The sequence below is a fragment of the Taudactylus pleione genome, unplaced genomic scaffold (assembly GCF_031769625.1).
Source record: "Taudactylus pleione unplaced genomic scaffold, aTauple2 ptg000043l, whole genome shotgun sequence".
Lineage (NCBI taxonomy): Eukaryota > Metazoa > Chordata > Amphibia > Anura > Myobatrachidae > Taudactylus > Taudactylus pleione.
In genome coordinates, this window is record NW_028284445.1 from 7,620,006 (window position 1) to 7,878,036 (window position 258,031).

The 258,031-nt window shown below is 44.7% G+C and overlaps 2 protein-coding genes and 1 pseudogene across 4 annotated transcripts; 1 reads left to right on the plus strand and 2 right to left on the minus strand.

Moving 5' to 3' along the window:
• Nucleotides 1-118,653: 118,653 nt before the first annotated feature.
• LOC148537838 (uncharacterized) lies at nt 118,654-120,512 on the minus strand (annotated as a pseudogene).
• Nucleotides 120,513-135,434: 14,922 nt separating this feature from the next.
• On the minus strand, nt 135,435-225,529 carry RFC3 (replication factor C subunit 3). Of its 2 annotated transcripts, none has more exons than XM_088460226.1 (9): nt 225,309-225,529; nt 209,150-209,287; nt 208,202-208,269; nt 208,001-208,098; nt 205,915-206,096; nt 205,557-205,693; nt 205,213-205,311; nt 203,268-203,337; nt 135,435-135,732 (listed from the first exon to the last, which is right to left on the minus strand). In XM_088460226.1, exons 1-9 carry the CDS (start codon nt 225,393-225,395, stop codon nt 135,649-135,651), a joined length of 963 nt encoding a protein of 320 aa, XP_088316352.1. In that variant the 5' UTR covers nt 225,396-225,529; the 3' UTR covers nt 135,435-135,648. The 2 variants fall into 2 exon arrangements, with proteins under 2 accessions (XP_088316352.1, XP_088316351.1); XM_088460225.1 differs by lacking the exon at nt 135,435-135,732 and adding an exon at nt 200,288-201,233.
• Nucleotides 165,587-187,308, plus strand: LOC148537840 (putative tRNA methyltransferase 9B). Of its 2 annotated transcripts, XM_088460149.1 has the most exons (5): nt 165,587-165,749; nt 166,049-166,094; nt 167,325-167,514; nt 183,994-184,167; nt 185,829-187,308. In XM_088460149.1, exons 3-5 carry the CDS (start codon nt 167,361-167,363, stop codon nt 186,803-186,805), a joined length of 1,305 nt encoding a protein of 434 aa, XP_088316275.1. In that variant the 5' UTR covers nt 165,587-165,749; nt 166,049-166,094; nt 167,325-167,360; the 3' UTR covers nt 186,806-187,308. The 2 variants fall into 2 exon arrangements, with proteins under 2 accessions (XP_088316275.1, XP_088316274.1); XM_088460148.1 differs by lacking the exon at nt 166,049-166,094.
• Nucleotides 225,530-258,031: the final 32,502 nt, after the last annotated feature.

The window sequence follows — 258,031 nt, forward strand, 5'->3', positions numbered from 1 at the left end:
TCCCGTCAGAAGCCGGCCCACTGACATCACTAGTGATGTCAGTGGGAGTGATTTTGGCTCTGATAGAGCCAAAATCACTCCGGAGCTTGCGGTTGAAAACCTCAACCGCAGGCTCTGGCTCGCAAATTCGATGGTCGCGATGGTCTCGACCATCGCGGCCATCACAAAGCACGCTCGTATAGCCTGTGGGTGGTGACCCACAGCTATACGAGCGTCCAGGAGGACGCTCCATGAAAATGGAGCCCGGCCCTCATTCAGAGCGTGCACTCTGCTCAGAGCGTACAGCTCTGAATGAGGGCCTAAAATATTAAAGAGTAATAAATATTTGAATGTGTATACATAGAGAGTACTAGGATACCCAAATGTAACTCTACACCTACATGAATATCCATACATCCATGCATATATATATGGGTATAGGTAACAGATGGAAAAGCTAATAGATAGAATTAAAATCTATATATGTGTTTTTAATTTTATTTGGAAACTATAACCAGAATAAAACCAAAAATAAACAGCAAACATACATATTCAAAATATAAACATAAATACATTATTGAAAGCAGACATTGAATATATTCAATATATAATAAATAATCATTGTGCTAATGACATAATAGCACAAAAATAAATAAATATAAATAATAATAATAAATATAAATAAAAATAAATAAAAATAAAAATAATGACACAGAGATCCAGAGAGACACAAGACTTAGGCAACGATATAAAAGGATTTGCGTAATGATGTAAACTAAATTATCTAATGCTATATAGGTCTCTCTCAACTACCAATAATATATTAGCAAAGAAAACAAGGGTTACCAGAAGAGAAGGAGCAAATACTAGTTACATATTGGTTAAATAGTTAATTTATTTATATATTTATTTATTTATTAACACATTATAGAATCCAAATAGATCGGACAAACAAGACAGGACCAATAGCAAAAGTGAAAAAAGGAGAGTGAGTGAGGGTATGTAAATAATGACTAAAGGCAGGGGTGGCGGACGTCGTGTGCCATCCACCAACCAGACAGTATGTGTGGATGGCGGACGACAGCCGCCAGCCCAGCCAAATAATCAATCTATAAATTCAAGAGCTTCATTAAGTCCATCCGGGGACAATGTCTGTAATCTAAAAATCCACTCAGATTCTGCTTGGCAAAGTTTCCTATAGCGATCTCCCCCTCTCAAGGTAGGTTTGACAACATCGATTCCCAAAAGAGAAAGTTCTGATGGATCACAGTTATGATGTTCAAGAAAATGTCTAGATACACTATGTGACATCAGTCCCTTAAGTATATTAGTTTAATGTTCTCGAAATCTCTCCTTTAGGGGCTTTATTGTACGCCCTATATATTGTTTTGGGAAAGTGCAACTTAACATATAGATTACATAATCTGTTTGACAATTAATAAAGTTTTTTATAATATATTCTGTTTTGTTGGCTACTGATGTAAAGATCTTAGTTTTATTTTGAATATAGCCACAGGTAAGACACCTTGGACGATTACAATGGTAGCATCCAAAGGGTCTATCTGAAAGCCAGGTTGAGGTAGTCTCAAAGGGTTTAGACAGGGGTTTTAGCATACTAGGTGCTACAAAGCTGCCCAGATTTCGATTCTTTCTGAATACTATTTTAGCTTTAGGTTCAATACATTTGGACAGAATTGAATCGCTCAGTAACATAGTATAATTTTTGTTGATTATAGAACATATTCATCTGGACTCATTATTAAACTGTGAAATAAACAGAAGTGATGAAAAATCCACATCTGGGTCTTTCCTGGAATTATCTTTAAATCTATAAATTTTAGTAGCCTCCTCATTGCTTGAGGTAGGTCTGGATAAAGTCTTACTCCTATCAAGGGCATGTTTTTTGGCTTCATCCACCAAATTTGGAGGATATCCCCTATCCAAAAAATTGATTTCCAATTTTTTGGAATGGAACTCAAAATCTGACTCCTTAGTACAATTTCTTCTGATATGCCCCACCTGGCTTTTCGGTATGTTGTTTATCCATGGCCGATGATGGCCACTCCCATAATGAAGATAGGAGCAGCAGTCAACCGCCTTGGTATAAAGAGTCGAAATTATCCTACCCTCTTCAGCGGAAATGTGACTAAAAGTGGAAGTGAAATGGAGATTCATATGATTAGTGTTAAGATATTCAGTGAATTTTACAGTTGAATCCAAATCCCCATCCCAAATAAAAATTAACTCATCAATAAATCTGCCATAGAAAACCAGATTCGCCCCGAACGGTCCACTCCAGATATAATTATCTTCGAATGCCCCCATATAGATATTGGCAAAGCTTGGGGCGAATCTGGTTCCCATGGCAGTACTGAGGATCTGAAGAAAATAAGTGGAATCAAACAGAAAATAAGTGTGAGTTAATATGAATCTCAAAGAGGCTAATAGAAATTTCTGTTGTCTCTTAGAGATCGCACCATCTTTTAACAGCACATTCTCTACAGCCTGTAGGCCTCCCTCATGTGGGATGTTGGTATATAAGGCCTGTACATCCAGGGTAAGAAATCCATACCCTGGACGCCAGCTGAAACTTTCGAGCTTATTGAGAAGATGTATAGTATCCCTTATGTGCGATCTCAGAGAGACAACATAATTTTGTAGAAAGTGATCAACATAAAAGGATAAATTAGATGTGAGGGAATTAATACCAGAAATAATAGGATGACCCGGGGGTGCAGTGAGGGATTTGTGTATTTTTGGTAAATAATAAAAAATGGGGGTGACGGGATAATGTGTGTATAAAAAATTAAATTCATCTCTAGTTATCACTCCCTCCGCAAAAGTGTCCGTCAAAATAGTATGCAATTCCAACTTGAATTCCAGAGTCGGATCTCTGGATAATCTTTTGTAATAAGTGCAATCATGAAGTTGTCTGAGGGACTCAGCCATATATGCTGATCTGTCAAGGATGACGACCCCACCGCCCTTGTCAGCTGACTTGATGACGATGGAGTCATCGTCCTGGAGAGACTTAAGAGCTTTCCTCTCATCAAATGTTAAATTAAGTCTCCCTAAATCCACATGAGGTTTTTTATTACATAAAGTTTGAAATTCTTTAAGTGTTTTCTTATAGAACAACTGTATTGTTGGACTTTTTTGATGAAGGGGATAGAACTGTGATTTCTTTCTAAACTTTTTTGTATTGGATTGTAAATTGGAAATAGAATTGTTAATATTAAATACATCTATTGATTCTAAACTGGGAGAATCACCATTCTCTTCTTTTAATGTCTCCAACATTGATAGACATTCCATGTCATCCATATCAAGAAGAATGGGATAATTAGATTCTCCAATTTTAGTTTGTTTTTTAGAAAAAAAATATCTCTGTCTGCAAAGAGATCTAACATAACGATTCAGTTCAGAAAAAAGATTAAATGTTAGGATTAGAACTTGGTGCATAACTGAGTCCCTTAGACAATAATGCAGTTTCAGAATCTGTAAGAGTTTTTTTTGATAGGTTAAATATACCTCTTATTTGGGAATCTTTTAGTGGTGCCTTGGTCTTCGCACCTCCTGTTCGTCCCATTCCCCTCTTTCCCCTACGTCTCTGGATCTTTTTGTGGTGGAATTGTTTAACAAATCGTAACGATTGGTGTGTATTGGTATTTTCCACTCTGGGTCTCTTACCTGAAAATCCTGATTTCTATAACTAATAGATTTAGGTCATGCTCCTGTTTCTATCCTTGGTGTACCTCTAGAGGGAAAGAATTTAGATTGAGCTAATTCCTCTAGTGGGATTCTAGGAGATGGAGAATTCGTAGCAAATTTATATTTTCTCCTCTCATCCAGATGATGTATTCTCTCATTTTTCTTATCATCCAAAAACCTTTTCTTTTGGAAATATATGTTTTTCTTGTGAAGGAATGACTGTTTCCTAATCGGACCAGATCTCCCATCCCTAAACAATTTTTGTTTCTTATTTTCAATTAGTTCATGCTCATAAGTCTGAATACTCTGTTGCAATTCACTCTCTCTCTTTTTGAACTCAGGGTTCATTTTAAATTTTATCAAATTATTTTTAGTTTGTTCGATCTCACTGGTTATCTTTAAAAGCTTCCTTTCTCTATATTTTATTAACAATTTTATCAATGATATTGAGCAACATTGAAAAGAGGTTTTCTTGAATTAGAAACACTTCTTCAATCAGAAAGCAGACATTGGTGGGATAGTGTCTTTTTACAAAAATATATAGATCTTGACAGGATCCCTAAAGGCCTACAAGTTTATAAGAACCTATCAATTTTAGATGATCCAGAGTTAACTGCTGAGTGGGAGCAAACATTAAAATGTTGCTCAATATCATGTTGCTGACAAGGGCGGTGGGGTCGTCGTCCTTGACAGATCAGCATATATGGCTGAGTCCCTCAGACAACTTCATGATTGCACTTATTACAAAAGATTATCCAGAGATCCGACTCTGGAATTCAAGTTGGAATTGCATACAATTTTGATGGACACTTTGGCGGAGGGAGTGATAACTAGAGATGAATTTAATTTTTTATGCACACATTATCCCATCACCCCCATTTTTTATTATTTACCAAAAATACACAAATCCCTCACTGCACCCCCGGGTCGTCCTATTATTTCTGGTATTAATTCCCTCATGTCTAATTTATCCTTTTATGTTGATCACTTTCTACAAAATTATGTTCTCTCTGAGATCGCACATAAGGGATACTATACATCTTCTCAATAAGCTCTAAAGTTTCAGCTGGCGTCCAGGGTATGGATTTCTTACCCTGGATGTGCAGGCCTTATATACCAACATCCCACATGAGGGAGGCCTACAGGCTGTAGAGAATGTGCTGTTAAAAGATGGTGCGATCTCGGAGAGACAATGGAAATTTCTATTAGCCTCTTTGAGATTCATATTAACTCACAATTATTTTCTGTTTGATTCCACTTATTTTCTTCAGATCCTCAGTACTGCCATGGGAACCAGATTCGCCCCAAGCTTTGCCAATATCTATATGGGGGCATTCGAAGATAATTATATCTGGAGTCGACTGTTCGGGGCGAATCTGGTTTTCTATGGCAGATTTATTGATGATTTAATTTTTATTTGGGATGGGGATTTTGATTCAGCTGTAAAATTCACTGAATATCTTAACACTAATCATATGAATCTCCATTTCACTTCCACTTTTAGTCACATTTCAGTTGATTTTCTTGATGTCACTCTCTCCGCTGAAGAGGGTAGGATAATTTCTACTCTTTATACCAAGGCGGTTGACTGCTGCTCCTATCTTCATTATGGGAGTGGCCATCATCGGCCATGGATAAACAACATACCGAAAAGCCAGATGGGGCGTATCAGAAGAAATTGTACTAAGGAGTCAGATTTTGAGTTCCATTCCAAAAAATTGGAAATCAATTTTTTGGATAGGGGATATCCTCCAAATTTGGTGGATGAAGCCAAAAAACATGCCCTTGATAGGAGTAAGACTTTATCCAGACCTACCTCAAGCAATGAGGAGGCTACTAAAATTTATAGATTTAAAGATAATTCCAGGAAAGACCCAGATGTGGATTTTTCATCACTTCTGTTTATTTCACAGTTTAATAATGAGTCCAGACGAATACGTTCTATAATCAACAAAAATTATACTATGTTACTGAACGATTCAATTCTGTCCAAATGTATTGAACCTAAAGCTAAAATAGTATTCAGAAAGAATCGAAATCTGGGCAGCTTTGTAGCACCTAGTATGCTAAAACCCCTGTCTAAACCCTTTGAGACTACCTCAACCTGGCTTTCAGATAGACCCTTTGGATGCTACCATTGTAATCGCCCAAGGTGTCTTACCTGTGGCTATATTCAAAATAAAACTAAGATCTTTACATCAGTAGCCAACAAAACAGAATATATTATAAAAAACTTTATTAATTGTCAAACAGATTATGTAATCTATATGTTAAGTTGCACTTTCCCAAAACAATATATAGGGCGTACAATAAGGCCCCTAAAGGAGAGATTTCGAGAACATCAAACTAATATACTTAAGGGACTGATGTCACATAGTGTATCTAGACATTTTCTTGAACATCATAACTGTGATCCATCAGAACTTTCTCTTTTGGGAATCGATGTTGTGAAACCTACCTTGATAGGGGGAGATCGCTATAGGAAACTTTGCCAAGCAGAATCTGAGTGGATTTTTAGATTACAGACATTGTCCCCGGATGGACTTAATGAAGCTCTTGAATTTATAGATTGATTATTTGGCTGGGCTGGCGGCTGTCGTCCGCCATCCACACATACTGTCTGGTTGGTGGATGGCACACGACGTCCGCCACCCCTGCCTTTAGTCATTATTTACATACCCTCTCTCACTCTCCTTTTTTCACTTTTGCTATTGGTCCTGTCTTGTTTGTCCAATCTATTTGGATTCTATAATGTGTTAATAAATAAAATTAAAAACACATATATAGATTTTAATTCTATCTATTAGCTTTTCCATCTGTTACCTATACCCATATATATATGCATGGATGTAAGGATATTCATGTAGGTGTAGTGTTACATTTGGGTATCCTAGTACTCTCTATGCATACACATTCAAATATTTATTACTCTTTAATATTTTAGATTCATAATTTATGTTGGTATGTAGGTTTTTTATTAATCCTTATTTGTCTATTTATTTTTACGTATAGATTATTAGTTCTTTTTATATCCATGTAAGAATATCAAATGAAACCAATATTGTGCTATGTCTATATGTGTACCAATTTTATGTTGGTGATCAGGTGTTGCTAAATGAAAAGCAGTAAAGAACACTCTGATTGGCTATCTGTGGCTACCAATTTGAGAGTGATTGGACTCATTATGGCTCCTATTTAAGATGGAGGATTGGATAAGGACATTTCGCTTGAAAAAGTCCCAGGAACGGGACGAAACGCGTTGCTGTCCTTACCTACTCAAAGCGCCTTGTCCTGCAACTTGTTCCTGCCAAGTGCTGCCAGTGTCCGCAGTGTCTGATTCGGCGTGCAGTGTTTGATTCCGGCGCGAGGAGAATCCACAATTCGCGGCCGCGCTTACTCCCACCTGGATCTCCTCTCAGCATTCATTTGGCCCTGACACCGGCAGGTATCCAGACTGTGTAGCCGGACGGAGACCCACTGCACCGTATCTTTGAGACAACGTGTCCCTGAATATTCTGACTTGGTCAGCTATACACTGCTCAGCCGGTGAGACACTATTATTTCTTCCCTTGCAATTGATTGAGATCTCTGGAACTGGCTAGTACTTTTATTCTTTCAGCACTGTGTGCCCGACGGGGTTAACACTTCCAGCACCTAAGCCATTTATTGCTACACAAGCTCCAGATTCTTCTATTATTGTGGATATTTCAATTGACACATTGTTTGCAGACAAGCGTTACTTAATTTCAAACTATGGATTAACTAGCCAAGTGTATCCAAACATCCTTCACATGCTAATTTGGAACTTTTTCAATGCAGGAATCGTTTATTCTGATTCCTAACCAGTACAACTGTTATTATTATGTGTACATGTGCTAGTTATTCATTTTTTACTATTTTTATTTCTGATTTTTTGTCATTTATGTGTTCATTCTGATATGTTTTTTTATTACTATTTTCCTTTGCATATTTTTGCATATATTAAATTTCTATCATATTTCTATTCATATTCCTATTCATTTCCTACCAGCGCGGCGTGTGTGCTTTTGTATTTGTCTGATGCAGCCTTTTGGCCTAAACCGGATAAAATCAATATTGTGAGCTGTGGGGTGGTCAAAACTGACTGGAAATAAATGTTATTGAGGTTAATAATACCATAGGAACAAAAACAGGCCCAAATGATATGATTTCATCAGTTTTTATGATTGCTAGAAAAAAATCCAGATCCAAAACACGAAAGGGAGGTTTTGCAAAACTAAATCCAGATCCAAAACACGAAGATATAAATGTAGATTAAAAACCAAAACCAGCAAAAATGGCCCGGTGCACATCTCTAGTTCATACCAGGACATCTGAGGCAGGAATAAATATTTAATTTAGTTTGGGGTGGACTTTGAAACGTATACCGCAAATGTCTTTATTAGTGCAACCGACCAAATAGCCCAATCGGATCCCCATGTGCACACAACACCCTAATATTCATGATGTAGAGAAGACATTTTTAACCACAAATGCAAGGCTTCTGAGTAGCATGCCATTCCGACTGCATACTGATTTTTAGCATCAGGGTACGCAGACTTATCTTAAAGCAATTACAGACGATTCAGAGTTATACGCATCTATAGGCACAGTTTAATGAATTACAGAACCTGCTATTTATTTTGGTTATGGTGGCCACAGATGCTGCAAAATTGCAACCAATAATGGCCAATTGGCCTAATATTGCCGTGTGCAGCCCTAAAAATTAAAAGCAATGTCATAATCCAATTGAAATGAGTAACAATAGTTGGCCGTTTTGAGCGCCAATATTGCTAACAGATTACTCCAGACGAAAGTTGCGGCCCTGTGTGTTTGTCTATCTACCAACAGTACCAACAAACAGGCCCCAGGTATGAACAAAGGAAACTGGATTCTTGGCATCCAGTGTGTGGCTAATTGGACAGTGATCCAGTCACTTGTGTCAAATATACTTCTTGCTAATTTCTATGGTTTCCATGGGTAGTTGGACATCTAACATATTTAATGGAGCTTCAAATGCTCAATACAGAAAGTTATAGTTACAATGTGTTTGATACAGAGATGTCAGAATTATGTGGTTGTGGGACACCACCTCTGGAACCTATCATGAATGCTTCTGCAAGGCTCACCCCCATATACTTCGATTCCTCTCTGTCAGCCCTACTGTTCATTGGCTACCCATACACTTCCAATCCCTCAACTGCCCCACCTTTAATTCTCACCCTACCCATAAATATTGTCCTAGTTACACTTTGCACATCTTCAGTGACCTACTGTAAGTTCTAATGTTATCCTTTCTCATAACCTTATGCTAGGTTCATGGCTTCTCCAGCATAGAAACTCATCTAGGGAATTTGATACCCTGATTTCAAAATATCGAAATGTTCCTCAAAGGCAGATCTCTTCATAGAAGCTTATCCCTATCCTCCATAATCTGTTTACTCTTACGCTTGTTATTCCTCTCCAAGTTATGTATCACTGGCTTCCCCATAAAAATGTAACATACTATCTGTGTTGCTCATAAATAAAGATAGTGGTGTAGCAAGGAACTATAGTGCCTAGAGCAAGCACATGCTACTATGTCCCCTGTTCCTTTCCCCCAGCAATGAAGAGCTCCAGTAGAGAGGGCATAGCAGGCATTATTATTATTATTATCGTTTATTTATATGGTGCCACAAGTGTTCTGTGGTGCCTTACAAAGTACATAAACAAATAGGTTGATTTACATTCACTTACAGTACAGTACAATACAATTACAGGACATGGATAATATACATTGCTACATTCGCGACCATAACACCAAGATAAGCAACAATGCAAAGCAACCAAGTGTTAGGTGCCCTGGTAGAGAGTAAGAAGTAGATGAAGGTAGAGTAAGGAGAAGCACAAGAGGGTAGAGGGCCCTGCTCACAGGAGCTTACATTCTAAAGAGGAGGGACAGCCATACAGGAGTGACACAGATGGGGTGGGCAGGGAGGAAGGAGTATGTAGCAGCAAGTTATGAGGAGAGCTGGAAGGCTTTGATGAAATAGTGGGTCTTCAGAGCATGCAATGGCAAGTTGAAGGTTTGCTTTTGAGAACATTGCTGTTTTCTAAGTGGCCGGCACAATCGCAGATAATCAGCCATTTCTACAAATCGTGCATTTCCTGCTTATTCTACTGAATATTATAGTACTTATTTTTACTATTTCTCTGACCTGTTTCTATACACATGTATCAAGTTTGTATATTCATACTAGAGATGTGTGGTTCAGTTCTCCAGAAATCCAAATCCACTCAAATTTTGTGAGTCTAGACAGATCCGAGTCCCGGTTCTAATCTCCGAAGGAGATCCAGATAAATCTGAGTCGCAGTTCTGATCTTCCAGCGGTTCATAAATCAGATTTTAAATCCGAATTTTGGTTTTGGATTGCAAAATTTACATGATTTTTGCGGTTTTCAAAAACTTTTTATAATTTTATTTTAAACCCAGATCCAAAACTATAACAATTGAGGGTGGTTTTGCAAAACTAAAACCAAAACATAAAGATGAATTCAGATCCAAAACCAAAACATGGGGGTCAGCGCACATCTCTAATTCATACACAAATTACCATTGCCTTAGTGGTGACTTGGCATGGCATACCTGAAATGGGTGCGGGCTATTTTGACCAGCATCACACTTGTATGGTACTGTGGATAGTGCATACTTACCTACTCTCCCGGAAGTTTCGGGAGGCTCCCAAATTTTAAGGGAGCACCCTACAAACCCGGAAGAGTATCTGGATCTCCTGCATCCCGCCCACTTCCTAGTGAAGTGGATATGATAGGGAGATAATTGTTGTGAATTACAAAATGTTTGCTGTGAATCACGGCTCCTTATAAAGGGGGTGGGACTATTGATGCATGATTTGGGCAGCACAGACGGTGTAATGGTTAGCATTACTGCCTCACAGCACTGAGGTCATGGGCTCGATACCCACCATGGCCCTACCTGTGTGGAGTTTGTATATTCTCCCTGTGCTTGCGTGGGTTTCTTCCGGGTACTCCGGTTTCCTCCCACACTCCAAAAATATACTGGTAGGTTAATTGGCTCCCAACACAAATTAACCCTCATGTGTATGTGTGTGTGTGAGCATGTGATAGGGAATATAGATTGTAATCTCCACTGGGGCAGGGACTGATGTGAATGGCCAAATATTCTCTGTAAAGCGCTGCGGAATATGTGTGCGCTATATAAATAACTGTTAATAAATAATAATAAAAATAACAATGATTTAGCCCAACCCCACCTCACGCTTCCATGTTTCGCAGAAGTTTGGCGTGAGAGGACAGGGCCTTATGACATAGTAGTAACCTGTCCCTGTCCCCCAAAGTGCCCAGCTGTGTCTGCTCTCCTGGCATCTCCCGTGGAGCAGGTAAAAAAAGTTGGCAAGTATGGGATATGTATAAACAATGTATATTTTAATTATGCAAATCACATCCCTTTGCAGATTGTAGTTTCTTAACTTACTTTTGCAAATTATATTTATGCGGGAGAAAAGATTGAATGCTTTATTAAAGGTGCCCGTAGGTGCTTCAAGTATTTCTTACGGCTATTGCTATTTTGTTGCCTTTAACTTTTGTAGTGCAAAACTCCAAAATAATTCAGTCAGTTCCTGTATATTGTACACATCAGAATTGCATTGATCATTTAATTTGGTTATAAATTGATCACTGATTAAGACTCAAGATTAGGATTAAATCCATAATGTTGACAAAGCAGGATTTGTTTTATCCTGTTTAGGCTGGGCGGTAATGTCATTGGCTCGTGGACAAATACAGAGGGTAGTGAACATACCTGTCTACCGGTCTTTGACTAATTGGTTATATAGGAAGAGAAAATAAGCACTGCATATATCAAGGGATGCAGATGTGTGTACAGGTGATGATAGAATAATTGTTTTCCATCAAGGAAACAAAAAAAATGGACTTGTAATAACATTTTAAAAGTTGGCTGCCAGCAAGCAGAAAGTATAGAGCACTATATGAAATGAATTGGGTGCCGTAACTGAATCTTCTCTCAAGACAATAAGTCTAATGTAGCGCCAAGGTCTGAGGAGGTCGCATGGAGTGGACACTCTGGGGCCTTCTGTGAGGAGAAAGACAATCTTCTGTTCCTTGTCACTTCCAAGTTCCACTCATCATAATATGTCTGGGGATGTGCCCTGTAAATATATTACTGAGCCAACATTATGAATGGAGGCTGACACAATAAGAATAATTAGTGAATCTCTAAGGATCGTCAAATTAACTGTTTGAAATAAGACAGAGGATTGCTGAGGTAACATACAAAAATATAATTGTTCCCCTGTTACTAATTAATTTGTACTGTTGTAGAGATTTGGTCTGACATGCTGAGACTACGGCAAGTAGATATAAAGAAAATGGCTTCTTCAATTGACATTGTCAGGGAGCCATTTTGTAATGTGATATGGATATTATGTGTAAATCTACTAGGCTATGCTGCTTTCTAAGTGGGTAATCCAATTCAGTGCTATGTGCTGCCAATCATCAACGCAGTGTCTGACATTACATCTTGCTATAGAAGGCAATCCTTACTCATTTTCATGTGCATTTATGGGGTGCAAGGAGCAATGACCAAACATAACAGTTGCAGGGTACCTTCACCTGACTGTTCCGGAGGCATTCTGCACATATCACGTGAATTGAATTCCCCACTAAGACAGGACTATGCTATACAATCTTCGTTATAGTAGGGATCGCACTGTCCTGAGCTTCTCTGAGAGGCTGAGAGAGCCTACCAATAGACACTAAGAACTTCTTGGTGTTTTCTGACAGGATCTCTCAGCCTCTCAGAGAATCTCAGAGCAGGAGCCCCCGGCCCTCGGACCTGGTTTTGATTGCAACTGCACATGAGCTGCATTAATATCATGGTATAAAAAATATCAATATTATTCCCATGATATTGTGATATTGCCAATCCAGAATATCGATACAGGATATTCTGGATCCATCCCTGCATTATAGTGAGATAGCCAGAGTGGTATAATAAAGTGTTAATGACAGCTTCTAAAGCTGGGTACACACGTGACTTGTCCAATCCTCAGGAGATGGGACTCCAGATCAGACTGTTTATACAATCTTACTGCAGACCTGGTGACAGATTCTACATCCAATATATGCCTATCAAACACATTTTCCAAAGTAAAATTATTAGTTGCTTGATTGGAAAATCTCTCTGCCCAAAATAGCTATGATATGGGATCTGTCTCTAAAATGTAGACATTAGCAGTTATTCTGCATTGTTCCTGAGACCCCAATAAGGACAAAGGTCCTTGTTCTCTCACATGAAATTCTGCTTTACCACTTGAATTCTTATAAACCTTTAATAGTTTGAGGGGTGTCCAGTGCATACACCATATAATTATAAAGCATTCAAAAGTAACTAATAATATAAATAAAGACTCGGAGCAGTGGCATAACTAGGGCAGGGCGAGCGGGGTGCGTGCCCTGGGCGCCACGGTACCAGTCCGCTGGTCTTGTTAGCCAGTTTAGCGCCGACCGCAATGAGTGCGGTCAGCGCTACACATTTACACAGGACCGGCGCTAGGCTTCCAGCGCAAGTCCTGTGCTTCACAGCTGAGCCTGTTCCCTTCCTCTGAGCGCTTGCCCAATAGCGCTAGGAGGCGGGCTCAGGCTGTGCATAACACACGCATCGCCACCAGCGCTGGCGGCGATGCATGTGTTAAACAGCAGCCAGATAGTCAGATAGACTCTCATTGACTGCTGCAGCACCCACTGCAAGAGCCGGGCTTCCATCCGGCTCCTGCAGTGGGTAATGGGACAGATGTCATGACATCATGACATCTGTCCCATAATGCTGAGCGCGCCAGCCCGGGAGGACTGGCGGGCGGCGGCGGTGGGAGCGGCATCGCGGACCGGAGCAGCAGCAGCGTGGATTCAAGTAAGTATATTTTTATATATATATATATATTTTTTTAACCTATCTGCACTACTGGGGGCACAACGGGGGAGGGGTGGCTACTACTGGGGGCACCATTATTGGGAGGACCTCTACTGGGGGGGCTACTACTGGGGGCACTTAATCGGGAGGGGGAACCTCTACTGGGGACTACTACTTGGGGGGGGAACTACCACTGGGGGCATTATAAAAGGGGCCTACTTCTAGAGGCACTGCACTCGGGGGACCACTACTGGGGGCAATAATAGGAAGGGCCACTACAGTGGGCACTGGATAGGGGGAATCACTACTGGGTGCCTGCATAAGGCGACCACTACTGGGAAAACTGCATGGGGGGGACTACTGCTGGGGCACTATATAAAGGGCACTGCATAGGGGGGGGACTACTACTGGGGGCAACATATAAAGGGCACTGCATAAGGGGATACCGCTACTGGGCGCACTGCATTGTGGGGACTGCTACTGGGGCACTGCATAAGGGGGAACACTACATGGGGCACTGCATTTGGGGGGCCACTACTGGGGGTACTGAGTAAGGGGAACTAATTGGGGGCTGTATAAGGGGGACCACTACTGGGGATACTGTATAAGGGGCACTACTATGGGCCTGCATAAGAGGTACCACAACTGCATACTGGGGGTACTGTATAAGGGGTACTACTGGGGTTAAGGTGCATATGGATAGGAATGTTCAGTGTGAAAATAAAGGGGTGTGTCATGTTGACACGCCCCATTTTAAGTGACCACGCCCATTTTTTGTCGCGCGCGCCTATCGGGGGGGGGGGGGCTCCCTTTTCAAATTTGCCCTGGGCTCCAAATACCCTAGTTACACCACTGACTCGGAGACATAAATTTGGCTGAATAATTTGTTAGCTATGTATTTAAAACATATAAGGAATATTCAAATAAGCTCACTAATAAAAGTATCACTTCCGAAAAGCTGCTCTTTTTGCAGAGTCAGCTTTTCGGAAAGTGATACTTTTCCCCCTACAGGTGAGGTATCCATAAGGATTTCCTCACTACGTCTGCCCCCCCTCTCATTCCCTCTGGCCCCCTCTAAAAGTATGGGGACTGTGGAAATTATTGGGTCAGAATTGTAGCCAAGAGATATCACTGATATTTTCTGTGTCATATGCTTAATGAATAGTCCTGATCCTTATATTTTACAAAAGTAGGGGTAAATGTTAATTTTCACCCACTTTTGTAGAAATTAAGGTATTACGAATAGACCCCTAAATCATTATGAAATTAAAATTTAATGAAAAAGGAGGATCTGCCAAAAAGAAAAATATATAGCAAAAATAAATGCAAACTCGAATCAAGACAAGCTTCAGTGCCAATTAGAAGCAACATAAAGACACATGAGGGTAAACTAGGAATAAGGTGGGAATATAAAAGAGTAGGAGAGTGGGGGAGGGGTGGGTATGAGAGAAAAGCAAGGATAACGCAAGTAAACTCGGCCGGAGGTAAAACCAAAAACCTGCTGAGGGACATAAGAATTCTACTTATTATTACCAATTAGCCGAATTAAGTCCGTCAGTTCAGGCAAAAATCCCAAATCCCTCCAGACTTCCACTGCCAACAGCGACAAGTAGCTAATCCCCGAGTAGGGCAGACAAGGGGAAACGAGACACACAAGACAACACCCACTGCTTCCCCCTCCCACCCATTGCCTCTCCCTGTCACCATCTACCTCGCCATTCCACTCACAGCCTCTCCATGCCACTCTCTGTCTCTTCCTGCCACCCTCTTCCTCTCCCTGTCACCCACTGCCATTCCCTGTCACCTTCTTCCTGCCACCTACAGTCTCTCCCTGCCACCCTCTACCCCTCCCTGTCATCCTCTATATCTCCCTGACACCCACTGCCTCTCACTGTCATCCTCTACATCTCCTTGCCACCCTCTTCCTCTCCCTTTCGCCCACTGCCTCTCCCTGTGACCCCCTCCCTGCCACCTACTGCCTCTCTCTGCCCCCCACTGCATCGCCATCATCCACAGCCTCCCCTGCCACCCTCTGCCTCCTCAGTCACCACCTGACACCCTCTGCCTCCCCAGTCACCACCTGACACCCTCTGCCTCCCCAGTCACCACCTGACACCCACTACCTAGCCCTGCCACCCTCTGCCTTTCCAGGCACCCACTGCCACCCTCTGCCTCTCTCTGTCACCCTCTGCCACCCACTGCCTCTTTACATCACCCTCTACCTCTCCCTGTCACCCTCTACAGATCCCTTTCACTCTTTGCCTCTCCCTGTCACCCACTTACTCTCCCTATCACCCACTGCCTCCCTGTCACCCACTACCTCCCCTTCTACCCACTGCCTCTTCCTGTCACCCTCTACCTCTTCCTGCCATCCACTGCCTCTCCCTAACTCTCCTTGCCACCCTCTTCCTCTCCCTGTCATCCTCTGCCTCCCCCTGCCCCACTGCTTCTCCCTGTCACCCACAGCCTCTCCCTGACTCTCCTTGTCGCCCTTTTCCTCTCCCTGTCATCATCTGCCTCTCCCCCTCTCCCTGTCACCTGCCTCTCCATGCCCCACACTGCTACTCCCTGTCATCCACAGCCTCTCCCTGCCATCCACTATCTACCCAGTTACCACCTGACACCCACTGCCTCTCACTGACACCCTCTTCCTCTCACTGTCAGCCACTGCCTCCTAAGTCACCACCTGACACCCACTGCCTCTCCCATCCACCCACTACCTAGCCCTGCCACCCTCTGCCTCTCCAGTCACCCACTGCCACCCTCCGCCTCTCACTGTCTCCCACTGCCTCCCCCATCACCAACACATAGGGGGCCCCCACACACTGTCCCTGGCCCCTACTACTAACTCAAACTGGAGTACAGCATTTAAATGTCCCCGCTGCAGTCCTCCTCAGCAGTCAGCTGTTCCCTTACAGCTGCCGCCAAGGAGCTTCACGAAACTGTGACTGGTCAGACCATAGCCAAGGCTGCCTGCAGTACTTGTGAGGCAGAGCGTTTCCCTGGGCAGTGGTGGTGAGGTAACATGGCCACCAGACATAATGGCAGGTAACCCCATGTCTCTGTATGTGGTGAGGAAGTGGAATTAATACACCAAATCAGGGCCGGCTCCAGAGGTCGGAGCACCCTGTACCGGCTATCTCCATTGCGACACTACATCGCGCACGACCGAAAATGGGGGCGTGACCTGCTTACCATAGGCCACACCCCCTATGTGACGTTATTACCGTAAGGCTGGGGGAAACCTCACTAGCTGGGCTTCCCCCAGCCCTCTCCTGTCACTGAATGGATGCCGCGCACATGCGCGCAGCATCCATTCAGACTCTGGGGTCCTTCACCGCCGCACAGCTGCGGTGGTGGGGGTCCCCAACCCCCCCGATTTGACCACCCATGCTCCAAAAAGCAGTTGTCCCCGTGGAAAGTATCACAGCTGCAGAAGTAGCTGCGTTACTTACCTGCTCCCTGTCGTCCCGGCAATGCATGCGTGACTTCGGGTTACACATGCGCACAGCCACCGGGAAGCTGGTGAGGAGGCGGCGGAGGGATCCACTCGGATCCCTCTTCGCATCCCCAGAACTGCTTCTCATAGGAAGGAGCGGGGATCCGAGAACAAGCGCCGTCTTGTGATGGCGCTTGTTCTCGGCAGCAAACTCCAAAAACTTTCAGTTTTCGGAGTTTGCTGAATCCCGGGGGGGGTCCGACAGGACCTCTAATAATGAATGGCCAGGTAACTTAAAAATGCGTTTCCGCATGGTTACCGGGCCATTTATCATTTCATGAATAGGCCCCAGAGTCACCAACTTTACATACCATCTTCTATATATCATAATTAAAAAGGACCTACCATGTCTTTTACAGCTCCTGTTTTGTTACATACAAAGCTATGTATAGATTGTGGTGTGGCAGAGACAGAGGGTGTATTTATCACAGGGTAGAGACCTGGGGCCTGATTCAGACCCACTCGCAAGCGGCTGTCTGCTCGCAAGTGGGTCGATGTTCTGCACTGAGCATGCGCACGACGGAGGGAGCTCCGTCGTGCGCATGCGCCAGACGCGACGAGCGAAGGACTTTCCTTCGCTCGTTGTGTCTGATCAAAGGGGGCGTGCTGTCGATGTTGATTGACAGCACGCCCCCTTTGGTGGGCTTGCCGGGGGCGTGCCTCCCTGCCGGGGGCGTTCCTAAGGGAACGCCTACCGTCAGAAGCCGGCCCACTGACATCACTAGTGATGTCAGTGGGAGTGATTTTGGCTCTGATAGAGCCAAAATCACTCCGGGCCTTGCGGTTGAAAACCTCAACCGCAGGCTCCGGCTCGCAGTTTCGATGGTCGCGATGGTCAAGGAGGACGCTCCATAGTTATGGAGGACGGCCCTCATTCAGAGCGTGCGCTCTGCTCAGAGCGTGCGCTCTGCTCAGAGCGTACGGCTCTGAATGAGGGCCCTGGTCTCATTTACCAACAGCCCAACATGATCCCTTTTCTATTAGCACCATCTCAGGATGGCAGTAGCAGGAAGTACAGCCTGCAATGTATAATTATTACAGCAAATGTTTATTTCTGGCTGGACCTTTATAAAAAGAATGAGGTCATTATATCACCCCCAGAAATAAAGTGTATTTTCCTGGAAGAGGTGTTAGATATAATATAATATCTACCACATATTTTCATAATTGAATACATGCACAGAGGAGAACTGGGGTCTGTGCACATGGCTAGTTACATGCGTGTACCAGGCCCAGCACATGCTCACAGGAGAAGTGGGGTGTGTGCACATGGCTAGTTACATGTGTGCACTACGCTCAAGAGGAGAACTGGGGTCTGTGCACATGGCTAGTTACATGCGTGTACCAGGCCCAGCACATGCTCAAAGGAGAAGTGGGGTGTGTGCACATGGCTAGTTACATGTGTGTACTACGCTCAGAGGAGAAGTGGGGTCTGTGCACATGGCTAGTTACAGGCGTGCACTCTGCGAGCGGCAGGCATCTATTTTGCCAAAGGTGCGACTAGGACTGCAGACTGTCCTGATTGATTTGATATGTGACACTTATGTACTGTATGTGACTGAGTCTATGAATCTGTATGCAAAGTGCTACAATGTAGCGGCTGCAGCTTTTGTCATTCCAATTTCCATTGTGCTCCATATACACACTCAGGAGCACACAGATATACAAGTGTCACATACTGTATCACATTAATCAGCACAGTCTGCTGGTGCGTCCTCGTCACATTAATTCTCGATTTAGAAGCATTTTTGGCAAAAAGAGACGCTGGACGTTAGCAGAGTTGCACGGGATTTGGCAGCTCACTCACTCCAGGCAAGTGGCGCTGAGCGGCGTATTGAAGCTAGATGTATGAGGACACATCTGTACACACATGCACCAGACCCAGTACATGCTCAGAGGAGAATGGGGGCCTCTAGATTGGTCAATAACTATTACAGTACTGGTTAGTGGGCCTGATTCAGAGGTGGACGCTATTGCGAACGCAGCTGCAATTTCATAAGGAACGCAGCTGCGAAATATGCTAATGTTACCAAAGATTACCCAAGCATAAAGACGCCCACTGCTACCTTTTTACCTGCGTGCAACAGTGCATACCTGCGTAAATATTAGTAACATCGAAGCACATCGGTGGCCATCTTAGCCTTGAGGAAGGTATGATCTGCTGCAGCCTTGCGTGCTCTTCTAATGCGCAGAGCTGCATATGCAAAAGCAGTGACTAATTTATGCATGCCCATGTAACGGCGTTTAAACGGACAGCCACGCCTGCCTTTCGCTGACCACCCACCCTGTCAACACCCCCAAATGCTCATTTCCTGTCAATCACTCTGCAATGGGTCTCCGTGCCTGCGTGATCGCAGTGCGATCGCAGCGCTGCCTTCGCACACGCACACTGCGATGCATATGCAATGGGAAACAATCGAGCAATGTGCATAAAAATTGCATTAGCGTCCATCTCTGAATCAGGTCCTGTGTCTAAATGATGGCTGGGTATTGCTCAGCTGTCACTGTGATAAATGAGTGAGGAGTCAGTGCGATAAGTACATCTTTACTGCCATGATAGCCAGTGATACATATGAGAGGTACGACTGTGGGCAATCTCTCAGTGATACATATACACCAGTGTGCCGCCCAGTGTGCTGACAGTTATGTGCTTTTCTTATACAGCAAAATGGGGAGAGAAAGGGAGAAATCTTTCTCCTATGTATTAAACCTTCTAAAGGGTGGAGAAGTTGTCCATAGCAACCAATCAGCTTCTAGCTAGCATTTATCAACTACATTCAATAAAATGATAGGTACAAGCTGTTTGGTTGCTATGGGCAACTTCTCCAGGTTTGATACATTTCTCATAGGTGCAGGGCCGGCCCGAGCCAAATTTTTTTTGGGAAGTGGATATAAATTTTGGCGCCACCTGTTGAAAAAAAAGGCCTCACATTTCGGTGTGTGAAATATCGGGAGTACATGTAATATTGTAACAATGACAAAAGAGAATCTGTAGATCAAAAGACCAGCTTTATATACAGTTGGTTATAATTTAATACTATACTCAGTGGCGGCACTAGGGTTGGTGTAACCGAGTGCAGTAACTAAGGGTGTCACCCCACATGATAAATAAAAAACAGATACATAGGCCACAACATGAAAATAATAAAGCACATTGGGTCTGATTCAGAGCCGCTCGTAAGCGGCCGCTCGTTCGTTCCGAGCGATGTTTGCTCAACTGTGCATGCGTACGGATCGTAATACGGATTGCATGCGCGAACCAGTTAGTGCGGCCGAAAATCGTTTGTTCGCTAAATAGCGAATGCCTGCTATTTTGAGTGACAGGAGGAGGCGTATGTGGGTGGTAACAGGGGAAGGTGTTTGAAAATGGGGAGTGGAGATCCGAACGCAGGCGTGCTTAAAGGTCAAAACGGGCGTTTTAACGGTGTGCATAATTAATACAGCAGCGTCATTGACCACGTCACTGGGTTATTTTATAGCCAGAACTGCTCGCAAGATTGCGTTAGGAAAAACCAACCACAAGAATAGCGAGCAGTTCATACGCTGGTCGATGTACTCGATTAATCTAATAAATAGCGGACCTGACGTAGGATGCGAGCGGCAAGGGGGCGTATTTTTCCAAAAAACGACCGCATGTTTTGATCGCTCGTTCAGACCTAGAGGCGTGAACAGACCGCAAAGAGCGAACGGTTCATTTGAATAGCCACCCCTTTTTTGAGAACAAGCGAGCGCAAATAGCGTCCGGCTCTGAATCAGGCCCATAGGCTCCACGTGGAAAAAAAAAAACACATTAGCCACCATGTGAAAATAAAACACATTGCCCTTTGCAGAAAAGAAAACACTCACAGTCCCCCACATGAGAAAAAAATACACACATGAGCACCCACATAAAAGTAATAATACACATAGGATTTGCATGAAAAAAAATACACACATAGGCCGCCACGTGAAAATGTATGTAGTGCTATAGTGCCCATATGCAGCAGTACCACCCTGGGTGCTAAACTACAATTATACCCTAAGATACGTATTCAGGGAGAGGCCAGTGGGTGACAGGGAGACAGCCAGTGGGTGACAGAGAGAGGGTGACAACAGGGACAGGGATACAGCCAGTGGGTGACAGGGAGAGGGAAACAGCCAGTGGGTGACAGGGAGAGGGTGACAACAAGGACAGGGATACAACCAGTGGGTCACAGGGAGAGGGTGATGACAGGGAGAGGGTGACAGCACTGGGTGACAGGTAGTGGGCGACAGCACTAGGTGACAGGGAGAGGGTGACGACGGAGAGGATGACAGCACTGGGTGACAGATAGAGGTTGACAACACGGAGATGGTGAAAGCACTAGGTGACAGGGAAAAGGTGATGACGGAGAGGGTGACAGCACTGGGGGACAGGGAGAGGGTGACAGCACTAGGTGACATGGAGAGGGTGATGAAAGGGAGAGAGTGACAGCACTAGGTAACAGGGAGAGGGTGATGACAGCGAGAGGCTGACAGCACTGGGTGACAGGGAGTGGGTGACAACAGGGAGAGGGTGACAGCACTAGGTGACAGGGAGAGGGAGACAGCACTTGGTGACAGGGAGAGGGTGACGACAGGAAGAGGGCAACAGCACCAGGTGATAGGAGAGGGTGACGAAAGGGAGCGTCTGACAGCAGTGGGTGACAGGGAGAGGCTGACAGCAGTGGGTGACAGGGACAGGGTGACGACAGGGATAGGGTCACAGCAGTGGGTGACAGGGAGAGGCTGACAGCAGTGGGTGACAGGGACAGGGTGACAGCAGTGGGTGACAGGGACAGGGTGATAGCAGTGGGTGACAGGGACAGGGTGACAACAGGGAGAGAGTGACAGACAGTGCATGACAAATACAGTGTTTTTAAATGTTCTTACCTGTGCCCACTGCAGCGTGTGGATGGCTCCTCCTTGGACTTAACGCCGGGGATGGCCACGAGATCGTGACATCAGATCCCCGGCGTTCAAGCACAGCTTCAGAGAGAGGCAGCTGGGGTTTGAACTTGGAAAGGGGAGGAGCTGAGAAGAGGGGAGATTACGCTCCTCCTCCCCCTCCAGCCGGACACAGACTCTTGCGCTCATGTGCTTTGTCAAACTAGGGGGAGGAGCTGAGAAGAGAGAGGGCACACTCCCCCCCCTCCGGCTGTGCTCGGCCACGGACTGTAATTGGATGAGGTCAGGGGTGTTCAGGCAGCGCAGCACCGACGGCTGTGGGGGACAGCACAGCGGTGGGACTCGGGAGATGACGGCGCCCTTATAGCTTGGCACCATACGCAGCTTCGTACCTGGCGTAATGGGCCGGCCGGCCCTGCATAGGCGGGATGTACCAAGAATTGCATACACTAAGTGATACATCACGCTCCCCATCAGTAACACTGGTATGTATCATTACTTACCTCCCAGGACAGCTCTTCTGATGTACAGCTGTCCCGGCAAAGTTCATGACCCACGAGTCCTATTGTGCATGTGCGGCAGGGGGCCTGAACTTGTGTAATTGTCCTTTGGTTCCCTCTCCGAGGATTTCTGTGTGAAGAATCCCATAGGCTCCTATAGGCAATGTCACCTACAGAATGCACTGACTATAATGCAGAAGCTCCGGAAAGTTTCTCACTCATAGATTTTGTATAATGTGGGATATATCATTTGAACACATTGGGCTAAATGTATTAGTGGGCAATTTATCAAAGGTGCAGATTTTTCATTGATATTGCCACTGGACTTAAAGCGGCAATTTTATTAAAGACAAAATCAACGTGAAATAGGTTTTTATTAATAAATGTATGCTTTAAGTCCAACTGTATATATATCAACAGGAAATCTGCACTTTTGACAGATCACATCCTATTACATTTAGCCATACTTGCATACTTTCCCGTGAGTTGCGGGAGGCTCCCGATTTTTCAGGTAACCCCCCGCAGCCCCGGCAGAGTAGGCAGACCTCCCACATCCCGCCCACTTCCTAGTGAAGTGGACAGGATGGGGAGATTTTCCAAGAAATTTGCGGGTCCGTAGGGAAGGGGCGGGGCTTCATTATGTGAATCGTGTAATTTAGCCCCGCCCCCTCCTCACAGACCTGCAAATCGCAGGGATTTACTGTAAAGGGGGCAGGGCCTAATGACGGCTATAGTCTGGCCCCGCCCCCCAACGCTGAGTGCACCAGGTCCTCTCCGGCTGCTCCCGGAAAGGACTACTTTATAGTCAGTAAGTATGCATTTGGCCCTGTCTCCTTTATTATGTGGACACACAGTAACTAGTATTTATGTGAGTAAATAACCTATGACTTGGCTAATAAGTTTTTCAGGGATATATCTCCAGCCAGGGCCGGCTCCAGGGAAACCAAATAAGGGGGTGTGGCCTAATTACCATAGACCACGCCCCAAATGACGTTATTTGCCCGTTAACGTGAGGCTGGGGGCGAGCCCAGCACTACATCAGTAGTTGGGCTGCTCCCAACTCTCTTCCTGCACTAAATGGTTGACACGCGCCATTCCTCTTCTCCTGGGCCGGCACTGCCGCAAAGCTGTGGCGGTAGAAGTGCCCAACCTCCCGGCCACCCATCAGTGCCCGAAAAATGGTACTGACCCGTTGAAATCGGGAATGGCTGAGAGGGGCGCGCACTCCAGGGGCAGAACTATGGGAGACAATGGAGGCACCTGCCGCCGGGCCCCAGCTCTGTGGGGGCACCTCCTCCATTATCCACAACATATTCACCCCACTTATGGCTGTAACTATGTACCCGGAGTGAACCGTCACGGCTGCCCAATACATGGAACCCCTTCCTGGCATCTGAGAAGCCACCATACACTAGGAGCTCCATGTCAGACTGCTGCCTTCTTCTATCTATAGCCTGTCTGCATGCAAATTGCTACATTACAGTGTCAGAAGCTGTGACAAGGGGGCACCAAATTATAACTTGCCTCCGGGCGTCTGGGATGAACTTACGCCACTGAAGCACTCTATGGGGTGGCACCCCTGTTCGACCGCACTGGTCGAACATGCCCTGAGCCGGCCCTGTCTCCAGCTGTATCTGACTAATCACAAAAGGAAAATACTTACAGTGCACTGTAAAAATTGAGCCAGGTGTATTCTCTCACAGTCAGCCCGGCTCTCTTGAAGTACATCAACGCCATGGCCAGCAGGTACTAGAATAGAAATATAGTCAGAATGGAGAAACGCGTGTGTATGTACATACCTCAGCAGTCCTATTTGCCACCTATTACACACTACTGAGTATGAATATAAGGAAATAGTAATGGATAAGTAACAGTAACATAAATACCTTGTCTGACACTTCCTTGCAGTTATCCGATGCGAGGAACCTCTTGGTGCGGCCTTCATCTGCAATGAGAAGCAGTAATGGTGACATGCTATATGATATAGTGGGCAATATTTATATAGTATTTCTGCAGGTAACTGGGAAGAAGAGTTGGTGTTGCCCATAGCAGCCAGTCAGACATTTGCTGAATGACAGAATCTCATTGGATGGAATAGACAGTGACTTTTCTACCCAGTTACACATAGGGGTAAATTTATTAATGCGAGAGTTTTTAGAAGTGAGTTTTAGAAGAGATGTTGCCCATAGCAACCAATCAGATTCTAGCTATTATCTTCTAGAAGGTGCTAGATAAATGTTAAGTAGAATCTGATTGGTTGTTATGGGCAACATCTCTTCTAAAACTCACTTCTAAAAACTCTCACTTTAGTAAATTTACCCCTTACTGTATTATCCCTTATGCCATAAATGTAGTAATGTGGCATATTAGACAAAACTTTACAAGGGAATTTTATCATATTAAGGCCCGTATTCAATTAGTTTCGCGTACGTGATAAGGTTTTGCCTGCCGGAGTTTCAGCCTACTGTACATCGTGTATTTTAGCCACGGAAACTTATCGTGCGCATACCCGCGATTCGCCCTATTAAATTCCAAAAGACGCAAAAACGGCAACACGCGATATCAGAACAGGCGAAAAGTGGTGTTGGAATCGGTAAAATCAGCCTGAACCCCCAAAAAGATGCAGAAACATTGGGGATCAATGTAGTAGTGCCCAATTAGCCCTAATACTACTGTTTGGGGTATTTAAGTTCGCACAATTGCCACTTATTGACGTCTTTGCACAAGTGGTGAAGAATACCATTAAGCAGTATTTTTTGGAGAAAATACTTTCAGGTACCCATATTTGGGTACCTGAAAGTAGGTGCAAGAATCTTTAAATGTCTCTAAAGTGCAGTTTCAATAATTGCGAATTTCCACCATCATAAAAACACCTGCAATCCCAAAAACACTTGACCCCTTCTTAGTGCACCTCCAGAACCTTATTTCACTAGTTTGTGAACTTGTCCCGCCACTTTGTGCTTTTTCGCCCCAAAATTCAAAGTACTTTTTTGTGGTGTTCTTAAGGTTTCTTTTAAGGAATTTTTTGACACAGTTATCCTTTGGGGGGGCTGTTCAAGGGTTCTGAGTGGTTTCCCCACCTTTGCACCCCAAAACAAAAATGTTGCACTTCTTTTCTCCTGCTATTCAGAGCGAAGCCTAATACATTGCATTGACTTTCCGCATACGAGAAATGCGGATGGAATTGAATACGGAGATAAGTTTTCACCTGGCGAAAAGTTTTAATCGGCGATACTTTTTCGCGGATCTCGGCTTTCACTTCTAATTGAATACGGGCCTAAAGGTGAAATCATATTGTTCTGGGATGGGCATACTCTGCCACCATGATTTATATGGCCTGATGCTTGTGTACTGTAGATACAACACTCACATGGGAATGCAATTTGTATAGACAACAGTGCCAGGAACAGGACAAACCTTTCCTTAGTCCATACTGTACCTACTTTTGAAAAAGCATTTCAGGGAGAGTGTGAAAGCAGCATCTATGAGCGTGGCAGTAAAGTGGGCGTGTCCTGCTACATCTGAGAGGCGTGTCATAATACTGACTTACATCCACATGTTACTGAGCCACAAAGCAGTTACTAAGATCTATTTGTTGATGAAAACATACTGGTACTTTTCAGAAAATACTTGTAGCCATAGGGATCATTGTGCATTATAACAAATGTAGGAAATTATACTAATGATCCCATTTGAATATATATATCTCTGGGGTTTTTTTTTTATATATATAACAGCTTCATAATGGGGGTAAGGTGCAATCAGGGAGATTACTAGAATCTCCAGGGAGTCAGGGAGATTGCTACTATTTCAGGGCGAGTTGGTAAGTATGCCCTAGCCCCATTGCTGGACACTCCGGCTGAGATGTGGGGCTGTGTACCAGGTATGAGGGGGGTTACTATATCTGTACAGCTGTGATTAGTAAAGTCACTCTAACAGTAGTGTCTTTTATAAGTGTTGTTTGTGGTCTTAATAAATGGTAAAGCAATAAGCCGTACCCAGCAGTAGATAAAAGGCCGCTTTCTCCTCCGGTGTTAGCGTGGGAAACTGTCGGCCTTGGTCTCCTCCACCGATGTCCAGTCTTCTCCTCTTTGCTGGATGCAGCTCTGCGTACATCCTGCTGTCTTCTTCTTCAGCGACGTCCACTCTCTTCCTCTTTGCTGCCATCATCTCTGTGCTCGTCCTGCGGTGATAAATTATTCTCTTTTATGGTAATACTGAATACTAATACTCATTTATAAATGAAAGATTAGATAAGTGATCTGTCATCCTTAAGTGTATGCCTGCAATTCATATTTTATTGCGGAAATGCACCGACATGTTCCCCTAGCACATGAGGGCCACATACTGCTGGGGGAACTTCCGCTATAAAATGGGGATGCAGCGAGGTTTGCAGGACTACAGGCCTAGCTGACTGTGGGCAGGGGGAAGAGAGTAATAATGTAACTTCAAAATCCTCCTACTAACACTTTATAGCATCAACCTCTCTCATATTAACTTCTCCTCCAAAAATCCTACATGCTCCAGCCTCATGTATGTGTTACAGTAATTATGAGAATGAGAGGGCAGCACACTGTTTATATCATGTGTCCTCTACCAGTATTTGACTATTTTTATAATGCCAGTGGGGCACTCAGGGGGAGGGAAGAGGGGTGCCCCGGTACCCAGAATCTCACCCATCATCGTCTGGTCAAAACCCACCTCATTAAACAAACATAAAGCATCTGTGGCATGTTTTTTTTCTGACTAATATTATATGTATATCTATAACAAGGTTAGATCCAAATCTACACACTATGGGCCTGATTCCTAGATTTAGGCTAATGCAATTGCAACTGCAATCTCTCACAGATTGCAACATACAACAGCATAAACATCAGTAACATTGATGCAGATTGGCCAGCCAAGCAGCTTGTAAGTCAAGTATTACATGCTTCAAACACCTGGAGGGGTATTCAATATGAAACGTTAACTTCACTGTCGAAGTTAACGTTTCATATCAGAGTTTTTTCCTGCGTTAAAGTCTGGTGCGCGCTCCCGCTTATCCCTGTATTCAATATAAAATTAACGAAAACGGGAAACTCCGAAGTTGGATTTGCGTAAAGTTACGAATTTTTCCTTAAAATAATTGTAAGACCCCCCTAAAGTTGTAAAAACATGGGGGAACACTATGGGTACCCCCGTTTTAGCCTTTAATTGAAAGTCGGGGATTTAAATAGCCGCAGCAGGTGTTTTTTTCCTGACATTGAAGAAGTGTTGCAGAAGAGCACAGGTTATTTTTTTCGTTTTTTTAAGTGGTCCCATCAAATTTGGGGTACATGAAAATGGGTACTAATATATTTTTATGTCCCTAAAGTAATTTTTTTAAAATACTGCATTTGTGCACCTGCCGCTATAAATCTATTCTAGAATACACCTGCCGCATACTTGCAGAATAGCAATTTTTTCCCATTTTTTTTTGGCACCCCAATTTTTTAATTAATTTTTTGGGGTGTCCCTATTTTTGTTTTTTAACTTTTTTTGACACAGTTCTTTTTTAAATGTCATTCTCAGGGGTGCAGGCTATTTTTTTAAGCCTACACCCCTAAACCCCAATTCTGCACTTTTTTTCGACACCTATTCAATGGTGAAAAGTTATCCCCGTTTTTTATCAAAGACTTTTCAAACCTGCGATAAGTCTTTGAAATTGAATACGGTGTAAAACTAAAACCAGTGATATTAACGCAAAAAAGTTAAAAAGTGCGATATTAACGCAAAAAACGATGTTATCGCACCCATATTGAATACCCCTACTGGACTCTCCTGACACGCAGGGATCAATCGTGCTGCTAAGGAGATCACAATTGCTAATTTAGGCATGCACATGAAATGGAGTTTAAACGGTTCCGACACACCTGCGTTTGCCTACCCACCCCCAGTTACCTCCCCCAATCACTGACTTCCTATCACTCACTTGAGTGGGAGTGAATCCTCTGTGCACAATCTGCGTAGATATCCGCATTGCACAAATCTCAGAATCAGGCCCTATATTTCCCTAGTTAGTGATATATATGGGGTCTATTTACTAATCCTTGGTCAGAGATAAAGTGAACAGAGATAAAGTACCAGCCAATTAGCTCCTAACTGTCACTTTATACACTGTGTTTGTAAAATGACAGGAGCTGGTTGGCTGGCACTTTTTCTCTATCCAAGGCTTAGTAAATAAACAGCCCCTTACGCGTGTTACCCCCTCGACTACTCTTCCTATAACCCTAGAACCTACTATATATAGTGACTGGCTTATTGCACTCACCCACTGTCCAATTCTCTGTTACTGTCCTCCCTCACACCTAGCAGAGAACGACTCCAAACAAAAGAAAGTTATTAAAAAAAGGCTTAGGTAACAACTAACAATAAATAGAGAAGTAAAGGTATAATCAACGAATAGAGTGTAAATCTCAATATTTTAAATTGATTTACACTGTGTAATATACTTAAATGTTCTTAAATCTTAAATAATAAAGTCTTATATTAGCAAAAATATATTATATATAAAAGCTGTTTATCTGCTAAAGTTAGAAAGCTTTAGTATACTATACCCCACTAAACAGCAATATATTATATACAAATGTTATATTATTAATTAGTTGTGTAATGAAAACCAATTTAATTAAATGTAAAAAATATAAAAATAGATTAAAGAAATAGATAAATATAGTAAATGAAGATAATTAGCCAAGTAGTGCAGCTCCTCAGTGGTCAGGTAGATGCGTCACCATCAGGCATCTGAGCTCACGGCCAGTTTGAAAATAACCAACTGACGTTGCCATGGCTACCACCAGACTTAAAGGGCCACTACAGCTCATTTGCTGTATTATATAAGGCAACTAATAGTAACATTTATAATTACATATCTATAAAATATATCTCAGGGACACCTCACAAATTATAATATATGAGTTGAGGCAGTGATTGTGGTGAAAGACTTTGTCAAATGCATACCATGTTTCCTGTCTTTCGGACTACTGAAAGTGCTTGCAGTTAGCCACTCATGGGTCCCTTTCATGTGTCCACAGTGTTTATAGAGGGTATCAGTAGAGGGTACGGCTAATACAGGGCCCAGAGGTGAGTCTGGCCAGGCAATGCAGAGTCACCCAACTGAGGCCCTCACTATGGTCTTGAAAGAACAGAACTTGGGCATAAACAGACCCTTCTCTCTTTGCCATGGGGCCCAGTATTGCCATGTTCCACCCCTGTCTATCAGTGGCAGTGTGCCTGGATCTCTGCATTTGCACTGTCTGCTATATGCAGCAATTGCAGAGTCCTACTTGCCTTCTCTCCTGGAATGTCTGGGAGACTCACACATTTTGGGGATCACTAGAGAGTAGACAACACATCTCATCTACTTCTGCAGTGAAGTGGGTGACGCAAATTTCTGTGAATCGCATAATCCTGACCTCGCCTACCACCTCCAATTCCTCAAGTTGTTATCTAAAAAAGCATTTAAGGCATAAAGTACTGCCATCTTCATCTTACTTGAACGCTGATCCTTGTGATTGGCAGATTTATACCTTCTGTGGCTGCATTCAGGAGCCCAGAGAAGATGGATGAACACTAGTTTTGTACAGAAGATAGTGATACTGTATTTCTATCTGTGTGTTTAGAATTAAAATTAGTTTTATATCTGTCCTCCACATCTAGAAAAGATGAAAACAAAAAAAATTTAATCTGCACAATAATATTATACTGTGGAGGGCTCAGTGATAAGAGTAACGCCAGGTGTAACACAAAAATGACATTTAATGAAAGTAAATAACAGATAGTATTACAATTAGAGATGAGCGGGACTGATTCTCTGAGAACCAGACCGGCTTGAACATAGAGCATCCAACGGGGATGCGAGTCCAGCTCAGGTTTTCCTGCCTGACCCGGATCCTAAAATGAGGCAATATGTCATCTTCCCGTTGCCGGATCTCCCATGTTTTGGATCGCATATAAAGTCCCTCCCCGCGTTCGGGCACCATTTTACAAGTAAGATCCGACGGAGTAGGCAGTGTAGGCAGGGTTCTCAGTGAAAGTTAGTCATATCCCTTTCACATTGCTAATGGCGGGACGGGATTTGTGCACGCGTCGGTCTCGGGTGCACTGCTTGAGATCCCTTTCAGACTGGTAGCCCGACCCGGCACTATTGCTGGGTCAGTGACATGACCGCCATCACCGCAGAGCCGCCCCTTTGAGGTGATCTCATCTCAAAGCGCCGGCTTTCCCTATGCAGTGAACGAGACCCGGGTTTCCTCGAACCGGGTTACCCGTTCACACCGTACCGCGAGCCGGGTTGAACTGATGTGCAACCTTGCCACTACCCAAGTTAAAATGCTTGACCCAAGTTATTTCAATTGGCCCCTTTCACACTGCGCAGTAACCCTGGTTGCTGAGCATTCATGTGCAGTAATCTGGGTTATTTGATGGCAGTGTGAAAGGGGTATCAGTTAACTAGCAGCAGCTACTGTAGTGCACAGTCAGTGTCCCTCAGGGCTGTATAGGCAGGAGCACTGTCTGTGTGGAGGAGGGAGGGAGCATTTCATTGTGTGTCTGTGACACTGAATACAGCAGTGCATAGTTACAGGTACCTTCAAGTATGTATAGGGCAGGCAGGGGCACTGTCTGTGTGGAGTGGAGTAAGGGAGCCTGGTGTGTTCAGGGCAGTGGGCAGTGACACTGAGTAAATAATAATCTTTTTTTTTCCAACTTGTGTGTTTCAGCCAACAAAGAAAGGCTGTGCTACCTTGTCTAACAGTCACTATCAAAGCTGGATAATTGGCTGAGACAAGATCAGTTTAAAATTGAATCACAGCGATGCCATCTTGCGACTGGCCGCAAGACGCCATCTTGGAAATGAACTCGCAAGACGCCATTTTGCGAATGGCCGCCCAAGCGACATTTTAGATAAACTCACACTTAAGTACATGTGGCGATATTGCTATTAGCATCATGCGACTGCAGCTTTCACCATTTCTCATACACACATTAATACACACAATTGCGCTGTTAACTAGTCGCATATTAGTGAATACATAAGATCCTGTATGAAAACGCTGAATATTAGCTTCATGCACACACATCTTCCCTAAGTTAACTAGCGTCATTACATCAAACCTCGCATATTCACACATTACATATTCACATACAAGGTACCATAAGCTTTAAGGTATAAGATTCAAGTTTGCTCATTTATTATAATTGCTGTGAAATAAAGATTATTTGGTAACTAAGGTTTTATACGCAATAAGTAAGCCATGTTTGGTATTGTACTGATGCGTACTCTTTCAACAGTATTCCTGTAACATCGATGTAGAGATCGCAACATGCATTCTCAACTTATGGACCGCAGAGACTTCAAGCAACAAAATGTACATTATATTACCAACTGTTAGGATTTGCATGAGGCGGGAGACAAGAGACCATCAGTTGTTAGAGGCTGGACTGTGTTTATTTGAACCAACCTGTTAAATGCCTTGTAACATATGCCCTCTCCTTTAGGACCAATGGTATTAGCAACAAACTTCTCTATTGTGTTGTCTATTTCTGGGGGGGTATAAATATGTGTGCTCTGATCCTGGGTGTCTAGTCTTCATGCTGAATGCTGATTGATGGGGGTTTCTTGCTGATGCCTACATCTGGTCCAGAGCGCTGCGTATGTATAACTGTACTTGGGTCTGTATAATTCCTGTGCGCTAAATTGTACTTAGATCATAGTGTGTAACTGACTGTACTTTTACTTGGATAATACTTTGTGCTTTGGAACCACAAGTTCTAGGTCTGGAGTCTTTATTTACTGTATGACTGCGTATACAAAATAGCGTCATCCTTAGAGGTTTATAGGCAGGATATCAGAAGGCATAGGCAGGAGTGTATAGAGGTTCTAAAGCAGTATCGTTAGTTGGGGGCTCGTAGTGAAGTCACTTACCTACTCACACGGCACATACGGTTATCGATATCTCACCAAAGGGTGGAGTGGCCACATGCAGGGTTTACCTGCAACCGCTCGGTGCTGAGAAATCGCTACCCGTTTTCGTGTGAGCCAGGGACGCTGACTAGAATCCAGGGACAAGAGAGGAAAAAGTTTGTTTTCCTTTGTTGATAGAAGCTAACATTTAAAGGGTGCCCAAGTATTGAACACGCGGCTGAGTCGCAGTTTTGCGCACAGTAAAGACGCACTTTTGTGTACGCAGCTAAAGGTTGTCATATGGTTGTGTGGCAGTTGCATTATTGTGTATGCGACTGGTCGCACAATAGCGTATACGTACTTCCGGTTGTGCTGCCACGTGTTTAAACAAAGCCGTTGAAGTTTACGTTCTTTTTCAATTGCTATCAATATCTGGGTTAACGTGTATTTTTCTGTGCAGGAAAAAAGTGTGTAATAGTGAGTATTTGTTGGTAGGGGTAACTTTTTCCCTAAAGTTAGAGGTACCGTATGACCTTTAAGGGCTAAGTGCTAGCTGCTTGGTAAGCAGCTTACCGTTCTATACACAGTAGCAGGTGTACATGTTGTCTTTGTTGCAGAGAGGTGCGTGGAAGTAGCCAACTTAAACTTCCATAGGTGTGGAAGTAGCCTTCTTAAATCTTATCCGTGTGTGTGGTGCCGCCTTCTTCAAATCTCCGCAGGTGTGTGAGCGTGGCCGTTTAAATCGTCCACAGGTAAGTGAAAGTATCTTGACTGTCTTTCACATTTAAATCTTTATTGAAAAACATAGGAGTTGTCTCGGAATGGGAGCCACGCAAACAATAGAGATGTTAGACAATGATGTGCTGCTAATGGAAGCGCCGCTTGGATCGACCCGTCGTATTATTCATACTAAGTACGGTACTTATGCAATAAGGTATTGTGATGAATGGTTTAAAATGACGATGAAGAGTGTTAGACTGTTTCCCAGAATTGGTAGTTTTGATAAAGATGTATTAGATATTGTACGGGATCACATCAGTCTGATGCGCTCCCGAGAGAAAAAGGTCAAATATTATGAATGTTTAAAGTTGTGGCAGCATGAAGGGGATGCGTGGCTTAAAAATGTGCAAGCGATGCAAACTAGTGTTGCGAGCGCATTGCCAGAGAATACATCCGCGACTCTGAATTGCAATGCAGACGAGCGGCAAAATGGCGCGCACGTGCAGCAAGGTAGCGTTGCAGAAGGTATTGCCAGCAGTTCACGCGCACCACCCCCATCTTATGTGGATGGAGGTGCAAGTACAGTTATCAAAAATACCCATAACAAGCAACTTGTACCCTCTCTTAAGCAACTATAAAGAAAATGTTCATGATGTGGATGATGAGCCTATTGTAATGTCTGCCATTTCCCATGCTGTACAAATGATAGATGCTATGCCACGACAATCACGAGTGGTGCCGCCATCTCCATCGGTAACAGCAAGGGAAGTGCTAACACCCTCTGCACCCGTAGAGGAAGTTGTTAATACCATACGTAGCAGCAACAGATTAAACCCCCAGCCAGGTAACAAGGTCAAAGGTAGCAGCGCTACCGGTCTGCATCCTATTCGGACAATAACTGTTCCGAATGGAAATGCAGATGCGAACGGTGTAGTGCCCACGAGGGAAGTGGTAATGCATTGTCCTTGGACAAGAGCAAAACTAAATTCCATCATAAATGATTTCCCCGATCCCAAAAAGGAACTAGCCAAATGTCAAAGATTTTTGAGGAATTTGGGTAGTTCTCATGAGCCAACTAATAAAGATTGGCGTGTGGTGTTAAGGGCCTGTCTACCACGCAATACCGACGTGATAAAATTTATCACATATTGTGTATTGGATGGTGACGTTCCCTTAACAGACCAAGTAAACCATGGTAACATTTCCCGCATTGTAACTCAATTGGGTATATATTTTCCGGTAGTAGTTAACTGGAACAAAATTTTCACCATAAAGCAAAAGGAGAGTGAATCTGCAGAAGATTATTGCGATCGGGCTCTGCAGGCTATCACCCAGTACATTGGGATAGAAGATATTAAAGATAGCACTCACCACAGGGGAATGATAGTCATGGTACTCATGGATGGTCTTAAAGAAAGCTTAAAGACTCGGGTTCAGACCTCACAACCTGGCTGGAGGGGAGTCACAGTAGATACACTCATAGAATCTGCCATAGAACATGATTAGGAGAGAGACCCAGAGCGAAAAACTAATGGCTGTCAGTATTCAAGCTCTGGAAGGAATGACGCTAACATCACAGCCAACAGACACACTTGCATCTACACACACACCTACACCTGAACAGTTATATGCCCTCACTAATCCCATGCAACAGCCAACACAGCTCTATTCTACTAACCCTACACAACCACAGGTCCCACACTACTCACAAACTTCATATCCCCCACAATACCCTTATCCTCCATATCCCTACCCATATGAATCACCTTTTCCCCCTGCTCAAACCTCACAACAACCCGTGTCTTCATCCGATCCACGAATATGTTTTAATTGTAACCAGCCAGGACATTTAATTAGAAACTGCAGAGTAAAAAGGGTAGGACCCCCAAACCAGAGAGTACCTGGATATCCCCATAAGGGATATGCACAGAGAACAGCAAATATCCAGCAGGCACCAGCTCCAATTGTGGCCGTTAATGCTTTATTGGAGAATGGTAGCCAACGCTAGGGGTCAGGTCATACCTGTAGTCTACAGATAGTCAGGTTAATGGGAAGTACTAGGGAAGAACCGGTCATGATGGTTGATGTAGCTTGTACTGAATATCCTTTTCTTGTAGACACAGGGGCGACCAGGTCAGTGATAATATCTCCCGTTAATTTACAGGTGACCAACGATACAGTACCAACAATGGGTGTAACAGGTAAAGTGGAACATTATCCTTTAACAAAGTCCACAGAGGTTACTATTGGGCCGTTGCATACCAGGCATTCTTTTCTTTTGGCTGCTGCGGCTCCTGCTAACCTGCTGGGTAGAGACTTGTTATGTAAGATGGGATGTGTTATATATTACACCCCTGATGGTGTATTTTTAGAAATCCCTGAGAGAGTTGCGCACGAGGTGTGGGATATGTTGGAAACTCCCCAAAGGATAATGTATCACTCTACCAGTTTAAATGAAAATCCATCCCAGATAGATCAAATGTTGTCCCAAATTCCAGTTTCCCTTTGGACTAAGGATGGACAGGACACTGGATTAATGGCAAACGTAAGCCCCATAATGGTAAATTTAAAAAGCGGTAGGCAAGCTCCAAAAATTCCCCAGTATCCACTAAAACAGGAGGTACAATTAGGGTTTTTTCCAGTAATTGAACGATTATTGCAACAGGGGATTTTGGTCCGTACAGCTAGTGTAGCCAACAATCCCATATTTCCGGTGAAAAAGAGTGGTGGGAGGGGTTATAGGCTGGTCCAAGACCTTAGAGGTGTTAATAAGGTCGTAGAGAGCCAATTCCCCATAGTGCCAAATCCAGCTGTCATCCTGAGGCAGATCCCACCAAATGCAACCCATTTCACTGTCATTGACCTCTGTTCTGCTTTCATCTCTGTGCCTCTCCACCCTGACTGTATCTATTCGCATTTACATACAGAAGTGTACAATATACATGGACACGGTTTCCCCAAAGTTTCATAGACAGCCCCAGTATCTTTTCCCAGGCATTGCATGACTGTTTACAATCTTTTCAACCTGCCAATGGATCTATTCTAATTCAATATGTGGACAATTTATTGCTATGTTCTGATTCGTTTATGTCATGTTTGAATGATACTAAACTGTTGTTGCTTCATCTCTCGCATACAAAACACAATGTGGCTAAGGACAAACTACAGCCGTGCCACTCCAGAGTAAAATATTTGGGACACTGCCTAACCCAGGGGTTAAGACATCTCACAAATGATAGAATCCAGGCCATACAGAACATGACGCTGCCGCAGAATCAACAGCAAATTCATACCTTCTTGGGAATGTGTGGATACTGTAGAATGTGGATCCCAGGTTTTTCTATTTTGGCCTTGCCTTTACAGGACTTAGGGCCTCATTCAGAGGCAGTCGGAGGATGCAAGCGGTCGCTCAGAAACTGGGCAGCCGCTTGCATCCTGACCGCCCGCCTCTGTTTCGGTCAGTAGGCTGTGGGTTTACACCCACAGCTCTAACAACCGCTAGGGTGATGGTCGCGATGGTCAGAGACCATCGTGGCTTACGACGAGACCCTAGGGTAGGGTCTCACTTGTCATAAGCCCCGGAGAGCTTCTGGCTCTGTCAGAGCCGGAAGCTCTCCACTGACATCACCCCCGGCCCGCCTTCCAAATGGGGCGAGCTGTCAATCAACATCGACAGCTCACCCCCTTTGGAAAGAGACCCACTACAACAGGCGCTGTCGGTCATAGCGGGTCTCACGCATGCGCACGAAGGAGCCGGCTCCCTCGTGCGCATGCGCACTTGACAAACATCGAGGCGGCCGTGCGGTCGTAGACCGTATGGCCGCCTCTGAATGAAGGCCTTAATCTCTTCCTCAAAGCCCGATCGTGTCATACACACAGAGGAATCAGAGCAGGCTTTCCTTAATCTTAAGGATAGTCTGACAAAAGCACCTGCATTGGGAATAACTGATTATGAAAAACCTTTTGATTTGTATTGTACGGAAGCCGATGGTTGTGCTGCAGGTGTCCTTACACAAAAACATGGTGATGCCAGTAGGCCCGTAGCATACTACAGTGCCCAATTGGACACTGTGGTGAGATCACTCCTCACCTGTTTGAGAAGTGTAGCAGCTACCGTTCTATTGGTGAGTAAAAGTGAGGACGTAGTATTGGGTCATGATATGATTGTATACACTTCCCACGCTGTATCTGCTCTGCTGAATTCTGCTCAAACCAGACACGTCTATTCGGCTAGGTTTACCAAATGGGAACTAGCTCTAATTGCACCTGCAAACATCACTGTTAAACGTTGCAGCACGCTGAATCCAGCAACGTATTTACCATATGTACAACAAGATGTACAAAGGGTGGAAGGAGACGAGTTGCTGGCGGGAGGTGAGTTCAGCGGACATATTGATACACACGATTGTATGGAATATCTGAATCAGACCTTTACTGCTAGACCTGACATACATGACACACCTTTAGTAAATGTAGATGTAACTTTTTACACAGATGGGAGTTGTCATAGACAAACAGACACAGGTGAATTATGTACAGGTTATGCTGTTGTAAATGACACAGACATCATAGAAGTTAAACCTCTTGGTCCTACTCACTCAGCCCAGGTGGCAGAGTTAGTAGCACTAACTAGAGCATGTGAACTGGTAGCAGGCAAATCTGCTAACATTTACACTGACTCGAGGTATGCGTTCAGGGTGGTGCACGATTTTGGGGCTCTATGGCGTCTGAGAAATTTTATGACAGCAGCAAGCACACCAGTTGCACATTCCCGACACATAAAACATCTTTTAGAAGCAATCCAGCTGCCCAAAGCAGTGGCAGTAATCAAGTGTAAAGCCCATACATGTGAGGATGATCCGGTGTCACTGGGCAATAACAGAGCCGATGAAGCTGCAAAATGGGCAGCAGGGCTAAAAATGGTTTTTCCCACTGAAAAAATTATGTCTTTCCAAACAATTGATATGCTGAAATTAATTGAGATGCAAAATTTGTGTTCAATTCAGGAAAAGTCCATTTGGAAGTCCAAGGGATGTGGGCAAGAGTCCTCCGGGCTCTGGAAGGACGGACAAGGTAAGCAAGTAGCCCCCAAGGCATATTACCCCAGCCTGGCTGAGGCAGCACACGGTCTGACTCATCTGGGAAAGCAAGGTGTGTGCAAGTTGGTGAGAGCATACTGGTGCGCACATGGTTTTTCTTCACAAGCAGAAAAGATAGCAATGTCCTGTCTGACCTGCTTGAGGAAGAACATAGGGAAAGTGATCCCTACTGAACCGTCCCACATTGAACCGACTGATGGACCTTGTCTGGTGATACAAATTGATTTCATCCAATTACCACCCTGCAGGAATCTTAAGCATGTATTAGTATGCACTGATGTATTTTCTAATTGGGTTGAGGCCTACCCAGCGGCCATTAATACTGCTGCGTTTACTGCCAAGAAAATAGTTCAGGAATTTGTATGCAGGTACGGTATCCCTAAAATCATTGAGAGTGATAGGGGCATTTCACGGGTGATGTTGTTCAAAATATGTGTAAGCTGATGGGTATTAATAGCCGACTTCACACCCCCTACCAACCGCAAGCCAGTGCCAAGGTGGAGAGGATGAACGGGACTATTAAAAATAAGTTGAGTAAAATCATGGCAGAGACTGGACTAGGAAGTCCAGAAGCGTTACCTTTGGTCCTACATAGTATAAGGACCACTCCTAGACCCCTCTAAATCTGTCCCCATTTGAAATACTGTTCGGTAGACAACCTCATTTGATTATGTCCACAGGAAGACTTGAAGGGTAACAACGAGGTAACTGTAAAGTATATTATATCAATGAGTAAGCAGTTAAAGCAACAGCAGCAGAAACTGAAATTGTTGTCCAATGATATGCCTGTAACTAACTGTCATGATGTTGAACCAGGAGAATATGTTATGATCAGAAATTTCTTGCGTTCAGGTTGTTTGACTGATCGGTGGGAAGGTCCATACCAGGTGCTGCTGACAAGTACTACTGTACTACATCTTTGAAGGTGGCTGAGAGAGATACCTGGGTCCATTCCACTCACTGCAAAAAGGTCAATCAACCGGTGGAGAAACAAGTCGGAGACAAGGCTGATAGCATGGACCGGTCGCTCGCGAACTTGTTCCGGGAGGATTGAAAAGGTCATAGTGAGATACCTGAACTAAAAGAAATCTGCAGGTCTTGTTGTGGCAATGGACGGGCCTGCTGTGTTCATTTTCATGTTCTCTTTTAGAGTGTTCACCATCCTGGTCGGTTCGGGAATGTCAGGTTTCTGTGAAGGGGGACCGATTGTGGAGAGGGGAGTTGATGGCAGTGCTGATGGAGTGGAGTCAGAAGGAGTGCAATGCCAATCAGGGGAGTGTCTGGCAAATCTTAGTACTGTTATTGTTAAGAGAGCTATTATTCCAGATACTCCGGGATGGTGTGGAGGTTTATCGTCTGAAGATTCCTGTATTTGTGACCTTTGTGGGTCCCTAGTTGATGAGAACTGTATCCAACGGTGCCAGCCTAAATATAATCCGTACTGGGGTGGGTATCCTTTAGAGGATTATCATAGCATGGTAGGCAAAGTGTTAAATCAAATTGATTGCTGGGTGTGTTCACATGTGCCACAGGGACAGCATAATGTAGGGTTGGTGCCATTTCCGCTGAATATCACGGAAATTTTTGAATTACAAAAAGGGAAAACATTGGATGGAAAATTCCTCTCATCCAAATCACCTCATTTCAAACTCTATCAATTCCAAGTAGATAGATCACTTTTGTGTTTAAACATAACCAACCCCAATAAACCCGGGAGTTGGGAAATGACAGGGAATAATCAGACGATTACCTTCTCACAAAGAGCTGATAATGAGTCCATAAACCATGATCTGTTATGCTCAATTAAATCTAGTGGGAGACATTTTAGGTACCGGTATACATTGAATTCCACCGAAGAAATTATTGATAAGGTGCCAGATGGTTATTGTGCTAAAATAATACAGCCAGAGAATTGCATGTACCAGATGGAAGACCCAGAAATAGGATTGTTTGCAAGGGAAATGTGCTTAATGATAATGATGCATCCCATTCCTTGTTTTCCCTGATAATGTATATTTTATATGTGGAAGAAAAGCGTATAAGTGGCTCTCCCCGAGTTCTGAAGGTTTGTGTTACCTGGGAAGAGTAGTCCCAGAAGTTATGACCCTCACACATGTTGAAATGCTTGCTATACATAAAAACACACCATCACCATATTTTCACACGCAATATGAACACAGAGGCAAATTAAATATGATACCTGGTGACGTGCATAAAGCCACTCAGTTAATTAGTGAGACAACTGGCTTTCAAGTTTTAGTCGCATTGGATCCCACCAGGATCGCTCGGGGTACATTAAATTTTAGATATATTCAGGAACTTGCTAAATTGATAGATAATATCACCGAGATGTATGATGACACATTCAGGTATACAGGGAGAGAATTGCGAGCATACAAGAAAGAACTGGTGCAACACAGGCTAGTGTTAAATTATTTAACTGCTGTTACTGGAGGGTATTGCGTAACGTTGGCCACCCAATTTGGAGTAAAATGTTGCACCTATGTCACCAGTGATACCAGCGACCCCAAGGAGGTGATAGACCGAAAGATGGATGAAATTCTGGAGCTAAAATGGGAATTTCGCAAGAACCATAATACTTCAGTGGCTGAAGTAGGGGAGAAGATAGAAGGATGGGTTTCATGGCTGAACCCAGTGAAATGGTTCTCAGGTCTAGGGGAATGGGTCCAGGAAGTGATCGCCAGCATAGGCAAATTCTTAATCCTTATACTGATTGTCATCATAATAATTGGAATATGTGTCCGGTGTGTTCCCATTGTGTTGAAGTGTGGAAAATGTAAAAATAGAGTAAAACGAAAGAACAAAATTATTATGGTGGTCAGTATGAATACCGAGGTAAATACAGAACTGCCTTACAACCCTGAACTAGGAAATACCATCATTTAATGTATTATATTTAGACCTGCATAGAATGTATTATTTAAATGTTATTTTTAAAACACCTCAGATAAAGTAAAGTTTCAAAATCCCCTTCAAGACTGCCTTTATAGGACTGGTGTATCCCCACACCTTTCACTTTGATCTTCGAAGATCCGCGGTGTGCGTATAATAGTAGTTTTATGTCCCCACTCAGAGACACATTATTGATGGATTAAGAACCACCTTGTGCCATCCCATAATAACACTAAAATAGTATATAAATGTAAGCCTAAATTATATTTTAAAATCAGATTGTGATAGCATGTTGTTCGCTATCAAAGGGTGGACTGTTGAAGCTGGATAATTGGCTGAGACAAGATCAGTTTAAAATTGAATCACAGCGACGCCATCTTGCGACTGGCCGCAAGACGCCATCTTGGAAATGAACTCGCAAGACGCCATTTTGCGAATGGCCGCCCAAGCGACATTTTAGATAAACTCACACTTAAGTACATTTGGCGATATTACTATTAGCATCATGCGACTGCAGCTTTCACCATTTCTCATACACACATTAATAAGCACAATTGCACTGTTAACTAGTCGCATATTAGCGAATGCATGAGATCCTGTATGAAAACGCTGAATATTAGCTTCATGCACACGCATCTGCCCTAAGTTAACTAGCATCATTACATCAAACCTCGCATATTCACACATTACATATTCACATATAAGGTACCATAAGCTTTAAGGTATAAGATTCAAGTTTGCTCATTTATTATAATTGCTGTGAAATAAAGATTATTTGGTAACTAAGGTTTTATACGTGATAAGTAAGCCATGTTTGGTATTGTACTGATGCATACTCTTTCAACAGTATTCTGGTAACATCGAGATCGCAACATGTATTCTCAACTTATGGACTGCAGAGACTTCAAACAACAAAATGTACATTATATGACCAACTGTTAGGATTTGCATGAGGTGGGAAACCAGAGTTTGTTAGAGGCTGGACTGTGTCTATTTGAACCAACCTGTTAGATGCCTTGTAACATATGCCCTCTCCTTTAGGACCAATGGTATTAGCAACAAACTTCTCTATTGTGTTGTCTATTTCTGGGGGGGTATAAATATGTGTGCTCTGACCCTGGGTGTCTAGTCTTCATGCTGAATGCTGATTGACGGGGGTTTCTTGCTGATGCCTACATCTGGTCCAGAGTGCTGCGTATGTATAACTGTACTTGGGTCTGTATAATTCCTTTGCGCTAAATTGTACTTAGAGCATAGTGTGTAACTGACTGTACTTTTACTTGAATAATACCTTGTGCTTTGGAACCACAAGTTCTAGGTCTGGAGTCTTTATTTACTGTATGACTGCGTATGCAAAATAGCGTCATCCTTAGAGGTTTATAGGCAGGATATCAGAAGGTATAGGCAGGAGTGTATAGAGGTTCTAAAGCAGTATCGTTACAGTGGGTCCAGTCAAGGGCCACTGCTGTAATATTTGTGCAGTTCAATGGTGTTTTCTGTTGCACCCCCCAAAAAAAATAAAAAAATATTTTATTATTAGAAAGTACTGTATGTGTGTGCATTCAACCAACACAGGAAGGCTGTGCTACCTTGAATAATGGTCAGTGGATCCAGTCAAGGGCCACTGCCATAATATTTGTGGAGTGCAATGGTGTTGTCTGTTGCACCCCCAAAAAATAAATGTTTATATTTTTATTAGAAAGTACTGTGTGTGTGCACATTCAGCCAACACAGGAGGACTGTGCTACCTTGTCTAATGGTCAGTGGGTCCACTCAGGGCCACCGCCATAATAATTGTGCAGTGTGTCGATATGGATCATAACAATCCATCGATAGAACAGCTGGCACAGCAACCAAGTACCAGCTTTGCAGCTGCTGCCACCAGTCATGATGATACTAGTCCTTCAACGTCATCCAGTAAAGCTGATTCCCTAGGGCATAGAAGGTGTATGTCAGGGCATCTAAAATCAAAGAACCAATATTTTATAGTGGTAAAGAAAAAACACCTAGAATAAAGGGAAAGTTTGCTGCAGAAAAACATAAAATTGCCAACATGCCATTCACCACATGAAGTGGCAAGGAAAAGCTAAGGCATTGGCCTTTATTTATGAGTGGTGGTTCTGCAACTGTCAGTTAGGTATCTTCTTCTACCTCTAATGATGATGTACGCCCTTCTCACTCAGATTCTAGAAGAGGTATGAAAATAATGAACACCACAAAGGCAGAGGAAACAACTGTGCTTTCAGATTCCGAATTGTCACATATCCCTGAAGAGAGTCTAAGTGTGTCCGCAAGTGCAATGTGTGAGCCTGACCTTTCCAACACTGCTCCTGAAGAGGAGCCTCCTTACACTGTTTCTGCACCCTCTGCAAATGTGGGGATGAGCAACACAAGTCAACATGCTGACAAGCATGACATAGAAATAGAGGATGCTTCTGTGGAAATGCAACAGGATGAGGGAGATATTTGTGTAGCTGACCCCGGCGCTAATGAGAATTTTGATGATGAGGATGTTGTTTGTGTAAGTCGGGCACCGGTGGAAGCAGTTCTTGCCCGTGATAAGAAAAAGACCATTGTCATGCCTGGGTGTAAGATAAAAAAAATCCACCTCATAAGGTGATCAGAAAAAGGCCATTGTCATGCTTGGGTATTAAATTAAAAAATCCACCTCTTATGTGTGGAATTATTTTTACCTAAATCCTAACAATTGTTAAGCCATCTGTAGTGTTTGTAAAGCCACAGTCAGAAGAGGTAGGGACCTTAGCCATCTAGGACCACCTCCTCCCTGTTACTTGCAACGAGTTTATGGAAAGTTTTTGGGAAAATCAGAAACTGGTGCATCAGTTAGCTCCCTTCCCTCAGCTAGATCCCAGCACCTGCAATCTCCATTGCCAACACCTTCATCATCAATATCCTCATTAATGATCAAAGGTAGTTCTTCATCTAGTATAAGGCTAAGTGACTCCTCCCATATCCAGGATTTCTCAGAAGAATCCTTCAGTGCTAAACCTGCTGCTGCTGGTCGTGGATCTTCATCCCAGAAAGAGACCAAGAAGTCTACTACTAGTACTAGTTAAAAAAAAACAATTGACTGTTAAACGGTCCTTTGATAGAGGAAGCAAATATGACAGCTTTCACCCAGTTGCAAGGCAGATCACTGACGCCATGATGGCTGTGCTAGTATTAGTGAAATACTGTTTTAGAAATTGACAATTATAGTGTGGAGGAAGTGCAAAATGAGGATGAGGGGGATATTTGTGTCCTATTTGACGCTAATGAGGATATTGGTGATGATGTTGTTTATATAACTCAGCCACCAGTGGCAGCAGTTCTTGCTCATTATAAAAAGAAAGCCATTGTCTTGCCTTGGGATGAGAGCAGAAAAGTCACCTCTTGGGTGTGGAATTATTTTAACCCAAATCCTGACAACATTTGTGAAGGCATCTGTAACATATGTGAAGCAATAGTTAGTAGAGATAGGGACGTTAACCATCTAGGCACCTCCTCCCTGTTACGTCATTTGCAGTGAGTTAATGCAATTCATTTAACAAAATTATAATAATTTGTAAATTAATAACTAGCAGTCTAGTATCAGCTACCAGCAGTTTGGACCAGCACATGCAATCTCTACTGCTAATACCTTCATCATCAAACTCCTGCTTAATAATTGAAGGTAGTCCTTCCAAAAAAAATTTTGTGGGAGCCCAAACAAACCAAGGACTACAGCCACAAACATGCCAGTTCTTGTCGCTGAAGTGCTTGGTTTGTTAAACTGTGCATGTCCTTTTTTTATCATCAATAGATTTTTATTAGAAATTTGTCCGTGGAACACGGAGGGAAGGGGTACAGAAAGGAGAGAAGGAGGGGGGGAGGGAAGGGAATCAGGAAAAATTACAACATTTCCAATCATACAAACAATGTATAAAAAACAAATAGTATGAACAACAGATTGTTCTCGTATCCGATAAACACATTGTAATAAAACATCATTGGGAGATGAAACAACAACAAGACTTTCAATAAAATAGAAAGCTAAGGGGTTTCGAGGAAAAGTAATGCACCTTCCCCAGCTGCAGTAAACTTTGACCAACTAGACCACTTCACTAAAGGGGAAGAGACCGAGGAGCATGGTAATCCTACAGTTTCCATTAAAAAGGCAAAATGAATCTTACGGATTATTTTAGAGAGGGGGGGGAGATGAACATTTCCAATGTTGAGCAATAGCTGCTCTTGTGGCAATGAATATATGTCCTAGAATGTAGCAATCCGTCTTAGATATACCTGAAGGGTATATATGTAGCAGTGCCAGAGCAGGGGACTCCTGGATGTGTACCTGTAGGACTTTATAGGCTAATGTGAACACCTCATTCCATAGAGGACGTATGCGAGTACAGCTCCAGAAGATATGGAATAAATCGCCTAATTCCATACAGTTTCTCCAGCAAAGCTTCGATTGAGAATGCCAAATTTTATGAAGTTTAGCTGGTGTGAAGTAAAGTCTCTGTAACAATTTATATTGCATTTCAAGGTGGTTATGGCATCTGGAGAAGCGGTGGGCTGTTAAATATATGGATTCCCATTGATGAGGTGTAAATGTGGTTTGTAAGTCAGCTCAAATTGGAGTTGCGACGGAGATTTACCCGCTTCCTCTCTATCTTGGTATATGGAATACCAAAACCGTATTGAACCTCTGGAGTTCCCTGATGACAATCTGGATAGGATGTGGGCAGGTGGAATGTGTAGGGAGCTCGGGATTTTAATCATACTCAATAACCAATGGTATATACGGGTATACGTAAATGATTCCCTGTGTGGTAAATTGTATTGTAGCTGAAGGGAGGCAAAAGCTCTGATAGATCTGTTTCTACATGCTCCTTTGTCCCCATCTACCCCATCTGTGTCAACCCAGTTTGTGTTCCCACACCTATTTAGATTGTAAGCTCTCACGAGCAGGGCCATCTACCCTCTTGTGCTTCTCCTTACTATAGTGTAATTTACTTCTTACTCACCACTAGGGCACCTAACGCTTGGTTGCTTATGCTCTGTTGCTTATCTAGGTGATATGGTCGCTAATGTAGCAATATATATTATCCATGTCCTGTATTGTATTGTTCTGTAAGTCACTTGTATACAATTTGTTTCTGTACTTTGTAAGGCACTGTGGAACACTTGTGGCGCCATATAAATAAATTATAATAATAATAATAGAAGAGATGCCGCAGGATTGCCAACAAGAAATGTTTAAATCAGGTATTAAATGTGAGAGGGTTCCTAAGGAGAGGCTATCAGACGGCAGAGAGAGTCCCCTAGTAGAGATTGCAGTTAGATCCCAGGCTATTAATGAGTTTACAACGGCTCGAGGAGTATCTTTCGCCACAGGACGAAGTTGTTTGGGGGTCCACAGAAACTCCCATAGGGGATATGAGCATAGTTCCCTCTCCAAATCTACCCATGGTTTGGTCCCAGGGGGGAGGGACCAATCGCCTATCTGAGCCACCAGACAAGCATAATGGTAAGTGAACAGATCAGGGACTTTGAGCCCACCCAACTTGCGCTGTCTAGTTAACCGAGAATAGGCGATCCTAGGGGTTTTTCCCCGCCAAATATATTTCAAAATTAAGGAGTGGATCTGTCGAATATAATTTTTTTGAACTAGATAAGGAATTGCTTGGAACAAATACATAAGCTTTGGTAAAATCGACATTTTGAACGCAGCCAGTCTACCCAACCAAGATATTTCAAAACTTAACCAACGTTTCAATAGGTCATCTATATGGGTCAAAAGGGGCTTAAAATTTAATTCTGCTAAGTTAGAGATAGTCATAAATGACCAGGGAAGGGGGGAATAGGGGGATATAGTTTGAGCACAGGATATAATATATTGGATATAATTAGTCAAAAGAATAATGAAAATCCACAATTATAAATATCAAACCCTAGTATAGGTGTCAAGCAAAAATATTATAAAGTGTGGAGGTGCTCCCCATGAGAGTATAGATAAACGTAGTATGGGGAAGAAGAAGAAAACTCTCTTGTTGGGGGCACTCGAATGTAAAGGTTATAATAAGAATAATATATAAAAAATAACTTTTATTAGATATATTTTAAAATACCAAAAACAAGTCTGAGCCTGTTACTTATTGGCATTACTGTTGGAATAACAGCTATAAATTATCACAAGCAGAACACGAACATACATAGAACATAAGACAACATATAATACAATACTTATCACAATTATGTGAAGCTAAGTGAAATATTACAAATAGGTCTATAATTCTCTGTCTCATACAATATTGAGACCTATATAAAACATATACTAGTTCAATGACCTCATAATGTCGTCATAGCACAATGGCTAATCAGAATTACGGCAGAAGCATACAAGCAAATCTTCTAGAAAAGAATGTGATAATAACCATACAATATTCAATATAGGTTACGTGAGATATCACAGCACAATAACACTGAACAGTAATCAGAGAAATACGGGGGTCAGATGAAATAATAGCTGACCCTGCAAATATCAAAATGAATATAAGTAAATCACAGGTTGTAATGAGAGGCAGATCACACGTAGGTCGCCTGTGATGCCACCCAGGTACTTGTAGACAGTAAGGTTATAGGAAAAAGTAAAGCTACTCCTTTATGTGGAGTTTACAAAATAGCAGCTGCTGCATGCCATTGTATAACCATTGAATGGCATGTGAGTGCACTATAAAGGTACTCCCAGGGTAGGGAATAAGTACAATGAGTATCTGCTGTTGGACTGCGTTAAAAAGAAGGTCCTGGTGTAAACATTGCAGGAACCTCTAATAGGCGCACCCCAATGAGAGTACTCATAGAGACAATAGTTATTGTAATGAAATAACACAGCATAGGTTTGCGATCTGTGCTGCTGCCAGTCATATACCAAAGGTAGTGGTGAGTGGTGGGAAACCCAGATCGCATATGCAGTGATAGGAAGAAAGAGTATGAGGGTAGCTGCACTATGGCTAGTACAGGACAAGTGGAGCTCTGTTGCCCTAAAGGTATTGCAGGGTCACAAACTTGTCTCTGTTAAATAAAGCCACTCAGTGCGCTAAAGAAAGTGTAGTATGAAAAGTACCTGAGCGCTCACCTCCAGGGAGCCGGTGTGTAGTATAGAAAATCTGCCACTAGAAGAGCCTGTCAGTATGCTGCCATGACGAATCCCGCCTGTACACAGCCGGATTCGCGGGTCAGACGCGCGTTTCACTGTCGCTTCCTCAGTCAGATGCATGTGGACTGTGATACACAGGTGATCTTTAACCTGCGTTGTGACCAATGGGAGAGCAGGTGCTGTGTGTTGCAGATGCAATACCCTTGTCAATAGGTCCAAGTGTTAACTCCCTCTATTGGTCCACAGCAACAGGAGGGAGTGAGTCATAGGAGGGGGGAGTGTTTGGGTTAGATGAAGCTCATAACGATCAGGCTAACAGGCTAAGGTGGAAAACCTGACTAGTAGCTAAAGTGTCTGTCTTGCAGCAAAAATAGTTATGCAAAAATGCTAATACCAACCATACAGATATATAAATAGTAGATATAAATAAGTGTGTATAAAGTGATTAGAATAAAGAAAATGTCACTTCCTCAGTCAGATGCATGTGGACTGTGATACACAGGTGATCTTTAACCTGCGTTATGACCAATGGGAGAGCAGCTGCTGTGTGTTGCAGATGCAATACCCTTGTCAATAGGTCCAAGTGTTAACTCCCTCTATTGGTCTAGAGCAACAGGAGGGAGTGAGTCATAGGAGGGGGGAGTGTTTGGGTTAGATGAAGCTCATAACGATCAGGCTAACAGGCTAAGGTGGAAAACCTGACTAGTAGCTGAAGTGTCTGTCTTGCAGCAAAAATAGTTATGCAAAAATGCTAATACCAAACATACAGATATATAAATAGTAGATATAAATAAGTGTGTATAAAGTGATTAGAATAAAGAGAATGATACCAAAATAAAAATATAAATATAAAAAAAATATATATATTTATAAATATAAAGATAATAAAAAAATATATAAAAATATTAACAATAATAATAATAATAATAATAACAACAATAATAACAACAATAATAATAATAATAATGAGTAGATAATAAATAATTAATAAATATATGAATATGAATGGTGATGTGACGACAGTGATATATTCTAGAAAAGTGTATACAAATGTGAATACAGATTGTGTGCAGAAATACCTTGACATAAGTTGACATGAAGTATAAGGTAAATACCAAAAGGATATGTTGGATGTATAGAGTGATCAGGAATTAAGGTTATAAAATTGATGAAACATCAAAGTGATGAGAACATGGCTAAGATAAACAAATGAGAAGCCAAATGAAAACAGTGTGGGGTAATGAGTATTCAATAATAATGCTGAGATATGTATTTATACATAGAGAATAAGTGTATGTGGAGATGGTGGGAGAGAAAAAAGTGTAAAAAAATGTAAAAAAATATATAAAAATATATATATTAAGAAATATGTGAAATATCAAGTTTAAGAATTGGTCACTAAAATACTAAAATGATGTCTGTGTTGGAGTTAAGCTTCCAATGATCGTCCATTGCTGCTTGCATATAAAAATTAGTCAGACATGACATAAGTTTTAATGAAAAAAGACCTCTCAGAGAAAGATACTGTAGTTGATCATTTCATTGAGTCCATTAGGGCTCACAGTATTGAGTCTAAAGGTCCAGTTGCTTTCCCTCTGTAGTAATATTTTTGTCAGGTTGCCACCTCTTATGCCCAATCTAATATGTTCTAGCCCAAAGGCTTTCAGATCTTGTGCTGTTCCATTGTGGTATTTTAAGAAGTGTCTGGCGACAGATGTCAGTTTCTTCATTTTAGTGAGGTCGCTTCTTGCATTTTTGATATTCCCCACGTGTTCTAAGATTCTCTGTTTAAAGATGCGACTTGTCATGCCTATGTACCTAAGGTTGCAACTGCACTCCAAGCAGTATATAACCCCCATAGCATCACAGTTGATAAATTGTGTTAGCATGATAGTCTGGCCATATCTATCGATAACGTTATCTTTTTTGGTGATATAGCCACAGGCTTTACACTTACCACATGGGTAAGTACCTTTTAATTTCATCTGCCTTCTGGGATTTCCTACAAAATGGCTCTTTACCAGTCTATCCCTGAGATTTGGGGATCTTCGCCAGCTAAAGGTGGGTTTACTCTCCAGAGAATTTCTCAGATCATCAACAGTAATGCCAATAAGTAACAGGCTCAGACTTGTTTTTGGTATTTTAAAATATATCTAATAAAAGTTATTTTTTATATATTATTCTTATTATAACCTTTACATTCGAGTGCCCCCAACAAGAGAGTTTTCTTCTTCTTCCCCATACTACGTTTATCTATACTCTCATGGGGAGCACCTCCACACTTTATAATATTTTTGCTTGACACCTATACTAGGGTTTGATATTTATAATTGTGGATTTTCATTATTCTTTTGACTAATTATATCCAATATATTATATCCTGTGCTCAAACTATATCCCCCTATTCCCCCCTTCCCTGGTCATTTAAGTTTAAACTTTTTCTGGGTTATCCCAGCCTTCAGTTTTTGATGCACGGATGTTTATCTAAATCTTAGTGATATACTACGCAAGTAACATTTAACAACCTTATAACACGATCTGACTCATCATTGGCTCTGAATTATTACTCTCTATACGGAGAGAATAATATGGCATTTAGCCTTAAAAATGAATTAAGTTCCAAACGGAAAACCATTGAGGAACTAAATAACATATTTCCCAGTGAACTAGCAGGTTTACCACACGAATCCAATTGGGACGATGACATAAGAAAACTCAAATTTTTACTCCAAAAACAAACAAGATCTAATTGGGAGTTAACTACAATAGAAAACTATTTGAAGCAAAAAATTGTTCCCCGTGGTTTGAGACCAAAGATCTTTCCCACCTTTGAACTTGCCACCAACTCTCTCAAAACTGACTGGGAAGCCTGCCTCCTCAAGTGCTCTCAAGAATTGATGAATATTCTACTCAAACACAATCTCCTTGTATTAGAAGAACTAGATAAAGAAGTTGATACCCTGGGCAAAACACTTGAACAGTGGGAAAAAGACGCTAGATTTCAAAGAGCCTTTGAAAAAATTAAAGAGGATCTCAATACCTATGAAGAAACTCTGATAGAAAGAAAAAGGAATAAATTTATCAGAGACAAGAGGGATTTCTCTCAAGGCAACATATTCAAGTGGAAACACAACACCACCACTAAAGAATACAAATATCCCGCTGGTTATAGCTCCTCCGAAACAGAGTCCTCTGGTACGGAAGATCTTGTATCACCACCTCGCAGGAACACACTCACTTTTTTAGAAGAAAGCAGTAGTACGCGAGGATTCCGTACAAAAAGAGGAGGACGAGGAGAAGTATCAAGAAGGGGAAGAGACCCAAGGACTTGGGACTCTCCCATACCCCAGAGAACATCGTCCAGAATCCGCAACAAGAATTAGAGGTGACATCCAATTTGAAGGTTATCAATCTGTCACCTAGGTGCCTTACGACTACTGATATGGAGGTACTAAGTAAGGGACTGTCGTTCTCTCCCAGCAAAACATTTAACAGATTTACATGGGAAAAGGACTTACGTCTCTTCGGACGCAAATTACTTTTAAAAATTTTTTTTTCAAATAAAGACAAAAGTGATTTGACGGTTATTGATACACAAACTCAAGGGCTATTTTCTGGAGATACTCTCCCACCCTTTCATACAGAGGAAGAAGTACAAGCTTTGATAGACTTAGAGGAACTTATGGAAGTAAATGAATCTACCAATAGCCCTCCAGAAGTGTTATCCACACGCAGAAACATCTGTAAAAAGAAGAGCACGTTCACACCATCAGAGATCCAGTATCTTTTTAGACCAACACTTACGACATCACGTCGATAACTTACCATCCAATGTCCAAGATACTAGGGATGTCCTCAAAAAGATACATGATGTACAACTTGAAGAAAACCAATTATTGGTCACTTTAGATGTGGAATCTTTGTACACGAGTATCCAACATGACATCGGCATCTCAGCAATTCGATATTTCCTACAGATGGAGGGGATGGACGAGTTTAAAAAGTTCTTACTGGATTTATTGGAGTTCATCCTTTACAAAAATTTATTTACATTTGATGACAAATTCTTCCTCCAAATCCGAGGAACGGCGATGGGTGCAGCATGTGCACCGACATATGCCAACCTGTTCCTCGGTTGGTGGGAGAGGGAAATTGTCTTCAAAGAGTCGAATGAACGATTTACCAGCCATATAACCATCTGGCTAAGATATATTGATGATATCTTTATGATATGGCAGGGAGATGTGAACGACCTACTTACCTTTATCCAGGAGTTGAACAAAAACTCAATAAATTTGAAACTTACATATACCTTTAGCAGAGATAATGCTGCCTTTCTTGATCTTCACCTCTTTACTAATGAGAATGGATACCTACAAACAGAACTATTCAGAAAAGAAACAGCTACGAATAGTCTTCTTCATTGCAATAGTGCTCACTTTCCGCCTACTATCAAAAACTTACCTAAGGGTGAGTTTCTGAGACTCAGAAGAAATTGCACAAATGATGAGACCTTTCTGCGCAAAAGTCAAGATCTTTCTGAACGCCTCCTAAGCAGAGGTTATAGTAGGAAAATGATTAAGAGTGCCCAATACCAGGCTCTCAAAATGGATAGACAGACCCTGATCTTCTCCAACAACAAATCTAGTGAAACAAAAAACCAAGTACGTTTCATTACAAATTACTGTAATGAGTGGCGAGAATTGCAGGAAATCGTCACACGACATTGGCATGTCTTACTCATGGATGATGATCTGAGAAATTCTCTGGAGAGTAAACCCACCTTTAGCTGGCGAAGATCCCCAAATCTCAGGGATAGACTGGTAAAGAGCCATTTTGTAGGAAATCCCAGAAGGCAGATGAAATTAAAAGGTACTTACCCATGTGGTAAGTGTAAAGCCTGTGGCTATATCACCAAAAAAGATAACGTTATCGATAGATATGGCCAGACTATCATGCTAACACAATTTATCAACTGTGATGCTATGGGGGTTATATACTGCTTGGAGTGCAGTTGCAACCTTAGGTACATAGGCATGACAAGTCGCATCTTTAAACAGAGAATCTTAGAACACGTGGGGAATATCAAAAATGCAAGAAGCGACCTCACTAAAATGAAGAAACTGACATCTGTCGCCAGACACTTCTTAAAATACCACAATGGAACAGCACAAGATCTGAAAGCCTTTGGGCTAGAACATATTAGATTGGGCATAAGAGGTGGCAACCTGACAAAAATATTACTACAGAGGGAAAGCAACTGGACCTTTAGACTCAATACTGTGAGCCCTAATGGACTCAATGAAATGATCAACTACAGTATCTTTCTCTGAGAGGTCTTTTTTCATTAAAACTTATGTCATGTCTGACTAATTTTTATATGCAAGCAGCAATGGACGATCATTGGAAGCTTAACTCCAACACAGACATCATTTTAGTATTTTAGTGACCAATTCTTAAACTTGATATTTCACATATTTCTTAATATATATATTTTTATATATTTTTTTACATTTTTTTACACTTTTTTCTCTCCCACCATCTCCACATACACTTATTCTCTATGTATAAATACATATCTCAGCATTATTATTGAATACTCATTACCCCACACTGTTTTCATTTGGCTTCTCATTTGTTTATCTTAGCCATGTTCTCATCACTTTGATGTTTCATCAATTTTATAACCTTAATTCCTGATCACTCTATACATCCAACATATCCTTTTGGTATTTACCTTATACTTCATGTCAACTTATGTCAAGGTATTTCTGCACACAATCTGTATTCACATTTGTATACACTTTTCTAGAATATATCACTGTCGTCACATCACCATTCATATTCATATATTTATTAATTATTTATTATCTACTCATTATTATTATTATTATTATTGTTGTTATTATTATTGTTATTATTATTATTATTATTGTTAATATTTTTATATATTTTTTTATTATCTTTATATTTATAAATATATATATTTTTTTTATATTTATATTTTTATTTTGGTATCATTCTCTTTATTCTAATCACTTTATACACACTTATTTATATCTACTATTTATATATCTGTATGTTTGGTATTAGCATTTTTGCATAACTATTTTTGCTGCAAGACAGACACTTCAGCTACTAGTCAGGTTTTCCACCTTAGCCTGTTAGCCTGATCGTTATGAGCTTCATCTAACCCAAACACTCCCCCCTCCTATGACTCACTCCCTCCTGTTGCTGTAGACCAATAGAGGGAGTTAACACTTGGACCTATTGACAAGGGTATTGCATCTGCAACACACAGCAGCTGCTCTCCCATTGGTCATAACGCAGGTTAAAGATCACCTGTGTATCACAGTCCACATGCATCTGACTGAGGAAGTGACATTTTCTTTATTCTAATCACTTTATACACACTTATTTATATCTACTATTTATATATCTGTATGGTTGGTATTAGCATTTTTGCATAACTATTTTTGCTGCAAGACAGACACTTCAGCTACTAGTCAGGTTTTCCACCTTAGCCTGTTAGCCTGATCGTTATGAGCTTCATCTAACCCAAACACTCCCCCCTCCTATGACTCACTCCCTCCTGTTGCTGTGGACCAATAGAGGGAGTTAACACTTGGACCTATTGACAAGGGTATTGCATCTGCAACACACAGCACCTGCTCTCCCATTGGTCACAACGCAGGTTAAAGATCACCTGTGTATCACAGTCCACATGCATCTGACTGAGGAAGCGACAGTGAAACGCGCGTCTCAGACCCGCGAATCCGGCTGTGTACAGGCGGGATTCGTCATGGCAGCATACTGACATGCTCTTCTAGTGGCAGATTTTCTATACTACACACCGGCTCCCTGGAGGTGAGCGCTCAGGTACTTTTCATACTACACTTTCTTTAGCGCACTGAGTGGCTTTATTTAACAGAGACAAGTTTGTGACCCTGCAATACCTTTAGGGCAACAGAGCTCCACTTGTCCTGTACTAGCCATAGTGCAGCTACCCTCATACTCTTTCTTCCTATCACTGCATATGCGATCTGGGTTTCCCACCACTCACCACTACCTTTGGTATATGACTGGCAGCAGCACAGATCGCAAACCTATGCTGTGTTATTTCATTACGATAACTATTGTCTCTATGAGTACTCTCATTGGGGTGCGCCTATTAGAGGTTCCTGCAATGTTTACACCAGGACCTTCTTTTTAACGCAGTCCAACAGCAGATACTCATTGTACTTATTCCCTACCCTGGGAGTACCTTTATAGTACGCTCACATGCCATTCAATGGTTATACAATGGCATGCAGCAGCTGCTATTTTGTAAACTCCACATAAAGGAGTAGCTTTACTTTTTCCTATAACCTTACTGTCTACAAGTACCTGGGTGGCATCACAGGCGACCTACGTGTGATCTGCCTCTCATTACAACCTGTGATTTACTTATATTCATTTTGATATTTGCAGGGTCAGCTATTATTTCATCTGACCCCCTTATCATTGTATTTCTCTGATTACTGTTCAGTGTTATTGTGCTGTGATATCTCACGTAACCTATATTGAATATTGTATGGTTATTATCACATTCTTTTCTAGAAGATTTGCTTGTATGCTTCTGCCGTAATTCTGATTAGCCATTGTGCTATGACGACATTATGAGGTCATTGAACTAGTATATGTTTTATATAGGTCTCAATATTGTATGAGACAGAGAATTATAGACCTATTTGTAATATTTCACTTAGCTTCACATAATTGTGATAAGTATTGTATTATATGTTGTCTTATGTTCTATGTATGTTCGTGTTCTGCTTGTGATAATTTATAGCTGTTATTCCAACAGTAATGCCAATAAGTAACAGGCTCAGACTTGTTTTTGGTATTTTAAAATATATCTAATAAAAGTTATTTTTTATATATTATTCTTATTATAACCTTTACATTCGAGTGCCCCCAACAAGAGAGTTTTCTTCTTCTTCCCCATACTAAGTTAGAGATAGTGTTAGCTATGTGAATCCCTAGATATGATATGGAGTTCTCCTTCCATATGTATTTGAAATTTGTTTTAAATCTTGTCAATGTTTCGGGTGGGATATGGAAAGGCAGGGCCTCTGTTTTAGTAGTGCTAAGTTTGTAGAATGACGAAGCGCTATATTGATCTATGATGTTGTGCAAGGCTGGTAATAAAGAGCATGGGTCGGTAATGAATAGAATTACGTCGTCTGCAAACAAACTCAGTTTATGTATTGAAGAACCAACCTTGATTCCCGGGAATGCACTAGAACCTCTAATTGTAGTGGCAAATGGCTCGACAGCAAGAATGTACATAAACAGGGAGAGGGGACAGCCCTGCCTAGTGCCATTTGTTATTTCAAAAATTGGAGACGAAAATCCATTGCTCAAGACAGACGCCGATGGGCAGCTATAGAATGCCGAGATAGAGGTCGCTATTTCACCCTGGAACCCAAATTTTACTAAAACAGCTTTAAGAAAATCCCAGTTTAGATGATCAAACGCCTTTTCGGCGTCCAGAGAAAGAAGTACAGCCTCACATTTTTCCCTAAGCAAGAATTCGGCAAGGTCGTATACTCTACAGGTATTGTCGGATGTTTGTCTACCATGAACGAATCCTGCCTGGTCCGGATGGATTAATTTTGGGATATAGGGGGGGAGTTTATTAGCGATTAATTTAGAGTAGATTTTCTCGTCAGTATTGAGCAATGCAATGGGTCTATAACTCTGGCATAGAGAAGGGTCCTTCCCCTGCTTATGGATAGTAATTATTTGGGCTTGGAGCATTTCCTTAGGGAGGGAGCCCGTTTTAGTAGTATACAAAAATAGATCTCTAAGTATAGGGGAAAGCTCTGTTGCGAAATTCTTGTAGAAAGAGTTTGTGAATCCATCTGGACCAGGAGCCTTTTCTGACGGCAGGGAACCAATCACCCCCAAGATCTCCTCAGTAGACCATGCCAAGTTAAGGGATTCTAGATCCTCTTCACTCAATGCAGGGAGCTCCAAGTCCTTCAGAAAAGAAGAAATAAGAATGGCGCTTGGTTGAGGGATTGAGGAGTCATCTTTTAAGTTATACAACTTCCCATAGTACCTAGAGAATTCTCTAGCTATATCTGAGGGATTTAGAAGGGTACGTCCGTCAGGGGATCGTAGAGATTTAATTCTATTCCTAGTGTGTCTAGTCCAAACTTTACTAGCTAAAAACTTGCCAGATCTATTTCCCAAGGTATAGAACCTTTGTTGCATTTTAGTATAGGCCGATTGCATATGGGATAGAAACATCTTATGTAGCTGATTTCGGATAGAGACTAGTTCTCTTTTGAGCTCGCGAGAGGGTTGAGTCCTATTCAGTGACTCCACTTGATGGAGCCTTTCCTCTAGAGCTGTCTGTTTGTTAAGATATTGCCTTCGAAGTCTAGCTCCGGTGTGGATGGCCACCCCTCTTAAAACAGCTTTCACGGCACACCAGAATGTAGGGCATGAGGTATCAAGGGGAGAATTAGTCACTAGATAGGTTGATATGGCTTCAGACAGTGCACCAACCGCCTCCAGGGAAGATAATAAGTAGCTAGGGAATCTCCACTCTCTAGGGGGCAATGTAGATCGGGAGAGATTCCACGTCCATGTCACCGCGGCATGGTCTGACAATACTACTGGGACAATGGTAGATCTAAGGGTGTGCTGCAATGTCCACTTATCTGTAAGGATATAGTCGATACGAGAGTAAGAATTGTGTATGTGTGAGAAATACGTGTAATCTTTAACTTGAGGTGAATTTGTCCTCCATACGTCATATAAATCAAACTCGGCAAGTAAACGCCGCAGGGCTCCAGTAGGACTTCCCCTCCCAGAATAATCCTGAGCCAGTGGTGTCTTGTCGAGCTTATCATCCAACACCAGATTAAGGTCACCCATTAGTACTAAATGTCCCTGTCTAACCTTTTGAAGCATTTCTAGAAATTTGCGTAAGAAAGACGCTTGACGTGAGTTGGGGGCATAAATCGAGACTAGTGTCATCATTTTATCCTCTAATTTCCCAATTACAATAAGATATCGGCCATCTTTATCTGCTATCTTCGATGTTAGTTCAAACTGCACTGAACGATGAAGCAGAATGGCTACTCCATTCCTTTTAAAAGGGCCATTAGCATAATAAGCAGTGGGATATCTGGTATTGCTAATGACTGGGGGGGCTAATGAAGAAAAGTGGGTTTCCTGGACGGCGACTACTTTAGCTTTTTCTTTGTGAAATGTATCAAGAGCAAGACGTCGTTTATTGGGGGAGTTAAGGCCGTGTGTGTTTAGACTGAAAAACTTAACCATGGGGTATGGTAAGAAGCTTATATAAACATAAAAGTATTAGAAGTCCAGATTCCCTAAAGGAAGGGGGGAGGGGATATGAGGGCAATACAGGATGTGGGGGGATGGGGAGTAGAAAAATTGAAATGACCCAGAGAAGAATTTTGGGTCATAGTGTTTGTCTCCGGGATACCTTGGAGACAAAACCAAAAAAAGAAGAACAGTGGGGTGATGGCCGACATAGGGCTCACCCATACAGTATACTAAGCATCATAAATAACTGTAATGATTGAGAAATATAAAGATCAAGATAAACATTTGACCGGTTCTATAATTTAACAAAACAATCCTATATAATATGAGGCATTGAAAAATGGCAATAACATCACTACCAATATTAGCTGGAGGCTAACTAAATAGTGAGAAATTATCCAATATCTATAAACATAATAAGTGTCTAGCAAAATTGAGTAGATATAGATCTCAATAGAAACATAGTTTGCAGTTTCCAGCATCAACAGACTTTCGATTTTTATAACAGGACCCTGTAACCTGAGAATACAACATGTATATTGGCGCTAGGAAGGTATAAGTAGCAAATAATAAAAAAGACATTGAGATAACTATTGGTAGATAAACAGCTTACAGTATCCACATATGTCGTCGGGTATGTATCAAATCTAAAACACTATATACTCATACCCAAAAGTATCTTAGTTATGAGCTGGTATCGTCCTACCAGTGACTTTTAGATAATATTTCAGTCCAGGAGAATTCAATCGGAAGAGGTAGATTTAGTAGCTGAAATAGGAATGTCCCAGTCTGCGAGAAGTTTGACTCCAGCTTCGATAGAAGAAATCACATATGTGGAAGACTCGTATTGTATCAAAATCTTGACAGGGAATCCCCAGCGATAGGAGATGTCGTTTTCTCGGAGAGCAGCAGTGATAGCGTGATATGAGCGCCTTTTAGCTAGAGTGTAGGGGAATAGATCTGGAAAAATTTGTAAGCCGCCCAAAGTGTCAGAGCCTTCTGTTAATCTTGCCGCCATTAGAATATTTTCCTTAATGTGGAAAAACTGAATCCTCATCAAGGTGTCTCTGGGGAAGTTAGAGGATCCCCCCCTTGGTCTCGGCAGGTGGTGTATGCGATCGATAAGCAGATCATGCTCAGATGCTGATGGGAGTAATTTCTGGAAGAGCTAGATCACGTATTCCTGAAGCTCACCAGGCGCGACAGAGTCTGGGATGCCTCTGATCTTTAGATTGTTTCTTCTTGACCTGTCCTCGAGGTCTGCCAACTTATCTCTGGTGGAAGTCATCTCGGTCTGCAGCTCAGAGTGAGCTGTGAGAAGGTCATTGTGGGATTCCACCAACTCCTGCATCTTGCACTCCAAGTGATCTTTACATACCGCAATTCCCACAAGATCCGCTCGGAGAGATTGGATTAAAGTTTCCAAACCTGTGAGGATGTCTGTACGAAAAGCAGTGAACAGCTGTAGCATCGTCTGGGTAGTGAGGGGAGCCGATGGATCCAAATCCAGACCCGCTCCTACCTGTGGGGGGGAATCCCATTGTCAAAGGCATTACCGCAGATCCTGAGGGTTTCACTGGAGTGGTTGTGAGTGTTTCATTTCTGGATACAGCTGGTTTAGGGGCTGGCTGGCGGGGGTTTTCCCCCCTTTCTTCGTCGGCATGGTGTTAAATGAATCTAATATCGAAACACCAGGAGTGGATTTAGGCAGATAGAGAACCTGAGATGATAGTGTTAGATCCGATCTTCAGTACATTACTGTATGGGCGAGTTAATAATCAGTCCATTATAAGAGACATCCAGTCCCAGACCTGCTCATCGGGCGTTAACTTGGAAGATTACATATTCAATATTCAATAGAGCAAGTATAGGAAATCCAATAACCTGAAGACTTTCACAGAGAAATCACATGAGTATGACAGGAGCTGTTCTCACAGTGTCTGCCTGTAGTTCTATGTCTAATGCTTCATAGGTGGCATAAGATCATGAAGATTAGTGTATACTCTCACCTCTGAATAAGACAGGCAAAGCTTTGCTCAGTGATATCGGGGTGGCTCTTTTGCACTGGATTCAGGGCGCCTTGTATGGAATCGCGCTTGCGCGCAGCAGGTTGGACTTTGTACTCCAGTCCCCGGCTTCAGGTCAGCGCTACGCCGCGGTATAAAGGCCCACTAGGAAGCTCCCTGCAGGCAGTTCTGGGATGCTGACAGCAGCACTAACCTCTGAGCGCTCGTCCAAGCCTTCGGCCAAAAGGAGGAGACCGCGGCATGTAGCAGGAGGCAGCCTGGAGAGGGGAGATGGGAGTCGCAAGACGGCGCCGGCGGGTGCTGCGCTGAGAACTCGGCGCTTGTAGTGAGACCTTTCAGGGACTCCCCTCCTCAGGCCGGCGGCCCCGTCAGGTGGCCCAGATGGTAAGGGGGAGGAAGAGTCCACTCCGGCGGCTGGGGATAAGGTTAGTGCGGGATCCGGGATCGATCATGCGTGATCTATAGCGGAGCTCAGGGTTTAGGCATCCGCCATCTTAGCTTGCCCGGCCACGCCCCCCCGTGCATGTCCTTTTTAATATCCAACATAAGAGTGTGCGGGAGGGCCCAAGGACAATTCCATCTTGCACCTCTTTTCTTTACATTTTGCACTATTTGGGGCATTGCTGACTGACATTCTTATAGTTTATTAAACTACCATCTTGTCTAAGACTGCTGTGTGGTAATGTTTCAAAGATGTCCTATATTTTTTAAACTGCCGTGAGTTTGTGTCGCTGCTCTGCTGCTTACTTTAGCCAGCCAGCTCGCTGCAGCCTTATGCTGGGCATACACTATACAATTATCTGTCAGATATCCGTCCAATCTGGCTAGTTGGAATGAAAACCTGGTAATGGATGGGAGCAAATGACAGTCTACTATTTGCTCACAAACACTGGAAAACAGACAAAAAAATGGTCGTTCAGACAAATTGGTTAAACTTAAAACACATGAATTTTACCAATTTGAACAATTGATTTTTGGCTGTTTTCCAGTGTTTATAACCAAATGATCAACTGTCATTTGCTCCCATACTTTACCAGGTTTTCATTTCAACCAGCCAGATTGGACAGATATCTGATAGATAATTGTATAGTGTATGCCCAGCATTAGGCCTATATTGGTGAAAAATAGTGAAAACAATATTGTGAGCTGTGAGGGGATTAAAATTGACTGTTAATACCTGGAAATTATTGTTATTAAGGTTAATAATACTGTAGGAACAAAAACAGGCCAAAATTAGGTGGTTTTAGCTGTTTTTATCATGTAATAAAAAAAATACTGAGTTGCTCATAGTTGCTTATGCTGAGCTATGGTACATGCACAGTGCTACAATTCCCAGTATCTTTCTGCAAAACGGCTGCAAGTGGCTCTAAATCAGCCCCATAGTGCTAATTAGGGTGTACTTGCAGCTTTTGCATGGATATTGTGTTATGTATGCCAGGATGCGCAATTAGACTTCCTCTGGCTAAAATCAGGCATCAAACGGTTTTATTCTTGTTTTTGTCACATTATTTTAAAGGTTAGTGCGTTTTCCTGGCTGAAAGGGCTTCACATTACTTGTATATAATAAAGGGTTTGGTATGGAAGGCTGGCAGTCGTTATGCCGGCCATCAAAACATCGACAGCGGCATCCCAATGCTTAGAATCCTGACAGGGGCTCCATAAGTATTCTAACCCTCCCCCTTCACCTCCTAACCCTCCCTTCCTGTATCCTAACCCTCCCCGTTAGAGCCTAAACCCAACCCTCCCCCCTTAGTGCCTAAACCTAACCCTCCCCCCTAAGTGCCTAACCCTAACTCCCCCCCCTCCAGTTGTGCCTAACCTCCCCTGTCCACAGCCTAACCCTAACTCCCCCTTCCATAGCCTAACCCTAAACCCCCCTTCCCCACGCGGCGTAAAGCTAACCTGGCTGGCTATACTTACGTTTGGGAAGCCGGCTGTCGGAATTCCGGTGTCGGCATCTCAACTGATGTTGGGATTCCGACGCTGAAGTTGTGGCCGGGGGTCAGGATTCCGGCACAGGGATTTCGACTGCCGGCATCCCGTGTGGTGGCAAAATAACTACATCACATAATAACTTGATGGCGTTTATAGTCTGTAACTTCTCTTGGGCCAGTAACAGATGCATTTCACCTTAGGAGGTGTCTAACCCCCTGCAGACTGTAGAAATCAGCGCTCTGCCTTGTACCTCTGCACTTTACTTATTCCGGCTTCAATAAGCCGACATCACACTTTAATCAGCTTAAATGATCTCCTACCACTCTGCGGCTCACAAGATAAATCATTGTAGAGCTGAGCAATCTTCCTAATATAAAACTGAGATTTTGAAAACTGATACCTCTGCTTTAAACATTCCGCATATGTCTAAAGCTGCAGACAGTGTTCCACAGCCATTGTATATATGATGTATCCTCAAGCATTTTATCTACTGAGTTCTAACATTAGAATCCTCCATTTAATTCTGCATCTAACGTGATGAAAGGTCATTGTGCTCTATATGCCATTCTGCCTGGCTCTGTATGGAAGATTCAGGTAGCTTATTGTTAATAAGATCACTTAGTTCTATCGGTTTTATACCTGCGGTACTTACTTTTCATTTTTTTTGTACTGTCTCTCTGCATCTACCAATTTATATCACAATTATAATCATTCCTTCTGGGAACATTTCTATCTATTTGTTCCTCACTGTGTCTTTTCAATTCATACCTAATGCATTTATTTTAGTAGAGTGCAATTACCAAGAGCATTTTAACATTTCATGATAGTTTTGTAATGCTCCAATTCATTGCTATAGTTTATGAAGGAAATGTGCTTTTACTATTATAATTTTAGTGGATCCTCTTTTTAGTATTACATTAGTACTAGCTCTCTCTCTCCTCTCCACCTGATGGAGTCTTGGCCACAAAACGCGTCGGGTGTCCTCCCACATTGAGCTGCTGTGTTGCTCTGGATTACTTTGGAGAAATTGCGATTTCATTGGAGTTGCTGAACTCTCTTGTGGACTGGTTTGCTGCATCTAGTTCCAGTTAGAAAATAATGTTCTGAGTATTATGTAAGCCATTTTTATCTTGATTTTTTTGTTAGCAGTTACACATGGGATTAGATATTTCATAATAAATGTGTGTTATATACTAAACTCTGGTGGGCCGCTTGTGTTTGTGATTTATATACAGATTTTGTACTATTATGATTCCACATACATTTCAGTTTGGTTTGCAAGGCTGCGTTCACATGCAGCCGGCCAATGTCTGCATTCTGCGCATGTGTATGCATCGCAGTGCGCGTGCACAAACCGACCGCTGTGATCGGGAATCGCAGTCCCATGACACAGTGATTGACAGGAAGTGACCATTTGGGGGTGGAGAGGGGGGTGGCCGGGCCAGCGCAGGCGTGGCTGTGTTTGAACGGTGTTACAGGGGTGTGCATAATTAAGCCCCTGCGTTTGTAAACGTAGCCAGAGATCTAGTTGGTGACAGGAAGTTTAGCAGTTTGTGCGGAAGGTCATGGTCAACCACAACTGTGCGTATGGGTTCGATGTTACTCGATGTTACCGAAGTATTCACTGACTTGCGGATGCATGTCATGGGAAGTAGGCGGCTTTATACAGTGGTGGGCATCTTGGTATAGTGCTGCAGTTGCCATGTGATTGCATTCATTAGTATATTTTCGCAGCGAGCGGGTGCGTGCGGATGCAGCCTTGCGAACCAACCTGAATCAGGCCCTATGTGAACTATCTTGACATTTTTCTATTAGATAAATTTGTTGTGTTCGGTACTGGTCTGAATTTTGGTTAAGTGGAAGAAGTTACCCGATTTCTTTCTCAATGGTAGTCAATGGGAAAGATGTATCAAGTCTTGGAGAGTGATAAAGTGGAGAAGTTGCCAAAACAACCAATCAGCTTCTTTCTTATTGTCATCTATCTAGCAGTTGTTGAAATGACAGAAGCTGATTAGTTGCTTTGGGGAACGACTCTTTTTTTATCTCCAAGGCTTACATCTCCCCCTGTGAGAATTCTGTGCGGGCATTGCACACTTAGGGGAAATGTAATGGCATGAGAGAAGTAGGCATCAACACAATTACAAGTCTGCCTGATGTTTTAAAGCAGCAATAATTTAAAAGTCAAAATCAGCTTGGTTTTGACTGTTAAATTATTGTCACTTTAAAATATCAGGCAGATTTGCTGGAATTGCGGCAATGCCTGCTTCTCTCAGCAGTGGCATAACCAGGGGGGTCGGCCCGGGCTTGTGCCCTGGCTGCGGTCCAGGTCTGGTAAAAGTCTGTGTAGTGCGGACCGCAGTGAGTGTGGTCCGCGCTACACAGTAACACACACACCGCCACCGGCGCTGGGTAGTACACTCGTACTACCCGGGGGCAGTGTGTGTGTTTCAGCAGCCAATGAGAGTCTGACAGACTGCCAGAGCCAGGCTGGTGCTCACTCGTAAGCTCCGCCTTCCGGCTCCCACAGTGGGTGATAGGAGAGACGTCATGATGTCTCTCCCATAGTACCGAGCTGACAGCGGCGGGCGCAGCATGAGTGGGGATTCAGGTGTTTTGTGTGTGTGTATGTATGTTGTTATATATGTAAGGAGCACTACTGGCCAGGGGCACTGTATAGCGGCACTGTATCACTACTGGGGGTACTGCATAGGGGGGACCACTACTGGGGGCCTGCATAAAAGGGTCCACTACTGGTGGCACTGCACTGGGGAGACCACTACTGGGGGTACTGTATCAGGGTCACTACTGGGGGCACTGCCTGGGGGGACCACTACTGGGGGCACTGCATAGGGGAGACCGCTACTGGGGGTGCTGTATCAGGGTCACTACTGGGGGCACTGCATAAGGGTCACTACTGGGGGCACTGCATAAGGGGGACCACTACTTGGGGCACAGCATAAGGGGGACCACTACTGGGGGCACTGTATAAGGGAGACTGTGTAAGGGGCACTACTGGGGGCACTGTATAGGGGGACCACCACTGGGGCTCCAAATACCCTAGTTATGCTACTGTCTCTCAGGCTATTACATTTCTTAATTAGTGTTCAATTGTGTCATTATCAAGTTAGTCACTCTTCTGCAAGAATAAATCCAATGCCCCACTGAGTTAATTGAATATACTGTATAATTTTTTTTCACTTTCCAGGTCCTATTTGCCCGTGGTCCAGCTTTAAAGGAAGAATGACATCATGGTTAACATAACCAAACAAATATTAGCACCCACCTGCTGAATGTACCCATGTTCTGTGTTCTTCAGATTGTTCCAGCCATGGATAGACTGTTGGGACACCCGCAGGTCAGTTGTCATATATGTTGAGGTCAGGGCCATCTTAACAGCATTGTAGACCCATAAAACATAGAAAAACATGATGTAAAGTGAGGATTACAGACTTCACCTCCTCTTCTCTTCTCCAGCTCGCAGTACAGTTTCTGCTCTGCACTGTGGCTGTGATTAAACTATGGGGGGGCCACTGAGAATGGAGTGCCCAGGAGTATGTGCCCACTGTGTCTCTCCATAATCTGGCTCTGTGGCTGCAGGCTGGGAGGCAGGCAGAGAATGATGTCAGGCCGCTCTGATTGTGTGTAATGCACAATCAGAGCGGCCAGGGAGCATCTTTCCCTGCCTGCCGCTCAGGCGGCTGCTTTATGCACAGAGCGAATGGCCACACACTCAATATAGATGCCCCACCCTGGCCCAGCACACCCCTGCTTGAAGACCCTTTAGAATTGTAGGGCCCTGAGCAGCTGCCTAGTGTGCCCATACATTAAGATGGCCCTAGTTGAGTTAACATGCAGTAGGCACTCCTACATAGTAACCACAATGTCTCTCTTCCATTGCAGACTGGGAGCATGTAGATATTTTTGTAAGATGATAATTGGCATGTGACACGGAGCTATGGATTGGGTGCATGCAGAGCACTGCGTACTTCCTCCTTACCAAAAAGATAGTGAGATATCATAGTATACCTAACCAATAGGAACAGAAAGGATATATTTGCAAGTTATATACTCCTTTGATTGTAGATCGCACATGTTACAAAGAAATGCCGAGTATTTTGTTGTGAAGGGGAACAGCTTTGGCAGAATGGGGTCTCTATCCAAAAACATCTTGTACAGATGTGGATAGAATGTGAACCAAAAAAGCCTGGAGAAAAGAGCTCTATGCCTCCATCTCTCATTAGTTGGCTATAGTTAATGTTATGCCACATGTTAAGCATTTCCTATCAGAACTGCACCTTCTTTTGGTTTTCAGATAAAAAAGCAAAGAAATAATAATGATATAAAATACAACTCTCCAACTTGCTACATAAGACAAATAATAAAATAGATTAGCTTTCATTTAGACGAATGCCTCTGGCTGTTGAGTGTCTTGTGTGGTCTGCCAGTCTGAGAAAGATGTAGTGTAAGGAGATGTATGAAAGCATCGGGCATACTGCTACTGAATCTGTTAGTAGTATCAAGCACGTCCTATAGGAAAACGTCTCTCTAGATATCTGTGACCTACTTTTTACCAGGTGCTCTTTCAAGTATAGTGATGTGAGCTTTTTTTTCATCTGCTACATTGTACTTCAGTATTTACCCTGTCAGATCTATCATTTCAATGTTCCAACAGCAGGATAACATTAAATAAAAACTAGTTTCCTTGAAGGTTTTTTGGAGAGGTTGAATATACAAACTACATGCCAGGACTATTTAACCAACGTGACCCCCTATCCAGTCTGTAAACATCTGCTATATAAACTCCTTCACATAGTGTAAGTATTACTTACCTATCCTGCTGCTCCTACTATATTCAGGGGGGATAGTAATGCAAAAATATATCTGTGCTCTTTAGTTTAAACCCTATGGGCTTGATCCAATTAAGTGCAAATTGGCGTTGTAACGGCATACATTTCACCCCCCTCGCGGCCCAATCTCTATGGGGCTGCGAACAAAAATCCACGAGTCTGGGTGTACCGTAAGTGTGACATACAGACCGACTTACTCGTGCCATGAGGAACTTCCACTTAATTGGATCAAGCCCTATTTATGCTACTCAGTTTAAACTCAGTAATATTAGGTCCGATCTCTATCAATAGGTTTTTATGTTCCATCAAAGTTATCAGGGATAAAACCACAAAACATCACATAAAAATAGAACTCAAGTTGGACATCAGAGGACAACAACGTCTGATTTACTATTCTATTTTATTCTAAATAGTACCAAGGCCAGTTCTAGACCAAGCAGAGCCCAGGACAAAAAGTCCCTTTGTGCCCCACTTAAAAAAAAAAAAATCTATACTGTTTTTTGTGTGTACTAAAGAAAAATGCACATTACTTATATAAAGAGAGAAAAAATTGTGAAGTGCCGTATGGAATTCAATAGAAAAAATGTATTATACACTTAACGCATGGTATTCCTAAAATAATATAATAATGTATAATACATTTTGTCCATACGGCGCTTCACAATTTTTTATTTCTATTTGTGAGATGCAGTGCCCACTGTGATAGCTGCCGAATTGAATTCAGGGTATTAATTGGTAGAACACCAGCGCACCCTTTCTTTCACATTACTTATATGGTGGTTTCTCTGCAACAGGGAACCTCTGAAGAAATTCATCCTTCTTCGGTAAACAGTGTCTTCAGTCGGTAGGCACTATTCATGTTAGAGATCACATGGCCCAGAGGATGCCTGTTTATGTAGGAATACAACCAGTGTCATCATCATACAACAGAGGGTTAACAAGACTCATGTCCCCTGTGTCTCTTTCAGCCTCCTGACCTCTGTGTCTCTACGTCCTACTACTCCCTGTCTTTCCAGCCACATGCACCATGTTATTCAAGCCTCGTGCCCCATGTTATCACCAGACTCCTCCCTCCTGTCTTTCCAGCCTTCTGACTCATGTATCTACAGTCGCCTTCCCCCCGTGTCATTCCAGCTTCCTTCTGCCTGTGTCATTCCAGCCTCATGCTCCCTGTGTCACTCCAGCCGCATGTTCCCTATGTCACTCCAGCATTGTGCCCCTTGTGCCACTCCAGCCTCATGCTCCTGTGTCCCCTCCTGACCCGTGTCACTCCAGTCTCCTTCCCTGTGTCACTCCATTCTCAAGCTCCCTGTGTCACTCCAGTCTTGTGCCTCATGTCCCCTTCTCCCGTGTCTTTCCAGCCACATTCCCCCTGTGTCACTCAATCCTCATGCCCCATGTGTCACCTTCAGCCTCCTATCCTGTCTCTCTAGTTTCCGGTCTCTCCAGTCTTCTTCCCCTGTCACTCCAGCCTTGTGCCACTAATCCAGTATTGTGCTCCGTGGGTCACTCCAGCCCCCTGTGTCTTTCCAGCCACATGCCCCTATGTCACTCCATCCTTATGCCCCTTGTGTCGCCTCCTGTGTTTCCAGCCTCTTGTCACTCCAGCCTCGCTGTCACCTTTAGAACCTATACCCCTCTTCCTTACCTTCTTCTTTGACAGCCTGCCAGCTCCATTTCCTTTCAGGCAATTCAGCATCCTCCTGCTCCACCAGATATTGTGCACTGCCTGCTCCTCCTCGACTCTGCTTTGCAGGCACAGCCACAGTCACACACAGACAGCGTGTGCAGCGTGACATTATAACATCATGTCACACATGTAACCAACGTGAGGCAGAGCTTTGGACAGGAGCTGCAGCTGATGTTAGTCTTCCTTTTGGTCCTGGCTGGGTGGCCCACAGTGATCTGGCTAATGGGTAGTCTGGTTCACATCCGGTCCATATCTTAGTTTCGCCAGTGGCACTGGTGACTGACTTCTGAAGTACACCTGCGCCACAGGCTAGTACAGTGTGGCGAGGTGACTTTAGTTGCACCCTGAACGAGTGCCTTGTCATCCCACCCCTTGAACTGCCCCTATGTGGTACATTCTAGTTATCTGGATACAAACACTTAACTAAAATGTTTAAAAAATATCTAGATATTCTGATTACACTATAACATATAGAAAAAGTGATAATTATTTAAAAACATACATTTTATTGCTCCTTCATAGTCACTCACCTTTTCAGTAAGTGGCCACAGTTTACCTCAAGCCATGTGCCAATGGCTTTGACCCTGGCACTATGTATGCTAGTGCCCCTCACCCTCCTCCACACTCAGAGGATCAATTGCTTCACGGACGGTGCTTAGCTTGCTCTCAGATACCAGCTATGATGTGCTGCGTACCTTGTCCCTGCCATTTATGATGCCAGTTGTCTTCACTTCTGGTAGAAGAGAATAATGTTGGATGCAAAGGGTTCATGTACTTGGGATCTCTGTTGCCTCTACACTGGTAATGTGTCCTATTTCCTTAGTACTGACTACAACATCATTGTACTTATACTTATGCATGATTTCCTCTAGGATGATTTTGTTGTCACTTCTCCACATCCACCAAGTCTAGTTTTGTTTCATTTACCCCTTTGCCAGCAATGTGGCTTCTCTTGCAAAGGGTGCTGACAGCTAAAAAGAAGAAAGACCCTTCTTTCTGACCTGTTATCTCTTCTAGCATTCAGTCAAACACCACAACTTGGCATTAGTGATTGGCAATTGGAACTTGTCTCATTAAATATTTATTTTTAACTGGAAATTCATGTTGATCATTAGCCCAGGCTCTCTGTCCAGCCAACTGGCTGTAAAATAGCCCATCTCTACTAATGTTCCTCAAATTTAGGGTTCTTGCTTTGTAACTGTCGAAAACTCTTTAAGCTCGTAGGCTGGCTCTACCTCTACATGTTTCATACACGGGATATATAGTTTGTCATGCGGTTGGGCTGGGCACTACATGGCTGGTGTTGAGGCTCCTCTTACATATCCTCTGCCTTAATCCCACTGGATACTACAGATGTAACTAAACTCCCCAGGCTAGATTATGGGATTTAGAGGAATGCATACAAGATGGCCTTCTGAATAAATAAGGGGCTTATTTAGTGTTAGTGCTTATGTAACTGAACTAATCGCCATAAGGATGGAGAATACATTGGATGTATTAGCATATAATTAGCCATGTAAACTCTGAATTCACATAGGAACGTATCCTTCACATAATATTTACATAACAACATTACATAAAAATTTGTCATCAAAGGGTAAAACTATCTTTCAAAACTAAAGTCATAATGGAGCCTTCAAACTTTTTGGAGTATGTACACATCAGATTGGCATCAAAATAAATGAAGAGATGACCAGAAGTGAACAATATACTAAAAATGTATTAAAGTACGTACAATGTTTGCCCTGACATATCTATTTTGAGTACAAAATCATGTGCGCGCACCGGCTCAATTGAATGTTAATAACAAGTCTGAACCTTACATCAGATAAATGCTGCATCTCTTTTTTAATCGTAATATTATATTTAATATTTCTTTTTAAAGCTAACTTGCTAATGGACTTCCAAAATATTGAGTCATCTCCCAGGCTCCCAAGAGAATCTTAGGGGTAAATTTACTAAAGTGAGAGTTTTTATAAGTGAGTTTTAGAAGAGATGTTGCCCATAGCAACCAATCAGATTCTACTTAACATTTAACTAGCACCTTCTAGAAGATAATAACTAGAATCTGATTGGTTGCTATGGGCAACATCTCTTCTAAAACTCACTTTTAAAAAATCTCACTTTAGTAAATGTAACCCTAACACGGGGCGTATTTATAATGGGTGTAGGGTGTGCGGGGCACATGGTTCAGGGGGGCCCACACCACACACCCTGCAGCCATAAAACTTACCTCTCTGGAGTCCCATGTCGGCTCCGGCGTCTGCACCTGTAAAAACGTCTGGAAAATGGCCACCGCAGCCATTTTTCCATCGCATGCGCAGTACAGGGAAAATGGCCGTTGACATGGACATTAGATTAACAACCAATATGATTAAAATGTCAACACATCCATAATGTCGACAGTTAACATGTCGACACCATAATGTCAAAATATTATCGACATATGGTTTCTTTTCTAACCCTAACAATTTACAAAAAAGTAATTATTTTAACCATGTCGACCTAATTGTATGTCGACATATACTATCGATTCCTACCTATCTATACACTCTAAATGTCGCTATTTAGCGTTATAAGTCGCACAAGAAATAATTGCTTTCCAGACTTTGATTGTGGTTCAAAAGCACAAAAAGATATTATTCACCAAAAAGCAGATAGTTACATACTGTGATCTAAATACAATTAGCGCAAACAAATTATACAATCACAAGGTATAGTCGATACATACGCAGGCGCTCTGGATCCAGATTTCCGGGAAATCAAATGTGAAGCCTCCGTCAGACGAAAGAACAAGCAGACTAACTACTGGAACTAGAGCATCTGTATGTGTACCCCTACAGAGATAGGCAATACAATAGAACAAGTTGGCATAATTCCATTTGTTCTTCTTCCTGGTTCTTCTGTTACAATACAGTTCATAGGTCAGTTTGTATGATCACAGTCCAGCCTCCAACAGCTCTTTGTGTCCATTTTCCCACTGAAGAACAAGTCTAAACTGGCTGCATTACAGAGTACATTTTAATGTCTAACTCTCTATGATCCATAATTTGCAGACGCATGTTGCGATTTCCTCACCGATGGAACCGGAAGTCTGCAAATAAACAGTGATTTAGAATAGCACCAAACACGGTCTGTTTATCATGTACTAAACCTGAGATCTTAAATACAGTCGCTTTATTACATATTTGATAATAAATAAAACCTTGAATATAAACCTTAATGCTAGGGAACCTTTTTATGTAAGTGTGCAGTGTGTAAGTATAAGGATATTAAGAAAAGCCGCTAGTTAGCGTTGTGCGTCTACGTGTTTGTGAAGTACACCGTGGTACGTGTTTTGCAGGGTTGGTCATATTATATGTTTCAGTAAATGTATGTATTTATATAATGAGGACTTTTAACATTGTTCTATTGCGTCGGAATCGCACGACACTAAATAATAGCATCGCCGTATGTACTTAGAATGTGTGAGATTCGCTAAAATGGCGCTGAGCGGCCATTCGCAAAGTGGCATCTTGTTGCCAATCGCAAAATGGTGTCGTGCAGATTTTAATTTTAACAGATTCTGTCTCAGCCAATAATCCGCTTCGACAATATGTTGCCGGCCTAATAACATGTTGACATTCAGAACCTGTCAACATTCTGAATGTCATCTTGCTGACCAGAGGATAGATCTGCAAAATCTGCGGCTATGCTTTAAGATTATACGTCATGCTGCTTGGAAAAATCTGTTACTAGTACAGTGTGGGTAACACCCTAATAGTAATGTAAAGCTTTTAACACATATATTATTGATGAAAAAATTCACTATAAAACTCTGCCTCTCCTTCTGTGTCATAACTGCTATAGGCATTGTTTACTAGTCCTTGTGACACTCTTATGTATAATCAGAGCTAATATATTGAAAAATCTGGCAGTTGGATAATGTGACAGGATTGGAGGAATAAGAAATGTTTGACTCCTGGTACCAGCTATGTAGCTGGGGGCACAGAGAAGAGGGAGGGTAGTTTAGGGTGCCAGGTCTGGGCAGTGTATTGCCTGCAGTGTTAGAAAGGCAGTGCATGGCCATTTACAGGGCTGCACTTTGTGCTCCTGTCCATCCTTGGCTGCAGTTGGAGAGACAAGAGGGTCTGGAGATGGAAAGACGTGGGGTCTGGAGAGACACTGTTGGGCTGCAGCTGGAGAGACACTGAAGGCCTGGAGAGACAAAATGGACAGGAGAGACAAAAGGGGGCTGGCTGGAAAGACACTGGGGGAAGCCCGGAAAGACAAAAGGGGGCTGGAGAGACACAGGGGGGCTGAGGTTGAAGACAAATAGGGGAAAGTGGCTGGAGATTATACCCAACTGGCAAGATTAGAAGCAATAGGGTTGGGGACAGTAATCTTCATTAAGGCACCAATTCTAAAGGAACATTACAGATACTAATGGTGCCACATGAGCAAATACAGTTTAACAATATACAATTTGTGGCAAGGAAATAAATATATATATATATATATATATATATATACACATTACCCCCTTGGTTTTTTACCTTTCTTGTTACATTACAACCTGTAATTTATTATTTTTTTAATCTGAATTTATGTGATGGATCTGCACAAAATAGTCTAAGTTGTTGAAGTGAAATTAGAAAAATATATGTAAAAAATAATCTTTATAATAAAATTCGGAAAATTGGCACGTGCAAAAGTTCTGGTGCAACCAATTACCTTCAGAAGTCACATAATTAGTGAACTGAAGTTCACATGTGTGAAATCTAAGTGTCACATGATCTGTCAGTATAAACACACCTTTTCTGAAAGGCTCCAGAGGCTGCAACACCACTAAGCAAGAGGCATCACACCATGAAGACCAAGGAGCTCTCCAAAAAAGTAAGGGACAAATTCTGGGTTGGCTTATAAAAAATATCCAAATTTTTAATGATCCCCCGGAGCACCATCAAATCCATCATCATCAAATGGAAAGAACATGGTACTACAACAAACCTGCCAAGAGAGGGCCACCCACCAAAACTCATAGACTGGGCAAGGACGGCATTAATCAGAGAGGCGGCACAGAGACCAAAGCTAACCCTGAAGGAGCTGCAGAGTTCCACAGCAGAGACTGGTGTATCTGTGCTTGTGACCACAATAAGGCGTACCCTCTATAGAGCTGGGTTTTATGGAAGAGTGGCCAGAAAAAAGCCATTACTTAGTGATAAAAATAAGAAGACACAATTTGAGTTTGCCAAAAGGCATGTGGGTGACTCCCCAAATGTATGGAGGAAGGTGCTCTGGTCAGATGAGACTAAAATTGAGCTTTTTGGCAACCAAGGAAAACGCTATATCTGGCACAAACCCAACACATTCCATCACCACAAGAACACCAACCCCACAGTGAAACATGGTGGTGGCAGCATCATGCTGTGGGGATGTTTTTCAGCAGCAGGGACTGGGAAACTGATTCGAGTTGAGGGAAAGATGGATGGTGCTAAATACAGGGATATTCTTGAGCAAAACCTGTCTGCTTGTGATTTGAGACTGGGACGGAGGTTCACCTTCCAGTAGGACAATGACCCAAAGCGTACTGCTAAAGCAACACTCGAGTGGTTTAAGGGGAAACATTTAAATGTGCTGCAATGGCCTAGTCGAAGCCCAGATCTCAATCCAATTGAGAATCTGTGGTCAGACTTGAAAATTGCTGTTTACAAGCGGAAACCATCCAACAGGAGCTGGAGCAGTTTTGCCTTGAGGAATGGGCAAAAATCCAAGGGGCAAGATATGGCAAGTTCATAGAGACTTATCCAAAGTGACTTGCAGCTATAATTGCTGCAAAAGGTGGCTCGACAAAGTTCTGACTTAGGGGTGTGAATAGTTATGCACGCTGAAGTTTTCTGTTATGTTGTCCTAAATGTTGTTTGATTCACAATATAAAAAAACACAACTTCACAGTTGTAGGTATGTTCTGTGAATGAAATGATGCACACCTTCAAACAATCCATTGTAATTCCAGGTTGTGAGGCAACAAAACATGACATGTGCAAAGGCACTGTATCTATCTATCTATCTATCTATCTATCTATCTATCTATCTATCTATATGATAAGAGATACCTGAAGGCGCTAATGTATAATAATACAAACTTAGTAAATTCACATATAAAATCCTTTGTGTGATGGTTCAGATTATTTCATTAGAAGACTTACTCAGTCCATAACTCCAGTTACACTTGATAATCTCAGAATGAGTGGTCCTGAAAATACACCCGCTCACCAGAATGTCACCCAAGTAAATGGCCAAATGGCCTCTCATTAGAAGATTCCAAAATGTATTTATTTGGATAAATTACAAATATTCAATCATCTTGAAAAAGTCCCAGGAACGGGACGAAACGCATTGCTGCCCATCACATCACCATGCTGATCATGTCTCCACTGGCGTTTTGCACCTACTTTCAAGAGCTGTTCTTCACCCCGGTGTGGGGAGTTTTATGAAGCTGCGGCCACGCTTCAGCCCATGACTGGAACCATTCTTCTTTCCCCCCTACCTCATCTCCCGAGCCGGTTCTCCTACTCACCAGCCGGATAGTGAGCAACCCATGGGAACTCCTGCAACAACTTGCCATCTTCACGCTGCCGGCTTCACTTTCTACAGGCCGAACAGAGAGCCACGGCATCAGAGCTCCTGCTATAGCTCGTTACCCCTATGCTGGTCAGTAACTTTCTATCCCATTTACCTAACATTGTGGCGCCTGTTGGAGCACACTTCAGCTATACACTAATGCTGGCCATACACGGTGCGATGCACCGTGTAGCGTGACTGCCGATCCATCAGTAGACGGATCGCGCTGTCACTGCCGGCATTCGTGCGGTCCCTGCAGACCGCTCCATATGCCGGCTCCCCCCTCCATCATTTGAATGGGATCATGCATCGCATCCCAGGTCAGATGGTTTTGCAGGAAGACCTGGGGATGCGATGTACGACCCCGCGGGAGCGCGCAGCATGATATCAGGTACGATATTGTGCCCATACACGGCAAGATATAGCACCTATATCGTGCCGATCCGTCGGATCGGCACATATATCGTGCCATGTATGGCCAGCTTAACATGCTAGTTTGTGTCTTTATCCACCAGTTTCACGTGGTGGATAAAATACACCAGTTTCACGTGGTGGATAAACTGCTACAATACGGAGGACACATTGTTGCTACACACAGGACACGATTCATGAATCTGTGTTAAGGGACAACATATGCTGCATTTTTATTGCTTTTTGATTCATCGATTGTCACTGTATTATTTGCAACACAGTGATATTTACTGTTTGGGTCATTTACTGCCATTTCAATATCATTAATTATTTATAATTTTTTATTTTATTCATTCATTTTTTTATTGGTTTGATGTTTTCCTTTCCTTTTTTTTTATTTATTTCTTTTTCGCATCTTCCTATGTTCTGGTACAATTAGATATGTGAATTCTTGTTTTTACCTTTATTAAATTGAATTTATATATATATTTATTGTCTACAAGCGCGTTAATTCCTTTGATGTGTGTTTTTTGTGGGGATGCAATTTGTTCCCCTTTTTGCCATTTACCGCTGCAGGAGCATTTGTAGGAATCAGTGTTTCTTCAAGTGCTTGGGTGTTTTTTTCTAAATGACTAATATTGTACAATGGCGTACATTAAAACACGATGGTAAACATCCCACTGTAAGTGTAAAGCAGATGTTCTATTCCACCACCACCACCACCACCACCCTTGTGGATGTGAGCTCACTGGTGGTATGCTCCACAAATAGCAGAAAGGGACAATATCAATACCCTACGTGTTTCATCCAAAAACTGGAACTTCCTCAGGGGTACAATCTTAAAATGGTGACATTTAAATATGGTTACAGTCGGGAAGAATAACTTCTACATACAGCACAAATTATATACATAATACATACATACCGAACACCAAAAGATTTGACAAAATAAAAGTTATTTTTCCACCGGGTATTTGCAAAAACAATGTGGAGCCTAATAACAAAGAATTTTTTAACACACTTAGAATCTCAAATTACATTGACCAACTTACATAAAAAAATGGATAAAAAACCACAAAGAATTTTATATGACTATCTTCCACATGGGGCGGACTCATTTAATATTAATCAGTTAAAAACTTTAAAATGACTATTAAACTTCCCATTTAATATTAATCAATAGGAGATTTAAATATCCCTTAGGAGCAAATTTATGGAAGCTTTTAAAACACTCTTAACAATCAATGGAGATAACGATTCATCATCTTTAACATAGAAATGGCAACTTATAATTATTAAAAATGTGAACAAAAGGATTCTTTAGGTGAAGCCACATACAAATCTAATTATTACAATAAACATAAAAATAGCATAGATTCACATAATTCCATAATGTATGGAGTGATTATTAATATAGCTAGCAAATACAAAGTGCATAAAATAATTGGAACTAGCATAGAGAGCTCACAGAACTTACTTGCAATCTCCTTCCAAACTAGTGTGATAGTGAGTGCCCAGCAGCTGGAATGAATGAAACAAGCTCAGCCTTAGCCTATATTTATACTGGGTCAGTAATGACATCACTTCCTCCAATTACTAACAATCACCATTTGTGAGAAAAAAAAAAGTATAACTGTGATTAGGGATTTATATGTTCAAAGGAAACTACCTCACATATAGTTATTCATGATCCTAAATGTCCTAACTATATTAAAAATGTGTTAATTGAAATTGCTAACAGCGTTTACCCAGCCTGCCCCTCTCTTTTGGAACGCAGTGGAGCGCATAATTACGCTTCCGGTTTGAGTTGTAACAAGGTCACGTGTCTTTCACCTGTGGGACGCAATGTAGCGCATCAATATGCTTCCGGTTTGTATTCCACCTCGGTCATGTGACACACTGGAGCGCATAACAGCGCTTCCGGTTTGCGTTTCAATACAGTTTTTTTAAACCATGGTGACGGCTGCAGTTTTTAAACTTAACTAGTAGCAGCTTCATTTATATCTCACCAATCCATTGTCCACTTTTGGAAAACAATACTAAACAACTAATAGAAGACGCCAATTAACGTCCCAGCAGGGATGCTAATTAGCGGGGACACTGGGACGCCAATCAGCGTCCCTACTGGCATTCACCTCCGGATTGACAGCTCCTACTTTAGCCTAATAAATCCCCCTTAACGAACAAAAAGACCCAACCTACTAACTCAAAACCTATTTACATACCTATTAGATACTAAGGACCTCATTCAGAGTCGGCCGTAAGCGGCCGCTCGGTCGTACGCATCCGATGTTTCCAAACCACGCATGCATACGGTTAGTTGTGCGCATGTGCGTAGAGACCTTGTGATCCAAAATGCTGTCGATCGTACAGCTTACGAGCAGGAAGTGGCTTCCGAGAGTTGATTGACATGAAAGGCCGTTTGTGGGTGTTGACGGGGGTGGTGGTGTAAAAACGCAGGCGTTCCTCACCGTTTTCAGGGCGTTTTAGGGGCGTAAATAAATTTCCTGCTACGACCGACATAGAAGGCCGGAAGTAGTAAAACGTCACTCTGCGAGCAGGTTAGAGGCCTGGCTGATCGTACAGCTTGAGGTTGGGTATGTGCTCTCTCAAGCACCAGAGTACAATCGATACTATCGAATGTGACTGATGTTATGTTTGATGTTTCTATTTTGTGCCACACAATGCAAGTAGCTAATAATCATTTGTTATAGCTAATAACACTGCTAATTGGCTTGTAATTGATTCAGTTGCGTTTGCTTTAGAGAATAATAAAAATAAATATATTTCATGGGGATGGCTTACTCTATGCGTTTTTTTGTTAATTTTTTATGTAATTTGCACACAGCACAAGCGGCCGCAACCATCAGAAGAAAATGAACATTCAGCGACTGACAACGATTGACTCGATCGCTAGCTGCTATCACTCGCTAGCTAGAGGAGGTGCATTGTTCACGTATGGGCGTCACTTTGGTTGCGACCAAACGGCCGTGCGATTGCTTCCTTTTTCAGTTTTGCGGTCGTTAGGCGTACGACCGAGCGGCCGCTTACGACCGACTCTGAATGAGGTCCTAAATTCCCAGATCAGTGTCAAATATATTGGATATATAATATGCCTAAAAAATGGAGCTCAATATGCATATCCCAATTTTACATATAGATTGACATATAAAAAGACAATGAATGATTAATAAATTCCAACATAGCAAAAAATAACAATTATAAATTAAGAATGGCCTATTTAACACCCATGTGCAACAATAACATAAAAATAATAATCCACAGATTCTGACATGGCAGAAGGCATCAAAATTACATAATTAATTACTTATTTTTACCTCCATATAATAATGAATACAGAAAAATTGTGACGGAATATACAAAATATGTGACTTATTGCAATTAAATTATAGTCATATAAGGAAAAAGGAAGACACGAATAATATCAGAATAATAATGCATATTTGCAACATATAGTGATCCTTAGTGAGATTTACTCTTTATAAAAAAAATACATCAATACCTTCATTAAGACCCCTAGGGGAAAGGGTATCCAAGGAATAGATCCAAAAAGATTCCCTCTTGGACAGAAATAATTCTCTATTCCCCCCCTAGGGTTATCTTTAACATGTTCCAGTATTGTGAAAGTGAGATCTTTAATATCTGACCCATGCACTTCTGCAAAATGTCTAGGCAGACTATGAGTTTTTACTTTGTTTTAATGTTGCGTAAATGTTCTTGTATACGTATATATATATTCGCAGTGCACCCATTTGTATGCTTGGTTAGCTACTCGTTATCATCATCATCATGGCACAATTGCAACACGCTGCACTTGGTGCAAAAGATAAAGGCATGTTTAAGCTTCTGTCAACTCTAAATTGCCCGCAATTCCATCAACCCGCCCTCATCGAACTTCGCCTACATGAGAACGTCCCATTGCAACCCAGTGACCCTCTTTACTCACAAGTGGACCTGCACTTTCAATGCACCTGTATTTGCCTGTGCTTAGTTCCAATACATGCTGTGAACACATGCAACATAGGCATACATTCATCTCAGCATCAAGTCTATAAGCTACTAGGTGTAATGTTCAGACTTTAATTTATTTCTTCTCGCTGTCACCCACCCTTTCTTTCTCTCCAACTCTCTCCCCCCAACAATCTTTCTCCATGCTTGTCCCCCCTTTCTCTCTTCTCCACTCCAACACTTTCTGCCTCCCCCCACTGTCTCTCTTTATGACCGCCCCCTCACTTTAGACTCCTGCGCATCGCTGACATAGATGGGAGCAGTCACAGTTCTCACCAACTCTCAATACACTCCAACGTGATGACATCACTTTTTATCAGCATTTGATTTTATTATTTAGATTGGAGTTTGGCATTTACCTTACACATGTGAGTGCAATTCCTAAAAGAGAACATATAGAAAATACAAAAAAACTATTGCAACTTTCTCTGTCTTGTGAGCAAAAACATCAGTCTGAGGTGGAGCATTGAATCCAGCTTGAAATCAAGCAAATAACCACAGGACAAAACAAAGACATATTGAAAAGCCTGATTTAATCATCCAGATGTCAGTGCAGTTTGGTGTTTGCAGTGTTTATTAAAGTACCAGACTGACACATATTTCTGTATATCTTTCTGAACACAAAAAAATTTAAAATTATCATTTTTTTCCAAAAAATAAAAAGAGAAAAGAAATATCATTGTGTGAGTGACCTGAAGATATATAAGGAAATTGTACCACAGATAATGGACTTGATTCCGAGCTGGACATCTGAGCAGCCGGACTCACAACTTTATGCTAATGCAAGTACCTCTCCGTCTTCATGTGGTCGCACCACCCTCTATTTTTCCAGGGATGGAGGAGAGATCCAGTCACTGATGGAGAGAACCGTCTGCTCTCGTATCCTCTGTCTAGGTGCACATGCATGATGCAGCACATGCACAGTCTGCCGATAATAGCGGGTGCGTTCGCTTTGGACTTGCTTCCCACTCAGAGTCAGGACAAATACATAATCATGTTGTATTTATTAAGGTCTATAATGTAGGCATAGAGGCGTCATTCTATACTCCCATTTTCTGTACCAATTCTAAAGTATGGTGGGTTAAAGTGGAAGGCCTAATCCTCCCTTTAGGAGATCATATTTATAAGTATTAATATAGCTCCTAGATATTATGAAGTGTTTTACACAGGATATTTATTCATTTACATCAGCTGTAGTCCCAGATGAGATATGTGTTTGGAGTGTGGGAGTAAATCTGAGGAACTGGAACAAACCCCCACACACACAGGGAGAACATGACAACTCCAAACAAGTAGGGCCCCTGTTGTAATCAAGCGCACGGCTCTGGTAGGATACAATGCTAACCTCTGTGCCACCATGTTGCACCTTAAGGAGGGAATTGCAATTACATGTAATGTTTATACACTTGTAAGTATACTCATGCATTTTTTAATGTACCTAAGTTGCGTCTTTAATGCTGCTAGATTGTTAGACAGACAGATAGATACCACTGGTGATATCTCTACACGTATACACTGGGGAATATACTGAGGGAAAGTGTAAATGTGGTAGTGTCTCGAAGGCTCTGAGAAAACCAGCTACAGCTTTTCAATGCAGTCAAGCACAGAAGCACATACACAGCGCAGCACACATTGGCACAGATTCAGAGGGGATGAATATCACACAAATGCACAGACTCATTGGGGACGGATAGCACATATGGAGAAAGATACAAAGGGAACACAGAGCACTACTGAGTGGACAGACACAAAGGGGGATATACAGCACACGAGGGAACCGGTACAGTACAAAGGTGATGGACAGCACACAAAGGGTCAGGTAGGAAGGGGATGAGGCATATAATGTATCAGATGCAAGCACGGGGGGGGGGGGGGGCAGATAGTAGATACAAAGGGTCTAATCAGCTCACTAAGGGTCCTATTTACTACAATCCGCATTTATAATGCGGTTGTAGTGTGATATTTCTGACATTGCAAATTTGGGATATATCACAGGAATTTATAAAAAATCCTGTCCGCACACCTCTCCCTGTATTTTTCAGAAAAAATACCTGTAGAATGAGAATGTGTCTGCACACGCGCCACCGGCTACCTCAAATTCCCCTACCCCCCCGCCCCGCTTACCTTACACTTACCTCCGGTGATCGGTGCTCCGGTGATGTCCTATGAGGCTTCGGTCAGCCGGTCTCCTACACTGTGCTCCCGGTCAGCTGTTCTATGCAGTAGCTTACCAGGGTCACAGTGCAGGAGCCGGGAGACCAGCTGACTGGAGCCCCAGGGGACATCACTGGAGCACCAATCTCCGGTCCCTGGATGCAGATAATTTTTTTTTTGCATTGATCAGATAGTGGTCTGTTTATACCACACAGCTGATCACAGGAGGCTGGCTCCATGCTCTGCTCTGCCTGTTAGATCAGAGCAGGAGTCGGGGGAAACCCTGGATAACGCCATTATAATTATGATCTGCTTACTAAAAATATGTGATAATCGGGGCCAACCCTACTGCACTAATAGCAGAAAGACAGGAGGGCACATTACACTCCTCCTCCCCTGATTGGATGAGCTATAACTTGCAAAAATTTTTCTCATTTCATTAACACTTATTGATTTATATTTACACATCTTTTCTTTATACTTCACTATCACCTTTTTCCCTTTTTCGTGTGATGCCCTGGGGATGGCCCTTGGTTGGAATTTTTTTGGGGTGCCTTGCTTCTCGGACGTGAACCCCTTAATGCTAGGGACGCCAGTATAGAGGAGCCTTGACGATTGGCCTGGCGCTTATTCATATATTTGCAAATGTATGTACCTAATACCTCTGAATCGCTATTATCATGTAGGATTTAAGTATTGTTTTTGCTGCAGTGTGCTGGGGGGCAAATCTTTTTTTTTCTGTGTTCATGAGCTATAACTTCCCTGCGTTGTGCAGAGGAGTAAACATGATGATGAAGCAAGAGCCTATCCGCCTCTGTAGGAGTCTGCCCCCTAGTCACTGGTGTCCGAAGCACCATGCCAAGGGATCTAAGTACTGTACTAAGCCTTGAAGAGAGATAAAGTGGACAGTGGGCTGACTACTGTGCCTCGTGCCTCCATGCTGCATCCACTCTCTGGAACTCTATTCATCACAAAGTCTACAAAAAAAATGCTACCTAAAAAGTAATCTTTTCAAGTAAGGATATATCCTGTCACCTGTAATATCTTTATGCCCGTCACTTCATGTTTCTATGTTTTTCACAGTTATTATTTCTTATTATTTCTTTCATATCTCCATGTTGTGTACTTGGTACATTTCTGTAATTATTATAATGCAATTTCAGCCGCTTCCTCTACTGTAGTTCTTATTTCACTGCTAAGTGTATGCAGCTTTGAGACATATTGGTGATTTATATATGTATAAAAATAATTACAATAATGTAAAATGAATAAAGATAAGCAAAAATGGTTTTGGCTTTAAGCAATGTCTACAATGTTTCAAGCTGTAAACATCCATCAAATTAACAATATGCAAAAATGTCTTGCTATTTAATTGTCAGGAAAGAAAAAGACAAAACAAAATCCAAACACTCTCTAAGGGGCCTATTCATCATCACTTAATTTTTACAAAAGCAGGTGTAAATGAACATTTTCACCTGCAATGTAGAAATTAAGTTATCAGGACATTCATCAAGAAGGTAAAGCAGGAGATATGACAGATACCTCCTACTAACCTTCCTCTGGCGGAATGACCCACTGTCCCCATACACTAGTATCACAGATACCTCCTACTTACCTTCCTCTGGCGGAATGACCCACTGTCCCCATACACTAGTATCACAGATATCTCCTGCTTACCTTTTTCTGGTGGAATGACCCACTGTCCCCATACACTAGTATCACAGATATCTCCTACTTACCTTCCTCTGGCGGAATGGCCCACTGTCCCCATACACTAGTATCACAGATATCTCCTACTTACCTTCCTCTGGCGGAATGGCCCACTGTCCCCATACACTAGTATCACAGATATCTCCTACTTACCTTCCTCTGGCGGAATGGCCCACTGTCCCCACACACTAGTATCAGAGATATCTCCTACTTACCTTCCTCTGGTGGAATGGCCCACTGTCCCCATACACTAGTATCACAGATATCTCCTACTTACCTTCCTCTGGCGGAATGGCCCACCGTCCCCATACACTAGTATGAGGACAGAATTCATCAAGCTCTGAAAATATAATATTTTCGGAGCTTCAGTGCGGGGGCAATCGCCATCTTCCTGTGGGAAGGAGTCCCGGGATGCGACTCCTGCTGGACGTTGGGGCTCTTGTGCGCATGCGTGACCTGTAGGTCGTGCCTGTGCACTCCCATCATTGCTCCGAAAGGAGCAGTGCAAAGATTCACTGCTCCGAATAGGAGCAGTGAAGCCACTCGCTGGACAGCTGATTTTCGGATCAGCTGTCACCGCGCCGGAGCAATGATCCGTGACGAGTTAGAATGTTAATTATCGGAGTCCGAATGTTTCCGTGCAGGATGACATGTGAACGATCCGTGGCCAACCCAGCAAGCTACCTGAGTTGGATCCCTGGGTCTCTTGACCCAGGTAGATCCATTTACGCCAACCAAAATCCCTGGTTAATGCGCGTTCAAACATCAACCAAGGATTTTTAAGTCTGTGTAAAAGGTGTATGAATTAGGGCCATATTACACTCTATTGCTAGTTCCTATTTTACCCTTCTTCTGACAGTTCAAGATAAGTGGAGAATGAGATGTTAAAGGAGTGTTTACAGCGTGAAATCAGATAAGCTGGCAATAAATGTGTTACGTGGTATGCAGGCATTTATGTGGTCTGATTACACTCAGGGTCGTGGAGTCTGTTTGACACTGTTTTCTATATATTTTTTTTAGTATCTCTTATCATTTACTTTGGATAAGTAGAAGATTCACAGGGTAGATAAAAGGCACTCTGATGTGCAAATTAATTGTGGTTTGCCAGAACGCAGTCACTTGTTTTTAATAATCTTACACTGACTGGTGTCATATTATGCTGCGCCATTGTTTTTTTCCTCTTTTGTTAATTCATGGATATAATATTAATTGTTCGGGTTTGAGCAAGAGATTCACAAGAGATATGAAGAACACACAGACAAGCTTCACACAATTAAATGTTGAAGCCCGTGTATTATTTAACAATTGGAAATTACAGTAACCTATTCCTGGCTGAATTAAAATACTACACTTGTAGGAGCATACACGTTATACTTTAGGTACTGCAGAGCCGTAACTAGACTTTTTGGAGCCCTGTGCCAGAAAGCGCATTGGCTTACCCCCTATTTTTAAAATAGGGACATAAAGCACGGCATGGCCTCATGGGGAAGGGCCAGGGAAGAGATAGGGGAGGCCAGGAGATGCTGGGGATAAAAAAAGAGGAAGCCACATGTGAGAAAGATAATAAACAGGAAAATTTACAGGCCCGAACAGTGCCCCCTGCCCTGCCGTGCCCTGGCACAGTACCTCAGGGCCTTAGTTACATAAATATGTGGCAGTTTAGCATCAATGCTATTTAGTAGGGTGGTGCGACATGTGCCCTGGCACAGGGCACCGCAGGGCAGGGGGCGCTGTTCAGGCCTGTAAATTTCTGTTTATAATTAGCTTCCTCTTCTTTTATCCCCGGCATCTCCTGGCCGCCCCTATCTCCTCCCTGGCTGACTCCCACTCCATCTGGCCACCTCCCCAAGCACCTTCAGTCACATCCTCTTTCATATATACACACATTTCAAAATACTGCCATACCCAGGACTCAAACCCATCACGTCTCACATGGCAGTCATTCACCTTACACATGAAGCTATCTGCCCTACAGCGACGCGAAGCAGCAGCATGCATCGCATTCTGCCACTTAGTACATACGGGGAATACGGTAAAACCCCCGAAAATTGCATTCAGCGCGAATCGCGTCACCGGGCCCCCCCGCTGCGGGGGTTCTCTATTTACTCTGGGGGGGAGGCTTGCCTGCCTTTCCGGGAGGCCGGGAGCGGCACCCGATATTCGGGAGGCTCCCGGGCCAAATCGGGAAGGTAGGCAAGCCTGAGTATATATTTAATACTTATTAGTGGCTGAGGGGTTTTATAGTGGATGGTGCTAGCCTGCTATAATCAGTGAGGGGGGGAGAGGGATCACTTATATATTTAATACTTGTCAGTGGCTAATGGGTTTATAGTGGATGGTGCTGCTGGACTGCTATAATAATCAGTGAGGGGGGGGAGCATTTATATATTTAAGTAAGTGCAGATGTAGTTTTTTTCTTTTAAATGCAACATGCCCCACATATTAGCCACGCCCCCAATTCAGTACAGGGGAGGGGGCGCCGAAACATACCCTCAGTCCGGGCACCATGGAACCTAGCTACACCTCTGGGTAGGGTAAGGGGTCATACAAATAGGCAATGTACCTACTGGCTTTTGAAATGTGTTGTTAAATATAGAAACATTGCATGTAAACATGATAGATTTATGCAATTGTTATACATTGCATATTTAAATGTATGTTCTTATCTGTGTTGACGTGTCTAAAATAGAAAATGCATATATACGTAGTATGGGATCGTTTGGTGTCATTATTATTATTCTTTGGGCAGGGGCTGTCTTGTAATGTGCCAGAGTATAGCTGTGTACACACTATGCGATCCCTCGCATGATATACCGTGCGGACGTGGATCGGAACGATATATTGTGCGGATTGCATAGTGTGTGCGCCCGATCGCTAGTGTCCGCGGCATCGTTCCATCTGCTGCACTGCAAATGGGGCGATGCAATGAACGACGCCATGCTGCTAAATGCAACATGGAAGGACACATTGTTCCGTAGTACGCAGCATTGTGCAGTGTTTATAGCTGGTGCGATGTATCGTTCCTTTGCATCGTGCTGTCGACTGGGTACCCAGCTTATCTCCCAGCACCACAAACGCCAAAATCATGGGACACTGAGCATTTAGGCACATCCTCTTGTGCTCACAGATATGCGCACGTGGACACTGGGCCTGATTCAGACCCGCTCGCGAGCGCTCGCAAGCGGGTCGATGTTGGCCCAGTGCGCATGCGCACGACGGAGCCGGCTCCATCGTGCGCATGCGCGGGACCCGGAAAGCGACGTGCAAGCCATCGCTCCGGGTCTCGCTACAAAGGGGGCGTGCTGTCGATGGAGAGTGAGAGCACGCCCCCTTTGGTGGGGGGCGTGGCTGCCCAGACAGGAACCCCTACCGTCTAGGGCTGGCCCCACTGACATCACAAGTGATGTCAGTGGGAGTGCTCTCGGCTCTGATAGAGCCAAAAGCACTCCAGGGCTTGCGGCAACGAGACCCTACCACAAGGGTCTCGTCGCAAGCCAGATGGTCGCGATGGTCTTGACCATCGCGACCTTCTGCCTGGCCGCTCGCAATAGCTGTGGGTGGTCACCCACAGCTATACTAGCGGCCAGGAGGCCGCTCTAAAAATTAAGAGGGACGGCCATGATTCAGAGCGAGCGCTCTGTCAGAGCGTCCGGCTCTGAATCAGGGCCACTGTTATACATGTTGACACTAAACTAATCAGTGAAGCAGTGTATCTGTGCATCAGATTGTAAATAGGGAGAAATGAGGAAAGTATACATTATGTACTGAATCTTGGTTCGCATTAGGGACAGTTGCTGCGAGTTATTGTATAGGGCACGTGGATCAATGTGACAAAAAGAAATAATCTAAAGAGATTAAAGAAATGTGATTTCAGATTTAATTGATTAATTTAGGCTCTGAACATAGAAAGTCATCAGTGTACATTGGTCAGGAGAAGAAATCATAAGACCCGCGCACTGGAAATTAACATTGAACAAGGGTGTCTCACAGATATAAAATGTAATTTAATAAAAATAGAAAAACATAGGAGATACCAAATTAATAACATACAGTCTAAAATAAATAAACATTTAGAAGATATATGAAAAAATAAAAAATGTAAAAAATTCCAGCGGTCTGCTAAACCAGGGATATCCCTTATTTGCAATGTTCAAACACTCATGAGTCTAATATTCACAAGGTGTTATTTCACCATCAGCGGCATTGATCGATATATTTTCATGTGTCAAAACCGAGGTTGATTAAAACTGTGAGCATAAATAAGAGTGTCATGCTGTTGGCAGCAAGTAGCAGCAAATAGCCGACATATACACAATTTCTCTGTATGTGCCCGAGGTTCCAATATTAACGGACAGACTCGTTTCTCCGTCTATTCCCGGAGTCCCACTTGCAACAGTGAGCAGTCCAGCGCTTGCTGTAATGGGGAGAGAGGCCCAGAGTGTAAGCACAGATATATTGTAAGTCCGAGCGTCCTCGGAAACTTTGCTGGGCACTTCCCCCACCGGCGGCTGTAATGCAGTTAGCAAAGTCCAATGAGGAATGGTTCCGTTCCCCAGTATATGGAGTGATCAGGTAGTAGAGCCCTTTGGTCAGTGTTAGGGTTTTTCGTTTAGAACTCCAATTATTTATTTTACTCATAGCATGAAAAATTCACTACTGACCAAAATGATTCCAGATCTTGGACCCATGGTCAATTGGTCCAGGGCCACATGAAGCCCCAAAGCACCAGTAAGAGTTAATGTGGACTAGTTCTTATTCAAATATAGCAAATTATTATTTATTGTGTATGTAAAACATAAAAAATTCTTAAACCCTATAGGAAATGGGGGTGGAGAAAAGGGGTATAGAGAAGAAGAGAACGCATACAAGTATTTTCTTGAGAGACAGTATAGGTAAGCAATGCAAAGCTTGTACTTGATGTACAAAGCACAAAGCGGCCGAGGCCCATAATAAGCTCCTTTGCGGCTGTGAAAAGCACATTGATTTGTGTCGGCGCATATAGATTTGCGGAACATGATGTTTGGGTTTACCGCGGAGCACAAGGCGATGGGGAGAGTCGGGTGGTTCGTGGGATTCCTTACAAAGTACGAAGCTGGTGAACCGGGGTGCATATACTCAGGGGTGTATCTAGTGATCCAAGCGCCCCTGGCAATATAATGGACTGGCGCCTCCCCTATGCAGTACCCCCAATAGTAATCCCCCCTATGCTGCATTGCCCCCAGTAGTAGCCCCCCTATACAGTGCCCACAGTAGTAGCCCCCCTTATACAGTGCCCCCAGTAGTCCCCCCCATACAGTGCCCCCCAGTATTGACCCCAGTGTAGTCCCCCTCTGTACAGTGCCCCCAGTAGTAGTCCCCCCCTATACAGTGCCCCCAGTATTGGCCACCCCTATACAGTGCCCCCAGTAGTGGCCACCCCTCCTAAATTGCCCCCAGTAGTGGCCACCCACCCCCTAAATTGCTCCCAGTAGTGGCCACCCCCATAAATTGCCCCCAGAGGTGGGCACTCATATACAGTGCACCCCAGTAGGGGCCACCCCCTATTTCAGTGCCCCCCCTGTAGTGCCAGGCTTACACACACAAACACACACACAAAGAACAAAAAAAAAATAAACTTACCTGATACCCGCTCCTGGTGCGACCGCCGCTGTCTGCTCTGAGTCCCGGCCACTCTTCTCCTGCATGGGAGAGACGTCATGACGTATGACGTGTCTCCCATCACATGCTGCGGGGGGGCCGGCACACGGAGCTCATTAGTGAGCTCCAGCCGGCTCCCTCCTCGGACGACGCAGCAGCAAATGAGAGTCTGTCTGACTCTCATTGGCTAGCTGCTATTACAAACACACGGCCGCCGCTGGCGGTTATGTGTTTGCAAACGGTGTAGGGCAGACCGCTATCACTGCGGTCTGCCCTACACTTGTGGGGCCGGGGGGACTTGTCCCCCCCTTGGCTACTGGTGGCATTACCGGGCGGCGCCCCCCCGTTGGTCGGCGCCCCTGGCAAGTGCCATCCTGGCCAATGGGTAGATACGCCCCTGCATATACTTAATATTGGACACATCTTGCACATTACAATTGGAGAAAAATGTAATTCAATGAAAGAGTTGATACCAAAGTGTAATGACTGTGATGTTTACACAATTGCACCATATTCCTCCTCATATTGTCACACCTCTCTGCACATACAGACTCACCTATGTATAATAATGGTGTCTCCCTGGAGTGGAGAGTACATTGTACAGTACAATGATGTGCACAAGGCTATTTTGCAGCAAAATGAAGGTGTTCTGAGTTGTGCATGGACCATTGGTTATAAAGGAGGTGAAGAGTATTTTCAGACCAGAAACTGCAATTTGCAGTAATATGAATATAGCAGTATCTACTGTAGTTTTCATGGAACCTGCATCGATGAACAGTGAAATAAATTGAAATACCTGGGACATGGACCGTTGGAATTTATCATGTCTACATTGGTATAACTAATCTGATGTTAAAATGCAACACTAAGGGCTCTATTTATTAACATTATTTTTACTAAAATAAAGTGAAAAATTTTGTTTTCACACCCTTTTCACATTATTTTAGTATCACCTAAATTTACTAAAGGGCAATTGGAGTAGAATTCGTAAAATTCTACTCCAAGCCCTAATTATCAAATATTTTTAGAAAGCAGATCGCATTTCCCATTAAAATTATGGGATCTGCCTGAGATTTACTAAAAATAAAATGTGAAAAAATACTGGGGGAGGCTCTGTGATAATAACGCCACCTGGAGATGGCGTTATCCAGGCTTTCCCCCGGTTACCGGACTCCTGCTCTGCTCTAACAGGCAGAGCAGAGCCCGGAACCGGCCCCAGTGATCAGATGTGTGGTCTAAACAGACCACAAGCTGATCACTTCTAAAAATAAAAAAAAAAACTTACCCGAGTCCAGGGTCGGTGATTGGTGATCCGGTGATGTCCTCTCTCCAATCAGCTGGTCTCCCGGCTCCTGCACTGTGACCCTGGTCATCAGCTGCTGCATTTATTAAAAAAAATACAGTGATAAGGCTGCAGAGGGGATTCGCAGGGACAGAGCTTTAGTGCAAGCCCTGTGATATTGCCTGAATTCGCAATGGAGATAGAGTGCCAACCAGTCAGTTCCTAACTGTCATTTTCCAAACAAAGGGGTATATTTACTAAGCCCTGGATGAAGATCAAGTGAACGGTGTCAGCCAATCAGCTCCTAACTGCCATGTCACAGGCTGTGTTTAAAAAATGATAGGAGCTGGGTGGTTGGTACTTTATCTCCATCAAAGCATAGTTGCCTACTTTTAATTTCTCCTCCCTGGGAGATGTCCGGGGAAGAGAAGCAGGTCAGTTGAGAAGGGGGCAGGGCCTGATGTTTTACATCATTAAGCCCCACCCTTTCATGGTAAATAGTCGCGAATGGTGCACATTTACATAGGGGGTGTGGCTAAATGGCGCAATTCATGAAGAGTCGCATCATTAAGCCCCGCTCCCTACACAGGGACTCGCGATCTGCCCACTTCGCTAGGAAGTGGGCAGAATGCGGGAGAAGTGTCTACCCTTCCAGGGGTGCTGGGGGTTACCAGAAAAATCGTGAGCCTCCCGCGAAAACCGGGAAGGTAGGCATGTATGCATCAAAGGCTTAGTAAATAGACCCCACAGCCTGTAAAGCATACTTGTCAACTCTCCCTCATTGTCAGGGAGACTCCCTGAAATTGTAGCAATCTCCCCGACTCCCTGAAGAGTCTAGTAATCTCTGATTGCACCTTATCCCCATTATGAAGCTGCTATGTAAAAAACAGAGATCTATACATTCAAATGGGATCATTAGTATCATTCCCCTGCATTGGTTATAAGGCACAATGGTCCCCAGGGTTGGACTGGCCCACAGGGGTACAGGGGAAACCCCCGGTGGGCCCCACTGCCTGAGGGCCCACCCCCTCCTCTAGGTGTCAGGTTTCAGACCTCAAATTATAGATTGTTACTACTACTAGATGGTCAGTCACGTGGTGGAGCAGGACCACTGATCAACATGGGGTCTTGGTTCCCTTCAATAGAAACTACACCAAGATTTGTCTAATGGTGAGAAATTAATCTGTGGTGGCTGGCCTCACCCCCACTGGTGGAAGACCACTCCCCTTAAGCATGGGCCCCTAAAACTGTATTCCTCCGGTGGGCCCTTCTTCTCCCAGTCCGACACTGATGGTCCCTATGGCCAGGGCCGTAGCTAGGGTAGTGCGACCAGTGCCATGGCACAAGGCACCGCATGGCAGGGGGCGCTGTTTGGGCCTGTCAATTTTTCTGTTTATTATAATACTCACTTGTAGCTTCCTCTTCTTTTATCCCCAGCATCTCCTGGCCTCCCCTATCTCTTCTCCAGCCCTTCCCCATGATGCCATTCCCCTTTTTCAGGTGCACTGTCTTATGTCCCTATTTAAAAAATGGGGGGGGGGGGCGCCAATGCTCTCTCTGGTACAGGGCACCAACAAGTCTAGTTACGGCTCTGCCTACGGCTACATGCATTTCCTGAATAGTATCAGTGTGTTTTCATAAACAAGTAGATCTTACTAACAGCTTTTGGGCTGGTTTACATGTGGATGTAAGTCAGTTATATGACACGCCTCTCAGATGTAGCAGGACACGCCCACTTACTGCCGCGCTCATAGGTGCTGCTGTCACACTCTCCCTGAAATGCTTTTTCAAAAGTAGGCAAGTATGCTGTAAAGTGACAGTTAGGAGCTAACTGGTTGGTACTCATGCCACGTTCTCTCTCTAAGGGGGAGCTGTACTAAGCCTTGGAGAAATAAAGTGGATGGAGATAAAGTACCAACCAATCAGCTCCTAACTGTCACTTTACAGGCAGTGTTTGAAAAATGATACTTATGAACTGATTGGTTGTAACTTTATCTCTCTCCACGGCTTAGTACATCTACCGCTTGCTACATACTTGTCTACATTTACACAGCAGGTCACTTTGGGGGGACAGGCTCGGGTTTCTATGTCATTAGCCCCCGTCATGGCAAACGCATATGGAGCCATGATTCCTGGCAATCATCTCCCTATCCTGCCCACTTCACTAGGAATTGGATGGGATGCGGGAGATCTGGGGGTGCGGGGGGCAACGAAAAAATTGGGGAGCCTCCCGCAACTTCTGGGAGAGTAGGTAAGTATGTCTTAGTACATACACCCATGTGTATGAAATTCAGCCCAAACTCATTTAAATATTCTTGCTTTATGCAATTTACAATGAGTGGATCAGTCCGTGAAAAGTAGAGAGGGTTCCTGAGTCATTTTATGGACTGGGGCAGCTGGGGAGCCATGGAGTAGAGCAAAACTGTATTTAAATTGCTAATAATTAAATAAATACATCACACAGCTCTTCATACTTTATACCCATTAACACCTCCGCTATCCAAATACTTTACTTTTCCCCCACTCTAGCGCCAATATAGTTTTAAATAATACGTATAGCGAGCAATACAAAGTGAATATAAAAGGGAATTGTATAATATAAAACCTGTTATTTAGTAATCAAACTCACCATGGCTGTTACTGTTAGTAAAGAGTAAAGGCCCCCACACATCAGATATGGATCGTTGCGATCGGAAACGGCATTTCCAACTGGCGGACATCGATGGTCCGCGATCCGCCGCAAAATCGGTGAAATTCTACATGTTACATTTCACTGATCTGCGAATCACGATAATTTTTTGATCATGATCAGCAAATCTGTGAAATTTAACGTCTCTGATGTATGGGGGCCTTATCTCAACTCAAAATTGATCAAATGATTTTACTTAATGAAACTTATTATGCCGGATACCACACCTAACAGGAATGACTCCTGATGCTCCTGAAATAAGATTTCTGTCCTTAATCAGCAGTCAGAAGCCTCAGGTAGGAGTGTTCCAGCCATTTGACAGATATGTTGTGAGTATTTAAAACTTGAAAAACATTGACATCCACAATTTGTCTCCATGGTGCCTGCCATGGCAGGAATGGCAATGTGTAGTCTTCAGCTGGCAGTTTTGGGTTGAAGTCCTACATATTTCACGTACTAAGAATCTCACCAGTAAGGTGCTGTCCCCAGCATGATGAGTTTTATTAATCACTGTAAGGAAAAGGAGGAGCCAGCAGAAATAAATATGGAAATACATATTTTAAAATATTACTACTATAATGTGATATTGGAAAGCAAAACAAAGAATAAACTTTTCTTTTTCTTTTTAAATAAACTGAAAATATGTTAAAACGGCCCATAAATTTTTCATTAGTTATGGAAATGCCAGTCATGTAGTTTAAAACAAAACATTGATTAAAGCATTTGCAGAAGAACATCGCCCCCTAGTGTTAAATCTAATTAAAGATATAATAAATAGTTTAGCTACATCTGTTTTATAGAAAAGATTGTTGGGTTCTCTAATCTAGTCAGGGGCGCATCTATAATGGGTGCAGGGCGTGCGGTGCACACGGACCCCTGGGTCCAGGGGGGCACATACCGCACACCCTGCACCCATAGAGTCTTAAACTTACCTGTCCGAAGTGCTGCTCTGCAGTGCCGAGCCAGCGCTGCAGAGCAGCAAGAATCTTTGGGAAAATGGCACAGTGCCGTTGTCCCCGGGAAAATGGCGCCTGCGCAGTAGGTACTGGCACTAAGTCAGAATCTACTGCCAATGCAGTGCTGCAGTACCGCCGGAAAGAGGAAGGAGCCCGCACTGAGTCTGCACACGGGCCCCTTCCTCTGAAACGCCCCTGAATCTAGTGAGTGCACAGAATGAAGAAAGAGTATAAGCATACGGTACATCCCTTCCTTTACCAATAATAATACTTTGGTTGGGATAACTCCCTTGAGACCTTCACCAATCGCTCTATTTTGCACGACCTTGACACGCACCGATACTTGGGACCTCCATGGATCACCTCAGCGTGCTATGCAGTCAGTCAAGCTGCACACTTGCGTCGTTGTCTGCGCTGTCCCAGACTAGTGATTTCATTACTTTAGTAGTGGGCTCTGTTTAAAAGAGAGGAAACTTGCGTCAATGTCGGCACGTCGGCGCTTTGGTGGCTGTCAGCTCCGAGGGGGTTACAATGGGATCTCTTGCGTATGCCCAGTGGAGCCGCTCCATATGCCAGTCGCGCTATGCCATGGCGTATGGAAGATCATAGCAATGCGCATGGCCTGTGGGTTTCGAAAGTCACACACAATGGGATCTCTGGCGCATGCCCAGTCACGCTATGCCGTGGCGTATGGAAGATCACAGCACTACGCATGCCCAGTGGGTCGGGAGTCACACACAGCGAAAGTGGGATGTCTGTATTACATACTGACTGTGCTGTGTGTTAGATAGTAAAAAAATGAAATCCAAGAGCCTTGTAGAGACTATTTAAAATCAGTTTTGAATTTATTTATTTATACAGTATATAAAAAACCCTAAACAACAATAGGTTAATATAGCTATTCCACACTTATAATAGACAGGAATAAATACCACTATTAAAGATATCTAAATCTATTATGCAGATATCCAATCATAATAAAAAAAATATGTAAAATATTGGATATCTGTGCAAAATACATTTAAATATCCTTAATAGTGGTATTCATTCCCACCTATTAAAAGTGTGTAATAGCTATATTAATCTATTATTGTTCAGGGTTTTTTTTATATAAAGAAATATACACAACATTAAAATTGATAACGTTGGTATAGATGGACTTAATTATCCTTAACTGGCTAATTTTTTCACCCAAAACCGCTTGTTTTTTTTTTTCAATTTAGTCAAATTTAGAATATATTTTTTTAAATATATTTAAAAAGTTTATTTGAAAACATATTGCTTAGGGGGTGTTTCCCACTCCTCTATCTCAATAGGCCACCATTGTAATAGTATCTCCCAGCCCCGAGTGTTAACAGAACCCCCATTGACATTCTCCCCACCTCCTAGTAGATCCTCAGTGGCAAAACCGCTCCACCCATCAGTGTTCATAAGTACCAACCCTGTTAGTCACTATCCCACGAGAGAGAGAGACAGTCGTACGACATTCTGGGGCGACATTTTGGCAGTGATGAGTGGTGTCGGCAGTCACAGACCACCAAATAATTGTTGGGGGCGGGATCAGTCGGAGTGAATCTGTTCTCCACAAGTGCAGAAAGTATTTCCTCTTCTACAGCTGGGGGATGAACGCAGATCACCTTCCTCAGCCAGACCCCATCACCTTCTTCAGCCAGCCCCCATCACCTTCCTCAGCCAGCCCCCAGCCCCTCACCACCGCAGCCAGTCTGCACACAGGCGAGAACGACATGCGGCGACGTGACCTGTGATGTCACGCTGCAGCGTCGCCAATTGCCCGAGTTGCAACTGGGCCTGCAAGAGCCTAGTACAGTGTGCACTGTGTATGCATAGGGAGCAAGGAGAGAAGGGAGGAGGGGTGCTACTCTCTCCAAACTGGCACTGCGCCCCCAATGGGGTGGCGGCCCCGTTCAGCTGCAATGGTTGAATGGTCCTGGAGCCAGCCTTGCGGCGTTCAAATCCGGCAACCAAGACTCATCTATTCACCCAAGCATTTCACTAATGTCCCTTGTTTAAGCTTATTTTGTATTTTGTACTATAAATGTAAAGCACTTTGAGTCCTTTAGGAGAAAAGCGCTATATAAATAAAATTATTATTAATATTATTATTATTATTATTATTATGCCATGACTAAAGAAACATAATGGTGGAATGAAGGAAGTGGGGGTAGGGTGGGTACAAACATATACTGCGTACAGTAAGGGTGTTTCGCGTAATAAGGGGCTGACCTGCAGGGAGACTCCGATATACCTGTCAGAAGGGTTTTTGAAAGGGTTCCTAAAGTCTGGGTCAAAGATTTGTACTGATGATAAAAATGGTGTGCCCTCACTACAAAATTGTTCCCAAAACAGAAATGCCTGGGATTATAGCAGCAAACAGCATGGAGTCCCCCAAAGAAGGCTGGTGCCAGAACTATTCTATGGGAGTCTGGGCTGGTGAGACAATATCAAGAAACCCACAGAATGTTATGAAAGCTGGAACTTGTAGAACTTTAAGTACCAGCACACTCATGGCTTCCAGAGAACTACAGGTGACAGCATGCCCTGGCATACAGGGCCTATTGGAACCTGTAGTGTACCTATAAAAAAAAGACAGTAAAATAACACACTCACTATGAAAACAGAGAACTGTACTACAAATAAAAGCTCCAACACAGCCTCACTCACCACTTATTGCTCACCTAAATCTTATAGTGATTGAGATGTGACCAAGCCCTGGCTGAATCCTGGTTGGGATAATCTTATTCTTCTTGCTTGCGATCCATGCGTAAAACGAAACATCCCTGAGGAGCGACAACAGCAATGCTCCTAGCAGAGCATGTTACATTTAAAACCAACATGAAGTTAATGATGATGACTGGCGTGTCACCAGCAGCTTCATAGCATATTATCATGATTTACGCTTGCACATATATTTTATTATTATTATTACATTTTATTTATAGGGTGTCACATGTACATACGTCAACAGTAAAACAGTACAGGGTACACGGAACATTACATTACAATACAGTAACAACAATATAAACAGAGCACAAGTAACAATTAGCACCAGAATTCTCCATACACAATACAGGTAGCAAGGTGAAGGCTGTCATTGAAGTGCTAGAGAAGAAGGCTGTGAGACAATAGGGAGGAGGACCCTGCTCCTAGGAGCTTACAATCTAGGACAGAGGGGATACAGACAGATGACATGAGACATGAGTAGGCAAGGTAGAGATAGCTGAGGCAGGAGGGAGAGCGAGCTGGTGACACGGTTATGTGGTGGAAGGGTAAGCTTTGATGGGCATATATTTATGCATAAATGCGTATTCGCACATACTGTATCTTAGCATGCATACATGCTTATAATATACATACCTATGCTATTATTATGCATGACTGTTTTGAGCATAAATTACGCTTCCAAGATGTGTACAACTCAGCACCAGGCATTCCATATTTCATTGGTACCATAGGACAAATGCACCCCAAAGCCTGATGTACCACAATTTATAACAATTCTAAATGTCGTAGGTATCACAAAGCAAACTGTACCTCATCTAGTGACCTTATTACCGGCAGTGCCTGTAGTCCAGGTTCACTTCAACATGCTTTCATACTAAGCGCAACATAACATATGTACAGTGCTTATAGAAAATCACCATACTAAAAATCCTAACCTTTTGTCACATTACGCCCTGAATAATAAAATATATGAAATCAAAACTCTTCCCAGCATTATTTACACATTGTAACCCTCAACATGAAAGTGAAAATAACATTTGCACAAAATGTTAGCAATTAATATAGGTACAACCAATGATCTTCCAGGTCACACAGCTGGCTAATTGGCCACCACCTGACATCAACGGTTTTGATTACTTCAACATAAAACCACACAGGAAATGGGAGGGGCTGGGCTGCACATCCTAATATTAAACATGATAATAGGTGCTACCATGCTGAGACCAGTAGTTCTACAGCAAAAAGGAGAGGGGGGGGAGCAGGTGCACACTATAAGCACTAAGAATACAAATGATCAAAATATCTATAATAGACTGCAATAATTAACATGGTTTTAAATGTAAGGTTTCTTAGTACATGTTTGGACAAAGATGTTTGCCCACCTACCACGTCACGGTGAACCTTATACAGGTGGGTTCCTAACATCTCTAATACTGACACACTAATTAATTTATCTAGGACTTACCTATCATAGAGCCCATTAGATGTGTGTACTGCAATGCAAGGACCCATACCAGTTAAAATCACTTGGGGCAGGCAGGAAGAGTGCTAGCCCAAAGAAGGGGTCTCACCTTCAGAATGTACCTTAAATACACACACACAGGAAATGGGAGGGGCTGGGCTGCACATCCTAATATTAAACATGATAATAGGTGCTACCATGCTGAGACCAGTAGTTCTACAGCAAAAAGGAGAGGGGGGGGAGGAGCAGGTGCACACTATAAGCACTAAGAATACAAATGATCAAAATATCTATAATAGACTGCAATAATTAACATGGTTTTAAATGTCTGTGTGTTTGTCAGTGTAGCGCTGACCGAAGGTGCAGTCTGTGTCACAGTGACACAGACTGCACCGGCCCGCGGCCCAGCCCGCCACTGCTCAGGGCCTGATTCAGAGGTGGGCACTAACCGCACGTAATGCGAATATGCACGCAGATGGCTGATGTAATAAGTACTGCGCATACACCTGAGTCGCACTGAGCATGAATCCCAATGGTTATCGCAGGGACATGCAGAACAAATTTGGATGCAAAAGATGTGGGTGTCCGTGGGCATTCCTGGGAGGTAACAGGGGGGATGGCTGGCCAGGCACAGGTGTGCTGTTGGCGTGTCACTGGCAGCGACTGCATCTAAAGTCGCAGTAGCACTGAAACAGGACGCCATGTTCAAAGAGGGAAATTGCGCCAGCCATAGGGCTGGTGCAAGCTTGGATGATGCACAGATTATGCATATAAAGACGCACCGGGACGGATTAGCACCGCTGCAGAATCGGATCAGAATCACCTGCGCATTAGCATAAAGATGCAGATGTGGCTACGACAAATGACAGGTACGCACCTGCCCTCAGCCTCATTTGCTTTGCGAGAAAACACTTGGAGAATTCTCATGCCATGTGCCAAAAGGTTGTATGGTCAGATGGCTGTATAAAGTATTCCATCGGGGGCTGATCACTTTTCCAACCCTGTTATTTTAGTTTTTATTCTTCTCAGAACTGGCGCCTTTTCTTAGTTTTTCCTTCATTATGTTGTAAAGCAAAATGTGTAAATAAAACTGGAAATAGTTTAATTCCATTTATTTTATTTTCCAGGATGTAAATGACAAAATGTAAGGATTTTGAGTGTGATTAATATTATTTTATTTTATTATTATTTTTTTTTGTATAGGCAACGTAGCTTCTTTGTACGTTCAATGTCCAATTTAATGTTCTCCTCATAGAATGTATTTGGAAAATGTGAATTTGGCATTAGCAGCTTTTGTTGATTCTACAGTATCGTCTGCACCAAGTATAACTTTTAGAAATTTTGAATGACCTACCTCAATCTTTGGTCCCGCCATGTAACAAAGTAGGTACATTTTTTACTTCAGAATTTGTGAATTTTAAAATTCCATTACCTAAAGTACACTACATGGTCAAAAGTATATGGACACCTCTTCTATTTAGTGTATTTGGCCATAACCAGCCACCCCCATTTCTAACAAGTGCATAAAATCCCACCTACAGCCACGCTATTTCATAGTCAAACGTTAGTAGTAGAATAGGTTGTACTGAAGTACTCAGTGACAATTCAATGTAACTCTGTCATAGGATACCACCAAGTCAGTTGCTTGCTACAGCTGACCCTGGTCAACTGCAAGTGCTGTTATTGTGAAGTGCACTAGTCTTGAACAGTGGTTCCCAAACTGTGCATCGTGGTACCCTGGGGTGCCTCGGGACACTTGCAGGGGTGCCTCAGGTTGGTGGTCCAGCACCAAATCAAATTATTTATGGTCAATTTAATGTAAATATGTGGACAAGCAGAAGCACAAACCTGCCCACCACCACATAAGTGAACCTAAGGATGATAGGTAAGCACAATTTACTTCACTTTACTAATTTTATTTCTAAATTTATCAATATAAAACTTTTGGCTTAGGGGCGCCGTGATTCAAAAAAGTTTGGGAGCCCCTAATCTAGAAGCAATAACAGCTCAGCCATGAAGCAGTAAGTCACAAAAGTGCTGAAGCGCATAGCGAGTTCCAACAACCCCTGCAAGCAACATGGGTACAAGAGCTGTTTGTCAGGAGCTTCATGGATTGGGTTTGCACAGCCGATGCGGGGTTGGGGCAGGATTTCCAGGGGATAATTAGACACAAAGACATCGTTCGCAGACATATCTCCTCTGCTCTGAGCACAGCCGATGCCAACATATCTTTTTTAAATATATCAACACATCTGGCTGTGTGTAAGGGCGACCCGCCGACCGCCCGTACATTTGCTGCAGGGGTCCACTGGTAATTGGCATCTCAACTGGGTGGGCAAATTTAAATGCCCGCCCAGTTGTGATGTCAGCGCAGACACATCTAGAGGCAGATTGGCAAGTGTGTATTGGGGTACCAATCTGCCCCTTGGTCTGTAGATTGCTGGGTCGGCGGATATATGTCGCCCAGGTGTGTAGCCATCTTAACTGTCTACAGTTACACAAATAAACACTAACCTCAAGACAGGTGGCTGCATGGGGGTTGGCTGCATGGGGTTCGATGCTGTCGGCTGATCTAACTCCTTCTTCTGCTGAACTCGGTCTGGTGGTCCTCTCCCGCCATAGTCTCTACTGTCACACCAATGGCTGCATGTTTCTCCATCCAGGACTCTCACTCCACATCCCCAACAAGCAGCATTATTCGCCTGGCTCTCCTTTGTCCCATGGGCTCTCTCCTCCATCCTTTAGTGTTATCTCTTGCTCTTTCTCCCTTATTGTTCTCTTTCTCCTCTCTCCTCTCCCCACTGTTTTGGCTGTAAGCCCCCAAGCCTCCCTGCTGTAACCCCCGTCAGCTAATGCTCTCTTCTCTCCTTACCCCCCCTTGTTGTTTTCACTCACACTGATTCCTGTGCAGGGGCATGTGAGGCTGAGGCCAAGGGGGTATTCTGCTGCTGCAGTTCGCTGCACTTATCTTACAGCCCACATCACTCCTCCCCACATCTCCTACAGCCTGCCCAGCCCACCCCACTTCTCCTTCAGCCCACATCACTCCTCCCCACACCTCCTACAGCCCGCCCCACTTCTCCTTCAGCCCACATCACTCCTCCTACAGCCCGCCCCACTTCTCCTTCAGCCCACATCACTCCTCCCCACACCTCCTACAGCCCGCATCACTCCTCCTCCCACTGCGCTTCTGGCCCAGCCCGCCCCAATCAGAATTAGAAATGCACTTAATGCACAGTGCAGTGGTCCGTGTGCATAGGACAGAGCAGGCAGGGGGCCCTGAGAAAGGAGGGCCAGGAACACGTGCCCCCCGCACCCCCACTCAATCCAGCTTTGCGCGGAACCCACAAAATTAATCCTCTATAACCGCTGGCAGTTATACATGGATTTATCTGTGTGCCCCTGCTGCCTGGTGCCCCCCTGACAGCTGGCACCCGGATACCAGTGACTCCACGGCCTCCGGGAGTTCCGCCACTGTACAGACGCACTATCGGTGATCCATCGGCCGCACCATCGAAACTTGAACCAGCCCTATGGAAGGTGCAGTTTCTCCGTCTGAACATGGTGTCCAGTGTGAGCGGTACTACATCTTTAGATGCAGCAGTCGCCAGCAACATGTCCGCGTCTGCCTATCTATTGCCCTGTTACCTCTCAAAAATGTCCACTAACATCCACACTCCCCGCATCTAAATTCGCTCTGCATCTCCCTGCGGTAGCCATCGGGATGCATGCGCAGTACTTATAGTATCGTCCATCTGCATGCATATAGTCATTACGTGTATTTAGCGTCCACCTCTGGCCCTTTATATAGTATATCAACACTGCCTCTTTTATTCATTTGTTTTTCACCCTTCTAATCTTAACCCATTTATTTATAGTACCCCAAGCACTATGGGGGAAATGCATCAAACATTCTAAGGAGTGGAAACGTGGACAAGTGGAGCAGTTTCCCTTAGTAACATAATAATAATAATAATATGATAGGTAGAAGCTGATTGGTTGCTATAGGCAATGTCTGCACTCTTTGACCACCCACAGCTGTTGCGAGCGGCCAGGATGATGGTCGTGATGGTCAAGACCATCGCAACCATCGGGCTTGCGACAAGATGCTTGTGGTCGGGTCTCGTGGCCGCAAGCCCCAGAGAGCTTCTGGCTCTAATAGAGCCGGAAGCTCTCTCACTGACATCACTGGTGATGTCAGTGGGGCCGCCCACAAACGGCAGGCGTTCGCTTGGGAACGCCTCAGTTTGTGAAGCCACCCCCCATCCACGCCTACAAAATGGGCGAGCTGTCGATCAACATGCTTTTTGAGCTCACTTTACATTCTTTTTTTCCTTGATTTAATTTTTGGAAAGTAATGTAAAATGATCTATTATGGTATCTGTACACATATCCTTGCTTAAGCAAAACCTCATCAAAGACCCTTACAAAGCTTGCACTCTTTTCTTCCCATTCTCTAGATAAGCTAATCATTGCCCATCCTCCTGCCAGAGATGTTTGTCTTAATTATATATTATGTCTTACATATATATATATTACTACTATTGTCTCCACTTTCCCATCAAGCATTACTGTAGGTTTAATTGACTAATTGGCATTAAAAATTTACTTTCAACTTCCAGTATATATACTGTCACCAACACTGTCATATTCAGTCAGTGTACATACCTTATCATTTAAGTGACACAACATAATAATGACTTTATAATTTCCTCACCCTGGGCTCTATTTACTACAATTCGCATATTGAATGCGGATTGTAGTGTGATATTACCGAGTGAATTCGCATTGCGAATTCAGGCAATATCACAGGGATTTACTATAAATCCCTTGCAGGGACAGAGCTTGTGATAAAGCTCTGTCCCTGCGGATCCCATCCGCACTCTAGTCGCAGTATTTTCAGAAAAAATACCGCGACTAAGAGCCCGCGCATGCGCCGACCGACCACCGCTACTACCCCACCCCCGGCGCTAAGCCCCGCCCCCCGCGATCGCGGACCCCCGCCTCCCCCCCGCGCGACCCCCTCTCCCTTCATTACACTTACCTGCATCCTCCTGGCCTCCGGTGATCTTCTCCGGGCTTCCCGATCAGGTGATCTCCCATACTGCACTGGGGCCCGATCACCTGATGACCGGGCCCCAGTGTACTATGGGAGACCAGCTGACCGGAGAGGAGCCATCACCGGAGGCCCGATCACCGGTCCCTGGAGTCAGGTAAGTAAAAAAAAATGTTTAATTTTTTTTTTCTTTTTATTACAGTAATCAGCTTGCGGTCTGCTTAGACCACACAGCTGATTACTGGTACCTGCTCCCGCCTCTGCTCTCCCCGTTAGAGCAGAGTGGGAGCCCGGTAACCGGGGGAGACCCCGGATAAGGCCACCTCCAGGTGGCGTTATTATCACAGGGCTTCCTCCGTTATTTTTTTTACAATTTATTTTTAGTAACTATGGTCGGATCACATTTCCCATTACAATTATGGGAAATGTGATCTGCTTTACTAAAAATAAGTGATACTGGGGGTTGGAGTAGAATTTTACTAATTCTACTCCAATTGCCCTGTAATAACTACAGGTGAAACTAAAATAATGTGAAAAGGGTGTGAAAACACCCTTTTTCACTTTATTTTAGTAAAAATAATGTTAATAAATAGAGCCCCCTGACACAGATCACAAGGCATACATTACAGAACCTATTACTATTTCCCTCCCTGTATCAGGCACCATTATACAGGCTCTCAGTAACGCTGCATTCTATACACCAGAGCGATACCAATGATCTATACCTCTCATATCTAATAACTCCTCAGTACAAAGCATCTGTGACCATTTTACTAATAAAGTCAAATCATACAGGGTATGACTCATCTCTACATCCAGAAATAGAGAGTTCTGCTCATGTAATCAAGTAACTCAGTTATGTTGTCGAGATGTAAGAAGCCTCTTTACTCTTGTTCATAAATTCATTTAAGCTTGTTGTCTGCCTTACAGGACTACTAGATCCCAAAAGGGAAATGTTCACATATGTGCCATGGTGATAAATACATTATACTGTGTTAAACTGATAGTCTACTGTAGCTCTGTAAAAAGTAAAGAATTATCTCCTCTCTCCATTGATACAGGTAAAAACAAACAGACAGAGAATGCGGTAATTTGAGCTGCAGTGACATCACTGGCTCTGCTCCCGGTTATGAATCCATGACAGCAAGTTGTCTGGCTGTTTGTCAGGCTCTACCTGCTCAAATAGAGGAACACGTCCCCCATAACACTGCAACTTGCTTCGGAGGAACGAAAGAGAGTACGGTGCACATATTTAGCTATATATAAACACAAAAAATACCTTTCGGTAAGATTGAGGGTGTCATATGCTGGGCATACACGGCAAGATAAAATGTCTGTCAAACCGACAGACATTTTATCTGGCCAGCTGCCAGCCGCAGATGTCCGCGGCATACACTGTGAGAGAAATCTCACAGTGTATAGCCCGACATCTGCGCTCCGCCCCCGGGGGAGGAGACATTTCCCTGTTCCTTCCGTAGGAAGGAACACAGGAAATGTCTGTCTGTCGGCCACGCTGGGCATACACTGCCCGATGCGGCCGACAGTTACCGGGTAAATATCGCATCGGACGGGCATGCTGGACAATCCAGCATGCCCGACCGAGCAATATTTAACCCTCGGTCGCCCCCCCCACGCTACAATTATCACGGCGATCCGCCGATATCGGGCGGATCGTCCCGATAATTGCAGCGTGTATGACCAGCAATACTAATGCTGGCCATACACTGTCAGATAAAAATATCTGTCTGACCGACAGACCAATTTAAAAGCAACAGATATCTTGCCCATACACTGACAGATAAAAATATCTGTCTGACCAACAGACCAATTTAAAAGCAACAGATATCTTGCCCACACACTGACAGATATTTTAACACAAACAACAGATTTTTTCAAACAAAAATCTGCCAGGCTTTGTCATATTTTTGTTCCCTCACAGGGGAGGGACAAAAGAATTTGCATACTAGGCTGTACTCCAAATGACTACAGAGGAAGTGCTCTGCAGACGTGGACAAGGTGAGAGCCAGCATGCTGCGGATATGTGTCATTTTCCAATCAGAGAACATTCAATTTAACCTAAGATTAAGGCGTTTCCTCCCTCCTCCGAGATAATGGACTCCAAAAATGGACTGTTAAAAGTGTAGGCACTACAAGTGCCAGAAAGCCTTTTAAAATGTATCGTGTAAGGGCAAGCCAGAGACCAGTAATGTCATAAATCCAACACATATATTTTTACTTACCTTAATTATGACCACGCACACAATGTAAGTTCAGTATTTAATATTTCATATAACCAGGGATGTTTTAAGAGAGGTGAAGGCCCCGTCCTCTCTCTAGCGGTTCCATTCCAAACTAGTGAAAAAAAGGTTCTGGGGGTGCACTAAGAAGGGGTCAAGTGTTGTTGGGGTTGCTTTTATGGGGGTGGCTTTTCACTGTAATTAAAACATCACTTTACAAACATTAAAAGATCCTAGCACCCATTTTCAGGTGCCTCAAATTTCACTGGCCAACATATTTACCCCAAGTCAGCCCACGTGGGAACTGTCAGTAGCCGGAGCCCATCAGCGGCTGCTCTACAGTCAGAGCGGCCGCTGATTGGCTCTCGGGACTGCCAGCTCAGTGAAGTGCCGATAGCTGCCATTCGGGAGCTATCTGCATATACAGATAGCTGTGTTGCGTGGATCGGGTAACTGTTTTTTTTGTTTTTAAACTGCCATGGATTACTGCGGAGACCAGCGCTGGATGTAGGTGAGTATGAAATCTTTCTTTGCAGGGCCATGTTTATTGGATATTCTACGTGGAGAAGGGGACCGAACATCTGGTATAGGTAAGTATGTGTGAATGGGTAGGTGTGTGTAATAAAGTTATACTGTCACGGTGTGTGACTTTTTTTAACTATTTATTTTACAGTGAAATTACAGGTGCCGCATGTCTGCTGGCACTTGTAGTTCCACAAGTGCAAAATGGCAGCCATGCTGGCACTTGTAGTTCCACTGTAAAGTACAATAGTGTTATTTTTTTAATATTTGGCCCCCCTATTACCCCCATACCCACCGCTCCAGGGGTATGGGGATGAGCCCCAGGCTTCAGCGTAAGCCTGTGGCGCTCGGGAGAGAGGGGGACCCTTTTTTGGGGGGTCCCCGATTCCCCCGAGATCACCGGCTTGCGCTGACCGACTTGGGGTGTAATGCTTTGGACCTGGAGCCCCGGTGATTGGATCTCCGGCCTGTGGCATTACACCCTGGTCGGTTGGGTCTGGTGCTGGTCTTAAATAAAGAGGGTACCCCACGTCATTTTTTGCCCCCTATATTTAAAACCTGTACTAGTCCCTGCAGCCTGGTGTTGGTTTCTAAAATACGGTGGAACCCTACACATTTTGTTCCCCGTATTTTTAGAAACCATCACTGGCTGGCAAGCCTGGGGCTGGTTTGGCTTTTGGGGGGGAGACCCTATGTCATTTCTGTTGTACATTTTTTTTTTTTACAGGTTCAACTAAAACTGGAATTTTTGGGAAATATTAGACACAAGATACACTATGTCGAAAAGCCATTCCCGTGGACCAAAGACTAGTGGCAACGTTGCGCTGCTTGGCAACTGGTAGATCTTTGGAAGATTTGAAATTTACATCTGTAATTTCGGCACAATTATTGGGTCGTATTATACCTGAGACTTGACTGGCAATAATCAAAGTTCTTAAAGGGGAATATTGTAAGGTAATATAATTTTCAAAAATGAGTAAAGTCATTTGTAATCATCAATTTTACTTTATTTGTAGATGTTTTTTTTCACACCACTTCTCAAACTTTATTAACCTTTCAAAAATAGTGGCCCAAACACCAACCACATTTTCAAAATAACAATGTTTAATTTTACACATTTAATGGGATACATGTAAAAAAAAAAAACCTAAACAATTGTGGTTTGAGGGGAAGGGTTGGTCGTTGGGATAGTTATTTGTAAAAAGAACATAGTGATTTTAACTTTAAAAAACAAAAAAATGTAATGTAATTATTATGATAACCAAATTATAATTCAGCATAATGGCCATATTGCTGAGGAGAAATACTTTCTGAAGGGGAAGGGGTAGCACTATATTGCTGCCTTTGGCTATACGATGCGAGTAAAGCTGATCGATTACAAACATGGTTGCCCTGGAAGCTGTGTCCGTCCAGCTAAGGGTTAAAATACTGTGGTGGAGGCTGGGTTTCTTGATATTGCCGTGTTGGTATCTTGATGGATCAGGACATATGATAGTTTGACGACCCACTTCCCCACGCCGTCCCATAAACAGGATTTCATAAATCAGACTTTCAACATCCTCCCTGTAGCTTGGATCAATTTTCTTTAGTTTTGCAGCTACATTCACTCCAATAGCATCATACTCATCCATGGTTGTTGCCATTAAATTCTATGCGGTGGCCAATAGACTTTCCGCCACGGGATCACTTGGTCCACCATCATGATTTCTTTTCCGAAGTCTTCTCTGGAAACTGATGCTCCTGCGACCTTGTGAACTGGAGATGCTGGTGTTAGCTGGTTCATTTGGAATAGTTGGAGATGTCTGCGTAGGTTGGATGGTTGGGTTTGTATCTTGATTACCTGTGTTAGTGCTTGTACTTGGTTCATCAATGTTGCTTTGGTGTAAACCTGCAGAATCCTCCATCTGAATGTGAGAGTGGTAAAAAATTTAAATGTGAAATAATGTTAATTTTCACTTTTTGATTTTAATTAAAATACTCTTTTTTTTTTTTTTGCTAGTTCCCATCTACACCAGAAGATTGGATGGATATTGGTCAGAAATTTGAAGAACGCTGGAATTTCCCAAATTGTGGGGGAGCAATAGATGGAAAACATGTCAGAATTATCCCACCTGCCAACTCTGGTTCCTATTATTTTAATTAGAAAGGTTTTTTTAGTGTGATTTTAATGCCTATAGATGCTAATTATCAATTTCTGTATCTGGATATTGGTAAAAATGGGCGAGTGTCTGATGGTGGAGTTTTTGAACAGACCGCCTTTCATCGCAGACTCACCAATGATACAAAATAATATCTTGCATTGATTTTTAAGTACTGTAAATTCTGAATGATGCGTTTAAGGGGCAAGTTGACATTAAGCATGTGTGTTGTGTTTTTTTTTAAATTAAGTAATTTTTAAACTGCTAGGTCATTTGTTAATAAATTACTTCATTAATGATTCTGTCTTCTGTTTTTGTAATAATAGTGTGGCATGTGTTTGTTTTTTTTGTGTAATAAATGTTGGAAATGTACAAAAATTGTGTTGGTTAAATCAATTTTGTTTTAGGTATATATTTTTTGAAAGATTTTTTTCCAAAATCCTAAACACATTTCTTCGACTGTTTGTCGAAATTTTTGTAGTTGGGTTTGAAAGGGACACATATAAACTCAATAAGGTAACCTTGTGCTATAACACACTGGTTCACAAATTGGGTGGCGTGGCAACCTGGGGTGCCTCAGGGCACTTCCAAGGTTGCCTTAGGTTCATGGTCAAGTCCCAAAAAACTTAAAAAAAAAAAAAACTGTTAGAGGCAAAACCAGTAGCAACAGCTGCCAAATGAAAAACATGTGGAACAAATAAAGTGCAGCCCTGTCAACGACTACATACCTGAACCGAAGGTTGACATATAACCACAATTTACTGCATTTAGTTTTTGCTATTTGTAACAATTCAAAAATTTTAGCCCAGGGGTCCCATGGATATAAAGCTGATACTCTAGGGTGCCATGATTGGGCAAAGTTTGGAAAGCATTGCTACAACAACATTATTTAGAGTACACTTACCATGTTGTCCGTGGCCACTGCGGAATGAGACGCTGATGCTTCATCATCCTCTTCATCCAGGGTATGAAATGACTCCCTTGGCAGCTCTTGATCCAAAGTGAATGTGAAAAGGTTATAATACCACAGCCGTGGTGTGTATATCTGGTCAGTGGATGCGCCAGATCTATGTGAATCCAACCATTTATTTATTTCCTTCTTGAACACAGTGCGTAAATTAGCTATTTTGTTTTTGACCCATGTCAGATTGGCATTAGGTATTTTGGACTTGGCAACCTCAATGAGGGCATTATATGCCAAGGCCCTTTTTTCCCGGTTCATATAACAGTCGTCCTTGCACTTCCATAGGCATGGATGTGCACGATATACAGCTATAAATTCTGTTATAAATTTTTTGGAATTTTCAGTAGCCATGATCTCTGTTAAAAACATAAAATTTTTTAGCTGTTGTACAACACTTGCACTGTAAATAGTTTGCATGACTTAATAACTCTGGCCCTGATTCAGAGCCGGTCGCTCTGACAGAGCGCTCGCTCTTAATCAGAGCCGGTCTTTCTTTTTTTTTTATAACGGCCTCCTGTCCGCTCGCATAGCTGTGGGTGACCACCCACAGCTATAGCGAGCGGCCATGATGATGGTCGCGATGGTCAAGACCATCGCGACCAACGGTCTTGTGACGAGACCCTTGTGGTAGGGTCTTGTTGCCGCAAGCCCCAGAGAGATTTCGGCTCTAACAGAGCTGGAATCTCTCCATTGACATCACTGGTGAAGTCAGTGGGGCCGGCCCCAAACTGTAGGTGTTCTCATGGGAACGCCTGTTTAGGCAGCCACCCCCCCCGGCCCGCCCACCAAAGGGGGTATGCTGTCACTCAACATCGACAGCACGCCCCCTTTGGTGCGAGACCTGGAGCTATCCAGGTCTCGCGCATGCGCACGTCGGAGCCGGCTCCGTCGTGCAATGCGCTCTGGGCCACCATCGACCCTGTTGCGAGCGCTTGCGACCGGGTCAGAATCAGGCCCTCTGTCCCTATAAAATTTTCAACTTTATGAACAACCATCATCTGCAGATCACTCGATCTGCAAATATATCTATAACGTCGGGTACACACTAGATATGTAGTCTGATGTTGGCGGATCGGATAACATATCGGGGACATCGTCTAATGTGTACCTTCTATGTCGCTGACGATGCATGCTCCCACACATCATCAACAACATTGGCTGACGGACCTGCATGCTGGTCCGACGGGTGTCATCATCAGCGAGGAACATGCTGCCAAATGCAGCATGGCACCCACTGCTGCAACTTTGCTCTTGACATCAGCAAGTGTGTGTGCACTTGTCGATGCAAGGATCCCAGCTGGGTCCCGTTGCACAATTGGTCGGCTGGGTACGCATCGTTAAAAGTGTAACCAGCTTTAGAAATAAGGTACTATAACACATTTGTTACAGCACTACATTTTTAACCTTATTATTTTATAAGGTAATAAAACGCATTAGGGGAGATGTATTATAGCGGCACCTAACGTTCCGCTATATCGCTTCCTGCTTCGGCTCTTTGCCAAGGAAGCACTAACGATGTAAGAACATCTCATCTGCCAAAGCGGGGGAGCGTCAACTCCCCCCTCCGGCGAACCCAGCCTGAGGACATAGCGCATCAGCCTAGTGCTGTGTCTCGTCCTGGCCGGCACCACTGTGCATGCACGGGATTTTTCAAGAATTGCGAGATCCCGCATGCAGGGACAGCACTGTCCCTGCTGTGGGGATAGGGCATCGCCAGGCTGTAGCTGGCGATAGCGACAGGAACGGTCAGGCGAACTGACCGTTCATACATGCCCCTGCACATTGAATATTAAAAATAAGATAATAAATAATTATTTTGTTAACAAATAATGGGGTAGATGTATTATAGCGGCACTTAACGTGCCGCTATAACGCTTCCCGCTTTGCCTCTTTACCGAGGCGAAGCAGGAAGCACTACCGATGAGATTTATGTACATCTCATCGGCCTGAGAGGGGGAGCGTTAACTCCCCCCTCCGGCGCTACCCGTTAAGAGACAGCAGCGCATCAGCCTAGTACTGATACCCTGTGTCTCTGTCCCGGCTGGCAGCCGCCGCAGCAGGGACAGTGCTGTCCCTGCTGTGGGGATAGGCTAGCGCCAGGCTGTAGCTGTCGATAACGGTATAACCATTCGTAGATGGCCCAGGCTATCGGCGCTGCTATCTTTTAGATAGCAGCACCGATAATGACAGGGGCGCATAGCGCCCCTGTCATTTGCCGCTCAGACCCCCGATCATACATCGGGGAGAAGCGGTATCAGCGCACGTTTCTGGGCTTCATACATCTACCCCATTGTGATATATGAGCTAATTTCTTAAGTCATAATGTGCAAATATTAGTGATATTATTAGTGTAAAAAATATGTGGTTATGTGTTTTAATATACTAATAAAATGTCCATGCTCAACATTTACTGACAAAATATGACAGCTACAAGCCCTACTTATCCCTATTACTAGCGTTGTTTCCATTTACAGAACAGCGTGTATTAACAAACTGCTCCCTGCCTAGACACTAGAGTCTGCAACCAACCTATGAAGTCGGAAGTGTATAGCGGCTACCCGGAAGTTCATCCGGCTCAGCGCGCAGCTCTGCAGTCGTTGGGGATAGAAAGGTGAGTGCATGCACATACACAAAACTGGGGGAAAAGCTGGTCGCTCGGCAGTGACCGCATACACTGCCCGATGCGGCCGACTACAAACTTGCAAATATCGCATCAGTCCGACATGCTGGTCGATTCGGCATGCCGGACCGATCGATATTTTGCTCTTGGTCGCCCCCACACACAGTACAATTATCGGGGCGATCCGCAGGATACCGGCAGGATCGCCCCGATAATTGTATAGTGTATGGCCAGCATTAGTTAAATAAAATTGTAATGGTTTTGTTAAGGCTTTCACTGAGCAGTAAGCTGGGTACAAATTTTGATGATGGATCGGTCAGAAAACCGATCCGCCATCAGAGTGGCTGATTGGTAAGCTATACACACTTACCAAACGGTTACTTGATGTGTCTGGGCTGACATCATAACTGGACGGGCATTTAAATTTGCCCATCCAGTTGAGATATCAGTGTCGGCGGTACACTGCAGCAAGTGTACGGGCGATCCGCAGGTCGCCCGTACACACAGCCAGATGCACACATACAGTATCTTTCATGTATATTGATATCGACTGTGCTGCAGGGATGAACTGATGTCTGTGAATAACGTCATTCACAGACATATCGGGTGTACATACCCGCCAATGCACTTGTGATATATTGTTTGTCAATATAACAAGTAATACATCGCCAAGACTGTACCCAGTATTAGAACCAGATGACAAACTTCACCTATAACAATCCAACTTTCATGCAGAGTGGAATATGCTCACAGCTACTTGGATGCCCCAGGACTTTAAGCTCAGATTATTAGGGACTTATCTAAGTGTCAATAAGCACAGGAATATGGAGACTGTAGAAGAGACTGCATGCAGAGCAGAGCACTGATACCAATACAATGGTAACAGAAGAACAACTAGGAACAATGCAACAGTCAGGGCAGGCAGCGGCAAGAAGAATGAAATAAGACAAGCCAACAGTAAGGGCAGGCAAGGAAATTCAATTAAAACAAGCAAAAGGTCAGGGTTGGTAGGACACAGCATATAACAAACAACGTGCGGGAGCAGGGCAAAAGGAATGCTATCTCCAACAAGGGGTTCTGCCCTGCCTGCCATTTACACTCCTTGTGACCAATCAGGATGCTCTTAAGGGTCTAGCACACCTAAGCATGTGACAAGATAGCAATACAATATTACAAAGCCTACGTTATAGCGTGTATTTCATTTACTTATTGTGATTTTACTGGAAATTGAAAATGTAACCTTATTGACAGGTTAGGTTTCCACTTATTTCTTTTGTTTGTTCTCCGTATAATTATGTTGGTGGTTTTGTTAGTCACTACATTGTTAAAACAAAAGATAATTTAAAATTAAAAAAGCATAGCCACCTTTTATTTCTTTCTAGATTCTCTTCTCTAGCAGTAAATTGGCATTGGGAAGCTCCCAAAAAATCTACCTGCAGGCTGCTTAGGTATGTTGAAGAATTTTAGTGATCCTTCTGTCAGCTTTTTGCATTATGATAGGGACAGCTTAGTCTATCACAGTGACAGACGCATATAATTATGTATACCATGTATTTTAGTTTTTCCCTAATTGGTAAGGACAGGACTAGTACTAAAAGATTTGTTCCTGAAATTTTAATTTGTGCTGTTTTTTTTTAATACTGTACTTTGCAATTTGCTCATTGTCACTTCCGTTCTGTGTTTGATGATTTTCTCAGTATGTCCTTCTTATTTTGTACTTGCGAAGAACTCAATTACCCAGCTTTCTTTTTTTATAATGACTGCAATTTACAGTATGTTTTGTTACAGTTTCAAAATGGTACTTCTCTTTTTTGTTTGCTGAATGTAGCATCCATTCATATTCTGTATACATGGTGATGAAAGACACACTAGGGGGCTGAATCGGATGCTACATCGTCATGTGTGCGTTTATTATATTCCTCTGCAATTTTATGCTAATACCGACACAAGCCGTCCCCTGGTGTCCAGCTGTGAAACAGAATATGCAAGGACTGATCTTTAGACACTCAAATACCACTTGGTACATCCTTAGAAGCAGCCATCGGTCACACGATCGAAACTTGTACCAGCCCCATGCTAGGTGCAGATTGTCCAATTTGAGCGTTTATATGTCTCAGGTGGCACCCCACTTCAGTGACAGCCTGTGACACTCCCATAACACGCCATCTCCATATGTCACCCAGGAATGCCTAATACATTTTTAAGACATTTCTAAGACCATGGGCCAAATGCAATAGGATGAGAGTTTAGAAAATGTGAGCATTTAGCAGTAAACTCTCACATTGGTCGAGTTTTATCTTCAAAATAGGAAAACATCTGGATGAGAGTTTAAATAGTGAGAGTTTTTTGAGTCAGTTTGTTTTTCAGATTCTATTACATTGGCCTATTACATTTTGCCCCATGTGTCTCAATCACTATCATGACTCTGGACATATGCCCAGTGGAAAAAAATCACTCAACTGCACCCGACAAATCGATATTGCATGTGACTGTGAATCAGGTCCTAAGTGACATTAATGAAAATTGTTTCACAGTTACCGCTGTAAAAAAGGCAATGTTGCCCATATAATCAACCAATCACATCCCAACTATAGATCTGCGCTGACCCCCGTGTTTTGGTTTTGGATCTGTAGTATCTCCTTCGTGTTTTGGATCTAGATTTGGTTTTGCCAAAACCGCCCTTCTGTGTTTTGGATCTGTATTTTTCAAAAAAAATCATAAAAACAGCTGAAATCACATAATTTGGGTCTGTTTTTGTTCCTACTATTACCCTCATTAACATTTATTTCCAGTCAATGTTGACCACCTCACAGCTCACAATATTGATTATATTCAGTTTAGGCCAAAAGGTTGCATTGAGCAAGCTGGCTGACTAGGCTAAGTGACAGCAGTAGGCAGCACTAACATGTGGCAGTTCAGCTTCCAGCATGGCAAAGAGTGGCACTGTAGTGGTAGACAGGATGGCAGTTTAATAAACTGTACAACTTCATAGGAAGTTTAAAAACCAAAACTGTTTTCATTAATCAAGAACTAGCTCAGAGGCTTGTGGGAGTTGGAGTATGTTTATAGGCTGAAGACAGGGAAAGGACAGAAGGATTGATTCATTTGTAAATGTAATTATAATGTTTTGATTCTGAAAATAAATTATGAGGGAGGATCAATGTAGGATCAAGTTCTTCAGTTCCTGAAAGACATCTTTGATCTGAAGGAGATTTTTATACATCTAATAGAAATGCAGTGGCCTTGCTTTTGGAGGTGCTGCTAAATAGTACAAACTGTAAACAGACATTTACTTTGTGTTCAGGGAGGTTGTTTGGGATAATGGGACCAAGACTTGCTGTTTACATCAGAGGAAAGCAGCCTGTAGCTCTCCGGCTGAACTACAACTCCCAGCATCCATGCTGTTTGCTGCTGCCTGCTGGAAGTTGTTTGTCAACAACGGGTGGCGTGCCTCAGGTTACCTCAGCCTGATTTACGCACAGTACTATGTAAATATGTATGTATGTGACCAATATACACAACTAGTTTTTGTACTTTATTACACACATCCTGGCAGGAAGATGCTCTGTGCTGCTGCTCATATTTCTGGTCTCTCGCATCACACCCACCATCTACATTATCCAGTTACTCTGATTAGAGTGACCTACATACAAAGGAGGCAGGCGTTTATTGAGCTGAACCATTATTTATAACGGCCTATCAATTCACCAGGGCCCTGGAGCAACCGTTTGGGGTTGGGTACATTTTAAAATCTACCATGTTTTGACACTTAATCAACTTGGTGGTTCAGAATTTTTGTTAAAAATTAAACGGGCATACAGGAGATGCTGTCTGTGGCTATAACAATTTCTGGACATTTTTGGGATTCATCAACCGCATGTAGAATATTTCAGTGGCTGTGGCAGTGCAACTTCCAACATAGCACATCAGGAAACAAATGTTTTAATTAATCAAGAGGCCTGAGGGAGATGGAGTATGTATGTAGTTGAAGGCAGGGAAAGGAAGGGTTGATTTGTAGTAAGTTTAATTAAACTTTTTGATTCTGAAGCAAATTTTGCACACAAAATCAACTTGGTGGTTCAGAATATTTTTTTAAAATGAAAGGGGACCTAAGTGAATCAGCAAAACCTTGGGAGTCCCAAAACGCCTTGCAGATTCTAAAAGTTTAGGACACAAGGCCTGCCACAACATTCCTCTCACACCAATCCACCGCACACAATCAGAGCGAGGGAAGGAAGGAGCACCACAAGCATTCATGAACTTAGCAGCCCAGAAAACATAGGAGTGGCCAACAATCCATATTTTAAGAGGGTCAATTTTAACACCTGAAGGGGGAGAATGCAAAATTAAATTAATTTGCAATTATAATTAAGTAGTGGAGGATCTGCCAAAAAGAAAAATTTTGTGTAACCAGCTGCCAGGCTGAAATTTAGACAAGCTTCAGTGCCAAATTGAAGAAAACATTAAGACACATGAGGGTAAAAGGGTGGTGGGGAGGAGGGGAAGGGGGAGGAGGGGGAAAGCAGGGAAACACGGATAACTCGGCTGGAGGAAAAACCGAAAAACCTGCTGAGGGACATACTAATTGTAATTAGTGATGTCAATAAGCCGAATTAGGTCCGTCAGTTCAGGCAAAAAGAATAGGCCAAATGCCTCCAGACTTCCGCTGCCATAGCGGCGAGTAGCTAATCCTCGAGTCGGGCAGACAGGACAAACAAGACACACAAGACCATACTTTGAAGGAAAACAAACAAATAACATGACAAACAAATAAACATAACATTATTAAATGCGAAATGCAATCAATGCAGAGGCCGAATGTAACGCTTATAACTGGATGATTTCCAACGGCCTAAAGCCTTAATCTCGGATACAGAAAATCCAGCTGAAGCAGCGAAAGTTGCTGCCCCAATATGAAACGAGTGCGTACCGAAATCCTGGGAGACACAGCGCTTCAAACCCCAACCAAACTGGTATTTGGTTAATGGCGAATCATCCTCATGCAGAAGCCAAGAACCCGCAGTAACAGGCCTTACCTGAAGACAACGCTTGGCCAGGATAATGGGGCAAATACACAAGTTCTCAGATGGGACAAGCGAAATCCAACATCCCCTACCCATTTGATCAGTCTTGGAGCGCCTAAGCCTACAAAGCAACGACGTCCGCGCGAAGGAGCGTAGAATCGGTTCGCTTGGATGCCACCACCAACTCCGAAATCTGTAAAGCCCCATGATAGGCCAGAGAAAAAGTTAGTTTGAACAAATTAACTTCAAAAACCGAATCCGCCACGTCTGCTATGGCCGCGAGGAGTAATGGAAGGAGGGAAATATCAATGGGATGCCTCTTGTCGGGCGCAACCGGAACCGAACGAGCCCAACCCTTCAAGGCCCTCTGAATCAGAAAGCTCTTTGTCAGGTCTGGAAAGCTTTTTAACTTAAAGAAGAATGAAATACCGGTCAAATAACGGGAAACCACAGCTCTGGATCTGCCAGAGACATAGAGATGCCAAATAAAAGCATCAACTGATGCCTGCTCTTACCTCCATGTCTGTAGCGACGGGAATACTCTTCCCACTCTTCCCAAGCCTGGTTGTAAACTCCTAGAGTACCCGGGGCGAGAGCCCGGCGCACTAAGGGCCTGATTCAGAGCTGAACGCTCTGACCAGAGCGTTCGCTCTGAATCAGTGCCCTCCGACCTGAAAATGGAGCGGCCTCCTGGCCGCTCGCATAGCTGTGGGTGACCACCCACAGCATATGCGAGCGGCCAAAAAGATGGTCGCGATGGTCTTTGACCATCGCGACCATCGGGCTTGCGACGAGACCCTGTGGTAGGGTCTCGCTGCCGCAAGCCCAGGAGTGATTTTGGCTCTGTCAGAGCCAAAATCACTCCCACTGACATCACTAGTGATGTCAGTGGGGCCGGCTTCAGACGGTAGGCGTTCCCATGGGAACGCCTCCGTCTGGCAGCCACGCTCCCGGAACGCCCACCAAAGGGGGCGTGCTGTCAATCAACATCAACAGCACGCCCCCTTTGGTGCGAGACCCGGAGCAACGGAGAGGGAGCTCCGTCGTGCGCATGCGCAGTGGGGCAACATCGACCCGCTTGTGAGCGTCCTTTGCTTGTGAGCGGGTCTGAATGACCCCCTAAGCCCTCCATGCTGGCTTGATGACCTGCCAAACATAAGAGGGGCAAAGCACACCAGTAGCGTCAGCCCCAGGGGCCAAAGATCGAAACCTAGGTCACTGAAACCGAGATAACGCATCTGCGATTTCATTCTCCGCCCCGGGAATATGCCGCTCTCTGAATGAAATATTGCAGCGCAAGCAAGTTAAGACTAACTGCGCCAAAACTCGCAACACTAGAAATGATTTAGCACGCTGCTGATTAATCGCATGCACAACGCCAAGGTTATCACACCTGAGCACTATGCTGCGATCACGTAAATGCTCACCCCACACTTCCAATGCAACCATGATGAAAAAGAGTTCGAGGAGCAACAGGTCCCATGTGAGACTCAAATGCACCCATTCCTCAGGCCAAGGTGCCGAACACCAGGACCCGGCAAGGTAGCAACCAAAACCCGCTGAACCCGCCGCATCGGTGAAAAGCTGCAGCTAAGAGCTGTCGACAACTGGAGCCATCCAGATCACAACGCCATTAAATTTGTCAAGAAAAGATGCCCAAACGGACAAATCCCTCTTGATTTCGGAGGACAGGTGAACCATATAATGCAGTCTGGATGCCCCAGCTGTGGACCGCTCCAGTTTACAACAGAAAACCCTGCCCATTGGGATAATCCAACAGGCAAAATTCAATAGACCGAAGATCGATTGCGCCTGCCGCAAAGAAATTTTGTTTGCATCTAAACATGTACCAATCGCGTCGCGCAATTTCACCACCTTGTCCTGAGGAAGCCTGCAAACCCCTGCCAGGGTGTCAATCTCGATGCCCAAAAACAATAGGCAGGCGAGAGGACCCTCAGTCTTCTCACCAGCAACCGGTACCCCGAAATGGAAAAACAGAGCTCGTAAAGAAAAAAGAAACGCACGTTCTGAATTTGCAGGACCCACGCACAGAAAATCATCGAGATAGTGAGCTATCCCATGACCCCCACAAGAAGTCTCCACGCACCAATGAAGAAAGGTGCTAAATCTTTCAAAAAAGGCACAGGAAACAGAGCATCCCATAGGCAAGCACTTGTCTATAAAATATCTGCCACCAATGCAAAGCTCCATGTACCCGAAGGAGTCGGGATGCAGGGGAAGTAGACAAAAAGCCGATTCCACATCTATCTTAGCCATGAGAGCACCAGGTCCATACGACCTAATCATCCCTAAAGCCTCGTCAACCGACTGATACACCACCGAACAAAATTCTAGAGGTATAGCATCATTCACCGATGACCCTGATGGGTATGACAGATGCTGAATGAGCCTAAATTTACCCGGAGACTTCTTGGGGACAACACCCACTGGAGAAAGAATCAAATCCTCCAGCGGGGGTTGTTCAAATGGGCCTGCCATTCGCCCTAGGCTCACCTCCTTCTGAATTTTGGCATTTAAGACATCAGGTAACTCGTGCGCTGACCGCAGATTCCTCGGGGGGCCAACCCTAACCTCACCCATAATGGGTAACCGAAAACCAAAAGTGAACCCGGAATACAAAAACCGCGCATCCTCAATGTTTGGATACCAACCCAACCATTTGGTCATAGCATACAAACGCACCGGGGACAATGCCTTACTTAGCCCCGGTATTCCCAGGCGGCTTGGAAGACTGCTGTCCAGGCAGTCAGGAACAATTGGACACGGGATGGGTTCCGCTGGAGGTGACAAAAACGACACCGCTGCCCCTGAGTACAGGTGGCATTGTTAAAAGCAAAGCATTTGCCTTTATTCTGAGTCTGAGCGGAAAAACGACCCGGTCCTGGTGGACGCCGAATAGAGGGAGCTTCGACTGGAAGACGCGGTGGCTGAGTGACTTCCAGCCACACCTCCACATCCTTACCACCAAACTCAATGACAAGCCTGCCATCCTGCTTCCGACAAAACTCTTTGTCGTAAGCCCGCCAGTTAAACCCCCGGGAACCGCGCTGCATGCTATTAATCAGGTGCAGATACCTGATAATATTTAAGTGCTCCTCATGACGAATTATTAAATAGCATGATGCAAACATGCAAAAACCCTCGATCCAATTACTAAAGGACTTGAAAGCGTCCATGCCAACTCCCCCTAGTCTTGACCGCTTTAAAATCCTTTTTTGCATTGTCAGTGAGCACAAAAATGTCCACGTATAGGCCCTTTGTTATCTTAAGCTTACAGCATGGACGGCAGCCGCGCAAAACTGCTGTATTATCGCAGTGGACCCCCAGTGACCGATTAGAACATTTGCGGGAAGGGGCACGCGAACGGGAACGACGGCGCTTAGATGACTGATCACTCCAGTCGGCCTCACGTTTAGCATATTTAGCGGCCCGCTTGCGCACCATGGCAGAACTGCTGGCGTCAGACACTAACGATGAAGAGGAACAACAACTGCTACTGTCATTGTTCTCATCATAAGTAGACCCACCTTATGTATTTGACTGCTCGCCACCCAAAGAATCAGCCGAAGCCACCTCCTCGTCCACAGCTGCATCCTCGGGACTGTCGCTGACATTGCCATCTAAAAAAGAGGGTAACACAGCATCTGGCGCCACAGCCCCCGATGCAGACAAAGGTGCAGAAGAGGGAACAGCTAGATTGGCCGAAACCAGGGAAGGGACCGCTCCTGAAGTACCTTGCGCTATTAATGACCCAAATGTGCGCACTGCTGACAGAAATTGGTCGGGTATGGGTGTTGGTAATTGAGACGTAGAAGCTGTCTGGGGCGCACCAGCTGGAGACCCGGCCGCAGTTGTGATAAGGCAGCCACAAAAGGGGCAAATAACGTGGCCATGGAGGACATGACATTTAAAACACCTGCAGGATCCCCTGAGTTTATGGGTATTAAAATAGTATCCATGTTGGGGGTCCCTACACTGAGACTAGCCCCTTGTGCAGAGCTGCTGGCACACCTGCAGCAAGCTCTGATTCCTATCACCAAAATGGCGGCTAAGCCCCACCCCCCGAGCAGGCTCAGGGAGCTGAGCAGGGCCGCCACTTCAAACTGGGCCTGAGGGCCTCTGTGGGCCCTACTTGTCCTGGAGGTCCGAGCCGGGGCCCGAGACCAGACTGGTCTCGAAAACCTCGGCCACCTCAGCCGGTATCCGGGCGGGGGCACGCGCGTCCGCGGGCCGCAGCACTGCTGCGAGCCGGGACAGGCGGGAGGGCAGGCACAGCAACAGACGTGCGCTGACCTGCCCGCCTATGAGAACCAGCAGCCGTGGCCCCCAGATCAGTCACCACGCGGGAGCCGTTAGCTGGAGAAGACTGCCTCACCGTGGCGGGCCCGCGCCCGCGCTCCACAGCCTCCCTGGCTTGGAACAATGCCAGCGGAGGCGGCAGTAGCTGAAGGGGACCCGGCTCCCTCTAGATAGCGGCGTGGGTTTTTTTTTGCGCGGTGCGGGCGAGACATGGGGCCAGAGGAAGATAGCCAGATGCAGGGTAAAAGGCACAGGAGGATAGGGAAAGGAAAGGGATAAAATAAAAAAGGGGGGGGGGGCAGAAGAGGCCGTGAGGGAGATTAGAGAATGAAAGAGAAATAGAAAATGAAATGCAGGGAGGAACAGGCAAGAGAAACTCAAATATATCACAATAATGCCCTGAACAGCACTTATCTCTGTCTGAAGACAGGAACAAAAGGGGCTTTGTCTCAGCCCACACATCTAGTTAAAACACACATACCTATCCTATAGGGCAACTAAGTCACATGGTGTTACCCAAGCCAGCCCCCAGACTCGAAGTTTAACCCACGATGATCTTATTCAATCACTCTGTTTGTCTAAAATTAAAAATGTCAGGCAGCAATGCCCCAATCAGTGCATAAAGCAAAGAGGTGCAAAATGGAATTGTCCTTGGGCCCTCCCACCGACGGGAGTAATGCCCATGTCCCAACTGCCCATTTCGATTCTTGAATGGGTGGCAGACCTATTAATGTGGCAGTACACCACAGGTTCTCAAACTCGGTCCTCAGGACCCCAAACAGTGCATGTTTTCTATGTCTCCTCACAGAATCGCAAGTGAAATAATTAGCTCCACCTGTGGATCTTTTAAAATGTGTCAGTGAGTAATGAACACACCTGTGCTCCTGCTGGGTGACCTGGAAAACGTGACCTGTGTGGGATCCTGACGACCGAGTTTGAGAATCACTGCAGTACACAAAATGGAAGCTCTAAACAAGAAGGGAGCAGAGGGATTTAAAAGTCTAGTACTAAACATTTCTTATCATTGTCCTTCTGGGATTATGTATGGGAAGGCTGGGAGGGGAGGAGGGAGAACATATCCAGATACCATCACAAAATAGCCTCTCCATTTGGTGCTTGAGTTGCATCTGACAAAACATGGCTGTTATGATCAAGGATAGCCAAGCCCACCAGTTTGGTATCTACAAATCAAGGTTGAAAAATGGCATAAGAGTATTTTGCAAGTATATTTATTATTATTATTATTTATTACCAGTTATTTATATAGCACACACATATTCCGCAGCACTTTATAGAGAATATTTGTCCATTCACAACAGTCCCTGCCCCAGTGGAGCTTACACTCTATTCTCCCTACCACATATACATGCAACTGCACACACATACAAACTAGGGTTAATTTTTTTTTTTGTTGGAAACCAATTAACCTACCAGTATATTTTTGGAGTGTGGGAGGAAACCCACGCAAGCACAGGGAGAATATGCAAACTCCACAGTTAGGGCCGTGGTGGGAATCAAACCCATGACATCAGTGCTGTGAGGCAGTAATGCTCACAGCACTGATGTCACCGTCTGTACTGCAGTCTGTACTGCCCTTTGTGATTTTAGTTGAAATAAATACAGTATGAAACAAAAACGCACAGTGCTTATACGGATACACTGGGGTACGACCTGTAGCATCACAGTGCTTATATGGATACACTGGGGTACGGCCTGTAGCATCACAGTGCTTATACGGATACACTGGGGTATGACAAGCAGCGTCACAGTACTTGTATGGATACACTGGGGTACGGCCTGCAGTGTCACAATACATGTATGAATATTAAACTGCAGTATGACCTACAGCCTTCACAATACATGTATGAATATTACACTGCGGTATGACCTATATATAGCATCACAATACTTGTATGAACATTACACTGGGGTACAGCACACAAAAAAAACAATTGTTTTTTAACTTATATTTTTTACTTTTTTTTTACACTGGAGCAGAGCCCTGGGTGGACACAGCAGAGCCCCTGGATGGACACAGCCAGCTGCCGATGGATGGACACAGCAGCACCTGCCTCTGGATGGACACAGCAACCCCTGCCCCTGGAGGACACAGCAGCACCTGCCCCTTGATGGACATAGCAGCCCCTGCCCGGACACAGCAACCCCTGGATGGACACAGCAACCCCTGGATGGACACAGACCAGCCCTGACACGAACAACACAAGAGCCACCCCTTGAGTAAAAAGGCATGCCAATCACCAGGACCTTTATTGAATCCAAAACCTGCGAGAATCCAACAGCGGGAGGATGACATTTTGACTCGTACAGAAGTGTCACCAAAAGCTTATACATAGTAAGGCTACTCCAGGTACTAGAAAAGAAACTGAAACAGTTTTGATTTTGATCAGGTTGAAATGCAGGAAACAATGCAGCTATGAATTTGAATAACATTTTCAGAATTTCTGCAGAGCTTCAGTGAAATATTCACCTCATTCCACATTTGGTGGAAAACTTAGCATACTTCACTTGTGGAAATTGGCAGTAATCCAAGTCCTCGCTTGACCACCCCACATAGCAGAATTTATTGACCATTGTCATAACGGATGCAAATTATAAATAAATTATAAGGAGAATTGCCAAATATGTAATGGCGAAGCAAAAGGGTAATTAAAATATTGTATCACTAGTACTTCACACTTCTGCTTAACAGTCCATTTAGTTGTAAAACTCAATTTACATGATATATGGCCACAGCTTTGTACATCTTTATTATCAGTTATATTCAGATCAGCATACCGCAGAACATTTGTCTTATTCTGCGTTTGGGTGAAGAAATTTGTACATTTCTCTGGCAGAGTTTTGCCTTACTTTTTTTGTGTGGAATTCTCAGTGTTACCCCGACCACACCACAGAGCAGACTGAATAGACCATTATTGTATACTGACCCTACTCTCCCGGAAGTTGCAGGAGGCTCTTGAAGTTTTGGGTAGCCCCCCTCACCCCCAGAAGAGTGTCCGTATCTCCCGCATCCCACCCATTTCCTAGTAAAGTGGGCAGGAATTGCCAGGCCCGCTGAGAGCTGCGGCGGGCCCGGGTAATAGGGGACGCAGCCTAATCGCGGGAGGCGTGGCCACGCCCCCTTCCCGAAAAAAAAGAAAGATTTGCAGCGCCGCAAAGCGGTGCTGCACTCTGGGGAGGGGGGCGCACTGGGCCCCCTCAGCCCTGCTCAAAGCCAGGGGGGGCGCGATCAGTGTGATCACTCCCCCCCACAGTCATAGGAGACTACTTTGGCTGCTGCTCAGCAGCCATGAGCAGTCTCCACTGCAGCTCAGCTGTGTGCTGGGCTGCTGTGATGGAGTGGAAGCGGCGCCGGGCCCCTCAGGAAGCCCGGGCCACGGTAATCTATACCCGCTCCCCCCCCTCTCGGCGCCCCTGGGAATTGCTGCTCCATATGGAGGTGGCGTGGCTAAATGATGCAAAACCGCTTCATTTAGCCCCGCCCCTCCTCTCGGTCTCGTGATTTGCAAGTTTTCTATGATGGGGGCAGGGCCTAATGACATAGGAGCCTGGCCCCACCCCCTGAAGTGGCCAGCTGTGTTTCCTCTCTGGGCTTCTCCCAGAGAGGAGATTTTAAAAGAATGCTCAAAGTGGTGCGGTATACGGTGGTATGGCATACCGCCACTTCCAGCTGCCATTTCAAGGCACCTCTGCCTGCACCTCTACAGTGATCAGCAGGGTGCAGACATGTACTGGAGGATCTGGGTCGCCGGCAGATGCTGAAGGGTCCGGCACTGGTGGACAGTGCAATAAAGTGTTTTCTGTTTATTGTGGCACAGTGCATGTGACGTTATGACGTTGTGCCACATAGCAGAACCAGGAGAGGCTTTATATTGCTCATGGCTGGTTATGCTTCTGATCTGTGATGGCTTCTGTATAACTCGCACATTTTAATGCTAGTCGCATTAAAAGGTGTTAGTTTACGTAGGGGAAAAAAATCGCATAGATTTGCATAGTGTAGTAGCCTCGAGCTGAAAAGTTCGTAGACTATTACATTTGCGAGTCCCGGCACCAACTCGCACCTAAAAAAAAGCGAGAAGGTGCGAGTTGAAAATTTACTTTCATTTGTGACCTATTCACATTGTGCTCTGCACCAAAATTTGTTACTATGTATTATCTGGTTGAGCCTCTGCTATATGACGGTGACATTGGTTATATTCCTATGCAAACAGGCGTCTTCTAGACCATGTGATCTCCTATGTGTATAGAGAAATCACATATAGGTAAGGAAGACTCTTAAGCGACTGACCTGTACCTGTCGGAGACCCGGGGATTAATCAATTATTATCAAAATCCTGAAAGCTACTGGGTGCCTGAGGCGGCATCTGACCCCCATCCGTTCTAATCCATTTCCATACCCCTATTTCAAAATACCCACTTCGAACATTAGCGTATACAGTGTGCATTAACATTCTGATGTGTGGAGAAGAAATGTTTCAGGAGTAAAGTAGAACACTGACCTTTAATTTACTTCAGGTGTTTTCCAATAGAAACACAAAATCAAATGAACAATAGACAACACATGACTGAGAAAGCCATTGCACAAGAAAACTTTTATTGCAAAATTTGTAATCTTCTCGCCCTGGCTGACATTTTCTTTTTTTTGTGTGTGAATATATTGCTTTGTTTAATAAATATCAGGAAACTTGTTTTTCTGCAAATAATACCAAAGGGTGAAAGATCCTGTGTAAATAGAGGAGTGAAAATTGAGTATCAGTGCTGCAATGTACTGAGCCATATTAACTCCAATGAGTTTGTTTTCTTATATTTGTCTTATATTAAAGATGAATACTCTCATTCACACTATGTAAAAGACTACTGAATCTAATAAGATTGTGCCTATATTTGGCTTGTAGTATACTTCCCAACCTTTCCCAGATGTTCTTTAGTTTAATAGTAATTGAATAAAGTCCTATTATCTCATTACAAAGAGGTATAGGGGTGTTCCTATAGGGTTTTCCTAGAAAAAGTATTGTCTACTTAGGGATGGTCCTCCCAATTTAAGAAGACCCCATCAATATAGAAAAAAATTACTCAAAGGTGAAGATACTTCAACCTTAAAGCATACAATAATTGCATGATCACTTGCCTGAGGAAGCAGACAGATCTGCGAAAGGCAAGGGTTACTATTCCATTCACCCTTGCATTTCTTATTTTCTGTCTCTTTATATAGTTTAATTTTAACAGCAATTATTTTATGCTAGATTATAAACTCTCATAAGCAGGACTCTTTTTAACCTCTGTCCCATGTCAGCACCTCTATTTTCTACCTCGTATGTACATTACCATTCCCAAAGCCTGCTCCGTGTGAACCCCCTAGAACCCAGGCTACTGAGGTCTTCCGTCAATAACAACCACCCGTTGTTCCCTTAGAAATAGGATATGTTCACCAATACTTATAACTGAGGGTAGTAGAGATTCTCATAAAGGTACAATGGGATTCAGTGGTGAGAGGATTGACAGGAACAGAAACAGGTTCAGGTAGACTTGGGAGTCAATGATATTACTTAGTGAACCAATGGTGTGGCTTTGAAGCCAATGGTGCGGCTTGGAGCCGGTAGCAGAAGAAAATATACAATTGATGAGGCCTTGAGAGCCGATGGTGCGGCTTGGAGCCAGTTACAGAAGATTGTACACAATTGATGCGGCTTTGAGAGCCAATGGTGTGGCTTGGAGCCAGTAGCAGAAGAAAGTACACAATCGATGCAGCTTTGAGAGCCGATGGTGCAGCTTGGAGCTGGATGCAGAAGAGAGTAACAATTGATGTGGCTTTGAGAGCCGATGGTGCGGTTTGAAGCCGGTAATAGAAGATAGTACACTTTTGATGCAGCTTTGAAAGCCGATGGGGCGGCTTGGAGTCGGATGCAGAAGAGAGTAACAACTGATGCAGCTTTGAGAGCAGATAGTGTGGCTTGGAGTCGGTTGCAAAAGAGTTAACAATTGATGTGGCTTTGAGAGCCAGTACACAAGTTTAAGTACTAGTTTGTGTACTAATTAGTGTACTGCGTCCATAAGAGTTGGTACACAAGTTTGTGTACAATGGTATGGCTTTGAGAGCCGGTGGCAGCACGGATGCTACTGATGCGGCTAAGGGATCGTAGGAGTGGCAGGAGAACCGGTGGCAGCATGGACGCTGCTGATGCGGCCAGGGAGCCATTGGAGAGGCAGGAGAGCCGGTGGCAGCATGGACGCTGCTGATGTGGCTAGGGAGCCATTGGAGAGGCAGGAGAGCTGGTGGAAGCACGGATGCTGCTGATGTGGCTAGGGAGCCATTGGAGAGGCAGGAGAGCTGGTGGCAGCACAGATGCTGCTGGTGCGGCTAGGGAGCCGTAGGAGAAGCAGGAGAGCCGGTGGCAGCACGGATGCTGCTGATGCGGCTAGGGAGCCGTTGGAGAGGCCGGAGAGCCGGTAGCAGCACGGAAGCTGCTGGTGTGGCTAGGGAGCCGTAGGAGAGGCAGGAGAGCTGGGAGCAAGGTAATACCGCTGGAATACCCTTCCACGAGGTGATACAGAATGCTGACGATGCCGCTGAGCCGAGAGGTCCTACAGGAATGCTATAGTCGGCAAGGCTGCAAAAGGCCAGCGTGTACAAATAGGAAGACAAACAAATCACGCTGTGCTATGGATAACATGTGACCTCCTGAGGTGTGGAGATCGCCTAGCAACTGATGGAACCGGAACAACAGCGTCATGAGAAGCTAAACTGCTAGAGAGAGACAAGTCGTGGCCGCGACTTGTAACAGTATGTTATGTTTTCATGTTTAATCTGTAAAGGACTAGTAAATGTAAACTGCCTTATAAATAATAAATGATGACAATTGCCCAATTCCTGCATTTATATGACACATGGGCAGAGAATTACATTTTTAGTCAAAGCAGTTTAATAAAAGGTTGCACATATAAAAAAAGGTGTTATGTAATAAAAATATCCATATGTCCCCTTAATCATGTTATCAGGCTTATAGGAGTCACACGCAATTATGTGCAACTCAGCATATAAGCGACACAGCGTGTTTTTGTGCAAATGATTTTTTTGCTTGCTGTCTGGAGGCAAGTTTGTGTTGAAATGCAGCATGAGGCTCATTAATCATTTACAAATCGGGCATGAAAATGTCGAAAATGACCAGCGAAGCACGCTCCCAGTGGTAGTTTCTGACATCAGTCATCGCCTGAACATGCTGGTCAATCTGCCGATAACGACAGATTGGGCATGTTCAGGGATGAGGGAGGGTGCCTGCACTGAACGACATATCATTCAGTGTAGGTACTGCAGGGGATGAGGAACGACTGTACGATTACAATGTTGTAATCGTACTGTCGTTCCTCTATCTGCTATTGGATACCTTTAGTCTAGGCCAACTAATGATATAAACATGACAGTTGTGGAGCCCGGAATTTGTCCTCTCACTAATCTGCTCCTGGATAAGCCATCTGTCAGCAGCCTGGCCTTTATCTTCAGTGTATCTACTGGTAAGCAGTCTCAGCACTGCTGGCATGGTGTATTGTACATCTGGTGAGATCTCCCATCTAATATTATGACAGGTGAGCTGTCCACCTCTATTTTGACACTGATAGCCAATGCCTCCGCCTGCCAGCTAAATAATGGTCAGGTTTGTTTGCTTGTACTAGGCCAAAGACAGTAATGTAGTCAAACTAGTCCTTTCTAGATAACTTAAAAAGTAAAAGCTTAAACCACTAATAAGAATGATAAATAAGTGAGATGATTTATGGCCATGGGCAGTAAAATACAATGAGTTCTCAGTGGACAAAATAAATTCAGCAATCAGAAGTATATCAGTAAATCTAAGAGGCCAAGAGATAAAGCGGCCAAGCATTATGTTCCCGCCATTATACAGCTAAAACTGTTCCCTATGGTGCCATTCTGTTGTATTTCTGCAATTCTGTAATCTAAATGTGTCTTTGTAATGTGCATATCGTTAAACCATGATTATAATATGAAATAGCATTGATGCCGCCTCCCTGCACAAAGCCAGTGTTATCGATGTGTTTATTTTTTTTACCTCAGCAACAGAAACCTCAGCATGAAATATAGATAATAGCCAGGCAACTAGTTCTGCAACTGCGTTTTGGAGTCTGTAGAGATACTAATACTGCAATGACCGTTGTTAATCTGTCAGTTCCAGACACAGGCTTCTCCCAATTTAAGGATGATATGCCCCGTCCTAAGGTAAGAGACATATTTAAATGTATGGCAATGGGAGGCTTAGGAATGCACAATATACGGCAATGGGAGGTTTAGGAATGCAAAATAAGTGGAATTTGGGAGGGTTAGGAATGCACAATATGTGGCAATGGGAGGGTTACGGTGCCCACACACATAGCGATTTTTTTCCCGATCTAGCTGATTCCGACACATTGGAACGACAGATCGGGTAAAAAATGCCAAATCGTGAGTCCCCACTCACGATCACGATGCGCGCCCCCGCAGATGGCACATCGCATCTTCAGATCTGCCATGCAGTTCGGCAGATCTGACAATCTAGAACACAATGCACTATAAAAAGTCTGGCTGCAGGAGATCGTATGAAGATTGGACAGCATATCGTGTGCAGATCGTGTGCTGAGCTGCCGGGAAGAATTTCAAGTCAAATCGGACACATCGTCGGATCGTAAGTATATCGGTATGTGTGTGGGCACCCTTAGGAGTGCACAATAAGTGGCAATGGAGGGTTAGGAGTGCACAATAAGTGGCAATGGGAGGGTTAGGAGTGCACAATATGTGGCAATGGGAGGGTTAGGAATGCACAATATGTGGCAATGGGAGAGTTAGGAGTGCACAATAAGTGGCAATGGGAGAGTTAGGAGTGCACAATAAGTGGCAATGGGAGGGTTAGGAGTGCACAATAAGTGGCAATGGGAGAGTTAGGAATGCACAATAAGTGGCAATGGGAGAGTTAGGAATGCACAATAAGTGGCAATGGAGGGTTAGGAGTGCACAATAAGTGGCAATGGGAGGGTTAGGAGTGCACAATAAGTGGCAATGGGAGGGTTAGGAGTGCACAATAAGTGGCAATGGGAGAGTTAGGAATGCACAATAAGTGGCAATGGGAGGGTTAGGAGTGCACAATAAGTGGCAATGGGAGAGTTAGGAGTGCACAATAAGTGGCAATGGGAGAGTTAGGAGTGCACAATAAGTGACAATGGGAGAGTTAGGAGTGCACAATAAGTGGCAATGGGAGAGTTAGGAGTGCAAAATATGTGGCAATGGGAGAGTTAGGAGTGCACAATATGAAGCAATGGGAGGGTTAGGAGTGCACAATAAGTGGCAATGGGAGAGTTAGGAGTGCAAAATATGTGGCAATGGGAGAGTTAGGAGTGCACAATATGAAGCAATGGGAGGATTAGGAGTGCACAATAAGTGGCAATGGGAGAGTTAGGAGTGCACAATATGGGGTAATGGGAGGGTTAGGAGTGCACAATAAGTGGCAATGGAAGGGTTAGGAGTGCACAATAAGTGGCAATCGGAGAGTTAGGAATGCACAATAAGTGGCAATGGGAGGGTTAGGAGTGCCCAATAAGTGGCAATGGGGGGTTAGGAGTGCCCAATAAGTGGCAATGGGAGAGTTAGGAGTGCACAATATGAAGCAATGGGAGGGTTAGGAGTGCACAATAAGTGGCAATGGGAGAGTTAGGAGTGCACAATATGGGGCAATGGAAGGGTTAGGAGTGCACAATAAGTGGCAATGGGAGGGTTAGGAGTGCACAATAACTGGCAATGGGAGAGTTAGGAATGCACAATAAGTGGCAATGGGAGGGTTAGGAGTGCCCAATAAGTGGCAATGGGGGGTTAGGAGTGCCCAATAAGTGGCAATGGGAGAGTTAGGAGTGCACAATGAGTGGCAATGGGAGGGTTAGGAGTGCACAATAAGTGGCAATGGGAGGGTTAGGAGTGCACAATAAGTGGCAATGGGAGAGTTAGGAGTGCACAATAAGTGGCAATGGGAGGGTTAGGAGTACACAATAAGTGGCAATGGGAGGGTTATTAGTGCACAATACAGGCAATGGGAGGGTTAGGAGTGCACAATAAGGGGCAATGGGAGGGTTAGGAGTACACAATGAGTGGCAATGGGAGGGTTAGGAGTACACAATGAGTGGCAATGGGAGGGTTAGGAGTGCACAATAGGTGGTAATGGGGGGTTAGGAGTGCCCATTAAGTGGCAATGGGAAAGTTAGGAATGCAAAATAAGTGGCAATGGGAGAGTTAGGAATGCACAATAAGTGGCAATGGGGGGTTAGGAGTGCCCAATAAGTGGCAATGGGAGAGTTAGGAATGCACAATAAGTGGCAATGGGAGAGTTAGGAGTTCACAGTAAGTGGCAATGGGAGGGTTAGGAGTGCACAACAAGTGGCAATGGGAGGGTTAGGAGTGCACAATAAGTGGCAATGGGAGGGTTATTAGTGCACAATATGGGGCAATGGGAGGGTTAGGAGTGTACAATAAGGGGCAATGGGAGGGTTAGGAGTACACAATGAGTGGCAATGGGAGGGTTAGGAGTGCACAATAAGTGGCAATGGGAGGGTTAGCAGTGCACAATATGTGGCAATGGGAGGGTTAGTAGTGCACAATAAGTGGCAATGTGGGGTTAGGAGTGCTCAATATTTGGCAATGGGAGGGTTAGGAGTGCACAATATGTGGCAATGGGAGAGTTAGGAGTGCACAATATGTGGCAATGGGAGGGTTAGGAGTGCCCAATATGTGGCAATGGGAGGGTTAGGAGTGCACAATATGTGGCAATGGGAGGGTTAGGAGTGCCCAATATGCGGCAATAGGAGGGTTAGATAAGCACAATATGTGGCAAGGGAAGAGTTAGCAGTGCAATATATATCACAAAAGACTGGAGGGCAAATGTGACAAGGGGAAAGTGGAAGTAGCACAATATACCCCAAAGGGAGTGTTTGTAGGTGCAATGTGTCCAAAGGAGAGCAATGTTATGGTGACAACATGTCCAAAAGCGTGGGGAGGGAGGGCACAATGGGCCTTTTCAGAGTTGGGCGCTAACTGTACGCAATGACAATATGCATGCGTTGGCCGATGTTATAAGTACTGCGCATGTGTCCGAGTCACATTGTGCATGTGTACTAATGGTTACCACAATGGAGACGCATAATTAATTTGGACGCAGAAAATATATATTGTAGTAGGTGTTCCTGGGAGCTAACAGGAAGATGGCTAGGCAGATGCTGGTATGTCTCTGTTTAAAGACGCAGTAGCGCTCACGCGGGAAGCCATGTACAGACAGAGAAACCGCGCCTGAAATACGGCTGGTGCAAGATTTGATGTTTCGTCCGATGGTGCACCGGTGGTGCGTCTCCAGATGCAATGAGATGGATTCCGAGCATTGCAAGTGGGCTCTTACTAGAAATAAAATCGGCCGCAGCATTAGTATAAACACGCAGACACGGCTGCTGCTAAGCATGCAGCGTGGGCCTTGCCGGCGTCTTTATGCTAATTGCTCAGGCCCAATGTGTTCTAAAGGGTTGATAAATTGGATAATACGTAGAGCCGGGGTATTACATAGAGCCGTGGTATTCAGCTTGCGGCCTTCTAGCTGTTGTGGAACTACACATTTCAGCATGCCCTGCCACAGTTTTGCTAATAGGGCACGCTAAAACTGTGGCAGGGCATGCTGTGATGTGTAGTTCCACAACAGCTGGAGGGCGCATGCTGAATATCCCTGATGTAGATGGTTGGGAGGTTATAGCATGAACATTAAAATGAATGCTTACTGTTATTCATTCTGATGTTGGCTCTGTATTGTTTATTGATCACACATTTTGCATTGTATATAGGTCATTAGGATAAAATGTTCTCAGTACTGTATATAGGAAACTAAGGGGGGGATTTATTAGCGTATGGGTTTTGGAAGTCTTCCAAACCACCAGATTTATGACCCAACAGTTTAATTAACATGGCTCCAGTTAACATCAAAATATTATTGCCCAGTTAATTAAATTACATATAATACTGGCCCCTCAATATATATTAACTATTATATTGTCTACTTAAAAAAAAAAGTATATATTATAAAATATTTATGATCCCTTAAGTATATTTATTGTTTTGGCCCCTATAATTAAGTATTACATATTGCCATTTTAATACACATGTTGAATATGGCTCTTTATTACGTTCCATCCAGATGGATAGCACAAATTGCATGCAGTTTGATCAAGCTCGCCGCCAAGAGGCAGAACTTTGTTCTGGCCATTTGTTTCGACGGGTTTGGGGTCATTGTTTGGGAAACTGCAGCTTAATAAATCCAATGGTATATGTGCTCTCAGAACATGATTTTAAAATTCAGGATGGCAATTTGTGGCAAGTTGTTTGAAAAGCACGGTTCTTCTATGTATTGCACAGCAAAGGCTAGAATATTCTCTGTATTGCATAGTGTTACTAGAATAGTTTCTGAATTGAATACTAGTCAGATAGGGCTAGAAGGTGTTGTATTTGGTTGTAGCACTTTTACATAAATTTTTTTTTATATATTTTATTAGCTAAAAACCAATATCTATTTCTCTTTTCAGCACTTGATTTTATTACATAGATTATCCTTAACATCTTTCTTATTTTCATCTTTGGTAATGTACTTTATTGAATGCCCTCACCTTTTCTCTTCTCGACTGTCTTTTCGGTCTGTGTCCTGTACATCCCTTTGCACCTTTTTTCTTTCTATGCTGTTATACATTTTAGATGTGGATAAAGTTGTTATTGTTTGATTTTCAGGACTGTCTTTGCTTGCACCATGAGTTGGTGTGTGATGAGTAAGTATAGGAAATTACAGAAGTGTTTGGAGGCTGTTGATATGTGTTATGCAGGAACCCTCTGGAAGAAACATCACTGACACTGGTGCAGAGTGGTCACCGAGTCTGGTGACAACGGGTCTGCACTCTCGATACCCCCTGCCCGCCGGAGGCGCGCCCAGCCGAAAAGGGGCGTGGCCTCGCGGGGGATCCCGATAGGAAGCCCAGCAACCAGAGCTGCTGGGCTACCAGCAATGTCGGTTCCTCTTCTATGACAGGAGCCGGGTGCTGCTGGAGAATGTCACCCTGCAGCACTCGGCTCCTGTCACTGCAGGGGAGCCAGCATTTTCGTGTCACCCCCTCTGATGGTGACACCCGGGTGTGACCCGCACCCCCCTCATGACATTACTGCAGTGGTGGGGAGGTGCCCTGGTATCTTCCACAACAAATTATTACAATGCAATGTCCCACAGAAACTAGGACTTATACATGTCAGTTGGTTGTATTTGAAATACTGAAGTATCAGAACCGGGTGTAATACAAACATAGGGCCTGATTCTGACGGTTTACGTACATCTCCGATGGCGCGAGGACTGCGCATGCATAGATACATGCTGCAGCCGTTTGAGGAAAAGGATGGAGTGGCGCTACCTACATTGTCATCCATTGTTGGCGTCTTGCGACACATTTACTGACGTCGCAAGCGGGCAGGAGGTGGTCATTCTGGGTAAGTTTAGGATTATATATGACAAAGTTGTGAGTACGCACTAGTAATACAATTGAAATGAATGGAAAATTGCTATATTAAACGTTAAGTTTTATTCACACTAATCATTCCATCATCATCCATATATAAACAATTATCTGTCATAAGAGTGCCCCTACAAAGGGATATTTGTCCTTTCCCTCTGCTTCTTGCAGAAAGTTCTTTTATATAAGCTTAGGATTACTCAGATGGCCAATGCTGCAAACATCCGATGATCTCGATGTTGATCCGATCCTGCATCTTTGGACATCGGATCTGAGAAGCCGGCAGGAGGTGTCTTTTCCTTTCAGACGCTTGCTGTAGCATTAGCATATTAGATAGGCGGCATTGCCTGGCTGCCTGTGTGCGGATGTGCAATACCGTCCATCTCTGTACCAGGTCCTAAGTCTCTACAAAACACAATTGTACAAATGAAACAAAAAGGAAAAAAAGAGACTAGAACCAGGCAGTAAGCAATAAAGCACCCCACATAATGTTCTCCTTCGGAATTGGTATTGGTAATTGGAATTGCCGATTCCCGGCAGCGGCAGCCCGACATCAGCAGAGATCCCGGCAGCGGAAGCCCGACAGCGCTGGAAATCCCGATCGTGGATAGGTAAGTATTGTCTAACCTAACCTAACCCCCCTAACCCTCCTTAGGAGTGCCTAACCCTAACCTCCCCCCCAAGTGCCTAACCCTAATCCCCCCTCTAAGCGCCTAACCCTAACCACCCCCTTCCCCGCTGCCTAAGCCTAAGTCCCCCGGGGGTGCCTAACCCTAAGTCCCCCCCCGGGGTGCCTAACCCTCCCTCCCCCTAGCCTAACCCTCCCGGGTTAGCCACCGCTTCTCATAGGTTTAGGTAAATATAAATAGTCTACGATTTTACATCGTAAAGACACCATAGAGTGACCATCTTCTTTAAAATGTCTGGCAACTGGTTATTTTATACTGTTACAATTTTATTCTGATTTATTACCATTTATTTTATTATTTGAATCAAGCCAGCGCTTCCAGTTCTAGGGGTCAATCTGACTAGCCGCGATGATCTTGCCGGTGAGAGTAATCGCGGCAATGGCGCACTTTACAGCAGCCTGGAATCGCTGAATTTTGCTCGCAGCCCCCCCATGAGGCTTCGAGCAAAACGGGCTTGGAGCGGGCTGCGGAGGGTGCGAGGTGCCTGTCCATTGCCAACGTTTTATTGCCATTGCAGCGGCAACTCGCACCCTTCTCACATAATAGATTGACCCCCTAGGCTTGCAGAGGGTCATATTATTCACACCGAAGAATAAGTGTTTATTGTTATTATTATTATAATACAAATGTTGATGTACTAACAAATATCAGGTGTGCTGTATTGGATTTTCAGAAATATACTCACCATGTCTCTATCCCAGCCCCCGCAGCCCAGGTGTGACAGAATTAGACCTACATCCTTTGAATGTGGAGTTGCCAGGGGTGGTTTAAGAGAGGAGGTTCCAGTTTGCAGTCTCCATGTCCCCTACCCCTCTCTCTCTCTGACACATTGTGCCATACTCTATGGGCAGAGCTCCGGGACTCCCAGTGATTTCCCTACTGCGCACGTACAGATGTTTTGAAAAATGGTGTCTGCCATACGGCATCTTCATAGAGTAAGAGAAGTGGAGGTGGATGAAGGAGCAGGGGTGGGAGCATGAGGTGAGGGTTATTAATAACATTGGTTGGAGGTATAATGAATAACAAGGGTGGGGGGATGCTGAATAATATGGGTTGATGGTGATATAATGGAACCATGATGGGTTCCATTACAATTTGGGTGGGGAGATGATAAAGGGGGTTGAGATAAAAATGACTAAAGGAAACTAGAATGATGCAGCAGGAAATGTACTAAACAATAACTTATAGGCACCTGAAGATGGAAACCCCCTCTGAATATCTCATTTTCTTTCTGTGGTTGGTATTCGGAACAAGCATAATTATCCAGTTAAACCATGCATGGGATAGATAGGTCTCTTTTATGATATGTTGTACCATATTACTATGTAAATGGTATTATATTCTGTTTCCCATTGCAAAGAACGTTTATTGCATATAAACCTCACTGAGGAAATATCAGAGGTAAGATCTCATTTACATGCAACTTATTCTGCTGGTTTAAGAAGTATGAATTTGCATTTGCAATGCTACAGGCAGCACCGGAAATGTAGGCTGCATTAATTGGCAGCAGCTATTACGCTTCACACAGTCATATACCTGATGTCTCTACAGGAATGTCAGTGTTCTAAATATAAGAGCTGGGGTCACTGGTCCATTCAGATGTGCCCAGATGTATCAGGAATATTGTACATCTGCATTGTGGGTAATAAAATATACGATGCCACTGAAACTCAAACTAACAACAAATATATAATTCAGATGTTAGAAATGTTAAATATTTTAGAAGTAAATGAAAGTCCAGACTAATTTTACACTTCTTATATATATGGACTATATATGCCTGAGAAGGATGTGCTTTGGGTCTGGGAAAAAATTGTTACACATTCTAATTACAGTTTCTGATGAGTGATGTAATGGGATCAGTATGATTTACCGCCGGCCGCATGATTCAAATCCCAACAGTGGAAGTCCGGCAGTGAGATCCCGACATGCAAGTATTGTTTTCTATTTACTAACCTAACCTCCACCCTATCCCTAACCCTCCCTTAGGGGTGCCTAACCCCCCTCTAAGTGCCTAACCCTAACCTCCCCCCTATCCCTAACCCTCCCTTAGGGGTGCCTAACCCTAACCTCCCCCCCAATTGCCTAACCCTAACCCCCCTCTAAATGCCTAAGCCTAACCCCCCCTTCCTCGCAGCCTAACGCTAAGCCTCCCAGGGGGTACCTAACCCTAACCTCCCCTTCCCCTAGCTTAACCCTAACCTCCCGCGGGGGTGCCTAACCCTAAGTCCCCCCCAGGAGCCCCTAACCTAACCCTCCTTTGATCGGTAAGCCGGGTGTTGGGCTCCCAGCATAGGTCTGATGACAGGCGTCAGGATTTCGACGCCGGTCATTAGACACTTGCCGGGATTAAACAGTCGGGATGCCGACGGTCGACATCCCGATGTCATCAAGTGATGTCATAGCACACACAAAACCTGTAATATCTGTTTGTTGAACAGACACAGTAATTAAAGGGACCAGTTTTTGAAATTTTTTTTAGTTAGTGGGGTGCAAATCTACTTTCTCTTCATCCACATTTTAATTATTAAGTCAGACTTAAAAGGAACATTTTAATTGTTTATGCCACTTAAGTAAAGGTAATCTTCAAACTGCATTTACTAGCATGCCCAATAACAACCCAATTGAAATACTGTAGATGGAACCATTATAGGGGGTTTGGTTTCAATCATCAGTCAGAATGTGCATAGCGTAATATCAATCAGACATGGCGTAATATCGATCAGACATGGTAGCAATGTTTTTGAAGGCATTTTAACTGTGTCAGCATTATAACTTTAAACATGATCGAAAAGAATGAAAAGTTATAGGGCCTAGTTCAGTGGTGCATGCAGTGTTTCGATGATTGCTCAGTTGTTTGATTTTTTTACTACTGCGCATGCACGAAAAGTCTAGTCAACCCTTACTATGCACGCGCTAACCAATGTGTTAGTTGGAGTACGCATTTGCGTAAGGCATCGCTATGACTTGAGATGGCGTCTACGATCCATGGGATAGTCAGGGAGGTGACTGGGAGGTGCCCTTAAGTGATCGCAAAAAGAGGAGGTGTCGTGGGCATGTTTCAGCCCGCGGCTACCTTCTCTTTCGCAGTACCGCGGCCACAGTGGCCATATTTTGAGAAAGTAACAAGAGAGGCTGTGTGCCAGGCAGGGGTGGCTCGGTGAGTCGATGGTGCATCGATGGTGGGGTGATTGGATCCACCAGTGCAGTTGAGCTTGCTGAAATATGCAAAGTGGCAGTTGCAGGGTTTGCTCATTTGGCTCCACGGAAGTACACATGAGCAATGCTCAAGCTGACATTTGCATACTTTTGCCCCTGAGAATCCATGAGAAATCGCAGCAGCTGATGATTTGCGTCCACATCTGGATCTGGCCCATGATGTGGTCACTACTAAAATGTATCAAATAACATTACGCTACCATGTCAGCATTCTCTGGTCAACATTATGATGTCGACATTCTGACTTTAGACTAACTACTTCCCATTATCAAGCTCATTTTAGTGCTGTGTGTGATGTAAAACTGAGCCATTTCCAGTACTGGCGACAATACAATACTTCAGCAGTGTTCACTCTAGCTCCGGCGGCAGGCAGGGCGCTGGAGCTAGAGAGGGGAGTCTTGTGGGCGTGCCGAAGGCGCGCGTGCGCCCAAAAAGGGCGTGGTCATGAAAAGGGGGCGTGTCTATAAGAAGCGTCCCCTTTTCGTCATACTTGGGGGCGTGCCCGGCACTTACGGATACGCCTGGCAGCCCGCATGCGCCCGGCGTCTATTCTCTGGCGGTGACCAGGTCACCGCACTTTTGTCCAGACGGCACCCGCAGGCTGTGAGGGCAGGGCGCTTTTTGCCCTCCTCCTGGACGGCAGGGTGCTTTTTGCCCTCCAGAAGGAGGGCAGGGCGCCGCGCCCAGTGGCGGGCTGGGCCGGGGGGCAGGGTGCCATCTGCCCCCCCCCGGGCTGGTATAATTTCAGTGTTATGGGGCCGTTCTCCATACACTTCTGGTGGCCGGGAGACACGCATAGGATGCTCCCCGGCCACTCAGTTTGTGTAGCGAGACTAATCAGTGCGGCCGTCTGCCACACTGATTTTCTTTGACGCCTTTGTAATAAGCAGCTGCCTGGGGAGCATCTTGTGCACGTCTCCCGGCCGCAGGCAGCGCAAGCCAGGATTCGGACTCACGGGCAGATCGCTCAGACATTCACCAGGGGCGGGGCGTAACTGGGTGAGGGGAGGTGGCCAGGTACCTCCTCTTCCCTTCCACTTCCCAGCTCTCCCGCGCGGTCTGTCTCCACAGTGCAGTGCAGACTGCAGAGTCAGCAGTTAGAAAGGGGAGCTAGTGATCCCTGCAGCGACTGTGCTTGTACAGATGCCCGGAGGCTTCCCCTGGTAGCCAGATTCACCTGGACTGTACATGGAGGTAACAAGTTTGGGGGCCCTACTACTAGGCCATTGACTGCCTGTCCAGCTGAGATGAGACTACAAGTCCCAGCACACCTTGTCAACTGGATGTGCTGGGACTTGTAGTGCCATCACAACTAGAGAGGCCATGAAAAAACGAAGTGCACACATTATATATATAATGTGTGTGTGTGTGTGTGTGTGTGTGTGTGTGTGTATATATATATATATATATATATATATACACACAGTGTTTGTACAGTATATATGTGTGTGCATATATATATATATATATATACACACACACACACACATTCCACAAAGTCTGTCATGCGTATCATTGAAATCTATAGCTTCCACTGGTATATATATATATATATATATATATACACACAGTGTTTGTACAGTATATATGTGTGTGCATATATATATACACACACACACACACACACACATTCCACAAAGTCTGTCATGCGTATCATTGAAATCTATAGCTTCCACTGGTGCCCTCAAACTCAATGTAAATCCCCCTTAGTCTCCGTCCTCACCCCCTCTGTAAGTTGCCCTCAGTCTCCCTGTCCTCTCCCTCCCTATAACTCCCCTTTAGTGTCCCTGCCCTCAGCCCCCCTTTAACACACACTCAATATTCCTGCCACTAATACTGCTGTCACTTACTCTGATTCTCATTGCCCTGTCACTCAGTCACATTCACCCTTCATATAACTCTCACTGACCCTCAGTGTCTACACTCATCATTTACTGCATTCCTGCCAGGCAATGACAGACATAGAGGGGCAGAACGGAAACAAAGACAGACATAGAGGGGCAGAACGGAAAGAAAGACGGGCATAGAGGGGCAGAACGGAAACAAAGACAGACAGAGGGGCAGAACGGAAACAAAGACGGGCATAGAGGGGCAGAACGTAAACAAAGACGGACATAGAGGGGCAGAACGGAAACAAAGACAGACATAGAGGGGCATAACGAAAACAAAGACAGACATAGAGGGGCAGAACGGAAACAAAGACAGACATAGAGGGGCAGAACGGAAACAAAGACAGACATAGAGGGGCAGAACAGAAACAAAGACGGACATAGAGGGGCAGAACGGAAACAAAGACGGACATAGAGGGGCAGAACGGATACAAAGACGGACATAGAGGGGCAGAACGGAAACAAAGACGGACATAGAGGGGCAGAACGGAAACAAAGACGGACATAGAGGGGCAGAACGGATACAAAGACGGACATAGAGGGGCAGAACGGAAACAAAGACGGACATAGAGGGGCAGAACGGAAACAAAGACGGACATAGAGGGGCAGAACGGAAACAAAGACGGACATAGAGGGGCAGAACGGAAACAAAGACGGACATAGAGGGGCAGAACGGAAACAAAGACTGACATAGAGGGGCAAAACGGAAACAAAGACAGACATAGAGGGGCAGAACGGAAACAAAGACGGACATAGAGGGGCAGAACGGAAACAAAGACGGACATAGAGGGGAAGAACGGAAACAAAGACGGACATAGAGGGGCAGAACGGATACAAAGACGGATATAGAGGGGCAGAACGGAAACAAAAACGGACATAGAGGGGCAGAACGGAAAAAAAAACAGATATAGAGGGGCAGAACGGAAACAAAGACGGACATAGAGGGGCAGAACGGAAAGAAAGACGGATATAGAGGGGCAGAACGGAAACAAAGACGGACATAGAGGGGCAGAACGGAAACAAAGACGGGCATAGAGGGGCAGAACGGAAACAAAGACAGACATAGAGGGGCAGAACGGAAACAAAGACAGACATAGAGGGGCAGAACGGAAACAAAGACAGACATAGAGGGGCAGGAGAGCAAGAGGGGAAAAAGACCAAGATGGGATTGAAGAGAGAGACAAAGTAGTGAAGTAGTGGGATTGGAGAAAAAGAAATAGTGGAGGCAGAAGAGAGATATGGAGAAGAGACAGAGCGGGAAGTGAAAGATGGAATGAGAAGGGAAAAGTGGGGAGAAGAAACGTGGGTTGAAGAAAGAGAGTTAAAAAAAAATTAAGAAGAAAGCCAGGCAACGCAGGACATTAAATCTAGTGTGTGTGTATATATACTGTATATGTGCAGTATGTTTTTAAATGTTAATTCTTGTTTGGATATTTTTTTTGCTGTAATGTGTGTTTACTAAGGGGTCTCTGTACTAAGCCTTAGAGAGAGTTACAGTGGATGGAGATAAAGTACCAACCAATCAGCTCCTGTCATTTTACAGGTTGTGTTTGAAAAATGACAGGAGCTGATTGGTTGGTACTTTATCTTCATTCAATTTAACTCTCTCCAGGACTTAGTACTGTGCATTGTGATCTGCAGTGACTTAGTCACTGATGCTGCTGTGTGCCGGTGCTGCCCGTGGCTGAGGGCATGGGGGAGACTGGGAGCTCCTCTCTCTATTCCGCTCTTCAGCGCCTGCAAGTTGAAGTGGCAGCAACCGGTAGTTCCGCTGTGTGAGTCTGACAGGTCAGGTCAAACTTTGTAGGGCGGCATGGGCAATGCATATGTGTTTTATTTTTGTTCCTGTGAGGGCTATTGCGTTTTTTACGTGTAACCTCTAGTCAGGGTTAACATCACCAGGGCCACTTGCTTGTGTTGCCCCCCAGGCTGAAAGTTGCCAGCCAGCCCCTGGCCGCGCCCCGCTAAAACAGCCTAGCGGGAACGCTACTTCAGTATGTTTGGCCAGTTTTATACTTTAATTATTGCCTAGGATAATGTGACGACGTGTGAGTACAATTAGTCACCAATTCTAATTACATTTAAATGTGACTTCTTTTAGGAAGTAATAAAAGGCCAAAATCGGGACACAATAGGGGTAATTCAGTTACACCTTACATTGCATGTTCCGGCACGAGGTACGAGTGATGTGACATGCGCAAATCTCCCATACATGCAGTGGCCTAGCATCATGCATTTTCCTGCACACCCCTATGGAGGTAGGAGGTAGGAACGATGCAGGGTATCATTGCCGGTGTTTACACGTTTTCCCAGCGGCACATCGCTCCTACACCGCATTTAATTTAACTGCCCCCAAATTGTTTCATAAAGTAAGCATACACAAAACATACACCATATTTACATACACCATCCAACATGAACCATATTTACAGTGTCTTAATGTTCTGCTACTTATTTAGCAACTGTAATAACATGGGCTGAATTATAACATTGATGTTAGGGGAAAATAACCAGTAGATGTCTGTAGAGATTGCCAGGACCTAGGTTTGCTTAGATGGCCCTTTAGAAGCAAACACATATTAAAAGCTTAAGCTGGATTGCAATTATTTCAGATGCACGCTACATGCGGTATCTGCCTTTGTTACAACACAGTCAGACCATGATGTATCTGAACTCACTACAATGTAGCCAGACACCACCCAGCTTGTGTTTACTAGTCAACTCAAAATGATTATAACAAAAAAATTACGTGCATCAGTAAAAATGGATGTTATCAGGGCCAGAGAAAAATGTTTGCTTTGATTGTCAGAAAAAATGAAAGGAGGTAGAAAGGAACTATAGCATGTATATATAACCCATAAAAGAGAACAATCACCCAGCTGGTCTGGCTGGCTTTTGCAGAAATAATGCAAGCAAAAAATCAAAAAGGATGATAAATACACAAGGTCTCAACACATTTCACATACATAACAGATATATATTTTTTGAAGCAGGGATAGCAATGACATATTTGGCGCTACACGGATAAAACAAGAGATATGTTAAGAACTTACCTTTGTTATCTCTGTTTCTACGAAGTCCATAGGGTCCACAGGGTTGACCTTGGGGGTATAGCTGGATCTGGATCCACAGGCACCACGCAGTTAAAGCTTTGCTGCTCCCAGGATGCACTTGCGTCCGTCCTCCTCTATACCCCGCCCCAGAGCCACAGGCACCTCAGTTGGTAAGCAGCCAAGGCCGGAGGAGGAGACTAAACAGAGAGAAGGAAGACTGGAACACACAAGAAACCATACTCACAGAAATGGGAGATGGAAAACCGGTGACCAGCCACACAGCCCATATGAAGCCAGGTGCATCAGGGCGGGCGCCCTGTGGACCCTATGGACTTCGTAGAAACAGAGATAACAAAGGTAAGTTCTTACCATATCTCTTGTTTTCTACTTCAGGGTCCATAGGGGGTCCACAGGGTTGACCTTGGGGATGTCCCAATGCAGTTCAACTAAGGGCGGGGACGCTCCTGTGCTGAAAGGAGTACCCAGCGCCCAAAGGATGCATCCTGAGAGGCTAAGGTGCATCCGTCCGTCCATCAAGGCCATCAAGTCCAGCTCCGGCAGCCCCCATCTGTCCACGAGTAGCTGAAACACCTCTGGGTGAAGCGACCATTCCCCGGGATGCACGTCGTGACGGCTGAGGAAGTCCGCCTCCCAATTGAGGACTCTGGGGATGAAGACTGCCGAGATCGCTGGAATGTGGCACTCCGCCCAAGCAAGGATGCGAGACACCTCCGACATCGCTGCCCGACTGCGAGTTCCTCCTTGGTGGTTGATATACGCCACCGTGGTGGCGCTGTCGGACTGCACCTGAACCGCCCTTCCGTGAAGAGCGGGGCCGGACGACTGCAGGTCCCTGTATACTGCCCGTAGTTCCAGGATGTTGATGGGGAGAAGTGCTTCTTCCGCAGACCAACGACCCTGAAGCGACAAAGAGCCGGTCACTGCCCCCTAACCCCGGAGACTGGCATCCGTCGTGAGCAGGACCCAGTCCGGGAACCAAAAGGAGCGCCCCTCGACCAGTTGAGCTGTCTGAAGCCACCAAGCCAAAGACAGCCGAACCTCCGGGGACAACACCAGCATCTGAGAGCGGATCCGGTGAGGTAACCCGTTCCATTCCGACAGAATCAGCCCCTGCAGGGGCCGTGAATGGAACTGGGCAAATTCCACCATGTCGAATGTCGACACCATGGACCCCAGAACTCTCATAGCCGAATGGACCGACAGGCGGCAACTGCTCAGGCAACTGTGTATCCCCAGCTGTAGGGAAGAGACCTTCTCTGGAGTCAGGAAGATCCTTTGCTGACGAGAATCCAGCAGGGCTCCTAAATGAACCATCCCCTGTGATGGAATCAGGGAGGACTTTCTCCAATTTATCAACCACCCGTGTGCTTGCAGGCAAGCGATCGTCAGGTGGAGATGTTGAAGCAGTACCTCCGGGGAGCTCGCCAGCAACAATCTTCGTGAATACCCTCGGCGCCGTGGAGAGGCCAAATATACCGCTGGTGCGAAGGTGCTATCGGAACATGGAGGTAGGCGTCCTGGATATCCAGGGACACCATGTAATCCCCAGGTTCCATCGCCAGAATGATGGAACGTAACGTCTCCATCCTGAATTTGGGAACTCTGAGGAATTTGTTCAGACACTTCAAATTGAGGATAGGGCGATGAGAACCATTGGGTTTCTGCACCAGAAACAGAGACGGATAGTACCCCGTCCCTCGTTGTGATTGAGGAACGGGAACAATGACCCCTGCTTTCAGCAAGGACTCTATAGCCTCCTGAATCTGTAAAGCCTTGGTCTTGTCCTGAGAAGGACTCGTGCAGAAAAACTGGTGGGGCGGTCTGTGCCGAAAAGACAGAGCGTACTCATGGGAGACCACTTCTCGAACCCAGGCATCCGTGGTGGTATTGTGCCAGCACTGGGCAAAAAGAAGAAGTCGGCCTCCCACCCTGGGGTCCCCCAGAGGGAGGCCCGTCCCATCAGGCAGAAGGTTTATCTTCCTGCTTGGAAGAAGGGCACCTGGCACTCCAAGCCTGCTTCTTGGGCTTAGAAGCGGCCTTGGTCGCCGACTGCCGTGGGAAGGCCTGACCTTTGGCCTTGCCCTGAACCCGAAAGGACCGAAAGGCCGAGCTCCGTACCTTGGTAGGTGCAGAAGCTGAAGGGAGGAAGGCTGATTTAGACTTAGCCAGAGTATCCACTATCTTGTCCAAGTCTGGACCAAAAAGCAACTCTCCATTAAAAGGTAAGGCCTCCAGGCCCTTTTTGGAGTCTGCATCAGCTCTCCAAGACCGCAGCCACAAGGACCGACGCGCCGACACAGCCGCAGCGGACACCCTAGAGGTCAACAGGCTGGCGTCCAACGATGCTTCCCCAATGTAGGAAGCCGCATCCCTCATCTGTCCTATCAATGCCCTCTGGAGCTCCGGAGCATCATCCGGAAAGGTATCCTCCAAAGCGTTGGCCCAGCTCTCGATGGCCTTAGCCACCCAAGAGATGGCCATGGACGGACGGGCCACGGCCCCAGAGAGAAAGTAGATAGACTTTAAACAAGTCTCCACTTTCCTGTCCGTAGGATCCTTCAGGGAGGAGATAGATGGTAAAGGCAACGTAGTGCTTTTAATTAAGCAGGTGACGTGGGAATCCACCGCAGGCGGAGTTTCCCATTTCCTCCAATGAGCCTCAGGAAACGGATAGTTGGAAGCCAACCGTTTCTGCGGCTGGAATCTCTTGCTGGGCAACTGCCAGCTCCCCGCCATATGATCCGTCAACTGGTCGGACAGGGGAAAAACAATCGAAGCTACTTTGGCCTTTTTAAAATTAGGGAACTTCGACCTGGGAGCCGGCGCATCCTCCTCTATATGAAGGATGGCCCGCACCACCCTAACCAATGCCGGCACATTAATGGAGGACTTAGCCTCCACCTCCTGGGCCCCGGCATCCGAGTCAGAATCTTCATGGATCTCCCCGTTATCCGAAGACACGTCCGTGAACTGCGCCGCCAGTGAAGCCGAAACGGGTTGCTTGGACGCCTTTGGGGGCAAATCACTGTGCAACATAAACTGAAAAGCCGATGACAAAGCCGCCAGGCTCTGAACAGAGCTGGAGAGGACATCCACCCAGGGAGGGGGTACCGATTGAGGATACCCCTGAAAGGGTACCATCGACTGCTGCGTCACCGTGGGAGATTGCACGTATACAGGCAATCCCGCATAAGGACCCACAGTCTGAGACCCGGGAGGATCCTGCACCAGACGCGTCACCCCCGGGGAACAGGGGATGGTAGGCTGGGGCAACGCCCTACAAGGGACCGCAGTCGGGACCGCAAGCCGGGCGGCGATCGACGCCAGCACTTATGTAAACATTGCCCAAGGAGGATCCTGCGCCACTGGGGGTTTAGAGGGACCAGGTACCAGCTGGCACCACCCGCACAGACCGTCCTGAGACAAATCCGCCCCATCAACCCCTGCCGAACAGCGTTGGCAGTAAAACAACACAGGAGCCACGGAGCGCTCATTCTCCTCATCAGACATGACACAATACTTTTGCAATAACAATGTATCACCGATACGAGGTAAGGCGTACAACACCTGCGCACTCCCAAGTATGCAACACAAACAGCCCACAATATGGTACTGAGTAGCACACCGCTGTATGTGACGGACCTCACAAATACGTAGATCTATATAAGCGAGGTACACAGAAAGAACACCCCTCCCCCACGCACCTGCGGGCCGTAGGAAAGGGATAGGTATAAGCTGACAGTAAGTAGAAATAAGCACAAACAGGCAGCACTAGCAAAAGTCACATACCATGCAGAGAAGTTAGTACTCACTGCACCTTCAGCTACAATCAACCTCCCAGATTCAGTGTCTGGGAGGGCTATAGCGCTGCGAACACTGTCCTTTGTAGGGGGAGAGGTACGCAGGGGGATCGGTCCACTGTATACCGCCTGGGAGCTCTGCGATGCTGCCTGGAGAAGATGGCCGCCGGAGAGCTCTGAGGAGGAGTGGCCAGGAGATAACAGCCCAGCGACGCCAGCACACATGACAGAAGGCGCGCTGGGCTGAGGGGAGGAGCCGCTAAAGCAGGGAAGGCTGCCTCCCCTGCTAGTAATAAACCCCCAGGGAAGCCGGTTCCCCGCTGGTACTTAAACCCTGGTGGTCCAGCGGTCACGCGGGGTATGCCACAGAGGGGGGAGCCCGCCGCCGCTACTAGCGCCGCCGGTCTGTCCCCAGAGACTGGCGGCTAAAGACTGCCTTTGTTCTCTTTGTTCGCTTACCTGGCCCCGTGTGTCCGGCAGCAGTCCTTGGGAGGTCCCGGAGCCACGCTAGTACTGACTCCGGGGTCCCGCTGCGATCCCCAGATCAGTACTGGCATCACAGCGCCAGCGGGGCTGTTGGAGCGGCAGCGTGGACGTCCAGATGGACAGTCTGATGCTGCCGCTCTGAAGATAGTAAAAAATAAAATAATAAAATCTTCTTTTAAAAATAAAAATAAAGCTTAGGGGCTTCTTATGCAGCCCCACTGCCTAGGGAGACCCGACTCCGGCCGGGCACCAACTAAAACTGAGGTGCCTGTGGCTCGGGGGCGGGGTATAGAGGAGGACGGACCCAAGTGCATCCTGGGAGCAGCAAAGCTTTAACTGCGTGGTGCCCGTGGATCCAGATCCAGCTATACCCCCAAGGTCAACCCTGTGGACCCCCTATGGACCCTGAAGTAGAAAACTTGTTATACAATATCAGTCATGAGTATCTTCCATGTATGCTTTAAATGACATAAATTACAACACTAAAGCCAGGGCCATACTAAAAATTGTCCCTGGCATTTAAAGCACACAGGCCCACCTCGGCGACTCAAGAGGATCCCAACCAACCCACTTGTGTCTTACATCCACCCTGTGGAGGAGAGCGCTAAGAGGCGGAGCAGCCCAGCCAGGCCTACAAAATCCACCTTATATTTAAAACAATGCTCAGATGTACTTGAACTTGCAACCTCAGGTATTGCAGTTAGGCACTTTATACCTGAGCTATTTCCTCCTGTGTAGTAAGCCTTGTAACTCTGGGCCTGATTGATTACAGATCGCAATTGCAACCGCGTACACAATCGGCCGATGGTGCGTACTGCGCATACACCACTGCGCAGGCCAGTATTGCGATCGCACTGCGATCACGTACGAAGATACAAAGCCATCACAGAGTGAGTGACGGGATGTCAGCGTTTGGGGGTGGTGACGGGGGTTGGTTGAAGAAACGCAGGCGTGCCTGTCCGTTTGAACGCCATTACATGGGCGTGCATAAATTAGCTGTGACGGCATTCAAAACTTGACCTGCTGTAATTCTGCGTGAGAGTCCGATATTACGCGATGTTACCGATGTATATGCAGGACTGTGAGGTCTTACGGATGTGAGAAGCGATAGTGGGTGTCTCCATGCTGGCTGAGCAGTTGCAAACATTAGCAAATTTTCGCAGCAGAACTGCATGCGTAATCACAGCAGCGATCGCTGTAGGCCAGGGGTTCCCACCCGCGGTCCTCAAGGCACACTAACCACCCGCACACGCAGGGGGGGTTTCTGAGTACCCAGAAACCCCCCCTGATGATCCAAAATTCTTTTTTTCAGAGACGGAGACAGCGCTCCGTCTCCGACCTCTGTGGCTCCCTGCACTGTGAACACTGGCCTCTGAAGAGACCGGAGGCTAAAGAAGCCTCCGATCGCTTCAGAGGCCAGCGTTCCCAGTGATGCACTGCGCGGGTGACGTCATGACGCCCCCCTAGCGATGTGAAGAGCCTGATCCAGCCAAAGCAGCGGCGAAGCGGGAGACAGCGTGGTGGTGAGGTAAGTACTGGGCGGAGGGGGGGGGGGCATGTATAATGGGCACTAGTTAAGGGGCCATGCATAAGGGCCACTACTTAAGGGGGCCACTTTAGGGGGCCATGCATAAGGGACACTACTTAAGGGGGCCACATTAGGGGGCCATGCATATGGGACAAAACTACTGGGGGCACAGCATTAGGGGCACTGCATAAGAGTAACAATACAGACAGATACACATAACTAAAAATGGGAGTGTATCTCACACACACATATATATATATATATATATATATATATATATAAACACAACTAAACATGGGGGTGTATCTCTCATATATATATATATATATACACACAAAGTATATATATATATATATATATATATATATATATATATGTGTCTGTATATATAGAGAGAGATTTGGAAACCCCCCCCCCTAAAAATCCTGCGTTTTCCACTGCTAACAGTGCAGGTTTTAGGGATAGCCATACTTGAGCACAAGTGACTTAATTAGTGGCTCAGTCATTTTGATTTAACCATCTGTGCACAATCATGGATATCTCTAAAACCAGGACTGTTAGTGTGCCTTGAGGACCGAGGTTGGGAATCACTGCTATAGGCACTATATATAAACTAGCTGTAATTCTTATCTTAGATTCAGACCACTACCGCTAAGCAGATCTATGTAGTGCAGCTGCAGGCTAGTAGGATCGTAGCATGGACTGTCTCATACAGTATGTACCTCATATTAGCCTGCAGCCACACACTACTTTGATCCGCTTAGCTTCAGTGGTCTAACTATATCATGTGAGCTGAAATTATGGGTATTAATATGGATTTGGTCCACCATTTGCTGGTACAGGTTGAGTCTCCCATATCCAAAATGCTTGGGACCGGATATTGTATTTTTCCATATTTCTGAATAATTGAATACCATAAAGAAATATCTTGGGAATGGGACCCAAATCTAAACACAGAATGCATTTATGTTTCGTATAGAACTTATACACACTGCCTGAAGGTCATTTTATACAATAGTTTTAATAATTGTGTGCGTTAAACCAGAGGTTCCCAAACGCAGTACTCAAGGCTCCCCAACAGTTCAGATTTTAGAGATATCCATGGTTCAGCACAGGTGGTGGAATCAAATTGACTGAGGTACTAATTAAGTCACCTGTGCTCAACCATGGATATCTCTAAAATCTGAACTGTTGGGGAGCCTTGAGGACCGATTTTGGGAACCTCTGCCTTAAGCAAAGTTTGTGTACATTGAACCATCAGAAAACAAAGGTCTCACTAGCTCAGTCATGCTAAAAATATTCCGTATTTCGGAATATTTGGGTATGGGAGACTCAACCTGTACAGTACAACAGCCTCCACCCTCCTGGGAAGGCTTTCCACTAGATTTTGGAACTGGTTGCAGCAATTCATATCCATTCAGCTACAAGAGCATTAGTGAGGATGGAAATTTATGTGTACAAAAACTTTGTGCAAGCCAGTTAAGCTCTTCCACGCCAAGCTCTACAAACCATTTTTTTGATGGAGTAATAGGACAGGCACTTCCACCAACTGCTGCCACAAAGTTGGAAGCAGACAATTCTCTAGAATGTCATTGTACCCTGGAGCATTAAGATTTCCCTTCACTGGAACTAAGGTGCCTGTCACATTGTGGTCCTCTGGAACTGATTACCTCACCCTGCACTGTCAGTTTTGCTTCATGACATGTTCCAAATGTCATTCCAAATATGGGTTCTCAGTACAGTGATTCCTGAGCTCCAGTGCAGTATGGGTGCCGCAATGTTGCTTCTGAACACATGACCATTCTGCTCCTATCCAGTACTGCATTAATTCCATGTGACCACTGCAGCCTATCTGCTCCTAGGACTGCCTATTTAAACCCTCCCATCAGCGCAGCAGAGATTCCACCTTCCAGTCTACAGCTATAGCACTGCTGAGAGCTTGCCTCACTACCTGCAATAGTTCCAGTGTACCTGTCTCTCAGCAATGCTGGGATTCCATCACTTGTGCTCCAAGACTCAGGCCCTTAGTCAGAGGCGCTGAATCAGGGCGGATTTTGAAAAAAAATAAAAATCCACCTCCAGGCCGCTCGCATAGCTGTGGGTGATTATCGCGACCATCGGGCTTGCGACTAGACCCTTGTGGTAGGGAAGTTTAGGCCCCCAATACACTATCCGATTGCTGTATAATGCGATGGGATCAGGAAACGCTGATCCGCCGGTCAGAAATACCGACCGACGGCCATGGATGATCCGCGATCTAAAAAGTGTATGTGAGTGCTCCGTGCTCTAGTGTACAAAACAGCTCCGTATAAAGTTAGAATAGACAGATATAAAACCAAGCGCTACTTGAGAAAGCATATAAAAAAATTACCTGTAAAAAAACAAATAATGATCTTATTTTGATCGTGATCAGCAGATTAGTAAAATCCAACATGGTGGACTTCCCTGATCTAGAAATGCTGGGTTGCAGGATCGCAGGAACGTGGCAATCCGTCGCTAGTGTATAAACCCTTAAGTCTCACTACTAATCAGCCAGCTGCATTCATTCTCCTGGGCCAAGTACATGTATTCCTCCTGTGGACATCTGATATCCTGCAAGCAGTAAACCCTTGATTTACTACAAGCAAGTTACCTAGTCTGCTATGTGTACAAGTCTCACCTTCATTACAGAATGCTCAATTTAGCACGTTATAGTGTTCTTTCTTACAGCATTCTACCACAGTATCAAGAACCACACATACACATTCTATCAGTGTCCTAGGATTAAGCTGCAAATTACCACAGCCAGGTAGTTCATTCTGCCTCCTCCTTGTGCTGTTCAGTCTTGCATCACATTCTCAAAGTCTTCATCCAAGTAAAAGCATCATTCCTGCACCTTCTTTCACTCATATAAGCCCTCACCAGTATAGCCCTGTGGTCCCAGTTCCTGAGCCCACAGACAAATACAGAATCTGACAGTACCCAGGCCAAATCATGAAAATCAGCTTCAGGCCATTATTCCTCCCCCACCATACTTTATGGTTGGCGGTACATCTTTGAGAAGCAAGCAGTCTCCTGGCATCTACCAAACCCAGACTCGTCTGTCACACTGCCATTCGGTAAAGTGTGATTTGTAGTGCAAAAGTACGTATTTCTACTGCTCCAGAATCCTATGGCAGCGAGCTCCAGTCAACACTTGTCATTACACATGGTCATCTGAGGCGTCAGGGCAGCTGTTGGGTCATGGAAACCCATCCATTCTGCTCCATTTGAACAGTTCTTATGCTGAGGCTGCTTCTAGAAGCAGCTTCAGCTCTTGGCATTAATGTACTGTGAGCTTGTAGGGCCTACTGCTTTACAGCTGAGCCGTTGTTGCTCCTAGACACTAACACTTCACAATAACAGCACTTACATTTGACCCTGGCAGCTCTAGTAGAGCAGCAATGTGACAAACTATCCTGATGGAGAGGCGGCATCCTATGAGTCATACACTGAAAGTCACTGAGCTCTTCAGTATGACCCATTCTACTGCTGCTGTTTGACTATAGGATTGCATGAGCAGTGCGACCAAATCTCCATTGCAAATGCACAGACCACGGAGCCTGAAAGTGGGCGTCTCACTGCTCGTATCACTCCATCGCACAGTGGAGCATAAAGGGAAGGCTGAGCTTCGCATTTGCACATTTCCGCAACCGCTATTGTGAGCGCGGCTGCATTACCTACCATCTCTGAATCAGGCCCTATATATATTATATTTATTATAATTATGTGTATTTATGTTTATTTATATGTTTATTTATATGTTGACTCTATGCTATGGCAGTCTATATTATGATAATTAGATGCTGATTAGTTGCTATAAGCAACTGCTCAACTTTAACTCTTTTAAAGGTTTGCTACATCTCCCTGTAACTTAATGAAAATAGTTTGTCTTTTAGATACATCGGAAAGCTAAACAAATCAGGTCAATACCAGTAGAGTAGAGTGGGACGTCACTGCTGTTCTACTGTACCATGATGAATTCAGAAATTGTATGAAATAAAGTCTGGCACATTTCTTGTATTACAAGTTTGGCTAAACAATGACGTGCCAACACCCCTTCTCCAAAGTCGTGATGATGTGTCCACACCCATATCCACAGGTGTAACTGTGTGTGCATGTGTGACATAACGAGAGATCTTACTGACTTTAATCTCTCATCAATAGCATAACTAAAGGCCCCCATACATCAGCAAGTGATTGCAGTAATTCTGCAATTGATTGTGTATAAAAATCTTTCCCTTTTTCAATCGATTGCAGCATTGCCACAATCGATTGAAAAAGGGAAAGATTTTTATACACAATTGATTGCAAATTGCACAATTGCTGCAATCACTTGCTGATGTATGGGGGCCTTAAGATGACTTCCAATGTACAATTACAAGAGTGATTTTACCTGTTATTCATCAAGAACACACATTCCAACACGGCCCAATGTACACTGTAAATAATTGTCTGTTCCATTCTCTGTTACATTACAATTGCAGTTACCTGAGCCAAGTTAAAGCTACTAAACCAATTTGAAAGGCGTCCAAAGAGACATGCACAAATAAAGGGAAGGACTAATAAAGTGGTTAATGGGCATTGTATGGGGCAGATCAGGATAATCAGAATTTTTCAACCGCTATAGTATGTGACTTTATTTCTAGTTCCGCAACGATAGCTGTAATTGAAAAATGTCAGCGGACAAAAACCGTCCATGCAGGAAATGTGTTCAATATAATAAGCAAAACAATTATCTCTCTAAAGAACATACAGTAATAATATTTTGTCCCTGCATGTTGTATTTGCGAATTGTTTAATTAATACAGAAAACCTGTTAACTGAGCCTTTAATAATTTTTTTGCTTATTCTGTCTGTTTTTTTTTTTGTTATTGAAATAAAATACTTATGAAGATCCCTGATAGCTCAAAAACAGGCCAATATTTATGCAGAAGAAAACACAAATTCAGGCACTCCAAGAAAAACTAAAAGATACTAGTCTAAATGCAGCTCACCACTTATGGGGTAGGCAAACCCCAAGAAAACTTACAGGAAAGAAAAAAACAAATGTGGGAGCGCTAAATGATTTGTTGCTGTAAGACGCATGCAAATAATGAAAAAATAAACTCACATTTATTGTCTCAATGACAGAGTAAAATCAATAAAATTATAGAAAAGATGTATTTATACAAATCAGCAGATAAATAGATCACATTAAAAACTAGGACAGGAAGGTAATATACACAGTAATGGAATATAGTTATAGATACGGAATATGATTTGTTCTGATGAAAATTAATTAAAAATGTCTCAGTCAGAGTAGTCCTTGATAACCTCTGGAGTGTATTTGTAGAAGGTAGAGTTTTACACTTAATCAGTTATTTGATCATCCAAAAGTTATATAGGCGACAACTATATTAGAGTCAGACTGTTCTCAAATGTTCCAATGGCTGTTTAAAAAATGATAATATCACAACCATTTGTAAAAAGTTATAATAGCTTACCCGCTGGATGAACGATATTGCTTGGGTGCCCAGTGGCAGAAGAATTGTAAACTGTGGGCATGAGTCAGAGCCGCTCGTAAGCGGCCGCTTGTTCGCTCTGAGCGATGTTCGCACAACTGCGCATGGGTCGTAATGCGCATGCGCAAAAACAGTCATTGAAATCGTGCGCTCGTAAAAAACAGCGAGGGGCTGCTAATTTGATTGACAGAATGTACCGTTTGTGGGTGGTAACAGGAGAAGGTGCTTGAAAACGGGGGAGTGGAGATCCGAACGCAGGCGTGCCTAACGGTAAAAAGGGCATTTAATGGGAGTGCATAATTAGTAAAGGAGCGTCATCGACCACGTCACTTGGTTGTCTTTTAGCCTGAACTGCTCGCAATGATAGCAGGAAGAAAATCCTACCACAAGCACTGCGAGCAGTTCAGATGCCTTTCGATGTTCCCAATTAATCTAATAAATAGTGGAGATGACGTGTGATGCGAACGGCAAAGGGGCGTCTTTAAAAAATAGCGAGTGCATTTTTAAGACGCTCGCTCAGACATAGAGGCGTCAACACACCGCAAAGAGCGAGCGCTCAATTTAAATATCCTGCCCCTTTTTTAAGAACGAGCGTCCGCATATAGCGTCCGGGTCTGAATCAGGCCCTGTGTGTCCACTTGTAAGTCCCGGCCGGGAAAAAAATGTGTGAGTGAACGAGCAGAATGGCTGGTAACAGTGATGGCAGTGTAGCTCTGTAAGTGGAGCGGCTGGGATGAATGTTCGCCGCTCCGAAGTGAACAACGTCTCACTGAATGGTAATGTCCACCGGAGACAGCCTTGCAGTGGGCTATTTGCAGCTGATTGTTTGGAGTCAGCGTATTGCTGTTCCTGGATGATGTGTATGAGAACCGCCCCAGGAGACGGCCTCTCAGTCGGCTCAATGCGGTGGAATGGCTAAACTCAACGAGTCTTGTTCCTGCTCCAACCCGCTCTCTGCCTCTTCCTGTAATAGAAAAACGCCCCTATACATCATATTTCTAATTCCGCAACGATAGCTGCAATTGAAAAATGTCAGCGGACAAAAACCGTCCATGCAGGAAATGTGTTCAATATAATAAGCAAAACAATTATCTCTCTAAGGAACATACAGTAATAATATTTTGTCCCTGCAGGTTGTATTTGTGAATTGTTTAATTAATACAGAAAACCTGTTAACTGAGCCTTTAATAATTTTTTTGTTTATTTTGTCTAACTTTGTTTTTTTTTCTATTAAAATAAAATACTTATAAAGATCCCTGACGGCTCAAAAACAGGCCAATATTTATGCAGCTACCCTATTAGGTGGCTCAGTTACAGTACATAAACACAGGAATGATGTTAACAAATTAATGCACTTCAAGAAATGAATAAAGAACATTAAAATGTAGGGGTGTGCACCGGCCACTTTTCGTGTTTTGTGTTTTGGTTTTGGATCTGGATCTTTCTTCGTGTTTTGGATCTGGATTGGTTTTGCCAAAACCACCCTTCCGTGTTTTGGGTTCTGGGTTTTGTGTTTTGGATCTGTATTTTTTTGAAAAAAAGCATAAAAACAGCTAAAATCACAGAATTTGTAGGTTTTTCTGCTCCTATGCTATTATTAACCTCAATAACCTTAATTTCCACTCATTTCCAGTCTATTCTGAACACCTCACAATAGTGTTTTTATGTCCAAAAGGTTGCACCGAGGTAGCTGGATGACTATGCTAAGCGACACGAGTGGGCGGCACAAACACGTGACCCATCTAAGCGTGAAACTGCAGTGGCAGACAGGATGGCAGTTTGAAAAACTAGGCCCCAAACTGTATATAATGCAAAGAAAAAAAAGAGGTGCAAGATGGAATTGTCCTTGGGCCCTCCCACCCACCCTTATGTTGTATAAACAGGACATGCACACTTTAACAAACCAATCATTTCAGCGCCAGGGTCTGCCACACAACTGTGGCTGAAATGATTGGTTCGTTTGGGCCCCCACAAAACAAGCTGGCAATTAATCTGTCCCTGCAAACTGGCTCTACGGAGGCAAGATGTCATCCTCATCCTCCTCATCCACCGATTCCTCACCCTCTTCAGTGTGTACATCCTCATCCTCACAGAGTATTAATTCGTCCCCGCTGGAATCCACAACCACACGTCCCTCTGTACGTTCTGGAGGCTGGTCTCCCTGGAAGAGTTGATAATTCATTTTATGAACATCATCTTCTCCACATTTTGTGGAAGCAACCTCCTACGCCTTTCGCTGACAAGGTTCCCGGCTGCACTAAACACTCTTTTGGAGTACACACTGGAGGGGGGGCAACTCAGGTAAAATAGAGCCAGTTTGTACAGGGACCTCCAAATTGCTTCTTTTTCCTGCCAGTACAGGTACGGACTGTCTGACATGCCTACTTGGATGCTGTCACCGATGTAATCCTTTAACAGACAGACGCACACTTGTCGCTGCTGCTTTGAGGATGCAAGTGCGGCTACAGCCCACACAATTCACAAAGACAGAAAAAAGAAGAAGAATATTTTTATTGTTTGTGTAGCACACTTTGAGGGTGTCACCACCCTTTAACAGACAGACGCACGCTTGTCGCTGCTGCTTTGAGGATGCAAGTGCGGCTACAGCCCACACAATTCACAAAGACAGAAAAAAGAATATTTTTATTGTTTGTGTAGCACACTTTGAGGGTGTCACCACCCTTTAACAAACAGACGCACGCTTGTCGCTGCTGCTTTGAGGATGCAAGTGCGGCTACAGCCCACACAATTCACAAAGACAGAAAAAAGAAGAAGAATATTTTTATTGTTTGTGTAGCACACTTTGAGGGTGTCACCACCCTTTAACAGACAGACGCACGCTTGTCGCTGCTGCTTTGAGGATGCAAGTGCGGCTACATCGCACACAAGTCACAAACACATTAAAAAAATAGTTTTTTATTTTTTGGAGCACTTTGAGAGTTACACCACCCTTTAACAGACAGACGCACGCTTGTCGCTGCTGCTTTGAGGATGCAAGTGCGGCTACAGCCCACACAATTCACAAAGACAGAAAAAAAAAGAACAATATTTTTATTGTTTGTGTAGCACACTTTGAGGGTGTCACCACCCTTTAACAGACAGACGCACGCTTGTCGCTGCTGCTTTGAGGACAGTATCATATGCAGTGACAGTAGACTTGTCAGAAATTGTTGGCACGTCCTTCAGTCCGGACCAGATGTCCAAACCAGCCCTTGACTTATGACACAGGCGCACGCTTGGCGCTGCTGCTTTGAGGATGCAGGTGGAATCTAGGCGGGATTTGGAACTGGGGACACACTACCTCCATCAATTGTCTAAATCCCACTGCACTAATGGCGGATACCGGACGCACGTCTAACACCAACATAGCAGTCAAGGCCTCAGTTATACGTTTTGCTTCAGGATGACTGCTGTCGTACTTCATCCTCATCGCTAGGGACTGTTGGAGGGTCAATTGTTTAGTAAAAGTAGTGATGTTCCAACTTCCTCTCTGGGATGATGAACAACTCCCAGCAGCAGCAACAGCACTAGGAGGAAGTGGTTCTTGATCTTTCCCTATTTTATTTTTATCGGAGAAAGTTTGGTCCTCCATTTATGTTATATTGATATATACGTGCGGCTAAAGCGCACACAAACACAGAAAATATTTTTGCTGGAGAGTAGTGCACTTTGTGGGTTACACCACCCTTTAAGAAATGAGCCAGCCGGCTCTTTACTTATGGGACACAGGCGCACGCTTGGCGCTGCTCCTTTGTTGATGCACGTGCAGCCACAGTGCACACAATTCACAAACACAGAAAAAATATTTTGTTATTTGGTTTGGAGTGTACTTTGGGGGTTACAGCACCCTTTAACGGTCAAGCCAGCCGGCCCTTTACTTATGACACAGGCGCACGCTTGGCACTACTTTGTTGATGCACGTGCGGCTACTGCGCACACAATTCACAAACACAGAAAATAATTTTTTTTTTGGTTTGGACTGGAGTGTACTTTGGGGGTTACAGCACCCTTTAACGGTCAAGCCAGCCGGCCCTTTACTTATGACACAGGCGCACGCTTGGCACTACTTTGTTGATGCACGTGCGGCTACTGCGCACACAATTCACAAACACAGAAAATATTTTTTTTTTTGGTTTGGACTGGAGTGTACTTTGGGGGTTACAGCACCCTTTAACGGTCAAGCCAGCCGGCCCTTTACTTATGACACAGGCGCACGCTTGGCACTACTTTGTTGATGCACGTGCGGCTACTGCGCACACAATTCACAAACACAGAAAAAATTATTTTTTTTGGTTTGGACTGGAGTGTACTTTGAGAGTTACAGCACCCTTTAACGGTCAAGCCAGCCGGCCCTTTACTTATGACACAGGCGCACGCTTGGCACTACTTTGTTGATGCACGTGTGGCTACTGCGCACACAATTCACAAACACACAAAAAATATTATTTTTTTAGCACTTGGGGGGAGCACCCCTGATGGACAGAGCACCCCCTGGACAACACTACAGCACCCCTTTAGGACTGGGACACTGCACAGGACTTTGGAGTGGACACAGCCCCTATGGAGAACTGACTGCACAACACAGTCCAGCCAGCCCCTATGGACTTTGAAGTAGTGGACACAGCCCCTATTAACAACAGCAGCACAGCACAACACAGCCAGCCCCTATGGACTTTGAAGTAGTGGACAACAGCAGCACGGCGCAGCACAGCACAACACTACTCTGCACTACACTACACTACACAGCCCAGCCAGCCCTAACTCCCACCCTCCCTCTTCACTGTCCACAGCCGAGTGAGAAAATGGCACCGACGCGGGTACCTTATATAGGATCCAAAACCCGCGAGACTCGGAAGGCGGGATGATGACGTTTTGCCTCGATTTCAGATCCGAGTCAGGCGGGAAAAGTCGAGCCTGACTCGGATCGGCATCGGATCGGGGGGGCTCGGGGGGGTTCGGATTTCAGAAATCCGAACCCGCTCACCCCTATTAAAATGTAGTTCACACAGAACCATTGACCCCTATGGCTGGGCTTCTGTTCAGTGGAGTACAGCTTGGTACACACTACTCGATGCGATGGTGCAATGTGATGTAACGATACAACGCGCGCACTGTGCACTGCACGATCGAGTGTATGACGTCGTGATGTGTCATTGCATGCTGCATGTGGCAGCACCTGGCCATTCATTGCATTGTACTGTCTTCTGTGCAGCACAGCAGAGGGATGATGTGATGAACAACCGTTGTGCACATGCAATCAGGCGTACACACTGGGCCTGATTCAGACCCACTCGCAAGCGCTATGTGCTCGTGAGCGGGTCGATGTTTGGCCACTGTGCATACGCATGCCGGAGCCGGCTCCGACGTGCGCATGCGCGAGACCCGGCTAGCGACGGGCGCTCCGTGTCTTGCACCAATTGGGGGCGGTTGTCGATTTTGATCGACAGCTCGCACCGTCTTGGAGGCGGGCGGGCTGGGGGGGGGGGGGGGTTGTCTGGCCAAACGGAGGCGTTCCCGATGGAGTGATGTCAGTGGGTGAGCTTGTGGCTCTAATAGAGCCGAAAGCTTACTGGGGCTTGCGGGAACGAGACCCCACCACAAGGGTCTCGTCGCAAGCCCCCCGATGGACCATCACCTAGCCGCTCGCAATAGCTGTGGGTGGTCACCCACAGCTAAGCGAGCAGCCAGGAGGCCGCACAAAAAATAAAACGCCCTGATTCAGAGCGAGCGCTCTTTCAGAGCGTCCGGCTCTGAATCAGGCCCACTGCACGATCTTTACCATGTATTGTTCCTATCCGCGTCCGAACGATATATTGTATAGTGTGTACCCAGCCCGAAGAACACAAATTGAATTCGGCCTAGGGTCTAGGTCAGAGACCCTACTAATTTACCACTGTCTTCTCTATCTTTTTATGCGCACAGCACTGGCTTAACTAATCAAGCTCAACATCGTTCAACCCACCATAATTGGAACAGATGGGATTTGCTGACTCTCCCGGAATGGCCAGGAGGCTCCCGAAAATCGGATGGCGCTCTTAGCCACCCGCAAGAAATGGCAAATCACCTGGTCTGGCCGCGACCTGCAATACATCCTTCCCACCCTCCTCGCAGCCGCCCACGCAACAAGTGAAAATGGGCAATTCAAAAGATCATAAGATGAAACACCTGCGCTGCATGAAAAAGCATCTAGTATACTGAAAAGCGGGCACACCTAAAAGCTCACAGAAATAAGCACAACAAAGAAAATAAGTAGTAAACCAGCGCTGCATGGGTTAAAATCCCTTTCTTACTTTCCCTTTTTGTCCTGTGAGAGAGAAAGGGATTTTAACCCGTGCAGCGCTGGTTTACTACTTATTTTCTTAAAATTGAAAATGGGCGGTCCAAGGGGGGATGATGCTATTCACGCTGAATCGCGTCATCCTAGCCTCGCCACCTGCTTTACAATGCCGGTAATCTCGCCATGGTACAGTGGGGTACGGGGCCGCGATGATGTGATTGCGCCACCACGCCCCTGCTCCTCCCAACATTGCCGCCACCATGTCCCCGCACCGCCCACCATTGTCTCCACCACGCCCCCTGCAGCACCAACCTGCAGGGGGCAGCCAGTAAGTCGACAAGTATGAATTTGGGATAGTTTAATACGCCTGTGAACAACCTTTAACAAGGAACAATAGGTGCATACTAGACTCAGGAACCTGTTCAGGAAATATTATCTTACTGTAACGCTTACAACAAACAATTGTCGTATAATTTTATGGAAAGATAAACAGTAATGTTAGGGATAATAACAGATCCATCCTAGGCATAAACCACTATCAAGTTAAATATGATATTGGCCTAATTACCAAATGACAACTTGCAATGATTTAGTGAATTACTGCTGAATCAATGGGATGCTTTATTCACTACATACAATCATTATAATGATGCATCTTACATTACACTATATTATTATATTATAGATAAATTACAATTAGATATGTGGAGTAAGTGTAGTAAATATCAACACATAGATTAAGCATTGGTATAATGGGAAATAGCTTCTATTAATAAATAGTCTGAGGCACTACAAAAAATTGGATAACTTCAGACCTAAAGACATTTGCTGAGTCCTTGAAAGTAATCATCACCAGGACCTCAATTAATAATTGTTAATATGACTCACTGTGATAAATTTGAAATATTTAATAGAAATACCCCCATTATTGGCAATCATCAAAGTAAAGCAGGCAAGTTCACATGATGCACTATACTGGTGAGGATTATTATCTATTCTTTATAATAATCTTCTAAGGTCTGTCCCATCTCCAACATGCATGTGCAGTGTGAGCCGGGACAGATCTAGCTTAGGAGGAGGACCTGGCCGGCTGACAGGAAAATGGTAAGTATGGGTGTGTGTAGCAGGACAGAGCGGGGGGTTTTGGGGCCTACTGGAGGACAGGATGGGTCAGGATAAGATCAGCAAAGAGTGGGCGGAGCCACAGACATAGGGGGGGGGTGGCTGAGATGACCTGGCATGTGCCGGGTCTCTTGACTCGTTACAATTTAATTATATAGCACTACCATTTTATGCAGCTCTGATAGTATATGTCATTCACATTCAGGGCCTCATTCAGAGGCGGTCGGAGGATGCAAGCGGTCGCTCAGAAACTGGGCGGCCGCTTGCATCCTGACCGGCCGCCTCTGTTTCGGTCGTTAGGCTGTGGGTTTACACCCACAGCTCTAACGACCGCGACCATCGGGGCTTACGACGAGACCCTATCGGGGCTTACGACGAGACCCTGTCAGAGCCGTAAGCTCTCCACTGACATCACTAGTGATGTCAGTCGGGCCTCCTCCAAATGGTAGGCGTTCCCATGGGAACGCCTCCGTTTGGGCTGCCACCCCCCCCCGGCCCGCCTTCCAAACGGGGCGAGCTGTCAATCAACATCGACAGCTCGCCCCCTTTGGAAAGAGACCCGCTACGACAGGCGCTGTCGGTCGTAGCGGGTCTCACGCATGCGCACGAAGGAGCCGGCTCCCTCGTGCGCATGCGCACTTCACAAATATCGAGGCGCCCGTGCGGTCGTAGACCGTACGGCCGCCTCTGAATGAAGGCCTCAGTCCCTTCCTGATTTCCCTAGCACACGTGCTGTTGTGTCGATTATGTCCAAATCCATTCAACCTACATGTACGTTTCTTCTGGGTGTCTGAAGAAACCAGAGCACCCAAAAGAAGTCCACGCTGACAAGGGGAGAAGATGCATGATACACACAGATAGGACCCTGGTCAGGAACTGAGCTCGTGACTTCAGTGCTGAGACATCAATCCTAACCATTGTGTCACTGTGCTGCTCCATACAGGATGCAGTCCTATCTCCAACACAATGTGGTGCCCTACATGATCTGTAATGCTACTAGGCAGGGACAGGAGAACGTAACAATAGTGATGGCATAACACAGGGGCGCAAGTTCATACCAGGAGCCCGGAGGCGAGATAGTTGTCGGTGCTCCCCTCCCCCACGCTTACATTCACTACCAATCTCCCAGCAGCACTCACACACTCCTCCTAAACCACATTCACTACCAACACTCTTGCAGCACCCAGTCACACACTCTCCTCCCCTCCATATCCTTCCAACACATCAGCAGCATAGACACTCTACTCCCCTTGCATTCAATTCCAACACCCCCGCAGCACCTAGTCACACGCTCTCCTCCTACTGCATTTGCTTCCAACACCCTAGCAGCACCCAGTCACACAATCTACTCCCCCTGCATTCACTGCCAACACCCCAGCAGCACCCAGACAGACTCTACTCCCCCTGCATTCACTTCCAACACCCCAGCAGCACCCAGACACTCTACTCACCCTGCTTTCACTGCCAACACCCCAGCATCACCTAGTCAGACTCTCTCCTCGGCTGTCACTGCCAACACCTCACAACCCACACACTCTACTTCCCTGCATTCACTGCCATTCTAACACCTGAACAGCAGCACCCAGACACACACTCCGCCCTCAATTAAATACCAACACCGTAGCACACAAATACTACCTGTTGCTGACCCGGGTCTTCTGTTCTTGCTATTTGCTGCTCCCACAGCAACAGCAGAGGAAGCAGGTCCCTCATGTGTGGGGGAAATAAAACAAAGGAGGGAGGGGCAATGCACTCCAGGCTCTGCACTGTCCTTTTAATGTACATTGGTGCGGTTTCCTTGCTGGAGATCCATCCCTAGAAACCCGACTACTTGGTGGGGTCCCTGGGCGAGGGAGAGCTAAGGTACATGCCCCTGGGCAATCTGCTCATCCCTGCTCTGGGGCGCATAAAGTAGTACCTGGGACAACAGAGGAGATCAGTGTGCCCCCTACAGGGCTGGCGCTCGGAGATGACTACCTTCCATTGACTCCTGTATTTACGTCCCTGGCAAAACATCCTCCTATGCTAATCATACTTCACTCACCACCAAGGTCTCATCTACTCATTGTACTTCTCTACTGATCTGTACTTCTCTGAAGCTGGGTACACACTGACAGGTATATCGATCAGCCCATATATTGGGTGCCCGTCAGCCGGTGTGTACCAGCGATATATCTGTGAACGACGTCTTTCATGGACATATTGCGTCGGCTCTGCTGCACAGCCGATTCCAGATATATCTGCCCATCGGGCAGTGTGTACGGGCGATCTGCCGACCGCCTGTACACTTGCTGCACACGCCCCCCAGCCAGAGACAGATGATGGTCGTTCAGTGTGTATGAACGACCATCATCTGCAGATCACTCGATCTGTAGATATGTCTGTTCAGTGTGTACCCAGCTTGGCCCCCACCTCATATTAAATTGCCAATATCCTTTAAATATCCAAACCTAGATCTATGTTTGTTTTGAACTGTTTAAATAAGAGTAAATCCACAGATCATAAGTCACGGCTTGCCTGGAGGCAGGTAAAGGTAGAAGGACATGTTGCAGGTGTAAACAACAGCACATTTTGTCTTTGGAGGAGTGGTTAAGTGATTGCTGACTAAGCACAAAGGACTGGCGAGAGGCTGGTCCGCACCTGAGTCTCACAGTCACAGTACACCTGGCAGGCACAGGGAAAGTTCCTTTCAGTTGGAGATTAGTTTCCTTTTGTTCAGCTGTGATTGTGTTCACCCAGCAACCTGAAACAGGGAAGAGTGGTTCATTTCTGGAGAAAGCTTTACTATTAGAGAGGCTAATTTTCCCTTCATGCAGGTAACCATTGCTATTAATTTATTTTATATATGTACATGATATTCTGTAACCCTTTCTTCCATCATCTAGAGTATATCTTTGTTTTGCTATTTTTTGTGTGATCAGTTGCTCTTTTGTAATTACAAAATAATTTATTATCGTCTATCCTATAATTAAGCAATAGTACATGTGGGAAGTTTTGGATCAAAGCAATTTGTAGCATGTAAAAGTCCTCTTGGAGGGTCTGTAATTGCTTTTTTTGCTTTATAACATAACTCCCATTGATAACACTGAGCTATTAACTTTTCTCTCTTTTTCAGAACATAAACAAATACAATAACGACATCATTGTGTAGACACATAGGGGTAAGGAAAATACATAGATGCATTATTTTGTCAGTGGGAGGTTATAATAAGGGGTTTTGGCAGTAAACCAGGGACCTAAGATATTAAATTTATTGAATGAGGCTTATAGAGTATATAATACATTTGAGGCTATAATCAATACATACTGTACACCAGCACTGGGCATTAAAGAATGACGTGTTCAAGTGCGTAATCAATAGAGCTGCTTGAAAATGTTGAACCATTCGAAATTGTATAGAAATAGTTTGATGGTTATGAATGCGTTCATGGTAGAAAAACCAGTTGATTATTTGAATGTGTTTTAAAAATTTGCAGTTCGCTATTTGTATTTGGAAGTCTTTTAAATAGTTTTATTTTTATTTACAAATGTGTCCTTTTTTTTCGTTTTGTTTTTAAATTGAGACTGCAAACCTTACTATATTTGAGGTTTTATATTAAAAACTGTGTGTATCTTGGATCAATGTATTTATTTTTCTTATTTTTATTTTAAAATTTAATTTTCTCATCAACTAGAAGTTTTTAGAACATAGAAATTCCAGCATATTTTCATACCAATTTGATAGCCGGTTTGAACATCTTTAGTAATCGGGCAGTTAAATGTATACATAACCCAATCAGTTTTATCTACCACTGATCATTTTTCGTGAGAGAAACACTTTTTTTTTTTTTTACATTAATTATACTTTTGTTATTGTTTATTAAGATGCTGGAAAATATGAATATACGATGGGATTTACTGTCTTTTATCTAAAAGCTTTCTCTCCCACCAGCATATTCACCATATAAGGAGCTATGGGAGCAGCAGCCTAAGTTGGCCACACATCTAAAGATTGTCTGTCCAACCAGCCAACTAGCTGATTGGTTGCAATGAAAATCTGGTAAGGTATGAAAGCAAATGACAATCAGCAATTTGCTCCCAAACGCCTGAAAATGGACAAAAACTGTTGTTTGAACAAATTGTTTATATCAAACATTTAACAAACTTGTCTGACGACCATTTTCATCTGTTTTCTGGCATTTGGGAGCAAATTGCTGATTGTCATTTGCTTTCATACCTTAGCAGATTTTCATTCCAACCAATCAACTAGTTGGCTGGTTGGACAGATAATCTTTAGATGTGTGGCCAGCTTTAGAGTTCTGTAAGAACATCAGATTGGATTTAAAGCACATTCCTTTTTGTTTATGCACTAAATAGTGGAATAAAATAGATTTATTCTATGTTACTTTAAGGGATTTAATCTGTTTAATGAAGCTGCTAGACAAGTAATGGAAAAGGAGGCAAGCCACCTGGAAAAAGAGCATGTACACAATGTGTATGAGAAGATTGCACCATACTTCAATGACAAACGTTACAAAGCCTGGCCAAGAGTACAAGAGTTCCTGTTGGCTCAGGAGCCGGGAAGTCTAATTGCTGACATAGGTAAGTGCATTAATAGAATATTTTCACTCAATAACTGATCGTTATAGGATTTAAAGGACAAAAGATTAAGAGAGGATTTTTTTCTTAAAACTAAAGGTGCATACACACAATGATTTTTTGAACGATTATCGTTAACAATATTGTTCAATCGTTGAAAAAAATCGTTCACTTTCTAAGTTAAAACGATGAACGATTATCGTTCATGCGCGTTCACGTTTGTTTGTAGTTCAGTCAGACTGACCAACTCAACTATTTTCATTAAGGGAATATGCAAAAATCGTTTGTAGTTCAAAAAAATCATTCATTACATTTAGTAAATTAACGAAGTTAGTAAACTATTTTCGTTCACAAAATCGTGTGTATGCACCTTTAAGGGGGGTATTTATGGAGAGAGATAAAGTACTAACCAATCGGCTTCTAACTTGGGGTCTGATTCAGCAAGGATCGCAGTTGTTAATACGCAATCGGCCGATTATTCCGCACTGCGCATGCATACGCATCACAGTGCGCGAACCAGCCGCTGCGATCAGAACTGTGATCGTAGCGGTGACGCAGTCCCATCGCAGAGTGATTGACAGGAAGTGCCATTTGTGGGTGGTGACGGGGGGGGGGATCTCGGGCGAATGCAGGTGTGCCAGTGCGTTTCAACAGCGTTGCAGGGGCGTGTATATAGTAAATTGGCCACTGCGATACCAAACACAGTTTGAGGCCTCATAGCGTGCGCTGAAGTTAGCAGTTCCTGAGTGAGGTCTGACCTGCCTTAACTGTGCGTATGGGTCCAATGTCACTGTTGCCAAAGTATATGGATGTGTGTAAGTGGAAATGGGCGTCCTTACGTTAGGCTGCAATCACAATGCGAATGCAAATCTTTTACACATCACCGCTGATATTAGCAACTGCGTTGCGTGCGTTTTGGCAGAATAGCGATCCTTGCTGAATCAGGCCCTTACATTTTGCAGGCTGTGTTTGAAAAATGACAGTTATAATCTGATTTATTAGTACTTTATCTTTCACAATTTTATCTCTTTCCAAGCTATGATGGATCTCCCCCCCCCCCCCCCCCTATGTAACCTACTAAAAAAAAAAATTAGCCATTTTCCCAAAAGGGGGTCTATGTACTAATAATCGCAGAACTGCCACGATTATCATCTATCCATATTGCACGTGAACATATTCCTGCTATGTACAAAGGGGAACTTGCAGGGACAGCGATAGCAGTAACCACTGTCCCTGAGAGTTATATGCCTGGAATCATGTAGAAGTTTTTCACATTTGTGAATGACTTTTCTGGGGGAAGCTGCCACTGCGCATGTGCACAGTGTAAGCTTCCGGTGCCCACACACATACCGATGTGCACAGTGTAAGCTTCCGGTGCCCACACACATACCGATGTGCACAGTGTAAGCTTCCGGTGCCGGCCGGAGGCTGCGAGAGAGAGCTCAAAAGATCTCTTTCATGCTCCTGGAGCCTCCATAGGCTGTGAAGTCTCCTACATTGTGCCATTAGTACATAGGAACAATTCATAAAATTATGCAGAAACTGCAGTAGCTGCATAATTTTATGTGGCAAACCGCTTGATACATAGGCATCAAAGTCTTAAAATTATTAGAAAAATAAAAATGTATTGGCTAAAGTTGCAAATTACCTAAATTGCATTTCACAAGATCAATTAGCTTTTCATGGATTCTATGTGTTAAAGCCTGTTAACACATAATATATAATTTAATGGGTGTTTAAAAGGGTCTAGAGGGAAAGGGGCTCTAATTGAATAGCCCTGGGCTAGAATACCCGGGGCTAACCACCCTTTTTCTCACCTGTTAAATTAACATGTATAATTTAATTTACCCCCTTAGTGTGGGTGGGAGCATGGGTGGGGGGTCATTTATGTAAGATAAACCCAACCCTATCATTTCTGACTTGACTGCGCGTTCATCTAGCCAATGGCCAAAGCTCCAGAACATGTGTATTTGTCATTGAAGCTGAAGTTTATTTTGCTCTGGTATTTTGTGCTTGATGAGAAAGATAAATGTACACTGTAATTTCCATGGTTCCGGCTAACACAACATATCAATGACATCACCTATCCTTGCTCTATCTCCTCTAGTACATGACCTGTGAGAGCTATACTGTGCTTTTGATTAGCCATTATTTGTGAAAGTAATTGCGTTACATTGGGAAAATTTATTATTCAATCTTAATTCAGGAGAAAACTATTGTGACTAACAATTACCTGTAATTGCTCATTTCAATACATAGCCTTTTAATTGTTCTCTTGCTGAAACCGCTCAAACGAAATCGGAGGGCTGTAATTATATTGGTATTACAAGCAGATTGCATTAGATAAGTGTATGCTAATAAGGATAAATGGATTGCATAATTTTTTTTTGTTTGTTTTAAACGATCGCAGTAGACGTCTATTACCAAGGGACTTGGGGTGGTGTTTAATGGGGTGCACAAGGCTGAAATGCAATCGCTATAAGCATGTATTCTCAGTACTTCTCTATCATCTTTGGAAGGACACCGCACTATGGTTTTGTAATTTAAATGATTTGTCACTTTTAAACATCTGGCATACTAGCCAGATACACACCGATGCCTGCAAGTCACAGGCCATTACATTATCCCATTGAGTCTCAGCCAAGAGTCTGGCGCTTCGTTCAAGTTGTGCACAATGGAGGCGATACAATTCAGGACGATGTGAATAGCGACAGGAAGGAGTTCCCGGAGTGATTCAATTAACAGAACTGTTAAGCAGGGCCGGATTAAGGTGTGTGGGAGCTCAGGGACAACAAACTTGTGGGGGGCCCTATATACCACAGTTTCTTGTCACCCTAGGAACATTTTTTTTTTCTTTCTATTCACCTTAATGCCCCTCTTGCAATGCCCACTGTAGTAGTGCTCCTGATGCAATGTCGGTCCCCAGTAGACGTGCCCCTTATGCAGTGCCCCCAGTAATGGTCCCTCCTTATGCAGTGCCCCCCTGTAGTAGTGCTCCAGATGCAATGTCCCCAGTAGACGTGCCCCCAGTAATGGTCCCTCCTTATGCAGTGCCCCCCTGTAGTAGTGCTCCTTATGCAGTGCCCCCCAGTAGTAGCCCCCCCTATGCAGTGCCCCCAGTAGTGGTCCCCCATCTATGCAGTGCCCCCAGTAGTTGTCCCCCCCCCATGCATTGCCTCCTGTAGTAGCCGCTCTTCCATATACCATGCCCCTATGAAGCTGCCCCTCTATACAGTGCCATTGCCTCTTACACACACATATAAAAAGAACAACTTCCCGGAATCCCCGCTCCTGACGCGACTGCAGCTGTCCGCTGTGAGTCCTGGCTCTTCTCCTGCACCATGGGGAAGACGTCATGACGTCTCTCCCTTCACCCGCTGCGGGGGGAGCCGGAAAGGCGGACCTCATGAGTGAACTCCAGCTGGCTCCCTCCTTTGACTCGGCAGTCTATGAGAGTCTGTATGACTCTCATCGGCTGCTATTACAAACACACAGCCACCGCTGGCTGTGTGTTTGTTACTCTGTAGTGTGCACCGCGGTCTGCACTACAGTAGCGGCGGGTGCAGATAGTGGGCCCTGGTATGTGGGGGCCCCGGAACGACCGCCCGTCACCCCCCTTAATGTGGCCCTACTCTTAATTCAGATTAAAAAACCACTTAAGTCGCAGAATGCCGATTACCGTGCCTTAAACTAGGTGTTTAGTCGTGCTAACCGGCATTCTCCAGCTAAAGTGCCGGCTGTGAGGCTATTGGCTCCATGCTAAGCCTGAAAACAGCACTTAAGTCAGATTTCTGCTCGCACCTCAGGAGGGCTGTCATCCAGTAGCCATATCTTGCCAAGATTGTATATCTGCAATCCCTTGTATGCTTATGTTTTCCTTATTAATGCCCAAATGCAATAACCTCTGAGTGGATGGTGCTTTTTTTAACGTTGACTCAACACATTAATTATTCCGAATATTAATCATAAAACTTTAGAACACCCTTATCCCGAACAGTAGCTTCACTAGAAAGCACAACGTTCACCCCAAGTTCACTTCAATGCGGAAAATGGCTACTCACCAAATGGGGGAGATTTATCAAATCTTTAAGAGAGATAAAGTGGAGAGAGTACCAACCAATCAGTTCTGTGCTAGAAAAGTAACTTTTCTAGCACAGCCTGTAAAATGACAGTTAGAAGCTGATTGGTTGGTACTTTGGGCCTGATTCAGAGCCGCTCGTGAGCGGACGCTTGTTCGTTCCGACCGATGTTCGCACAACTGCGCATGCGTACGGATTTTAATATGCATGCGCGAACCAGTCAGTGCGGCCGAAAATCGTGTGCTCGCTAAATAGCGAATGCCTGCTATTTTGAGTGACAGAATGAGGCGTATGTGGGTGGTAACAGGGGAAGGTGCTTGAAAACGGGGAGTGGAGATCAGAACGCAGGCGTGCCTAAAGGTCAAAACGGGCGTTTTAAGGGTGTGCATAATTACTAAAGCAGCGTCATCGACCACGTCACTTGGTTGTTTTATAGTTAGAACTGCTCGCATGATTGTGGTAGGAAAAACCAACCACAAGAATAGCGAGCAGTTCATACGCCGTCCGATGTACTCGATTAGTCTAATATATAGCGGACATGACGTATGATGCGAGCGGCCAGGGGTGTTTTTTTCAAAATTACGTTCGCATGTTTTGTTCGCTCGTTTAGACATAGAGGCGTGAACAGACCGCAAAGAGCGAACGGTTAATTTAAATAGCCAGCCCCTTTTTCTGGACGAGTGAGCGCAAATAGTGTCCGGCTCTGAATCGGGCCCTTTATCTCCACTTTATCTCTCAATTTTGATAAATTTCCCTCAATGTGCGTTCCCGTTAGGCTGTTTCAGAGAGGCGCCGCGCCCTGCCCGATTTGAAAGCACTGAAATGCTCCCTGCCCTTAGGGCGGTACCCCGCTTTAACAGCCGTCCCCAACCGTGGGCCGCAGTGTCCCACAGTGAGAAAGTTCCAGTGAAGAAATCACCAGCGAGTGAATAGATGACATCTATTCACATTGCGGGGATAGGTTGGGGGGCAGTCAAGCATTTCCGTGAGTGCTGGGCACGCCCCCTACAGTAATGAAAAGGAGAAGCATCTCAAGGCCATGCCCCTTTTCTGAGTGGCCACGACCCCTTTTCATGCACACGCTCATGTGCCCTTTTCCAACAGGCCTGCCTGCGCTAGCGTGAAAATAACAATCTTTGCAATCTAAGATTTCATTAAACAACACTTACTGTAGGTCAGATGGAGACATTGATGTAAGAAAGCCATGGCAGTATTCTCCTCAATTTGTGCCTTGCTGTGTTTTACTAGAACTGTAAGAGGTGATTACACAGACCAAGCAACCTGCACATTGTATAAATAAGAGTTTTCTGTTTAAAAAAAATATAGGGGTGTTACCATTAATCTCCATTATAAATCCACCAATGATTGATACTGCTGCTTGAAAAAGCAGACTAGTCCAAAATTCATAGTTCCTCCCTTTAAAATTATTTCTCACAGAAGCATCACTCTCTGCCACCTGCACCATGTGCGTATAGAAAAAGTTCTGTTTAGCATTAATACATTTTTCTTGAAATATGCCTTTGTTCATGTATTTTGCATTACACCTGTGAGGAGGTGAGATTCCCATCCTGCATCATCAGGAGTCCATCGTAAGTCTTAGCGATTCCAAGTTATCTTAATTTTGGATTTTGCCGCCAAGGTGAGAGATCTTTTGGTGGTTCTTGATGATCTGATGTTTCAATACAGAGATATTCTGCTGTGTGTGTCAGATCCATCTGTGTCCCTTAATCGTATCTTTGCTGCTTTTAGCTGACTTTGGCTCCATATCGGGTTTTTCGGTCAATATCAGTCGGAGGCGCTTCGTCTGGGTCGGCCCTCTTCTCATATCCCTTTTTCTTCCATCATCCCCATTATGGGCCATATTCAATTAGAAGCAAAAAGCCGTTTTCCGCAAAAAAGTATTGCCGATCTCGGCTTTTCACGTGGTCGGAACTGATCTCCAAAATCAGTTCTAGCTGGTTTTTCGCCTACGTGGAAAGTCAGTGCAATGTAAGAATAGCAGGAGATAACATTTTTATTTTGGGGTGCAAACACGGGGAAACCACTCGGAAACCTTGTGACAGACCCCCAAAGGACAACTGTGTAAAAGAAAATCCGGGAAAAAAACATAACACCCCAAAAAAGTCCTTTTGGGGGTGAAAAAGTACAAAGTGGGGGGACACGCATAAAAACTAGCGAAATAGCCTTCTTAGGGGTCTGCAAGGAAGGGTCAGGTGTTTAGGATTGCAGGTGCATGCAACAGGTGCGTTTTTCACTTTTTTTTTTTTTTAAACTTCACTTTAGACAATTTATAAGATACCAGCCCACTGTTTAAAGTACCCCAAATTTGACAAGACTACTTTTTTTCCCAAAAAAATACTGCTTAACGCCATTCTTCACCACTCTTTACAAGGATGCTAATAACAAGGTTTTTAAACCACTTCAGTACCCCAAATAGTTTTATTAGGGCTATTGGAACACTTCTACATTGATCCCCAATGTTAGTGCATCTTTTTGGGGGGTTCAGACTCATTTTCCCTATTCTGACAGTACTTTTCGCCTGTTTGACATTCGCCGCTTGCCGTTATCACCAGGTTAGTAATTTAATAGGGCGAAAAGCGGGGACGTGCACGATAAGTTTTTTGCTGCAAAAAGTCGGGTAGGCGGAACTTTTTTGCTGACGCGAAACTAATTGAAAACGTCCCTATGTGAGCTACACAAAGTTTCACGTATTTAGGTGTCCAGATTTCAAGTAATCCCCATCTTCTCTACGATTTACATTTTTCCTCAGTAAACCGATCTGTCTCAATGGAGTTGGAGGGTTGGAAGAATTTACTATTATCTTACTTAGGCAGTGCAAACCTGATTAAAATGATATTGTTCCCTAAGCTAATGTATCCTATTCAAGTTCTTCCCTTCCTTCTATCTAATAAAGATGCACAATTGGTTAATTTATATATTTAGGAAGTTCATGTGGAATGGAAAGCGCCCACGACTTGGTTTAAATAATTTGCAACTTGGGTCTCGTGGCGGAATCAATTTTCTTAGTGTACAATTTAATTCTTACGCTGTTCACTTCAGATATGTTAAGGACTGGCTGTGTAACAGAGACCTACTGTACATGCTAATACTTCTCTTGAAAGGGAATTTTTGGAGGGTGGTGGTCTTATTAATTTTCTTCGCACCAGTGATCAGGAAGTCGTCCCCCCTAGGGTTGCGGGATAACCCATTGCTTTGGCAGACTAGAAAAACGTGGCACATTCTTCAGCACAAGTTTGGACTGAATGCGCATAAGTCTCTGTACCTCACCTTTCTTTCCAAACCCGGACTTTCAAAGTGGTAGGGCCTCGTATCCGTTTAACATATGGTGTGCTCAGGGGGTGAGTGATATAGGGACACTTGTTTATAAATACACAAAAAAAAACCTCACGATCCAGGAGGCTAGGGAGTTATCCCACATTAGCAGCATGCCCTCTTGCATTTTTGAAAGCACAACACTATATTAGCTCAGTTGTGTGTTTTTTCAGGTTTGGATTGGAACAACCCACTGAATACCCTCATACAAACTCAATCTCTGACAACAAAAGCCATTTCCATAATTTACACCCTTCTTTGTCCTGTATATTTACCCGATAATTATCTTGCAAACCTTGCTCATTGGCTCTCCTGATTTCCAAATTTAACAATAGATTATTTAATTCGATCCCATGACGAAGCCTGCACATTGATGCCTTACTCTCCTTATACCGCAATGTTTTTAAATATCCTACATAGAGCTTATTCATCTCCCTATAAAAGTTTGTTTTCTAGTAACCTCGCCAAATTCAAATTGTTATAAATGTGGAGCTCAATCTGCAGATTTGTACCATTGCCTTTGGGCATGCCGCACTATTTGTGGTTTTTGGCTTCAAATACGTGCCTACTCCACCCTCACTTTCTCTGTTTAAAGCCAAATTACATTCATTGTTTAGAATGAATTGGGTTGAAGTAATTTTAGATAAAACTGAGAAATTCTTCCTTAAGATCTTTGTGGGAGAGTTATATAGATACTTTCTACCTCTATGGGTTCCCAAATCCATAATAGTTTGGTATCTATTACAATTTGCAGCTAATGACCCTCCGATACGATTATAACAGAATTTTTCTTTTCAATTTTTCATATGTAGATTTGGTGGGGGGGACAGGGGAGAATGGCAAGCTATTTAGTGTGGGTTTTTTTGTTTTTATGTTTTCCTTATAATTTGTTGTACCATTTTATTCTTCTTTTGCATAGCAATGACTCCATATGTGAATAGTACCTCTTTACAGCTTGGATGATGATATACACCTTTAGTACTATTGTACAACTGTTTGTGATCATTGCTTTCCTTTTTTTCACGAACATTTGTATTATTGTTCATTGCAATGTCTGTAAATGTGACACTCGATACTTCAATAAAAAATGTATTTAAAAAATGTCCTCCCAAATATGGGCAAATCTCTTAATTCCGCCAACAACTTAACCAGCAATTTTGTAAATGTTCTTTGAGATGTTGCAAAGTCAAAAGGCAGAAAGACTAACTGAAAGTGATGTCCCATCACCGAGGCCTTGAGATACTTCCTGTGCTGAACTGGCACGCATCCTTGAGCTTTATGGATGAGAGAAAATCTCCTTAACTGATGGCCCATGAGGATTAAAGTCATGGATTCCATATAAAAATGTCTACCATTTGACAAACTTGTTGTTCCTGCTCATGTCCAACATTATGTAAAAGGTTCCTGAGGATTTTCTGACAAGGAAATGGTATTGGAGTAAAACAAGAGATATGGTAAGAACTTACCTTTGTTATCTCTGTTTCTACGAAGTCCATAGGGTCCACAGGGTGACCTTGGGGTATAGCTGGATCCTGGATCCTCGGGCACCACGGAGTTAAAGCTTTTAGCTGCTCCCAGGATGCACTTGGGTCCAACCTCCCCTATACCCCGCCCCCGAGCCACAGGCACCTCAGTTGGTAAGCAGCCCAGGCCGGAGGAGGAGACGAAACAGAGAGAAGGAAGACTGGAACACGCAAGAACCATACTCACAGAAATGGGAGACGGAAAACCGGTGACCAGTCACAGAGCCCATATGAAGCCAGGTGCGTCAGGGCGGGTGCCCTGTGGACCCTATGGACTTCGTAGAAACAGAGATAACAAAGGTAAGTTCTTACCATATCTCTTGTTTTCTACTTCAGGGTCCATAGGGGTCCACAGGGTGACCTTGGGGATGTCCCAAAGCAGTCCAACTAAGGGCGGGGACGCTCCTGTGCTGATAGGAGAACCCGGCGCCCAAAGGATGCATCCTGAGAGGCAAAGGTGTCAAACGCATAGAACCTCAAAAAGGTCTGAATGGAAGACCAGGTGGCCGCCTTACAGAGCTGAACAGCAGAGGCGCCACGGCTAGCAGCCCAAGAAGGGCCCACGGACCGAGTGGAATGAGCCTCAACAGAGGCTGGAACAGGTAAACCCTCCTGCATATAAGCCTCAATAATAACAGAACGAAGCCAACGGGCTAGAGTCTATTTGTTGGCAGGCCAACCCCTCTTGTGAAAACCAAAGAGGATAAACAAAGAATCCGACTTCCTCACAGAACTAGTCCGGTCCACATAAACCTGGAGTGCCCTTACAACGTCTAAGGAAGTCTCCCCAGCCGAAAGATCAGGTGACTGAAAGGCTGGTACAACAATTTCCTGATTAATGTGGAACCTGGAAACCACCTTAGGCAGGAAATCAGGACGAGTGCGAAGCACCGCTCTGTCCTGATGAAAAATCAGAAAAGGGGGACGACAAGAAAGCGCCCCCAAATCTGAAACCCTCCTGGCAGAAGCAATTGCCAAGAGGAAAACAGTTATAAAAGTTGGCCACTTGAGCTCCACTGACTCCAAGGGCTCAAAAGGAGGACCCTGTAAGGCCCTAAGAACCACCGCCAAATCCCACGGGGCCACAGGTGGCACAAAGGGAGGCTGGATTCTCAAAACACCCTGGAAAAAGGTGTGTACGTCCGGCATAGCAGCGATCCTGCGCTGGAACCACACCGACAGACCAGACACGTGTACCTTCAGTGAAGAAAGACGTAATCCTAAGTCCAAACCGGACTGAAGGAAAGCCGGAATACGCGAAACTCGGAACACCTGGGGATCATAGTTTCTGGCCTCGCACCACTGAAAGTAAGTGTGCCACACTCTGTGATAGATCCTCGCGGAAGCAGGCTTGCGCGCCCTCAGCATGGTGGTAATAACGGAGCTAGAAAAGCCCCGAGACCTCAGGACGGCTGTCTCAAGAGCCACGCCGTCAAAGATAGTCGACCCAGATCCGGGTGAAGACAGGGCCCCTGAGACAACAGGTCCCGCCGTTGAGGTAGGAGGTACGGAGCGTCGATGGACAGGCTCCGCAGATCGGAGTACCACGGCCTTCTGGGCCACGCTGGGGCCACCAGGATCAGTGTGCCTCCGTCCTGTTTGAACTTGCGCAGGACCCGAGGCAGCAGAGATATCGGAGGGAACAAGTAAGCCAGTTGAAACAGCCATTTCACCGACAGCGCGTCTATCAGACTTGCGCCTGCGTCCCTTGTCCTTGACCCGTACACAGGCAGCTTGTGATTGTAACGGGACGCCATATCAGGTCCAGCTCTGGCAGCCCCCACTTGTCCACGAGTAGTTGGAATACCTCTGGATGAAGCGACCATTCCCCGGGATGCACATCGTAACGGCTGAGGAAGTCTGCCTCCCAATTGAGGACTCCTGGGATGAAAACTGCCGAGAGAGCTGGAAGATAGCGCTCCGCCCAAGCCAGGACGCGGGACACCTCCGACATCGCAGCTCGACTGCGAGTCCCTCCCTGGTGATTGATGTACGCCACCGTGGTGGCGTTGTCTGACTGCACCTGAACGGCCCTTCCGTGAAGAGCGGTGCCGGACGACTGCAGGGCTCTGTATACTGCCCGCAGTTCCAGGATGTTGATGGGAAGAATCGCTTCCTCCGCCGACCAACGACCCTGAAGTGACAAGGAGCCTGTCACCGCCCCCCAACCCCGGAGACTGGCATCTGTCGTGAGCAGAACCCATTCCGGGATCCAAAAGGGGCGCCCCTCCAGGAGATGCGCTGTCTGCAGCCACCAGGCTAGGGACAGACGCACCTCCGAGGACAACACCAGCATCTGAGAGCGGATCCTGTGTGGCAATCCGTTCCATTCTGAAAGAATCAGCCCCTGCAGGGGCCTGGAATGGAACTGGGCAAACTCCACCATGTCGAATGCCGACACCATGGACCCCAAAACTCTCATCGCTGAGTGCACCGACACTCTGCCACTGCTCAGACAACTGTGAATCCGCAGCTGTAAGGAGGAGACCTTCTCTGGAGTCAGAAAAATCCGTTGCTGACGAGAGTCCAGCAGGGCCCCCAAATGAACCATCCGTTGTGATGGGATGAGGGAGGATTTCTTCCAGTTGATCAACCAGCCGTGCGCCTGTAGACAAGCGACCGTCAGGTGGAGATGCTGGATCAGTACCTCCGGGGAGCTTGCCAGCAAGAGGAGGTCGTCTAGATACGATAGCAACCGTATCCCCTGGCTCCGAAGGTGAGCCGCCATGACCGCCATCACCTTGGTAAATACCCTTGGTGCCGTGGAGAGACCAAAGGGTAGAGCCCTGAATTGGTAGTGGTTGTGGAGAATAGCAAACCGCAGAAACCGTTGGTGCGATGTTGCTATAGGCACATGGAGGTAGGCGTCCTGGATATCCAGGGAGACCATATAATCTCCCGGTTCCATCGCCAGTATGATGGAACGCAAAGTTTCCATCCTGAATTTGGGAACCCTGAGAAACCTGTTCAGGGACTTCAAATTGAGGATGGGGCGATGAGAGCCATTGGGTTTCTGCACCAGAAACAGCGTAGAGTAATACCCCATCCCACGTTGAGACTGTGGTACGGGTATAATGACCCCCGCCGTCAGCAAGGCCTCTATGGCTTCCTGAACCTGCAAGGCCTTGGTTTTGTCCTGAGAAGGACTTGTGCAAAAAAACTGGCAAGGCGGCCTGTGCCGAAAAGACAGGGCGTACCCCTGGGAGACCACTTCTCGCACCCAGGCATCCGTGGTGGTATTGTGCCAGCACTGGGCGAATTGAAGAAGTCGGCCTCCCACTCTGGGGTCCCCCAGAGGGAGGCCCGTCCCATCACGCAGAAGGCTTATCTTCTGGCTTGGAAGAAGGGCGCCTAGCACTCCAGGCTTGCTTCTTTGGCTTTGAGGCGGTCTTGGGTGCGGACTGCCTCGGGAAGGACTGACCCTTTGCCTTGCCCTGAACCCGAAAGGAACGAAACGCCGAGCTCCGGACCTTAGCAGGTGTAGTAGCTGAAGGGAGGAAGGCTGACTTGGATTTTGCCAGGGTATCTACTATTTTGTCCAGGTCCGGACCAAATAGTAATTCCCCATTAAAAGGTAAGGCCTCCAAGCCTTTCTTTGAATCCGCGTCTGCTCTCCAAGACCGCAACCACAAGGATCTACGAGCAGACACTGCTGCCGCCGAAACCCTAGAGGTCAACAGGCTAGCATCCAAAGATGCTTCTCCAATGTAGGAGGCGGCATCTCTCATCTGTCCTAACAACGCCCCCTGGACGTCCGGAGATTCATCCGTAAACGTGTCCTCCAAGGCGTTGGCCCACCCCTCAATGGCCTTGGCCACCCAGGAGATGGCCATGGACGGCCGGGCTACAGCCCCTGAGAGAGAATAAATAGACTTTAGACAAGTCTCCACCTTCCTGTCCGTAGGATCCTTCAGCGAGGATATAGACGGCAATGGCAAAGTAGCACTCCTGATGAGGCGTGTTACATGGGAATCGACTGCAGGCGGAGTTTCCCATTTCTTACAATGCGCTTCCGGGAATGGATAATTGGACGCCAAGCGTTTCTGTGGCAGGAAACGCTTACTGGGCGTCTGCCAGGCCACCGCCATGTGATCAGTCAACTGATCAGACAAGGGGAACGCTGTAGAAGTAACCTTAGCTTTTTTAAAACTAGGATACCTTGACTTGGGAGCGGGTGCCTCATCCTCAATCAGAAGAATAGCCCGCACCGCCTTAACCAGAGCCCGCACATTGATGGAAGACTTAGTGTCTACCTCCTGGACTGAGGCATCTGAGGCTGAGTCATCCTGTACCTCACCATCATCCGAAAACCCCTCAGAATCCGAAAGATGCGCAGCCTGTGCCATGACTGAGCGTTTAGACGCCCTGGAGGGCACGTCACTGCGCAACATCGACTGAAAAGCCGAAGATGCTGCCGCCAAATCTTGGACAGTGTGGGAAAGCGCATCCACCCAGGGTGGAGGAGCTGTCACAGGAGCCTGAAACGGCACCACAGCCGGCTGTGCCACAGGGGTGGACTGAATATACATTGGCAACCCCGCATAGGGACCAACAGGCTGAGACCCCGGGGGAGTCTGCAATAATTGTGGGACACCCGGGGAATGGGGGATGGCAGGCTGGGGCAACGCCCTAGTAGGGGCGGCAGTCGGGACCGACAGACGGTCCGCGATTGACACCAGCACCTGGGAAAACATCGCCCATGGTGGCTCCTGCGAAATGGGAGGTTTAGACGTACCAGGGACCGCCTGGCACCGTCCGCACAGGCCGTCCTGTGACAAATCCTCCCTATCCACTCCTGCAGAACAGCGCCTGCAGGAGAACAATGCTGGAGCCCCGGAGTGCTCAATCTCCTCCTCAGACATGACTTAGGAAGAAAACGTGCGCACTCACCAGTGTGCTGAACAACAGCCCACAATATGGCACCGTGTAGCACACAACTGTATGTGACGGACCTCACAAATACGTGATCTATATAGGTGAGGTCAGTAGAAACACCCTTCCCCCGCACACCTGTAGGGCTTGTAGGAGAAGGAAAGGGATAGGTATAGGCTGACAGTAAGTAGAAAAAAGACACAGACAGGCAGCACTAGCAAAAGTCACATACCATGCAGGAAGATATACTCACTGCACCTTTCCACTACAATCAACCTCCCAGATTCAGTGTCTGGGAGGGCTATAGCGCTGTGTACACTGTCCTTCTGCAGGGGAGAGGTACACAGGGGGACCGGTCCGCGTGCTCCCTGAGAGTATCCACGCTGCCACAGAGAAAATGGCCGCTGGAGACCTCAGAGGAGGAGTGGCCGAGTATCTGCAGCTCAGCGACGCCAGACTCCGTGCTGAAAGGCGCGCTGAGCTGAGGGGAGGAGCCGCTAGACAGGGAAGGCTTCCTCCCCTGGCTAGCATATTAACCCCCGGGTTGCCGGCATCCCGCTTGCCGCGATATTAACCCTGGTGGTCTAGTGGTCTGGCGGGGTATGCCTCCGCTGGAGGGGGGGCCCGCCGCCACCGCTAGCGCCCCCGGTCTGTCCCCTAGACCGGGGGCATGGGACTGCATTTGAAAAGAACCCGCGCACTGCCGCTAATCAGCGGTGCGCGGCTTACCTGATCTCCCCGGCGTCTTCCGGCAGCAGTCCCGGGGGAAACCAGAGTCCGGCTAGTACAGACTCTGGCTTCCCCCGCCGCGATCCCCAGTTCAGTGCTGGCGTCGCGGCGCCAGCAGGGAGGAGCGGCCGCGTGGACGTCTGTACAGACAGCCCAGTGCTGCTGCTCTAGAGAAAAAACTTATAGTAAAAAATAAATAAATTTAACTAAGTTAAATAAAAAATTAAAAGCTTTAGGGGGCTGCTCCTGCAGCCCTCCCCGCAGGGTGACCCGACTCCGGCCGGGCACCATCTAAAACTGAGGTGCCTGTGGCTCGGGGGCGGGGTATAGGGGAGGTTGGACCCAAGTGCATCCTGGGAGCAGCTAAAAGCTTTAACTCCGTGGTGCCCGAGGATCCAGGATCCAGCTATACCCCAAGGTCACCCTGTGGACCCCTATGGACCCTGAAGTAGAAAAAAACCTTTTGCCCTTCTGATCTGAAGCGATAAGGGTAATTTTGTGGGTCTTTAGATTAACATGTAAAGCTTCCAACTCTACCAAGGTTGATTGAGTCTTGGGGGTATATTTACTAGAGTGCGGCTTTTTAGAAGTGGAGATGTTGCCCATAGCAACCAATCAGATTCTAGCTATTATCTTCTAGAAGGTGCTAGATAAATGATAAGTAGAATCTGATTGGATCTCCACTTCCAAAAACCTGCACTTCAGTAAATGTACCCCTTGGACTGTAAAAAGCCATTTGCATTGGTGTAATAACCGAACGCCGCCTTTGACACATTTCTTATGTCGTCTAAAATGATAGAATAGGTTCATATGTCGGCATATTGTGCATTTCTTGCTCCCCCCTACCGCTGTTGGATTGAATGGTAATTGTTATGTAATCTGATTTCAACTTTCATCTTTATACTTAAAGGGGCTGCCTAGAGCAGTATTGTTACTGCGGTATGGTCTTTTTGGCCCATCGATTCTTGCATTTTTCATTTACTGATGCTGGAGGATGAAAATAGTTAGACCTTCGGGGAATTGTATAAGCATGACGTCTATTAGTGTCCCTAAACAAAGCAGGGCATGGTCTTGGCAATAGAGGGCACACAGCATGCAGCAGTCAACCAATAAGAAGCTACTGGCGCACATAGGGCCTGATTCAGACCCAGTCGCAAGTGCTGAGCGCTCGCAACTGGGTCGATGGTGGCCCAGAGCGCATGCGCACGACTGAGCCGGCTCCGTCGTGCGCATGCGCGAGACTCGGATAGCGACGGGCAATCCGTCGTTCCGTGTCTCGCACCAAAGGGGGCGTGCTGTCTATGTTGAGTGACAGCACGCCCCCTTTGGTGGGCGGGCCGGGTGGCTGCCCAGACGGAGGCGTTCCCATGAGAACGCCTACCGTCTGGGGGCGGCCCCACTGACATCACAAGTGATGTCAGTAGAAGAGCTTTCGGCTCTGTTAGAGCCGAAAGCTCTCTGGGGTTTGCGGCCATGAGACCCAACCACAAGGGTCTAGTCGCAAGCCCGATGGTCTTGACCATCGCAACCATCATCCTGGCCGCTCACATTAGCTGTGGGTGGCAACCCACAGCAATGCGAGCGGCCAGGAGGCCGCTCCATAAAGAAAAACGCCCTGATTCAAAGCGAGCGCTCTGTCAGAGCGTCCGGCTCTGAATCAGGGCCATAATCTTTTGCAACATGTTTCTCCAAGGATGGGTGGATTGTGTCTTGGCCATGAGCTTGCTGGTCTCTAGGCAGTTAGTCCAACCACTCCCATCAAAGCCACCCACTGTGTGCTGGATACTTTAAACTCACAATATGTATATATAACATATAGACAGAGAGGATAGGTGTAAGTTCAAAAAAACTTAAGACTTCAAAACTAAAAACAACAACTGACAAATACTTTTAAAGTACTCAAAGTTTTTATGCGTAATTGTTCTTTCCATATTTTGTGATTGCAGGTTGTGGCAATGGAAAATATCTACATATTAACAGTCAAGCATTTAAAGTGGGCTGTGATTATTCCTTTTCACTGGCTGAGGCTGCAAGAATTCGAGGCTATGAAGTAACCGTTTGTGATGGACTCCAGCTCCCGTACCGTGAAGGCTGCTTTGATGCTGTTCTGTCTATAGCCGGTAAATTAATAGGTCCTGAAATTATAATGCTTGGTCATGCATGAAGCTTTAATTAGTGCAATTATTTTTTCTGCAATTTTATATTTCTTTAATCTATGTATAACATGTGAAGTATGTAACTGACATATAACAACCCATAAAACTGCTATTGCGCATGGGGTAGCCAGGGTCTCAGGAAAGAAAGTTTCCCTTATATAGTACAGGTTGAGTCTCCCATATCCAAAATGCTTGGGACCAGGGTATTTTGGATATCAGACTATTCCGTATTTTGGAATATATGCATACCATAGTGAAATGTCTTAGGAATAGGGTCCAAATCTAAACACAGAATGCATTTATGTATTATATACACAGCCTGCAGGTAATTTTATACAATATTTTCAATAATTTTGTGGCTAAAAACAAAGTTTGTGTACTTTGAACCATCAAAAATCAAAGGTTTCACTATCTCAGTCAAGCTAAAAATATTTCGGAATATTTGGATATGGGAGACTCAACCTGTATATTGATTTCAGACACAAATCCTATTTGGAAGTTACATTTATTTTCCTTTTCTTATATAGAGCCGTCATGTTCTGCATACAAGATACATTTAATTAAGGCACAGCAGTCCCTGGATTAATGGAGCTTCAATCTAATTTCCTTACCACAAGCACAAAAACACACCAAGGCCAATTTAATCAGAAGACCATTAACTACCAGTACTACTGTATGTCTTTTCGTGGCTTTCCTTGATACTAATGTAATTTCACAAAGGGAAGATATAAAATGCATGCAGCTAGCACTCGGAGATGGAGCCAAACCCAAGGTTACAGCATTATAAGATGTACAAGTCTCAACTAAAAAATATAAAGTTTCAACAGCTCTGTCAAACTGCTGAAACTGTAACAAAAGCTATAGGAGAAAGAAAAGTTCATTAATCATGTCTAGTCCTGGGCCGGACCGGCCCGAAAGGCCAAGCAGCTCCTTCTCCCGGCACTTTGCTTGGCTGGCCTGCAGAGATATGGGGCGTACTGTGAATACACTTCCCTCGTGCGGTGTCCACGCCCCTTCTTTGGCACGCACACAGAGTGATTCATGGGGCCAAATCACAGCCCCAGTCCGTTCCTGCAGGGGGTAATGCATATGCTAGGCTAAACACAGCTTTGTCACCAATACAAGCTAAGAGCAAACATATAGGTTGTGTCTGTTTCTCTTTTGCCTATTCTGTCATTTTTATTTCTTCAGTCTACAATATATAATTTCTATAGCAAGGAAATTACCCAAGTTTGTTTTTTTAACTTGGAGGGGTAATATAATCAAGTTTGGGCACAAGAAAAGGATGTTATAAATTGAGAGTTGCCCTACTGCAAAAACTACATATGTGACCATAGCCAACTCTAGTCATTTATGTCTTCCTATATAGGACCAATCCAAATTTGGTCATACCATTTGGCTCTCAATAAAGGCAAGACCATTTGTTCATGTTAATTTTTCCTGGTGAAAGTTTTAAAAATACACTGAAACACTGACTGCAAATTGTGTTCATTTCATCATATTTTTTTTATTTTTGACCAAGAAAGCATCGTGTCGCAGCAAATGTTATATAATGGTCAAAAATCAAACCTGTTGTTGTAGTATATTTTTGATAATAAATTCCAAACAATTTTTTTTTTCCTCAGTTATCCACCACTTTTCAACCAAGGAACGTCGAATACGAGCCATTAAAGAAATGGCTCGAATACTAAAAGTTGGTGGACAGATGATGATTTACGTATGGGCAATGGAACAGAAAAGAAGGAAATTTGAGAAGCAAGACCTACTCATACCATGGAATATGGAGACAAGTCTACAGAATATCTCTGATAAACTACATGGTTCTATGGATCCAGGCTTGAAGAACCTCCCCATAAACGGGCCCTTCAGCAAGAGAAATACCAGCATAAAACAACGGACTAAAAGTTCCTCATTTGTTGGCGAGACTCCATCATCACTTCAGAATGGACTTAATTCATCAAGGTTCCTAGCACGATCTCTAGAATCAGGATTGGATATGAACTTTAAGTGTGGCGGTAGTGACCAAAAGCATCAAAGTATAACTTGCAGACTGTACGATTACTGCATTGAGGTTAAAAAACTCACAAATGCGTATCAGCCCAAACCGTCTCATTTCTTAAGGAGCTTTGGTGACTTTTTACCATCACACATGCAAAGCTTTGAGCACAATAAAAACAAGGTCATTGAATTACTGACATTCCCCCTCACTAATATGCATTTCTGGAAGTCTGCAAATGCAGAGCCTGGTACTGAAATAGGAGGCTTAAATAAAATTCCTTTGCCAGATTTGGGTTCTATTACCAATGGATTAGCAGATTTAAAACGTTTTCCTTCAAAGTATGCAGATCCCTCTGATAGTAGTGGAAACACAAACAATGACTCCAGTCTCCTCTCCGGCTGTGATTATAAGAGAGGCTCACAACACCATCAAACCCTGCAGGATGACCATAATGGCTGGCTGCGCTATTATCACATTTTTAAGCAGGATGAACTAAGTGACCTCATAGAGCAGCACATTCCTGAGCTTCATGTTGTACAGACATTCTTTGATCATTCCAATTGGTGTGTTGTTGCAGAAAAAAATCAACTGTGGAAGATTTAGTACAGGCCTGGCCAACCTGTGGCTCTCCAGCTGCTTTGAAACTACAAGTCCCAACATACCCTCCCACTGATCAGCTGGTATAGCATGCTGGGACTTGTACTTTCACAACAGCTGGGGAGCCTCAGGTTTGCCAGGCATAATGTCATTTTGTTCTAATGCTGGGTACACGACTACACACTAGGACGACAACGTCCGAGCGTCCAACTGGTAAGCAATATACACACTTGGCAATCAGCCGCTTGTTGTGTTTGGACTGACCTCAAAGCTGGACAGGCATTTAAATTTGACTGGCCAGATGTGCATTTCGGCGGGTCCCTACAGTCGCGGGTTGCATGTACACACAGCCAGATGCAGAAAGATATATTGGTGCATCGGCTGTGCAGCAAGGCCAACCTGATATATCTTACTATAGTTCAAACAGATCATAAAATATTTTCATGGCCAAATTATTTATGATTTTTTTTTTTGTATTTTATTTATCTATATTATTTTTATATTGTAACAAAGTGAATATAATTGTTGTTTTTAATACAAAGTGTTTTTCTTTTAAATACTAAACATTTTTTAAATAAATTATCTGCATGAAACTCCAATGTTAGAGGAGGGTTAATAAGCGTCTGGGTCGAGCAAAACATAAATCGTTACCTGTCCAACATATCTCCCATTAGCAAGTGCTGGGGAACAGGTTTAAGAGTATTTATGTATTTTCCCTAATGGTCACCATTGGTTGAAGGAGATCTTGTGAATGTTTAATGACCTGGTTTTCTATTCTGATCAAATGGATAAGATATATGGTTTAGGTATGGGATGCCGGCGGGCACGATCCTGACGGAAGGAGGTACGTATACTCTCCTTCCCCTCCCTGCCTACAGCCTAACCATCCCCCTAACCACAATACTTGCTTTCGGGATGCCGACACCAGGATTCTGACTGCCAGGTTGATAACCACATCCCAAATATATATATATATATACTGTGTGTATGTATGTATGTATGTATGTATATGTATATATGTGTATATATATATATATATATTATATATATATATATAATGTGTGTGTATATAGATAGATATATATATATATACTAAAATATATTGTAAAAACCCATCAATACCCTACGTACTACTACCTTGTATCCAAGATGTAAAATAAAAACAAAATACCCCAGCTAGCGCCTGTCACTACAAAGGCCACATGTAACAAGTTTAGCTGTCATAGTTTATCAGACAATGGATGGTTCCAGAGCAAGTTCCCACTGTGTTGCCTGTGGAGTATCGCTTCCCGGGTTCTTCAGGGTAGAACCATCTTGTGGAATGGCCTAGTGTGCACAATTCAGAGGCTTCATCTTATCGTTGGTACTTCTAAAATAATAAATGTCAATTATTTATTCCTTTTGGAACAATGACACACTGCTTTCCTTTTATGACAGATGTATCAAACCTTAGAGATAAAGTACCAACCTATCAGCGTCTGTCATTTTTCAAACACAGCCTGTAGAATGGCATTTAGAAGCTGATTGGTTGGTACTTTATCGCTCTCCAAGGTTCGATACAGCTCCCCCCAGAGTATTAAAGAACAGCTGGTGTCTGGGGCCCTTGCTGACTGCAACATGCTACGTTTAAGTGCTCCAAAACCTCTTATGTTAGCATCCCTTATTGGATAGCTATCGCCACAAGGAACAGTTTGAAGTGAATGGGATACATCACAAATGGAGGTGATCATAGACAGCGGGACCAACGTCTACTCTGCTAGCTAGGGGAGGGGTGTCACCGAATACGTTTTGTCCTAGACTACTTTTTTTTATTAAACCATCAAGATAATTGTTCCCACAAAGAGGAGCACCATGGAGTTAAATATATACTCCTCATCCATCTTAATAGATTACATATAAACATTACAATCACAGCATGTAATAGATTTCATAGTCGCTGTGGCATCGCCCCTTCTCACCAGTCCCTTTAAAGCACTGTGATTCAGAATGAATGAATGAAAGAATAAGTTGAATAGAATATATTGGGGCTAATGGCACAAGTGTCTCCAACAGATGAGAATACAAAGAAAGCTTACTCTACTTGTATAAACACTTATATTTTGTGGCACAATCCAGCTGCTCCCCACAAGTAAGCATACCAACCTTCACAGGTACACAGTCCAAATAAGCTTGTGCAACCCAAAGCATTTAAGCAGTGTTCCACATCTCTTTATTTGTGCAGCAAAACCGGAAGCTGTGATGTTTGTAGTAGTGTTAGCATAACAGTCTATGGCCCTCATTCACAGCAGGTCGCAAGAAGGGATCGCTCTCTCTGAATGAGGGCGGCCGCTTTTTTTTTTTTCTTCAGTGCGGCCTCCTGGTCGCTGGCTAAGCTGTGGGTTACCACCCACAGCTTAGCGACCGACCAGGTTGATGGTCGCGATGGTCAAGACCATCGCGGCTTGCGACGAGACCCTAAGGTTGGGTCTCGGCAACCGTAAGCCCCAGGGAGTTTCCTGCTCTGATCAGTTTGTGTAGCCACCCCCCCGCCCCGCCTACAAAACGGGCCGAGCTGTCGATCAACCCCTAATTCAATGGCTTTTAATAAATGTGCACCTAGATACTGACATAATCTTTCTTCTTACATTATTGTCTAGTTACTTCCCTTGTCAGTTGGCAGCACCCCCGATCTGGATATTAATTTCAATGTGAATTCTAATATTGGGCCCTGTATTTAAAAATGTTGTATATGTGTGCAGATGTATACGCTCTGTTGTATCCACTTTTTATAAGTGACAGGTAGTCAGCGATTGGTGGAGGTAATAGGGACTGCTTGCTGGGAGAGCTCTTGTGAGTTTCAGCAAATTCGTTTGCAGCTGCAGAGGCCCTGGCAACTTAGGAGAGCCGCTCTGTCTGAGACAGCATAGGCTTACTCAGTAATTTCATGTGCGCGGATGTTTCCGGCTTTGTAGGTGAGTGGCGGATGGCAGGTGCTGTAGGTAGGTATCTCAGTGTACAAGATGGTGGCTGAATCATTAGCATATTTCCTGCAAATCCGCTGTGTAGAGAATCGCAGTGATGTGATTTGTGTCCATCTTTGAATCGGGCCCTAGGAGCCGTTGGTATATATATATCAGTCAGTAAGAGCTCCTTCCCGTTATGACTTTGAAGTAGATTAAAGTACACATGGAGCAAACCACCTATCCAGTCTGCAATAATCATAGATACTATAATATAGCGAGTGTCCTGCCTCAACCACTCTCCCTGCCCACTATTAGTACAACACTACCCTCATGAAGAGTATGAATGCTGGCAATCCTAGGAGAGGATAATGACGATTGCTGAGAAGGTGGAATATGCTTTACCTCTGTACTGAAACTTGTTGGATGAAAATTAAGAAAAATCATGATTTGCCTGTGTCTCATACAGCACTAACCAAGGCTGAAAGCAAAGTTCAGCAGGGTGACTTTATTAAGACTAAACATCTAGATTAATGTGATTAATTACATGTAAGAGGAGTGACCAATAAGCCTTATGGTAGCATGACCCTGAAATTAAGGTTTGTATAAATGAGTATTTAGTCAATGAAGAGTCCGTTTTCCAAGCAGAATGTGAGTAATCTACTCTGAATACATCACACAGACACTGGGATCAGTGATTCCTGTGAGAGGCCATAACGTGTCACTACTGCAAACTATTCCTGACAGAACTCACAGACCCATCTGTCTGTTATATAAAGGACATCATTATAGGAAGGTTTGCATGCTTCCTGGCAATTTGTAGACTGGGAAGCAAGGAAAGGGGGAATGGATTTCTGGGTTTCTATTAATGGATCGACAGTGTCGATCATTTTTTGTTGTTGTCTATTTTGGTATCTAGTCTGTGTTTTGTCACAAACCTCCCCCCCTCTTAGTGCCTAACCCTAACCTTCCCCATCCTGATACCTAGAATCCTGCACTGGAAGGAGACAGTTGTCACCAAACCACATACCAGGGAAGCTTGTATGAAGAAAATCAAAGTTTGGCGTTGCTTCCCTGGAGTTATGCTAAGGCCCGTATTCAATTAGAGGCGAAAAGTTTTCACCTGTTTCTGAAGTATCGCCCTATTCAATTCCAGGACATTTTTCGCCTTGGTGAAAACTCCATAGGCAAAAGCAGGCGAAAAGTTTCTCCACCCAAAGACAGGAGAAAAGATGTGCAAAATCCATATTTTTGAGTAAAAATTTGGGCACTTGGTTCAGAACCCTTTGGGCACCCCCCCTAATGTCTAATTAGGCAAAAAAAAAAAATTATCTTAATACACCCTAAAAAAAAGGTATGTCATTTTTAATGTAAAGAGTTTGAAAATGGGTTTTAAGAATTGGGTTGAGTATTTTGGGGGTGCTGTATGGATGGGACAGGTGTTTTAAGCATTGCAGGGGCTGCAGCAGCTGTTTTTTAATAAAGTTTTTTAAAATGCACTTTATTAACTCCAAAATATACTAGATCCCATTTAAATGTACCCCCACTTTAAGTACAGCAATTATTTTTCACCAAATAAATTGCTTTATATAATTTTTTCACACTAATGCAGTGGTTCTCAAACACGGTCCTCAACGCTCCCCAACAGTTCAGGTTTTAGAGATGTCCATGGCTGAGCACAGGTGACTTAATTAGTACCTCAATTTGATTTAATCACCTGTGCTCAGCCATGGATATCTCTAAAACCTGAACTGTTGGGGAGCCTTGAGGACCAAGTTTGAGAATATCTGCAATAATGCAAAAGTGCACATAACAGCCATTTGACTCAATTTAGGAACCCAAAATACTTTTATTACAGCTATTAATACACCCCTATATTGATTACCATGGTCACTTATGCTTTTCTTGAGGTACAGATTGATTTACCCCCCAAAAAGCAGTCCTTTTCGCCTGTTTTGAAATTTAATAGGGTGAAGAGCGGGAGTGCGCATTGTGAAAGTATGCGATAACTTCACCTCAAAACAGGCGAATGAGACAAAAATATTGCGCTTTAGCAGATATCGGCTTTTTGCAGCTAACTGAATCCGGCCCTACGTCTAGTTTGGGAAGAGAATAACTTTTTGTTGAAGGTACTGAAGGAGAAATTAAAGTAATAAAAAGTCAACTTTTAACAGATATGTATTGAAATATAGAGGTCAAAAGTGGCTAGGAGGACCAATGGCAAATAAACAAATAGAAGTCCATTTCAATGAGACTCGCCCTGTGGATCCATACAGCTAGATGCCGCACTTACAGTAGCTATGGACTTGCTGATTTTTGTTTGCAGACCCATAGGACTGTCTGGGATGAGGCAATGGTAACTCATCTCACGGCTATCTGAATCAACACTATGGGATCTTCAAAGTACTACAAATAATATAGTAGGATGGATTTTCTTATTCTGAAGTGAGTCCCATAGGGAAGTCAATGCAGCGATTGAAGTATAAACACATAGGGGCTGATTCAGAGGTGGGCGCAGATATGCTGGCATCTGCAACTTTATGTAAATGCCTCTTTCCCCCTTGCGTACATCCTTGCGTCCGAATGTGCGAGGTTTGTTACGCCCACTTTCAGTACCCGTGCACGCAGTGAAACAGATTGATGCACTATGGAAACTTGCCCCAGCCCTATGGCAGGCGGCTTCTCAGTGCGAGTATAGGCTTTGTGAGTGTTTGAGCATGTCTTATGTGACATTCCCATAAGACAAACTCTCACTGCGTGCGCTAAGCCGCCTCGCCGTCCAGGAATGACCACATTGGCAATACTTCTCCATGCATACATCTGAAACCGCGACTGCGACTCTGTATGGATACAATCAGGACACTAGCGCAATCGCTTCTTTACATCCAACAGCAGCAGTGAGCCTAATAATATTAATGGTCAGCCTGGACCTATTCACTTAGGTCCCATAGAGAGTGCAGTTAATGTGCAGGGTAAATCATAGATTCTTCAGTTAATGCAGAATCTATTGTTTACCAGGTGTTACCCGCAGGCTTACAGCGAAGGGAAAATGCTGAATAATTGAATAGCTGTATGCGTTAAACCCGGAGCTTTACCCGGTAACTGAAAACGCCCCATAGTGTGCAAAATGTTTGGATTATAAAAGGCTGTGTAACATATGTGTGAACACTTGTATACCAATCTGAATCTGTGGCTGGCCCGGTATTGCAGCTTCATTGTTATTTTATAGGTAGAAATGTTTGCGTTTCTTTAGCTTTGCACTCTGTATAAGGGATCGGCGTGAAATACCGCCAGACCTATGTCCGCGGTTCAAATCCCAACGCTGGAAGACTGGCAGCATTGAAGATCCCGACAGCTTCTAAAGGTATTTACTAACCTTACCCACCCTCCTAACCCTCCTTTAGGGGTGCTAAACCCTAACCCTCCCCGCAGCTTAAACCTAAGTCTCCCAAGGGGGTGCCTAACCCTAGCCCCCCCCCTTCCCCTAGCCTAACCCTCCCGGGGGTGGGGTGCCTAACCCTAAGTCCCCTGGGAGCCCTAAAACCTGCGCGTTCTGCATGAGTGACGAGTGGAATTCTAGTGGTTCTTCAGAATAAATGAATCCCTTGTTACTAGATATCCCCTCCCCTGCCCTCTAGTTTCTCCTGTTTTTCCCTACAAAAAAACTTCTCCATTTCTTCTATGGGACATGCATACACACACAATAATACACAACTCCATTCTTCTATAGGACAGATACAGTATGTGCAGTACTTATTTGTGCACCCATTTATCTGACAATAATAGCAAAACATAAATAAGATTTCACGGACAGTCTCCTCAACATTTACTACTAAATTATTAATTTAAGTTGGCAGCAGGGGGATTATGTTGTGCAGGTGTCATATTAGTGATCTCTCTGGACGTAGTCCTAATATTATGGCTTTTGACTTGCGTTTATCCTATATACCTCTAACAGACAGGTATAATTACTTACAGCATATATTCTGAATCAGAATCGGTATGAAATACCGTTGGCCGCAAGGTTCGATTCCCGGCAGCGCCTGGCCAACTAAAGCAGAGTTCACGGCAGCGGAAGCCCGACAGCGCTGGAAATCCCGATCGTCGATATGAAAGTACTGACTAACCTAACCCCCTAACCCTACTTAGGGGTGCCTAACCTTAGCCAGTTGACATTTTGATTATAAAATATGAGATATGGTAAGAACTTACCTTTGTTATCTCTATTTCTACGAAGTCCATAGGGTTCCACAGGATACCTTGGGGTATAGGTGATGACGTCAGGCATCGGGCACCATAGAGTTAAAGTTTTCAGCCTCCCAGGATGCACTAGGGTCCCCCTTCTATACCCCGCCCCCGAGCCAAGGCATCTCAGTTACGTACCAAGCCATAGGCCGGAGGAGGAGAAGGAAGAGAGAAAAAAAGATCTGGACACACACAAGAATCACATTCTCACCATAGGGAGACGGAAAAAACGGTGACCAGAGCTAAGCCCATCTGCAGCACAGGTGCGACAGGGCGGGAGTCCTGTGGAACCCTATGGACTTCGTAGAAATAGAGATAACAAGGGTAAGTTCCTACCATATCTCATATTTTCTACATCAGGGTCCATAGGGTATCCACAGGATTCCTTGGGTATGTCCAAAGCAGTATCCTTTAAGGGTGGGGACGCTCCTGTGCTGAAAGGAGAATCCACCGCCCGAAGGAAGCATCCTTAGAGGCAAAGGTGTCAAACGCGTAATACCTCACAAAGGTATGGACCGAGGACCAAGTGGCAGCCTTGCAGATCTGGACTGCAGAGGCACCACGTCGAGCAGCCCACGAAGGACCCACAGACCTAGTGGAATGAGCCCTCACAGAGGAAGGAACCGGAAGGCATTCATGAAGATACGCTTCTGAAATGGCCATACGAATCCAGCCTGCCAAAGTCTGCTTTGAACCAGGCCAACCCTTTTTACGGAAGCCATAGAGGAAAAACAAGGCGTCCGACTTCCTAAACGAAGAAGTGCGGTCAACATAAGTCCTTAAGGCCCGCACAACGTCCAAAGTGGCCTCACCCACTGAAAGATCAGGTGAGTTAAAAGCTGGCACAACGATTTCCTCGTTGATGTGAAAACTGGAAACAACTTTAGGAAGGAAACCAGGACGAGTGCGCAGCACCGCCCTGTTCCTATGAAAAATCAGAAAAGGGGGTCTACAGGAGAGAGCCCCTAAGTCAGAAACACGTCTGGCCGAAGCAATGGCCAGAAGGAAAATTGTTTTAGCTGTCAGCCATTTGAGGTCCACTGAGCCCAGTGGTTCAAACGGCGGTCCCTGGAGAGCCCTCAGGACCACAGCTAAATCCCAAGGCGCCACTGGTGGAACAAAAGGTGGCTGAATTCTGAGAACACCTTGCATAAAGGTGCGCATATCAGGGATTGCAGCAATCCTACGATGGAACCAGACGGACAGGGCAGACACCTGCACCTTCAGAGACGCAAGGCGAAGCCCATGGTCCAGTCCTGCCTGTAGGAAAGCTAACACTCTAGACAGACGGAACTCTCGAGGGTCATAACCTCTCGGTCGACACCACTGGAAGAACGTATGCCACACTCGATGGTATATCCTTGCAGAGGATGGTTTCCGAGCCTTTAGCATTGTTTGCACTACAGAGCTGGAAAACCCCCTGGACCTTAACATGGCCGTCTCAACAGCCACGCCGTCAAAGACAGCCGAGTCAGGTCTGGGTGAAGACAAGGACCCTGTGACAGGATGTCCGGTCGTAACGGCAACCGCAGAGGAATGCCCACGGACAGTCCCTGGAGGTCTGAGAACCAGTGCCTCCGGGGCCACGCGGGAGCTATCAACAGGAGTGTCCCTCCTTCCTGTTTGAATTTCCGGATTACCCGTGGAAGAAGGGAAAACGGAGGAAACAGATAAGCAAACCGGAACGTCCACTGGATGGACAGAGCATCCACCAGAGACGCCTTTTCGTCTCGTGCGAGACCCGTACACCGGCAACTTGTTGTTGTGCCGTGACGCCATGAGGTCGATCTCTGGAAGACCCCACCTGTCCACCAGAAGTTGAAAGACGTCCTGGTGCAGAGACCATTCCCCCGGATGAACGTCCTGGTGACTGAGAAAGTCCGCCTCCCAGTTTAGGACTCCCAGGATGAAGACTGCTGATATGGCCGGGAGATTGCGCTCCGCCCAAACCAGGATTCGGGACACCTCTACGAGAGCCGCCCGACTTCGGGTTCCTCCTTGCCGATTTATGTAGGCCACGGTGGTAGCGTTGTCCGACTGGACCTACACTGGGTGACCTTGGAAAACCCGATGTGCCTGCTGGAGAGCCTTGAAAAACGCGCGGAGCTCCAAGATGTTTATTGGAAGCTCCGCTTCCGCCCGAGTCCACCTGCCCTGGAACAAGTGTGGACCCGTGACTGCTCCCCAGCCCCGAAGACTGGCGTCCGTTGTCAACAGGACCCAATTCGCCACCCAGAACAGACGACCCTTGTTGAGATGGGTCGTCTGCAACCACCAGGCTATAGACAGGCGAACCTCAGGAGTGAGCACCATCGTCTGGGTTCTTAGACTCTGAGGCATTCCATTTGGACAGGATCACGTGGTGCTGTCGCCAGCCCAAAAGGTAACGACCGGAACTGAAAGTGGTCGTTGCGGATTGCAAACCTGAGGAAATGTTGATGGCGTAAAAGAATAGGGACATGCAGGTAAGCGTCCTGTATGTCCAACGACACCATGTAATTCCCAGGTTCCAGCGCCAGAATGATGGACCGTAGGGTCTCCATCCGAAACCTCAGCACCCGCAAAGACTTGTTGAGGATCGGACGATACGACCCATTGGGTTTCTGCACCAAAAACAGATTGGAATAGAAACCCTGGCCCCTCTGGGAGAATGGAACAGGCACTATAACTCCAGCCTGGAGCATAGTGTGCAAAACCTTCCGCAGTTCCATGGCTTTGTTCCGGTCTGATGGAAGACCCATGGTGAAGAATCGAGACGGGGGCCTGTGCCGAAAGGAGAGGGCGTACCCGTGAGAAACCACCTCGAGAACCCAAGTGTCTGTCGTGGTCACCGACCAACACTGGGCGAACTGCAGCAGGCGGCCTCCCACTTTGGGATCCCCCAAAGGGAGGCCCGGACTGCCAGGCCGCAGGCTTGTCATCGGGCTTAGGAGCCGGACGTCTGGTACTCCAGGCCTGGGCCCTGTAAGGCCGAAAGGACGACGTTCCTGAACCGGAAGGAACCGCAGCAGACGGAAGACATGCCGATTTGGCTGCCGCCAGCGTGGCTACGATTTTGTCCAGATCCGGACCAAAGAGGACTTCTCCATTAAAGGGCAAAGCTTCCAGGCCCTACTTGGAATCAGCGTCCGCCTTCCAAGATCGCAACCATAAGGTGCGACGAGCAGCTACAGCTGCCGAAGAAATCCGAGACGCAAGGGTACTGATATCCAAGGCCGCTTCATTGATATAAGTAACAGAGTCCCGGATATTGCCTATCAACTCGGTCTGCTCAGCTGAACAGTCGGAAGCGAAAGACGCCTCCAAAGTATCAGCCCAGCACTCCATGGCTCTGGCTACCCAACAAATGGCCACAGCCGGCCTAGCTGCTCCACCCCCGCAAGGGAATAAACGGACTTTAGGCAGATCTCCACCGTAAGGTCCGTAGGATCCTTCAGGGAAGACATGGAGGGCATGGGCAATGTGGCACTACGGACTAGGCGTGTCACATGAGAATCCACCTGTGGAGGGGATTCCCACTTAGAAAAATAATTATCCGCAAACGGATAAGCCACCGCCAAGCGTCTCTGCGGCTGATACCATTTGCCAGGCTGTTTCCACGCCTCCTCTAAATGGTCCACCCTTAATATCCTTAAAAAAGGCATATTTAGATTTGGACACCGGAGGATCTTCGTCCTCAATCACTAAAGCTGTGCGAACTGCCCGAATTAGTCCAGGAATATATACCTTGGACCTAGCGTCCGACTCTTTAGTACGGAGAGGTTCCTGCTCCGAAAGATCCAGAATCTCCCCATCATCAGACGTCATGTCGTCATCCTCATAAGGAGCGGACAGAGACGCCACCGGCCACTTATGTGGCCACAACATAGACTCCCCTTGTAAAACGTCCGACAAGTGCTGTACAGAATTTGTCAGCGAATTAACCCACGCAGGCTCCTGAGAGACCTGGGGAGGGGAAATAGGGAGACTGTGGGGTACCATCAATTGTCTCGGGAAACCCTGCATGGGTGACGACACCACTGACTGCTGGGACAATCCCATCTGTGAGAACGCAGGCTGCGGAGCTAACTGGCCCAGCAGGGTTGTAAGCAGTTTGGCGATAGAAGCCCAGGTGGTGGCTCCTGTACCGGTGCCATGACAATAATTGGCCGCGCCAATAAATAACACTGCCGACTGGTACCTATTGGTACCTTACACGTAGTACACATAAGCTGGAGAGGAAAGTCACTCTCAGACATGATGGTAAGTATGTGACCCCTTTCACTGATACTTGTTCGTATAGTGTGAGACCACCCTGCAATCACCGCACCGCAAGGGCTTTAGCAGAAAGATCAGGGGCAGTGAAATGGCTGACAGAAGAAAATGAAAGTACAGGCAGCAGCGCTAGCAGAAGTCACATACAATGCAAAGAAATTCAATACCTGCACTATCAGCGCTGATACTCAACTACTCAGACACGGAGCCTGGTAGGACACAGCGCTGCATACACAGAACTGACCAAGCGGAGGAGAGGTATGCTGGGGGACCCAGACTGCGATGCCACCGCTCCAGACTTCCAGCAGCGTTCACCATGCGTTGAGAAAGATGGCCACCGAGGAGCATAGAGGAGGCCGGCCTGGGGGAGGAGCGCTGCCACAGGGCCAGTCGGCGTGTGCAGAGAGGACTGTGTGCAGCGGGGGAGGCGCCGGCTGTGAGATAGGGAAGATGCGCTCCCCTGGCATGCCGTAGCGCTACCGCTCTGCCGCGGTCCGCTGTCACAGGGGGGTAGTGGAAGCGCAGGTTAGTACCTGGCTCCACGCTGCAGCCAGTCCCCAGGGAGCCCCCTGCCTGGGGACTCTGGACCATGTACAGCAGGGTCCCACTGCGGGACCCCGCTGCTTACCTTGTTGTCCCCCTTAGATCCGGCCATGGTCCCAAACATCTGGGGTCACCGCTAGCTGTGACCCCAGATGCTTACCAGCATCCCAGGATCGGTACCGGCGTTCTTGTACCGGCGGGGGTGTAGGGAAGACAGCATGGACGTCAGTACTGTCCATGCTGTACTTCCAGATGTGCAGCCACAGCTGCATTGCTAGAAAACTTCAGGGGCTCTTCTTAGCACCCCTCTAACAGGTGCATCCGACTCCGGCCGGGCACCAAACGAAACTGGGATGCCTTGGCTCGGGGGCGGGGTATAGGAGGGGAACCCTAGTGCATCCTGGGAGGCTGAAAACTTTAACTCTATGGTGCCAGATGCCTGACGTCATCACCTATACCCCAAGGTATCCTGTGGATACCCTATGGACCCTGATGTAGAAATAAGTACTTTATTTCACACAAAAAAAGAATTTTACAGCAAGATCTATGATGCTCTAATACAACTAATGCCAGCAAGAGCTGGCGAAAAAAAAAAATGAATGATAAGTTTTGTAACTAATTCATGAAAAAACAATGATACATAAGGGTATCATTCATTCAATAGAAAATTTTTTTTTATTTTTTTTTTTAAACAAAAAAAAAAAAAGCTAACTTTAGAACAATAGACTCTTACATTTCCACGATACTTATTCATAGCGACACTTAGACGAAAATCCTTTTTATTACTTTTTTTTTTTCCCGCAAACATCTGTTGATATCCCCCATAGAGAGTTGGTAACAATATTTTATCAGTGAAAAAAAATGTACTGCTCAAAGACAAAATACTTCAAGACCTGGATGGCTAGAGAACTTTGACACTTTTTTTTTTTTTTACAGTAACCACAGTCACATGGCCAAGCACCATAAGACAATCAAAAATTCCTTTGGAACAATTATGCTATCATATGTCCAATTCTGGAGAGGGTCCCAGATGATGTAAAGAATCCTTACCACCCTGTCTTGTATAAGCATACATGTAAGAGCTTGCACTGTGTACCCTGTCCACCACATTTGGGTGATACTACAGAAGTGGGACTGTCTGGACTTTGGAAAGGGACTTGGACACCTTCTTGCCATTTACGGTTTTGGATACTTATGGAGTGTTAACCCTCCCAACAATTTCACACCTTTTTTTCTTTATTGATACGAAACGAACTGTCAAACGAGACAAAAGTGAGAATTCATAACGCCGTTGATGACAATACTGTCAGCTGGAACAATCCTTAGCGCAAGTGGTGTCAATGTTCCCGGCTTATGCAGTGTGTTCATAGCAGGCAAGAGACCCAAGTGCTCACATGGTAAGTACTTATGGCAGCTTAGAGAAATGGGCTCTCTAACATGATGCAAAAATGCAGTGTGTAGTCCTGTGGTGTATAACAATAATCACAAATGTGACACGTGATTTGTAATGATTTGTTGTTGTTTTATTTACTTTGGAGCAGTTTTATTGCATTAAAGCAGTAAGTAAGTTAGTAAGAGAACAGTTAGTAGAGAAGCCACAAATTGGACTGGTTTGCTCACAGACAATATTTGCATACAGGCGATGATTTCAGGCGATGAGTGGGAAAAGGAACGACACCTTAACACAAAAGTCAAACATAAAGCCGGATATGTTGCAATTTCTTGTGACTGAAGGATCCCAGGAATATAGCTGAAGCTTGACATATATAAACCAGCTCCTGTTTTTTTGCATACGTGTCAATCAGAGCACTGTTATTACAGACACGAAAAACCATACAGAGTAGGCGTTCCAGTTCCATTCATTGCAATTAGATAGGAAAGATAGACTGACTGGAGTTGTCTGTCAATGGCGGTGACATTTGCTGAATGAACGCATTGTACATATGTTTGTTACTTGAAAACATCACTGACAGCTGCTGATTTCTACAACCCACATCTCAGGAAAAGGAAGATTCAAGTATTCCTGCAAAACAGCATCCGCTGGCCGTCACCAGGTTCAATGGGAAACAGGAGGTGTGATCACAGCCAGTCACTCAGGAAAAACCCCTCTTGCAAGTTAGTTTTCATCAGAGCACTGTAACAGCCTGGTCATGGAATCATTTTACATTTTATTTTTACAAGAGCTAATATATTCCAAAGTACAAAACTAAGAAATAGGTCTAGAAACCAAGACAAATACAACAAGCAGACAACGCCTAACACTAGAACATCATGGCTTCAAGTCCATCCTCCATAAATCTCTTATAAATGGCCATAAACTTTGCCACAAAGGCTTCCAAATGATAGATGGCTTTGCTGCCCAGCTGCAGACGATGTTCATAGTAAGCAGCCATCTGTGCCACGTCACCTTTCAACTGCCCGTCACAGTTATTGAGCAGCTCTGATAATAAGGACTGAAACGTAAACACACAAAACAAATACATCTGTTAGGATATAGATCTCAGAGATTGAAAAGACAGCTTATGTCTCTATACCAGCTGTAAACGCGTTATCTCCGGGCATTTGCGTATTCCTGTTGGATACACAGTTATCAGGGTAGAGGAACGGGATTGTAGTTAGTATGCTGTCCGTCGAAATCCCGTGGCGTCGGAAGCCCGACACGGGACTAAATATAGACATCGAGATCCCGACGTCAGTCTAAATCCAGACGCCGGAATCTCGACGGCCACCATCCCGAACAAAGGTACACCGGGGCGTCTTAGCTGTTAAGTCGCGGGGGGTAGGTTAGGCACAAAGAGGGGACTGTTAGGTGTAGGCACCGAGGGGGGAAGGGTTAGGTTTAGGCACTAACGGGGAGAGGTTTAGGGTGCAAGAAGAAAGGGTCAGTATACTTACCCAACCCGTCGGGATGCCGCTGTCGGCATTTTGACAGCAGGCATCCCGACTGCCGGTATTTCATACCCAACCCTAGATGAACATTCAGCCTATGGACTTGCCTAGGTCTATAGCTCTGAAGCATTTTCAAATGTTTTCCAAGGACGTGTTCGACAACATTGCCGTTTAGAATGTCGACATGGACAGGAAGTTGACATGTCTAATGTCAACACTGTGCATGTCGAACATGCGGTTTCCCATAGGGTTCCTAAATACCTGTAAACCTCACAGCACCATATTTGGGAAAAATTGTTTCGATATTTGTCTTCCCACATTCACAATGTCGACATTGTGTCACTGTGGATGTCAATATGTTCAATGTCAACATTTAGTCCATGTCGTCAGGTCTGTGTATACAGTTTTCCAATTGCATTTGCAAATGGGGCAGACAGAGTGCCCAGTTGAATAACCTCAATTTTCAGTAAGTACTAATAGATTGTGTAACCCAAACGCCACCATTACACAGTTCAGGTTTTAAAGGATATCCATGTTGAGTCCAGATGGTTAAATTAAATTGACTGAGGTACTAATCACGTAACTGGTGCTTAAGCATGGATCCTTAAAACGTAGACTGCAATAGCAAAATTTGTGAACCTCTGGTGTAACCTGAACCTAATGGTGCATACAGACGGTACAACTTGAACAACCATAGATATCGTTGATAGATTTCCCTCCAACTTTCTGTAGTGTAGGGCAAACGATTTTGGTTGTATCTATGATAGATATATCAGTGAAGTTATCTTTTTACAGGCAAATCCTTACAAGATTGTCCAAGTTGGCCTGCATGCATGAAAGACCATATATATCGTGATCGTTCATGCGGGAACGCGCATCGTTGGTCGATCGTTCACTGCATAAAAACTATATTAATGAAAATCGTTCTGGTCTGTATGCAGCTTAATATAAAGCCCAGACAACCTTTTTTCTTTAGTATGTTTTCCATCACACATCCTTTTTAGGGCAGTGGTTCTCAACTCCAGTCCTCAATTACCTCCAAAAGGTCATGCTATGAGGATTTCTGTCAGTGGAAACAGATGGTATAATTACTGACCCAGCAAAATATATAAACTCACCTGCGCATGGTTAAAGAAATCCAGCAAACATGAACTGCTGTGAGTACTTGAGGACTGGAGCTGAGAACCAATGATTTAGGGAAATATAAAATGTGCCTCATTTTTCAATAATTTGTACCTGACATTTTCTATAAATAAAACTAAAATTATTTTGTTTTTTTAGAAGTATTCCTGTGAATGGATATGTTAAAAAATAAAAAAAGCACATATATCCAGAAATAGACCTATAACAAACTAGTGCCTCAGTTAGGCCACTGGCTTCCAGTGAGCCCATTGAACTAATGTCCATGTGAATGCTGACTGTACACAAAATGGCTGCCCACACAGCGTAGGAGATGGGTGCAGTTTACATCCTACATTGGTTCTTCACTTATTTAAACAAAGATGAACATGTAACAAATAATTTCATCTCTGTATAGGATAAGAACATTTGAAAATCACACACATTATATGCATCTTCACTTGGAAATCAAACCGTACCTTCATTATGATTTCAGGAGGAATACAGTGGGTCAGAAGTTCATAAAGTCGACCACGGACCTCAAGCAACCTATAAGAATAAAACGGATAAGCAATGTATTTGTTATACAAGCAAGCGACATACTCTGAATGGGAATCCAGTGTGTAAAATGTTCTCCGCATGACTGACCGTTGCTGCTTTGCATGAAATTGCCATTTGTAGATGGGAAAACCATAGATGACAGAAGCTTGGAGCTGCCATTCAAAGACCTATTTTTCTTTCATGTGTCCACTATGGTGCGTTTCCTCTACACACAAACCAAACGCTAATCATTCAGCTTATGCAAAGTAAAGCACCAGGATAGGGTCTTCTTCAGAATAAATAGCCCTATATATTACTGTATATTGTATAGGGAAAAAACACTTTTTTTTTTTACTTTTAAACAGTAGAATGCAGGTTATAAAAACCCAATACCATGTTAATACTTACTTGCACCAAATCCCGTTGATTGTGTCTCCATTACCACCAGCTGACACACTATATGCCCATATGTTCTAGAAGCAATTGTTCCCGGTGTGTGAACCAGGTTCCCCATTTCTCTATTACTCACTTGCTCCTGTAGGTATTACACCTAAGAGATTCTAAGTGTGGCACAGCCACCGCTGTCAATTCTACAGCACTGGATGCAAAAGATCAATCTATGGAAATAGCTTTACCAACATGCTTATTTATAAGCCATAACCAAAACAAATCATAAAATGCGAAAAAAGGAAAACAATGAAAAAACAAAAAAATCATGGTTTCAAAAATATTCTTTTTATATTGTATATATAATATTCCTATATTATTCTTAAACATGTGTAATTCTCTAAAACACCTCAAGACAACAGACGTTACATTGCCTTATTTCTACTCGTGTTATATCACATTTAAGGGGGAACAATTAACCCTGATTTTTTTTTTTTGCGCCCAACAGGACTTTAACATTTACTACCTTTGGGCAAATTAAATTAAGAGCTCTTTTTTTGTGTCCGAAAAATCTGTTTTTAGTCGAAAGCACATAGGTCTTAAACTGGATAATTATCTGGGATTTTTTTTCAGAGCTTGCTGAGGTCCAGAAAAAAAATCCCAGATAAATGCTGCAGACGGCTGCGTTTCGGGGCTAATTGGACAACCTGGGGGGTCAAGTAGCCCACGGGAAATTACAGCAGCTAATTGAAATCCCACCTCAGTGTTGTAGAGAATACAGTGAGCTTTCTATGAGATAATTCAATTCACTCCTGTGCAACAACCATCTGAATACTGGGAAACAATGGACTAATCCATCAGCTGAATAACTCATAGATAATGAAAAATGTCACTAAAGTAAAATAAATGGTTTAAAACAGAATTTATAGATTTAACACAAATGTGCCGCTTTCAAGTCTGCAGTAGTCTTAAAATATATATATATATAGTAAGGTCTGTCTTGTCTCCAACATGTGTACATCCCAACGGCTCAGACCTTAGCCTAGCATGAGCCAGGGGAGGAATTCAAAGCCAGGAAAACTAAGTATGGCGGGAGGCAGCGGGACTGAGCGGGGGAACAGAGCAGACAGCAACTGTGGTGACCGAAGGTCCCTTTACTAAAGAATAAATATATCTATGCAATTATGCTTTAACACCTATGTGTGTTTGAATCTACTTGTGTTGAACCATACTTACTATATCCAGCTATATATATTTACATGTTATTGTACTTTTTTCCACCTTAGCATTCCTGCACTTATACCCTATCTACCTTCATCCCTAAAAGTAAACTACTGCTTGCAGAAAACAAAACATACAGCAGAGGCAATATCTGAATTAGTATTAAGTATTTTCATCTGATATTACATTAGAAATGTTGAACAAACATATATAAACTACTTTGCAGAATGTATTGTATGTAGAAGAATAGAACTCTCATAAACACAACGTTCTGACCTTTGTGGCGTTTGCTGGCTGACAATGGCATTGGCCGTCTCTTTCACATACACCTCCCAATCTGTCTCTGGTAAGTCCTGATCAGAGCTGAAGGGATACCTGGATCCACCAAAATAACTCAACATTAAATTACAGATTAATAAAAAATTATTTTGGTATATTTTTTATGAAACACAAAACAAAGTATGTTCTGTTTGATCCACTTTCACAATTCTAAAGGCCAGACAAACTAGGTCCGTATAGTTCTTGGTTATTATAAAATACTAAGATTAATTTTAATCTTACTGCTAGACCAGCATAAAGACATGGAACTGTAGGCTGTGAAATATACTCCATGTACGTACTGCTGAACACGGCACGCCTCACACATGAGAAGTGCTTTTCGAAGGTTCCTTCCAGATTTTTCGGCAATCCTACGAGCGAGCTCCTGTGGTAGAGAAAGGCCCTCTTTCCTGCACACACTAAAAAGGACAGCGCATATCTGCAAAGAAACCGATTGTTAGAGTTCTAGAATACAGACATGTTATGAAATACTTTCCAAACATAAATGTACTGGCAAGGATTTGTATTTTCAGAGATTTAAGGGTAAGATATTGCAGCTGTAGCTTTCAGTAAACGCTCTGGTTCCCCAATGAGAAGATGGCACAACAACCTGTTATGTGTTATGTTTGGTTGGTATGGCAGATCGGACCGTGCTCTTACCTCCTCAATGCTGGGAGCTGGGACCCGCACTGCCAAACACCGGCTCCGGATTGGAGAAATGACTTTAGATGTAGAATTACAACATAAAATGATTCTACAAGTAGACATGTACTTCTCCATGGTTCTTCTCAAAGCATGCTGGGCATCTTTCGTAAGTTTATCCACCTCTGTCAACAGAACAACTGCGCCATGTAGGAAAAAAAAAAAGTATCAGTTATGAGTAAAGGCACTTTACTAACAGCAACGTACAAGAACTTTACTGATCTGCCGTCAATGATACAATCAAGCGGAATTTCTTTAGTAGGAACAGCTGTCTTAGAATTAATTTACAGAAAAATTGCCTTGGCTTCTATTCTAAATTAGTGGGTAGTACGAATACCAGCATGTTACAATATTAGCTCTGCCTGATGTAGGCAACAACAGCTTCCATCTTCTCAGCATGTGGTGGGCTTGATAGCATTCCATTAATAGAGGAAAATGTACCTATAACTGTTCTCGTCACTTTAACCAAATGATCAACTATTAATAAACAATGTACAAAGATCAAAGCGAGACAGGATATATCAACTCAACGATCATTTTATAAATGGATAAGGAACCTTGTACTGTACTTTGTACGTACAGGAGCCTAATAATTCATGGCAAGTGCTTTCTTATAGGTTACAGAATTCATAGGCAACTTCAAATATTCTTCACATTTTATAGCAGGAGACACATTATTCCATGTAATTCACTTTTTTTTATTCTAATTCAATTTGTGCTAATATACCACAAAATCATCATCTACATTTATGTCAATATTAAGTACTATTAGAGATAAAAAGTTTAATCAGACCCTGTCTTATTTAACCTTGCAGGGAAATGCCAGCGATAGACACCAATAGTGTTACACAACAGATGCATGGCTCATGGTATTCTACTAGAGAAAACTATACCTAAGGGATATTTCACACAGGACAAATTTGTCCGTCCGGCAAAAAAAAAAAAAAAAAAGACCTTATTTTTCCCGTTGTTTAATTTCAGTGGAAGTTACAAATACATTAGGGCTTTTACATTGCACGAACACGGCAGTGGATGCCGTGTTACAGCCATGATAACCATTGACTAGGACAGCTGCCGTCCGCAGTTTTCATTTTGACAGATTGAAAAGAGATTCAAACACATGGCAATAACATTACCCACGGTACAAAACTGTTGCTTGCGAAAAGGGAGTGATCCCCAGGAAAAAAAAAATAACTTTTTTTTGCCGTACGGACATAACTGTTGTGTGTGAAACGAGCCTAAGGGAGATACAGGACCTCATTCAGAGTCGGTCGAAGCGGCCGCACGGTCGTACGGGAAAAGGGGCTGGATATGCAAATGATTCCCTCACAAGTTGCGTCCCTAAGTTCGGATCGGTAGCTGGCCGACCAAGGGGAGGAAGCGGCCGGAATTCAAAAAAATACGCCCCCTTCTCGTACGCATTGCACGTCATCTCCGGGCATATATGGATTAATCGAGACCATCGGGAACCATCAAAACTGGTCGTAGAGCTCAAGGTTGACCATACCCTCTCTTAAGCTCTACGATCATGTCAGTGTAAAAACCTCCCATGTCACATGTGCCATGACACTACTTTGTTAATTATGCACTCCCATAAACCGTATGCACTCCCATAAACCGTATGCACTCCCATAAAACGCTGTTCGCATAATTAGGCACGCCTGCGCTCGGAACTCCACTCCCCCGTTTTCAAGCACCTTCCCCTGTTACCACCCACAAACGCCTCATTCTGTCACTCAAACTACCGACCTGGCTGTGTTCAAGGAGAGAGAAATTTCTGATCGTAGCGGCTAGTTTGCGCACGCGCATTGCGAACTTTACGCATGCGCAGTATAGCGAACATCGGTGGCGTACGAACGTGCGGCCGCTTCGACCGACTCTGAATGAGGTCCACAGTGCCCCTGGGAAGAATACAGTTATTCTTCACGGCTTTTCAAATACAGCGGCCTAATGTACTTTGAATGGGTAAAGTTAAACGAATACAAATCCCTTAAAAGTAGACTTGGCAGCGGTGGTACAAACAACAACAACCACCGATACTCGCCTTTAAAATCTCTCTGAGTGCTTGTCTCCAGTTGCTGTGACTGGGCTACGGTCTTCAATAACTCTTGGATAACAACACGATCACTATTGCCAGCATCACTGGGAAAGCAAAGACACAAACACTGATCATTCACTGATGCAGAACGGAATAAAAGACTAACAATAATAATGAGTACGGATAGGCTATCACTTTGCACCATACCTTGGATTGACCTCCAGATGGTAGTTACTTGCTATGGAACTAATCTCAATTTTCTTTTTCGATGGAGTCTGTTTAAAGTAAGTCATGCAAGATGTTAATTGTATAGACACTAACACGGTAACCGTGACGAAGCACTGAGTAAAAGTGCATATAAAGCAGATGTATCAGCCTCCTAAAGAGTGGAGAAGTGGACAATTTGCCTATAGCAATCAATCAGTTTTGAGGAATCATTTATAAAGTACATTATAGAATGTTAGGTAGGAGCTGATTGGCGGGTATGGGCAACTGCTACTAAAAACTCTTTAGAAGGTTTGATACATCTCCCCATAGTATTTTCCTTCTTCCATATAGAATTTACCACCAAGTTCCTTCCCAACTTTACTGCAACAAATCATTACCAGCAAATAAGGCGCATCTAAAGAAAATATAAAAATACAACAATATTCTGCAATGAACAATTGAAAAGGAGCCACTGCGAGCACAGAACGCTATGTAGAACATGTTGCAGGATACTTGCTAGTAATGGTTTCTAAACTGTGCAAGACACCAAGAGCTATCAGTAGTAGAACTGTGTATGATGCATACATATATCCTATATACATACATTAAAAGAAAAAGATGAATTATTGTTTCAGATCTAAGTAACTTGTAGAAATGCTATTTGTACCTATACAAGTAGTGTGTGTCGGAGTCCATAGTGGGGAGTATAAAAAGCAAGCTGGAAAGGGTAACATACAATTTATAGAGCACAGTCTAAAATGATTGGCGCTCTATGAATAAGCATTTATAAAGTAATGGGGACAGGTTTAGTTAAATCGGTGCTTTTGACAGCGATCCCAGTGCTCCCTTATCACAGGACACCCAGTGCATTATTTATACACATGATATAATATACAAACCACAATACAAAAGCTTATAACTGGCATTACACTACAGAAGAGAACATACTGTAATTGACTGATGTTCAATCCGCAGTTTCTCTACTCCGGCTCCATACAGCTCTCTCAGCAAGCACATTATTCGTGTTTTCTTCCCAGCTCCAGATGGCCCAAACACCAGGAGATGAGGGAAGTCTCCACATTGTACCTGCAAACACAGTCATCTGTCATTCTAATCCTGTGGCTGCAGAACAGATGCACATTGAAGATATCATTCTATGTTAATATCACTATCAGCATTAAATTACATTATGTCTATTGTTCCCAGATGGTAGTATATAGATATTGTCTTGTAAGAAAACATTTGAATATACAGCATTATAGGGGCTCTCCAACCATAGCCCTTAAAAAAAATCTACACAGACAAATTGAGCCTTAATTAATTTTTAAATACCTTTATGTATATTCCCCCAAGTTATTATATATTCGGTATATATAAGATTAGGAAGAGGAGAGCCCTCATTGTGTAGCATTAAAGTGCATCCAGTTAAGACTGAATGAATTGCCTACTATGAATAGCTGACTTTATATGCCAAAGACCGCAAATCTACCATCTAAAGCAGGGCTTGACAATTTTTTCTAAAATCTAGTAGTCAGGATGAAAGTGTAGGAGCCAGACCACTGTCCCCCTATGCCCCCCCCCAAAAAAAAATAAAATAACAGGAGTGAGGAGCACAGCTCTGTGTGTTATACACACTATACTAGTCCACAAAATGGTGACAGTTGAATGGATACAGTAAAATGGAGGCCCCCTCACTACTGGTGCCAGAAAGTACAACAAAACCCCCCTCCCTCGTGGTCACACCACTATCCCTCTGAAGCTGCTCCGCAATCCCTGGCCACACATAGACCCTACTACCGGAGAGCTCTATGCAGCCATAGATAGGAGACAGTAGACAGCCGGGACGTACAGGAGGATCAGCGTAGACTGAGACAGACAGCAGGGATCAGAGCAGGAAAGGATGGAGAGGAGTCGTCAGTGCAGGCCGGGGCGGACACAGGAACAGCAGTCACCGCAGATGACACTCAGCACATGCATGATATGAACACTGCAATACTATAGGCACGACTCTCCGCCAGAGCTGATGAGGATCTGCTTCCTCCCTCACTGCAAAATCTGGTAGCCAGGCAGCAAATCTGGTAGCCATGGCGACCTGGCCCCTGGGATTTGTCAAGCCCTGATCTAGAGATAGGCATCTTAGTCACTTTTATACTGTCACTAGTCACTTTTATACTGTCACTTGTGTATTGTACTAGAACAAAAGAAGAGGCTGAGGAAAGACCATTCCAGTGCAGTATGTTGTAACATATTTTACTGAAATAAATATATAAAAACTAATAAATACAACCATAGCAGCTCAGTTATCCCAGTAAACTGATACATCTTTACTGTAGACTTAAAAAGGTGCGTATTCACTAGGCCATTGAACGATAGCGACAAAAATAGGCAGCATTATGAAGCAACGTAACCGCAAGATTGCTATTCTGTAAGTTAGTATAGAGAAAGGGGCGGGAGTTGTGGACCAGTCTCCTGAAGATTAAATCAACTAGTTGGTTACTTAGGTAATGGGCAGCAACAAATATCTGGCTGCTGCCACCTTAAAGGTGCACATCCACTACACGATTAAAATGAGCGATTGAACGATATCGTTATAGTTCAACCGTTCATTAATGGTTCGCAACGTTCATTAAAATGTCTAAAGCTACCAGTGCTGCGCGCTCCCGCTGGTCGTTTTAGACATCTATCATCAGCCAAACATGCTGAACAACCTGACGATAACGTCATAACGTCAGGTTGAGCATGTTAGGGGATGATTGATGTGCCTACACTGAACGACTGCTCGTACAGTGTAGGCACATCACAGACTGACAGACGACTACACGATTACAATGTCGTAATTGTGCAGCTAGTGGATGTCTGCCGTAACTCTTACCAGTCAGCTCCTTGTGAGGAGGAAAGAGGGAAAGTAGAAAGGCTCATGCAGAAGTGAATTCAGTATTATACAAAAGAGGTAAAGAAGCTATGGGGACACTGTATACTAAGGGCCTGATTCAGAGCCGGACGCAAGTGGCTGCTCGTTCGCTCCGAGCGATGTTTGCCCAACTGCGCATGCGTACGGATCGTTATACGCATGCGCGAACCAGTCAGTGCGGCCGAAATTCATGTGCTCGCAAAATAGCGAATGCCTGATAATTTGAGTGACAGGATGAGGCGTATGTGGGTGGTAACAGGGGAAGGTGCTTGAAAACGGGGAGTGGAAATCAGAACGCAGGCGTGCTTAAAGGTCAAAACGGGCGTTTTATGGGTGTGCATAATTAATACAGCAGCGTCATTGACAACGTCACTGGGTTTTTTTTTTAGCCAGAACTGCTCGCAAAATTGCGGTAGCAAAAACCAACCACAAGAATAGCGAGCAGCTCAGACCCTGTTCGATGTACTCGATTAATCTAATAAATAGCGGACATGACGTAGGATGCGAGCGGCCAGGGGGCGTAGTTTCCCAAAAAACGACCGCAAGTTTTGTTCGCTCGTTCAGACCTAGAGGCGTGAACAGACCGCAAACAGCGAACGGTTCATTTGAATAGCCACCCCTATTTTCTGGACGGGCGAGCGCAAATAGCGACCGGATCTGAATCAGGCCCTAAGTTAGATAGAGACTAGTGCCAGTTTTGGGCCTGAACTATTTTTTTCTTACAAAAAGCGAAGACCGATAACATTACAGAGTATGAATTTAATTATGTATAGAAAACAACCACACCCAGTTATTCCGATTCATCAGCCAGCAGGATCAATTACAAAACTAGGGAAGAAGTACAGCCAGAAAGTATCGCTAAAAGTTTTATTTTGGTTAAGGACTCCTTGGGGTATATTTACTAAGGTGCGGGCTTACAGTAGTTGAGGTTTTGCCCATAGCAACCAAACACATTTTAGCTATTATCTTCTACAATAGGGGCGGGCAATAAGCGCCCCAGCTGTAGAACTACAAATCCCAGCATGCCCTGCTAGTTTCACTATTTGGCAAAGCTAAAACTGTTGCAATGCATGCTGGGATTTGTAGTGTAACCCACAGTTGGAGGCCCAGGCCTGTTCTAGAAGGTGCTAGAAAAATAATAAGTAGAATCTGGTTTCTATATACAAACATCTCTGTGCAGACCTGGGGGTATATTTACTACAGCTTCTAAAACGGACAAGTGGTGATGTTGCCCATAGCAACCAATCAGGTTTTGTGTATTACTTCCTAGTATGCAATAGGGAAAAGATAGCTAGACTGATTGGTTGCTATGGGCAACATCGCCACTTGTCTGTTTTAGAAATTTTAGTCTCAGAAGTATGCAATTCCTTTTATCAGCTCACTAATACTGCAGATAAGGAGATAGCAGTACAAAACATGGGGATGTTTTGGTCAGACAGACAAGCCACAATGTCAAACTACTGTCACCCCTGCAGATCTGTTATCAGAGTGAAGCTAGGTCTCCCACTGTGAGCTGCTAAAATACACTCCCATAGACAATGGGCGGTATTCAATTGTTATAGCGCAACCAATCTCCCGTCTAAAGTGATGGGAGATCGCGGGCGCTATTCAATTGTTGCAGTTTTTGGCGCTGATCGCGACCAAAGTGGTCAGGTTTTGCCGTGTAAAGCAGTTACCCCCGACCAAAGTGCTGGGCGCGACCACGAAAAGTGATTTTTGGGCGTCCAGTCACTTTTCAGCTCGCACTGAGACAAGCCATATCCACATAAAATACACTGAAAAGGCCAAATACACAAATAATACACTGAAACAAGCCATATCCACATAAAATACACTGAAAAGGCCAAATACACATATAATACACTGAAACAAGCCATATCCACATAAAATACATTGAAAAAAAAAAAAAAAAGATTCACATAGTACAATCCAACCCCACCTGATGTCACTCCAGCCCCTCCATGTGTCAGTTCATCCCCCTATTTGTCACAACAGCAGCCCCTCATGCATCACTCCAGCAGACCTGCCCTCTCTGTCCTCAGGCCACTGCAGTTTAGCCGCCTTCCCCCACACTCCCTCCCACTCAATGGACCACTCCAGCCCCAGCACGTCACAAATAAAATGAAAAAAACAAAAGAAACCCCACAGCTCTTACCCTGTTGTGACCGTCTGCATCACGTAGGTAGACTCCAGCGTCTGCAACCTCCTCGTGGCTGCAGGTTCAGTCACAAGTTGAACTCCGTCTACTATTTGCGACGTGACATCACCACATCGCCCACACATGCTTCCGGAGCGGAGCAGACTGCTGCAACAAAGGACGAGCCTCCTCTGAACAGCTGCGCGCCCATCAGAGGAGACAGTCAGTGTCAGTCAGGGGAGCCGCATCAGAACAACGGAAGAGCCGCATGTGGCTCAAAAGCCACAAGTTGGCCACCGCTGCACTAGAGGATAAAACTGAACAATATTGTTCAACGATATATCGTTCCTATCATCTAGTGTGTATGGTCCGAACGACCAACGATGTGCACTCCTGCGGGTCATTAACGATATCCCCAGTCGGCAGTACATGCAGCCCAACCTGGGAATATTGTGAGCGATGCCAAGCTGCCGAATGCAAGTGTGTACAGCCCCGCCGTGCCCGCCACTGCATACACACATCGTCTAGTGCAGCAGTTCTCAAACTGTGGGTCGCGACCCCCAAAGTGGGTCGCGGCCATCTCAGCTTGGGGTCACAACTCACATGGGTTTCAGAGTGATGACTCCTCTGATCTCTCAGCCAGTTATCCAAGGAGTCTGAAACCAGTTGAGCTGTCTGTTACTTCAGACTCCTCAGATCATTGGCTGAGAGATTCAAGGAGTTATCAGGCAGCTCCGCCTCCATCCCAGCGCTCAGCATCTCCTACCCTCCCAGCAGCAGTCAGCAGCTCCGCCCCAACCCAGTGGTCAGAATATTCCTGCCCAGCAGCAGTCAGCAGACCTGCCCCCATCCCGGTGCTCAGCATCTCCTGCTCTGCCTTCCAGCAGCCCCGACCCCACCTCAGTGCTCAGCATCTCCTGCCCGGCAGCAGCAGAAGCTGACACACAGGCAGCTGCACCCAGCACCAGCAGTGGACAGACTCAGAGGGAGCCAGCTGCCAGACTCTCACTTAAAGTCAGATGTTCTTAAGCAAGTGCAGCCTGGGGGGTGGAAGGGGAAGAGCACCGCGGCTGCCAGGGTGGGGGCGACAGATTGTGCGATGATTGCTGTGGAGTATATATATATATATATATATATCTATATCTATCTAGATGATGCCTGTCATTTTCCCGACATCGGGAGACAGGCGCCCGGCATCCCGATCGAAGGGATACCTGGCGCCGCGAGCGGACAGCCACAGGGGGGAGGGTTAGGTTTAGCGCACCCAGGGGGGACTTAGGGTTAGGCACCCCCCTGGGAGGGTTAGGCTAGGGGGAGGGATGGTTAGGGTTAGGCTAGGGGGAGGGAGGGTTAGGCAGCCCCCTGGGGGGGACTTAGGGTTAGGCAGCCCGGAAGGAGGGGTTAGAGTTAGGCACTTACAGGGGGGATTAGGGTTAGGCACTTGGGGGGGAGGTTAGGGTTAGGCACCCCTAAGGAGGGTTAGGGGGGTTAGGTTAGATTAGTTATTACTTGCCTGAGGACGATCGGGATTTCCAGCGCTGTCAGGCTGCTGCGATCTGTTCAGCTGTCGGCCTGACGCTGGCGGGAATCGACGCTTGCGGCCGGCGGTATTTTCATATCGATTCCCAAAAACCCCCCCACATTTTTTAGACAACCACTGGTGGTTCTTCTCACCTATTGCCACCACCCTTTCATCCACTGCCATCCCTGTCACCCACTGCTACCCTCTGCTTCTCCCTGCCACCCACAGCCTCTCCATCACCCAGTGCCACCCTCTGAACCTCCATCACCCTCTCTCTGTCACCCACTGCCATCTATGTCACCCTTTGCCTACGACTGCCTCCCTAGTCATTCACTGTCTATCCGGTCACCCCCTGCCTGTCACACACTGCCTCCCCCCGTCTCCACCTGCCTCTTCCTGTCACCCACTGCTTCCCCCTGTCACTCACTGCCTCCTACGTAACTCTTTGCCTCCCCAGTCACCCTCTGTCTCTCCCTGTCATCCTCTGCTTCCCCTGTCACTCTGTTTCTCCCTGTTACTGCCTCCTACGTCACCCTTTGCCTTCCCAGTCATCTACTGTCTTCCTAGTCACTTCCTGCCTCTCCTTGCAGGGACAGGGCTTTGAAAGGACCTCGACCCTGCGATGTGCAAGAAATTAAGTGATCCCATTAGCGATCACTTCACTTCTGTTTTGTGCTCCCTCAGTGCTACTGTGCATGTATGGTCTGCATGCATGTGTGGCGGCCGTTCTGCAGTAACTTGCTGGGGTCCTGTAATAATTTTTATTGTTAGACTGGGTCCCAGAGCAAAAAAAGTATGAGAACCCCTGGTCTAGTGTGTATGCAGTTTTACACTGAAACACTGGTTTCAGGAGCAGCCAGGATCTTAGAAGGGACTTACGCTCAACATACACAGGACACCCATAACCACTAAGGGGACAGACAAGTCGAGAGCAAGGATCAACACCCAAAACTCCTTTCCCCAAATTTTCTTTATTCCTTGCACTATACTCACACTATCTCCCATATAATTCTAAAAGTGTAATTATCTATTAAACATCTCTGTCTCCAAGTCTAAGCTAGGTAGGTACTCACCGAGACGATATCGGCACGATATGTCATTTCGGGGTGAAATGGAACGACATATCAGCCGGATCGTCCAGTGTACGGCCAAAATGCGCACTCCCGCGGTCGCATGCAAGATCATCTGGTTGGCCGTGCTGCATGTCCAACCGGACAATAATGCATGCGGCCCCGTTTCAGGTAATGAACAAGGGATCATTTCGTTGTTCATTACATCGTTCTACTGTGTACCCGCGGTGCAATATGTTGGCCGTCGGGCTGACATATTGTGCGGGTACACATCACTCAGTGTGTAACCGGCCTTACTTTAATTCTCACAACTCCTAGCAACTCGAGTCTTCTTCCTCAAGAAGAACAAAATATTCCTTGGCTCTCGTGTAACTACAGACGTCAATCTACAGGACACCAATGCACTCCATGCAACGTTCCACGGTGACAAAACATTAAATAGCACACGTGCCAAGGCCTTCTCATTCCCCAAACTGCTGCCACCACCGCCACGCTGCATCTGTAGTTAGTAGGGGCACTAATCCTGATGCACAGGATATAAATAAATAGTAAGATAACTGGGCGGCACAGTTAACATTGTGGTTAGCATCACAATGCCTGATAGCCCTGAGGTTATGCCTTCAATTCCAGAACTATGTATAGAAATCTTTCCCTTTTTCAAACGATTGCAGAATTGTCAAAATCGATTGAAAAAGGGAAATATTTTTATACACAATCGATAGCAAATTGCACGATTGCTGCAATCAATCTCTGATGTATGGGGGCCTTAAGGTTGTATGTGCTCCATTGCTTGCATGGGTTTCCCCACTGATAGCAGGGTGTGGGCAAAAGCTGTATCCATACTAAATATATAGGACAGATCCTTATTACTTATATTAAAAAAGCCAGATATACTGTATACGAAACATATAGTAAAAACCAAAGCCACACACACACACACACACCCAGAAAAAGCCAGATCCATGCAAAGAATATTGACATTTATTGTGGCTCCAATTTTTTCAATATAAGGCTCCCATACATCAGCAATCTGAAAACCACATTGAAACAATTTGAAGATTTGTTGCCCGAAATTAGGATTTACCAATCTGCATCCATAAATTACAGATCATTTTCAGCAAACACAGATCTGCCAATCTTGAAAGGCCCATCACTTTACTGGTAACGGTCTGCAAATCACGAGGCTGAAGTTGGATTCTTATTAATTTCTTATTTATTTTCCAGCTTCTTATTCAGAAAATGTTACATTAAAACATTTAAATAAAGTTAGATCACTAAACTAACACTATGTAAACAAAGAATTGTGTCCCTCACACAGTTTTCAATTGTTATTTTACTGGCACAATAAGGATTTGGGCATGAAAAGGACAGTAAAGCGGGCACAGGCACCACATTTTGTCATTTTGAATAAGAAGCTGTAGTTGTGCAGGGGTTAACTAGCTTCGGTCATCAAATGTTACACTTGAAACCCACAGAGGGTGGTCTGGTACATATGACCTACTTGCCATTTCCCTTGACCAACAAGGATTTGGGCATAAATAATTTGGGCAGTGGACAAATGGTCCGGATCTCGGTACCTGCACATAAACACAAAACAACCGCCACCTACACGGCTTCACTATACTGACTTCTTTAGTGTTTACCACACACACTGGCATCACAAGGGGGGTGCGGGCAGTGTCGGTTCTAGACATTGTGGAGCTTAGGACGAAAGTTCACAGTTGCGCCCTCTCCACCCCCCCCCCAAAAAAAACCCCCAACTTTTTGTAGAAGACGTTCCTCTGCGTGCGCTGAAAGCGCACGTGATTCCAGAAAGGGGGCGTGTCCTTGCGGATCACCCCCAATTCATCAGACTGTGGAGCGTGCCCAGCACTTATGAAGGTGCTGGGCTGCCCCCAAGCATTCCCCTCGTGGCGAATAATTGCAATGTGCAGTAATGCGCCTTACACAGTATGTTTTACACAGTAATGCCCTGTATAACACATTATGCCACACGCAGTAATGCCCTGTATAACACATTATGCCACACGCAGTAATGCCCTGTATAACACATTATGCCACACGCAGTAATGCCCTGTATAACACATTATGCCACACGCAGTAATGCCCTGTATAACACATTATGCCACACGCAGTAATGCCCTGTATAACACATTATGCCACACGCAGTAGTGCCCTGTATAACACATTATGCCACACGCAGTAATGCCCTGTATAACACATTATGCCACACGCAGTAATGCCCTGTATAACACATTATGCCACACGCAGTAGTGCCCTGTATAACACATTATGCCACACGCAGTAGTGCCCTGTATAACACATTATGCCACACGCAGTAATGCCCTGTATAACACATTATGCCACACGCAGTAATGCCCTGTATAACACATTATGCCACACGCAGTAATGCCCTGTATAACACATTATGCCACACGCAGTAGTGCCCTGTATAACACATTATGCCACACGCAGTAGTGCCCTGTATAACACATTATGCCACACGCAGTAATGCCCTGTATAACACATTATGCCACACGCAGTAATGCCCTGTATAACACATTATGCCACATGCATTAATGCCCTGTATAACACATTATGCCACATGCATTAATGCCCTGTATAACACATTATGCCACATGCAGTAATGCCCTGTATAACACATTATGCCACATGCATTAATGCCCTGTATAACACATTATGCCACATGCATTAATGCCCTGTATAACACATTATGCCACATGCATTAATGCCCTGTATAACACATTATGCCACACGCAGTAATGGCTTTTATAACACATTATGCCACACCCAGTAATGCCCTGTATAACACATTATGCCACACGCAGTAAGAACCTGAATAACACATTATGCCACACGGAGTAATGCCCTGTATAATACATTATGTCACACGCAGCAATGCCCTCTATAATACAGTTACCCCAATTCAAATTACGCCACACATTAGTCCCTTATTCATGTTATGACACAGTGCCCCTTTTATACAATGCCCAAATTAGTGCCCCTTATACACAAGGCCCACAGTACTGAGTAGTAGTGCCCCTAATACAATGCCCACAGTAGTAGTGCCCCTAATACAATTCCCACAGTAGTGGTGCCCCATATAGAATGCTCACAGCAGTGGTGTCTCTTACACAATGGCCCGTCTTGGTGGACCTCATGCAGTGCCCTTAGTAGTACTCACAGTGTTAATGCCCCCATTGGTAAAGTCCCCTATAGTAGTGCCCCCATTGGTAGTGCCCCCTATAGTAGTGCCCACAGTAGGAATGCCCCCTATAGTAGTGCCCACAGTTGTATTGCCCCAATTAGTGCCCCCCTATAGACATGTCCCCAGTAGTAATGCCCCCTATAGACATGCCCCCTTGTAGACATGCCCCTTGTAGACATGCCCCCAGTAGTAATGCCCCCAGTAGTAATGCCCCCAGTAGTAATGCCCCCAGTAGTAATGCCCCCAGTAGTAATGCCCCCAGTAGTAATGCCCCCAGTAGTAATGCCCCCAGTAGTAATGCCCCCAGTAGTAATGCCACCATGCATTCCTTCTGAAAAATAAAAAATACAAACACAATACTTACCTTAGGCCCCGCTCCTGCGTCCATTGCCGTCTGGTCCGACTGCGGCTCCACCACGGATCTATGGGAGAGACGTCATGACGTCCCTCCCATAGTGTTCTATGCGGGAGCCGGAGCTCTGGAGTGAGCCTCGGCTGCCGCTGCAAAGAGTGAGCCGGGTGCCATATATCAGTGGGCGCCGGCAACGCGGGGGGGACCGGCGCTGGGGTTTTTTTTAAATTTATTTTCTTCCGGGATTTTTATTTTCCCTTCCTGGGGACTCAGTGGCGCCCTCTAGGGGCGGGCGCTCTGGGCAACGGCCCTGTTAGCCTGCCCCTAGAGCCGCCACTGGGTGCGGGCCGCACTGGGTGACACCATCCGAAGGGTTTGACACCAAAATAGCAGAGCTGTTCTGCTATTTTGGTGTCACCCCGTCAGATGGTGTCACCATGATGCCAGGACGCGGAGAGAGGCAGGGAGGGACTGTGGGCTGCCCCAACAGCTGCAGGAGCACTGGGGAAGCCCACTGTGTGCCGAGAACGGGAGGCGGTAACGCACCCAAGATCGGCTCACATAAGGGATGTCGCTTCACGGGCGAGGTCATGCCCCTTTCTGCGAAGCCACGCCCCTTCCGGGAGCGCACGGCTATGGCGCGCAGGAGGACTCAGAGCGTCCGCACCAGGTGACACCAAAGGTAGATGACGCCTCTGACCACACACACCAACCTGACTACTCATACATACATCAGCACCCTGCCAAAAGCAATACAGGGTGGATGTAGTGCACTCCATATCACCATGCTACCCCTATGCTCCCCAACAATGCAGCTACACCAATAATGCAATAATTGTTACAGGACAAGGGAATAATGCAGTTACAAAACATTACTACAGCCTGCCTTTTATTGGAGGCCTGATTGCAGTAGCTGAGACAACGAGGTAACAAGGTTACAAACCACAATACATTCTTATCTATTGTCCACCTAACAATGGGTTAATGATGTGGATCCCAAATTAACCCTATAGGGCCTAATGCCCCTTATACCTTGTGGGACTAGTGCCCTCTCTGGCTCAGGCTTATTGTCCGCCTAACAAAGCCCGTACCTGCTGATTAGGGCTTAACGCCCACAGTGGCCACGGGCCTAATGCCTGACAATTAAAATAGCGTGCAATCGAATAAAAATACAATGCAATTAGATTTACCAGTCCAGTAGTCTTTGGCTGAACTAAGCCTAGTTCATCCACAATTACTATGTGTTCTTCACCCGAGGTGGGCAGGCTCCCACGATCTCGGTGCTTCCTGTAGTCTTAACCTTGAGCTGGCAAACTCCCACTGCCACAGAAGTCTTCACCCAGGTAGCAGTGACCAAGGTCCAGGGGCAGAACTATGGTGTATGGCGCCCAGGGCAAGATGAGAAGTTGACACCTCGCTTATTTATGTGACCTGGACCTATTGCCCAGGGTCAATTATAGCCTTAGGAGCACAGGCCTAATGCCCGCCTATTTGTGCCACAGGCTTAAGGCCTGATGACCCCTATGTGCCTACTGCCTGACAACCTGGTGGTCTAGGAAGAGGTTAATGATGGTAAGGTCTCAAAGAGGGTCTACGTGTCCGATGGGAGAGGATGCAATCTTCATTCGCTCTTTTACTTCCCAACCATTGCAGTACTCTCCGGTCCTCAGCCGCATTCTTCTGTCGCTGGCCCATTCTGGCCAGTAGCGGCGCTGCCAGAGCTCTTCTCTATTGAGCCCAGTGCAGCCGCTGGAGCTCTTCCCTTTTGAGCCCGGTGTCTTCTGGACTCTTCCACGGCCGCTGGAGCTCTTCACCCATTTCCGCCAAATTGACTCTTCCTCCCAGAGACATCTGACGCTAGACACCATGGGCGTAGCCAGCCATGACGCGGCTTACAACGAATGGCTTACTGTGGTCGATTCTATTGGCTGCCGATGCACGCTGTGATTGGCTCAGATTGTCAAAATTGTCACCACAGTGATTGGCTCAAATTCAAATTGTCACCCCTCTTCAATGGCCGGCGGTCAATGAGCTGCACTCAGCTATTAGCTGGCGCCACATGTCAGCCGCTGCTGGGCCTTGACCGGCACTGAAAACAGACATACTGTCCCAGCACCGGACACTTATGTGTCCTGCTGGGGATACATCTCACCGGACTGCAGGACTAAGGCGCTGGGATCAAGCATTTGGTCACAGCACTGGCAGCGGCTTAACTGGGGTATATGGAGCCCAGGACAAGTTTAAAAATGGAGCCCCCCTCCCTATGTGTGTGCGACAAAAAATGGGCGTGGACACTTAAAAATGGGGAGTGTCAACATGACACACCTCCCTATCTCGTTACTCTGAACATTCCTTTCCATTCCATATGCACCTTAATGCTGTGCCCCTTATACAGTCCCCCCTGTGCAGTGCCCCCTATACAGTGCCCTCTGTAGTGATCTTCCCTATTCAGTGCCCCCAGTTGCAGCCCCCCCACCCCATGCAGTGCCCTCAAGCAGTGGTCCCCAGATGCAGTGCCCCAGTAGTAGTCCCCTCCCCAGTAATGGTCCCTCCCCGATGCAGTGCCCCCAATAGTAGTTACCTTCCTCCGTTAGTAGTAGTCCTTAGTAGAGGTCACCTCCCCCCCTGATGCAGTACCCCAATTAGACAAACACACAAGTAAAAAAAAAAAAATACCACTTACTTGAATCCCCACTCCTGCTCACAGCGCCGTCCGAACCACCGCAGTCCTCCCGGGCTGGCGCACTCTGCATTATGGGAGAGACGAGAGACATCATGACATCTCTCCCATAACCCACTACAGGAGCTGCAAGGCGGAGCTCATGAGGGAGATCCAGCCCGGCTCTTGCAGTGGGCCCAGCAGCAGCAGACAATGAGAGTCTGTCTGACTCTCATTGGCTGCTGTAAATGCACTGGCGGCTCTATGGACTAGCCTGAGCCCGCCTCCCACCCTTCGCCTGGCGCTATTAGGTAAGCGCTCAGGGGGAGAGAAGGGGCGCGGCTGTGCAGCACAGGACAGTGCTGGGCGCAGAGAAGCCTAGCGCCGTTCCTGAGTAAATGCTGACCGCACTCAGGAGCTCATTCAGAACCACTCGCGAGATGTTTGCGCATGCGCCGTGTCCGGCAGGTGCATGCGCGAGTCCAGCTGAGCAACTAAAGGTCAGTCGCTACGGGGCTCGCAACAAGACAGGACGGCTGTCAATGTTGATTGACAGCTCGCCCCGTTTTGTGGGCGGGTAGGGGGGGTGAGCGGACAAACGCAGGCATTCCCTTAGGAACGCCTGCCGTTTTTAGGAGGGGTTACTGACATCACTAGTGTCAGCTTTGCGAGCGGCCGGAGATAAAAAAAAAACACCCGTCCACACCACATGCAGAGCGAGCGGCCGGCAGCAGCGACAGACTCTGAATGAGCTCCTCACTGCGGTCAGCACTACGCTGTTTAACTAGGATGGTCCAGTACCGTAGCCGATGGTGCGGGGGCGTCGCCGGCAGCGGCGGCCCTGCCCAAGTAACGCTACTACTGGACATCGACCTGGCCACCAGCTACCCCCTCTGCCGGGCCTGTCAGATGGTGCCCAGGGCTGCCGTTGTACCAACTTTCCGAGAGATTCCAAAAATGTGCTGAATAGTTTGGGGCTGGTTAATGTGATGGCAGGAGGACACCACGCTAAGTGTGTCTCCCTGCTATAGTGTTACCCCCTTCCTCCCTATAACCAGCCTAGTGCTGGTTATCGGAATAAAAGGTGAACCCCACACAGATTTTTTTTCCTGTATTCCAATACCAGACCATGGTCAGAGGTTTAGGGAAAGACCCCAATTGTCAAATTTGTTGACCAAGGTTATTTAACCCTTGAAAAACTACAGGTACTTATTCAAAATTAAGAAATCTGGTGCATGTGCCCACATTACTGCCCTATTTATGCCCAAATCCTTCCTGGTCAAGGCAAATGAAAAGTGGGTCATATGTACGTGACCACCCTCTGTGGGTTTCACGTGTAACATTTGATGACCGAAGCTAGTTACCCCTGCACAACTACAGCTTCTTATTCAAAATGAGAATCTGGTGCCTATGCCCGCTTTACTGCCCTATTCATGCCCAAATCCTTGTTGGTCAAGGGAAATGGCAAGAGGGTCATATGTACCACACCACCCTCTGTGGGTTTCAAGTGTAACATTTGATGACCGAAGCTAGTTAACCCCTGCACAACTACAGCTTCTTATTCAAAATGACAAAATGCGGTGCCTGTGCCCGCTTTACTGCCCTATTCATGCCAAAATCCTTGTTGGCCAAGGCAAATGGCAAGTGGGTCAATTGTATGTGACCACCCCCTGTGGGTTTCAAGTGTAACATTTGATGATCGAAGCTAGTTACCCCTGCACAACTACAGCTTCTTATTCAAAATGACAAAATGCCTGTGCCCGCTTTACTGCCCTATTCCTGTTAAAATCCTTGTTGGTCAAGGCAAATGGCAAGTGGGTCATATGTATGTGACCACCACTTGTGGGTTTCAAGTGTAACATTTGATGATCGAAGCTATTTAACCTCTGCACAACTACAGCTTCTTATTCAAAATGAGATAATCTGGTGCCTGTGTCCGCTTTACTGCCCTATTCATACCCAAATCCTTGTTGGTCAAGGGAAATGGCAAGTGGGTCATATGTACCAGACCATCCTCTGTGGGTTTCAAGTGTAAGATTTGATGACCGAAGCTAGTTAACCCCTGCACAACTACAGCATTCAAAATGACAAAATGTGGTGCCTGTGCCCGCTTTCCTACCCTATTCATGAAAAAATCATTGTTGGTCATGGCAAATTGCAAGTGGGTCAATTGTATGTGACCACCCTCTGTGCGTTTCAAGTGTAACATTTGATGACCGAAGCTAGCACAACTACAGCTTCTTATTCAATATGTGGTGCCTGTGCCCGCTTTACTGACCTATTCATGCCAAAATCCTTGTTGTGCCAGGAAAATAACAATTGAAAACTGTGTGAAGGACACAATTCTTTGTTTACATAGTGTTAGTTTAGTGATCTAACTTTATTTAAATGTTTTAATATAACATTTTCTGAATAAGAAGCTGGAAAATGAATAAGAAGTGAATAAGAAGCTGGAGCTTGAATAAGTGAATAAGAAGCCAACTTCAGCCTCGTCTGCAAATCTGCTGATCATCTCCATACACTAGCAATCTACAGCCCCAATCCATCTGTGACATCCAACATGTTGGGCAATCTGATTTAACAATTCCAATCACTTTTTGGTTGCAGTCTGCAATCTGTGAAGCCCATACATTGCAGATTTTTATATACAATCATCTGCAAATTACAGAATTGCCACAATCGATTGCTGATGTATGGGGGACTATACTCAGCAAGGATCAGGCTTATTAAATATACTTTACTTTCTTCAATGACAGCCAGGGAAGCAATCTCATCAGGCGACTCAAGAGATACCGGGTCGGCGTATCGATGGAATCCAACATGTTGGATTTCATAGATTTGCCGATCACGATCAAAAAAAATTTAACATGTAGAATTTCACCGATCCTGCGACAGATTCGCAGAACATCGATGTCCGCCGGTCAGCATTCAATCCAATCGCAGCGATCAATCTCTGATGTATGGGGGCCTTTACTTTACACTGCATCACATCTGCACAGGTATCACTAAGGAAAGCATAACAGGGGCCACTAAGGTGATACTACTATTCTTTAACCATTTCTTCCCCGGGTACAACGATTGAAAAGTAAGAGGGAAAGGCAGAATGTGTGCAAATAAGTTGGCAACTAGTTATACTTCCTGGATCTACAGTATGCCAGAGTTAAAGCAGAGACAGCTTATTAGGAAAGAGCCACATTACTGTAGGGAGGTATGAGGCACGACCGTACCAAATTCCGGAGCTGAGCCGCCTGCTCCTTATGGAAATCCAACTTGGCGAGGGAGCTGGGCCGGTACTTATCCACCCACAGGCTCATCCTGCCAGGCACACGGGCAGCTCCTACAGCGCGGATACAGGACCGGACTTCAAATCAGCCCGCGAAACCACCCGAGTACTGACAGGCAGACTTCGCGCGAAACCCGGTCATTGACATGCGCAGCCTCCCCGCCGCCGCCGGCACAGATTGAGGCGATAAGAGTGTAGTTAGGAACTGTTTTACTGTCTCCAGTACGGGACCCATTTTGGTGGAGCCAATTGCCTCTCGTCTCACTTTAATTTGGTCTGCAACAAAATGGTCGCTTTCCCAACATGCTCTTCTCTGAAATGTAAACAAAGGGCGGGACGCTGGAGCTTGACGCCCGTGATTGGAGGACTCGGAGCCGCTATGGATCAGCTATGGAAAATAATATACGTTTTATCTTTATTCATGTGCTGTAGTGTGGTATGGATTTCGGAGCTCTTAGTTTTTACAGTGCATTCAAAATGGATTATTTATTTTGTGTTAGTATTTATATTTAGATCATGCTACCCGAAATCACACAGGAGGAGATGGATCAAGCCTTGGAGAGAGATGAGTGGGGAAGTTGCCCAAAGCAACCAATCAGCTTCTAACTATTATCTATCTAGCACTGTCTATGAAATAACAGTAAGACGTTGATTGGTTGCTTTGGAAACTCCACTTTATCTCTCTTCAAGGCTTGATACATCTCCCCCCTCGGTAACAGAATTATTTAATTGCAGACATTTCATTGTAATGTACTGCATCATGGCCTGTACGCAGCCTATATTTTTGTCCAGTGGTAGACACTTTAACTTATTTTATTCTGATAAGTACGTATTTTACTAGAAAAAATTCCATTGCTCCACGAAATGTCAGTATTTTAACAAAATGTAAATGTACACACAAAGGGTGCGTGCAGCTCAGCCTATATAGTATATTAGTAAATATGTATGTTCATGTAGACCAGTGTTTCTCAAACTCGGTCCTCAGGACCCCACACAGTTCATGTTTCCAGGGCACCCAGCAGGTGCACAGGTGTATTCATTACTCACTGACACATTTTAAAAGATTTGCAGGTGGAGCTAATTATTTCAACTTGTGATTCTGTGAGGAGACCTGGGAAACATGCATTGTTTGGGGTCCTGAAGACTGAAGGCCCCCATACATCAGAGATTGATTGCAGCAATCGTGCAATTTGCAATCGATTGTGTATAAAAATCTTTCCCTTTTTCAATCGATTGTGGCATCTCTGCAATCTGCAATCGATTGAAAAAGGGAAAGATTTTTATACACAATCGATTGCAAATTGCACGATTGCTGCAATCAGTCTCTGTTGTATGGGGGCCTTGAGTTTGAGAACCTGTGGTTTAAGCATTGATGGTTATTTGGTGCACATGTGCAGTAACTATAAACCAAAAAATTGCGAATGTGCAAAGGATTCTGCTGCAGGCCACACTTCCAGGTGTCCATAGCTGACATAATGCACCATCAGATGAACAGTATAAATGCGATGGTGGCAACATTCCCAGCATGGAATGGGAAAACATTGATTGCCAAGCATATGTTTTCGATGGCCACCCCTACTTTGTTGAATCAAATATTCAGTGCCGAGAAGAGGCAGCAGCAGCTACAGGAGCTAAAAATGAAGCAGCTCAGAGCTTGATTGCCTGAAGCAACTTGAAGCACGTTTGGATGTTGCAAAAGGCTCTGCAGAACTTGTATAATCTGGACCTGGTTGGCTTCTTGTTTCTCCACTTGGCTGACAGGGTGCTGGAGTAAATCCTGCGGTGATGGATGCCACCGGCCATTGTATTCTGTCACAATTTCAAACTGATTAAGTGGAGTCGCTAATGCCAGTCTACATTTGTGCTGGCAGTAGCAGAGACACAGAGGATAATGAGCCCTTGCCACTCACCAGTGATTCCTGCAAGTTGATAGGGGCTTAGTTGTTCAATGGCCGTCAGGCTGTGGACCTCTGTCATCCCCAACATGTGGTATGCCATTGTAAAGTAAGATCAAAATCCTAGTCTGGTATATAAGCCGATTACAGATAAGCCGAAAGGGCAACCAGGAGAGTCATTTTATGAGCCAGGTAAGGACCAAACTGACAGACTCAGAGACGTATCTACAAGAGGGACTTCAGAACTAAGCCAGATGATTATACTGGAGACATTATGCTTGAAGAATGGGAAACCAGTAATGCTGGAGTATGAGCCTATTATTCTGGCAGCACCACAAAGCAGACTTCCATTGGCCATTTCCCAGTTATTACATGATTGCCCCTTTCAAATCAGCACCTGCCATTATACATGGCGTGGCAGTGGCAGAAGAATCACACAAGCAGCTGGCTTCTGGGAGGAGAAGGAAGGAGAACGGAGACAGCATGTTGGACCCTGGATCAGGTAAGAGACAGCCCCTGGATCCAGTGGCGCTTGGCACAGTTTTATGTGTAGAACTATAATGGGGTTCATACATCGGCAATCAATTGGGCCAATTCTGCATTTTGCCGTTGATTTTGTAAAAAACTCGGCAGTGTATGGGGTTTGCCGATTCCGACCAAAACATTTTTGGAATCAATTAATCAGTTTGCCCAACTTGTTGGATTTCGCAGAACAATCGGGGCTGTATATTGCCAGTTTATGCTAACGTTCAGCCGTTTTGAAGAGCTTTCTGTCTAGTTAAGGACTTTTCTGACAGACCCCTCCTGCTATTTTATAGGTGACTGGTCCATCCCTTGGAATATGGATTGAGAAATTCTAATTCTTCTTGGGCCAAGTCTATCATCGTCCTTACCACACCTGGCAGAGGGCTTGCAGTTCCTTGAACAAGGTAAAAGCTGTTATGGAAACTTTCAATGAAAGATATAACCATGGTCAAATTCCCCGTAGCAAGCATATGTGGTAATCTGCTGCACCATACGTGGAGGGAGGAGATAAACGTACTATAGTTTGTCCTTTACTGAAGATAGTCTGGGCGCATGACACATCCCTCTCATACCATGGTGGTGTCTTTAGTACCTTTCCTCATCAAGGAGAAGACCTTGTTGCTTATTGCACAGTGACCCCTTATACTGCCTGCAAGTCCCTTTATGCTGCCAGATTCTGAGTCCCCTAGCAGGGAGAAGACAAATGGGATATCAGGTCTTGAACTTCTATCTCAACATCTAAGTAAAATCCGTGTGGTTTTTTTTTTAGCTATAGTTTTTCTGATGAAGGACTGCATTAAGGAAGGAAAGAGCACTCTTTTAGTGGTCCTCCTGTCAGCTTTTCCAATCTTATTGAGGAACAGGTGTAGAGAGCCTGTCACAGCGATAAAGGTGATGTCCTCCATATTGCCGCTGCCGAAAAAAATCTAACAGCAAAACGTAAGTGTGTCACCGCAGGTTTATGTTCTCGTGTGGCCCGCCCCATGTACAGCAGGGAAAGGAACCTTTATTTTTCATGCCACAGTGCTGCCTTGGGAACATTGCTGTATAACAGACCCTCAGTGGCTAGATGTAAAGCAGGCTAACAAACAGATAGGTATGGCTGAGTAGTAATAATTCACAATAGATTAAAAAAATGTCTCTTTTCTGAACTAGGAGCCCGATTCAGACGTGCTCGTAGCCGCCGATGGTTCGCAATGTGCACGTGTACTCATCGCAGAACGCGTGCCCGAACTAATCCATGCGATCGGGAAGCGTTCGCTCGCTGCGCAATGATTGCTTGCTAGACTGAGTGACAGGATAAACTGTTTGAGGGTGGTAATGGGATGGTCGATGGAAACGGGGGAGTGGTGGTGCGAACGCAGGCATGTCTGAGCGTCTTGGCACCGTTTCAGAGGCGTGCATAATTATCACAGAGCGTCATAGTACACGTCACTTGGTTGTATTTCACATTGAAGCACTCGCAGTGCTTATGGTAAGGTCAACCACAAGCGCTGCGATTGCATCCGATGGTACTCGATGTTACCGATGGCTGCATACACTTCCTGGAGATGACGTGCATTAGTGGACATCTTAAGACAGGGTAGTGGGCGTCTGCATACACACCCTGATCACACGTCAAGATATAGTGGGCGTGCTAATGCCTTGCCGTGTGATCGCCTGCCTTTGCTGGATTTGCATACGCTGGGTGCATGCGAACGAATCTAGTGAGTGGGTCTGAATTGAGCCCTGTATACACTTAGTGTTTACTCTAGGTCCGGCGACAGGCAGGGCACCGGACCTAGAGCAAGGGCACTGCTGCACGCGATGAAGGCGCAAAAAGAGGGCGTGGACAATGAAAAGGGGGCGTGGGTTTATCACGTGTCTCCTTTTTCGTCACTCTTGGGGCGTGCCCGGCACTTACGGACATGCCGGGCAGCACCCAAGCGCCGCGGTCACTGTGAATGTGCCCGGCATCCATTCACCGACGGTGACCACTGCTCTGCCGTTTTCCCCACCCGCGGGACACTGCGGCCTGTGGGTGGAGGACAGAACCCGCATGATGTTTCAGCTGGGCGCCGCGTTGGAGGGCAGGGTGCTTTCTTCTTCGCTCTGTTGTTTTTGTTTCTTCAGATGACCTAGACCTGTTATCTGCACCCACACTAATAGCTTCAGGTTTCAGCTTACGCTGAAGATTTCCTTTGCACCCCTTACATCTGTGGCTGTGCTGAGATTTGTAGTGCTATTTGTTACTTGTCTACTGTATTGTACTGTTTTGTTTTGTTTTTCCCTCTGTACATCGCTGCAGACCACTTGTGGCACCCTATAAATAAAGTTTATGAATAATAACTAGTAATAATAATAATAATAATAATAATAATAATAATAATAATAATAATGTAGCATATGTCACTTATTCACTGGTAAATGGAAAGGGCAAATCTCATTACTACCACTAGATGTCACTATTTATCTTTAAAATAACTGCTGATTCATTGACACATTGGGGAATAGTCTTTTAAAATGAGAAAAACCTGAAAATCTTTTTAAAAATGTCCTTGATTGGATAACTTTAATGGTTCTTGCACCATTTTTATTTTTAATTAAAAATAAACAAATCTTTTATTTAGAAAGTAAAAGGATGTCCTTTTTTTCATTTCTAAATAGTTACTTCTTGCTTTGGTTCTGTTTAAGATGTATTGTACGTTCAGTTTTAAAGCATACAATAGGCATGTTTACATGTCTGGCACTAGAAACCATTGTGTTTTGCAGTAGTGTTGTTCGGAACGCATAAGGAAGCTTACAGTGATCTCTGAAACGCGTTTGATATACATCAGTGATTCTCAAACTCGGTCCTCAGGACCCCACACAGTTTTGCATGTCACCCAGCAGGTGCGCAGGTGTATTCATTACTCACTGACACATTTTAAAAGATCAGCAGGTGGAGCTAATTATTTCACTTTTGATTCTATGAAGAGACCTGGAAAACATGCACTGTGTGGGGTCCTGAGGACCGAGTTTGAGAACCTGTGATATACATGATTGCTAGTGTCAGAAGTGAAATGCAGAAATTTTGGCAAATGCGAAGGATTTTGTTTTTTGGGGTATTTTATCCACATTCGGTTCAAGCTGATACCTTTGGCTGCATTGAGCGCAATAACCACACATTTCCGCCCATATACATCTATGTGGCTGCACCTATACATGCGGTTGTGAGAGCCGTTATCATCACTGTAAGAATGGATTTATATCCAGCCCTAGTTTGGGTGCAAAAGTTCCGTCTGAAATTGCCACAACTTTGTGTGCGCCCTCCTTCTGAATAGGCCCCAATTCCGTCTGCACAATCACTACATGCCCTCAGTCAACTTATGCTAAGTGAGAGCACCTTGTTATCTCCCAGGTACATGCATTTAGCAGCAGCTGACTTCCATGCTATTCTGAAACGCCGTGCAGATCTGCAAAGATGCGCAAGAACACCTCGTTTGGCGTCTCGTGCAAGCTCAATGCGACACATCCCTGCTGCAGTAGTGCTGACACAGGACTCCATGTTCATATGGCCGATGGTACGACCGATGTTGCAGCGATATACATCTAATGACGCACAGTGACAGATTAGCACCGCTGTAAGTGGGCATCTCAGTATCAACAGGATCGGTTGTTGTGGTGTTAACATAAAGATGTGGCTGTAGCAATAGAGCCGGCCACCTCAGAATCTGCCCCATCCTCTGTAGTATGCAGGCTATTTCACGATTAAGGGCCTGATTCAGACCCACTCGCGAGCGGCTGTCCGCTCGCAAGTGGGTCGATGTTCTGGACTGAGCATGCGCACGACGGAGGGAGCTCCGTCGCGCACATGCGCCAGACGCGACGAGCGAAGGAAAGTCCTTCGCGCGTTGTGTCCGATCAAAGGGGGCGTACTGTCAATGTTGATTGACAGCACGCCCCCTTTGGTAGGCGTGCCGGGAGCATGCCTCCCTGACGGGGGCGTTCCCACGGGAACGCCTCCCGTCAAAAGCCGGCCCACTGACCACTAGTGATGTCAGTGGGAGTGATTTTGGCTCTGATAGAGCCAAAATCACTCCGGAGCTTGCGGTTGAAAACCTCAACCGCAGGCTCCGGCTCGCAATTTCGATGGTCGCGATGGTCTTGACCATCGCGGCCATCAAAATGCACGCTCGTATAGCCTGTGGGTGGTGACCCACAGCTATACGAGCGTCCAGAAGGACGCTCCATTTTCATGGAGGCCGGCCCTCATTCAGAGCGTGCGCTCTGCTCAGAGCGTACGGCTCTGAATGAGGGCCTAAATCTTATGTCATGGCTAAACTATTTTATAACTAATATCAGTCCCCATAATAACAAGAAAACTGCAATAAGAAATGAACATAAGATGCAATAAGAAATGAACATCATGCAATAAGACAGTGGGCCTGATTCAGGGTTGGGAGCAGTGAAGATGCACTACACACGCATCCTGTTGGTTACCGCAGAAAGACGCAGAACGAATCTGAAGAGGCCATTTCAGTGGGCGTGTCAGGGTGGTAACAGGGATGGCTAGCCAGATGCAGGCTTTTGCCGCAGTTGCACTGATTTCAGCGCCCATGTTCAGACGGCGATTCTGCACCTCCATACGGCTGGTGTTTGATGGTGCTTCTTAATGCGCACAGTGGCACAGCTGGTGGGTGTCTCTGTACGAGTATCATTGGCTGCGACACTAGCATAAAGGCGCAAGCACACTGCAGTAAAAGATGCAGTGGTGGCAGCAATACTGTCCACCTCTCAATCAGGCCTAGTATCTTGCCTTTAATATATTCACTTATTCATGTAACTTGTGCGTATGTAACAGTCTTCTATCTTCTGCTGGTTGGTGCGGTCAGTATAAGACCTGCAGGTTAGTAACGCTTCATGTTTTCACCTCTCAGAGGTTAATCTATCAGAATTCTTGGAAGACGTGTGCTGTTACTTGCAGGCTACAACCTGTCAGTGTCGATTTTTCAATGCTGCCATTCTCTGATATAAGAAATACCCAGCATACTTTCTCCGGATGAGCTCATCTTACTTGGAAATGAAGAATGACATTACTTTAAACATATTTACTACAGTTTACATTACAGATCACCTATACAATTCATGTACAGGAAAGTATTCATTTCATTTTCAAAAATATCTATAGTATAAATATGTCTGCTACCTTTAGCCTATCTTGGAGGTGCTTGAAGGGAGAAAGTACAGAGTATATTTTATTCCCTGTTACACAGCAGCCAGGGCGAGAGCTGACAGGGGGCAATCTATCTACACTGAGACAAGTGACCAGCTCACCGGCTTACAGTGATCACCTTGTGGCATATTATATAGTCTGTTACACAGCGGCCAGGGAGAGAGCTGACAGGGGGCATTCTATCTACACTGAGACAAGTGACCAGCTCACCGGCTTACAGTGATCACCTTGTGGCATATTCTATAGTCTGTTACACAGCGGCCAGGGAGAGAGCTGACAGGGGGCATTCTATCTACACTGAGACAAGGGACCAGCTCACCGGCTTACAATGATCATCACCTTGTGGCATATTATGTAGTCTGTTAGCCTCTATACATACTGTAGTAAATCCACAAAAATGTCTCATTGAACATATAATGAACATGACGGTCTAAATGTAATAGCCTGCGGTAAATGGAAAGTGGACTGATATTAGTGATTTATTAATGAAATTTAAAGCAGCATTTTGATTAAAGGCAAAACCAACTGGGATCTGACTTTTAAAAACTTATCGCTTTAAATATTGTGGCTAAATTGTCAATATCTCTGCACTATCCAAACCCTGCAGGCTATTACGTATGGCTCGTAGCCTTACAGTAAGTTTTACACAATCCCTCTCTTTCCTATGCCATACATCCACCCTACCCCTTCATTCATTACTTCCCAGCACACCTTCCACAATGCAGTCTTTGCACCCCCTCCCCAGTACATTCCTTGCACCCCTTCCCCTGCAGTCCCTCCCATCTCCATCTTGAATATTCTTGAGTCTTAAGTGTCAGATACATGCAGGGCTGCCATTGGTCAGATACGTACTTTCACTTTCTAACACTGCGTAGACCGATGTCACACAATACATACTAGGCAAGCCAGCACAGGACTGTGTGGTGGGTACACACTGGGCGATATTAATGAGCGACTGCACGATTACGACATCGTAATCGTGCAATCGCTCAGTAATCGTGCACAAATCGTGCACTTTTATATTGGAAACGACCAGTGATGCGCACTCCCGCTGGTCGTTTCCGACATTGTCCATCGCCTGAACATGCAGCACAATCTGACGATGTCAGGTTGCTGCATGTTCGGGAATGGGGGATAGAGCCCGGCGCAGAACGATATCGTTAATGATATCGTTCAGTGGCTGTGCTCAATGTCATGAACGACATTGAGCACAGCCTGCCGGGGATACACTACACGATATCGCTCAGGGAGCATATCGTGTAGTGTGTATGCACCTTTACTCTGTATTCCACTCATGTTGTTACTATTATTATTATCATTATTTATATAGCGATACCAACTTGCACAGCGCTGTATTAGCTTTCACCCATCGTCTGACACCAGTAGTAAATCGATTTACCATCCATGTCGAACATCGACTACGGGAATTTTGATGGCAGCCGGCAGTCTGCCCATGCGCAACTGGCGATGCTGCTAAATAAATGTTGTGATCAATTAGATAACAAAAATGTTACCAAACTACAACAGAAGTAACATTCACATAAGTCTATGTTCCAATAACTCCTATATTGATCACAGCTTACACATGTTACAGTGGTAAATTCTTTCATACATACTCGTACATATCCAGTTAGGATCATGAAATGCTCATCAACAAATCACTCATGGAGCGACTCATAGGGGGACGTAAGTAAAGCATCGGATGTCAGCAGCCAATGTTTTACCTTTGCGCATGCAAATTAAATGCACCGCACATGCGTTTAACGCCAAAGACGCAAATGGAAATTGCATGGAGATCCATGCAGTGTTGATGGGTGGTAACTGGGGGCTAACTGTGGCGGGTGTGTCGGTGTCAGTATCTAGTTGCACTGATACTGGCGGCCATGGTCACTTGGACATTCTGCGTCTGCAGTATAAATGGATTCTCGAACACTTGCAAAGGGTATTTATCAGTTACAAATGATTATTGCTAATACTGAATCATCACTAACTTACTAGCTCCCCAAAGAGTTAAAAGTTCCTGCTCATAAACTTACAATGTGTAGGACATTTCCACGCGGATCTCCTGCCTCTAATGGAGGGTAATGTGTGAGTCTGCACTGCTCTTGATCACTAACATTTTGTGGGTTGCGTGAGTACAAATAAAAAACAATTTGTTTCCAGTAGGCACTGGTTAGTGGGTGGTGAAAGAGTAATTAATAGTCTTTAGAAGTACTTTCTGCTTACATTATTTTATGATTTGTGGTATATTGACCTTCAGTCTTAAGGTACCTACACATTTGGCGATTTTTTTACACAATCTGGCCGATTCCGACGCATTGGAACGACAGATCGTGTAAAAAATGTCCAAATCATGAGTCCCCACTCACGATCACGATGCGATGCGCGTCCCGGCTGGTCGCACATTGCATAGTCAGTGCTGTAGGGCAGATATGACAATCTAGGACACGGTGCACTGGGAAAAGTCTGGATGCAGGAGAGATCGTATGAAGATTGGACACCAAATCGTGTGCAGAGCTGCCGGGGGGAGTTTCAAGGGATATCGTACACTGTGTCGGATCGTCAACAAGTCGGTAAGTGTGTAGGCACCGTTACTTTAAATATAGTAAATCGCAACAATATGCTGGCACTATATCAGTAAATGTTAATAAATATGGTACCACAGATGTGTAGGGATAGCTTGAGTTGGCTTTGCTCTTACAGATAATAGGTTGAATAACACCATTTGTCAGTGGCTAAGCTATGTCTGTATATAACGTATTACTGGATAATTTAGAAAGCTACACAACACTCCCCCCAGCTCCTCGAGACCAAGGCTGCCCATCCACCAGTCTGTCACAGCGCCATTGGGTGCCACAGTGACAGGTTGAATCATAAGAGTTTAGATATTAACGAGGAAATGTTATAAAAAAAGCTAGAAATATGTAACTGGATAATGTGGGTATATTTTTATATTGTAAACTGTTTTTTTTATTTGCTTTCAAGTATAATCATTTTTTTACCAAGAGAATCCACCTTGGCAAGAAGGACCTCATTTTGGTGAGTAACCTTTATATTGTTAAGTACTTAGGGGGGAATTCAATTAAACACGAAAACTTATTATCGGAGAAGTTTTTGCACAATTTGCGTATTTTGCTGCGATATTTTTGCATCTTTTGTCTATGTGCGCTCCCGTTTTTTGCCCTATCCTATTACAAAATACACAAACGCATTTGTGCGAAAACTGTGCATGGTGAAACAAGCGAAAAGTTCAGCACATTTTGGGGAAACCAGCCTGCACCCCATAGAAAACCCAACTGACATAAGAAATCAATATAGAAGTGTTAGTGGACCTAATAAAAGTATTTTGGTTTTTTAAATTGCGTCAAATAGCTGTTATATGCATATTTGTATAAGTGTAGGGAAATGATAAAAAGCAATATTAAGTTGCATTTTCTTTTTGCCTAATTATTCATTAGGGTGGGTTTCCAAAGGGTTCTGAACCAAGGACCTCATTCAGAGTCGGTCGAAGCGGCCGCACGGTCGTACGGGAAAAGGGGCTGGATATGCAAATGATTCCCTCACAAGTTGCGTCCCTAAGTTCGGATCGGTAGCTGGCCGACCAAGGGGAGGAAGCGGCCGGAATTCAAAAAAATACGCCCCCTTCTGGTACTCATTGCACGTCATCTCCGGGCATATAAGGATTAATCGAGACCATCGGAATCCATCGGAACTGGTCGTAGAGCTTAAGGTAGACCATACCCTCTCTTAAGCTCTACGATCATGTCAGTGTAAAAACCTCCCATGTCACATGTGCCATGACGCTACTTTGTTAATTATGCACTCCCATAAACCGTATGCACTCCCATAAAACGCCGTTCGCATAATTAGGCACACCTGCGTTCGGATCTCCACTCCCCCGTTTTCAAGCACCTTCCCCTGTTACCACCCACAAACGCCTCATTCTGTCACTCAAACAACCGACCTGGCTGTGTTCAAGGAGAGAGAAATTTCTGATCGTAGCGGCTAGTTTGCGCACGCTCATTGTGAACTTTACGCATGCGCAGTATAGCGAACATCGGTAGCGTACGACCGTGCGGCTGCAACGACCGACTCTGAATGAGGTCCCAAGTCCCCACATTTTAAGCCAAAAATAGTTTTCACCTGCTCTAAGATGGTGAGAACAGTTCCCCGGTTTTTGTCGATGGAGAATACGCACATGCGAAAACTTTAGCATGATACGCAAAAAGTTTGCACCTGCCAACACTTTTCGCCAAAACGCAGCTTTTCGTGGCTAATTGAATTTGGCTCATAGGCTAGGTACACACTAGAACGTTATCTTCATCATTTGTCATATTGGACCAACAAATCGTGAAGGTCATTTAATGTGTACCCACAATTGCGTTCTCCCGCGGGTCACATACGAGATCTTCTGGTTGGCCGTGCACATGACTGATCAGACGATATCGTATGTCGGGCTGTGCAGTTTAATGATGGACGGAACGAGGTATCGTTCATTAAATTGCATAGTGTGTACGAGCAATCTTGGATAGTCCGGGGCGAAGGGAATTTGTCCCGACCATCTCCAAGATTACCCATCATTTAAATGTGTACCTAGCCTAATAGTTAATGCACAGTATACACTATATATTTTTATATTTTCTTCTTGGCACCTAAAGAGAACTTTCTCTCCATACTCTTGGTTCAAGGGTACACCGGACCTCAATATCACTCGTATTGGCTGCAAAATCACTGGGACACATTTACTGCTCACCTCTTTTGTGGCATGACGCAGATCTTCTCTATAATTGAGATTGTTGGTAGATATGGTACAATTTACTTGGAGCAGTCACAATTTTTGGCAGCCGAATAAGACCTTCTCTTTTGTGAAAAGGGGCTTTGGCTTCACAATTGAATCCAATCTGGCTCTGGCTTGGGTGGATTAGTATAATGGCCAAAAATGTCTTAGTTAGTAGAGGCATGTTCATACATCTCAAATCTCAAATCAAGGCACTCTCCCTCTTGCCCGCTTAGAAGTACCTCTGGCCTGTGTCTCATGCCTAGTAACCACCTCACTCCTGCATACAAGACTTCTCCTGTGCTACAACCCATATAAGTCCTTACCACACATAATCAGACTCTCCAAAGCATTCACATTTTTAAACCCTCTCCAAAAACCCATGTATTTATTACTTGTCCCAGTCTCTGATATGACCCTCACTAGCTTCAGTTGTGTCCTTTTCTAATTAGAGTGTAAGCTCTTATGAACAAGGTCCACACTAACCATTGTTTTTTTGTCTGTATTTATTTTGTATAACTTGTATGTCTTTGTTTTATGTATTTCCTGTTCTTCTTTACTACAGTCAGAATACCGAACCAATTAGGTAAGTGTCTCTTGCTGGGTTCACACTGGCAGATTTATTGGGCAGTGTGTACCAGCGATATGTCTGTGAACGACATTGTTCGCCGACCTAACGCATTGGCTTCGCAGCACAACCGATGCCCAATATATCTGCAGATATATTATGTCATCATGCTGTGTGTACGGGCGGTCAGCTGACCGCCCGTACACTTGCTGCAGAGGCCGCGTGACACATCCCCCCTGGCCAGTGGGACCCGCGGCCAGATGACAGATGATTGTTGTTTAGTGTGTATGAACAAGCATCATCTGCAGATCACTTGATCTGCAGATTTACTGTATCTGTTAGGTGTGTACGTAGCCTAACCCTGACCCTCCACAGCCCTACCCCCACCGCAGTCTAACCCTATCCCCCCCCCCCATGTGCCTAAATCTAACCCTCCCCCTAACCCTAATACTTACTGTACCGACAGGATTCTGGCGCCGGTATTCCGTAAACTGGCATCCCAACCGCCGATGTGGTAACTACATGTCTAACTTTATAGTTTAATATTAATTTGATATTATTTTAGTTTGGCTATAAAACGGCACCATAGGAAAATGCTATGCAATAAATATAATAATGTAAAGCATAAATAATTAACTCATCAAAGTAAATCAACTCAAAATAGATATAAACATTAGTGACCATGTAAGTGTAAAGGTCTAAAACTTAATGCTAACAAATAACAAGGTATAAACCAACATTACAATGTGCACCTTTGTTACAAATGATAAAAGAAAAAACTATAGCAAATCAAGAGTAGAGCCAGAGAAATGTAACATATGCAGTATCAAAGGAGCATTTGCTGGTTGCAGTGGATTTGAGACCTCCGTGTCTTAAATGGTTCACTCCTGAAATCATGCATCTCTGATGGATGGAGGGAACGTCTTTCTGAGTGCTGACAAACTCTTCGAAATGGTTCTGGTTTTCCAAGTGCATGATCACACAATAAACATACTATGTGAGTCCATCAGATGACTTTCATTGATGTCAGGTATTTTGTATTAAAGCTGTTTTTACATGTAGCAAATAATAAGTGTTCTCTATCTATAATATTTGTGTTCTTTTCAGACAGTTGCTCTGGGATACCATGAAACATAAGAGCAGTACTACATAATAAGTATCAGCAAAGGGTTTATATATTTCAGTAGTATCATTGTGTAGGATAATATTACTGTACAAAATTGCTTAGCAACAAAATGCTCATATTACCGCCTGCTCAGTAGATAAAATTGGTCTTCTTAGAGGTAAGTAACAGTGCATGACTACTTCAGAGAGAAAAACAACTAGGAATATAGCTAAAAGCAATGGGGCTCTGCCAGACACCCTTACCAGTGGCGATTTGGGTAATAATAATGATGAATCCAGCAATGGGAACTTTGCCAGTCCTGCGAGTAATGTATAATGGCCAAGTGAATGGTAGGACCACAAAGCATTATATCTAAATATATATTTAAAAAAAACCCCTAAAAAATATTTGTATAAATAAAATATGTAAAAGTATTTCACAAGAATAAAAATCTGACAAGGTTGTAGAACTGTGACATCAATATGATGCAGACTAGGATGATAAAATGCAGAAAAACTATAGGGGAGATGTATCAAATCTTCATGCCCATCGCAACCAATCTGCTTCTAGCTATCATTTATATAGTACAGTCTATAAAACTGGTTGATATGGGCATCTTCTCCATGACTCTAGTATAAATGGTACATGATCTCATAAACTTTATGACACACCTGGTGGATTTGGGACTTCAGTCAGCCAACGAAAGACATATCGCATGGTGCAACTGCAGGTGTGTACAGACGATATCTCTGTGACCGACCTCATTCACAGACATACCACATCAGCCCTGCAGCACAGCCGATGTGGATATATCTTGCAGATAGATCGGCATATCCGGCAGTGTTTATGGGCGACCCTCCAACCGCCCATAACTTACTGCAGGGACCCGCCAGTGACTGACATCTCAAATGGGCGGGCAAATTTAAATGCCCAAGCAGTTGTGATGTCAGCGCGGAAACATTAAGTGGCAGAATGGTAAGTGTGTATTGGCTTACCAATCTGCCGCTTGGTCTGCGGATCCCTGGGTTTGCGGACAAGTCACCCAGGTGTGTAGCCAGCATTAGCCTCTGGTGGAGGATTTAAATGCTTTGACACCGTCTGGTGCGTTGTTTTTACGGGATGTCTGCGTTCGTGATCCCGGCGGTCATAATCCGAATGCCGGCATCCCGACAGGGTTAGAATACCGACACTGTTGGTCGGCATCCTAACCTTCTCCCTACCCTAACCCTTCTTCTCTGGTGCCTAACCCTAACCTCCCCCCTAGTGCCTAAACTTAACCTTGTCCTCCCCACACTCCTTAGTGCCTAACCTTCCCCTAGTGCCTAAAACCTAAAGCTAACCCTTCCACTAAGCCTGCTACTTACCTATGGGATTCCGGCAGTCAGGATACTGGTGCCGAGATTCGAACAGGTGTCGGGATTCTGGTGCCGGCATTGTGACTGCCAGAATTCCCTCCGTCTATATTTTTACTGCATCCTGTTTTTAAAACAAGACCCAGACTGTTCGAGTCCAGTGGGGTTCTGGACTGTAGATAGACAGTAATTAGATACACAATGTCTAGATAGACACCAGATGTTAGACAGTCAATAGCAATGCTCCATGTCTCAGCGCCAGGGAGGAAAAAAAAACATTGTGGGACTCTTTGCCAATGATGGTGGAGAACCATTGATGGTTAACCACAGTTGGTAGATGGTTTTCTATCGATGGTCGATGGCAATCCCTACCTAATACCTTGAAAAGTGGTATGATATTCTAGTATTTGGGAGAACTAGATGATACAATTTTCTAGGTTGTGCTACTTCCATAAACGTAACTATTAAGAAGAATAACGGAATATACCCCTTTTTATATATATATATATATATATATATATATATATATATATATATATTATAAAATTATAATGTATATAATTTTTTTTTGTGTGTGTGTGTTTATTTTACTTAATGTCCATAAAATTATATATTTAATAAAAAAAAATACAACATAAAATCCCATTTGCTTCTGAAATAAAAAAATAGTCATAAAAATGTAGCTTTTTTTTAAAATAAAAAAATATAGATACAATTTGTTTACACAATTTGTTTAAAAACCGAGGCTCACAGTTAATTACATTGAAATGAAACCTTTTTACATGTCTAAATGACAGTTTAAACAAGATACAACTTGTCAGTGTCCTTAGCAAACAGCCTGTATGATTTATGAGTCACACTGTGAAGAATGCAGTAGAAATACCATGCAACGTCTGATGAATGAATCACATGATACATGCCAACTGTTCCGGCCTCAAAGGAGTTGATTGTTTCAGAAACTGGAAACATACATGTGTACAAAGCAGTGTATGCAGCTGTAAATGAAACGCCTAATGAAACAAACCTGGCAAATAGTGTCTTCTTCCTGGCAAAGTTTATAATAATACCCTCTCTCTCAGGGGTATATTTACTAAAGTGCGGGTTTTTAGAAGTGGACATGTGGCCTATAGCAACCAATCAGATTCTAACTATTATTCTGTAGAAGGCACTAGGTAACTGTTAAGTAGGGTCTGATTGGTTGCTGTAGGCAACATCTCCACTTCTAAAAACCTGCAATTAAGTAAATAATTCTCTTCATTCTCTCCATCATTTATCTGCACAAATGAAATGGCACTGAACGACTTGATGCCATTGATGTTGGGTTTTGCTTCAGTCCCAGCATCCTAGACATTTGGGGCCAGGACGGGGGGCGGGTATGACTAGTCAACAGTCAAAACATCGACATGGAGATTATGTCGACAACCAATTCGTCGACATACAATTATGTTGACATGTTTAACATGGCTATAGGTACATAGAGACACGGGGCCTGATTCTCAGCCGCACTCATTGACGATGTTCGCAGAGATGAACAGTTTTTTTTTTCCCACTGTGCATTTTCTGCAAATCTATGGAATTGCAGGAAAATCGCCAACTCTATTGTAAAGTTTTACATTTCATTAACAAAAGTTTTAAAATGTCATTGTACCAAACATCAGGAGGTACTTTGCCAATTTTTGGCACTGGTCCTTGGGACCTCTGGCATAACCTTTCTATTCTATACTGATGGTGGTGATAACCATAGCAAAGAACAAACTCTGGGATTGGATTCAGTTTCTCCTCAATTAGAGACGCTCAAGATAGAGCAATTGGTCACTTTATACCTGGATAGAAGAGCCACTCTTCCTGACCCAGAGGTGGGAGTAATTACATTCTGCCACAAATGAAGCCCATACGTAAAATCCCCTGAGGTGTCATGATGCCAGGTCAGATGGCTACCTACTGTCTTCAGAGGTGGGGTCTCCAGGGGTGGCTGCTCTGTCGTCCAGCAGCTGGTCTGTGGTGGCTACTTGTCGGATTCCTCGGGTCCTCCTCTTCCATGGTGGGTTCATGGGGTGGGGGTCTATGGCCAGCTTCCTCCTCTTCATAAGAGCAGCGGGAGGGGGGTCTTGGCTGTGATCATCTAGATGGCTGCTGTGCTGTGTACTGGTGGTTGGAGTGCCCTCTAGTGGTCAGGTTGCAGCCTTTTTATGACCGCACCAGCTGCCCTCTGACGCCTGTTTGGTGCCTAATTCAAACAGCCGTGTCTATTTAAATCCCCCCTGTGCACCATACCAGTACCAGAGTAACATGTCTCCTGCTCCAGTGTCAAGTCCGTTCTTATCTGTATCCTTGTGTACCAACCTCGACTTGTTATCCTTGTTCTGCACATATGCCTGTGACCCCAATCTCAGCTTGTATGCTCATTTGGTACCTCTGCCTTTGACCCCAACCTTTGCCTGTACCCTCGTTCTGCTTCTTCGCCAGTGACTCTGACCTTGGCTTGCCTGGCAATTGTTCTGGTTGCATATTCTGTACCATGCCTGCACTCCCACACAGTCACCTCTGGGGCACAGTGAGAGGGCTGCGACCTACTGATTCCCTGCAGCAAAGCCCATCCTACCTTGCAGTGGGTCCCTTAAGCTGGCCACACATCTAAAGATTATCTGTCCAACCAGTCAACTAGTTGATTGGTTGGAATGACAATCTGGTAAGGTATGAAAGCAAATGACAATCAGCAATTTGCTCCCAAACGCCAGAAAATGGACAAAAACTGTTGTTTGAACAAATTGTTTAGATCAAACATTTAACAAACTTGTCTGACGACCATTTTCATGTGTTTTCTGGCATTTAGGAGCAAATTACTGATCATCAGTTACTCCCATACGTTACCAGATTTTCATTCCAACCAATCAATTAGTTGGCTGGTTGGATGTAAGTTGGTCTAGTATGTGGCCAGCTTTAGACTCAGCGCCTCGACTCTGTCATCGCTAGCTTTGGTCTGACTGCATGACGAGGATGAAATGAAATCCAATATTATGAAAGTATGTAAAGCTACTGAATGGTTTCTAATTAGACAATTGTAAATTGACTGTAGTTCTGTTGATTGTTCTTCTGCTCTGCTCCTTTTGTGCTCCGAAAACAAAGGTGTCCACTAGTATTCAAGTAACTATTCATGGACTGATTACTCGGAATCATATGATGTATGAGCAATTCATTGCAAATCTGATGGCCAAATTAGGGGCAGATTGTTTGGTGAAAATGTTAAACAAGACACCTCTGTGTGTGGGCAGCAGCTTTACTCTTGTATAAACCCATTTGCTTGATCTTACACTGTGTGTTAGAATAAAGGAAATGGATTTAGCTGAGCTTGTCATAACAACCGCAGGATGTAAAGGTCCCATTTGCAGTCTGTACCTGGTTTCTAAATATTAGATACCTGAAAAATACAGTGCCTATCACTTCCCATTAATAATGCTTCCTTATGATTACCCCTCATGTGCAAACGATTTCATATTTCAGATACATACACAACAGAAGCATTAATCATTAATGTATTCTTATGTGTGTCTGTGTGCTACAGAGCATCAGAGTTCTCAGTGTTCAAGTTTATTTGGTTAACTCCTTTGTACATGGAGAATTCTAGCAGCTATTATTTGTCATTTCGTTACCTAAGATAACAGACTGTTTTCGGTTGCTTACCCTTGATGCATTTACAGTATACAGATAAACATTTAGAGGGATATTTTTTTAAATCTTTTTAAAAACATCAGTTTACTAAAGTGTTTATTTGTGGATAAAATCTGCTAGATTGGACACATGTACTTACCGCTGCAATAGTTAAAAAAAAAAACATTCAGATATAGAGTTCATAACCTTTCATCATCTAGGGTGTAGCAATTCTGGAAATCGGATTTGGAAGTCATAATCAAAGACAATTAATGGGGATTTAATAACCCATGAATAAACTGTACAGGAGCCTTTATTTGGCAAAGGAATGACAAGGATCCAATGTTTTCCCTACACTGCAAGTTTTATTTCCAATGTCCTGCTGATTTATTGGGGGGGAGGGGGTTACAAGGCTGAAGTTTAAACCACTGCAGCTAAGCGTATCTATGCAGTATGTTTCTACAGGGGGTTGAATGTGTGATTGCACAATACGTAGATTTGCTTAACTGCAATGGTTTAAACCAGGGGTGGGGAAGCTTTTTTCTGCCGAGGGCCATTTTGATATATACGCCCCCTTCATGTAAAGTCACACGGGGGGCTAGGCCACAATCGCCAGTGATTACAGCAGTGCCCGGATCATCCTGAGGATGCTCTGGGGAGCTGTAAGGGCATCGGTGTGACCGTCTGAAGCATCCTAAGAGTGCTACAGGTGGCACTGCTGCATAGATTCTGGCTGCAGGGCGCCATTCTAAACACCTTTCTAGCCAGATGAGGCTAGCAGAAAAATGCTCAGAGGGCCAGATCAAATGGTACCGGGGGCCTTAGGTTCCCCATCCCTGGTTTAAACTGACAACTACTGTAAAACCAGCTTCATATACTTAGAATTACATGGTTTCCTGTACAGCATAGCGTAGCTCTACGTGTTATGTGTCTGACTGCCAGCGCGGTTACTAGGGCTTGTGACACCTGGTGCGGCAGCCTGGATACTTTGCGTGCAACCCTCAGCCTCTCCCGGCACAGTGGATGACGCACGCATGTGCCCGTCATCCATTACCACTGCTTGGTGACATCATTCGAGGGACTGACATTAGAGTAGCATAACTGCTCCTGTTTTTTGGTGTCACCCCCTCAGATGGTGTCACCCAGTGTGACATGCACCCTCCTAGTGGCACCACTGCTGGCTGCAGGTGCAGTTTCTCCATCTGAAAATGTAATTGTGTGGCGGTCCTGCATCTTTAGACGCAGCCGTTGTCAGCGCCATGCCCACATGTGCCAAGCCACCCCCCTGTTACCTCCCAGAAACGCCCAATAAAATCCACACTTCCTGCATTCAAATTAATTCTGCATCTCCTTGCGGTAACTATCGGGCCACATGCCCAGAGCGACTCTGATGCATTTGTAGTACTTACAACATCGCCCAACTGCGTGCATATTGGCATTGCGTATGGTCAGCTTCCCACTCAGAATCAGGGCCTGTGAGTTCAAGTCCCGGGAATGGTGTTTTGAGAAATGTGTGTTTTAAATACAGAGGCTTTTAACTGTATGACAAGGTTTACACAAATCACACTACTACTACCGTGTTTCCCCGATAATAAGTCACTGTCTTATTTTTTTTTTGTTAACAAAAACACCATAGGGCTTATTTTCGGGGTAGGTCTTATATTAATTTTGACAGCAGTGCCCTTATGCAGGCCCCCCCTTGCAGAAGTGTCCCATATGCAGGCCACCCCCTTGCAGGCCCCCTTGCAGAAGTGCCCCTTATGCAGGCCACCCCTTGCAGAAGTGCCCCTTATGCATGCCCCCCCCCTTGTGGAAGTGCCGCTTATGCATGCCCCCCCCCTTGCACGCCCCCTTGTGGAAGTGCCGCTTATGCAGGTCCCCCCCTGTAGCAGTGTCCCTTATTGCAGTGCACTTACCTGACTCGCCGCCATCCGGGATGTCGCTCTCACCTGCGCGCTGACTGGATCTAACATGATCCAGCAGGCGCGGCCGCACAGGATCCTCAGTGCGCGGGTGACGTCATGACGTCACCCGTGCACTGCATGACTGGGAACGCTGTTCAAATCCATTTCTTAGCTAGTTTACTTTAAACAAGTAGAAACATTGGTTAACACCGGGAACCATCAGTGCTACTGAACCAGTGCTTAGGACTAAAATAATGTTTTATTTTTACCCTAATCATTTGTATTATCCCTATTATAGGGTTGCCTGTCGATAGTCAGTTATTAGCAAACATCAATGTTTTGGAACTGATAGTCGATAGTGTTCACATTGATGTTTCTTTGCCATTGATGGTTTTGCCTCAATGGTGAATACTATTACAGTTTTATGAGTGCTTGGCACGCCTGGTGCCAATTACAATCCCCAAGCACCCAGATCAATCAGCATTCTGCTAAACCCCTGGACACACTGCGGATTGGCTGAAAACTTTCAGTCAATATTAACTATTTGTCTGGGATTCCTCCACACAGCTCTGATTCTTCACTTTGCTGTCAGTGGGCTCATATATTGTATGGCTGGATATTGTATGGCTGGAAACCTCATCCAGATAGGATGAATGTCAGTTGAATAAGCAGCATCGGAGAGAATGTTCGGCAATAATCACATTGAATGTAATTCAAATGTTAAAAAGTCACGAAATTGAACCATTAGAAGGATTAGCAGCAAATTAAAAAAGTTTCTGTGTGGAGGAAAAAACAACAACGAATCAGCCCCTATATACTGTATGTAGCTGACACTTCCTTTAACCTACACAGCGCTCTGCACATCAGTAAGATCACCAGAGATCACTGTAATAGCTAATGTTCTAACACCATTACAATGGGTTGGGCTTTCACAGCACAAAACCTATAGAACTTGAAAGTTATAGTATTTGTATGGGAGCTTGGGGACCAGGAAATCCAATGCAACAATTACTTTTTTTATGAAGGGATTCTGGAGCCTGATCCCTACAAGCTGCTATTACTATAGTTATATCAATGCTTTCGTGGTTCAAAAGTACAGTGGCGTGAAAATGAGGACTTAAATTAGCCCTAGTATTTCTGCATGCTAGTGGTAGGGAAAGTATATTGCATGTGTCTAAATAAAAATCTAAATATATACAATACTGTGCAAAAGTTTTAGGCAGGTGTGGAAAAAATGCTGCAAAGTAAGAATGCTTTCAAAAATAGAAGTGTTAATAGTTTATTGTTATCAATTAACCAAATGCAAAGTGAATGAACAGAAGACCACCATTTGCCTCCAAAACCGCATCAATTCTTCTAAGTACACTTACACAAAGTCAGGGATTTTGTAGGATTATTGGGCCTGATTCAGACCCGTTCGCACACAGTCAAAGTATTGTCGAAGCTGGATAATTGGCTGAGACAAGATCAGTTTAAAATTGGATCGCAGCGACGCCATCTTGCGACTGGCCGCAAGACGCCATCTTGGAAATGAGATCGCAAGACGCCATTTTGTGAATGGCCGCCCAAGCGCCATTTTAGATAAACTCACACTTTAGTACATGTGGCGATATTACTATTAGCATCATGCGACTGCAGCTTTCACCATTTCTCATACACACATTAATACGCACAATTGCGCTGTTAACTAGTCGCATATTAGCGAATGCCTAAGATCCTGTATGAAAATGCCGAATATTAACTTCATGCACACGCATCTGCCCCAAGTTAACTAGCGTCATTACATCAAACATCGCATATTCACACATTACATATTCACATACAAGGTTCCATAAGCTATAAGGTATAAGATTCAAGTATGCACATTTACTATAATTGCTATGAAATAAAGATTATTTTGTAACTAAGGTTTTATACGTGATAAACAAGCCATGTTTGGTATTGTCCTGATGCGTACTCTCTCAACAGTATTCCGGTAACATCGATGTAGAGATCGCAACATGCATTCTCAACTTATGGACCGCAGAGACTTCAAGCAACAAAATGTACATTATATGACCAACTGTTAGGATTTGCATGAGGCGGGAAACCAGAGACCACCAGTTGTTAGAGGCTGGACTGTGTCTATTTGAACCAACCTGTTAAATGCCTTGTAACATATGCCCTCTCCTTTAGGACCAATAGTATTAGCAACAAACTTCTCTATTGTGTTGTTTATTTCTGGGGGGTATAAATATGTGTGCTCTGACCCTGGGTTCCTGGTCTTCGTGCTGAATGCTGATTGACGAGGGGTTTCTTGCTGATGCCTACATCTGGTCCAGAGCGCTGCGTATGTATAACTGTACTTGGGTCTGTATAATTCCTTTGCGCCAAATGTACTTCTAACTAGCGTGTAACTGACTGTACTTGAATAATACTTTGTGCTTTGGAACCACAGGTTCTAGGTCTGGAGTCTTTATTTACTGTATAAATAAATTTGCATACGCAAAATAGCGTCATCCTTAGAGGTTTATAGGCAGGATATCAGAAGGTATAGGCAGGGGTGTATAGAGGTTCAAAGGCAGTATCGTTAGTATGCAAATACCGAGATCGCACGGCAAGGTATTAGCACGCCCACTATGTCTTGGTATGCAATCGCCAGAGCCGGCCTTAGGCATAGGCACTCTAAGCCAATAACTAGGGGCATTCCATGACTCTGCAGCTCTCACCCTCCCCACTGCCACAATCAGAGCTCAGCTCCGATTGGGCAGTGCACCAGTCAGCCAGTCAGGTGACTGTGGTGAGAGCCCGGTCAGAATGAGCTCATTCTAGCTACAGTTCAGAGACCCATTGCACTGCAGAGAGTTCCCGAAGCCCCGCCTACCGAGTCAGGCCTGTTAAAACTCTGCCTCCTCGCATGGCTGATTAACATTTAGCTCCGCCCCTAATTTGCACTTAGCACCGCCTGCAAATTGCGTTAAGCTCCGCCTCCAAACTTGTATTCCCCGGGATGCCTGAATCTCCGTCCAATGCCCATTCACCTGGGCCTGTCACCTCAATCACCCCTCCATCAACACTGTAGCAGCCGGGAGATCCGGACCGCGAAAACAATTGAATACCGCCCTATATATTCTCTCTCTCTAAGTAATGACGCCCCTGCAGGGCACTGTCACCTGATATGGTGCATATTATATATATATATATACATATAACAGGCCCGGCGACAGGGGGGTTGAGAGGGTCCCCATGGTTCTGAGGGGCATCTAGTTGGGCCGCGGCACCTAAATGCAATTTACTGACCGCACCGGCCTTTCATCCGGCGCTGTGCAGAGAAATGCAGCTGGTCAGTGTAACACACTCCTGTCTGCAGTGGCCCACTCCAGTGACTACTTTCCCCCGATGACCAACTCCTCCACAGCTAACCCTGTCACCTGATGCACCATATCAGGTGACAGTGCCCTGCAGGGGCGTCATTACTTGCGACGGTGCGCAGTCTCATCTATTCTGTCTCCCTGCCTTCTGCCACCATGCAGCCGCGGTTCCCTAGGGAGAGATAAAGGAGGCAAGAGCAAGCTTGCCTCGCGATCTGACACCTTCCCGACCCCTGAGGCAGCCGCAGCAGCAACAAGCATGTGGTAAGAGTATTGTTGCTTTATATATATATAGAGAGAATATATAGGGCGGTATTCAATTGTTTTCGCGGTCCAGATCTCCCGCCTAAAGTGACGGGAGCCCGTGGGCCGCTGTTCAATATTTCCTGCTTTTTCGATCGCGAAAAGTGCCATTTGGGCGCTCAAATAGGTAACTTTTTGCCCATTTCAGTTCGCTCCCCCCTGGGGCTGCAAGCTGAAATGGAGCGCTGGCAGCTAATTGCACCCGACAGGAGCAACAATTGAATAGCTCCATCGGGTGCGAAGGGGGCTGAAAACAATTGAATTCCGCCCATAGAGAGATTATACTGTGTGTATATATATATATATAGAGAGAGAGAGGAAGGGAGAATACATATACAGTCAGGTGCATAAATATTGGGACATTGACAGAATTTTCATATTTTGGTCTCTATTCACCACCACAATGGTTTTGAAATGAAACAAACAAGATGTGCTTTAACTGCAGACTTTCAGATTTAATTTGAGGGTAATTACATCCAAATCAGGTGAACGGTGTAGGAATTACAACGGTTTCTATATGTGCCTCCCACTTTTTAAGGGGCCAAAAGTAATGGGACAAACTAAACAATCCTAAATTTAACTTTCACTTTTTAATACTTTGTTACAAATCCTTTGCAGGCAATTACAGCCTGAAGTCTGGAACACATAGACATCACCAGACGAAAGAATTACAACGGTTTCTATATGTGCCTCCCACTTTTTGAGGGGGCCAAAAGTAATGGGACTATCAACTCAAAAGCTATTTCATGGACAGGTGTGGGCTATTCCCTCGTTATTTCATTATCAATTAAGCAGGTAAAAGGTCTGGAGTTGATTCTAGGTGTGACATTTGCATTTGGAATCAGTTGCTGTCGACTCTCAATATGAGATCCAAAGAGCTGTCACTATCAGTGAAGCAAGCCATCATTAGGCTGAAAAATCAAAACAAACCCATCAGAGAGATAGCAAAAACATTAGGTGTGGCCAAATCAACTGTTTGGAACATTCTTAAAAATAAAGAATGCATCGGAGAGCTCAGCAACACCAAAAGACCCGGAAGACCACGGAAAACAACTGTGGTGGATAACAGAAGAATTATTTCTCTGGTGAAGAAAAACCCCTTCACAACAATTGGCCAAATCAAGAACACTCTCCAGGAGGTAGGTGTATATGTGTCAAAGTCAACAATCAAGAGAAGACTTCACAAGAGTGAATAAAGAGGGTTCACCACAAGATGTAAACCATTGGTGAGCCACAAAAAACAGGAATACCAGATTAGAGTTTGCCAAACAACATCTAAAAAAGCCATTACAGTTCTGGAACAACATCCTATGGAGAGATGAGACAAAGATCAACTTGTACCAGAGTGATGGGAAGAGATGAGTATGGAGAAGGAAAGGAACTGCTCATGATCCAAAACATACCACCTCATCAGTGAAGCATGGTGGTGGTAGTGTCATTTGCGTGGGCATTTATGGCTGCCAATGGAACTGGTTCCCTTGTATTTATTGATGATGTGACTGCTGAAAACAGCAGCAGAATGAATTCTGATGTGTTTCGGGCAATATTATATGCTCATATTCAGTCAAATGCTTCAGAACTCATTGGACGGTGCTTCACAGCGCAGATGGACAATGACCCGAAGCATACTGCAAAAGCAACCAAAGAGTTTTTTAAAGCTAAAAAGTGGAATGTTATGGAATGGCCAAGTCAATCCCCTGACCTGAATCCGATTGAGCATGCATTTCACTTGATGAAGACAAAACTGAAGGGAAAATGCCCCAAGAACAAGCAGGAACTGAATACATTTGCAGTAGAGGCCTGGCAGAGCATCACCAGGGATGAAACCAGCGTCTGGTGATGCTTATGCGTTCCAGACTTCAGGCTGTAATTGCCTGCAAAGGATTGGCAACAAAGTATTAAAAAGTGAAAGGATTGTTTAGTTTGTCCCATTACTTTGGGCCCCTTAAAAAGTGGGAGGCACATATAGAAACCAATGTAATTCCTACACCATTCACCTGATTTGGATGTAATTACCCTCAAATTAAATCTGAAAGTCTGCAGTTGAAGCACATCTTGTTTGTTTCATTTCAAAACCATTGTGGTGGTGAATAGAGGCCAAAATATGAAAATTCTGTCAATGTCCCAATATTTATGCACCTGACTGTATGTGTGTGTGTGTGTGTGTGTGTGTATGTATATATATATATATATATATATATATATATATATATATATAAAAATGTAATAGAGAGGGCACTCACAAGTTCAAGTTGTGCAAAGTTTTTCTCAAGACAACCAGCAATTACAACATGGTACTGTGTCATTTTTGTTTCTGGTGACCCTGTACCATGTAATTACTGGTTGCCTTGATAAAAGTCCTATGGGAACGAAATGCATGTGACGTGAGTTTATCATAAAGAAACTTTTGCACAACTTGAACTGGTGAGTGACCTTTCTATTGACTGTATTTGTTTTGGACCAATGAATTTGGAAATTCCTGTGTGGTGTACCCCCTCAGCTGGCTACCATTGGATAGAAGTGCAGATGACATGGGACTACAGGCCTGATTCAGAGCCGCTTGCTGTTTGCGAGCGCTCGCTCTGAATCAGGGCGGGGATTTTTTATTTTTTTTCGGCCTCCAGGCCGCTCGCTAAGCTGTGAGTGACCATCGGGCTTGCGAGGAGACCCTGTGATTGGGTCTCAGCTCTCGCAAGCCAGAGTGGACTTCCTGCTCTAATAGAGCAGGAAGTCCACTGCTGACATCAGCCACCCCCCCCCTCCCCACCTACAAAACGGGGTGAGCTGTCAATCAACATCAACAGCCACCCCGTCTTGTAGCGAGACCCGTTGCGACGGAGCTGCCGTCTTTGATGGTTTCAAGTTCAGAACATGGGGTATATTAAAGGTGGGTACACACTGGACGATGTGTACCGGGACAATATGTCGGCCCATCGGACCGACATATCGTAATGCGGGTACACATCTCAATGATGTAATGAATGATGGAACAATCACTCGTTCCATCCTTCATTAACATCAGCACATCAAACCTGACGACGTTGCATGTAACTGCGGAAACGCACATATCGTGCATACACACTGCACAATATGCAAGATATGTTATTACGATTTGGCCAAATCGTATCCACATTATCCCAGTGTGTACTTGGCATTACAGTATTACTGTGTCTTATGTTTGTTGTTTAATCTATTAGCACATGCAGGGGAGGGATGTGTGATTTCAGGGGTCGAGGGTGGTGTTGTGGTGAGGTGGTCAACGGGGGTCCCCAGAGACATCAGTGTACCGGGCCCAAATATTTCTGTTACAGGCCCTGTATATATAAATATAGATATATATACAGGGGATGTAATCGGCACCCCGTGGTGCGGGATGCTAACGGTCTGAATACTGGTGCCAAAATCCTGAAGGTAAGTATTGGGGTGTTAGGGTTAGGCATCGGGGAGGGTTAGGGTGCGGGTAGGGGGAGGTTAGGTTTAGGTATCGGGTGGGGGTGTTAGGGTGTGGGGAGGGGGAGGTTGGGCTTAGGCACTAGGGGGGTAGGGGTTAGGGAGAAACTTATCCTCTAATGGGTGTCAGGATTTTGGCTTTGGGGATGCCGTTGTCGGTATTGTGACCTGTGGCATCCCGACAGCTATGATCTCATACCCAACCCATATACACACAGTATATGTATGTATGTGTGTGTATATATATATATATATATATATATATGCACACACACATCATTTCCATTTTCTGAATTAGGATGGACCACCCTGTGCGTGCGCTGAAACACCTCCCTGTCACTGCCTAGAGATGCCAACTACATTTTCAATACACTTCTCCCTGCGTACATCTGAAATTAGAACTGCGTCTTAGATGCATGCGCCTTAGCAAAAATCGCTCCACTACATGTGACATCGGCAGTGGGCACACCTCTGAGTCCGGCCCTGAATGAGTGAAATAATGTTACTCCTCCGGTGTTTTTGTCCAGTAGAGTGAAATTGCGAATGGGCCATTAATTCAGTGGTGAAGCACTGGCGACTGCCGAGGTGTTTGTGATGGGTTTGGAGTGCGGTGTTTGGGTATAATGTAACTTCTAAGCTCTATACTCCCACTCTAAGGACCAGAGGATACCTCCTCTACCTCCCACCTGCTAAAGTATAATTAGTACGGGTGGTGGCGCAAGGTCTAGAGTGTCCCCGATGCTAGCACCGAAACTGTGCATAGTAATAATAATGTATCATTAACAGTATTTATATAGCACAAACATATTACACAGGGCTTTGCAGATAAAATATTTAATCACATCAGTCCCTGCACTGTGGACCTTACAATCTATATTCCCTATCACACATACACACTAGTGTTCATTTTTGTCAGAAGCCATTTAACCTATCAGTATCTTTCTTGGTTTGTGTGAGAAAACCCGAGTACCCAGAGGCAATCCACACAAACATGTGGAAAACATACAAACTCCACACAGATAATGCTTAGGTCAGGAATTTAACTCAAAACCTCAGTGCTTTGAGGCAGTAATGATAACCACTATACCACCGTGCAGCCATAATAATTATATCATATTTAAATTCTAGATTTGAAAATGTCATTACTCATTTTCAATTAATAGCAGTTTGTATCCCTCGCTTATTATAGTATCTGGGGTTACTGTATCATCTCATTGTTATATCTTGCACATCAACATTATTTTTATATACTACATTGTATAATACAATTTATACTTTACATTTTATTAGTTTGCTAATTCTGTGCAATCCACTCATACTTCTAACATGGAGGTAATGAACCATGTGTTTCTTATGGCTGGTGTAAGTTCAAATCCTGTTTTCCGATCCTACAGATTGATGCCCCCTGTGTTTATACTTGTGGCTAAATTCAGGCTGCAGCTTGCAGTGGCTGCGTTTGAGCTGCATGTGCTTATTGAGCGAGCAAACAGGGAAAGCATAACAGTTATTGTTTACAGTTTCACATACTGAACATTTACATGTGTGATCGGGCATGACAGCTATGTTGATCTGCTGCCAATTATTGTTACAATACAGGAATTGCTCAAATTAACTTGTAGGTATAAGTTTTAGCTCTGAAAACAATCAAGAGTGAATATAAAAGATGCCACACAAGGATACATTTGAGCAAATAAAACATTGAAGTTTAGTCCATACACCTTTTCTGGGGTTACCATCGTAACCTAGGTACACACCATGCAATAATCTGCTAGCACCCAGGGCTAATTATTGTTTTAAAGGAATGTAGTCACCATCCCGGCGGTCTGGATGCCGGCCCTCAGAATACCGGCGCCGGAATTCCGACAGCAGTCGGAAACCCAGCTTCAGGATCCCAACCACTGTCATCCTGACGCAAAGGCGTTTTAAGAGAGGAGGGAGCCCAAGTGCACTCCTCATGCGGAACCCCCTCCTCTCTCCCTGGTGGCTGGCAGCCGACTGACACGGCTGGCCAGCCACCGCAGCATTAGTAGACTCCGGGCACTAGAGTGTGCCCGGAGTCTACTGCGCATGTGCAGAACACCGGAAAATGGCCGCGGCGGCCATTTTTCCGGTGTTCTGAGCAGCAGTGACGCTCGACGCGGGACCTCGGACAGGTAAGTTTAAAAAAAATATGGGTGCAGTGTGTGCGGTGCGGGGCCCCCTGACCCGGGGGCCCGTGTGCCCCGCACACACTGCACCCATTATAGATACGCCACTGTCCTGACGGTAAGTATTAAGGGGAGGGTTAGGGTTAGGCACTAGGGTTGGGCTATGGGGGGAGGATTAGGGTTAGGCTGCAGGGAGGTTAGGGGCTAGGGTTATGCTACTTTCCTTCAGGCGTCCGGATTCTGAATGTCGGTATGCCATTGTCGGTATTCTGGCCGATGGCAATCCGACAGCCGGGATCCCATACCCAACCCATTTTAAACCCTGTCGGGTCTGCTTATCTAATCTGGACTGCTGTACGGCATTTAATTAAAGGACAAAAAGTAATCTCTTATATAGGCACTGGCAACACTGGGCCTGATTCCTTACGGATCTCTATTGCGTTTGTAGCTGCGATTACACACGCAGTTCTGCTGTGAAAATATGCTAATGTTTGCAACCGCTCAGCCAGCATATAGACTCCCACTACCGCTTTCTCACATCCGCAATACCTCGCTGTCCTGCATACACATTGCCCTTCATGCAATTTCTGAGACAGGTCAGCCCTCTGTAATTCTGCAAGTCTCATCGCATGCAGTGAGTATGAGTACTCAAGCTACGAATGCCGTCACAGTGGCTAATCTATTCACGCCCATGTAATAGCGTTCAAATGGACAGGCACGCCTGCTTTTCTCCTGCCACTCCCCTGCCACCACCCGCAAACGCTGACATCCCTTCACTCACTTTAGGATGGCTTTCTGCGTGTGTGATCGCAATGCTAACCTGGGCACATGCACTGCGCAGTACGCACTATCGACCGGTCTGTGTACGCACTTGCAATTGCGATCCATGCTGAATCAGGCCCACTATCATCTAATTGTTTGGTTAGCAAAAAACAAAAATAAAATAGTGGAAGTTAGGACAACTTGTATTGTGCAAAGTCTTATTTACACAGAACAGATAACAGCTATATCCGTGTTAATGTTATCAATATAAATTATTCACAGTTCTCATTATAGTTTCCCTTTGTTAAAACCACAAGCAATACTGAATTATTAAGATAACACTAAAAATCTCTTGTAGTCACAAGATAACTAAAACATGTTCTAAACTGCAACTGAAACTAGAAGCAGATCTTGATGAAATGAGAGTATATATGAGATACAATGGAATGTAAGTTACCAGATGTCAGAGAATGCTAAAACCTCAAGATGCGGATAAACCACACACAGTAATTCTGCCTCACTCCCCCAGACCCCAGAGGAGCAGTGTCCATGTAATTAAAGGAATAAAGATAAAGGGCTTTATTCAGAGGCGGCAGTACAGTTTACGACCTCACGGCCGCCTCGATGTTTGTTCAGTGCGCATGCGCACGAGGGAGTCGGCAGCACCAGTCGTAGCGGGTCTCTTTCCAAAGGGGGCAAGCTGTCGATGTTGATTGACAGCTCGCCCCGTTTGGAAGGCGGGCCGGGGGGTGGCAGCCCAAACAGAGGCTTTCCCATGAGAACGCCTGTCGTTTGGGGGAGGCCCCACTGACATCACTAGTGATGTCAGTGGAGAGCTTCCGGCTCTGACAGAGCCAGAAGCTCTCCGGGGCTTACGACAAGTGAGACCCTACCCTAGGGTCTCGTCGTAAGCCCCGATGGTCGCGATGGTCATAGACCATCGCGACCATCACCCTAGCGGTCGTTAGAGCTGTGGGTGTAAACCCACAGCCTAATGACCGAAACAGAGGCGGCCGGTCAGGATGCAAGCGGCCGCCCAGTTTCTGAGCGACCGCTTGCATCCTCCGACCGCCTCTGAATGAGGGCCAAAATGCTCTAAAAGAATTGTGAATGGGAAGTTTATTGAAAAGATATTAGCGACCACACTCCCCAAAATACACCAAATAGCTCTGTTTAGCGCGCTCAGGGCCGGATTAAGGCTTGTGGGAGCCCTGGGGCAACTAAATTGTGGGGGCCCCCACCAAGCCACACAGAGCCTACTCCCCCCTCCCCACCCCACACGGAGCCTAATCCTACTCCCCCACCCGTCTGTGTGTGTTAAACACACACACATATATATATATATATAGTGATAGGATCACTGGTAAAGTGGTCTGTGGCAGGGACATTTATCCCAGATTCCTGTCCTATGTGTTTAAAATCCCCAGGAGAAAGTCTGCAGTGTAGCAGGCTTGAGTTTCGGCTTTTTGAAAAGCCGGTTTGGGACCTGGGGGTTGTGGGTGAGAGGAGAGGGAGGGCTCCACCCACGGCCACTCCAGGTTTTGGTTCTCGCAGCCTGGTAACAGGTTGTTAGGGTTTCCACCTGAGAGTGGCCAATATAAGCCTAGTGTGTTGAGGGCTGATTGTCTCACCTGGGAGAGCAGACAGTTTGCTCAGAGACACTTGGAAAACCTATCTGTGAGTGTTG

Coding starts and splice junctions, on each gene's coding strand:
- LOC148537840 (XM_088460148.1), top strand. Junction 167,515..183,993: donor AAGTCTAATTGCTGACATAG/GTAAGTGCATTA, acceptor TTGTGATTGCAG/GTTGTGGCAATGGAAAATAT. Junction 184,168..185,828: donor TGCTGTTCTGTCTATAGCCG/GTAAATTAATAG, acceptor TTTTTTCCTCAG/TTATCCACCACTTTTCAACC.
- RFC3 (XM_088460225.1), bottom strand. CDS start 225,395: ATGAGCCTGTGGGTGGATAAGTACCGGCCCAGCTCCCTCGCCAAGTTG. Junction 209,288..225,308: donor CGGCTCAGCTCCGGAATTTG/GTACGGTCGTGC, acceptor CTGTGTTTGCAG/GTACAATGTGGAGACTTCCC. Junction 208,270..209,149: donor TTGAACATCAGTCAATTACA/GTATGTTCTCTT, acceptor TACTTTAAACAG/ACTCCATCGAAAAAGAAAAT.